The sequence below is a fragment of the Dromiciops gliroides genome, chromosome X (genome assembly GCF_019393635.1).
Source record: "Dromiciops gliroides isolate mDroGli1 chromosome X, mDroGli1.pri, whole genome shotgun sequence".
Classification (NCBI taxonomy): domain Eukaryota; kingdom Metazoa; phylum Chordata; class Mammalia; order Microbiotheria; family Microbiotheriidae; genus Dromiciops; species Dromiciops gliroides.
In genome coordinates this window covers 73,056,526-73,344,883 of record NC_057867.1, presented here as the reverse complement: position 1 = coordinate 73,344,883, position 288,358 = coordinate 73,056,526, and the positions used below count along the sequence as shown (strand labels likewise).

The 288,358-nt window shown below is 40.2% G+C and overlaps 1 protein-coding gene across 2 annotated transcripts; it reads right to left on the bottom strand.

Moving 5' to 3' along the window:
* Nucleotides 1-110,025: 110,025 nt before the first annotated feature.
* On the bottom strand, nt 110,026-273,333 carry KLHL4 (kelch like family member 4). 2 transcript variants are annotated; one of them, XM_043974797.1, is made up of 12 exons: nt 273,099-273,333; nt 272,289-272,719; nt 156,572-156,745; nt 155,884-156,020; nt 154,143-154,339; nt 149,469-149,681; nt 143,103-143,289; nt 127,609-127,833; nt 124,023-124,185; nt 120,217-120,429; nt 113,937-114,108; nt 110,026-111,700 (listed from the first exon to the last, which is right to left on the bottom strand). In XM_043974797.1, the coding sequence occupies exons 2-12, from the start codon at nt 272,717-272,719 to the stop codon at nt 111,641-111,643; spliced, it is 2,172 nt and encodes a 723-aa protein (XP_043830732.1). In that variant the 5' UTR covers nt 273,099-273,333; the 3' UTR covers nt 110,026-111,640. The 2 variants fall into 2 exon arrangements, with proteins under 2 accessions (XP_043830732.1, XP_043830733.1); XM_043974798.1 differs by lacking the exon at nt 273,099-273,333 and having other exon boundaries at nt 272,289-272,918.
* Nucleotides 273,334-288,358: the final 15,025 nt, after the last annotated feature.

Sequence of the window (288,358 nt, the reverse complement as noted above, 5' to 3'; positions counted from 1 at the left end):
TGCATATATACATACACACACACACATATATACATACATACACATATATCTATATATCTATTTATATATTTGGTCACAGCAAGTCTCAAAGGCCATCTACTAAATTGGAAGGGAGATCAAAGTCTACATCAGTGGAGTATGGGCCCAAACTAACAAAATCAGAACTCCTTGAAGCATTAACATAAGTGTTGGCTAGTAATATTTTTCAAAAGAACAAACAGATGTGGTAGGATATCAAAAACTGCATACATACATAAAAAGCAATCATTTTACGGATTCCCTAGTCTTAGGAATACTGTCATCTTTTAAAATTTTAATTGATTTAAAAAATAACAGTGGATTTTAAATTATGCATTGAATATAATTTTAGTGGCCATTGTTTTTCTAAATTGGTGGCTATTCTAAATGCCATTTCATATCATTATGGAAATTTAATAGTGATTCTACTTCTTGAGTGCACAGTGCTGCTGGAATAGTGTCATTTCATCTTTTAAATTAAAGTTGTTTTTAATTTTAAAACATTCTCACTTTCCTTCATTGCAAATTTGAAGCACGCCCACGTCCTGATGACAGCATTGAATAGTGCTTTACCATTTTCAAGTGATCTGAACTCTTTTTTTGCCCCCAATTCTGTACCAACTGCTACTTCATGGTCTCCTTTGGAACAAATGATATTAAACTACTGGTTACTAATTGGAGAGTTTCAAAATAACCAACTGATTGAATACATTTAATCTTCTCCTCTTCTCTCAAACTGATTGGCAGGTATAGACAGTTTCAATTACATATAACAGTTGGAGGAAAGTGAAATCTACAACCAGGCCCAAGCTCCATCAATTAAAGTCTTCAAACTTCCAAACGTGCCATTACCCTTCCCCCATAAATGTTTTATCTCTTTCTCAAGTTTAGGCATAAGGCAACAAGTAACAAAATGGCAGGGACAGGAGAACAGGGAAACTATTGTCACTACCTGGGCTTTTCTGCCACAGGAAAATAGATATGGACACAGTAATACACAATTGAGAAGGACACTGCCACTGAGGCCATTTGACAACATTCATGATTGCCAAGGACTGTATCCTAGATTTCAATCTTGATTTCCAGTTTGTAAATATAACTTTGCTATGCAATGTAAAAACCAACTGCTTAGTGGTTTAGAAATTTAAAAACAGGCTAGTGGGGGTGATGATACAGTATTAGAAGGGAGCAAGGAACCTGGATATCCATTGCTGTTTGTTACCTTGAGGGTTGAATTCCTTCCAGTATAACCCAGTCCATTTTGTAATGAATCTTCAAAGTGCTAATTAAGCATATTTGACCCCAGAGAATTTTGAGCTATCAGCTTGACTTATGGAAACATTTCTTCCTTGAAGACATACAGAATAATTTTTTTGTCTATTGAGCTCCCATGGTTGGGTTGCTTTGATTCATATAGTAAGAAAAAAAAAGTTGATTGAAAATAGCTCAGTCATAAAAATGGACATTTTCATTATGTAAAAATAAGTGGTAGCTGCCATTTAACCAAAGAAGGGTTCAGATTCCATGTCCTTAGATCTCATGATGCTCCAATTTCCAGTGTCAGTTTACATGCCATGGAGAATAATTAGCCAGTAATAAATAATGATTAAATCTTACTATTTCTACAGTGTGAATTATGAGTGATCATTGTATTTCAAAATAAATGTTCTGTAACCATCAAGCCTGATTATTCGTAAGGGAGGAGGCATCAGGAAGCCTAAATAGTCTGTACATTATTAACTCAGAGTCCACAGCTATTAATATAATTATTGTCATGATGGATTTTTAAAACAATATTGACCTTTTAATTTTTTAATCCAGTCATATGGAGAGGGCAACCATGTAGATACTTCCTCAGCATGTCATAGGTTAGCTCCTTCTTAGGCCTTAATTTTTTTTGGTGAGGCAATTGGGGTTAAGTGACTTGCCCAGGGTCATACAGCTAGTAAGTGCCAAGTGTCTGAGGCTGGATTTGAACTCAGGTCCTCCTGACTCCACAGCCAGTACTCCATCCGCTGAGCCACCTAGCTTCCCCTTAGGCCTTAATTTTAGATATTATTGTGACAGCTTAAGTGAACTCTTACCTAGTCACTCTCTCCTAGAATTGTGTCCATATGCACAAAACATTTTGACTAATGGGCCCTGTCAAGACTGAAAGCTAGTCAGGTCATTTTCAAAAGTCAAATCAGTTGTTTGACTGCCTCAATTAGTCAAGCCAGCCAAAACATGCATGGTGGCTTGTGTTTGTAGCCACAACTTAAATATGCGTAAGGTAGAGGTCCTTAACCTGGGGTCTGTAAACTTTTTTTTTTTTAAGTATTTGGTAACAGTATTTTTTTTAATTAATAAAGTATTTTATTTTTTTCCATTACATGTAAAGATAGTTCTCAACTTTTGTTTATACAAGCTTTACAATTTCAGATTTTTCTCCCTCCCTCCCCCCTCCCCTAGACAGCAGGTAATCTGATATAGGTTATATATATATATACACATAATAACATTAAACATATTTCTGCATTAGTCATGTTATAAGAGAAAAAATCAGAGCAATGATGGAAAACCTCAAAATAGAAAAAAACAACAGCACCCAAAACAAAAGAAATAGTATGGTTCAATCAGCATCTATACTCCACAGTTCTTTCTTTTTTTTTCCCCTGGATTTGGAGATCCTCTTCTATCATGAGTTAGTTCCCTAGAACTCTTCTGTACCATTGCATTGGTGAGAAGAATATAGTCCATCACAGTAGATCAACACTCAATGTTGATGATACTGTGTACAATGTTCTTCTGGTTCTGCTCAACTCACTCATCATCAGCTCACGCAAGACCCTCCAGGTTTCTCTGAACTCCTCCTGCTCATCATTTCTTACGGCACAATAGTATTCCATTGGTAACAGTATTTTAATAGAATCAATTTCTTTTGTGATCATTTATATTTTATTTTATGCATTTAAAATCACGATTCTGAGGAATCCATAGGCCTTACCAGACTGCCAAAGGGGTGAAGGGCAGTACACAGCACAGAGAAGATGAGGAAGCTCTGGGGTAAGGAGTCCTTTTGGTTAGGAAGCTCTGCATGATTCATACTTGAAGGCAGCTGTCGCATTCTACACTCCCTCATCCAGTCTCTCCACCATTGTCTTCTCTACATTCCCCACTTTCTTCAGGCAGTCCTCATATAGCATGAGCTTGAGGGCCTTCATTCTCCTGGTTGTTCTCTCCTGTAGCATTCCACCCAGTCAAGGGTCTTAGGATGCTGCAGCACCCAGAATGGTTTACAGTACAATGGGACAGTCCATGTGTACTCTGGCCAGGAATGGAGAGACAACCTATGCAAACAGTGTGACATGGCCAATACCCTTCTGGGAATGCAAAGGAAGACAAGACGAACCTTTTTGGTGGCCATATCACACTGATTACTTGTACTCAAACTGCAATCCACTGAAATGGCTTGATGTTTTTCAGACAAACTACTGTCTCTCGATTTCTTCTCCATATTAGGCTTATAGATCTAAAGCTAGAAGGCACTTCATTTTTTCCCATTTTAATTTTTTTTCATTTTTATGTATAGTATTTTATTATTATATAGTTACATATAGAGATAGTTTTCAATATTTGTTTTTATAAGATTTCTAGTTTCAATTTTTTCTCTCTCCCCTCCTCACCCCCTCCCCAAGTCAGCAAGCAATCTAATATAGGGTATATATGTACAATCACATTAAAAATATTTCTACATTAGTCATGCAGTGAAAGAAGAAGCAGAGCAAAAGGGAAAAACCTCAAAAAAGGAAAACAAAAAAGTAGAAATAGTATGGTTCAATCAGCATCTGGATTCCACAGTTATTTTTTTTCTGGATTTGGAGAGAATTTTCCATCATGAGTCCTTTGGAACTATCTTGGACCATTGTGTTACTGAGAAGAGTCAAGTCTATCATAGTTGATCAACACACAATGTTGTTGAACTGTGTACAATATTCTCCTGGTTCTGCTCATCTCACTCAGCATCAGTTCATATAAATCCTTCCAGGTTTCTCTGAAATCTGCCTGCTCATTGTATCTTTGCATTGATTTTTAAAAAAAATTTGTGTTCTAAATTTTCTTCCTCCCTCCTCAACCCTCCCTAGGGAATGAAGCAATTCAATATAAGTATACATGTGCAGTTAAGCCAAGCATCTTCACATTAGTCAAGCTCTGAAAAAAAATAGACAGAATAACTTTAGAAAGAGGAATTAACAAATAAAATTATACTTCAATCTGCATTTGAATACCATTAGTTCCTCCTCTGTTGATGGTTTGCATTTTTCATACGTCCTTCTGATAGCATCCTGCTCATCATTTCTTTCTTTCTTTTCTTTTTTCTTTTTTTTTTTGGTGAGGCAATTAGGGTAAAGTGCCTTGCCCAGGGTCACACAGCTAGTAAGTGTCAAGTGTCTGAGGCCAGATTTGAACTCAGGTCCTCCTGACTCCAGGGCCGGTGCTCTATCCACTGCGCCACCTAGCTGCCCCTCATCTTTTCTTTCACAGTTACTATTGCTATCCTATTCCCTTCTCTTGATATTTACTCTATTTTCTATACTCTTTCACTCTGTCCCTCCTTGAAAGTGTTTTACTTTTTACTGCCCCCTCCCCCAATCTGCCCTCCCTTCCTTCACCTCTCTCCCCATTTCCCCTTCCCTTCCCACTTTCCCTCAGGGCAAAATATATTACTATACCCACTTCAGTGTTTATGTTATCCCCTCTTTGAGCCAATTCTGATGAAAGTAAGGCTCACTCCCCTGCTCCTTTCCCATTTTCCCCTCCACTCCATAACCTTTTTCTTGTTTCTTTTATGTTAACTACTTTACACCCTTCCACTTCTTCCTTCCCCTTTCTTCCAGTGCATTCCTCATACCCCTAAACTTTATTTTAAAGATGTCATCATGGGTCAGCTAGGTGACACAGTGGACAAAGCACCAGCCCTGGAACCAGGAGTCCCAGAGCCCAAATCAAGCCCCAGACATAAGCCACCCCACCCTGCCTGCCCCACAAAAAACAAGGATAAATGCTTTACAGATATCATCCCTTCGTATTCAATTCACACCTGTGCCCTCTAAGTATATTCCTTTCAGCTGCCCTAATACTGAGAAAGTTCTTATGAGTTGGAAATACTATCTTCTCATGTAAGAATGTAAATAGTTTATTCTTTTAATGTCTGTCATGATTTCTTTTCCCTGTTTACCTTTTTATGCTTCTCTAGGATCTTGTATTTGAAAGTCAAATTTTCTATTCAGTTCAGGTCTTTTCATCACAAATGCCTAGAAGTCCTCTTTTTCATTGAAGTCCCATTCCCCCCCCTCCAAAAGATTATACTCAGTTTTGCTGGGTAGGTGATTTTAGGTTATAGTCCTGCTTCCTTTGCCTTTTGGAATTATCATATTCCATGCCCTCCGGTCCTTTAATGTAGAAGCTGCTAGATCTTGTGTTATCCTGACTGTGGCCCCACAGTATTTGAATTCCTTCTTTCTAGGTGCTTGCAATATTTCCTCCTTGACCTGGGATCTCTGGAATTTGGCTATAATATTCCTGGAGTTTTCCTTTTGGGATCTCTTTCAGGAGGCGATCAGTGGATTATTTCAATTTCTATTTGACCTTTTGCTTCTAGAATATCTGGGGAATTTTCCCTGACAATTTCTTGGAAGATGATATCTAGGCTTTTATTTTGGTCATGAATTTCAGGTAGTCCAATGATTTTCAAATTATCTCTCCTGGATCTATTTTCTATGTCAGCCATTTTTCCAAGGAGATATTTCATATTACCCTCTATTTTTTTATTCATTTGGATTTTCTTTATTGTGTCTTGGTTTCTCATAAAGTCACTAGCTTCCATTTGTTCAATCCTAATTCTTAGGCAATTATTTTCTTGAGAGAGCTTTTGTATCTCCTTTTCCATTTGTTTTTTCAAGCTGTTGACTCTTTTCTCATGACTCTCTTGCATTGCTCTCATTTCCCTTTCCATTCTTTCCTCCACCTCTCTAAATCTTCCTTCTTTATCTCCTACTTTCTATTTTTGAGCACTTCCATGGCCTGATACCAATTCATATTTTTTGGAAGCTTTGGATGCAGGAGCTTTAACTTTGTTATTATCATCTTCTGAGGGTGTATTCTGGTCTACCTTGCCCCCAAAGAAATTTTCGATGGTCTGCTGTTTTCTCTTCTTACTCATCATGACCACCTATTTCTTGTCTTTTAACTCCTTCTTAGAGTATAGTGCTGCTTCCAGGACACACTGTTCTGAGCTACAGCTTGGCCCAGGGGGAGATTGGGCTTCTTCTCAGCCTGCCTGGCCTGTGAGTAACCACGGCCCACTTTCTCTTTGACCCAGAAATAGAAGTCTGATTGAAATTTGATTCTCTATGGTTGGAAGCTTGGTGTGCCTGTGCCACTCTCCTACTGGGTGGCTGTCCCTAGAGTTTGCTTGCTGGTTCAGAATGTGGGTGCCCTGCACCAGTTCCAGCAGAGACTGCAGCTATTTTCCCCAATCGCTGGACCTCCCCACCAGTCATTGAGCCAAGCTTCAGAAGAAGCAGGTGAAGATTCCAAGGCTATGGAGGCGCTGCCTGCTCAAAGCTGGTCCTGCTCTATGGTGCTGCACTCCTCTCTTAGCCCAAATAGCAGGTGTGATCCCAGTCACCTAATTAAGTTGTCTTTGACTGGAAAAGAGTTTTACTCTGTTCTTATGTGGGTTATGCTGCTCCAAGAGTTGGCTTATGGCATTCTTTTTGGAGGTATATGGACGGTTTCTCAGGAGCTGAGAGAGTCATAGCCTTTCTTCTACCATCTATGCTCTGCCCCCTAGAAGGCACTTCAGATGTCATGTCACATAGGCCAGAGATGTCAAACATGTGGACAAGTGGGCATTTCCATCCCCCAACACTTAGTGTAATTGAGCAAAATTGAACAAAATAAAGTACAACAAAACTGAGATAACATTACATTTTAAACCAAGTCATTCCATGGCTTGCAGGGACCCTTATTATGTTAGTGGGCCCTATTTCTATTTGAGTTTAACACCACTGTTCTAAACCAAATGTGGCAAACTCAGGCACCTGCAAGGAGTACCCACCACTCTCCAGTTTAGTTGAACCAGACTAAAATGTAATTGGGAAATGTTTAACAAAATAAATATAAATAGAATAAAACACAGATAACATTGCATTCTAAAACTAAGCCATTGTGGGGCCTACAGATATCCTGATGTACAGTTTAGTGGCCTTGGTTTCTATTGGAGTTTGATACCTCTGATCTAGTCCAAGCCCCTCATTTTACAGATGAGATAACTGAGGTCCGGAGAGGTTAGATTACTTTTCCAAGATCACACAGATAGTAAGTGGTAAGAGCCAGGATTTAACTTAGGTTCCCTAACTCCACATACAACAGGTGGACTCCTAGCCACTACTTGAAGACCTCTAATGAAGGAGGTTTCTCCCCAACCCAAAGCAGGACAGTCTGTGTTAGGGTAGCTCTAATTGTGGGATTTTTTTTTAATTTTGAGGGTTTTTTTAAATTTTTATTTTCAATTCCAAATTCTCTCCGTCCCCCATTCAATGAGAAGGCAAGAAATATGATACCCATTATACATATGAAGTTATGTAAAGCTTATTTTCATATTAGCCATATTACAAAAAAACCCTGCCAGAAAAATAAAATATGCTTCAGTCTGCACTTGGAATCCATCAGTTCTCTCTCTGGAGGTAGATGCTTTTTGTTTGTTTTTGCTTTGGTTTTTTTATTATTATGGATTTTTTGGAATTATGAGTATTGATGGGAGTAGCTATTCAGTTAATGATCATTCTACTGTTACTGTGTACAATGTTCTCCTTGTTTTGCTATCTTCATTTTGCATCAGCTTTTATATGTCTTCCCAGGTTTTTCTGAAACTTTCCTCTTCATCATTTGTTACATGACAATATTATTCCATTACATTTGTAGACTAGAACTTGTTCAGCTATTTCCTAGTTGATGGGCAGGGATAGCTCTAATTGTAGAAAATTGGTTTTGGTTTGTTTTTTCTTTAATTCCAAGCCTTAATTTGCCTTTCTGGAACCAAACAGAACAAATCTAATCTCTCCTCCACATGCTGATTCTTCAGATCCTTGAACCCTGCTTTTATATCCCACTGAGTCATTTCTTCTCCAGGCTAAACATTCCCAGTTCTTTTGGCCAATCACCACATATCATAGACTCAAGTTTCTTCACCATGGACAGTCTTCAGATTTCCATCTTCCTTCTTGAATGTTTCCCAGACATGTACAAAATACTGCAAGGGAGTTTTGGAGTCCTCACCTGTCTATTTCTTAATAAAGCCTAAGATTGCTTTAGATTCCTTGACTGACACATCACACATTAAGTTTGTGGTCAACTGAAACCCTCAGATCTTTTTCAAGGGAGCTGCTTTTTAACTATACTTTTCATATCCTATACTTGTATAGCTGATTTTTAGAAAAAATACTGGATATGATGAAATAAAGCATACATCAATTAGCTGCTAGCATCTCAATAACTAATTTTGTTTGTTTAATATCTCTCATCAAATGGCCTATAGACTAAGTAGACTCTGAGTCCTGAGCAGGATAACCTATTTAGACCTCGTACCTGCCTTCTGAATGGCTCACCCCTTGTCAGTGAGCAGGCTTTTCTTTGATTTTGTTTTGGTTTCTTTGAATCTGCTCCAGAGGAGTTTATTTTCTCTGGACTAATTTTTCTGCCTTTTCTTTTCTTGATTCCTGTGTTTCAAAGGGAATTTAGACTTCCAGAGACAGTGGGGCTGCCGATTTTACCAAGCCCTTCCAGGATTGAGTGGGCTCATTCTATAACTCTTTGTATCTTGGAGTTTATTTGCCATGTAGCTGTTCCTTCAGAGCCAGACTGTGTACACACATTTAAAAAAAAAATCTAGTTGATTTGACTTGTATTTGACAGACTCTTCGATTAGATTATAGAATGGACTCATCCATTACAATAAATGGTCCTTCTGTTTAAATTGGGAAGTATCATTATACTTTGTGTAGCTTGGACCTCTTCTCCCAGATCTCTCTCCCTCTGTGAGTTAACCAAATGTGTTCTTTGGCTCATGAATCGACAACTAGGAATTGCCATGAATCTGGGAGACTCATGATGCTCTTTTAAGTATCACCTTAATGCATGAACATTTCCAAAGGAATCTCTTAAAGATAAGTAAATTGAAATAGAGGGTTTAGATATATATTTTTAAATAGGACAATTAAAATGTGGAAAGTCTAAAATAACTCACTAGTTTGGAGGGAAAAAAGAGCAATTGGGTGAAATTAAAAAACAAAACAAAACATTCTCATGTACATGCTATGAAAAATAATTGTGAAATATGCCTGGGGGGAAAATGCATTAATATTGCTATTACAAGTTACAAAAAAGTAATTGGGAAACTTTTTTAATATTCATAATCTAATGCTGCCATCTAGTGAAAGCCACTTACTTTCAATAATGAAAAGGGAAATGCTAGAGGAAGATGAAGAGAGAGATATGATAGATATATTATAGCATTCCACCTCCAGAGCTGAAAAAATAAAGGCTTAATTTGTGGGTGGAAAGATGACATGTTCTTTTGAAACTCTTTCTGAAGATAAAATAGTTTTGAAATGGTTTAATAACTGAACAAAGATGCTGTTGTTTATTCGGGGTTCTTAACCTAAAATCTGTGAAGTTGTTTTAAAAAACATTTTGATCGCTATTTCCTTCCAATTGCTTTCCTTTTCAGTCCTATGTGTTTTATTTTATACATTTTTGGGGGGAGAAGGTAAGAAATATGATGTCAATTTTACATGTGAAATCATGCATGCAGAACATATTTCCATATTAGACATGTTGCCAAAAAACTCAAGAAAAAGAAAGTTAAATATTTATTTTTTCGGTTTGCACTCAGAGTTCATCAGTTCTCTCTCTGGAGGTAGATAGCATTTTTTTTGTTTGTTTGTTTGTTTGGGGTTTTTTGCGAGGCAATGGGGGTTAAGTGACTTGCCCAGGGTCACACAACTAGTAAGTGTTAAGTGTCTGAGGCCGGATTTGAACTCAGGTACTCCTGAATCCAGGGCCGGCACTTTATCCACTGTGCCACCTAGCTGCCCCAGTAGATAGCATTTTTCATCATGAAACCTTTGGAACTTTCTTGGCTCATTGTAATGATCAGAGTAGCTAAATCTTTCATAGTTGATCATGATTACAATAGTGCTGTTACTGTGAACAATGTTCTCCTGGTTCTGATCACTTCACTCTGCAACTCCTTGTGAACCAGTCCAACCATTCTGGAGAGCAATTTAGAACTATGCCCAAAGGGATATGAAACTGTGCCTACCCTTTGGTCTAGCAATGCCACTACTAAGTCTGTATCCCAGAGAGATCAAAAAAAGAGCAAAGGACCTCTATGTACAAAAATATTCCTAGAAGCTCTTTTTGTGGTGGTGAAGAATTGGAAATTGATCATTAATTGGGGAATGGCTGAAGAAGTTGTATGTTATTGTGATGGAATACTATTATGCTATAAGAATGATGGGGGGGGGGTTCAGAAAAACCTGGGAAGACCTATATGAATTGATGCAGAGTGAAGCAAGAAAGGAGCATGCCTTTGTGGAGGGCAGGTAAGGCATTTCATCTGGGTCTTTGAGCATGGATTTAGCAGGTAGAAATGGAAGAATAATGGGGAAAGGGAGCCTGGGAAAGTAGAAAACGCATTTGATTTAGAGTTAAAGTACATCAGCTTAACTTCTAGCTATGAGAATGACCTTGGGCAAGTCACTTAATTACTCTGTGATTTGGTTTTATCATCAGTAAAATAAAGAGATTGAACTAGAGCAGTATTGCCAACTCAAATTGAAATGGATCTTTGCTGGCTACATATAGAAAACCACAAATTAATGGTATTTCTGTTTTATTGCAGTTTTAGTTATTTTCTTAAACATTCTTCCCCGTGCCATTTTAATTTAATTATGGGGTATCTGGGAGTTTTGCAAGTAGGGAGTTTGATACCTCTAAGGCCCCTTCCTGCTCTCAAACTCTAATTCTAGGAGAAATGGACAAGGGGTAGTGGATAGTCTAATTTGACGGGATCCCACAGTGTTGGATCATAGACAGGCTTAGTTGGAGATGAAGCTGGAAAGGTAGGGTTTTGGAAGCTTGTGGAAGACCTTGAAAGGGAGGTTCAAGGGTTCTAAGGAGATGTCCTAGTCACAATATGAGGATCCATGTTTGGGGGATGTAAAACCAAGATCTTTGGCTGTTGTGCTGTTACTTCTGTTAAATACCCTAAGCTGGGTGGCCCTCTATAAGTTTGTGCTTCCATTTTCTTCCATTGTATAAAACTTGGAGTGATGGATGGAAGAATTGCACACATTTATCTGCTTATCCATTCATCTACCCCCCAAAGGAACAAAAGTCTCCTTTTTCCCCTCTCAACTCTCCAAATCTTGTTCCCTCATATGAGAACATAAGGCAGTTATGAAAACCTTATCTGGAGCCAGTGTGGGATATCTTTGTAATATATTGTGTTTGAACTTTATATTAAAAGTGACTAATGATATCAGAGGATGTATTTCTCTCCACCCACAGGCAATATAATAACCATGTCACTTTTTTTTAAAACTTGACTTTTTCACTGTGACTCGGCCCTGAGCAGGAATCCAAATCAAAGAGAAAGAACAATCTCCTTCCCTTTGAGCAGGTCTGTGGCTTATAATAAGAGCTTAAAGCATCTCTATATGATTTTCTAGTTCTTCCCAGAAAAGAGTCAGTGACACCCTTTGGGGATTCATTCATTCCAATGTCAAACTTTCATTCTCAGGAAATTCCTCCTCACAGTGGCTTTTAAGCCGATGGTCACTTGTTCTGGCCTTAGTATAGTAACTTAGTATAGTAACTTCATTATTTTAAAAGAGCTACTAAATTTTTCCTTGATGTTCTCTTTTCCAAACCAAATAATCCCAAGTCCCTTTGCTTGTGGGTTTTAATTTACCTCCCTCAAATGATCTGTGACTTGCTTCTGAATTCTAAGTTTTCCATATTCTGCATTGATTCCGAAACAGACAAGATGAGACCAGTACTGTCTATAATGGGAGACTTCTTTCACGATCTTTCAGTGTTTCCCTTATGTCTTCTTTTTGACTACAGTATTCCTTTGCTAATTTATAGATCCTGTTAAGCTCTGTCTACATCTGGGGCTTGGGGGGCTGAGTCTGACTGACTGCTTAATTTCATCTAGCCTGTAGCAAGTATTTCTAAAGATACAGATTTTTGGTAGTAACATTTTTTTTTAAATTAATAAAGTATTTTATTTTTTCCCATTACATGTAAAGATAGTTCTCAACTTTTGTTTATACAAGCTTTACAATTTCAGATTTTTCTCCCTCCCTCCCCTCCCTCCCCCCCTCCCCTAGACAGCAGGTAATCTGATATAGGTTTTATATATATATATATACATAATAACATTAATCCTATTTCTGCATTAGTCATGTTATAAGAGAAAAAATCAGAGCAATGATGAAAAACCTCAAAATAGAAAAAACAACAGCACCAAAAACAAAAGAAATAGTATGGTTCATTCAGCATCTACTCCATAGTTCTTTTTTTTTTTCTTTGATTTGGAGATCTTCTTCTATCATGAGTTCCCTGGAACTCTTCTGTATCATTGCATTGGTGAGAAGAATATAGTCCATCACAGTAGATCAACACCCAATGTTGATGATACTGTGTACAATGTTCTTCTGGTTCTGCTCATCTCACTCATCAGCCCACGCAAGACCCTCCAGGTTTCTCTGAACTCCTCCTATTCATCATTTCTTTTTCTTTTTTTTTACATATAAGGTATTTTCTTTTTTCCATTACATGTAAAGATAGTTCTCAACTTTTGTTTATACAAGCTTTACAATTTCAGATTTTTCTCCCTCCCTCCCCTCCCTCCCCCCTCCCCTAGACAGCAGGTAATCTGATATAGGTTATATCTATATATCTATATACATATACATACATATATATACACACACATACACATAATACATATACATACATATATATACACACATATACACATAATAACATTAATCCTATTTCTGCATTAGTCCTGTTATAAGAGAAAAAATCAGAGCAATGATGAAAAACCTCAAAATAGAAAAAAAACCAACAGCACCAAAAACAAAAGAAAAAGTATAGTTCATTCAGCATCTGTACTCCACAGTTCTTATTTTTTTTTTCTTGGATTTGGAGATCCTCTTCTATCATGAGTTCCCTGGAACTCTTCTGTACCATTACATTGGTGAGAAGAATATAGTCTATCACAGTAGATCAACACTCAGTGTTGATGATACTGTGCACAATGTTCTTCTGGCTCTGCTCATCTCACTCATCATCAGCTCATGCAAGACCCTCCAGGTTTCTCTGAACTCCTCCTGCTCATCATTTCTTACAGCACAATAGTATTCCATTGTATTCCTATACCACAACTTGTCCACCCATTCCCCAATTGATGGGCATCCCCTCAACTTCCAATTCCTTGCCACCACGTAAAGAGCAGCTATAAATATTTTTGTACATGTGGGTCCCTTTCCCCTTTCCATGATTTCTTTGGGAAAAAGACCCAAAAGTGGTATTGCTGGATCAAAGGATATGCACAGCTTTATCGCCCTGTGGGCATAATTCCAAATTGCTCTCCAGAATAGGTGGATCAGTTCACAGCTCCACCAACAATGCATTAGTGTACCCATTTTTCCACAGCTTCTCCAACATTTATTATATTCCTTTTTTGTCATTTTAGCCAATCTGATAGGTGTCAGGTGGTACCTCAGAGTTGTTTTAATTTGCATCTCTCTAATCATTAGAGATTTAGAGCATTTTTTCATATGGGAATAGATAGCTTTGGTTTCTTCATCAGAAAACTGCCTGTTCATATCCTTTGAAATTTCTTTTTATAATTTTTTTATTTTTTTTATATTGTCTCCATCTAGCGATTTAACTCTTGGTATTCTGTGTGAGATCTTTCTCCAATAACTAATTATTTGATTTCCTCTTGGAGGAGATGAATCATATGCCATATATCCTTGGCACACGTGAAACTAGAAGATATAGTTATAGTGAAATGCAAGCATAGAGTTCTTTCAGGAAGGTCAAGGAACTTGTGCTTTCATCACTCAAAGGCATGAGATGCATGCTCATGGGATACTCAGTTATCTTGTCTCCCAGTATTCATGGTGGATATATACAAACAGACCAACATATGGTGACAATGTCTGTTGCAAAGGGTGAAAAAGTAGAGGAATTCTATGAAAAAATTGATAAGGTCTTATGAACAAGGTGTGAGATTTAAAATTGGATATTAGATCATAAATCTCCCCTACTTAACCTTTCCCTTAATTTATCTCCCAGACTAGTAAATGGAAGAAGCTTTTGGTTTTCTAGATAGACCTTTTATTGTTATGGTAGTCACAAGGTGATGTTGATTAGAAGGATAGGAAAGTAGAAACACAATACAAATCGTCTTAAGTCTAAGCTTAGTCTATACTCCTTATAAAAACTCACCAAAACTGAAGGCCACCTTTGGAGAGAGAGAGAGAGACCCTCTGTGCAGTGCAGTCAGGAGACCAGCAGAGCAGAAAAAAGCCCCACTTCCATTCTCTCCTTGTCTTTTAAGCTCGCACCCCGGAAGTCGAGTGCGTAGCAGACAGTCTGGCGTGCGCAGCAGGCAGACTGGCGTGCGTAGCTCATGCCGTTGGTCTCCTCCCCAAAAGGGTGGTCCTTAAAAAAAAACTGGCATCTTTCAGTTATCCTAACCAACTGTTAAAAAAACTTTCATATTTTTTACCACAAAGGTCAACATCTGTAATGATTATCGGGAACTTCAGTGTGAAAGTGGGCAACGGGGACAACAACAAAAACTATGTTGGGGGAGATAAGATGCTAGATCCAAAAATGTCAAAAGGCAAAGGTATGTAGGCTATTTAAAAGTCCCACACCTGTACAGCAGGAATCCTTTTTTCCTAGAAAAGAGTTAGGAAGTACAAGGGATATTTTGATAGTTCAAAAATTTGTGATCTTAGCAATTTGGGTACTCTGTCCCAGTGTGCAGACCATGATCCATCCATGCTTTCTCATTCTGGACAACTGTTGTCAGCATTCTCGCCTGAATCTTACACAAGGGGTCCAGGAAATGTCCTGAGGGCCTCCTTGCTGTTTTTGTTGTTGTTGTTGTTGTTGTTGTTGTTGTTGCTGCCAGGTTGTCCATCTGTTACCTCTCACTCTCTCTGGGCCCCACCTCCTTTGGAGAAACGGCATAAAAGCAGCAAACAACATTAACAAATTTATGTCTACCTGTATCCTTAACAGGAAAAGATTGTTACCAAAATAGAAGTCTTGTCCGTACTGACTGCTTAGAACAAAGGGCAAAACCATTACTGAATTACAAGAAAGAATAAAGACAAGAAGACACTGTGAGCAACTGAAGCAGCTGCAATTGTTTAAACAATTTTAAACAAGCTGTCAATTCCAAAAAACATGTAAAATGGGCAAAAGTTAACTCTATTATCATTTTTAAGAGAAAATACATGGTAGCCATGGTAACACCAGTTGAGACTGTATGCTCATTTCAAAGTATTCTTCATTTATTCAATTTTTTATTAATTTTTATTTGAATTTATCAAGGCCCTACCATGTGCTATACACGGTGCCAGCTGCTGGGAATATACGGACAAATACCAGAAACAGTCCTTTTCCTCAGGAAGCTTGTATTCTTTCAAGACAAACAACACATACAAATAATATAAGTAAAAACTAAATCTATATAAAGTGAACAAATTGTTTTGGTGTGGTGTTAGCTACAGCTAGAGGATTCAAGTTACATAGACCTAGAACAAACTACTTTCCCCCAGTAAGGAAGAAGACAATAGGAGATTATGAGCAGTATCACCTCACAAACCAACAAAAACTAGTTGAGCTGGAGGAGAGCTTGATGCGATACCCGGGAAAGCCAAATATTCCCAAGATCACTTGTAGGTGAAAGCAAAAAGACAACAAACATACATGAAATGAAATAGACATGCTGGCTTTTCTAGAGTGATCAATATTCTTTAACCAATAGCCAGTCCATAAACATTTATTAAGTGCCTACTATTTGCCAGGTACTGTGCTAAGGCCTTTCTTTAGCAATGAAAGTAGAATCACTACATTTGGGCTTTATCATCTTAGCACCTAATATAGTGTGAACAACTGGGACTTAAGATGAAATTGAGAAGAAAAGCTGGATTTGGCCAAATATATGCTAATATATGTGCTAAAAGTCACTCAGGTAATAATTTTTAGGATAGCTCAAAGAACAGAAGATTACAGAATAATGGTAAAGATTATGGATGATTCTATTATTGAAAATAGTAATATTTTAATTATTATAATATTAAGTAAGGTGATACAGTGGATAGTGTTGGGGTCAGGAAGATCTGAGTTCACATCCTGCCTCAGACAGTTACTAGCTTTGTGACTTAACCTGTCAGACTCAGTTTCCTCGTCTATAAAATGGGGGTAATAATAACACAAGGTTCGTGTAAAGATAAAATGAGATGATGATAGTAATAATAATAGTAGCTCCTCGCTTTTATTAGTAGTAGTAGTAACAATAATACTAGTTAGCATTTATATAGTGCCTTGAGGTTTGAAAAATCCTTTATAAACATATCTCATTTTATCCTTTCAAGCCTGGGGGTTAGGTATTACTATCTCCCTTCTTTTACAAATGAGGAGGCTTAGGTAGAGGTTCAGTGACTTGCCCAGGGTCACACAGCTAGTAAGAGTCTGAGTCTGCGTTTGAATTCAGGTCTTCTTGACTCCAGAGCCAGCTCTCTAGCCAATGTACTACCTGGTTACTGATTCATATAAAGTACTTTGCAAACTTTAAAACAACATACAAATGCTGGCTATTATCATTGTTACTACAAATAATGACAAATGTGACTGAGAAGGTGAAAGGTACCAACCCATATGCTTACTGTTTATAAAACCATTTTAAGCACGATCTGTTTCATTATCTGTTATAAAAAGGAATATACAACCTTTCCTAGATGATTTTATTTGAAAGAACAGGCTCACCAGTATACAAGTGCAACATATAAGAGCATAGCGAGCATAAGATCCTGCTATGTCAATTATTTGTCAAATTAAAAAAAAAACACTAATTGATGCGGCATAGCAAAATACTAGCAAAAAAAAAAAACACTAATTGATCCGGCATAGCAAAATAGTAGCAAAGTGTTTCCCACTTCAATGTTAAGGTCAAACACAGTGCTTTGCACATACTACATGCTTAATAAATGCAGGGCCAGGTAGGTGGTGCTACAGTGCACAGAACGCTGGGCCTTGAGTCAGGAAGACTCATTTTCTTTCTTTCTTTTTTGTGGGGCAATGGGGGTTAAGTGACTTTCCCAGGGTCACATAGCTGGTAAGTGTCAAGTGTCTGAGGCCAGATTTGAACTCAGGTACTCCTGAATCCAGGGCTGGTGCTTTATCCACTGCGCCACCTAGCCGCCTCCAGGAAGACTCATTTTCTTGAGTTCAAATCCAGCCACAGACACTAGCTGTGTGACCCTGGGCAAACCACTTAACTGTTTGCCTCAGTTTCCTCATCTGTAAAATGAGCTGGGGAAGGATATGGTGAACCACTGCAGTATCTTTGCCAAGACACAACTGAACAACAATGACAACAACATCCCATTGACTCTAAGTCTTTTCTTCTTTTGTCTTACAAATGTCTCCTTTTCTTTTAACTTGTTCTGATACAACCTGAACTTGGGGCTCTTCACCTTCCCAGTTGGTCTAGGCTAGACTCTCAATCATCAATGTCCTTCCTGTGCCCAGAATTGAACACAATCCCTGAGATGTAATCCACCCAGGGCAGAGTACAGCTGGGCTGGCACTTCCCCAGCACTGGATACTGGGCCTCCCTTAATGCAGACTAAGATGGCATTTACCTTCTTAGCTGCCATATTACATTGCGGACTCACAGGGGGCTTGTGGTACACTTAAACCCCTAGATCCTTTTCAAATGAATTGCTCTGTAAAGATCTCTCCCTTATGTTGAACTTGCAAAGCTGATTTTTTTTAAACCCATGGACAAGACTTTACATACATCTCTATTGCATTTCATGTTATTAGTGTACTTGGGGATAGATTATATTGTATCTTTTCTAGGGAGCGGTCATCACGACACTTGCAGACCTTGTACTGCGCTATTGCAGGGTCATCATCTATGCAAATGGAGGGAACATCCACACCTACACAATTTCCATTTCCTGAATTAAGAACAAATTATACTTTCCTGTAAATTAGTTTCAATTGTTACCTCTCTCAGGCAGTTGCACTTTGAATCCTTATTCTCTGTCATAGAAACATCAAAGCTGTGAGTTGGATGAGATTTCAGGGACCACCATGTAGTACAGCACTAACAACAAATGGCCAGCCAGTGAGGGAAGGAGAACCATCTGCCTGATGGCCAAGACAGGCATTTTTACTGTTGAACAACTCTAAATATCAGAACCTTTTCTTGTTTATCAAGTTGAATTCTCTGTCTCCGAAACTTTGGCCCATTCTTCCTAGTTCTGACTTGGATGACAAATAAAGCTAGTCTAATTCAGTGACTATGACAGACACAGTAACTATTGCCTCCAGATATGGTTTAGGGGAAAGAGTCCATTTCTTTGTATGTCATAATAGAAGAGGGATGAGCAGGTGCTGACATAAGAGCCTTGGGGCCAACCCCGACTGAATGGGGAACTAATGGAGAAAGGAGGCCCTGGGAAATTGCTTGCAGGGCTAGTTCACCCCTGAACTTAGCAAGTCCCATCTTTAGTCAGACTTAGCACACAAATGATGAATAATCCACAATTTCTAGATGGTCCATTCCCATCTAGAATTAGTGGCAAAGTAATATGATCCCAGGGACTACTTCAAAGACAACGTGGACTGGAATGGAAAGTGAGAAACAGCATAGTGTCATGGTTAGACCTGGTTTCAAATCCCATCTTAGACATTTACTTGCCATATACTTCTCCCTGGCCTGTTTCCTCATCAGCAAAATGAAAGGATGTCATTCAGTAACATCTAAGGCACGTCTGATGGGAGCTATGATCTTCTGAACAATACATTTCATGAAAAATTAGGAATGGAATGAGCATTTATTTTTATTTTTTCTTAAATCATTAAAGGATGTTATTATTTTCCAGTTACATGTAAAGATAGTTTCCAACATTTGTTTTCATAAGATTTTTAGCTCCAGATTTTTCTCCCTCCCTCCCTTGCCCCCCTCCCCAAGACAGAAAGCAATTTGTTATGTTATATATGTAAAATGACATGAAACATATTTCTGCATCAGTCATGCTGTGAAAGCACAATCAGAACACAAGGGACAAAATTCCAAAAAAAGATACAAACAGTATGGGGGAACGAGCATTTATTAAGCACCAACCATGTTCTAGGTACCATCAAGTGCTTTACAAATATTGTTTCATTTGATCCCCACAACAACCCTGTGAGGAAGGTTACAGTTGAGGAAACAGAGGCAGACAGAGGATAAGTGACTTTCCCAGGGTCACATAATCACTATGTGTCAGAGGTAGGACTTCAGCCTAGGTCTTCTTGACTCCAAGGCTAGTCCTCTATCCATTATGTGATGACGCTTATCACAAAGTAACATAATATTTAGATGATTTCAAATGTGTACTTCCTAGGAACTAGATTGATACCCAGGAGTTCACAAGTGTTTTGAGATTGCTCAGCTGTCCCCTCTCCTTTTGGCTTTCCCAAGTCCTTGGAAAACAAAGCCATTCCCAAGCTGGTGGCAAATGTGCTAAAATTCAGTTCTCCAGAACTGTAGGAGTCTGTGCAACAAAGACGTGAACTCAACCTTGCTGAAGGTTTGCACCTTTGTTCCATATAATTCTGCAAAGTGAATTGTACATGCTTTTCACATTACAGGCAAATCAAATTTAGGAATTTCTGACCTCGAAACCAAGATCAAATTAGAGAGAAAGAAGTGAGCAAGCCGCTGGGCTTCCCAGGTTGGCACTCCTCTTTCCTTTCTCCTAATTCCTTAATGAAGCTTTTCGTATCAGTAAATTTTGCTAACAAATTCTTATGGTGACATTTGGGGCCCAAGGCTAGTGACGAATGCAAGCTGAAATGAAAATTAATCTGTTTTCCTTTTTCCAAGCTCCACTTAGGATCTATGGACTCATTGTATTGCTGATTGGTTTAGATGGGTAAAGACCACTAGCCGAATATTGACGCACCTGCTCCCCCCAGTATTATAGGTGGCCATTATCCTGGGTATACATGTCTCAGAACATCTTGCCACTAAGTAGATGAAAATGTCATTGTAAAGTACAAAAGAGCAGAGCACAGTTTTTCTTCTTTTTCATAATGGGCCAGTATTAGGGCATGGACAAAATGTACAGAATGTGTTGAGCACAACTCAGGCTATTTAAATGTTAAAAATTGAAATGAGCAGTGACATAATGAAATCTTCTGATTTCATCTTTTACTTTTATTTATCTCTCAGCGGCTAGGAAGCAAGTTACCTGGATGTAAGTTTTTTTGAAATTAGCCTCAGAGCAATCACGTCAGAGGGACCTTTCTAAATGGGAAAAAATGAATTAAAAAGATAAAAAAATCATACGTCTTTAGTATTGTTCAAAACTGGGCAAAATTTTTAATATCCATTTTTTCAATCTCTTGGACAAAAGTAGTCATGCTCACTAGTTTCCTGATATAACTGTTCAAAACAAGGAAGTCGCATTCATAAATAAGATACATACATAAGTAGCATTTAGGACTGGAAGAAGCCGCTGAAATTTAACCTCAAAAAAAGAGAACCAAAAAGTGGATCTGAACATCTAGAGAGAGCAGTAGGAACCCACAGCCCCATCTACTGAACATCTGGTGTCTCAGTGGTCATTTTCCTGCCCTGAGAGGACTATAGGTTTGAGGCTGGGCACCTAGACAAAGGCAAATAGATGAGGATGCTTTTGTTTTAAATGAGGAATTAGTATGAAACGTTGTTTCTAGGGAGAGGTGGGACCCTCATATAGCTCAAATCCCTGATTGGTGTTTCAATTAGTTAAATGTGGCATTTAGACTTTTTTGAATTGGTTTGGATTGAGGCAGCTAGGTGGCTCAGTGGATAGAGTGATGGGCCTGGAGTCAGCAAGAACTTGAGTTCAAATCCAGCCTCAGATACTTATTAGCTGTTTGATTCTGTGCAAGTCACTTAACCTCTGTCTACCTCTATTTCCTCACCTGTGAAATGGGGATAATAATTAGGGATAATAACCTACCATGAAGGGTTGTTGTGAGGATCAAATAAGATAAAATTTGTAAAAAGTTCTTAGCACAGTACTTGGCATAGTAGATGCTATATAAATGATAGTTATTGTTGTTATCTTTGTAAATACCTTATTCCTAATTCCTTTAGTGAGTCTGGAAACTAATACTATCTGCAGAGAAAGAACTGAGATAGATAGATAGATAGATATATGTGTGTATGTATGTATGGATGTGTGTATGTATATATATATATATACATACATACACGCACATATACACATATACATGCACATATACATGCACATATACACATATACATGCACATATACACATATTTGTGTCTAATGGTAGCCATCTCTAGGGTGGGGGGGAGGGAAAAATGTTACATGATAACCTGGTTGTATATTTAAAAGAAATAGCCAGTTGTACATAATAGATCTGTTCTTTTTTTCTATTCCACTGTTTTAGAAATGCTTGTTTTATTTCTTAAGTCCAGAATTCAAAAAATAGAGAATGTAAAAAAACTCACAAGGGCTTTACAGAAATTTCCTAAAGATGGCATAGTGAAGAGAGAATTGGACTTTATTTCAAGAATACCTTGGTTCCAATTCCACTTTTGACACTTCCTAGCTGTATGACTCAGGAAATCACTTCATATCTATAAGCCCCAGTTTTTCATCAATGAAATTAGCATAATAATGTCCATGGTTCCCCACAGGTTTAATTTGCATATTGCTGTCCCCTCAAATATCTTTGAGTTCATCCCACTTAGCCTCAGACAAGGATGGTCATACCCTTGATCTCACCATCACCCACTAACATTCCATTCGATTTTCATGAGCATGAGCTCTGAAATTCCTCCAACTATAACTTCCCATCCTTCTATCTCATTCTGTGCTTCACGTCTCATAAACCTATTCTTCATCCTTATCATGACTTCTACCCTTCCTCATAGGCCATAACCCCTGCTCTGGCCTTTCTGTCTTTTTCAATCTTAGGAGTTAAACAGTTAAACTCTACACTGTCCTCTGTGCTCAGTCATTTGCTCACGTCTTGTCAATGCTCACATTTTGTCAAACGCCAACCCCCGATTCCCTCTACCATTCATCTTCTCTTCACTTGGTCACTTGTTGCTAAACCTCACTGGCAGAAGACATAAAACTGTGCTGACTACTCCCACTACAACTTTACAGGATCCATTTTCAATGGGATTGTCACCATTATGGAGCAACCTTTTTACTCTTCTCTGATTGATGGGTTGTTGTTTTTTTTGGGGGGGGGGCAACGAGAGTTAAGTGACTTGCCCAGGGTCACACAGCTAGTAACTGTCAAGTGTCTGAAGTTGGATTTGAACTCAGGTCCTCCTGAATCCAGGGCCGGTGCTTTATCCACTGCGCCACCTAGCTGCCGCCTGATTGACTCTTCATCATAATTTCCATATTTGTTCCAAACCTCTTTCCTTCTCTAGCAATCTATACCCTGTTTCCTCTCCTTCTTAGCTGAGAACCTTGCCTCACACTTTAGTGTGAGGCTATGCATTGCAAGCTCACTTTTCTCTTCTCCCCAATTCCACACTTCAAATTACCTCAACACCATTCTCCATTCCTCCTTTGCTTTACTCTCGGGACGAGGTGGCCAAAACCAAACACATACCTTTTAATTGTGCCCTTGCTTCCATTCCCTCCCATGTCCTCCTGAATCCTGCCTCAGACCAGGTCTTCTCCCTCCTTAAATTTTAGCTTCTTGTTATCCATTCCTAGATCTCTCCCATCCTAAAAATAATTTTTAACAAAGCTTCACTTGATCTTACTATCCTCACAAGCTATTATCCTATATTTTCTCACCTTCACAGTTAACTTCTTAGAAAAAGTGGCCTTTACTTCTTACCTCCACTTCCCAATCAAATCGCAACCCTTTGCAACCTGGCTTTAATTCTCTCTTTCAAAAATATTTACTAGCTTTTATTCTCTCCACTAAAATTGCTTTCTCCATGGTCCCTGATGAGTTCTTCATTGTGAAATCAAATGCTCTCTGCTTAGGCCTCACCCTTCTTGAGACCCCATCCTTTCTGCAGTGTTGAACACTGTTGACCAAGTCCTCTTTCTGGATACTATCTCCCTTGTATTTTGTAACTTATAGTTTGCTCTATCTTGGTTTCCCTTGTACCCATGTGCCTTTTTAGTCTCCTTTGCAAGATTAGCATGCATACCCTGCCCCCGTGGTATATAACCTAAGGTAAAACCTTATATATAGGGTATGACCTGGGGCTCTGTCATGGATCCTTTACTCTTCACTCCATATACAGTTTCTGATTTAGTCAGTTCAAGTGTGTGCAAATATCACCTCTAAGCAGATGACTCCTAAATACACATTTCCAGTTGCCCACTAGACATTTCCACTTGGATGTTCCTTAGGTGAATGAACCTTAACAAGTCCCAAACTGGTCTAATTATCTTTCTCCCTAAGCACGTTTTAGTATATTAAAATCTCATCACAATCTGACTCCACCCTGTTGTTCCAAACCCAGAATTCCCCTGCACATTACAGTCCAGACAAAAGTGGCCTATTTGCTGTCTCACCATACCGGATATTCCATCTCCCATCTCCATCCTTTGCAGAGGCTGTACCCCTCGTCTGAAAATACTTTTCTTCCTTCTACATCTTGGAACCATAAGCTTCCTTCAAAGTCAGCTCAAGTGATACTTCCTTCAGGGTGTTTAGTCATTTTTCAATCGTGCCTTACTCTTCTTGTCCCCATTTGTGGTTTGCCCCCAAAGATACTGGAGTGGTTTGCCATTCCCTTTTTCAGTTTATTTTACAGATGAGGGATCTGAGGCAAACAGGGTTAGGGTTAGATTGAAGAATCAAAGATGAGTCTTTGTGACAGCACTCCCAGCACTCTATCCACTTCATCTCCACCTAGCTGCCCCTTTCCTAATTGCTCCTGGTTGTGTGTTGTAGACAGCTGCCCTCATAGAATGTAAGCTCCTTGAGACCAGGGACTGTCTCACTTGTGTATCTGTATCCCCAACTCCTAGGACGGTACTTAGCATACAACAGGCACTTAATAAATCCACATTAATTGATTGGATATATAAAGGCTTTTGCAAATAGTAAATCACTGACCAGCTAAACACTATTTTGAATGTTGCCTCATAAACTAGATCTAAATGAAACAGCAATGAATACAGTGGGATGTGGCTTTTACTAAAAGATGTCCAACTAACATAGATGGGTAGAGCATAATAGACCTGGAAATATTAAATTAAACAATTGTATCCTGTTAGCAGTTATATGGGTGGCAACTAGATGATGCAGTGGATAGAATATTGGGCCCGGAGTCAAAAGACTTATTTTTCTGAGTTCAAATCTGGCTTCAGGCACTTCCTATCTGTGTGATCCTGGGCAAGTCACTTCACCCTGTTTGCCTCAGTTTCCTCATATATAAAATGAGCTAGAGAAGGGAATGGCAAACCATTCCAGTATCTCTGCCAAGAAAATCCAAATGGGGTCATGAAGAGTTGGACATAACTAAAATGACTGAACAGCAAAACAGTTATATGTCCTATTGATAAGGAATAATTTTAAATACTATAAACAGTAGATATAATAAAACAAGTCCAGCGAAGCAACCATTACAGTAACAATCTATCACTTCCATATAGATCACGGATAGTCTCAGAATACAGATTGAAGCAGATTTTTATTTCCTCTTTTTTTTTAAAAAAAATAAAAGTATTTTATTATTTTCCAGTTACATGTAGAGATAGCTTTCAGCATTTGTTTACATAAGATTTCCAATTTCAAATTTTTCTCCCTCCCTCCCTTCCCTTCCCCCTCCCCCAGACAGCAAGCAATCCGATATAGGTTATATATATATATATATATATATATATATATATATATATATATATATATATATATGTATATATATATATATATACATATATATATATATATATATATGTATATATATATATATATACACATAACAACATTAGACATATTTCTGCATCAGTCATGCTTTAAGAGAAGAATCAGAGCAATGAGGAAAAACCTCAAAATAGAAAAACAACAGCACCAAAACCAAAAGAAATAGTATGCTTCAATCAGCATCCATATTCCATAGTTCTTTTTTTTTCTGGATTTGGAGAGCCTTTTCCATCATGAGTCCCCTGGAACTTTCTTGTACCATTGTATTGGTGAGAAGAATCCAGTCTATCACAGTTGATCAACTCTATTTCCTTTCTTTATTTTCCTAACTTTTAAAAAACATGACTAATGTAGAAACATGTTTTGCATGACTTCATATGTATAATGGATATCGTATATCATAGTTCCTTCTCAGTGGGTGGGAGAGAATTTGGAAATGGAAATAAACATTTTTTTTTAAAAATTAACAAAGAAAAAAAGAATCTTTCATTATAGCCAGTGAAACTCTTGTTGGGTTCTATAGAATTATGAGTCAAATTTAGAATTATAGAGTCAAATTTCCTATGGATCAGAATAACAAAAATAGCTTTTCAATGTCCTTTGCGAGATGCATATGGCATGGAAGAGAGTTCAAATTGCTATAAAAGATTCTATAACATAAGAAAATAAAATAGACAAATTAATTCAAACTATGCTTTTGTCTTTGTTTCTTTTGGTTCATACTAGTCATTTCATCAACGTAGGGATCTCCCAGTGCGTAAATTCTCTCCACTGATCCAGATCACCTACTCATCTGTCTATGATTTATTGTCTCAATAGTATCCTATGAGACACTGAGAGATTATGACTTGCCCAGGATCACAAAACCACTTAGGCTTCAGAGAAATCACTTGAATTCTTGTCTTGCTCACTCTAAAGCTGATCTTGTACCTATACTGCTCTGCACATCGGCTACAGAATTCTAAATGTGAACAGTAATCAACATCGGACAATAAGATCACTGTCTTCAAATTGGAATGGAACCTAGAGACCCCCTAATTGTATAGATGAGGAGAGTGAGGCCCAAAGAGGTTAAGTATATGACTTGCTCATTATAGTAAGTAGTAAAGGACAAAGATGGATTTTGAACCTGGGTCCTTTGACTCTAAATCCAATATTCTTTCCACTGTATCATGCTGTCTCTTCCAAAGATTATAATGATATAAAGCAAATGTTCATTTGTTTCCATTGTGTCTGACTCTTTATGACCCCATTTGGTATTTTCTTGGCAAAGGGCTTTGCCCTTTGCTTTTCCAACTTTTTTTAGGGGGGGTGGGTGGGCAGGGCAATGAAGGTTTAAGTGACTTGCCCAGGGTCACACAGCTAGTAAGTGTCAAGTGTGGCTGAGGCCGGATTTGAACTCAGGTCCTCCAGAATCCAGGGCCAGTGCTTTATCCACTGTGCCACCTAGCTGCCCCAACTCATTTTTAATAAATAAAGAAACTGAGGCAAACAGGCTTAAAGGCCTGGCCTTCTATCCACTGCAGCATCACCTAGTTGACCCTATTAAGTAAATAGTTATTCCTATATACATTTCCAGACAGAGAAATGAGTTTCATCTGCTTAGATTTTTTCACTTTCAAAAAATATAGAAACATAAATTATCCAGTAGGATGACTTTGAACAATCTGTTCATGCTAAGAAATTAATATTATATGCATTTCCTTTCTCATAAAATGAATTGCAGAGTTTTTTGTAGGCAAATTGGTCCTACTTTTGGCAAGAGAAATTGCAAAACTTGGGTTGAATGGAAGAATAGCTCTAAATAGCATTACAGAGGAGTTGAAGGGCAGGCTCAGGTTAAGCAAAGTTGAAAGAATGAATGAATGACTCAAATTTAGATGATCCAAAACATTTTTATTAGCACAACGACGTAGAATATAAGTCATGTCAGACTTGAGCATAAATTCTTTTGACATAAAATTATACTGTTTAATGAAAACAAGCCACAGATGGATGGAAGTCTCTGCTGAATGCTCCACCACCTTCTTGCCATTGCTGGAAAGTTGGTGATAATAAATATAAAGGAAAAAGTGAAGACCTTTCTACTCAATTTTACACATCATTTACTGTACCGGCATTGAGTCCTCCATTAAATGGACATTTTCCAATGTCACTGGGCAGTGTTTAGGAAGCAAAGTTATTTTATAGGTGAACTGAGTTGTTCCAAGTGATTCATGGGCCAATTTGGGACCTAAATTGGTATTTCTAATTTCTTACGCAAATGCTCCAAAAGGAAGATTAAAAAAATAATATTTTTTAAGCATGACAAAAAATATTCCTCCTGATTCTCTCCTACCTTCACACTGATTTTCTAAACTAAAGGAGACATTCTCCTGGTTTATTCAGAAGTGGAAGGATTCTCTACCAAAGTTAACTGCTTTTCCCAGGGTTACAGAGCTTCTCTCTCTCTATTAGCTATGACATTTCCACACAAGTGAATACAAATGCTGTGCCTTCGAATTCTTCTCCTTTGCCCTCCTTCTCCCATCCTCCTCCTCTCCCTTTCCTATCTGCCCTACCCCCACACATAACCAGGCACAAAAACAGAGAGATAATCTTGGGGCAGAGGAATGGGAAAGAATAAATGGAAAACTTCAAGTTGTTTGTTTATTGATGGCATGAACGCATGTTTTTTTGTATTTTCATTTATAAAGTGCTCTTGACTACGATAGTGGCTTGACATATGGGCCAGATTAGATACGGATCCATACAGGAAAACAAATATTCCCTCTCAAATGAGGCATAAACAAGATCCAGGATAATGATCATTTTTTAAAAGCCTTTGCTTTAGACTGACTGAATACTTTTTTATCACCTACCTTGCCAAATAGTCTTTGGAATCAATCTCTCAAAATATTTTTCACGAAATATAAAGGTGTATATATTATATATGATGTAATATAATATATGATAATATGTGTATTATATGTATGCTATGTATGTATATACATACATATATGTGTGCATGTATACACACATATCTTACAATCCATCTCAGACACTTATTAGCTCTGACTCTGGACTTACCTTGAGTCTTAGTTTTCTTCCCTGTAAGATGGGGATGAAAAAAGCACCTACCTTTCAGGGCTGTTGTGAGGTTCAGTGAGATAATGGATTTATAGTGCTTTGTAGACTTTGAAGTGCTGTTATTATTGTTATTGTTGTCCTCATTCTTCTTATATTTGACAATTCATACAGAAACTTTCTTGGGACAATTCCATATCATACTATTGTCCTTCTAGGTTTAATGTTTTTGTGACACTATTGCACAGAGAAATAAAAAGAATTGCTTTGTCGAGTGGCACCACCGTATTCCTAAATTCAATTGCAATGATTTCAATCCCTATTTTTCTTTGGTATACATTTAGGGAGGCAGACTTGTCAACTCTAAATGACATTTTTATGTTATTGCAGAAAGTTGTAGTTGTTTTTCTGTCCCATCTCACCACCTTATCATTGTGGTGTTTAAGTTGACCTGGTTTGACTAAAGTTCTAAGTCACTAAGTCTAGGAGATATAGATTATGGATGGCCGTTAGAGTGCCTTTGAAGATACCTTGCACCCACTCTCTGGCCCTCAAGTCTATAGACCCACAGGTGAGCCTTTGAATTCTGAAAAAATGTAAAAATGGACGTTTATCATATCAGTGATCCGGGAGCATGTTCAAGAATTTTTAAAATTTTTATTATTTTTTTTAAATCTCTCTCCTATAAATACAGTTATTTATTTATTTTTCTCAATTTTAATAGTTATCCCCTGGGTGTCATTCTTTTCTAAAATACTCTTTACATCATAGCTGATCACATTTTTTGGTTAGTTCATTGGAAACTTTCATAGGGGACTTCTCTCAAAGAACTTGCATTTTAAGTCCCTTTATCATTATAATACCTTAGTTTGAGTCCACACTTACCGAGTTATAATGCATAAAATATTGTTATTGTTTTAAAAGACAGTTTCAGTGCAAGTTTCTGGTGAGCTGATTGTGGAAAGGAATGGGACTGAGCAGCCATGGGGCTTATAAATGCAAATGTCAAGGAGAATTCAAATTTATCTTAATTTAATTGAATTCAACCAACATTTAAATGCTTGCTGTATGTCAAGAATGAAGCAAGTGGGGGCAGCTAGATGGCACAGTGGTAAAGCACCGGCCCTGGATTCAGGAGTACCTGAGTTCAAATCCGGCCTCAGATACTTGACACTTACTAGCTGTGTGACCCTGGGCAAGTCACTTAACCCTCATTGCCCTGTAAAAAAAAAAATAAAAAAAGAATGAAGCAAGTGAAAATGGAAGGAAATTCAAATATGGGTTGTAAACATGTTATATATTATAATTATTATTATTATAAGATATCATATACTATAAACATGTTATATATTTATATTATATGATATCATATGCTATGGACATGTTATATATTGTTATATGATATCGTATACTATGGACACATAGGGATAAGGACTGGGTCTATGTTTTTTTTGATCCAGGGAACTATCTAGTGAGGAAACCCCCTCTACCAATGTAGGTTGGAGGCTTCTCTGCAACTGATAGGTGGAGAGAGTTGCCCAGAGCCCTGAAAGAATGGAAGGAGCCTCAGAGACCAACACTTTCATTTTGACAGGTGAAGAAACTGAGGCTCAAAGAGGCTGTGACTTGTGCGGAGTCACACAGCTAGTAAGCATCAGAGACAGAATCTTAATCCAGTTCTTCCTGACTCTAGGTCCAGCAGACAATACGTTCCCCTTATATTCCCTGTACTTTCATAGACTATATTATATATTTACATATTTTATATAGTAAACACCATAGTTTTGCTGTCAAAATAATTAACTTCTTAATATAAAAGTTTTATAACAACAGCATTATTTCTATTATTTTGTAAATTGATTTGGAATACATGAATAATTACAATAATGATGAAAATAATCATTTTTTGCGAATCCATTTGCAGTAATTCTTATCATTATTATTAAAATCATAGTTTTATAAATAGATTTCAAGGACATTAATAATCATGGGAATAATTTCTTTATAAATTGGTCTACAGTATACTGACATTATTTTCATTATTATTAAGAAGCATCATTGTTTCATCAATCGAACTGACATACATTTTAGGTATAGAAATATATCACAAAGTCCAAGATGTAAATACCTACAATTATCAGTCAAATATTTGTGAGGGGGAGAAACGATGTTTTAGGAAGACCTTATTTGAATCTTAGTATAGTCAGCTTTCTCTTGATTTTTTTCACTTGCTCAAAAAGAAGCCCAGCATAGCACTGTTCAAGCTAGATTAGGGAACTGGTTACTTTTACTACACAGTTACAAAAGTGGGTCAGTGCTGGGTAGTTACTTTGGGATTCATCTCTCTTCTGGAAAATGTGTATAAGGCCCACTGCTCCCTTGTGCTAGCTGTTTTGAGGGTTTGATGTGGATAACAAAAGATGGATCAAGAGAATACTCAGAGGCATAGATGGCAATGGTCACTAAAAGGCAAATGCCTTGGGAATGACCAGGGAGTTGCAGGAAAGGGGGCAAATGCTTGAGCTTATTGCTATAAATGCAGGAAGTTGAATATCTCTCTGGATGTTTTGGTAGTTATCATGATGAAAGAAGCCAAGGGACCCTGAGGAGTAAAGGAAGACCAAGGTTTGGGAGCTAGAGAAGTTGAAATACATTTTCTGGCTTCTATGGAACACGCTCTAGAGATAACAGTACAACTTTTTTGTAGACTCAAGTTTCTTCTTAGCCTTTAACAGTAGTAGGCCAAATGCACCACGGGGCAGACCCAGCATGGCAACAATGTGTAGAGGTTTATAGGCTTTACTGGGCTGCTGAAGGGATCTGTGACACCAAGAACTCCACGAACCCCTGATTTAACGAGAAGGACATATGCTTTAGCCTGAAATCAGTGTCCAGCCCCAATATGGCAGGGCTTTTACATGAACTGATGATATCTGCAGGAAGTATGATCTAGAAGAAACAGTATTGGGAATCAAAGACTCTGGGTTTGCATCTTGGTTCTGCCACTCACTAATAATGGGGCCTTGCTTAAGTCCCTTAGCTCTCTAGGTCTGTTTTCTCATCTGCAAAGTGATTAGAAGAATTCTAAGAATGATCCGCCTTTGAATCCTGAGATCCCATATGGAGCCCTGCCACATGACCAATGCTTCTGGACATGGTCTTGCTTTGTGTTGGTTAACTTTGAATCAGCTTAGATTAATTCAAAGTTTGTATAGGTACTGGGGAGAATTAAAAAGAGAAGAGTGCAGATGTGGCCCATTCCTCCACCTGAGGGTGAGATCTGCTTTGAAACAAATTGCTCACCTCCTAATACCTCAGGACCCTCACTGGGGGACCCACACTGTGTTTTTCTGGGATGAACGACTGGCTTTGTAGTTTGAGGGCCTTCATGATCCCTTTCCCCGTCATCTCTTGTTCTGTTCTTTCAAGAGAAGATTGAATAGGTCATCCTCTCCATCATTTGACAATATAGAGGGCTATTTCATAAGGCTTGCTACATTTCTGAAAGATCGATGTCTGATTTCTGCTTATTCGCTATTAGATTCAAGGGAAAATCAACTAAATGGGGTGGCTAACCCATTCTGCTAGGCTATTTACCTTTCTACTAAATGCTTCTATAATCTCTTTGGTAAATGAAATTAATATTGAAGTGCTAAATTAATAGCCCTCCTCTGAAGCTGTTTGTCAAGAAGGGACTAAATTAAAGGATTTTGTGCCCCCCGTGGAATTTTGTATGTGTACCAGTGTGACAAAGTAAGAATGAAGGCTTATCGGGAGAACAAGCACAGAAAATCAAGGTTTGGAGAACTCTTAGTGACCCTCTAGTTTAGCCTTTACCCCCCATTATAACATAAATGATCAGTGCTCATCCAGCCTTTGCTTGAGCCTTCCCCAAGGCATCCCCTTCATTTGGGAGTTTAGATGTTTTTCCTTACATCAAACCTAAATTTGCTTTCTGCCCTTGAGGATTAAGCATGACTCTAATTACCCCCACCCCCAGCCTTCCTGATTCTTCTCTTCTCCAGTCTAAACACCTCCAGTTGTTAGCTGCCCTATATTAGCCTCCCTCTCTAAGAACCTGTCCTTAATATTCATCTGCTCTCTGTTTACTCCTTGGCTGTCTCTCAGGGACCCTCCCCATCCTCTGATTTGTTGGCCAACATGCCCGTTTGCCCATTTCATACCACCCAGCTCCATATTATTGTTCAGCTTCAGTCAGCCATGAAAAAATGAACATCAAGTTCTTATAGGACTGGTCTATTCCTAGCTGCCAGAAAGTTTAGAAAATAGTTTAGTTTAGCTTGTAGTTGAAGTATTCCAACTATTATTGTTTCACAATGTCTATAGAGATTATTTTTGCAAATGGTGACTTTTCATGAATTACTCTTATAAAGAAATATGTCTCTATTAGCATTGCTTTGTTCTTCCTCCTTCACTCGACATTGGATTAAACCATTTTCTTAGATGATGGAGTGACTTATATTACCTACTATTTACTCAAAAGAATTTTTTTCTTTTCCTCTTTGACAATTCCTTAATTGGAAGGTTTTTTTTTTTGTTTTTTTTTTTACTGTTTTCTCTCACAACTAGCTAATATGGGAATTTTTCCATGACTACTCATGTATAACTTACTTTGAATTGCTTGAGTTCTTGTGGGTGGGGGGTGGGAATGGAGGGAAGAAGAGAAGTTGGAACACAAAGTTTTAAAAAATTGATGTCAAAATTTGTTTTTACATATATTTTGGAAAATAAAATTCTATTAAGAGGGAAAAAAAGAAAAAAAAGGTAACTTTAAAAGTTGACTAAAAACTGGATCTTTTGCTAAGCTCAGTTTTTATGTTTGTTTGTTTGGGTTTTTTTGAGGTGTGGGGGGGTTCTTTTGGAAACATCCCCAATGACACGCTTGACTCAAGCAAAACATATACTAAATCTATACTGATGAACAAAACCAAGCCAAACAATTCTAGAAATGTCTTACTGCTTTGAAATAATGCTTTCATCCTCATAATTTATCTCTGACTATGATACTATAATCTTCATCATTATGTGATATAATTTCAAAAGGGAAAAGAAAGTACCAAGAAGGATGTCCTCAAGAGAGGGAAGAGAAATATTTTAGGGACTCTCAATTTACTATTTTTGACAGTAAATTAGTTTTTACTTTCTAACACACTAATTGCGCTTGAAAGTCAAAAGGTTTTTTTTTGTTTTGTTTTGTTATGTTATTTACTGGGCCTCAATCATGTTTTATAGGTCAGTAAATACTGTTAAGTAAAATGAACACAATTTTTTTTTAAAATCACTTGAAGGAAGAGGGAACATCACCAAAGCAAGAGTTTTATACATTGGACTTTGGAATTCTCTCTCTTCTCACCACACACAAATTGACAAAGATGGCAAAAGATGGCAATAATATTGGAGAGGCTGTGGAAAGGGAAGCACGCTAATATACTGTTGATTGATCCATGAATTGGTCCACCCAATCTGAAAAGCTGTGTAGAATTATGCTAAGAAAGTAATAAAACGCCCATATCCTTTGACCCAGGAATCTCATTATTAGGCATATACTTCAAGGTAGTCAGAAATAGAAAGTTCCCATATTCAAGAAAATATTTATAACAGGACTTTTTGTAGTAGCAAAGAACTTAGAACAAAGTAGATGCTCATCATGTGGAGAATAGTTGAACAAATGTGGTACATGAATGTGATAGAATATTATTGCCCCCTAAGAAACAATAAATATAGAGAAGCATGTATAGACTTATAGGAACTGATTCAAAGTAAAGTAGATAAAACCAAGAAAATAGCATACACAATGATTATAACAATGTAAATATAAAGAACATGGCAACTCATACTCTCCCTGAAACTGAATATTATTGCTTAACCCAGAAAAAGAGAGGAAAAACTAAGTTTCCCTCCTCTTTGCCAGAGGTGGGGGACTATGTGTATGAAATACTACACAGACTGTCAGGTGCATTTGTTGTGTTGGTTAATTTTGCTCATCTTTTTTTCTCACTCTTTTTTATAAGGGTTAACTATCTGGGGTGGGATATATTTGGGAATAAAGGTGATACAAAAATAAAAGCTATCTGTAAAATGTTTTAGAAGAAAAAGAAAATAGAGGATTGTACAGGGTGGGTCAAAAGTAGCAAATATTTAATAACTCCTTTATTTTTTGTTTTTAATTTACAATACCATAGAATCATATGTAGTATATATGGGTAATGAATTTCCATTACATGTGAAAAATCATGTCACAAATGGCAAAAAATGAAGAAAAAATCATTTTCAAAAAGTTATCAAAACATCAGACCCTTTGTGACTTTTGGCCCACCCTGTATATGACACCAAGTACTACTGATATGTAGAATTTGGTTTTTATGAGTGAATATTAAATAACAAAGCAAGTCTGGATTTAATATGGGTTTTGTCCATGTATTTTAATAGGCTTTGTTTTCTTTCTTTCTTTCTTTCTTTCATTTTTGTTTTTGTTTTTTTGGGATTTTTTGGTGAGGCAATTGGGGTTAAGTGACTTGCCTAGGGTGACACAGCTGGTAAGTGTTAAGTGTCTGAGGCCAGATTTGAACTCAGGTCCTCCTGACTCCAAGGCCGGTGCTCTATCCACTGTGCCATCTAGCTGCCCCTTCTTCCTTCCTTCCTTCCTTCCTTCCTTCCTTCCTTCCTTCCTTCCTTCCTTCCTTTCTTTCTTTCTTTTTTTCTTTCTTTCTTTTTCTTTCCCTCCCTCTCTATCACTATGCACTAACTCCTCCCACCTTTCATAAAAGCCTTCCTTTATTTAAAACAAATGACTAAAACTGAACAAAGTTAAACCAACACATTGTCCATGACTGAATGTGTACATCTCATTCTGATCTCTAGTTCACCACCTCTCTGCCAAGAGGCAGGATGAATGCATATATCATCATCAGTCTTCTGAAGTCAGGATTGGTCACTGTGTTGATCAGAGCCCCGGTAGCAGAAATAATTTTTAAAGAACTCCATTATTATGCTTTTGATTGATCCAATAAACAGGCAAATATTTTTAAAGCCCTTTTGGGTACTTCAGTATAAGTATGGACTACCACAGAGTTATTCATAGCTTGGGGTTGTTTTCTTGGCTACTTTTTTTGACCCTCTCTTTTCAAGGGCAAGTCTTTTTTTTTGAAGGAATATAATTTTTAAATATGTTATATCTCATTGTGTGTCAACAAAACCGAAAACTCAAATAAAATGGATGGATATCTATTGAAGTACAAAATTCCCAGATTAGAACATGGACTAAAAACAAATCATATTTCAGGAAGGGAAAAGCAAATCATCAACACATTCCCAAAGAAGAATTACCTTTGCCCATCTGGTTGACAAATGAATTCCATCAACTTTTTTTTGTTAATCATAAAAGTATTTTATTATTTTCAAGTTTAGTTGTCAACCTTTGTTTTCATAAGATTTTTAGTTCCAAGTTTTTTCAGTCCCTCCCTTCGCTCCCCCCCTCCAAGACAGAAAGCAGTCTGATATAGGTTATATATGTAAATCACATTAAACACATTTCTGTATTAGTCGTGTTGTGAAAGAAGAATCAGAAAAAAAGGAAAGACCTCAAAAAAGAAAAAAAAAACAAAAATGTAGAAACAATATTGTTCAATCTGCATTCAGAATCCACAGTTCTTTTTTCTGGATGTGGAGAAGATTTACCATCATAAGTGGTTTGGAATTGTCTTGGATCATTGCACTGCTGAGAAGAACCCAGTCTATCACAGCTGATTATCACACAATGTTGCTGTTACTGTGTATAATGTTCTGGTTCTGCTCACTTCGCTCAGCATCAGTCCACTTAAGTCTTCCCAGGTTTTTCTGAAATCTGCCTGTTCATCATTTCTTACAGAACAATAGTCTTCCATTACATTCATATACCACAACTTGTTTAGCCATTCCCCAATTGATGGGCATCCCCGCAATTTCCAATTCTTTGCCACCACAAAGAGAGCTTCTATAAATATTTTTGTACATGTGCATCCTTTTCCCTTTTCTATGATCTCTTAGGGATACAGACCTAGTAGTGGTATTACTGGGTCAAAGGGTAGGCACAGTTTTGTAGCCCTTTGGGCACAGTTCCAAATTGCTCTCCAGAATGATTGCATCAGTTCACAACTCCACCTACAATGCATTAGTGTTCCAATTTTTCCACAGCTTTTCCAACATTTATTATTTTCCTTTTTTGTCATATTACCCAATCTGATAGGTGTGAGGTGGTACCTCAGAGTTGTTTTAATTTTTATTTATCTAATAAATAGTGATTTAGAGCATTTTTTCATATGGCAATAGATAGCTTTGATTTCTTCATCTGAAAACTGCCTGTTTATATTGAAGGGCAAGTCTTAAATGGGAGGGTGTCGTATTATATCCTATCTCTAGCTGAATGGATCTGATATCAAGTGTGACATTTCTTTGAAGGGAGGTCACAGCAAAAATCCTCCTAAAGATTTCTTTAGTAGATCGCAACCTCCTTGAAGGCAGGGACCAGGCCCAATACAGATCGGTATCCTCTTCAGCACCCTGCATAGCATTGTATTAGATAAAGTAGTCATTCAGAAAATACTTGTTAAATTATGAATGAAAAAGGTAAGGGAGAAATCATAGAGTGGTAGGATTTTTGCTTGGCCTATGGTAGGCCTGGGGACAAGAAGAGCACCCTTTAGTAAGAATCAGGAATGTTCTGACAGTAATACTGGCCAAGTTGATTCATCAGGAGATTACTGTAGATATCTAATTAATTTTCAGCATGCATTTCACCAGATGGTATGAAACCAGAATTTAAAGGTATGTTCATTTCTGTGACTTCACAAAAATCTGCTGTGTATACTAGAAAAGCATTAGTTGAGCTAGTCCAATTTTGACGGCATTGTAATTTATGCCAATTGAAAGTCAGAATTAGCATCCGTGAGCTACCACTAAGTGCTAAGGTCAGTTGTGCATTTCATACTTCAGCTGCAGAGGAAGAATTTTATTGCTTTTCATAGCCATGCTGCAGTGGGAAGGTTTGTTATTATGCCACAGACAATTAATTGAGGTACATTACCTGGAAACTTAAAAAGGTCACATGTGGAACATAATCGACACCTCATAACCCCTATTACTGATTACTGAAATGCAAATTGGTACTTTCCCTATTTCCTCTGAGTAGCATAACTCTTCTTTAGACTTGAATTACATTTCCATTTGCTTACACTCTTTAAACTTAAATGCTTAATTTACTCTTTTCAAGTGTCAATCTAACTTTCAAAGCTGCACATCCCCATTTCTCTGAAATTCTATCATGATGAAATTATATTTGTTATATACACAGATATGAGAGAGGTATGATGAATAGAAATACAATGTTCTATTTCAATTAACCCCTTTTCCCATATGTAATAATCCACTTTTTTATATGAACCTATGCCGAGGTGGGGGGCACATGATTTAGACACAAAGATATATCCCATGTGAATAGGATAATATGGTATTCAAGAAGAGAGCTACTTTAAGAAATTATAGATAACTTAAGACAAAAATTGAGACTATTTTTTACTAGATTTTGAGTTTTTCTTCTTGATTATGTTTCTTGAAGTTAGAGCCTGTGCCTTATTTCATCTTTGAATCCCTACTAGCTGGAACAATACCACATATAGTAGTCATGTAATAAAATATTTGCCAAATGTTGAATGAAAGTAAACCATCTCATTCCTTTGCTTATATAATTTGTCTGTCTTTTCCATCTGGATGATAACTTTACGATTTACATTGGTGATTCACAACATAAACTGAACATGATTCTTTCCATTCTACACAGGAAGGTATACTCCAAAAGTGAAAGGGACAATATGCCGGCTGCCTTATTGGTCATAAAGGGCAAGATTGACTGCTTTTTGTGATTGGTCTCCTTCCAGCTTTGAGAGATACACTGAGTGAGATAGATAGATAGAGACAGAGATAGAGACAGAGACAGAGATAGAGACAGAGACAGAGACAGAGATAGAGACAGAGACAGAGATAGAGATAGAGACAGAGATAGAGACAGAGACAGAGATAGAGACAGAGATAGAGACAGAGATAGAGACAGAGACAGAGATAGAGACAGAGACAGAGATAGAGACAGAGAAAAACCATGGGCCCCAGAGAAAAAGGGAATCCACCTTCAGTGAAATTAACTGAAATAGAATTATAAATATTATAATAGCATATTTAGAGAGTAGAAAATTGCTCAGCCACATTCTCTATAGGCTTTGGGAAAATTTGGACTTTCTTAAGCTGCCCTCAAAATCTTTTTCCAAAGAAAGAAAGGGATGAGAATCCGGGGGTAGCCATCAGACTTCAATAAGCAAATGGCTAAAGAGCTGAGGCAACAACCTCTGAAGAACTCAAGGCTTTTGAGCATTTAGGGACAGATTATTTTTATAGTTCTCATAACTCACACTTACAGGTTAGGTCTTTGAGGGTACAACTACCCCAAATTAAAGGTTTTCTGTAGGTCCCATACTTCTAAAACTATGGCTCATGGATCCTCAGTAAATAAGTAAAATTGGTTCGTTGGCGGATTCTCTGTGTGAGACAAAAGTCAAGTTGCATGATGTCCCAATTTGATAATAATAATATTGTATGTTAATAACCAAATCAATTCATCAATCATTTTTAAGTCCCTACCATTATGGGGATGGAAAAGCAAAAATAAGCCAATCCCTGCCCTCAAGAAGCTTATGCTACTAGACTCTTTCACCTGACTGATCTTTATAAATAGCAGTTGGAAATTATAGTTATGTAAATAAACTTATAATGCCCAACCAATTACTAGCTTGCTTCCTAGAATCTTAACACTGGAAAGGACCTCAGAAAACATCTAGTCCAACCTAAGCCTGAATGAGAATCCTCCCTTCAATATTCCTAGTGAGACATCATTGAACCTTTGCTTGCAGACTTTTAGTGATTTAATGCCTAATGCATTGCTACAGGATAATAACACATGGTGCCATGGATCACTTAATATGTCTGAGCATGGAACTATGTCCTAACCTCATGGCAAAATAATTCTAGCCTAAGCTCATATAGACCGTTTCAAATATAGGCTCTTCCATTTCCCCCCACATTTCCTTTGATGCCAAACTTACTATCTCTTATTTAGGGAATGGCTGAAAATGCCCCTAGAAGATGACATGTCAAGGAAAAGAAGTCAAAGTCATGTCGTTTTACCTGGAGATGTGCCATTTTAAAGAGACTCAAGGTTTCAAGTTGAAAGAATATATCACTAGGCAAAATTTCATCTCTAAGCATGAGTACGACATTTGAAATCCAGTGATGAAAGGCTTAAGATGAATGAAAGGTAGTATTGCTGTTTCTGAAAATATTTTATTTGAAGATGCTGGAGATGGGTATAGAAATGTCCTGGTAGCAAACAGTGAGCTCCAGTGCAAAAACGATTGATGGGTGTGTCCATGGTTGGATCTCTTCCAGTTGTGCAGCAAATAAAAGTAATGCTATATACCGGGAGCCCTCAGACACTAGGGCTACTGTTACTACAAGGTGAGATGAGGAGTATTCATGTTTAAAGATTATGAAATATAAATAATATGCAAAAATGTGCTGAATTTTAAGGAAGGCTTTTTAAGGTTTTCCTTAGAGCTTTTTTATTAATTTTGTGAGGGTTTTGTTTCCTTCCCTATTAATCACTGTCATGACTGGTGTGTGTGTGTGTGTGTGTGTGTGTGTGTGTGTGTGTTTGCGGGAGCCACTTGAAATTGGGAAGGAGGGAGTGAGCCAAGAACATACTCTGAAATTATAATATGCAGAATAATTTGCGATGACCTATCAGGAGCAACTCCAGGTCCCTAAGCAGTTCCACAGTGTGTCCAGATTTCTTCAGTCCCAGACGAACATGAAGAGATGGGCAAGGGGGGTATTCTTTCCTTAATTTAGTTCAGCACAAGAAGCATTTATGGAGTACTCATAATGCATTAAGTGCTATGGTTACAAAGACAAAAAAAGAATTGGTATCTCCTCTCAGAGAACTTCCCTTCTACTTGGAGAGCAAAGACCAGATCATCTCTCCTAGAAGGTCTGAGCAAGGAAGGAAGACACAGGCTTAAAACAGAAGAAAAGAGGGGTCCTACCCACCAGATGCAGTAGTATGCAGCTTTACAATGCAAATAGTTAACTTTGTTCTTTCCTCTTTTAGAGACGTGACTCTCAGAGAGGGGCCAGGTTTTTTCCCCAATATTCTATATTCATCATTAGAGATACTGTGCCACTACCAGTCCAAAATGGGACGAGCCTTTCCCTGGCCCCTATATGCTAGCTATATTTAAGTGTAGGGACATCTCAAGTCAAGAGACTCAAGGAATGTTCCTCCATACCTGAAGGGAAGTCAGCTCAGGAGGGATGAGAAACTCTATAAAATGAAATTCTGAAGATATCAAGTAGAGGTGGAAGGTAGAATACACAGTTGTCAGGGATGTTGAAGAAGGGAGACCTCAACAGTGTAGGTCACAAAGGGCTAGGCCTTTATGGCCTCTAAGGTCTCTTTCAGCTCTAAGTCTTGGATCCTATGACCTTTCCCCTACACATTCTCACTCCTCCTGAATCCCTTAGGGATGGGAACACTCTTCAAGCTTATCCCAGCATTATACTAAATTTCCCTACCACATATCCGGGAGCAAGGTTGTTGCACTCAGCCTGTACCACCAGTTTTGATGATGTGCCTTGGCACTTATTAAAGAGGCCTGGGGAATAACTAGCAGTTGCTCAACTCTTCCCCTTTTAGAGGGAAGCAACAAGCAGTCATCTGACCTCTGCGTATCGGGAATGGCCTCTTGATTTTCCTAGTTCTTCTCTCTCTATGGTCAAGCTGACCAAGTTGGATCTCTCTTCCAAATGACTGCCCCTGGAATACTTGAAGACAACCCTAAGTTTGCTCTAGTCCAGGCTAACCATCCTCAGTCACATTAACTGATCCGTTTATGGCATGCCCACAGGCCCTTTGCCATCCCATCTGCTCTCCTCTGTACTCTCTTCAGCTTCCCAAAATGCAGTGCCCACAACTGACCGTGATGCACAGAGGATAACAAAGGGACCATTGCCTTCCATGTTAGATACTGTCCCCTAAATTTACATTTTATGGAATCAGGAAAGGTCTGGCCCCCATACACCAGTCCATCCCTTCTACATCTTACTACTACTATTATTATTATTATTTTTAGCTTTACTTGCAATTTCTTTGGAGTATGGAGCTCCTGATGAGGAGACTGTTTACCAGTGGTAATCACCAGTGTCACTGTAGCTCACATTTTCACAGAGTTGCCTATTAAGTGTCTTGCCCAGAGTCACACAATCTTTAGAGGCAGGATTTGAACTTGGGTACTCCAGACTCTCAGGCTGGCTCCCTATCCACTAGACTATTTGGCAAAGTAATTCAGGCTTTTCACCATTTAAGAGGTGGGGAAAGTGATCCAGTGAAATGAATGGCTTCCAAATAGTCACACAGCTAGTGTCAGAGGTAGGATTTGAACCCAGCCCTGGTAATCTTTTCCACTACAGAATACCACCTCCTCATGGCAAGTCACTTATGGAACTGAGGTTCTTAACCTGAACTCTGTGACCTTGTTTTTTAAATAGTTTGATAATTAGATTTCAACATAATTGGTTTTCTTTGTAATCCTATGTATCTTTTTTATACATCCAAAGTCATTGTTCTGAGAAGGGGGTTAGTAGGCTTCACTTTACTGTCAAAAGGGTCCAGGACACAAAAATGTTAAGACCCCCTGTATTCAAGCCTCATTTTCCTTATCTGTAAAATAGGAATGAAATGCCTGGACTACCTACCTCAGAAGCCTTTGCCAAACTGAAAGCATTTGAGAAATATGAGTGTTCTTAAGCTGGGCCCCACAGGGCCAAGGTGCACCTCAAACAGCCAAAGTGCCATGCGGAGGCAACTGCATCTCCTCCTCTTCCCACCACCATGGGGATGAAGGGACTTACACAGGAAAGGACACATGGCATGACCAGTATAGATGGTTTCTCAGATGGTATGTAGAAAGCTTATCATGTCATAAGATCATAGATCTGAATCTGGAAGGGACCTTGGAAACATCAAAGTTTAGGGTTCCCTCACTTAAGAAAAGAACTGAGAGAAAGGCACTTGCCCAAGGTCACACAAATAGCAAATATCAGAGTCAGGATTTGAACCCAGGCCCTCTGACTCCAGACACAGTGTTCTTCCTTGTGCTTTTTCTTAAAAGAACCCCTTTCCAGAGAGCCTGACACTGGAATTCCAGGGGAGCAAAAATGGACTGCTCACAATGTATATAGGCTAGCTAATGAAGCTGTTCTGCTTCTCTCTCTCTCTCTCTCTCTCTCTCTCTCTCTCTCTCTCTCTCTCTCTCTCTCTCTCTCTCTCTCTCTCTCTCTCCCTCTCTCCCTCCCTCCCTCTCTGTATCCATGCATACCTCCCTATGTTTCTAATTTTCCCCTCAACTCTTGATTGCATATCACTTATCTAATTGTTATCCATGTCAGCACTTTCTTTCTGGGTGCAGTATTTCAGAAATGACATTTTACCATTAAAAGTTCTGATGAGCTGATGTTTGAAGAGCAGCATACATGAGCACCAAATTCAGTTCTTTTTAAAAAGTGGGATCCACTCAGCTCATCAAGGTATCTGGGGAGCCAGTTGAAGGACACTGGCTCTAGGTATTTCTCCATAGCAGGTGGGAGCCGAATGTGAATTGACCAGCCCCCCCTTTAATCTGCCGTGGGCGAGGAAGAGATTGAGACCTCCCCCAAATCGTCATGGCCTGGAACATAGCTCTAAAATGCTATCTCTAGGAAGAGTGCCTTTGATAGCTTTGAACTTCCCTTCACCTTGAAATCATAAGGAGTTTTGAGCTCTTCAGAGAGCTTATGTTCACCTCCAATTTGTGAATGTGAGGGAAGAGTTCTTATTATGCCTAATACACCTCGACTTAGATCTTTTCAGTGATGTTCAGTGCTCATATGCCATGGCATTAGCAGTCAAACGTTAAAGAAAAGTAGTCAGTAAATGGCTGTCTGCTTCCTCCTCTCAGAGCACTCAAAGACTGGTCTTGCCTCTCATGGGTCCCATCCCTTCCCCTCAACACTGCACCCCCCAACACACACGCTTTACAGCAACCCCCTATATGACCTTATATATGTGGTTTACCCCCATTAGAATGTAAGCTCATGGAGGGCAGGGACTGTCTTACTTGTATTTACGTCCCCAGCACTTAGCACAGTGCCTGTTTAAATTCATTTAAATTCATTCTCATTCTCTCTCTCTCCCCTAGTCCTGATTTGCTCTTCTAGGTATAAGGTACAAGGTACAAGGTATTCACTCCAATCTACAGGTTGTTTCTAACTGGGAGGATGCTAGAGTAGTTCTGGAACCAATCCAAAATGAGTCCAGGTAAAGTATGGGGGAATTAGGGAGTATTTATATACTACCTACAGGCCCTGTGCTAAGTGCTTTATAAATATTCTCTCATAATTCCAAGTTCTGGATTGTCCCAGGAAACCCAGGCCACCCCTGATTAGACCGAAGCCCCTAGAACACAACTTACCCAACTTGCTAAGAATCTCTAGTCCAGGGTTATCCTGAATGAAGGCAGAGCTTCTGGGCCCACAGAGAAGAGTAGGTATGTAGCCCTATGATGGAGCTGAAGGCTGTTGTCCCCATCTGTTTCAATCCTTTTGGTACATCACCATTCTATCTCTTTATTTATTGTTTATCTGATTTCACAGAGGAACTCATAGGAAGAATATTAGCTAGATTAAAGCAATGCCACCTGTACCACATTTTAATTAGTTTGGGGTTAGCAAACAGTGTCTAATGGAAAACATAATGAAATTTTCAAAAGCAATATTTTTTTCTCCTTTTCCTCTAATTTGCTAGCATACCAATTTGCTTCTGAACAAAAAACAAAAGGACTTATGAGTTCAATCCCATAATCGAATTGCTTTGATGCTAATATAATTGGGTAACACTGTTTGCTTAGCCAAAGGGGGACAAAGGGGAAACAAAAGAAAATAAAACATGTCGTTCAAAAAGCATCATAAACAAATTTGGCAACTGACTATTAGGAAAACCACATGAAAACACACTGGCATGGAATGTGGTCCTGTTGAACACAACCTTGAGATAAAGTAATAAATAGAGGGGAGGGGCTTTTCACTAAGTTCACCCCCTCTTAGGCTGCATCAATCAAAATATGCTGGGGGTATGGTATAATGAAAATAATGGGAGATTTGAAGTCAGAGGACCTGGGGCCAAATTCTGGCTCTGCTCCATATTACCTTTATGGGTTTTGAACGTGACACTTCTCCTTTCTGGTCCTCACTTCCTCGTTATCAAATGATGGAGAAGGACTAGATGCCCTCTAAGGGCCTTCTTGGCTCCAAGGACCTCTTGGACATCTTAAACCCTATGTATCATAGAACTGAGCTCATCCTCTTTCCCTCCAATCCTGTAATCCCATGGTCCTTGATTGAGTGTTCAAAGAATTCCCTTCAGTCTGGATACAGTGTTTTCCCTCTGGATGCTACCTTTTTTTAGAGGAACAAAGTCTGTCCAGTGAGACAGGGGGGTAACCAAGATGGTGGGAGGTATGAGCCCCACTACCCCAAGACCACAAAGAAAACCTTAAACAAAGACCGATTCAAGCACTTAGATGCTCCACTAAAATGTAACCTGGATGTTGGAAGAAAGGAATTTAATGAAAGAAAATCAGATAATTAACACATGCCATTTAATTATACGTGAACAGATCTCACTTTCAAATATTATACTCTATGCCACTGGGAGTTATGTTCAATAGTTTCAGACCTTTTGCCGATAATAGCGTTATCAGTTGGTAGTCTTTTTCAACTAATTGAATCAATTCTCCCTTACTCCAGTTGAGGAGAGAGAAGTACATTGACTTTGGGAAGCAAAAGGATGGGTTTGTTCCTTAGTTGAAAAAACAACATATGCTTTACACTCCATTCTTCCAGCCACAATCATGCTGCCTGCTGCTCTATGTCTTAGAGCTTAGAGGTCTCAGACATGAAGTTTTTAATAAACCAATTACAACATATGAAAGAAATTTCTCCCAATGGACAAGCTCGCTGATAGAGAAAGAAATATAACATTTCTATTCAAAGTCACTCAAGGGAGTAAAGGGACAGGTTTGTTCAAAATTTTAAATATTTTTCAGAATTCCCTCCCCTTCCCTAGCCCTTCCTTCCCCCCATCCTTCCTTCCTTCCTTCCTTCCTTCCTTCCTTCCTTCCTTCCTTCCTTCCTTCCTTCCTTCCTTCCTTCCCCCCTTCCCCCCTTCCCCCCTTCCCCCCTTCCCCCCTTCCTTATTTGCACTGTCAATCTGAGTGACTCCATTGTACCCAGTCTTGCTTGTCTTTCCTGTAAGTGTCAGGCAGTACGTAGAGAAAGATGGCCTGGACTTTGATCCCGTCCCCTTGTTCTTTGTAGTGCCTGCTAGTCAATGCATGGCAGAATGGGCTTTCGTCCCATGTCCTTATCTCTAATCTCATGTCCCTATGATGAGGTTCTAAGGAAGGAGTTGAAAGATGCTAGCCCGTGTACATTTCTAAAAGGGGACAAAATGATTTTTTGGTCATTACCAGAGGAGCCTATTTTTCCTAACTTAAAACTTTTCAACTTCTTCAATTTGAACATGATGTTCCTGACATTTCATTCAATCTACTCCTTGTTATGTGCCCCCAGGGCACAGGGGAGGCTGCCTCTGGCACAGCTGTCTTATACATTTCGAAGTGAGTCTGTCTTCCAGTGAACTGAAGCCACTTTCGCCACCTTTGGGGGAAGCTATGCCTGCGTGTTTCAAGGTGGAAAATGAGTCAGAGTTTATTTAAGCCATCTAAAAAGGAGGGGGAAAGTACTTTCCTATGTTAAAATCTCTACCACCAAACTTAACTAACAGTCCCTAAGACTTCTAACATGGGTACAACTCAAAACTGCCAACTCAGGGATGAAGTGTTTTGTTCGAGAAAGTGTTTTTATAGCTCAATGGAGGAAGAAAGTTTGAATAAAGTTAGGAAAGGGAAGTTGATGGTATAAAAATGCTGGGATAGTAATTGGAAAATTGAAGCCTCTCCAGCAATCACTGGAAAGCGAGTAAAATTTGGCATGCATGAAATGAGATGTTACTTTACAGGTAATTTCTCACCCCAAGTGAGTTGTTTCAGTCCATTTAATTTTGCTCCATTAGTTACTCCCCTTTCTCCTTTCTACTCACCCAGATCTGTAAGTCAGGGCTGTATATACACTTTTCTCTTTCCTTTTATCTTCTCTTCCTCAAGTGCCTTGAGGCCTGGCCTCAATAATTGATTTCAGAAAGGAAACCTAACCCATGTTGCTTCTGGTTGAGCTGAAGAAAAAGTTTAGACATTTATAGAGTTCAATGAAACTTTAAAAGGAAACAGATTAGGGTTAGGAAAACATGACAGAGACAGAAACAGACAGACAAAGACAGAGAGAGAAACAGAGATAAACGGACAGAGATAGAGAAAGAGAGAGAAAGACACACAGAGAAACAGACAGACTTCCCTAGGACCCCACTGCAGAGGCAGCCCTATATAGTGACCAAGAACATTAGAGTATGGGTTTTTGGGTTTGTGAGGCAGCTTGACTTCTTGTTGCCTGTATGATATTGGGCAAATCACTTAATCTCACTGAAGGAATGGAAGGTAGGGAGAAGGGTACTAGCTTGGAACAAGGAGATCTGGGTTCTATGTTCCCAGTTTTATGCAGCTGAATACCACACCCAGTCATTCTCTGATCTTCAGTACCCTCTCACCAATTGCCTATTGGATATTTCACACCGGATGTTTCAGAGACATCTCAAACTCAAAGAGAACTTACTATCTTGCCACTTCCCCTCCCTCCCAAACTCACTCTGTTGCAAACTTACCCATTTCCGTCAAAGGTAGCATCAACTTTCTGGTCTCCCAGGTCCTTGACCTCAGCATCATCCTTAACTCACTACTCTCCCTCACTTCACATCTCCAATCAGATGCTAAGTCTTGCTGTTCATACCTCTGCAGCATCTCTTGAGTCTGACCCCTTCTTTCTACCCCGACAGCTTCCACTTTAGATCAGATACTCATCAACTCTCATTCAGACTATTGCAGTGGTTTCCTAATTGGTCTCCTTATAGTCATTTTCTCTACATATGAACCCATCCTCCACACTTCTTTCCAAGTGATTTTCCTTAGGCAAAGATCTGGCCATATCCCTTCCCTACTTAATAAACTCTAGTAATTTCCTGTTGACTACAGTCTCAAAAATAAACTCATCCGTTTAGCTTTTAAAGTTCTTTCCAGTCTTGTGCTAACCATCTGATCTTTCCAACCTCACTGTACATTGCTCTTCCTCCTACGCTCTGGGATCCAGCCAAACTAGCTTTCTCCCTGTTCTTCACACACAGTCTTCCCTCTTTCATCGCCAGGCCTTTGCATTGGCTACCTCCCATGCCTAGAACACAGTTTCTCCTAATCTCTACTTCACAGAGTCCTTCCATCAAGACTTAATTTCTTAAAGATGTAGCTCAAGCACCACCTTCTGCATGACATTCATCTAGTATTTTATTTTATTTTTTGAAATTTATTTTTAAAATATATTTTATTTTTTCCCAATTACATGTTAAAACAATTTTTTAAACAAAAAGTTTTGAGTTCAAAATTCTATCCCTCCCTCCTTTCCTCCCCTCCCCACTGAGATGATAGGCAGTCAGATATAGGTTATACATGTGCAATCATGTACATTTCCTTTTAGTCATTTTGTACAAGAAGACAAGTAAAAAAAAATGAAAAATAGCATGCTTCAGTCTGTATTCAAACAATATCAGTTTTTTCCCTGGAGTCAGATAATATACTTCATCATTAGTCCTTTGGGATTGTTTTGAATTATTGTATTACTGAGAATAGCTAAGTCATTCACAATTCTTCATCATACAATATTGCTGTTACTATGTACAATGTTCTCCTGGTCCTGTTCACTTCACTTTGCATTAGTTCATGTAAGTCTTTCTAGGGTTTTGTGAAATCATCCTGCTTGTCATTTTTTATAGCACAAAAATAATCCATCACAATTATATAACACAGTTTCTTTAGCCATTTCCCAATTGATGGGCATCCATTTAATTTTAAATTCTTAGCCACCACAAAAAGAGATGCTCTAAATATTTTTGTACAAATAGGTCCTTTTCCTTTTTTAGGGATATCTTTAGGATATAGACCTAGCAGTGGTATTACCAGGTCAAAGGCTAGGCACAGTTTTATAGCCCTTTAGGCATAGTTCCAAATTGCTTGCATGAAGCTTTTTCTAATGTCGCCAACTGCTAGTGGCCTCCCTCTCAAATTACCCTGTCTTTTACAATTTTGCATCTACTAGTATTTGTTCTCTTTGTATTTATTCTCTATAAACTTTCATATATCCTCATTGTTACTGTCTCCTCCCTTCCATCTAATTTGAACGTAAGATTGAGAATTATTTAATTTGTGGGATTTGTATCTCCAGTGCCCAGCACAGTACCTGGAACATAGGAGGTGCTTAATAAATACTTGTTGATCAATTGATTTTATTGCTAACTAATCATAAAATCTTGATCCAATCAGTTAACCCCAGTTATAATCCCATTATCTCAGATTCAGAAGGGACATTAGAGGTCATCCAGTTCAATTCCTACCTAACCCAAACAGGGTATTCAACTTGAGGACCTCCAGAGAGAGGGCAACCACTATTTGGTCAGTCAGTCAGTAAGCATTTATTAGATGCCTACTATGTGCCAGGCATTGTTTTAAGAACTAGAGATATGAAGAAAGTTAAAAGATGGCCCCTATTTTCTTTCTTTTTTGTGAGGCAATGAGAGTTCAGTGACTTACCCAGGGTCACACAGCTAGTGTCAACTGTTTAAGGCTGGATTTGAACTCAGGTCCTCCTGAATCCTGGGCCAGTGCTTTATCTACTGTGCCACCTACCTGCCCCCTTTTTTGATGGCCCATATTTTCAAGGAGATCATAATCTAATTGGAAAACAACTTGCAAATAACTGGGTACAAACAAAATATACATCTATTTTTTTTTTTTTTAGTGAGGCAATTGGGGTTAAGTGACTTGCCCAGGGTCACACAGCTAGTAAGTGTTAAGTGTCTGAGGCCGGATCTGAACTCAGGTACTCCTGACTCCAGGGCCGGTGCTCTATCCACTGCGCCACCTAGCCGCCCCTACATCTATTAATAGTATAAATTATAGTGTAAATAGTATATATACATATATATGTACTATATATGCATATACATAAGTAGAAACTATAGATAATAAACAGAGGGAAGGCACTAGAATTAAGGGGACCACTAAAGGCTCCCTGAAAGTAGAATTTTAGCTGAAACTAAAAAGGAACCCAGGGAAGAGAGGAGATGTAGATGAAGGAGAGAATTCCAGGCACAGGGGACAGCCAGTGAAAATGCCCAGTCAGGAGAAGGAGAGTCTTGTTCAAAAAACAGCCAGGACTCCAGTGTCACTGGATTGTAGAATCCCACCGGGGTGGGGATAAGGTATAAGAAGATTGTAAATGTAGAAGGTGGACAGGTTATGAAGGGTTTTCTATTTGATTTAGGAGGTGATGGGTAGCCACTGGAATTTAGTAAATGGTGGGTTATGTGACATGGTCAGGCCTATGTTTTAGGAAGATCACTTTCATGGCTGAGTGAATGATGGACTGCAGTGGGGAGAGACGTGTAGCAGGCAGACCAAACCAGCATGAGGTGATGAAGGCCTGGACCAGAGTGGCGGCAATATCAGGGGAGAGAAGAGGCCATATATGAGAGATGTTATGAAGGTAGAATCAGCCAAACTGGGCAACAGATTGGATATGGGGGATGAGAGAGAGTGAAGAGTCAAGGATGACACCCAGGTTGCAAGCCTGGGTGAATGGGAGGATGGCGATACCCTAGACAGTAATAGGGAACTTAGGAAAAAGGGAAGATTTGGAGGGAAAGACAATGAGCTCAATTTTTGACATATCAAATTGAAGATGTCTATGAGTCATAGGGTTTAAGATGTCCAAGAAATAGTTGGAGATGTTAGAGTGGAGGCCAGGAGAGAACTTTGGGCTAGCTAAGTAGATTTGAGAATCCTTTGCACAGAAATGATAATTTGATCCATGGGAGCTGATGAGGTTACCAAATGAAATAGTATATTTATAGAGAAGAGCAGTGAGACCAGGACTAAGTTTTTGGGGATACCCACCATTAGGTGGCATGACCTAGATGAGAATCTAGTCAAAGGAGACTGAGAAGGAGAACCAAGAGAAAGTAGTGTCCACAAAGCCTAGAGAGAAAAAAAGCATCAAGGAGAAAAGGGTGATCTACAGTGTCAAAGGCTGCAGAGAGGTCAAGGAGAATGAGGCTTGAGAAAAGGACATTGGATTTGGCAATTAAGAGATCATTGGGAACTTTAGATACAGGTTAGCCACATCTCCAATTTATAGTCACAAAGGGAGGACTGACACAGGTCTTCTTGATTCAAAGCTTGGCACTATACACCGTTTCATGCTGAATTTCAAATTTTAAAGTAATACATATAAATATCTGCTATTAATATGTGAGGAAAAATGTTTTCTAATGGCTCTACTTCTCTAACCCATTAGGTGGCACCATAGTGCATAGAATGTTGAGCCTGGAGTCAGGAAGACTGGAGTTCACATCCCACCTTAGACACTTATTAGCTGTGTGACTCTGGACAAGTCACCTAACTTCTGTATGCCTCATTTTCTTCATCTTAAAAAGAGAGATAATAATACCTGCAGTACCAACTTCAAAGGGTTGCTGTGAAGATTAAATGAGATAAACCAGGGGGCAGCTAGGTGGCGCAGTGGATGAAGCACCAGCCCTGGATTCAGGAGGACCTGAGTTCAAATCTGGCCTCAGACACTTGACACATACTAGCTGTGTGACCCTGGGCAAGTCACTTAACCCCCATTGCCCCACCAAAAAAAAAAAATGAGATAAGCCATGTAAAAGGCTTTGTAAACTTTAAAGCTACTAAAATAAATTATTATTACTAAATGATTAGTAGCTAATTGATAAATTATATGACAGAATTAATCTCAAATTATTTAAAACAAGATCAAGCCCTAATAAACTGTTCTTACCAGATGACTCTAAGACCCAGTGGGCAAGATCATCTCTTCTTACTGACTGGTCACTAATTTCTTTCTTTTTTTTTTTTTTTTTGGTGAGGCAATTGGGGTTAAGTGACTTGCCCAGGGTCACACAGCTAGTAAGTGTTAAGTGTCTGAGGCCAGATTTGAACTCAGGTACTCCTGACTCCAGGGCCAGTGCTTTATCCACTGCGCCACCTAACTGCCCCTGGTCACTAATTTCTAAAGTGATATTAATGCTATGTGCTTAAAATTTCATCAAAAGTATATGTAGTTATGTCTTATCTATCCAAGGACAGATCATATATCGCAAATCAATCATAAAATCTAGGGGTTAGGGTTAGGGTTAGGGTTAGGAGAGACTATAGATAGAGCTCATTTATTTTGACCTGTTCTTGTAAGCAGGGACATCTTTCTAACATCGTCACCAAGTCACAAAATTGTGGAACCTAGTTTTTGAGGTTGAATTCACATTAGGTGCTTTCCTTAACCTTTTCTTCTCCCTGCATCATAGTACTCTATTTCTTTTTATTTGGTATACAGACCAACATTCTAGTAGGGAAGCCATTTGAAAGTACTAAACCACCAGTACTAAACCAACCATGTTGCAGGGAGGTGTTTCAGAGAGGTTAGTTCCGTTAGCCAAGCCCTGGGTCTTGGCCTGAGAGGCCATTTTTCTAATCTCAGTGCATAGTGGTTTTCAGGAGGGACAGGAGCAGGCCTCAAAGATGGGGCAACCAAACTGCATTCAGATTTTCCTGTCAGGATTTCACAATGTAGCCTCATTATCATTTGAAATGAATCCCTAGAACATCCGACACACTGGTGGTTAAATATAAGCGGAAAAACCACACTACAAAGTCAAATATGTATGATTTTAGAATTATAAAGAATTCTGATCATAAATGAGTGGGGATTATTTGCCCTTTCCCTCTTCATGAATGCAGTTAATCAGGAGTTAATTATAGATATGAAGAGGATGCCTTAAGGGACTGACATTGGCCTTTCTTCATAGGGACAAAGACAACCTTGGAATCCTAAGTAACTCTATAATTGCCTCCTCTGGACATTGAAGGAATTTTGATTTGATGACTTCACATTACTAGATTCCCAAGGAAATTCCTAGGAAAAGGAGGAGAGAAGGCATTTCCTAGTGGAAAGATATCCTCCAAGCAGCACCAGGGTACCCTGTTGCACTCTTCTCTACCCTTTCTGAAATTAATATGTAAGATATTTCTGAATCAACTATAGAAAGCACGGGCTTTCTTAGGACCAGGGTGACTTTTTATCTTTTTTAGTTCTTAGGTGTTCTCCCAACAAATATGTCTCTCATTAACGAGCTTCCCTGCATTTGAATTGATTATATGTCTAAGTGTAATAACTGAGAGGGTCACTGGAGTTTTCAGATATGTGGGTTCTGCCCCAGAATGCTTCCAAAGCCCATGCAAAGAGCCATCTCCTCATTGAGGCTCCTGAACCCCTCAGAGGAATAAAATGGCTTGCCTACCATAAAAAACAAGTTAAAATGCTGTTCTTTCAAGGGAATGTAATATAAGCAAACATAAATCTGCTAAGTTTGGTAAAGAAAACTCAGAATAGAAATTGATAGATTTTTTGAAAGGTCTTTAACAATGAAATATTCCAAAGAACCATGAGTTCATAAAACAATGGATGGGTCCTTCTTCCACCCTGCATATAGTTTTCCCAACTGTGACCAAGTTCTTCATTCAGTGCCTCATTGGAGTTTAATTCACCGTAAATATGCTAGCAATATTTTCAGTTTGATTTCACTTTAGTATTTGTTTATAAATGAAATGATTTGGAAGTTGACTAAGAACATGGAGTTGCTCTCAAAAGTAACAGGGAAGTTTCAAAAAGAAGAGGGTTTGGGGGGAAAGATAATAAACATTTAGTGAAATAGAAAATGGCCAAGCATTCCTTATGAAAAGACCAGAGCTAACTAGATAATTTGACATTTAAGCACAAGACTAAAGAGAAGCATAGAAAGGTAGACATGAAAGAGTAATCAAAAGGCTCTCAATGAAGTTAAACTCTTTACATTCATATATGGGAAGATGATACATGTAATTCTTAAGAACTTTATCATTATTAGGGCAATTAGAAGGAGGATACATAGACAGAGGGCACAGGTATGGTAATGTTGAAATGATCTCCCTTAAAAAAGAAGTGGTGAGAAAGAAGGGTGCACTGGGAGAAGTGGGGGGGAGTGGGCAATGCTTGAACCTCACTCATCAGAATTAGTTCAAAAATGGAAGAATATATATACACACTCAGTTGTGTATACAAATGCAACTTACCTAGTAGGGAAATAGGGGAGAGGGCTAAGAGAAAGGGGATGGGAGATGATAAAAGGGAGGGCAAATTAAGGGAGACAGTGGTTAGAAGCAAAATACACTTTAGAGGAAGGACATGATAAAAAGAGAGAAGAAAAAACAAGAAAATGAGATGGAGGGAAATAATTATCACAACTGTGCATGTGGATAGGATGAGCTTACTTATAAAATGGAAGCAGAGAGCAGAATGGAATAGAAACTAGAATCCAACAATATGTTGTTTATAAGAGATCCACTTGAAACAGAAAGACACATACAGTTAAAATAAAGGGTTGTAGCAGAATCTAATATGCTTCACTGAAAAGGCAGGGGTAGCAATGATGATCTCAGACAAAGCAAAAGCAAAAATAGACCCAATTAAAGGGAATAATCTGGAAAACTACATTTTGATAAAAGGCACCATAGACAATGAAGTAATATCAACAATTTTACAGCAAATTTCTCTGATAAAGGTCTCATTTCTCAAATGTATACTAAGTATAGAACTGAGTCAAATTTATAAAAATGAATCATTCCCCAATCAAGAAATGGTCAAGGGATATAAACAGGTAGTTTTCAGAAGAAGAAATCAAAGCTATCTATAGTCCTTTGAAAAAATGTTCTAAATCAATTTTTATTAAAGAAAAGCAAATTAAAACAATGCTGAGATGCCACCTCACACCTCTCAGAAATGGCAAATGCTGGAGGAGATGAGGGAAAATAGGTACATTCATGAATTGTTGATGGAGTAGTGAACTGGTTCAACTATTCTGGAGAACAATCTGGAACTATGCACAAAGGACTATAAAACTGTGTTTAAAATACCCTTTAACCCAGCAATACCACTACTAGGTCTGTACCCCAAAAAGATCAAAGAGAAAGGAAAAGGACCTATATGTACAAAAACATTTATAGCAACTCTTTTTTGTGGCAACGAATTGGAAATCAAGGGGATGCTCATTCATTGGGGAATAGCTGAACAAATTATGGCATATGATTATGATGGAGTACTATCATGCTGTGGGAAATGACTAAGGGAATGGTTTCAGAAAAACATGGCAAGACCTATACGAACTGATACAAAGTAAAGTGAGAAGAATTGTGAGATCATTGTGCACAGTAACAATAATGTTATAATGATGATCAACTGTGAAAGACTTGGCAACTCTGATCAATACAGTTGATCAAAGACAATTCCAAAAGGCTCATATTGAAAACAATGCTATCTCCCTTCAGAGAGAGAGAACTGATGAACTCTGAGTGCAAATTGAGGCATAATTCTATCATTTTATTTCTCTCTTTTTAAAAAAGATATGGTAGGGCAGCTAGGTGGCACAGTGGATAAAGCACGGGCTTTTTTTTTTTTTTTTTATTCAGGAGGACCTGAGTTCAAATTTGGCCTCAGGCACTTGACACTTACTAGCTGTGTGACCCTGGGCAAGTCACTTAACCCCAATTGCCTCACCAAAAATATGGCTAATATAGAAATATGTTTTGTATGATTTCACATGTATAATTGGCATCATATTGCCTGCCTTCCCAGTATGGGGAGAGGGGTTGGGAGGTAGGGAGAGAAATTGGAACTCAAAATTTATAAAGAAAAGAATGTTAGAAATAATTAAATTTAAAAACAATTATGGATGAGGAGCCCTAGAGGGTATGGTAGAAGGGGTAGGTAAATATAAAGCTGGCCACTGAAGGAGTTGGGTTGAAATAGTCATGAAGAAGAATGTGGACACCTCTATCAGGAGAGAAAGATTTGTCTTTTAGCAGCTGTGAGTTCAGTACCACTGAGATAGGGGATTGGGGGTATACTAACCATTGAATAATATCAGTGCATAGGGAAAGGTCTGATGAGGGAGGCAGATGATCAGATAGTTCAAGGTTGTCCTTTGTAGCCTGACCTCATCAAATGTGGTACTGTGGTGTCCTGTGAGGAGTGAGTCTAGCAAGGGGATTCTGGCAGCCCAGTTCAGAGGCAGCAGGTACTAATAGAGTTGGGTCTGGGTCCTACTGGCAGCCACTGGCACAGGAGGCCCAAACATCTTTCTCTTTGACTCCCACTACATTCTTTTGTCATGAAAGGGATAGGATACTCTTCTAAGTCATCAGTGGAAAGGAGCAGTATGGTTCCCCTTCATTCTATTGTCAAAGGTAGTTAACTGTGGAGTTGGGTGGCATGACAGAGAAATGTGGGCAATGACAGAGAAAGTCCTAATGGTACCATCCATGATGACTCCTCTGGCATTAGCAGTGGGGGTTAGCGGGGATAGGTGAGGAAGACAAGCCCACCTAGCAAATCATGTTTGCTCTCTAATCTATATATCATTTCACCCACACAGATCACTCTGACACAAGTGACTTGGAGCAAAAGGATAGAGTGGAAATGTGATATTGTTCCAGTAACTCAATCCTATTCAATTGTGCTAAGTAACTTCATAAAAATATGATTCTTTTTTTAGTGAGGCAATTGGGGTTAAGTGACTTGCCCAGGGTCACACAGCTAGTAAGTGTTAAGTGTCTGAGGCCGGACTTGAACTCAGGTACTCCTGACTCCAGAGCCGGTGCTCTATCCACTCTGCCACCTAGCTGCCCCCCAAAATATGATTCTTTAACCGAAGGCTCAATGTAGTTCAGTTCTGTGTCACAAAGTATTGACAGGACCAGAAACATTTTGTCTACCTTGGAGTTTATGGCTTGGAGTGTGAATTAGGCTTCAGTTCTTCATCTGTTTGATGACACCTTAGAAAAGGAAAGGAGGGGAGTCATCTGTATTTGAATGTTTTAATTAATATTATTTAGAGAAAATGTTACCTTAAATCAAGCAGAGTTAGCAAATCTTGGAATATAATGAAAGAAGAACAACCACCATTTAGAGCTTCTGACACCAAATTCTGTAGACAGCTCCTGTAATTAGTATTGTGAGTCAGATAAAAATGAGATTATCTATAGAGCTTACCAGGGGGCAGCATGAGTTCAAGATGCTGCAAGGTCCACAGTCTGGGCTCTGATCCCTGTTTATCTTCTGGCTAAGGAGCTCTCTGAGGAAACCGCTGACTTCTCAGAATTTTATCTGCCGCAACCATAACCAGAGATAGAAAGAGGTCAGCCTCCTGGCTACTTCTCAGGATGGCATGAGGGGTCGTTCATTGGCATTGAAATGGTTGGATCATCAAAGTACCAATGTAAGGTGATGAATAGACAACATGGAAAAATAGCAAGGGTCCAGTTGTCACATATATTATCTTAGCTTGTTAAATATAGAAATATTTCATACTCAGGTAAGGAGAAACTGTGCTCTTTGTATCATGGGAAGAGCCTGCCCCCAGGAATTCTTTGCATGTGCCAGACCTTACCTCTTGGGGCTATCTTTCCATATGACAACTTTTTTGTTCTAACAATCATTTGATGACTTCAAAGCCCTTCAATCTCATTCCATCTATGAATGGAGAAAATGCCACACCACTCCCAATGAATGAACAAATATGGATGACTGATTTGGGGAAGGACAGAATAAAACACAAGCAAATAAGTGAAAAAGTTATGATGATTGGAAGACTGCTAGGAGAATGAGTCTATGAGGTCATATGTTCAAGTTGCAATGTCCAATAGGTAACTAGAGCTTGAGTACCAGAGATCTAACACAGCTGCCAAATACTATAGGTATCATTTGGTTAAAGTAGTAGACCAATTTTTTTTTTTTGGTGAGGCAATTGGGGTTAAGTGACTTGCCCAGAGTCACACAGCTAGTAAGTGTCAAGTGTCTGAGGCCGGGTTTGAATTCAGGTCCTCCTGAATCCAGGGCTGGTACTTTATCCACTGTGCCACCTAGCTGCCCCCCAGTAGACCAATTTTTAAGTGAACTGGTTGAACTGGAATTACAATCACTGCTAGATATTTCTGCTAAATTCCTTAAGAATTAATACTAATAGGGGCAGCTGGGTGGCGCAGTAGATAGAGCACCGGCCCTGGAGTCAGGGGTACCTGAGTTCAAATCCGGCCTCGGACACTTGACACTTGCTAGCTGTGTGACCCTGGGCAAGTCACTTAACCCCCATTGCCTCACTTAAAAAAAAAAAGAATTAATACTAATAGAAGAATTGTTTTTAATCCATTTTCTCCATATTCTGTAAAATTAGACAAAATGACAACAAAATGCACACAGTCACAGTCAAGAATTTCAAGGAAATTATGAAAAAAAAAGAGGAAAAAGGTCTTATACCCCTTCCCCACATTTCAAGGTATACTATAAAGCTATAATTATCAAAACTATCTGGTGGTATATTAAAAATAGATCCATGGAGTAGGTTAAATGATAGTGAGTTAAAACCAGATATGTTGTATAGCTTACCTAGTATTCAAAAACTCCAGGGAAAGTGTTAATTATTAAACAATAATCATTGGGAAAACTGAATGACAATTTGGTCAAAAATGGAAAGACACCAAGATCTCACACCATTCACCACAATCAATGTCAAATATAGCAACTATTATTATTATTATTTTGGGGGGGGGCAATGAGGGTTAAGTGACTTGCCCAGGGTCACCCAGCTAGTAAGTGTCAAGTGTCTGAGGCAGGATTTGAACTCAGGTCCTCCTGAATCCAGGGCCAGTGCTTTATCCACTGCACCAACTAGCTACCCCTTAAAATAAATTTTTAAAAGACTATAAATAAAGGATAGGTGATTGTTCTATTCTTTCTAGCTGTGAAGACTTGATAAATTGTGAGCAAGCTTTCAATGAGAGGAAATCACAGGAAATCGAATTGATGAATTTGATTATATTAAAATAAAAAGCTTTTGTATAACAAAGAAGAATATCTAGAATAAGAAGGAAAAACCAAACTGAGGAAAAGTATCTTGACATTAAATACTTCCAATAAAAGTCTGACATCTAAAACATATAAAGAACTGACACAAATTTATCAGAAAAGTAGTCATTTTCCTATTGATAAGAAGACACAAGTCATGAGCAGGCAAATACTTGAGGCATATAGTGCTTTAAGTTTACAAAATACTTCATGAACAATATCTTATTTGAACTTCACAACAACCCTGTAAATTGGGTGGAATGAATATTATTCCCCTTTTACAGAAGAGGAAAATGAAGCTCAGAGATATTAAATGCGTTGTTAATAGTCACACAGCTAGTGTGAGGGGCATGATTTGAACTCATGTTTTTGTGCTTCCAAATGTAGTACTCTACCTCTATGCCAAATTGGTTTACTTTTTATTTTGTTGTTCATTAGTTATTTTGAATAGTTTTTCCCCCAACCGAACGTTGATAGTTTGTGTTTCTTCTTTTGAGAATTGGTTTCACATTCAAAAACAAAATACCCTTCCCTGGCTATCACTCCCCTCTCTATATGTGTGGTTTCTCCCCAATTAAAATGTAAGCTCCTTTGTCGTGTTTTGTATTTGTAACCCCAATAGCTTAGCATAGTGCCCGGCAATTAAGAAATAATTTATTCATTCATTCTTTCATTGACTAGAAAGTTTAGCAGATTGACTGGAATCTATTCCTCAATATCTACCTTAGAAGTAGTTTTGTGGGAGTTTTTTTAAATCTCTGGTGGGAAGGTGTTTGTTTTTTTTAATTGGAATTCCTGAAATAATTCTCATTCATTATGTATTTCAATTAGTTTAATTGTAGCTAATTAATATTTTCTTACTCTTGATTTTCTCATACCTTACTTCCCCACGTTCCATCCTGCTTTTACCATGACTTCAGCAGAATGTGGAATGGGGTACTGGTTTAAGGAAAGGTTGGGCTTTCTTTAATTTCACTGTATCCAGGCCCTTCAGATGTAAGAGGCCTGACAGCAAGGGCTGTTTTCTGTGTTTTCCATTGTATTACCAGCTGTAAGGCAGAGCCTTGCACATAGGTGCTTAACATACGCTTATTTAATCCTAAATTCATAATCAAATGGATCAGCTGTCAGGAAAAGGTCCTGCTTGGAAATAGGCAGGATCCCGCTTCACTTGAGCTCCACCAAGAGAAGTGAATGTTCTTCAGAGATCTTTTCTAAGAACTTCACGTCCTTGGAGAAGTAAGTAACTAAGAGAAGACTCTTACATCACCAGAAGAGGGACAGAGTATTGGGTCACTATGACACCACAGAAGATGATGTTTAATTCAGGGGTCACCAAGTAGCAAATGGACTTTTATTGTTGTCTGTCTACAACTACTAAAAGCCGCATTGCTCATCCTCAATGCTTCACCCTGTACCCCATCCCATCTACTATATTAGCCTGAATATAAGGAGAATTGCAGACATGAAGGATCCATTGGTGTTGCATTCTGTAGAATTTAATTTGAATAAATCCAATTATATCTTGGTAATGAGACTACTAAATTTTAATGTCCTCTTTAATGAACAGTAAAATATACTCCCAAACAAACCTAACAACTCTCTCTGCCCCTAAGGTCTTTGGGGATTAATGCAGTTGATTGACTAATGCAGGAAAGAACCCCAGTGTGTAAAATACACATCTCCTGAAACCTTCTGTCATGAGCCTGATGGAAAAGATTTTGTGGGTAGCATTTGTAATCACCTGGGAGGACCAGAAACAGTGATGGGTTGTCCTCTGAAACCAGAGGACAGTATAATGTATGTCAGGACTTGAACAAGGCAATGGGTGTCAATGGTAAAAATGGCTCAGATTTGACCTGGGAGTATGTGAGTAAGTTAAAGTGAAGAGCTCCTTGTGGCAGTATTTCTTGTCATTTGGAGTTGTCTCTAAGATTCACCTGGTCCTTTCTTTTTCCATACTCCTCCATTATACCGATTGTTTGGGTGGTTTGCTTTACAAAAAAAAAAGAAGAAGAAGAAGAACATTAAGGTATTTTCAGGGCTAGGTCTCTGCTTTTGTCAAGGAGCAAGATTCAGTTCCAACCATATACCCATACCAAAGCATCCTGAAGGGAAATAATCCTGAACTCAAAAATGATGTTTTTGAGGAATTCCTCAAAAGTGTGTCTGGACGAAGAAAAGTAAGGAATATTTAAATATGGATAGTATGTGGGTATTATTAACTGAAGAAATGAGTATCTCCTGAGGTGGTTTAGATTTAGTGATAATTTTTAGTTTCCTCGTGTCCATAATATAGTGATTAAAGTCCTAGCAACTTTTGATTCTGCCTATTTCCTTCTAACCAAGTGTCCTGGGTTTTAACAACTTTGCTAGGGTTAATAAAAAAAAATAAACCTTCTGTTCTATGTAAAGGAAATAATCCAATTTGCCTTACCAAACAGTGGCAGCCACATTTATTTTAATGTAAATGTGATGTTTCATATTAGCATATATATTTATGTATATGTGTGTATGTTCATGCATGTGTATATGTATGTATATATACACGTATGTATGTGTGTATCTCTATCTATCTATACACACACACACACACACACACACAAACACTAAAATGTCACCAGGCAAACTGATGTCTAAATTGCCTTAACATGATGACAATAACTCTCTGAACAAGCCCTTTTCTATGCATTGAGTCAAGTCCAGGGGGAAAGCTTCTTGGTTAGCGGCTAAAATATATTCATTTTCATTGATGAAATGGTAACACATTGAGAATTAAGAAAACATTCCAAGTTATTGTAGTTTTCCACTGAAAATGTCAAATTGGGACAGCTAGGTGGCGCAGTGGATAAAGCACCGACCCTGGATTCAGGAGGACCTGAGTTCAAATGTGATCTCAGACACTTGACACTTACTAGCTGTGTGACCCTGGGGACATCACTTAAGCCTCATTGACATGCAAAAAATCCCAAAACAACAACAAAAAAAAGAAAAAAGAAAATGTCAAATTGCCTGAAGGATACTGATGATTTCGAGTATCTTTGACAAGCATGTTACCAGCAAGATGAAAGGAAGAAGTTGAAGTGAGAATGTGCCTTCTTTAATTTAAAAGGCCCTCTCTCATTTCTTGTTTCAGTTGATTGTATTAACTATCTTTTTGAACTATTGCACTTTCTTCTGGAGACCAAGATATGGCAGGAAATATTGATTGAATCTCCAAGTCCCTGAGTGCCAAACACATGAAATTCACATCACTCTAGTCTTCCAGGAGGAAGTCAAATTGATTTAATGATTTATTGAAGCCAGCATTTACTGAAAAAGAAAGGAAATCATTTACCAAGTCAGTTCTTACCACTTTGGGCTTTGTTGAAGTCAAACAGGCAATCAAGAAAGAAAGGCAGCAAGAGACAGACCAGCCGAAATCTTTTTGTTTTCCATTTGTCCGCTTCAAGCATTAATGGTTAAGGGAGTTAAGGACCAATCTCATTTTTTTTTCCTTTAGAAAAGCAAGAGGGGCAGCTAGGTGGCACAGTAGATAGAGCATTGGCCCTGGAGTCAGGAGGACCTGAGTTCAAATCCGGCCTCAGACATTTGACACTTACTAGCTGTGTGACCCTGGGCAAGTCACTTAACCCCAATTGCCTCACTAAAAAAAAAAAAAAAAAAAAAAAAAAAAAAGAAAAGCAAGAGAATTATGATGTAAAAAACCATCAGGGCTGAGCTTCTGTGTCAGGGATGAGACCATTACTTAGTCTCTAGGTAGTGGAAAGAACATGGAATTTAGAGTTGGAAAGTCTGGATTCAGGTCCCGGCTCTATTTCCATAGATTTTGTATTTACTTGTTGCTTTCCTCTAAGGATGGTAAGCGCCTTGGTGGCAGGGGCCGGTTTGGTTTTATTTTTGTAAGCCTACAGTGCTTGACACACAGCACATGTTTACTAAACATTAATTAAGTGGAATGTGATCTTGTGCAAAATCACTACCACTCTCTCGACCTCCTGTTTCCTTTTCCATAAAATTAGATATTAGATATGATGATCTCTAAGGTAACTTCTGGCTCTAAATCTTTGACCCTAAGACATTTTTTTAGTAATAAACATTTTTATTTATAGTTTTTGGTATCATTTTTTTAATCCCTCCTTCCCCTCCCCCTTCCCTAAGGAAGTAAGCAATCAGATATGGGTTATACATGGACAATGATGTAAAACATTGCCATATTAGTCATTTTGTACAAGAAGACTTGAATAAAAGAAAAAATGAAAGTGAAAAATAGCTTGCTTCAGTCCATGTCCCATCAATATCAGTTCTTTCTCTGGAGGCGAATAGTATGCTTCATCATTAGTCCTTAGGGATTGTCTTGGATCATTATATTGTTTTAAGTCTTTCACAGTTCTTCATCAAACAATATTGCTGTCTCTGTGCACAATGTTCTCTTGGTTCTGCTCACTTCACTATACATCAGTTCATCCAAGTCTTTCCAGGCCTTTCTGAAATCATCCTGTTTGTCCTTTCTTATGGAACAATAATATTCCATCACCACCATATACCATGGCTTGTCTAGCCATTCCCCAATTGATGGGCATTCCTTTGATTTCGAATCCTAAGACATTTTCTGAACCTTAGTTTCTTTGCCTATAAAATGAGAAGGTAAAAATATGTGTTTTCTTTCATCCCTTCCAACTTTAATATTCTGTGAACCTGAAGAACTTTATTCACTTCTCTTTGATGATTGTTTGTTCTAAATTCAGCACACCCTCCAATGAATGCAGCTGCGAAGCAGGCTGAACAGCCTAGCTCCATTGCCAGTTCTTTATTTACTGTCAGGCTGGAAATTCAATTCACCCAGCATTTATTAAGGACCTACAAAAGAGCTCCCGTTCTATTTGAGGACTAAATCAAGTTCCACCAATAAGCACAGGATAAGGATGGCAGAGGAGAAAATGCACTAAGTGGGAGCGATACCCTGGGGGGCTCCCCAGAGGAGGTGGCAACAGAGATGAGCCTGGCAGGAAGTAACTCAGAAAGAGCTGAGTTCAAATCCGGCCTCAGACACTTACTAGCTGTGTGACCCTGGGCAAGTCATTTCACCTCTGTTTACCTCAGTTCCCTCAACTGTCAAGTGGAGATAATAATGGCAACCAGCTCCCAGGGTTGTTGTGTGGATCAAATGAGAATAATATTTGTAAAGTACTTAGCACAGTGCCTGGCACACAGGAGGTGTGATAGAAGTGTTCGTTTTGTTATCCTCATCATCATGATCATTATTTTTAAATAAGGATTTTGAGAGGTAGAGATGATGTCAATGAATTTTAGATGTGGGCAATGGCTCGTGTGAAGACATGGAGGCAGGAGATGATGCACTCAATGTGGAGAACAGCTACCAGTTTAATTTTGATGACAGGTAGACTTGGTGACAGAAAATAGTATGAGATCAGGTGGCAAAGGCAGGTAGGAGCAAAATTACAGAGGGCCTTAAATACCAGGACAAAGAGTTTCTATTTGATATTGCAGGCAGAGGGGAGTCACTGATGGTTTTGAACAGGGAAGTGACAGGGTCAGAGCTGTACCTTGAGATTATAGTTATCCCTTCCACATTTTGGGATTAGGAGCAAGGTACCCTGGTGATCTGGAAAACCCAAGTAAAAGTTTACATATGTATGTGTGTGTGTGTGTGTGTGTGTGTATAGCAAGAGAGAGAAAGGAAGAACAAAAGAAAGAAAGACAATATATAGGGGGCAGCTAGGTGGTGCAGTGGATAAAGCACTGGCCCTGGATTCAGGACGACCTGAGTTCAAATCTGGTCTCAGACACTTGACACTTACTAGCTGTGTGACCCTGGGCAAGTCACTTAACCCTCATTTCCCCTCAAAAGAGAGAGAGAGAGAGAGAGAGAGAGAGAGAGAGAGAGAGAGAGAGAGAGAGAGAGAGAGAGAGAAGGAGAAGGAGGAGAAGGAGAAGGAGAAGGAGAAGGAGAAGGAGAAGGAGAAGGAGGAGAAGGAGGAGGAGGAGGAGGAGGAGGAGGAGGAGGAGGAGGAGGAGAAGGAGAAGGAGAAGGAGGAGAAGGAGAAGGAGAAGGAGAAGGAGGAGAAGGAGAAGGAGAAGGAGAAGGAGAAGGAGAAGGAGAAGGAGGAGAAGGAGAAGGAGAAGGAGGAGAAGGAGAAGGAGAAGGAGAAGGAGGAGAAGGAGAAGGAGAAGGAGAAGGAGAAGGAGAAGGAGAAGGAGAAGGAGAAGGAGAAGGAGAAGGAGAAGGAGAAGGAGAAGGGAGTCTTTTAACTGATACCCACACTTAAAGGGAGTGACCTGAGCAAGTTTGTGGACAGAAGATAGGGAAAGCTCGAAGATGAGAGAGAGGGGGGTTATGATAAATGGGATAAGCAACTAAAAGAGATGGCAAAGGATGGGAGATATTGAAGTGGACCTTGACCCAGAAACAGGAGGAAAGGAAGAAGGATAGGTGAAGTTACAGTGTGATTTCGAGGTATGGAATAGGAGGTATAAGGGAACTTGGGTTGAGTTCACCTTCCTATTTTCCTCAGGAAAATAAAAGATGAGGTCACCTGCTGAATGTAAGAGGTGGACAAGGCTTAGGGTTTGAAGAGAGAAGAGATTTGGAATAGTCTCTGAGGAATAGAGTCAATCCAGGAAGAATAAGAGGTTTACCTCAGTGAGGACCCATTTTTTAATCAGAAAACATGGATTTAGACTTGTCCTTTCTTGATCTCCACCAATTACTACTGTTCTCCTTCCCAAGCTACTTTGTATCTAACCACTTTGTACACATTTCCCGTTATTCTCTTTATATTTATGTTTTATACATACACACACACATATATGTGCTTCTTGGCTCCTTATCAGAGTGTAAGCACCTTGCAAATATTGCTTCTTTCTTTCTATTTGTATCTTCAGCATGTAAAACGCTTTGCTTGTCACCCAGTAGACACTTAATAAGGACTTGCTGATTGATGGATTGACTGAATGATTGATGGGTTGGATCAGAAGCTGCTGAGGTCCCTCCCTTCCAGCTCTCAAATTCTGTGATGCTGGGATTTATTAGACCACTCACCCTTCAAATCTCTGAGGATTGAGTATGGGCAACAACAGGATAAGGAAGCAAAGAAGTCAGGGTGGAAATCATGTGGAACTGAATTGGTTAACTTTGGGTCAAGACTTTTTGGAGGGGAAGTGAGACTAGAGCAGAAGAGATGGACTGGAGAAATTGGGTTGCAGTAATAGTGAAGGAAGAATAAAGCCAGTGGAGAGATGGAAGGACATGGTCACAAAGAAGAATTTCAGAGGCTGAAATCAGACATAGTTATGGGTGATGGTGACAGCTCAGTGATAGCTGTCCCTGAGGGTTGCCAACATAGTAAAGTGATAGGTCAGGGAAATGTGGGAGACTGATGAATTAGGCTGTGTGTTTGTTGTTGTTGTTTTACTTCGATCTTATATTTCTTTTCTTTTCTTTCTTTCTTTATTTTGCAGGGCATTGAGGATTAAGTGACTTGCCCAGGGTCACACAGCTAGTAAGTGTCAAGTGTCTGAGGCTGAATTTGAACTCAGGTCCTCCTGAATCCAGGACTGGTGCTTTATCCACTGCACCACCTAGCTGCCCCTTAGGCTGCATGTTTGAAGGGACATGAATGTATGTTTATATGGGTATTGATCATTATCATTATTTTGAAGAACTAGAGGTGGTTATAGGAAAAACGGATCTAGAAGCTGGGTAACCCCACCAGTTTTCCACCCCACAATAACCTTTCAGTCAGAGACCTCATGGGGATGCTCAGTGGTTCGGTGGTTAGAGCACTGGCCTTGAATTCAATAAGACCTGAGTCTGAATTCTTTTTCTGCCACGTATGAACCATGTCATCCTGGGCAAGTCACTCTACCTTTCTCAGCCTCAGTTTCTTCATCACAAAATGGGAGTAATACTAGCACCTACCTCATAAGGATGTTGGGAGATAACATAAGCAAATTGTTTTCTAAACCTTAGCTTTAGACCTTAAAGTGCTATGGAAATGTTAGTTCTTATTTTTATTATTAGAGCCAAGTGAGCAGGATTATGGAAATTACTTGGAGTTCACTACAAAGAGAATAACATTTTACCATCCCCACCATATCTACCTAGTCAAAAAAGAAAATGAGGAGAAAATGGTTTATTTTGTCATAAGAAGTCAGAATTTATATAAAGTCTGCAAAATGCTTTACATTTCTTACCCCATCTGAACCTCACAACAACCCTGAGAGTTGATATGAAAGACATTATTGTCCCTACTTTACAGATGAGGACATTGGAGTAGGAAAGCTGAATTGACTTCCATAGGTTTACTCAGTCGCTAAGTATCAAAAGTAGGATTTGAACACAGATCTTCTTAACTAGGTGTCATGAAAGGTCTTCCACATATGCATCTTGTCATAAGCTAAGGAAAAAAACATCAAAACATTTGGAACAATCCATTAAATATTTTTGATGGTGTTTTTTATGTTTTTGGGGTTGGGGGGCGCAATGAGGGTTAAGTGACTTGCCCAGGGTCACACAGCTAGTAAGTGTCATGTGTCTGACGCCACATTTTAACTCAGGTCCTCCTGAATCCAGGGCTGGTGCTTTATCCACTGTGCCACCTAGCTGCCCCCGATGGTGGGTGGTTTTTGTTGTTGTTGTTGTTTTTGTGAGGCAATTGGGGTTAAGTGACTTGCCCAGGGTCACACAGCTAGTAAGTGTTAAGTGTCTGAGGCCAGATTTGAACTCAGGTAGTGCTGACTCCAGGGCCAGTGCTCTATCCACTGTGCCATCTAGCTGCCCGATGGTGTTTTTTAAAAAGCTGTTTTCCCCCTTATTATTATTTCCTTTTGGACATTTTCACCAGATGTATCACATTACATTTTATCAATCATGTCTGATGCAGGTGAAACTGTCACTGAAGCTGCAACATGGGGAATTTGTGAGTCTTCTTATATTTGCTTCATTTTAAATTTTGTTAGCAATTATCTTGACCTCTAATTTCCAGGAAATGTACTACTGCAGACAGGTTCACGGAAACCCCAGGGATATGTTTCTGATCTCAGTGTAAGGCTCCACTAATCTCCACCAATTTAGTTGGTAATTTGGAGTTGCCTAGGGGCACTGGGAGATGAAATAACTGGCCTATAGTCACACAGCCAGTGACCCAGGTCTTTGTATTTCAAGCCCTTATTGACCATGCCTCATGTGTGCAGTCTGACACATCCTGGCCGTGTGACTCTGGGTGAGTCACTTAACCTTTTTTTATAGCTCCCATTTTTGCATTGAATCAGCTATTTATACCATCCTGATACCTGAGGTTAGGACAGCTACCAGTACCTCACCTATGAGATCAAAGAATCACTGCATCTGTCCCCACTCTGCCTAGATAGAACATCCTGACCATTCTTGGGTGTTCACCATTTAATGCCATTTGTGTTGAGGATATGAAATCCATTTCCCCATGTGAGTAATTTACAAGGCCCATGGGATGGTTAAGTTGTCACTGATGAAAACTCAGAAGAAAAGGACTTCAAGGACTGTCTCCTGGAAGGATGGGACATTTGTAGCAATATCCTAAAAGAATTTAAACATTTTAAGCCAGTTATAGTTATTGAATTAGCTCCTAAATGTTCTTGTTTATAGTGATTTCAAGGGCCATTGACTGAAATTTTTGATTCTGTGCACTCACAGCAAGGTGGGTAGGTAGGGTACTATAAAAGCCAGACTCTTTGGAAGATGAATTGACCTGATCACTAGGCGAGCTTGATCTACTTGAGGATGAAAAGCTAGCTGGGAGAACAGAGAACTAGCTTGGAATTTATGCAAAGTAATGACAGCTCTTCTCTCTTCAAGCTTTTACTCTCCTTTTAAACGAGCTTTTTTTTGGGGGGGGTAAGGCAATTGGGGTTAAGTGACTTGCCCAGGGTCACACAGCTAGTAAGTGTCAAGAGTCTGAGGCCGGATTTGAACTCAGGTACTCCTGACTCCAGGGCCACTGCGCCACCTAGGTGCCCCTAAAAGAGCTTTTTTTTAAAGCTCTCCTTTTACTCAGTGCACATCCTCAGCTTCTGCCTTGCTAGCCAGATGGAGACCTCTCAGGGTTCCACCCATTTGTTCCCTGTCCCTCCCTCCAGTATTGGAGGGAGGATGAGGTGGCTCTCCTCTTTGCCCAAACTAAGCCCTCTGTTCACACCCTTCCTCTCCTCCCTTCTCTTCCCTGTTGTGCCCTTGCTTCACCCACTACTTCCCTCATTATCTTCTTTTTTCATTTCTAAAATATTTTATTTTATTTTTTGCAGGGCAATGAAGGTTAAGTGACTTTCCCAAGGTAACATAGCTAATAAGTGTCAAGTATCTGAGGCCGAATTTGAACTCAGGTCCTCCTGAATCTAGGGCCAGTGCTTTATCCACTGTGCTACCTAGCTGCGCCCCTTCTCATTTATCTTTAAACTCTTCCTCTCTACCGGCTCCTCACCCTCAGTCTCCATCTATGCTCAAGAAGTCCCTATTCTAAAAAATGGGTTGGATTGATACCACTCTCCCCACATATTATCAGATTTTCTTCCTTTCATGCAGTTTCAAGGAAAAGAGACAAAGGTTTTCACTGGGTTGATCTAACCAAAGGATTTATGTAATAAATACCCAAACCACATGGCCACACTCACTCCTATGAGAAGGGTGGCAGATGACATGCACATCACCCTTCACCACCATGTTTAGGGTCCCTGTCATTTTCCAGCTCAGGTAATCCCTCCTCAAAAGTTGACTCTATCTAAACCTAGGTTAGCTATCAAATAGCTCACAGATGTTAGGGAACAGATAACTGTAAAAGTACAAAATAGCAGCTGGAGCCTCCTACAAATGCATTGGTCTTAAACAGATTAGATACGGTTAGACACAACTGGGTGGCATATGAATAGAGTGCTGAAGCTGCAGTCAGGAAGACCTGAGTTTAAACCCAAGCTCAGACATTTACTAGCTGTGTGACCCTAGACAAGTCACTTGACCTCTCTCTGTCTCAGTTTCCTCACCCGTTGAATTGGGGTTAATAATAGTACCTACCTTCCAGGGTTGTTGCAAGGATCAAATCAAATAATAAAAAGCGCTTTGCAAACCTTAAAACTATTTCTTAACACCGCCCCCCTCCACCTCTCTCTATAGCTCCAATCAAGTATTTTCACCTACCTGCTGGCTATCTCCATCGGAATGTCCTGTACATACTTCAAACTCAGTGTGTCCCAAACTGAACTCTCCAGCTTCCCACCTCTGATCAAGCAGCCTCCTTGCTGGTCTTCTGGTGCCAAGGTCCTTCTCCTGACCCTGGACCTAGGATGCTATTGCTGTTCACTTCCTCTTTGCAATTTCTTTCCTGATTCAATGCAAGCACCACCTCCAGTCCTCCCTCTAAATTCACATTTTCCCCAGGACTGTGATTTCCTACTTACAACTGCCCTTGGACTAAAGAGGAAGACAAAGCATAGGCAACAGTCCACCAAAAAGGCAGAAATGCCTAGAAGAATATAGAGAAAAACACTCCTTGATCTCTAGAGGAAACACAATCACCTAGAAAATATGGCCGTGGTGCCCCCCCCCCGGGGGGCATTTTACAGATTAACCCTCCAAGAAGATAGAATGTTAGAATTCCTGGAAAACCATAGAGAAGAGGACAAGCCCCTGCCCCACCCCCCGCCCCATCTCCCCCACACCACCCCCCACCAAGAAAGGAGCCCAAAGGGCCTTGTAATCTGTCATCCCTTCGACTTCTCAACTGAAATTTGCTCAGTGTGTGGAAAAATGTTACCAGACAATGATTGTTAGGTCTTTTTTGGGGGGTGGGGGGGTTTCCTGCTCTAAGTGGCAGCAGTGATTGGCTAGTCTTGCCATGATTAGAGTTCTCAAGGTTTTCAAAGTAGTTTTTCTTTCTAATGTTGATGCTATTATGTAAATTATTTCCCTAGTCTTCAAACTTCACTTGAGATCAGTTCATAAGCATCTTCCTAAGTTTTCAGAAAGTGTCCATTTTATCATTCCTTATGGTACAATAATATTCCATTACATTCATGTAACCTATTATTTTTTTTGTCATTTCTCAATAGAACACCCCCTTTGTTGCTAGTTCTTTGCTATTACAAAAAGAACTACTATAAATACTTTTGAACACGTGGATCATTTTCCTCTTTCTTTGATATTTTTGGCCTATAGGCCTAGTACTGATATGGCTAGGTGAAAACCTTTTAGTCACTTTTGAGGTATCTTTCAAAATTGCTTTCCAAAATTGCTGGACTAATCCACAATTCTACCAATAGTGCATTAATGGACCTGTTTTCCCACAGTCCTGCAAACATCATTTTTCTTTTGGGGGCATCTTTCCCAGTCTGACAGATGTGAAGTGAACTGGAGGGGATAGATAGGTGGTACAGTGGTTAGAATACTGGACCTGAAGTTGGGAGGACCTGAGTTTAAATCTCACCTCAGACACTTGCTAGATGTCGGACCCTGGACAAGTTGCCTTAAACATCCAGGGCCATCTCCAGTTGTCCTGATCTATGGACCCAGATGGCTCTGGAGGAGAGGGTGAGATTTGTGACCTTGCATAGCCCTCCCTCACTTAAATCCAATTTAGTGCAAGGCATGACACCACTCCAATGTCATGGTCCTCTTTGAGAAGGAAGGACAAACAACAGGTGTGAAGTGGAACTACAGAATTGCTTAAACTTACCTTTCTCTGATTATTAGTGATTTGGAGCATATTTTCACGTCTGTTAACAGCTTTGATTTCTTCCTTTGAAAATTACTTGTTCATATCCTTTAACCATTTATCAATTGGCAAATGACTCCTGTTCTTATGAATTTGAATCAGTTCTGTATATGTCTTGGATATAAGACCTTTATCAGAGAAACTTGCTACACAAATTTTCCCCATTTACCTTTTCCCTTTTAATTTTAGCTACAATGGTTTTGCTCGTACAAAACCTTGTAAATTTTGTATAAACAAAATTGTCCATTTTATCTTCTGTGATTCACTTTATCCCTTGTTTGGTCTTGAAATCTTCATTTATCCAGAGGTCAGTAAAGGATGTGTTTAGTGTGTCTGCTTTTCTGTATTTGTTTTTGTGAAGGTGCCATGCATAGGTAAGAAAAAAATAGGTAAATTTGTTCCTGTTTCCATTCAGAAATTGCCAGACAACTACCATTTCCAATTTTTCTTAATACCAAACTAGTAATTTGCATTGCTTATGACTAGTCCCTCACCTCTTCTAACCCCACCCCTCCCCTCTTTTATTTCCACCTATTTCCCTGTTGAGTTTAATATGTTTCCACACCATGCTTTTTGAGTGTGTGTGGCAGAGGGGTGCTGTTCAAACTTCCTTTATCTGGTTCACATTAAAGTGAGATTAATGACATTCTGCACACTCCTTCCTCTGTGTTTGTATAATCTTCATTTTATTTACCCCTATTATGTGTGATAGTGAGTTTCTCTCCATGGCCCTGTCTTTTGCCATGGGATTGTACTTTGCCTTCTACCTACCTTACCTTGTATCTGTTCCATGGGTCTGTAAGCTTATGACAGTCTTTTTTTTCCTCAGTATTTTATTTTATTTTTTCCAATTACATGTAAAGATAATTTTCACCATTCATTTTTGTAAGATTTTGAGTTCCAAATTTTTCTCCCTCCCTCCCTTCTCTCCCTCTCCAGAAGCCAACAAGCAGTCTGATATAGGTTTTATATATATATATATACATATATATGTATATATACACACACACATATATATATATATATACATATATATATATATAAATAAAAACATCTTGTTAAACATATTTCCATATTAGTCATGTTGTGAGAGAAGAATCAGAAGAAAAGGAAAAAACACCGTGTGATGTTTAAAATCTAAATTGTGGTCGCCTTAAATTAGAAGCTTCAGCACCAGTCTTTGGGCATTAAACATTTATTAAAGCATACAGATATTCACAAGGAGTTCAGAAAGTTAAGAAAAAGCCTATTTAGCCTAGAGTTCCAGCCTGGTTGGGTTCTTCCTCAAGTCCTCTGCCACGAGCCTGCTTCAATCACGAACTCTCTCCAGCAAACTGATTGTGGAAGCTTTTTATAGGTCTGGAACAGAGGCAGTCCTTACACACTGCTTCAAGCTGATTGGTTGGCGACATTCAAATCCATTGGTTCTGAAAGTGTTCTCAAGGTGTGATTACAATCCAGTTAATTTGAAGTAGGCTAATTAGCAGTTAATCACTCTCACTTGATTCAATCAGTCTAGATTAATCTCCAGGTGGGTCTTTGAGTATCTGCTAAATCTCATTATTTCATCACAACAGGAAAGAAGAAACAACAACTAAAAAATCCAACAACATAAATGAAAGTAGTATACTTCAATCTGCATTCAGATTCCATGGTTATTTTTCTGGATGTGGGGAACATTTTCCATCATGAGTCTTTTGGCATTGTCTTATATCATTTTATTGCTGAGAAGTGTTAAGTCTATTACAGTTGATCATCACACAGTGTAATTGATACTGTGTACAATGTTCTCTTGGTTCTGCTCATTTCACTCAGCATCAATTCATCTAAGTCTTTCCAGGTTTTCTGAAATAATTTCTTACAGCACAATAGTATTCTATTACAGTCATATACCACAACTTGTTCAGCCACTCCCCAGTTGATGAGCATCCCATCAATTTCCAATTTTTTTCCCCACAAAAAGAACAGCTGTAAATATTTTTGTACATGTGGGTCCTTTTCCCTTTTTTATCATGTGTTTGGGATATAGACCTAGTAGTGGTATTGCTGGGGCAAAGGGTATGCACAGTCTTATAGCCTTTTGGCCACGGTTCCAAATGAGCAGTCTTTTTAATACAGTTCTGACATGATAGAGGAATTTATAACTGTTTTTCTTTCTTCCTGGTGTACTTTGAGAGCTTTACTGAAGTGTTTATGAGGGAACTGGGCTTCTCTAGGTCCTAACATACCTCCATCCTCACCACCCTCTCCCCAACCCCCATCACTCCTTAAAGGAAAAAAGTCAAGAAGAGTTTGTTTGCTTTCTAGGGCCATTCCTGAACCTATGGCTGAGACTGGTTACTTTCCTGAAAGAACTATTCTAAAGTCTCCTACTTTTGAACCAAAAGCACATTGAAGAGCCCACTATTTTCATGAGGAAGAGAAAGAATTTTAGCCAAAGTCTTTGATATGTGTCTAACAGTATCTGGGAGAGACTGGAGCAAAGCATAGAACCATCCCGAAGAGACAACAAGCCTGACAGAGATCATGGGAAAAGGTCTGGCGGGAAGTGGCATCATCACATCATCAGAAGACATCTTCAGCATCAGAGGTGAGTTACCCATCTGCTCTCTACATAAGTCCCTCTCCTAAGAATGTTCCTCATGCATGCTCACTGTTTCCATCGATGGCATGTGTATTTGTGAGACAGTGTCTCCTAGGTTGATGGGGAAGTTATTTTATGGACTCACTAAAATGTACTCTGGTACTATTAAGGTAGAGAGACCTGGATTTGATTCTAGCCTCTGACACATACCTGCTGCCTGACCTGCATTGGTAGAGGGCATCTTCTTACCAGGGAACTTCCTACACCAATGAAGTCCCAGATCGAGTCCCTCTCTATTTAATCAGCTGCCATGCTTTTAACTAATCATGTCCTCTGGCAGATGACAGATTTGGGGAGCAGCAAGTGAGTTCCTCTGTGCTAGAATATAGAGTGTTTAAAGGGGAATAATATGAAATAAGTCTAGATATGCCTTATTGTCTGGATAGCCAGACTTTATGTGCTAGCTCATAGAATTTGTGTCTTATCTTCAAGGTGACAGGGAGCCAGAGAAGATTCTTGAAGATAGGAGTAACATAGTCATACCTGTGTGGAGTAAGGAGAGACTTGGGTTCAGCTCCCAGCTCTGATACTTGTTAGCTGTGTGATAGTGGGCTAGTCCTTTGACCTTTCTGAAGCTCATTTTCCTCAACTGCAAAATGGGGATAGTAATCCCTGTAATACCTACTTTACTTGAGGACCAACATAGATACTGGATACAGAGCACTTCAAAAACTTCAGAGCACCACAGGATTGTCAGATATATTTGATGCATATTGACCAAATTCAGTTTCTTTTACACAATTCTTCCTACTATTTGATTGCCATATATTGAGTCATCATCATTTTCTTATGCACCAAACAATGGACATTTTGCCTTGATATAATTAATTGTACTTGAAACACATTAAAATATTTGGATTATGTTTCTTTCTACAATCCTCCTATTGGCCTCGTTAGTATCTTCTAGTTCATTACCTCAAAATTACATTTCTACTGCATTTGCTGCACAAGCTGTTCCTTCTCTTCAGTATCCCAGAAAGCTACGCCTAGAATATAACAGGCAATCATTCTGCTTCACAAGCATTTACTTAGGGCCTATAACAGAATTAAGGACTTTACACAGGTGACTGGAACAGGTCATTGAAATATGATAGAATGCTCTAGCCAGGGCTTTTGAAATAAAGCATGAAGATGCCAAGAGTCAGAGCTGTAACTGAGGCAGGGCAACGAGGGCTCTGTCCCAAGGTACTAAAGTTCAGGTGTCACTGACAGTACATGCAATCCTTCAAGTAGAAATAACTGAGTTTAGCATCTAGTTAGCAAGGATCATTAAATAAAATAGAAACCTTCTCTACTCCTCCCTCCCCCATCATGCAGGCTAATCTTATTTGAGTTCCTCTTAGTCACCTCTGCTTCCCTTATTCCTTGGGTGGTCTTTTAGTGCCCTAGGCTCCTTGTCTTTTGCCCCATGGGGCACTCTCTTCTCTCCACCACCTTTGCCAAATTTGTCTTAAAGAGTTGATTTGAGGTATTTCACATTACTTGCCTCAAGGTGCAAAAATTTATAGTTATGGCTCTTCTGATATTAGTTAATTTTTCAAAGCAGATCATGGTATCCAAGCAGGAAATGGGATTGGATGAGATAGGTGGTGGTGATCCAAGTGAGGTGTGACACTAGGGCTATGGATTAAGAAGGAGATGACTTTAGATATGTGTGAAGGAAAAGCAGCAAGATTAGATAACTTACATGATGTATCATAAGGACGATGGTAATAAATAAAACATTAGTTTGTTTCTTGCTTGGCAAGAAGATAGATAGCATTATATTGGTTTCCCCAATAAATTCTTCCCTACTTCATCCCAGGTAAACTTTGGCCTCATCTATGTACAGAATGGCTGACTATGGGAAGTGGAGGGCATTTTTTAATCTTCTAGGGAGAAGAGTGGATGATCAAAAACATGGTTTTAAGGAAGCAGTTAGTTTATGAAGCAAATACCAAGAATAAACAGAGGCGGTATGTTGGTCATCTTTTAAAAAATTTTTTTTAATTAATTAATTTTTTTTGCAGGGCAATGAGGGTTAAGTGACTTGCCCAGGGTCATACAGCTAGTAAATATCAAGTGTTTGCAGCCATATTTGAATTCAGGTCCTTCCTCCTGAATCCAGGGCCAGTCCTTTATCTACTGTACCACCTAGCTGCCCCCAGTAGGTCATCTTTTAAGACTCAAGTAAAGTCCCACTCCATCTTTGAGGCATTCCCTGACCACTCTTGCTTCCACTGATCTCACTCTTTTCTGACTTACTATGTGCTGGCAGTATTAAACTCTAGGGAAACAAAGACAAAAGTGAAAGTCCTTATCTTCAGGGAATTTATATTCTAATAGGGGAATGAGGAGAGAAACAAGGATCATTTCTTCTCTTATGTAAAATTTTTATATTTTATTTTTTCCAATTACATGTAATAACATTTTTTTTCTGGTAAGGCAGTTGGGGTTAAGTGACTTGCCCAGGGTCACACAGCTAGTAAGTGTCAAGTGTCTGAGGCCGGATTTGAACTCAGGTGCTCCTGACTTCAGGGCTGGTGCTCTATCCACTGCGCCACCCAGCTGCCCCATGTAATAACATTTTAATTGTTTTTTTTTAAATTTTGAGTTCTAAGCTTTTTCTCTTCCCCTTGCCCCTCCTTGAGAAGGCAAGCAATTTGATATATACATATCCAGTAATACAAAACATTCCAAATTAACCACATTGCAAAAGGAAACACAGCCAAAAAAAAAAAACAGAAAAAAATTAAAAATATGCTTTGATCTGCACTCAGACTCCATCATTCTTTATCTGAAAGTGTATATCATTTTTCATAATGTGTCCTTTGGAATTGTCTTGGATCATTGTATTGCTGAGAATAGCCAAGTCATTCACAACTCATCATTGTACAGTATTGCTGTTAGTATGTACAATGTTCTCCTGGTTCTGTTTGCTCCGCTTTGTATCAATTCATGTAAGTCTTCCCAGGTTTTTCTGAGAGAATCCTGCTTGTCATTTCTTTTTTTCAATCTTAATGATATTTTTCCACTTATATGTAAAAATGGTTTTCAACATTCATTTTTATAAAATTTTGAGTTCCAAATTTTTCTCCCTCCCTTCCCTCCCTTCCCTTCCCCAAGATAGCAAACAATCCAAAATAGGTTATATATGTACAATCACATTAAACATATTTGCATATTAATCATGTTGTGAAAGAAGAATCAGAACAAAAGGGGAAAACCTCAAAAACGGAAAAAACCCCACAAAAAGTAAAAATAGTATAGTTTAATCTTCATTCATATTCCACAGTTCTTTTTCTGGATATGGAGAGCATTTTCCATCATGAGTCCTTTGGAATTGTCTTGAATCATTATGTTGCTGAGAAGAGCTAAATCTATCACAGCTGATCATCACACAATGTTGCTGTTACTGTGTACAATGTTCTCCTGGTTCTGCTCACTTCACTCAGCATCCTGCTTGTCATTTCTTACCTTACATTCATATACCACGACTTATTCAGCCATTCCCCAATTGATAGACATCCCCTCAATTTCTAAATGATCATTTCAACCTCCCACAGCCCCTAACATAGTGAACTTGCTGTAATAAATCCTTCTTAAATTGGAGGTCAAAAGTAAATGGCTTCTTTCCTTATAGAGTAGTAGTATATTCATGATAAGAGAATGTAAGAACTTTTTTGGACTGATAGTTTTTTTCTTGTCAGCCATTATTTTTATAATTTGGCATTTTACAAATTTCTTTGTGAATATTCTGGACATACAAGTTACTACTGATAAAGTTATAAAATGTATGTATATGTATAATTTGTTAGAGGCAGTAAGGTGTAGTAGTTGAAACATTGGTAGAACCTGAGTTCAAATTTTGTCCCTGATACTTATATCTGTGGATGCCAAGGGAACTCACTTAACTATGTGCTTCAGGCAACTCCCTGGAAAAGTCAGTGTGGTACAGTAGGAAGAACATTAGGTGTGGAGGCAGAGGACCTGAATTCAAAACCTGGCTCTCAGACGTAACTACTTGGGGGCAGCTAGGTGGTGCTGTGGATAAGGTACCAGTCCTGGATTCAGGAGGACCTGAGTTCAAATCCAGTCTCAGACACATGACACTTAGTAGCTGTGTGACCCTGGGCAAGTCAGTTAACTCAATTCCGTGCCAGTAGAAAAAGCATAGAGCCTCAGACATAGCTACTTTTCCAAACTGACCTCTCTAGGTTTCCAAATTGAGATAATCAGATTCTGGAGCTGCTCCCCCCCCCAAAGACTATAGCTAACCAGTCTATATCCTGCTTCTCTATCTCTTTGCTCCCTTTCATCAAAGCAGATTCCCCTTCATACACCAGAGGAAATACAAGGTATTGTTGCTTTGTCTGCCTTCTGGAAGAATGAGAAATGGGTCCCTTACTATTTAAATGAATGTATACCGAGGCCTTCCATTTTTTGTTATTTGATGTTAGAGCATTAAAGCTAAAGCACAATCATCCATTTCTGTTTCAAGGTGAAAATACAAAGCACAAATAACGTCATTCTGCCCCTTTTTGGTATTCCTCCTAAAATGTGCATTCTCTGTTGCTGTTTGCAGCAGGAATATATGCCTTCCAATAATTAACGGGAAATTTTGGCACCTGCTTGACTACCTCTGAATGAAAATAAAACAAAAAGGGAGAGAAGTTTTGTTGGGAAGAGAAGTTAGCTTAGAAATGGGTAGCAGCATTTTCTTTGAGTTCCGGCCTTTAAATGATGGCCTCCTCTTCACGAGTGCAGCCTTTGAAATTGCTAAATCTCTTGTATCTTCTTCCATTTTCCAGTAAATAGCCCCAAATGATCATGCTCCGTAATTGCCTCCTGATGTTCCATTAACTTTGAGAAGAGGCTCATTATCAGGCAGTGTTCTTTCTGTCCAGTCCCGTAGTTGACTCATATTCGTCATTTCTCCTGGCACAATCATATCCCGCCCCATTCATATTCCATAATGTATTCCTTCAGTCCGGGGAAACAAAGAAGGAAGCGCTTCTTTGTTAGACTTCTAGTAATGACCTGTGCATTCTTCACTCCTGCTCTGGGACAAAGAAGCTAATGCACTAATTGAGAGAAAGAAAAAGCCTCCCCTAATGGTCTCCTCTTTGACCTGGGAACAGGCATAAGCCTTTTAAAGCCCCAAGTTAGCCAGGCTTGCAGCTGCATGGGGTGGCCAAATGGAATTGAAATTGGGCATTTCCTGTGGTTTGATGCTGTCAGCCCATTGGCCATTGAGTGGTTTTAACACAAAATGGCTTTCTCACCGCCCTGGGGTGATAGGAACTGTAGCTTTGGATCAGAACCGAGCTTTCTAAAACTGATATTTCTAGCCAGAGAGCCCCATGTCTCCAAGCCAGGCCGACCATTATAATTAGATAGGAGATAATATAGATACATTATGCTCTGCAGCCTTAAAGCCCAACGTAAATGTTAGCTATTACTATTTCTTCTTAGATTGGGTCACCCTGTGAAAAGACAATTCAGATCAAGACCCCCTTCGACTCTATGCAGAGAAACTTTCATTTCAATAAAAATATTCAATCTGTAAGGACAAAAAACTGCCCAAGCATTTTAGGAAATGAAAAAATCAATATCTTAGAGTTTTATTCTTGTGTGATGGAAAATGGCTTCCCTTCAAGCTATGTCGTTAGCAGTAGCCTTAAATAGGCTACACAACAGGCAAAAACTTCTTGGAAAATTGCAGTCTTCCCGACCACCGCTATTCATTTTTTTTCATATGAAGGAAACTTTTTTTTTTAGTTCAGTGTTTGTTGCTTTCTCAAATTCTTCAGAGGTTCTGTTTTATTTAATCACATTGAAGAAAACCTCTGGCTGTTGATAAATTTTTGAGCATTCTGGCTTGAAGGCTCTTGTGACCCTTTGCAGTGCAATATTCAGGCAGACTTGGTGTTTTTCACCTGGAAAAAAATTTCTTTCTTTATTAGCAGTTTCCCTTGTGAAATCAACAGTAATAAGCACGTTGGTGCTATTCTGTCAGAACCAGGTTCACGTTTTCCCTGCCGCCATTGTCAAGAGACCCTTCTGACATCTTAACACCTGGACTATAAATTGTGTGATGTTTCACTCTGGTTTTGTTTGAATTATGGAATTATGCTTGTAAGGAGCTTGAAGATCCTCTTCTGAATGAACAATGTAGAATATAAAGTTCTCCAAACACTTTTCACCTCCAGATAACTGGAAAAATCTTTAGACTAACAAAGGTAATACTTGGAATGATTCTCAAGTTTCTTTTCCTCAGTCTTTATCAGTGACAGGGCAGAAACATACATGTCTGTTGTTGTTGTTCTGTCGTTTTTTAGTTGTGTGCAACTCTCTCTGACTCCTTTGGGGTTTTCTTGGCAGAGATACTGGAATGGTTTGCCATTTCCTTCTCCAGCTCATTTCACAGATGGAAAAACTGAGGCAAACAGGGTTAAGTGGCTTTGTAAGTGTCTGAGACTGGATTTCAACTCGGGAAGATGAGTCTTTCTGACTCCAGGCCCCCTGGCACTCTACCCACTGTGCCACCTAGCTGCTCTGTACATGGCAAATTTGTCCAATTAGTAGAGAGCATGAAGCTGGAAAGAATAACTCATATATTGGACAATAGAACAGGGGAACAAAAATGGTGTAACAGGGGGCAGCTAGGTGGCGTAGTGGATAAAGCAACGGCCCTGGATTCAGGAGGACCTGAGTTCAAATTCGGCCTCAGACACTTGACACTCACTTAGCTGTGTGACCCTGGGCAAGTCACTTAACCCTCATTGCCCTGCCAAAAACAGTCTAACAGGAGAGGACAATGGGCTCAGTCTAAAAAAGATGAAATTTAATAGAGGTAAATTGAAGTCCTACTGTTAGATTAAAAAAAAGTTAGTTGCAAATATAGGATGGGAGTGTATGGCTAGACTTAAGCTGAAAAAGAAGAGAGTTTTAGTTGAATGCCTGGGGTAGAGGAGGTGAAGGCCAAGGCAGAAGGAGAGCAGACCTGACCCGAAGTCCAGGATGAGGGTGTTATCAAAGTGTCTATAGGGTACACATAAATGAGGGTTAAGCTAAATGTGTGAAAGGGTATTTGGAACTGAGAGAATATGTCCAAATGTAGGGAGCCAAATACAGGGGAAACTGGGGAATTGGCATGGTCCAAGCTCAAATAGCTTTCCATAGGCTAAATTCATTTTTATTCTGGATACTGATGGTCCATGTGGTCCCAGCTACCTTCTGATGACTCTAGTTCCCTCTGGCCAAGATCCCATGAGGCTCCAGAAGGAGCCACTGAGATTTTCTGCTCCTTGGAAGTCCAGAATTGAAAATTACTTTTCTTGTTCAACCCATCGGTCTCCTCATCCCCCAACTAGCACCTCTACCTCATCTACCACTACCACATGCTATTTTCAACATTACTGATATCAATCCATTTTCACATTTTCTTTTTGAACTCAGCTCTAACTTTTCCTTGACGGTCATTTAAATTATAGCTTATTTTAAAATGGAGTCTCCTTCCTTAAGCAGCAAATTTATTTCTAAGTCTATTAGGACCACTTAGTATCCTCAAAGTCTATTGAAACAGTCCTGTTTTAAGAAGGATTGCACTTCAATATCACTGAAGCCCCAGTGGAAATAAGTATGGAGTCTATTCTGAAAAAGCCTTCCATATACACGTCACATGATAATTCTTTCCTTATCCTCTTTTGATTTTGACACCTCCTTTTCTGAGAACAAATCTGTCGAAATCCAAAAGAAAATGGATGTGGGGAAAAGACAGACTTCCTGGTTTAAGAAAATTCCTTTCTTTGGATGTCTTTGATGTAGCTTCGTGAGTACATCCTCACAGTCATTTCATTTGCTCTTCCCTTTATTTATTGAGTGACATTATATTAGGTGCACTGCACTAGGCACTGTGGGGTGACACAAAGGAAGTTGAAGATATGATCATCATTCTCCAAGTCCTATCCCAACCTTGGTGCCATTCTCTTTTCTCTTCTTCAGTCTTCCTCTCCCTACACATTCAATCATATCCCAAATCTTTTTGTTTCTATGCACACAGATTCTCTCCCATTGTGCCCCCTTCTCTTTAGTTCTTCAGCCACCAACCTAATTCAGGCTCATCACTTAACCTGGACTAATGCAATAGACTCCTGTTGGATCTTCCTGCCTCAAGCTTCCCTCCACTCCATTCCACCCTCTCTTCAAAAGCACAAGGCTGTCCAAATCAATCAATTTCTCTGGTTCCCTATTAGTACTAGGATGAAATATAGACTCCTCCACTGGGTGGCCATCCCAAGTTCTGCCCAAGCTGGCCCTTTCCTACCTTTCCAGCCTCCTTACACTTCCATCACATCTACACACTTACATGCCAATGGGTGAAGATGATAAATAAAGGGGTGCCGTGGTGAGGAGACTGAGCACATGGAATGGTGACTTGCTTTCCTTGCCAGAGAGGGCAAAAAGCTCACCTGTCCACATGTGTAGTGCTTGTTTCCAGTGGGGTGGACAGAGAGAGAAAGGCCATATGAAGAAAACTACAGGAAGTGATTGTGTGTGTGTGTGTGTATGTGTGTGATATGTATGAATATTTGTATACACCCACAAAAAGAAATCAATTCTATCAAAACAGACAAGAAGAGACTTGTTTTGCTCTTGGTTTTATTCCTGAATCACCTGTCTTTCTATATTCAAACCACTTGCTGCCTTTTCAGGGCAAAAAAAATTAGAATTAGTAAAGAGCAACTAAAACAACTCAATCCAGAACCATTTAAACAAGTAATCAGCAATGAAAAATTAATATCTACTGCCACAACAAACCGACTGAAAGATCCCAGAATGCACCAAGCATTTCATTTAGTTGCCAAGCAGAGGGAGGCAATACTGCTTTAGAGTAGAAACTAATCTGTATAATCTAACAAATGACACTTCCTGGCTGTGGGATTCTGGTTGAGTCACTTCACCTCTGCCTTTCTCAGTTGCCTCATCTATAAAATGGGGATAATAACAGCACCTACCTTACAGGGTTTTTGCGAGAATCAAGTGAGATGACTGGGAAGTCCTTTGCGACCCCAAAGGACATCTATAAATCCTAACTATTATTATTTTTATTATAGCCAGTGACCGGTTTCCAGAGAACAAATGATGAAACATACTTGTCTCCTCTTAGTAGAGATGTAGGGGATCATGGAGGCCAAATTGTCAGATGGGATCACTGTGTTTATTGGTTTTTCAAAGCTTTTACTTTGTTCTTTGTGTGAGGCACTGGATACCTAGCAAGGACTTGCTAAATGCTTATTGATTGATTGACTGATAACATGAGAGGGTTCTAGAGGGACAAGCATATCTTAAAATGTCTGTGGTAGAGAGAACAAAAGGCATCAATATAGCTTTTTAGTAAAGCTATTAATATGATTATTTAGTTAATTTAAACATTTTAAATTTTGATTTAATTGGATTTGGGGCAGGTGGGGAGAAGGATATCCCAAAGTGCCTGTGGTATAGAAAACAAAAGGCATCAATAAAACTTTTTAGTAAAGTTATTGATATTATTATTTAGGTAATTTTAAAATTTACAATTTTTATTTAATTGGGTTTGGGGCTGAAGAGGAGGGCTCCATGAGCAAGCGCCAACCAGGAGCAAAAAGGCTGAATCTTTTTTTTAAAAAGTTCTTTTCTTCCCTGCCCAATAGCAATGACTCTCCCTTTAAAGGACATTTAAATAAAAGAAAGTAAAGTTGACATCCTGTCAAGTTCATTGGGATGAAAATCTATCTGTGCTGGCAAGAGTTTGAATGTTGTATTATCTAGAGAGAAATCGACCACTGTCCCCAATTTCTAGCCCCACCATGGCAAGTCTTATTCAAACTGTGCTTCCCTGCAGCTTCTCTGCCAAGGATTGAGATGTTATTTTCTCAAAATGTTTGCTTTGCACCCCCATCCCTCACCTTCCGCCACCGTATGTATAATAGATAATGCCTCCTGGACAAAAATGCTAGCAAGTTCTAACCTGCATTTTTATCACACTTATTTCAAATTCCATCCAGGTATGTGATGTGAGAACAAGCAAACAATCCCTGTGTGGAGAACATATTTTTTTTTTCTAGAAACTTTGCTACAGATCAACTTCTGTTACTGAGTTTGATTTGAACCCTTTCTGGGAAAATCATTTGCAAAGATAGGCCAAGATCTGGGTCATGGTTTAGCAAGGAATGTGATGGGAAAGTGTACTGGTTACTGACCTTCCCAGGCAAGATGGGCATCCCTGCCATTTACATTTAACCAGATTCTTCAACAATATCTAATTGATGCTAACTTTGAATGATAAGAGTTATGGTTTTGGTTTGTTCTTCCTTTTGGAAGAAGACTATGACATCAGGGTGATGTCATATCTTTCACTGAATTGGATTCAAGTGAAGAAGGGCTATCCAAGGTTACCATCCTCACTCTCTCCTCCAGAGCCAGCTGGGTCCAGTGGCAAGCTACATATCAGGATGACTGGAGAGATATGATAAGGGAGAAGTGCGGGCAATGGAACAGTCAATTACAACAAGAATAGAAAACACTCACTGAGAAATTTAAAAGACATATGAGTGGAGGACACATGATGGGAATTAACCTGATTTGTGACAAAGAACAAAGAGGCAGGAGGATATTAGCCTTCCTGGATTTCTCCTGAATGTTATGCCCAATCTTGCCTCCAGAAGGCTAATGATAAAATCTCATTATTTCTTAATGGCAGACTTCAGGAATCCAGTGCTATATATGTAATCATCAGACCTGTTCAATATGTTTCTTTCGTTTAATTGTTTTTCTGTTATAAGGAAGGATTCTGTTGGGAGGGGATGGAGACAGGGAAGTGGACATAATGTAAAAATGTAAAAAAAAAATCTTAAAATGGTGGCTCTGGGAGCTTGGTGATGTGCTATTTACTCCAGTGACACAGTACATCCATTCTATCCATTCTTTGCTCCTCTTGCCTGTGGTCTCCCAGCAGGTAATCACGAGGGACCTACCCAATGGACTGGAACATTTCTTGGACCCTTTTATGTCACAGTAATGGTTAGCCTGTGCTCTCACCACATAACCCTCCCATGTTCTTTTTCATTCATACATTTTTTTCATGACATCCATCATATTGCTTCTCCTACCTGATTCCCTGTGTAATTTCTAGGCCTTGCAGCCTGTTCACATCTACTATGTTCCTCTCCATTCCCCTTGGGATGGTTCTTCTGAACTGTGTTGTTGTATGATTCACAGTTGCACAACAGTATAGGAATGAGATTGGTATTAAAAAGATGAGCTTTGCTTTCAGGGACAATCTTGGGGCCATCATAAGAACTTTTCATTTTCCCCAATAGAATTCATCCTTTTCTTCTCTATTTTTTTTTTTGCAGGCAACAGGGGTTAAGTGACTTGCCCAGGGTCACACATCTAGTAAGTGTCAAGTGTCTGAGGCCAGATTTGAACTCAGGTACTCCTGAATCCAGGGCCGGTGCTTAACCACTGCGCCATCTAGCTGCCCCTTCTTCTCTATTCTATTATAATTATTGACTAAGATTGTATATTTTGCTGGATAAGCCATAGAAGTTGCCCATTCAACTGCATATCATAATCTGAACAGTAAGTATTCTTCGTCAGTTTGGGGTTTTCTGAATAGACAGGTTAAACTCAGTGGAGATTATAGATCTGCCAACGTTTTGGAGACTAATGTGGGGCAGCTAGGTGGCGAAGTGGATAAAGCACCGGCCCTGGATTCAGGAGGACCTGAGTTCAAATCTGGCCTCAGACACTTGACACTTACTAGCTGTGTGACCTTAGGCAAGTCACTTAACCCCCATTGGCCCACAAAAAAAAGAGTCTGATGTGATCAACACAATGTCAGAAACAAAAAGGAGCATCTGGAGAACCTCACCATCTCCAGGGAATCCCTTCTCAGCTTGGACTCTGCCCTGTTCCTGCTCCATATCAGTGGGATATCTTCGGTGAGCATTTGTCTCCCTGCTTGAATGTTCATTTGATGGTAATGAGCAGGTCATCAAACAAGGTTATCTCTATTTTATCTGTCAAGGAATTTTGTATGTAAGTATGCAGGATCCCTTGTATATGTGTGCAAAACACTGTGCTAAGTGCTGGGCAGACAAAAAGGAAAGTTGCAGTCCCTGCTTTCTCAGAGCTTCCATTCTAATGGAAGGACAGAACATAGGGAAAAGTTTCAGCTGCAGGTCAGGTGGAAAAGTCCCATGGTCCTTTGGGTGCAGCAACAAAATACATGGTAATGCCTTTTCTTTAATGTAATTTCCACAGAAAACAGCATCATTTTCGGATGTTGAACCATTTGACAGCGTCAAGGACTTTGTTGACAAGAACCTTCCCATCCTTCAGTAGCTGTGGATGAAGTACCTGCAAGGCCCGTTGCCAGGCTACAGTTCCACAGGGCTTGTTTCCCACGATGAGGGCTGAGGGCTGAGGGCTGAGGGCTGTTCTCAATGAAGAGAGGAAGAAGGGAGGGAGAAAAGTAGTTGAAATTGGAAGGGAGAGAGGGAAGGAGGAAGGGAAAGAAGGAAACAAGCATTATTTATTTATTTGTAGCAGTTTTTAGAAAGAATAATGACATCTTACATTTACATATCATTTAAGATTCACAGAGTAAGTTACATATGTTATCAAACTTGATCTTCAAAAGAGCTGTGTGATATAGGTGGCATAAATATAATTTTCCTCATCTATAGATGAAGAAACTGAGTCTTAGAAAAAATGAAATGACTTGTTTGAAGTATTATGAAGTTAAACCTGGATTTCCTGAATGAAAGGTTATTCTTTTCAATATATCACATTGCCTATCTTTTCACTCTTTCCTGACATATAAGTATTTTTTAAACAACTTTATTTCTCTTAATGCTTATGTTAACAAAAAGGAAGATTAATCAGATGAGTTTGTAGTCAAAATGAGACAATCAATAAAGTAATTCACCCAAAATATGCATAAAAGAAGAAATTGATAAAAATCAAGAGTAAAATTACCATGATTGAAAATTTTTAAATTATTCAGTAAAATTAAGAGTTTAAACAAAAGACCAATAAAATTGATGTGTCTAAATTAGCCCTAAATTTTAGTTGTGCATCTGGCTTTTTAGTGTGAAATTCAAACACAATTGTAAGGTCAGTACCAGGGCTTACATCTGTTCTTGGCATATAAATATTATTGATAGAGTCTTGGAAGGGACCCCTGAAGCTGTCTTATCCATTTTATTTAATTTTTAAAATTCAATTTCATCTTATGTTCAGTCCCAAATTCTCTCCTTCCTCCTTCCTCCTTCCTCCTTCCCCCTCTCATTGAGAAGGCAAGAAAAACAAAAGCCATTGCAAAAATGTAGTCATGCAAAATGAACTCCCACATTCGCCTAATCCAAAAGAAACAAAAAAGGAAGAAATAGAAGAGAATATGTTTCAGCCCTCTGATTCAATCAGTTCTATATCTGGAGGTGGATAACATATTTCATCAGAATCCTTTGGAATTGTGGTGCATCATTATGTTGAAGAGAGTTCTTAAGTCTTTCAAGGTTGCTTCTCATAATAGTACAAAACAAACATTTATTAAGTGCCTTTTATGTGCCAGGTATCTAAGAATTGTAGAGATATTATCTAATTTGATCCACAAAACAGCCCTGGGAGATGGGTGCAATTATTATTCTCATTTTATACTTGGGGAAACTGAGACAGACTTAGGCATTGCTCTCTCACTGATAACCAAGAAGGCTAGGCTGGAATGATTTGTCCAGGGTCACACAGTGGGTAAGTGTTTGAGGCAGGATTAGAACTCAAATATCCATGACTCCGGGCCTGGAGCTCTATGCATTATACCATCTAGATCCCTCAACATACCTCAGTATAACCTCTCTGAGCACCAAGTAGTTTTTCCAGGCTTATCTGCCAGATGTCATGTGACTTACATAAGGATACACAGGTAGTAAGCGTCTGAGGATAGATTTGAACAACTCAGATCTTCATGTCTCCAGTGCTCTATCCACTGCACCACCTAGCTCCCTCTACCCTTGGCCAAATTCTCTCCTTTCCTCTTGTCCCTCCCCCCACCCCCTGAAAAGGCAAGCAATATAATGTCATTTATACATATGAAATAATCTAAAACATTTCCATATTAGCCATGTTGCAAAAAAAAAAAAGGCAAGAAAAATAAAATGAAAAAAGTATGCTTTAGTCTGCACTCTGAGTTCATCAGTTCTCTCTCTGGTGGGGAATAACAATTTTCATCCTGGGCCCTTTAGAATTGTCTTGGATCATTGTCTTGATCAGAGTAACTAAGTGTTTCACAGTTGCCCATTGTCCCAATATTGCTGTTGTTTTGTACAGTTGAACATAGTAAGAGATATATTTGTGCGACATTATTTGGTCCGCAGAAGCTGTGTTTACTTTTTTATTATACTGAGGCACGCTGACTGTTTTGTTGAAGCTTCATAAAGAGCAAAGTGATGGTATTTGGTACTGATACAGATTCCTGAACCTCTTGCAATAACAAATGTATAGCTCCTCAGGGCTCTCTACTTCATAGGATGGAAACCAGACTCTGAGGACTTCAGAAATTGGACCCACGGAACTGAAGTCCGTGAACTTGCTTTTGAAGAAATAGTTTGATAGCAATTTCAATTCTCATTGGCATCCTTTGTAATCTTCCTTATTTTGTCTTATGCAATTAAGAACATGAGTCTGAGGAGGGGCCCAGAGGTTTCACCAGACTGCTGTTTAAAGGCTCCAGGACACAGCGAAGGTGACCGACTGTAGAGCCTATAACTAGCGATTTTCACTTATGGGGTCAGTTGTTGGCAGAGGGAGAAAGACGTCATGATTTAGGAGGGGGAGGAAGTTTGCTCCTACAATAGCACTGCCACTGGGGACAGATCCATACAGAAGAGCTTCCCTGGCTGTGGCTGCTGGTTTGGAGAAACCAGGCCCTGGGACAGTATTGTTGCTGCCTGGTAAATGTTACACCCTGGGGCAGGGCCAGCTGCCCTGGTACTTATGGCTCTGTATGTGAGATACTTTCGAGTTTGAGGGGGAAGAGCCAGATGCCCTAAGTTCCCTTTGAACTCAGGAGTGTTTGCCTGTGGAGGAGACAAGTCTGTGCTGTGGGGCACTCTGGTGGGACGCTTCAAAAGGGAGGTTGACAGGTGCTTAGGGCAGGGTGGGGAACTGAGCTTGGCTGGACTCTGGGCCCCAAGAGAGGAGAGGGGAAGGGAGGGGAGGAGAGGAGAGGAAGGAAAGAAGGGATGGAGGAAGAAAGGAAGGAAGGAAGGAAAGGAAGGAGTAAGGGAAGAAGGAGAAGGAAAGGAAGGAAGAAAGGAAAGAAGGAAGGAAGGAAAAGAGGGAGGGAAGGAAAGGAGGGAGGGAATGAGGAAGAGAGGAAGGAGAAGGAAGGAAGGAAGAAAGAAAGAAGGAAAGAAAGAGAAAGAAAGAAACAAACAAGGGGGAAGAAATGTATTATCTGCTGAATACTCACTGCCTACAGAATGAATTGATAAGCCTTTGAAGAGAAATGCTGAGATGTTAATCTTCCAAGCAAACTGAGTCCCCTCCCCTCCCTGAGCTAATACAGATGACTTTTCTGTAGACACATTCAGCAGAGAGAAGCAGCATCACCAGGCCCCCCCCACTCCCTTCCTCCCCCACGCACACCTTCCTCTGGATCGCTGCATTGGGCAGGTGGGACAGGAGAGCTAGGTGGGAAATGTGCTGTGAAATTGAGATTGGGTGCAGAAGCTAATTGGGAAGGCCTTGGAGCATCACTTCAATAACTGGGCTGTCACATTCTCCTCAAGGTCTTCTAGCAGACTCCTGAACTTTGCCAGTTTTCTTCGGAGAAGTTACTGGGGAGCTTTGCTCAGGCCCCAGAGTTGTTTTTCATTCAAAATCCAATTTTTAGTGCAGTGAAAGGCCTTTCTTGTTCCCTGCGCTTCACAAGTACCAGAAGGCTAGCCAACGTACATCTTCTATGTTAAATGAGTTTCTTCAGATTGAATCACTTTACAGAGAACCCAGAATTGGGAATCAGAAAAGTTGGGTTTGAATCTCAGCTCCGCTCTTTACTGTCTGTGACTCAGCCTCTTTGGGCGTCAGTTTTCTCATTTAGAACGTGATAAAGTGGACCAGATCATTTCTAAGGCTCTAAACTCTGCAGTTCCATAATCTAGCCCTCTCATTTTACAGATGGGGCTCAGAGAGGCTAAGCAGTTTCTGAAGATCACACAGCTAGTTAATGGCAGAGATAGGACTCAAATTTCAAGTGTCCTGGTCCAGTTATTGCTATTGCTCTTCTTGCAGCTAGGTTGCATGGGGCCTGGTGTTAGGAAGATGGGTTTCATTCCAGCCTCAGACAGTTACTCACTGTATGACCCCGGACAATTCATTTCACCTCAGGCCTCCTCTGCTTCTATAAAATGGAGTTAAGAAAAGGGCCTACCTCATAGACGTGTTATAAGGATCAAAGGAGATAATATTTGTAAAGCCTTTAGTACAGTGCCTGGTTCATCATTTTTTTCCTTGTTTTCCCTCCCTCCCTCCTTCCCCTTGTTTGTGGTTTTATGCCCAACCCACCCTCCCCCCAAATTCTTCAAGTTTTACGGGGTTTCTTCTACATGATAGAGAGCCCTGAACTGAATGGGGCAAAGGGGGGAAGACAAGCAGCATTCCTTGTGACAACTCTCCAGAGCTCTATGAGTAACATACCAGATTAGATCCTGCAGTCCCAGATAAGCAGCTGCTGAGTCCAGGCTGGAAAACACATCCTGGCCATTCAGGTGTACACAGCCATATTCACAGCATCACACATTTCAATGAATTTGTGCCAAAGGACTTAGCTGCATTTCTACCGCATATGTTGTTATCATAATCTATTTTTGTTGTTCTTACCCCACTGGAAGACATGTCTCTCAGTCTGTTTTATGCATCTCTAAGCTTCTGATTTCTCTAGTGCTAACTATCAAAGCATCGGAAAATCACATGGCACCAGCAAGCTAATAAACCAATATGCTTACAACATTTTAGAAGACTTTAATCTCTAACCCAAGAGCATTCAAATCTCAGCTGCCTGGGCCAGAATTGTTTATGTAAAATTTGGAGAAATGTAATTTATTTCCGAAAACTTCCAACTTCACTTGGTATCTGGGGATTGTCAACCCAACATATTAATAGTTTTCTTCATTTAGAAAAAAAAAAAACAAACACCAACCCAAGGATTTGCAAGTCCTGTTATCCAAAATAACTTTCTCCATACTTTCATGACAAATGGTGAGCTAAAGTTCAATGCACAGTGCCTGGGACAAGAGCCTTTTCTGAAATGAAAATGTTAAACCCTATGATTTCATGAAGAAAGGCTCTTGATGTTTTGTTTCACGATTATACGTTCATATGCCTTAAAAAACAATGCTCAGTGGCACACCAATCACTTTTAGACTGAGAGGTCCCTAGAGGGGGTAGAAGAAACCATTTATTTATTCAATTCTGAGACTTTTGGAAGCTGGCAGGGACCTTTACGGTCCTTTGTCTAAGCTGTGTATGACTATTACTAGGAAGAGTGCTTTACCCCAGGGTACGGACTTCTGGGAGTGCAGAGTACCTTTCTGTAGGAATCTTCATCCCACCTGGTCCACGTAGGACTCTCCTTAGGCTTTCACCCCCAGGGTCTTGCTATTGGGCTACTTTTCTCTTGGGCTTACCTTCCCCTCACAGCCTCCAAAGAGGTGAGGCCAAGCCTCTTTGGAAGTCAGGCCTCATTGTCTCCCAGAGCTACTGCCCCTGCACTTGAGCTTCCCCTCTTTCCTCCCTGTGCTCTCAGCTTCAGGCCATCTTCTGCATTCCCGGGGCATACTACACTGGTAAAGAGATCTTTAGGTACGACTCTATTCCTTGGAGAAGACTCAGAGACTTAAAAAAACCAAGATGTAAGTAAAGGGACAGATCATATAACAGCGAAACAACTAAATGCTAAAACATATAGACATACACATACATGCATATGTGTGTAGATAGACATGTGTGTATATGTATGTATATATTCATGTGAAGAAATACCCAATAAAAGAAGGGAAGTATAGTCATAAGAACATAGGATTAGATCTTAAAGGGACCTTAGATATCACCTGGTTCTGTCTCCCCTCATTTTACAGACGAGCAAATTGAGGTCTAAGAAGCATAAGTGACTTGCTCAAGGTCAAACAGGTAGCAAATAGTAGAATGGACAAGGCTGCGGTTGGATATTGGTCAGGTGATCAGAGTCATGTGGATTCGTGACTCACTGCCCAAGAGTTGAAAAGGTGTGTATTAGGCCCTTCCTCTGTGCAGCACAGGTTATAAGATACAGAGAGAAAAGGAACTCACATTCCAGTGGGGGGAACTTTTATACCTTCCAGGAGGGGAACAAGAGATCAGGGCCAGGAAGCCAAACACTCTGATCTTTTCAAAGATGGAGGAACAGGCTAATTAGCATTACATCTACCATTGGCACCCCCCCCACCCTTTATCAGTCTTGGGAAGATGATTTTTAGGTTCAAGCTGCACTCCTGATTGCTAACAACCCCCCCCCATTTATTCAGGCCAATAAGGAAATAGAAATTACAAATGTTATACAAATAGGAATATAGCAGACATCATAGAGACTGAATGAGCTCTCCCACTGGGATCAAGACATCTCAGAGGGGCAGCTAGGTGGCGCAGTGGATAGAGCACTGGCCCTGGATTCAGGAGGACCTGAGTTCGGATCCAGCCTCAGACACTTGACACTTACTAGCTGTGTGACCCTGGGCAAGTCACTTAACCCCAATTGCCTCACAAAAAAAGACATCTCAGAGACAGAGAGAGAAAGACAGAGACAGAGACAAAGACAGACACACACACACACACACACACACACACACACACACACAGAGAATGCGCCCCTGAGCCCCAGATTTCACCCAAGGGAAAATTCCGCAGTCTCTAATGTGCTAAGCTGGGGATAGGGATACTATAAAGGTACCAGCTTCTCTACAGGTCAGTTTCTTCCTGGTCTCTTTTTCTCCCCTTAAAGAGAATCTGAAACTGTTTGTCTTCTTTCTCAAAGATGGAAGTCAGAGGATAAAAATCTCTCCCCTCCTAAGTTCTTTTTTTTTTGTTTTGTTTTTCTTTGTTTTTGTGGGTACTCTTGAGGAACAAAAGGGGGGAATGTGGTAAAAAGTTTTAACAGTCGGTTAGATAATGGAGAGACGCCAGTTTTTTTTTAGGACCACCCTTTTGGGGAGGAGACCAACAGCATGAGCTACGCACACCAGTCCGCCTGCGACGCATGCCAGATTGCCTGCTGAGCACTCGACTGCTGGGGCGCAAGCTTAAAAGGCAAGGAGAGAATGGAAGTGGGGCCTTTTTTCCTGCTCCGCTGGTCTCCTGGCTGCGCTGCACAGAGAAACGTGGACTGGAGTTTGACTCGGCCCAGCTCTCGGTTAACAGCACGTGCTTGACTTGGTCTCTCTCCCCAAAGGTGGCCTTCAGTTTTTTGGTGAGTTTTATACAGAATATAGACTAAGCCTAGACTTAAGACGATTTGTATTGTATTTCTACTTTCCTATCCTTCTAATCAACATCACCTTGTGACTACCATACAATAAAAGGTCTATCTAGAAAACCAGAAGCTTCTTTCATTTACTAGTCTGGGAGATAAATTAAGGGAAAGGTTAAGTAAGGTAGATTTATGATCTAATATCCAATTTTAATCTCACAGTTCCCAAGTGCTCTGAAATTATCCCCATGTTTTTTGACACAAAACAACAAGACTGTTCCCCTTCTTTTCTACCATGAATAGGTGGAAGGGAAGGGAGTAGTTAGGGTGACCAATAGCTGGAGGGCATGAGAGGGCAGGTTAAAGGTCAACAAATGGATCAGGAGCAAAATCTTTAAGGAGATCATAAAGGGGGTGAGCTAACAAGGAAAAGGAGGGGATCTACAATCTGCAGTAGCCAGTGAGTCCCAGAAGACCATGAAGCTGTGGCTTATCTGAAGGATGCTTAGGTGAAAGACCAGGAAGTTTACTACCACATTCAACCTGGCAGGATCAAGGGGGAAACAATTGGCTGACATCAGATGTCCTAAAAACTTAACCCCCAAACAAGCAAACTGTGGTTTTCTTTAGAAACTGTACGGTCTTCTAAAATCTTTGATCATAGGTGCATAAAGCAGTGATAAAAGTTGATCTCATTAGTCATCTCGATTTAAAAGTACAATATACTTTTTTGGGGGGTGAAGCAATTGGAGTTAAGTTACTTGCCCAGGGTCACACAGCTAGTAAGTGTTAAGTGTCTGAGTCCGGATTTGAACTCAGGTCCTCCAGACTCCAGGGCTGGTACTCTATCCACTGTGCCACCTAGCTTCCCCACAATATACTTTTGATATATGCCTGTGGGGATGTGCGTATATGTATGTGTATATAGATGGATTGATGGATGGATGGATCAACGGATGGATGGATTATGAGAGGAAGAACAGGTAGGATGCTATGGACTAAAATTCAAGGAGAAAAGTTGGGCTAGGAAGCATGGGAATCTCTCACAAATGAAATTCTAAAGAGACAGAGAAACAATCCTAAGGATGAGGAAAGGGCAAATTATTTAAAGACAACAATGTGAATACAGAAGGAATACTAGGCTAATTTATATTAGCAAAAGAGATATACAGAAAGTGGAAGCAAAGTTAGGTACTAAGACAAATACAAACATGTGATTCAGTCTTGGAGCATGAGGAGCAGGACTACAAAAACTTGGCATAAACTGATGCTGGCTAAAAAACCAAAGAGGATTTGGTTTTAGTTATGTTGGGGAATAGAGGAGCTCAGAGAAGGGACTTAGCCATGGCTGGGTGCAGGTAGAACAATGATAATGGGCAGTAGAACTACATAAGTATTATTTTGATTTTGTTTCCTAAAAGTGTATTAGAAGGCCAGGAATACAGGACCATCATCCATTGCTACTGGGAAAGGGGAAGGCTGGTGGATCCCTGGAGCTCGGGAGTTCTGAGCTGCAGTGAGGTTAAAGTCCAGCAGAGCAATCTTTTTTTTTTGCGGGGCAATGGGGGTTAAGTAACTTGCCCAAGGTCACACAGCTAGTAAGTGTCAAGTGTCTGAGGCCAGATTTGAACTCAGGAACTCCTGAATCCAGGGCCGGTGCTTTATCCACTGCGCCACCCAGCCGCCCCCAGCAGAGCAATCTTAAACTATTGAGACAAGAGTACCTAGGACAAGGGAAGTGGCAGTAGTGTTTGAATCTTCCCTGCCTGCTCAGACTGTATTTGGGGTATTCTCTTCATTTCTGGGTGCTGCCTTTCAGAAATAATATCCATTTGTTCAGAAGAAGAAATTCCAAAGGAGGGCAACCAAAATGGCAAAGGGCTTCGAGTTCATGCCATCATTAGGAAGAGATGTTTTACTTGTTGGGAGGGAGAGTGTAGCATTTCATGTGGAAGAGGGACTTGTCCAGCTTGGCAAAGGAGGACAAAATGGAAGCAGTGGGTAGAAGTGGAATTTGGACAAATTTAGACTTGTAAGGAAAAACTTCCTACGAATTTTACCCATCCAGAACCAGGATGGATGGTCTCAAGAAGTAGAGGGTTCTTTTTCACTCAAGGGCTCCAGTGCAGAGTTGGTGACCACTTCTCAGGTGTGTTGTAGAGGGCATTTTCTTTAGGTACAGATTAGACCAGCATTTAGCAACAACACCTGCTATATAGTAGGTGCCTAATGAATAGTCGACCAATTGACTATGTGGTCTTTGAGATTCCTTCTGACTGAATATCTGTGATTCTTAGGGAGTATATCACCAAATGAGATTGCCATTTAATGAAAGAGTAGCAGTTAAGGGATTGATGATAACCTGAAGGAAGGTCTCTAGTGAAATGCCACAGGTATCTGCCTTTGGTCCTACTTTGTTCAACGTTTTTATCAGTAACTTGATGGAAGGATTATAAAATTTGGAGACCATAAATAGTTGCAAATATTCAGAATGACAGAATTAGGATCCCCAAAAGGTTTTAGTAGAGTGGAATAGGGGGAAATGAAGCAAAGAAAACATTAAATGAGGATAAATGTAAATTCCTGTGCTTGGGTTAAAAAAATCAACTGCCTAAGTACTTGAAGTATTGTTGGATAAGAGTCAGATAACAAAGAGATATGTAGGTTGGGTAGTACTAAGACCATGAGCTCAAGATGTCAGTGGTGTGTCATAGAGCACCTAACAAAGGTCCCACACATTTAGGCTCCACAAATACAGACATTTTCAATCACATCAAGAGTATCGTATGCAGGATCAGTTGAGGGAACTGGGGAATGTTTAATCAGGAAAAAATAAGGATTGGGGGAAACAGGATAGCTTTCTTCAGTTATTTGCAGGGTCATCATAGGTAAGAGGGATTCAGACTTGTATTTCTTACCTCCAGATGACAGAAGGAGGAACAAATACTGGAAGTTCCAGAGATGTAGATTGGGGTTCTGCACTTCCCAATAATTAGAATTGTCCAAAAGTAGAATGTAGGGACTGAGTTTTCCGTTTCTGAGAATCCTTAAAGGGAGGATGGATGACCCTTGTCAGGGGTATTGGAGGGGTGTGGGTTGGACTAAAATGAGGTTTCTTCCAACTCTGACCCGTGCTTTGACCCCCTTGTTTCCTAGATGAAGAAACTTGAGGCACAGGATGGTTACGTGACTGCTTTAGGTCACACAACTAGTTGTTGTCAAAAGTAGGATGAGAATTTAGGGTTTTTGATTCCCAGTCAAATGCTCTTTCATGAAACTTCTCCTGTGATCTATGTTCAGGGCATCAGGACCTGCTGGAAGAAGATGCAGGTGCAGGAAGCAACTGGAATTGGGGCAACTCTTGGGTTATGTGCCATTCTTTGTATTTTGACTCTTTAAACTTTGGCAGCATCCCATGGCTTTGGACTCCCTCATGGCTAGCCAAGTTTGCCATCTCTACTTTTCAATATTAGTGTTCGGTAGTCAACCTGCTAGGAGATACCTTTGGGTATATAAGCCCTTTGGGTCATATAATATGCTCTCATTTTGCTACATAATATTCTGTCATTGCCCTGTCCTGGGTGAAGACAGCCCTTCCCTATTACAAATTTCCTTAATTGCTGGAACAGGCCAGTTTTACTCCAGGTAGCACCTAACAACAATTCCTGATTAGCTGACACTTTGAAACCAACCTAAAAATAAGAAACACCGAGACAACTGGAATTAGGGTGAACTAAGGCAGAGGGCATTCTGGGAACAAGATACTAACTCAGAAATAGACAAGAAGATGAGAGGCTGGAGGACAATAGGTCATCTCCTCTGACACCTGATAGAACACTCATCGACTCTGCCAAGTCTCTGGAAGAGATGGGTGGTTTTGATCAGCTTCGTAAGCATTCAGTGGGTTTCTTATGGCTGCTTCTGATTATTGGTCCCTTCCAGCTCTAAAGTCTAAGATCCGCTAAGCCTGTACCTTTGTGTACCATGTATGGATTATACTTCTTTATTCTTGTAGCCTTTGGGGAAAAAAAAACAAACTTAGATGCTGGAGTGTATGGCAAAGTGGCCGAGGAAAAGCAGCAAATAAAAGCCTGAAGCTGTATACTTCTCAGAATGGGCTCTGAGGGTGAGGAACCAGAACATGGTAGAAAAAAAGAGTTTCAGCCTCAACAAGGCCTGGAGCCAGGGATCAATATAGTAAGAAATTGTTGGACTTGATCTGATTCCTTGAGAAATTGAACATATCTCTCCCAAATTGTCTTGGCCTCACAGGTCATGGGATCACAGATCTTAAGCCGAAGGGGGCAATGGATGACATGTAGTTCAACGTCTCTGTCTCGGAACTGAGACCCCTAGAAGTCACGACTTGCCCAGTGTCACCTAGGCACTGAACTCCAATAAATCCATCCGTGCGCCAGGCACAGGAGACACAAGACAAAAACCAAGTTAACAGATTCCTGGGATAGACAGTGTGGAGCCAGACACATACAAAAGAAATACAAAGTCATCCCAGGGAGCAAAAGCAACTAGGAGAATCAGCAAAGTCCACCCGACAGAGGTGCCACTAATGGAAGCTTGAATAAAATAGTGATGCCAAAAGGTGGAAGAGATGGGATTTTGTGGATGGGAGCAGCAAGTAGGTCATTGCCACTGAGAGGTAGAGTGTGCAATGGGAAGTAACAGGAGAACAGAGAGGATTCCAAGTCAGAGTAGGAAGGGCTTTAAATGCCCAACAGGAGAGTTTGTATTTTGTCCCAGAGTTAAGAGGGAGTTACTAAAGCTTCTTGAGAAGGGGAGTAACCTGGTCACATGTATGCTTACTAGCTGTGTGACCCTGGGCTAGTCACTTAACCCTTATTGCCCCGGACAAAAAGCAAAGTACAAATAGGGGGCAGCTAGGTGGCATGGAGGATAAAGCACTGGCCCTGGATTCAGGAGAGTCTGAGTTCAAATCCAGCCTCAGACACTTGACACTAGCTGTGTGACCCTGGACAAGTCACTTAGCCCTCATTGCCAAACAAAAAACAAAAAACCAAAAGGAAACAGTAAAAGGTTATGTTATACCTATTTTATATACCTATATATCCAGGGTTGCATAAAAATTTCTCAGGTGAAAAGGAGTCACAAGTGGAAAAAGTTTAAGAAGCCCTACTATAGAGAATTTCATGGTATAAGCAACTCAACTCAATTTAACAAGCACTTAAATACAGCTATAGGCAAGGCACTGTGCTAGGTGCTAGCATCACAAAGAAAAGCTGAACACCAATCCCTGAAAACAGGGACCCCTTTTCACCTGAGATGAGGCGGATTTGAACTCAGGTCCTCCTGAATCCAGGGCCAGTGCTTTATCCTCTGTGCCACCTAGCTGCCCCCTAACCCTTTTCTGTTGCCAAATTTTTCACAACCCCCACATTCAGTTACATGACCCCTTATGAGGTCTCGACCCAAAGTTCAAGAAGCTTTGACCTAAAGCACATCCCAGAATGCCCAGACTAGAAGCATCCTATGAGATCATCTAGTCTGATCCCATCATTTTATGGATGAGAAGAACCAGGCCCAGAGGGGCCCAAGGTCATCAGATGATGTAGCTCAAAGACAAGGGGGACCCGGTTTCAAGTCGAAGCTCTGGAAGTGGCCAGCTCAAGAAGCTTGGGCAGGCTAGGTCTTCTAGATCACTAAGTGTCCTCCCTAGAATGAAAGCAATGGACCAGATGACTTCCAGGCTCCCTTGTAGCCCTCAGCTTCTACACAGCCTTGGATTCATTTCACCTAATGCTGTGCTAGCCATGCAGGGAACTTCCGGGGAAGCTGAGACCCAGAGAGGCCAAATGAGCTGCCTGCAATTCGAACTCAACCCCTTGGTTCTGGATACAGTGGCAGAGGACTTTCTCCACAGTGGCTCTGGGAGGCAGGCAAGCAAGAATGACTGCTCATTTTACAGAAGAGAGATTCCAGGCTCAGGATGGTTTCCCACCATTCTGTGCATACCAGAACAAGGACATCAAGGCCAGGTCTCCAAGTGCAGGGGGCTTTCCCTGGGGCAGCTGGAAGAGGTAAGAGAGCCAGGCTCTGGGAATTCAAAGAGCACAAAATGAAGATTTAGGACCAGCTCTGCTCCCAACCTGCTATGTGACTTTGGCAAGGTCCCTCCTCTTTTCTGAGCCTCAGTTTCTTCCTCTGTGAAGTGCTGGGATTAGCAACACTTCCTCCTTCATAAATCTGACCCCTTCCCCTCTTGGGAGCACCTGAGCAGGGAAGCCCACCCTCCTCCAAGTCACGTCGACTTTTCCCGAGTCAAATGGGGCTTTGTGCTCTTCAATAATAATAGTAGCTAACATTTATATAGAAGTGATTATGTGCCAGGCAATGTGCTAAGTGCTTCACAGATATTATCTCCTTTGATTCTCACAACAATCCAGGGAGGTAGGTGCTGTTAAGATCCCTATTTTGCGGAAGAGGAAACAGGCCAGCAGAGGTCCAGTGACTTGGCCAGGATCACACACCTAGTAAGTATATGAGGCCAAATTTGAACTGCAGTCTTCCTGAAACCAAGCCCCATTCTATACACTGTGCCACCAGTTGCCTCCAATAACCAGTGTCCTGCTTTGGCTCTCAGCCTCCAGGTCAAACATCTCAGCACCGAGGCTTTACTGCCTTGCTCCATTCTTGGGTTCTGTTACCTGTGTGATCCTGCTCAGACATCTCAGCTCTCAGCCTTGTCATTCTTTCTATTCAGGCCTTGTCACCTGAGTGACTCTGGCCAAGATGTCTGACTTCTCTGCTTCTTGCTGCCCTGCTCTCCAGGCCTTTGTTACTCAGTGTCTGTGTTACCCTGCATAAGTCCCCTGACCGCTCTGGGCCTTGAAGAAAACCTTGGGGTTAGACCTTGGATCCTGGGACACAAGGCCCTGTGTATGGACAAGCCCTGGGCATATTGCCATGCCACTGCTGGTTGCAAGAGCAGAACAAGACTGGGCCAGGGAGGATCTTATCTGATGTATGGCCCAGTCCCCAGGGGGAGGATGCATATATCTAGTAGATTTCTATTTTCAATATTCCTCTAAGTGTTAAGTTCATTTTCTTCCTGATAGAGCACAAGTGCCTCTCTGTGCCCCCCTAATTTCACCACCCTGGGGTAAAGCCTTAGTTACAGCTCAGATTCGCGCTGTGGTCTCCTCAGCCTGAAGCAAGGGAAGAGTCATGGTGAGGCTTCCTCCAGCCCTGGTCTGAGCATTGCCTTCATCCCCTTCTACCATCTGGCCACACTGCCTCTCCTGACTCCAAAACCTATTTCTTGATAAAGTTCAAACTGAAAACTTTGGAATATAATTCCAGACTCGTTTGGAATATCCAAGAAATATTTGGATTCCATTGTTGTTAAAGGAGGAAATTGGGACTGTTCAATTTCTGACCATTTCAAAGTGAATCCAGCTGCTGTTTAGCCTGGCTTAAGTGGCATTTGACAAGGGAAGCAGCAATAGAAAAGGTACCAGGAAGCTCAGGGTGAGAGATTGCTAGAGATTAAACTCCTTCACCCCTCATTGCTTTCTCTAAAACTCTAGAATCCTCCAAACAGTCTAATAGGAGCTTGGAGCAGAGAGGAGAGGGCATGGGACTCCCAGTTACCCAATTTTTCCCCCTAGACCTTTCCAGTTTCTAGCTTAACAAACCAATTCTCTTCTTGTATTAGAAGAATTAAGTTTGGAAATGACTGAAGAGGAAAAATGTTTTGGGAAATTTGTCTAGACAAGGAAAACAATTATCAGCTGTGTCTACATGGGCACATGTGATGTCATGGAAGCAGAAACTGGCTGGTCCTTCAGCTGGATAGCTCCCAATAAATCAGCCATGGCACCTTTCAGCTATTCATATGCAGGACTGCTTTTATTTCTTAGCTCTTATTTAGATGCTTTGCTTTGCTTTGGATGAGCTTTCATACCAATGGGGTTCTAAAAAGACTTAAGAATTTGAAGATTTCTTTTTATTTGATCCCTGCATGTTATTTCATCAGTGTAGTAAACTTCTGTTGTGGAAAGTCCCTCCATGAATGCTGATCACCACCCACTCTGACACCTCGTTTCATTTCTCACTCCTTGTTGTAAGGGATAAGGAAAGGGACTGGACCTGTGGTGTTATTGGTGTCAAGAGCTCCCAATGAGGAAACACCCTCTGCCAATGTAGCTCAGCATGTTTTCTGCAACTTTAAGGTCTTAGAAGTTGCCTAGACCACTGAGAGGTACAGTGCATTGGTGAGGGTGACGCAGCCTGGATGTGTCAAAAGTGGGCCTGTCCACATACTGCACTCTTCTGCTTTGTTCCAAAGAGGACAGATGTGCTCATCTTTAATATTGGCTTAATTCCTGGCTACCACTGGAAATGAACTGAGTGCAGCAATGCCTCATGCTTAATTTCAGTAGATTATCTAGGGCAGATTCCATGATACCAAATTCTGTCCTGTGTCCTAGGGAAGGTCTAATTAATATCTAAGAAACTCCCTGTTAGTCTGGGCAAGGATCTCTTCCAGTCACAGGGGACCATGATTTGATCCCCACTGGAGAGGTGCGACTACTTTGGTGAGATGGTACAAAGTAGGAGGCAGAAAGCCTTCATTCTAGTCCTGGTATCTCTGCCCCTGCCCTCGCCCTCAACCTCAACCTCCCCTAATCCATAAAAATGAAGTTCTTTTAGTGTCATCATCTGGTCATTTCATATACTGAAGAAAAGAGAAGAGGAAAGAGGAGAGCAGAAGAGAGGAGAACTGCAAGATAAAAGGGATTATGAAAAATATCTTTCTCCTAACCCCCAAGAAGGGGAAAATGGAGAAAAAACCTCCACAAAGCACGCTGGGAAAATATTCATGATACCAAGGGTGACAGGTCATAGAGTGCAGGACTGAATCAGAAGAGAACTGGGTTCTAGTCCTGATTCAGTGGCTTTCTAGCTGTATTACCTTGGACAAGTCAACATATGACTTTGAGCCTCAGTTTCCTGATCTAAGAAATTGATGCTATCTCTCAGGTCTCTCCCATCTCTAACATTGTACAGTTTGGAAATCGCTGCCTGCTTCTCCAGGAGCCAGATAGGGGAGTGTTGGGGCTGGGAGGGTTCTGAGTCCCTCCTTCTATAGCTTCTTTTGAATTCATATCTCAAGAGCAGTGCAGACTGAGAAATCAGGTCCTCTGTCTCTGGTGCCTTTATAAACGAGTCAAATCACATTTTTGCTTTTCAGCCACCTCTTCTGCTGGATGCTATGTGTTTTTTCCCCGAACCAAGTTAAAATATAATTGGGAAATATGTTCACAAAAAATAAAAATATGTCTAAAGAAAATAAAAATGACATTTAAAATTTAATTCAATATGTGGCCTACAGGGATCTCTATACCCAGATCAGTAGCCTTCATTTCTATTTGAGTTTGACACCACTGGTATAGGACACATCTCACAGCTCCTGGTACTGCCAGGCCTGGAAGACCCCTCTCTCTTTGTTGAATGCTTACACAACTCCCCTTGGGTGCAGCAGTGTCTCTACTGGGAGGGCTGCTCACCTGGATTCCCAAGGTCTGCTCCTCTTCTCATGGCCCAGTAGGCCAACTCTTCTCATTACTCATTTGGATGCTGCATGTTCTTGATTTGGCATGTGAACTTCAAGGGGGGGAATTGGAAGTCAAACAAAACCTTTAGTTAGTTAAGAGCCCCAAACAGAGGTTAGGTGACTTGCCCAGGGTCACACAGGAAGTATCTGTAGCTGAATTTGAACTGAGGTCTTCCTGACTCCAGGCCCACTCTATCCAATATGCCACCTATCTGCCTTCAGAAAAACAAACACCTGGGTTCAAATCCTGTCTTTGAAATAAATTCTTAGCATTTAGCTACCAGCTCACAGGCAGGTCATAATCAGGCTGATAAACTGGCAAATCACTGAATTTTGTATTCAGAGACTCAGTTTACCCACTGACTCTGCTTATTCTCTAATTTCAGCCTCATAGTAACCTTTCATGGTAGGCAAAGCTAGGCAGTCAGTAAACCTTGATTAAACAGCCACCGTATGCCAACATTGTGCTAAGCTCTGCGGATCCAAAGCAAGGGAAGAGATGATCTGTGGTCTCAAGGAGCTTGTCACCTAACATGGGAGACAACATCGAAGCAGCTGCTAGCACGATGCCCATTTTACAGATGAGTCAGACAAGCTGGGTTGAGTTTCACCTCTGATACTTAAGTATCTGTGTGACTTCAGGCAAGTCCCTCCTTCTCTCCAAGCCTCAGTTTCCTCATCTGTAAAAGGCTTAGATGATTTCCAAGGTCCCTTCTGGCTCTAAATCTCTGATCTTCATTTGTGAAATGGTGTATAAAAGATTGCCTAGAAAAAGGGATCATGAGCAGACGATGAGAAGAAGAACGTGGGGAAACAGCATTTGTCAAGAAAGGCAAAACCATCACTTTTTAATGGTACTGGCTGAAAAGACACGATCAGACAGCGCCACCTGGAGACCAGATTGTGTAGTGCAAATGATGAGAATGGACAGCTAGTTTACCTTGGAGAGGGGCTGGGGCTGCCTTTCCTCAGGTGTTATAGGTTCCTTAGATTAACGACCACAGGGAGGGCGAGGGTGGGGAGGGTCGAGGTCTTGCTCACTGCAGCCCAGCTGTCAAGAGGTCAGATTAGCATAAGAAAGCAGATGCGTAAAGGTCTTTTCCAAGGCATCCCCTGGATAGTAGCATGCATCTACAAGGTAATTAAGAGGCTGTGCAGAAGGCTGGTGACAGAGCCGGACCTGAAGAACATTCTGCTTGTGGGAGATTCAGGAAGCCTTGTCTCCAGGTAGACAGAATCTGGATTTGTGCCTGGCTAGGATCATCCCTTTTTTAGAGCTGAAAGAGACCTTAGGAGTCTGTTTTCTGACACCTCCCCTCATCCCCTCTTTTTTTTTTTAAAGCTGACCACACTGAGGCCCAGAAAGGGATGGAAACTTGGAGCTAGAATTCAAAGCCAGATCTAGTATTAAAGCAATTTGTGCACAAAGGACTTGGAGAAGGGACTAAGCATTTATATAGTACCTGTTATGTGCCTACTTACTTATTTATTTGTTCATTCATTCATTTATTTTTGAGGGGCAATGAGAGTTAAGTGACTTGCCCAGGGTCACACAGCTAGTAAGTGTCAAGTGTCTGAGACTGTATTTGAACTCAGGTCCTCCTGAATCCAGGGCCGGTGCTTTATCCACTGCACTTCCTAGCTGCCCCTATGTGCCTACTTACTAAGCACTTAATTGCTAACATTTATGTGCCTACTATGTGACAGGCACTGTGCTAAGCACCTGAAAAACAGCTTATTTGAGCCACATGACAATCCTGGGAGGTGGGTGCTATTATAATTCCCATATAATACAGTTGAGGAAACTGAGGCAAATAGAATTAAGTAACTTGCCCAGGGTCATCCAGTTAATAAGTGTCTGAAACCAAATTTGAACTGGAGTCTGGCTGACTCCAGGCCTCCCAATATATCCACACTACTGCTTAGTTGTTGAAATCAACAGTGTGATGTGACAACAGCCCTGAAGTTGGTCATCAAGGTTTTATTAAGTTCTTCCTGTGTGAAAGCACCTTGCTAAGTGCTTTGCTGGTGATACAAGAAAGACAAAAACAAGCAAACCAAAAACACAGTTCCTGCTCTGGAGGAGCTCAGATTCCAATGAGGGAGACAGCATGTAAATAACAAGGTGCAGACACAACGCATATAAAGGGAAGTGACTAGGGGCAGCTAGGTGTCGAAGTGGATAAAGCACCGGCCCTAGAGTCAGGAGAACCTGAGTTCAAATCTGATCTCAGACACTTGACACTTACTAACTGTGTAACCCTAGGCAAGTTGCTAAACCCCAATTGCCTCACCAAAAATAAATAAATAAATAAACAAACAAACAAATGAATGAATGAATGAATAAATAAAAGGGAAGGGACTGGTGTGGGTGGGGACAGGAAGGGAGAGGGAGCCCAGCATTTCTGACATAGGGAACAACAGGTGCAAACGAATGGAGATTGGGAGATGGGTGACATAATAATAGTCAATAAACAATTTACTGAGCACTCACTGTGCTAAATGCTGGGAATATAAATAAGAAAAAGAAAGAGGATTCTTACCCTCAAGGTGCTTACAGTCTGATGGGAGAAGACAATATACAAAAGGAAGCTGGAAACGGGAGGGAGAAGTACCCCCACATGGGGCATGGTGGAGAAATTGGAGAAGTTCCAAGTAGTTCAGCCAGGTGAGAAGTGAGATGTTGGAGGAAGTGGGAATTGGTCAGTATAGCTGCATTATAGCAAGAATAGAGGGGAGTGAGGTGGAGGAAGGCTGAGAAGGGAAGTCAGTGCCAGGTTGTGCAGACCTGTAAATGCCAAACAGAATACATTATATTTGATCTTGGAGGTATTAGAAAGCCATTAGAGAAAGGGAGACTAGTTAGAAGATATTTTAGTCATTTAGACAAGAAATGAAGATTGGAACTAGGGATATGGCTGAGTGGAAAGGAGGAGACATATATATATATGTATGTATATGTATATATATGAGACATATATATACGAGATATATATGTGTCTCGTATACATATACATATATGTGTGTATATACGTGTGTGTATATATATATGTATATATGTGTGTGTGTGTATATATATATATATATATATATATATATATATATATATATATATATATATATATATATATATATATATATATAAAAGACGTTTCAAAGGTAGACGTGAAAAGTTAGGCAATGTGAGGAGTTGGGGATGACACGGAGGCTGAAGGCTTGGGTGACTGGGAGGATGGCAGTAACCTTGATAGTAACAGGAAAGTTTGGAAGGCAGTAAGGTTTGAGGGAAAACATGATGAGTTCTATTCTGGATGTCAAGTTTGAAATGCCTGTAGGGAACTCATTTTGAGATGTCCAAGAGGCAGTTGGTGATGGAAGGTCAGGAGAGAGATTAGGGCTAGATAAATAGATTTGGTACTCATCTACAGAGATATGATAATTGAATCCATAGAGATCTAGGAAGTCTGATAAATTAAATGTATGGAATTTAGAACAGAAGAGAGTGCATTCAACATTGGTAGTAATGCAAGTGGAGTATTATATTTCAGTTGTGGGTACCACATTTCAAGGGGATCAGCAACAAGTGAATGGGTGTCCATAGAGAATAACCAAGATGGTGAGAGGACTGGAAACCAAATCAGTTGAAGGAACTAAGAATATTTAGCCTGAAGGAGAGGAGATAGTAGTAATGTAATGAACTCTGTGTTCAAATATCTGAAGGGTTGCCAAGTAGAATTGGCACTAAGGCGAAGACTGTGTTGGCCAATGAATCAAAGTTACAGCATTAAAAGTTAGAACCTCCTAACTATTGGGGGATGAACATATACCTTCAGGAGGTAAAACCCAGGAAAAAAGTTAGCATAGATGCCCAAATAATCATCTGACCCTTTTGTGGGAGTAAAAACTGGAAATGGAAGTGGCTGCTCATTGAGGAATGACTGAAAAGGTCATGGTATTTGAATGGTCTTGCAATGGCTAAATCTAATGACCTTTTCTCAGTCCTTATCCATCTTGACCTCTCTGTAGCCATTGACCTTTGTTGATGACGCTATGTTCCTTTTTCTTTTTTAGGTTTCCATGACCCTGCTCTCTCCCATAGTCCTCCTGTCTGACCATTCCTTTCAGTCTTTGCTGGATCTTCAACCAGGTCGCTCCCATTAACAGAGCTTGTCCCCTTGGGTTCTGTCCTGGGCTTTCTTCTCTTTCTCTTCTCTTTCTTTCTCTTTTTCCTTTCTTGCTTGGTGATCTTACAGTTCACATGAATTCCATTATAATCTCTATCTAAATGATTCTGTGATCTATATATTTAGCCTTAATTTCTCTCCTGAGCTCCAGTCCTGAAATACCAACTGCCTCATAGACATCTCAGCATGTCCAAAACAGAACTCATTACCTTTCCCTCAAACGAGAGGTGTGTTAGTAAATATTTAACGAACAGGTCTGGGGCAGGGAGAAAGTGTACCTATGACATATTTTTAAGGTTTAATGTCTATAATATTAACATTTTCTCCATCACTTTCTTCAGCCAGTACAATCAACAAAACAGTATATCAAGACTGGTCTGTGGTGTCTGCTAATTTCTGAGGTATAAATGCTTATACTGAACATTTAATCATTGAGAGCTATTTTGATCCGTATATGGCACACCTGTGCCTTAAAGAACTGATGTATTAAAGTCAAGGACACATCTATCCTCCCTGTCATCCAGACTTACAACCTTAATGTCATCTTTGATTCCTCATTTGTAGTCACCCACCACATCCATTCTCTTGCCAACTCTTGTCATCTTTACCTTCACAATATCCCTCATATATGTCCCCTTCTCTTTGACAGAGCCAGCACCTGGTGCAGGCCTTATTCACTTTATGCCTGACTATAGGAATGACCTTCTGGTTAGTTTCCCTGCATCAGTCTCTCCCCATGCCAATTCAGTTTCCACTCAGTTGCCAACGTGATTTTTCCCAAGGCATAAATCTTATCTTATCAGCCACCTACTCAAACACCAATGGTGCCCTTTTACCTCCAAACCCAGATTTACCATCCTTTATGTGACCCTCTTCAAGTTTCCTTGTACATATTCTTATACTCTCCTCTCCTCCATGCACTCTACATCTCCCACCTCTCTACCTTTGCACTGGCTGTCCCTCATGCCTGGAATGCTGTCCCTCTTCACTTCTGCCTCCTGACTTTCCTGACCTCTTAGAAGACTCAGCTCAAATCCCACCTTCCTTCCCCTTTGCCACTAGTGTCTTCTCTCTGAGATGATTTTCCATTAGGTTTAATTATGCATCTTGGTGTCCAAATATGTGTGTAATTACATCCTGGGATATCTAGGCTGGAGGATTAGTGAAAGACCAACGCCCTTATATTTGTGTTTAATTCCTATATGTGTGCATGGTTTTGTTTTTCCCCCATTAGAATACAATTTCCTTGAAGTTTTGTACTTTATAAATTCTCATTGAATTGAGCTGGATTGAAATCCTGCAGGGATCTCATTTCATAGCATGGCCTATCACTAGAAGTTCTATCTGACACCATGTGTAAGCAGTGGCATGCCAAGTGTGGACAGTTAAAAACAAGTGCAAAGGGGGACCTAGAACAAGGCAGTTGTGCTGGCAATGAGTTCAATATGCGTCCTTACTTAGGGAAAGCCAATGAGCCAATGTGAATGTAGTTGTTCTATCCCTTAAACCCCATGCATGTTTCCCCCAGAAGGGGAAAATCTGGGAGTTGTGGTGGACTGTAAGCTGTGTGTTGTCAACAGTATGCTATGGTGCTGATAAATTTTTTTGAATGAATGAATGAATGAATGGCTGTTTCCCTGGACGGACTGATTATTGCAGTAAAAAAAATCAATCTGGTAATTGTTCAAACACAGGTGTTTACCTGTATTGTCAATATGGTTATAAACTTTCTTAGAACTATTGAGATATATTTGTTTTGGTGTCAAAGATTTGTACTTTTTGTTGATTAGCAAGAGATTACTGATCTGGTTACCTCTAACTGATATTTTAATTTCTCCTTCTGGGCCAAGACAGTATTAGCAGTATCCTTTCCCCTCCAGTTCTTCTCCCTTAGATACAAGAGGAACAACTTTCTTCATCTAATTCTAGTTGTTTTAGCCCCACCTAGGCCTGTCTGCTTAAATGCCACATCACCCAAGCCAGCAAAGCAGAATCTTGAGGCAAACTGCATTGCTCTTCTAATACCCTGCCTTTGGATGCTATGAGACCTGAAAGGTGCATGTGCCCTGCAAGGTAGGGTACAGTACTCATGGATAATAGATGAGCAAGAAGGAGGACAAGGCTGATCTTCCAAAAGGGCTTCTGCCTGTGACCTTACAAGTGATGACCAAAAGTATCTTCCTATTTATGGCTTGCTCACACTTCTAATCCTAAGCTACAGTAAGCTTGGAGCAGAAGTCAGAAGACTTGGGTTTGAACCTTGTCTCTGCTACTTATTAGCTAGCTATATGGCCTGTCTCAATTTCCTCCTCTGTAAAAGGAGGGCAGTGGAATACATGATTTCTCAAATCCTTTCCCCCTCTGAGTCCTATTATAGTGATAAGTGTCCATATTAAATTCTTTTTTTTTTTTGGTGGGGCAATGAGGGTTAAGTGACTTGCCCAGGGTCACACAGCTAGTAAGTGTGTCAAGTGTCTGAGGTCGCATTTGAACTCAGGTCCTCCTGAATCCAGGGCCAGTGCTTTATCCACTGCGCCACCTAGTTGACCCAAGAATCACTCATTCCTTCAGAGAAAGCCACGTTTATTTGAAGTCCACATGCCAAATGCCAAGTATCATGTTGTGCCAATTGCACCACAACATTAAAAACCAGTAAGATTGATTTGCTTTCTATACCATTCTGTGGAGATTCTTAAATTTGTCTTCACAACCAACAGTAAAAAGCCCATTGAAAGCAACATGTACTCACAATCTGAAAATGAAATCTAATTTCACAACTTGAAAAATAGTGAAAAAGAGACTTTCTCAATGGTTTATCCTGAATAATTTTATCGCTAAATGAAAGTTAGATTTTTAAAGCGAAAATAGTCACTACCCAACTACACTTTTATGTTTGATTAGACGTACATTCTAAACATTCCTTATTGGAACCTTACAAGACTGAAATAAGCAAAAACAACAACGGCAATGGAAAACAACTTCCTGACATATGAAAGAAAAGTGTAGGAACAATCATGCACGTTGAACACTGTGGTGTTTCCAAGAGATCACCAACCTTCTATGAAGCTTGGCTCCATCTCGAATTTTGATCTTTTTATTTTTATCTTTTAGCAAACACAATCAGCTAATGGTTGATAATCACTGAGTTCCCAGGCATGTCTGAGGACCCTATTACCCACTCTCTGGTGGTGGCAGGTGGTGCTTTGAAGTTGAAGCCACAGTTTGTATCAATGTGACAAATACAGGGTTTTTTAATGTATGAGTTGGTTTTATGAAAGGCCCCTAATCACTTCTTGTTGCCAGATCTCACCCGTAACAAAATATAAGGAAAGTCCAATTTGTGAGTAAGTCCTGGCAGATGGTGAGTGAAGAAGTCTGTTTTCATGGAGAAGGTAACAAACTGTGATCAGCACAACAGCAATATGGGTCAACTGACTAATTTTTAGCATTTCTTTGAGGCAGCATTGGAGTAAGAGAAGAATGCCTTGCTTGAAATTTAGACAGATTTGAAAGTTCTTACTTTAGAGCTTCAGATGTTCACTCTGATGTTCAATCATAATATTTTAGGTAATCAGAGAAACTTTTTTTTGGCAAGGGACAATCCCACAGCATTTGCCAATTCTGAAAGTTTTTTGAAATGGAAAGCTTCTAATAATACTGTGGAGGTTTGGAAAATATATTAAATAAAGCCTCCTTTGGGTGTGACTGAAGGACATAGAAATGGGCAGGGTCTTAGAGACCATCAAGTCATACGATCACAGATTCAGACCTGGAAAGGACTTTAGAGATCATGGAGTCCAATCTCCTTCATTTTACAACTAAGGAAACTGAGGCCCAGACAGATTAAGTGACTTGCCCAAGGTCACTTGGTAGCAAGTGGCAGACTCAGGATTTGAACCCAGGTCCTGTGACCCCAATACCAAGTTTCATTAAACAATGAGCATTTTCATTCAGAAGACTGAAACATGATTTACCGGATGGGACTTTATATGAATCAACTGTGACAACACTTTTAGGTGGCTGTCATGTGTAATTCCTGCTTGGAAAATAAAGAAACTCTAAATTTAGTTTGGAATCCTCTACCGAGTCTGATATGATTTGGATATTTATTAGCTAGCTCCACACAAGTGCAGCTGCTACTTCCAATGGGTTTGGTTTCTCCTTCTCCTCCTACACTGGTTCATGAGCTGGATCTCATTAGGGCAATTTCACGACCACCACGCAAGCGCCAGCTCTTCCAATGTTAACAGGAACTTCCTGAAGAGAAAGAGATACATGTTGATGTCATTGAATGAGACCTCGAAGAATGGCTGTTAGTTTCTGTGGGGACTTATATTCAGGAATGCGAAACCTCTCTAGGGAATATAAATGTTAGAAGGGACATCCAAAGGTACCTCCTTGCATGGATCCATTTAACGATATGTCTTGGGATGTCTATGACACAGGAGGAAGCTAAGGCCCAGAGAAGGGAAATAATTTTTTCCTAGTTGATGGGAGAGCCAAAACCAAGAAAGGGTCTCTTGACCCTGGAGTGTGGTGGTATTTCTGCTGTACCTCATCCTTGGGGCTCAGATAAATCTCTCCTTCGTCTTCCCTTTCTGTCATGTGTGCATGAGCCTGCCCCTCAGCATGAAATTCCTGCACACCCCAGTTACATATGGTGATTGAGGGGGAGCGACTGAAATAACAAACTAAACTTCTCTTTTCCATCATCCAAAATTCCCCTTGTGGATAATACTTCACACTAAGGCTTTTTCTCTAGAGGTTCCTGGTACAATAAATTTACCTGGGGTGGGAATCTGTACATGTTAGTACTGGTTGCTACATTCGTATGAGGAACAACTTCTGTGTTCAGCATGGCTGGACTGGAGAGTATGTGAAGAGGTAATGTTCAAGCTACCTGGAAAGGTAGACTGGATTCTGATTTTGCTAAATGTCAGACAAAGGAGTTCTTCGTGTTTTATCTTGGAGGTATTCTTTTAGAGAGCTCTTTGGGCAGGGGAATGGCATGGGGAGACTGATGCTGTAGGAAAAACTTCTTTCACAATCCCGTGGAAAACAGACTGGAGATGGGGAGAGACTTCAGGCAGGGATACCCAGTAGGAGGCCACTGTAATAGTCAAGGAAGGAGGGCTGACAGCCTGAACTAGAGTGGTGGCCCACGTGTGAGGGGAAAGGATACCAGCCATGATGTAGGGCTGGAACTGACAAAACTTGGCAACTGACTGTATATGGGGGAGAAGGGGAGGGGAGAGTCAAAGATGACACAGGCTGCGAACCCAGTGACTGGGAAAATGGTGGGGCCTTTGACAAAAATGAGGCAGTCACAACGGGGAGGGTTTGAAGGGATCTATGTTGAATTTGGCATCAGAGGACCTGTGTTCAAATCCCAGCTCTATCAAGTGATAGAGCTATCAAGGTCACTACTTTGTGACCTTGGGGGGAGTCTCTTAACCCCTTCAGACATCAATTTCTTCATATGAAGGATAAGAGGGTTGGACTAGGGAACCTCTCAGGTGTCTTCTGTTTCACAGGAAGGTTCTCAGGATCTCAGCTTTTAATAATGATGGATTGGTTTCTGTCTCTAAATCTATGATGTGAGGTATTTTCCACAGCAAATATATACCCAGGGTTTCAGGTTTTGTGTGTGTGTGTGTGTGTGTGTGTGTGTGTGTGTGTGTGTGTGTGTGAGAGAGAGAGAGAGAGAGAGAGATTTAGGGTTAAGTGACTTGCTCAGGGTCACACAGCTAGTAAGTGTCAAGCATCTGAGGCCAGATTTGAACTCAAGTCCTCCTGAATCCAGGGCTGGTGCTCTATCCCCTGTGCCAGGTTTTCTGTTTTTCTTTTTTAAAGATTGAGGTCTTTATTTGTTCAGGTTTATTGATTAGGTTTATTGTTTATTTTACTTGATCCAAGTGGGCAGAACTATGGACAGTGGTAGAAATGAGGGGGAATGAGTTTTATTTCAGTCTAAATAGTTAGAGTCATCCCCAACTAGCATGGGATGTGCTGCCGTGGGAAAACATATTTCTTATCATGTAGAAGTCTTTGAGTAGAAACCCTCAGAGGTGGGGTTGTCAGGGATTTTCTAGAGAGTATTCACGCTTCAGATGGGGGCTGGGCCGGCTGGCCTGAGAGGGCTCTCTCCCCAGTAAGATTCTGATTCTAATGTATTTCACAGATCCGAGAATCCTGGCCCCCTCTTTGCACTCTGCTCAGGAGGTCACAGAATTCCCAAGAGCCGGACTACCTTAATTTTTTTTATTTTTTATTTTTTGGGGTTTTTTTGGGGGGGGGGGTGAGGCAATTGGGGTTAAGCGACTTGCCCAGGGTCACACAGCTAGTAAGTGTTAAGTGTTTGAGGTCGGATTTGAACTCAGGTCCTCCCGAATCCAGGGCCGGTGCTCTATCCACTGTGCCACCTAGCTGCCTCCCCTTTATTTTTTTAATACAGGGAAAAGTGCTCTGGGTATGAGTGTTTCTTTGTTCTTACCTCTGTCCATTCATTATTTTGTGCATCATAGGACTCGACCGTGTTCAAATAGGAATGCCCGTCATATCCTCCCACTGCATACAAGCGGTCTCCAAGAGGACAGACCCCGACGGCATCACGAGGGATACTTAAAGGTGCTACTGTTGTCCATGTGTCTGTTTTGGGGTCATACCTAAGAAATTTGAGAAGAAAAATTGTGGGGAGGCAATCCAGAGGGAAGACAGTTCAAAACTGCTATCCACACACATATAAAATATACATACATATATACACACACCTATATACGTCTGTACAAATAAAGATATACACATATATTCTTCAAACACACAGGTATATCTGAAAACAAAGACTGACAGTATTTTTCAGAATGCTCAATAGCCCGCCACAATCAAGTTGGGACTATTTAACAGACTGCATGTCTTCATTTAGCCACTAGAGGACTCTCTAAGCACATTCTAAATCTATCTATCCAAAAATGTCTTTGTTGGGATTCAGAGAGGAAGTCTTACGTTTTCTGTTTGTGTCCCAGGAAGAAAAACTACCCCCGTTGACCATAATTATGCTTTTTGGGCAACTCTATGTTCTTTTTTTCCACAAGCTGAGCTCCTTACCCACAATACCCTCGCTCCCCCCTTTAGAGTCCTGTGCCTGTCCTGCCTGTGTAAGGGCTAAAATTGAAAATAATGCAGAACGTAATTGCATATTCTTTGGCTTTGGCCATGAAAGCACCTTGCATTTAATACTGTTTGCAGGAAGCACTGGTCATGCTGTTACTTTGTCATTCTCCAGTCATTCTCCACTATATCTGTCTCTTTTTTCAGGGACCCTAGATTTTTTTTCCATTTCATTTTTAAGTTAACTCCTTTTCTCTGAACCTTCTCTGTCAGTGGGATGGAAGAAAATCCAGTTATCCCCACTCATTGGGAAGCCTGAGGAATTCTTGTTCCAAGGTTTAAATCATTTTCCTACCTAGAACAGGATAATAAAATAAATAAAAGGGAGAACCAACCAAACAATACACTCACCTTAACCCTGGTTACCAGCCCCTCTGATTTTATTTTTGTCTACTAAAAAATCAAATGGTAAGTTCATTTTATTAAAGAAAAATAATTTTACGATATTCTACTTATCTCTTCTATCACATTCTGCTTTGTTCCATTTCTTTCTAGTTGAACATAATTGAAACATGTAATTTCTCCTTTATCTGACCTCAGAACAATTTGTATTCCTTTAATGTGCTTAACAAGTTCCAGTTGGTATCATGTTTGTTATCACACATATATTATTTTCTCCCAAATGCATTCATTATAAATTCCTTGACGGCAGGGATTATACATTCTTTATCTTTGTATCTCCCCACAAATCTAGTCCAGTGTATTGCACAGGGCAGCTATCAAGTAAATGTTCAGTGAATGAATGACTGAATGAACTTGTTGTCTGTGCACTTGGGAGGGATTTTTTAAATTGTATGGATTCAACTTAACATTAGAAGAACCAACATATTAAATCACTTAACTTGTAGCACCATGTACTATGTTATGTATTAAGTGGTGACATTCTTAAACACTCTTCTGAATCCACACTAAATCCTCAGTTCAACAAAACTGCTATGACCACTTGCTCTCTATGAGTATAGTCACATGTATGAATAATAACTCATTGTAGATAGATGGGGTGGTTTGGTTTTGTTTTTTACAAAATTGCTCTAAAAGATTTAGAATTTTGTGTTTGTGTGGTAACTAACTAAATCTGGCTAATATGAACAGTAGCCAGAGGACTGAGTAACGAATGCCCTGTCTTTCAATGGTTAAGTGCAGGACAAATTTCAGCAACACTGCTATGAGTAAAGACCTTCAGGAAAAATGATCTGGCCCATATGTTTAATGACCAACCTAAAGAAATCCCTCTGCATTTGGTTTCTTTTTCCCCTTAGATATTAGCTATACATCGCACAGCTGAAAAGGCACTCACAGTGAGCAGGGTGTGGAGAAAACCAAGTTTCCATTCTTGTTTTGCCAATTACAAGGTATGTCCACATGACTTTCTGCACCACTGTAAAAGGGCTCACCGTCATCCTCACTCCTATCTCAACCCAAATTGCCTTTTGGTGGCATTTGTGAACAACTGGGCCTGAGCCTCCTCTTTATTTTACAGGCCAGTAAAAGTCTTGGTAAGAGCTACCTATTTTGTCACATTTTTTGCAAGGATGTTTGAACATGTTTGGACTATAGGTTTAACAGTTTCCCCCCTTTTTTGTTGTTATTCAAGAGTAATCACATAAAAGGGAAGAATGGTGAGTTGGGAAATGGAATGCTGTCAGTCTGCATGAACAAATGAGATAATAGATGGAAAGCAGTCTGAAAAGTGCTATATAAAGGCTTGCTAGTATTAATAGTATTATTGATATTATTACTGTTATTATTGTTAAGCCAAGTGCATTTGAGAAAAAAAAAAAGAGTTCTTGTTCCTCCTTCTGTAGATATTTGCAAGGGAATTTAGCTTCCTTCGGACCTTTATAGAACAAACTGAACTGCAAAAATACTCCACAGCTACCAAATCCATGTCCCTTTTTCTCAACTCCTTTTTAAAATTTTTTTTTGTGGGGCAGTGGGGTTAGGTGACTTGCCCAGGGTCACACAGCTAGTACATGTCAAGTGGGCTGGAGTTGAACTCAGGTACTCTTGAATCCAGGGCCAGTGCTTTATCCTCTGTGCCACCTAGCTGCCTCTTAAAAATCCTACCTTTCTTTTTTTCCTTTTCTTTCTTTTTCTTTTTTTTTTCGGGGGCAGGGCAATGAGGGTTAAGTGACTTGCCCAGGGTCACACAGCTAGTAAGTGTCAAGTGTCTGAGACCGGATTCAGTCTCAGGTCCTCCTGAATCCAGGGCCAGTGCTTTATCCACTGAGCCACCTAGCTGCCCCCTTTCTTTTCTTTCTTTTTAAAATTTTTTTTCCCCTTCAACTCCTTAAAGTCAAGTCCAGGGGAAAGCCTGGTAGATTGGGAGGCTGAGGTCCTGGCTTCCAGTCCTGACTTGATTGCTTTCTACCCATGTGACCTGGAACAAGTCACTTGTCCTCTATTGGCTTTGATTCCCTCATTGGGAAAGTGAGAGGGTTGGAAGAGGTGGCTTTCAAGGTCCCATCCAGCGCTCTCTATCATCTGGAGATGATCTAGTATTATGTGAGGCTTGCCTTGTAACAGGATGAATTGGCCAGGGTAGGGTTGGGGGTGGGCATCTGATCAGGGGGCGGGGTACACTGCCTGAAACCCATGTCCCAGGTGCATGAGGAAACTGAGGCTGAAAGATTTGGGGGCAGGGAGCCAAGCCCTGCGGCCCTACTGTCTCTCAGCAGATAAGTGGAGAGTGAAATTCCCTGGTATACACCCAAAGAACAATACTCAATTACTTGGATGGTTTACAGTGAACTTTAGTCATCTATTTGGTGCTTTGAAGAAGTCGAGTTTACATCTCCCTCATCAAGATGCAAAGCCCTGCTTTGCCCTGCTTTCTTCTGGCTGTGTTGGGACAAAAGTCCTCTAAAAGCTCCTGAATATTAAACAGGGCACCGTCCTGTGGCTAAAGCATCTTCTGCATACTTTCTAACTGCAACTCAGTGTCTTCACTGAGGAACAAATGTTTTCCACAACTAAGAAATTAATAAAACCTCAACATGGTGCGACTTGTATAATAACTATATAGCTCTTAACTATGTGCTTTACACTTATCATCTCATTTGACCCTCACAACCACTCTGGGAGGTAGCTGATATTATTCTCCCCATTTTACAAAAAAGGAAAAAGAAGCAAACAGAGCTTAAGTGACTTGCCCAGGGTCTCGCAGCTAGTCAGTGTCTGAGGCTGGATTTGAACTCAGGTCTTCTTGATTCCAGGCCTGACACTCTGTCCACTGCCGTGCTACCTTGCTGCCCCATATATGGATTTGAATATACAATGGGATGCCCCAGATCTCCCCCAAACATATCCCAATGTTCCGTTGGATCTATGATCTCATTGATGTGGGCACTCACTGCAACAAGGTAGGTATTACCTTATCCCTGCCTGACTATCTTGTGTAACTTTCACCCATGCCTTTTGTACAGTAGGTTTCCCCAACATCCTGGGGGCTTTCCTCAAGTTCTCTTAACATCACAAAGAACCAGGGAGTGCATATACCTCTCTGGCTCTCATCATGTGACCAACCCATCTTCTTTATACTCATACATTTCTTTTATGACATCCTTTAGTCTACTTTCTCCTTCATTTATAACTTTCCCACACTTCCTAAAACATAGGCTCTTTGATTTGGGACTGGAAGTGACCTTAGAGCTCATCTTGAATAGATATCCACCTCATCCCAGGAAGGCCACAAGCTATCCAGGTAAGATGGAGCAGAATTGGAATTTTAATCCAGTTCCTTCTGACTCCTTTCCATTATACCACACAGCCTCTAGTCCATATGCCTCCCATTGTTCGTCATTATGCATTAGCTGACTAGGCCGAGATTCTACCGATATTATACTTTATCTGATTGTCTTTTGGTATAGAACTGAATACATTGGGCTTTTTATGGTCTCAAACCAAATACTGAGAAAACTCTCCTAAAATTCAGATCAAATGTATTTGTCTTGAAAGTAAATCGATTTGGGCCATATTAGGGAAGTTAGGTGCCTGACTGTTCTCTCAAGGTCATACAGGCCACTCTGGACATGTTTCATCTTTAAAGTCATTCTTAATTCTACAAAAAAGGGAAACTGTTGCAACTGATTATGTTTCAGTGCTTCCAGACATGTCGGATTTTCTCACTATTGGCTACTACTTCACACTTCAGCATGTACTTATAATGAGGCCTGTACATGGCATGCACAGAGATTCCCTGATTTCTTCCAGCTGACTCTATGTGACTCAGCAATTGGGCCCTTAGGGGGATAGACTTTTTGGACCGTTCATGGCTAAAAGGCTTTTTTTGCTTTGGTACGATGCCTTTTTTTCTGGAAATAGAATGAGAATGGTTATTATGTAGCCAATAATCTGTGATTAACTCCCACACTCTTATAAGTACCATATGGAGGAAAGCCCAGGCAAAAAGCCGGGCCCCTCTCCCTTATCATGTGACTTTGAATAAGTCTTACTTTACCTCCATGGGCTTCATTTCTTTTAAATGAAAAGGTTGAACTAGATGCTCCATAGGAATATTTTCCAACCCATACTACGCTCTGAATTCTCTACCATGATTCTGCCCTACATGGGAGGTACTGTCTTGGTGGCTCAGGGCCGTAGACCAGGAATTGGAGGTTAAGAAGGGCAGGATATAGAGAGTTTCTAATGGTTTTGGTTTTGAGAAGGGCCTATGGTAGGAAAATATGCTGGGGACTTGTCTTGGGCCATGGCCCAGCAATTAGGAAATGGTGAGCTGTGAGGCCCCAATCATCTCTCACACTTCATAACTCTAAGGCACTGTTCTCTTGGTTATGGAAATTATGTACATGAGAATTTGAAGGTATTTAGAATTTTTTTGTTTGCTTCTGCTAACCTCTGATGGTCAGGAACAGCAGTGTTAATCATCTCCATTCAACACTCAGACCTGCAGGACATTTGCGGGAATCTTGCTGGCCTCTGAAGGGGGACTTTATTTTTGAAGCAGCCAAATGTCATTCTGAGCTAAGTTTGCTAAATAACGTCAGTGAGTTAATCTCTGGAATGATGACTGTGGTGGGAGGTCCGGGGGCGATGGGGAAGGGGAAGATCACGATGTGACTGTAGTGAGGAGACACGTAATATATATGTGTGACTCTCGGCGGGGGCAGGTGGAGCTTCCATACCTCTGAAGGCAATTCCAGATGCAGTGCTCCAAAGTTCACAGCAATGGCAGCCTCTTTGGCATAAGGGTAACTACCCAGCCCCTGGCAGGTGACTACTCTGAAGGACAAGGCTCAGTTTATGAAAAGAACATTCTGTACAGTCACACCTTATTAACTCACAGAGGACAGGGATCTTGTCTCTTACTGTTTCCCTAACAGTTCCTAGTATAGTACTTAGCAGGAGCTAAATAAAAACTTGTATAATTAATTTATAGAGAGAAAAGGGATATAAGGAAGGACAAGAAAAGAGAGGGAGGGAAGGAGGTAGGGACAGAAAGGAAGAGAGGGAGGGAAGGAAGAGAGGAAGGAATGGCAAGAAAGAAAAAGGAAGGGGGAGGGAAAGTGGGAAGAAGAAAGGACTAATGGAAGGGAAAGGAAGGAAAGGAGTAAGGAAGAGGGTAAGAAGAAAGTGAGAAGAAGCACCTTTCCACACAATCAGAAAGCCTGGAACAATGGTTGGATGCAGGGGCATCATGGCCTCCAACAGCATATAACAATCCATTGTATGTTGCAACGCCAACACCGCCACGCCTTTTTGACATTGATGCACACATACTCCATTTGTTGGTGTGAGGGTCAAAACACTCCATAGACTTTAAACAAGAGCTTCCATCTCGTCCCCCAACAGCATATAATCTAGAAAAGAAAAGAGAGAGAGAGAGAGAGACTGTGCAAGGCTTTCCATTTCCTAAGTTGAATGAACAAGGAAAGAGCCATGGAAAATTACTGAAATATTATAAATACAGACTCTAATTAATAGCAGCACTGAGCTTTGGTGTAGACAGAGAAGGAGACTGATCATATGCCATGAACTGAGTCATTACAGTCAAGTCCTTTCCCATCACCCAGCCAGTACCTGAAATCCCGCCATTAGAGTTATGTCTGTTTTGGTTCTTGAAGGATTTAAATGTTCAAGAACCATTATTTAAATGCCAATACTTTACCTTCTTGCAGATCATTATGTATAAGAGATTCTGTGGGGGGGAAAGCCTAAGGTGGAACTAGGAGATGCATGCTAAAAGGAGAGGTTAAGGTCACTAAGGTTAAGGCCTCTTGCTAGCCTGGCCTATCAGCATAGCTATTACTAATTTGGATGACTTCCTTCTCTTGCACATTAAGTGGCTGGGAAATATCAAGGCATGTGTCTTTTTCTGGACATCATGTTGATCTAATATAGAGACAATGTAGTAGAGGGACTGGAGCTCTGATCTTGGAGTTCAGATCCAGACTCACACACTGGGCAAGTCATGTATTCATTCATTCATTCATTCATTCACCATTTTATTAAGCATCTGCTATGTTCCAAGCAGTGTGCTAGGTTCCATGGCTAAAGAGACAAAAGTCAAACAGCAAAGGAGCTTATATTCTATTGGGGGGAAAGCTCAGGTACACAGACACATAAATACAAAATATACACGTGGAAGGCCAAACTGGAACCACACACAAGCAGGACAGCTTTCAAAGCTACCAGCTGACCTTACTCCAGATTTCAAAAGAAAAGCAATCAGTAGATTCTAGAGAGCTGCAGTTTTATGCACAGGTCTCTTTTGACCTATACATATAAGATAAAATGCCTATTTTATATAGTATTTCTTAAGTTTGGAATAAAAATAAGATTTACAAATATAAAATATATACAAAGAGACTGGGGAGGAGCAGGGCCCAATAAGTGAAGTCATGGGGAGAGGCCTCATGTGGAGGGTGACATGAGGGCTAAGCCTTGAAGGCAGCCAGGGACTCTAAAAAGGGGAGCGAGGGCATTGTGGGTAAGGAGCTCAGCCTGTGGAAAGGCATGGGAGTGGGAGATAGACTGTCACGTACAGGAAATGGCAAGCAGGCCAATCTGGATCAAATGTAGAGAACATGAAGGGCCATATGTGATATGAAATATAATGCAATGGAATTCTATCTGTCTATATATGGCTGGAAAGTTAGGTGAGCATCAGATTGGGGGAGTGTGAGTGTATCTTCCTGTGAGGCAATAGGGAACCACTGGAATTTCTTTGAGTAGGGGAGTGACATAGTCAAACCTGTGCTTATTAGTAATATCACTTCGGCAGCTCTGAGGAGGATAAATTGAGAAGGGGAAGAGATTTGAGATATGGTGACTCAGTAGGAAGCTATTACAATAGCACAGACAAGATGCTATAAGGACCTAAGAGGGGCAGGGCTTTGTGAATGAGAAGGGGAAGGGGAATATAGCCTAAGCACCTTGGAAATCTTAAAGCATTATCACAGGCCCAGTGCTCTCCCTGTTCTCCCAACCCTGTCCTTTCCTTTGCCCTGAAGAGAAAGTGGAAAAGCTTACAAATTGGGTTTTACCCTGGAAAATGGGATTTTACTTGGAACTTTAAAATGCCACACTTGATGGACAGACCTGTGAATTTCATTTGAACTTAATCCCACATCAACAAATAGAAGGAATGCTTACTAAATCACAAAAAAAGGCTTTAACGGCCTCCACACTGAGTTGAGAGCCACTGAAACACAGCAGCCAATGAGTGGGACTTGATGATCTCAGCATCTTCCTTCCTGGGCAGTTGATGACGTTACCAACCTCATTAGGTGACCATTTGAAGGAGAGCTTTTGACCTGAGCCACTGTAGGGCTGAGACTCTCCTCTGAACACAAACCCCTCCTGTTTGTGCTGTGGAAGGCACCAAAGATAGAGTTGGGATCAATGTCATGGTGATCCTGTGCTTCTACCAGGCCTATCAGCTCCATGCCAAAGCCAGATGGGCAGCCATGAATGTAGCATGATTTGAGAAGGGCTGAAATGGAGCCAACAGCCTATCCTAGGTCCTTAAAGGGAAATGGTGGCTCTAAAAGGGACCTGTTAAAACATGCATGTTACATTAAGTCATGAATACCTAGGAAACTTCTAGCATAGGTTCATCACCCATCGAGGATTATTACCAAGGAGGAATATGTTTTGACTGGAGAGAGAAGTGGGAGGTCCAGGGAAAGTTAACTGAAGTGGAATATTAAGGGACACTGTGAGTGAGGACTTCCAGGAAGAGAGAGGGATTACTGAAAGGGAAGGTGGTCATAGCAGAGCTATCACTAGGAACCTTTTTGACCAGGGCAAGTGTCATGAACTGGCCTGAGGTAAGGGTGGGGGGGCAATGGGGAAGGACCTCACTGGTAGCTTCCTATGTTAATTAACTAGTTGCAAAGCTCTAGGGCCAAAAGGGGACAAGTATTAGCAGCACCTTCTAAATTCTGTGCTTCTGTGCCCTGGAGCAAAGCCCTATTTATGACTTTTTAAAAGCTGGTCTGGAGGCCCAACGGAAAAGCACAGACTGAAAAAAAGGGCAGATAATACAGGAAGTGATGACGGGAGCTTTTGTATGGCAAAATAGGAACTGTTCAATCAAATATGTTTCAAATAACTTTTTTCATAATGGCAATAGGTTCCTAGTATAATGTCACTTGAAGATAAGTAGGATGCTTCTCTCCTTATGAGTGCCTTGTTGGTGGGTCATATTAAGGGTGTGTCACTGTTCACATCCTAGCTCAGATATTTGCTGGCTTTATGAGCTTGGTCACTTAACCTTTCTGAGCCTCATTTTACTCATCTGTGAAATGGGAACAATAATAATACCATATACCACAGAGGACTTCTGTGAGGACCAAATTATCATTATGGCTCAAGATAGGGTATTCAAAGAAAACAGGGTATTAAAATCATGGCTGGCAGTGTTGCATAATGGACAAAACTTGCCTCAGACTCAGAAAGCCCTGGGTTCAAGCCCTGCCTCTGTAGTCCTGAGCAAGTTACTTAACTTCTCACTTCCCACAGGCATCTCCCTAAAGACTAAGTTGCAGATTATTTGGTGATGTGCATTGGCAGACAGTTTCATCACAGGGAGTCAGTCTCCTTTCCTAGTGAAATCTATAATAGCTCTACTGAATAAAAATCTATAATAGAAAAATCTATAATAGATAACAAAATATATAAAAACACACGTACTGTAGCGATGAGGTCAACTTGGCAAGTGCCACTGGAAAATGTGCAATGATGATGCTACAGATTTAAAATGGAATGGTGATCTGTATTGATGTGATTTTCATCATTTTCCATCAATTTTATTAGCACCTTAATAAAAATGGGGACCTTGCAAACCTCAGCTCCTTTTAAATTTGGGACAAAAAAGAAAGAAAACAAAGATCTCGTTTGAAAGGACGGGTAGCCCACATGCATGTGAGCTGGGAAAGGGCTTCCTTACTTGCTGTTCAATGCTGCGACACCCACGGTGCTCCGAGGAGTTGACATGCTAGCAACATAATTCCACTGCCGTGCCTGAGGGTCCCATCTTTCTACAGTGTTAAGATAACTCCATCCATCATGTCCGCCGACAGCATACATTGGTCCTTCAAGCATGGCTACCCCTAAAGGAGGAGAATGGTGTCCCAATGATGAGTGTGGCCCTTTCCTAATAACCACCAGCTTCCAATTGAGTTTTCATTTCTCAAGGAATCTTCTGCTACTGATCTCAAGATAAAGCTATTCCTGTAACCCCAGTGAACCCTTAGGTCTAATGAAGGTCTCAAGGAAGAGTAGCATTGTTGAAACTGTGTGAAGTTAAGGAAGGAAGGTTACTGGGAATGTCAATCTGTAGGGGACACTTTTTTCTGGGACAACGAATTACATGGGAAAAGTGGTGTAAAGTGTGTCATCAAATGAATGTAGAATTGAAATGATGGGCTCATCCCATGTTGAGAGTGAGGGATAAATAGTAGATTTGAGTAGATCCTTGAAGGGCCAAGAGAATTCAAGAAAACTGCCTCCTGGTCCCACCTGTTGGGTGGATACCTGCAGCAAATTTACAGGAGGTTGTGGACAAGAATTTCCCCAGCTGGGTAGGAATGTCTTGGCTGTGCTCACTGCAAGGAAGGAATGACCACACTAGGGTGATCACAGCTTCCTTAGGGCATTTTCTGGAAACAATGGCTGTGCGAAATCATCTACGCTGTGAAGAGTCATCTGAGGTTGGAGCCTAGCTATAGTGGTTCTCTTTCCCTTTACAGACTGAGTGTTAACAAAAGGAGAAGGTATCAGGTTCATTGAGACATCTCAGAGGATGGGTACTTTTTCAGACTTGGGAAGGAGATTTCCCACTTAGCTCCTTCTGATGGCCCCTCCCTGCACTGCCTGTCTTCACCACTCCAGGAATTAATCTTGTTGGCTTATTTTCTTCCTTCCTCTTTTCTCTCTTAGTTTTACTGGCAAATCACTATTACCTCATCTGTACCCTCAGTGACATTAATTGGGATATTTCTTTCATTCACTCATTTCCCTCTAGCACATGCCATATCTACAAAGACAATGAAACTGAGGTTCAAATGATTGGTGTATTCTATTGATTTAGGTAGCCAATTAGGATAATTCAGATCAAATGGAACTGTCTGGTGTATAGGGGAAAGAATAGTGGACATTGAGTCAAGAGGTTTGGGTTCTAGTACTAATCTTGCTATTCAGTCTGAGACTGTGGATATATCACTTAAGATGTCCTCATTCCTCTGTAAAATGTGGGATGGGGTAGGTTAGATGGCTGTGTCAACAACTGAGAGGAAAACTAACACAGGCCAGGAGGGGGAATCTGGCACACCCGAGATCCTTTCTCCCCTTCTCCTCATAAAGGACAACTTGGGATCAGAAAAGCCGTTTGGCTTTTGTAGCTCAAACATTCTCTGATTCTTCCTCAATGGGAGGCTTCTCCCCTTGAATGACTATCTTAGCTCTTTATTGTAGTTTCTATGTATGGACAAAACTCTGTGATTCGGTGATTTTCTGTCCTGATAAAGTAACTTTTCACTGGGTTTTCCCTCACGTAATTATTTAGGTTAGAAGTGCTTAGACTCGGTAATGACTGACTTCTGTGTTTAATGAATAATTAGATGCTTGATAAGCAAAAATATTTAGTCAGGCAAAGCTGAAATATTTGCACTGAATGAAGATAAAGTTTCATATTTTCTGAGAGAGGAAATGAGTGATGTGTTTGGCTTTTATACATTACAAAAAGAGAGGGAACCTCTTTCTAAGGGAAGACTTGGTAAGGCTAATGTTGTGACTACCAGCATAATACCCTTCTTCTTAATGAGGAACATTGGCGTTAAAGCCTGAATATAATAAGATTAGCCTATTACTTATATTGGAGGAGACATGGCATATATGAATACAGTAAATGAGGAGAAAAGTATTATATAAGGGAGAAAATAAGGAATTGTCACGTGTAGTATAGTGGAAAGGTCACTCACTGGACTTGGAGTTGAATGACCTAAGTTTGCAACCTAACTAACTCTATTCCATGACTTTAGGCTAGTCACTCACCCTCCCTAGGTCTCAGTTTCTCTACCTGGAAAACATGTGGGTTAGACTAGATGGTTGCTAAGAGGATTCTATATCTTATGTGAGCTGTTGACATCTTTCATTTCTTAATCCTAAACCCTATTTTCCAATGTATATTTAATTTGGCTATCTTCTCCCACAACCAGCTTTGTGCTGAAGTTACCTCCCTTTAAAGGAGATTTCTCGGGGCAGCTAGGTGGCGCAGTGGATAGAGCACCGGCCCTGAAGTCAGGAGGACCTGAGTTCAAATTTGGCCTCAGATACTTGACACTAGCTGTGTGACCCTGGGCAAGTCACTTAACCCCAATTGCCTCACAAAAAACCCAAAAAACAAACAAACAAACAAACAAAAAAACCAAAGGAGATTTCTCTACCGAGGTTCCAGTATGTAATTTAGCCATTTCTCAAGATGTACTAAATGAGTTGCTTTGCAATGATTAGGAAAAGAAAGGTTCTTACTGAGCATATCCTCCAGCTTTACAAAAGTCTCAGGCTCATAGATTTAGAAGAAAAAATGACCTTAAGTCACTGTATGGTTTTACATTTAATGCTTTTCAGGGGTCTTGATGGCTATAGCAAGTGCCTGGACTGAGAATGAAGAAACATAGTCTGGAAAACATCCAGTTAAATGCTTCCAGGCCTGAGGATGTGTGTCCACATCCCAGAAATTCTGAAGAGGCCAAGACAGTTCTTACAATGACTTCAGCCTTTTACTGGAGTGGACTGAAAGCACTCATTCATGGCATGGAGGTGACCTTGGGTCTTGGAGAAGCAGTGTGACACAGTGAGCCAGGATCAGATCCAAGAAGACTTGGGATCAAGTGCCATCTCTGACACATATTGGCCAGGGGACTGTGGCTAAATGAAATCAAGAAGTACTTGCTAGGTGTCAGGCACACTGCTAAGTCACTTTATTTCTAGAGTTCTAGGCAACTTGCTGTGTAGCTCTCCAGGTTACACATTAGGTGCAGTTTTCTCATTAAGAGTTCCCTGTGTCAGTGAATTCCAATATCTAGCAAAAAATAGCCAGTGTTTCCTTGGAGGGAGTAATTAGCTGACCCCTGCACTGAAGTCCTATTCCAGTAGCTCATCTGTGCAGAAGGGTGGCCTTGAATTCCTAGAGACCAGTGGAGCACAAGCACTGTCAGGTCCTAGGCAAGCTGAAAAGGCCTAGTGATAGACCCTGTGTCTACTCTATGAGGCCCAGTCTTGTTAAATTCAGAGATGTTTGGCACCAGGTCAGCTGCTAAGTAGTGACTAGTTTTAAAAGGTCAGGCAACTCACAGGGTTATAGAGGGGTTGTGATCTGCAGTAGAGAAGGGAATGCCCACTCTTAGGAAATTACATATTCTTGAACTGTCCAAATTCTTGTGATGACTAACAGCATCATGGCCAGGCTCTACTGTATGCTTATTCTCATTTTCTGGATAAGAGAGAGACTACATTCATTGTATTTAACTTACCCAAACCGTGTCTATGAGTTGACATAGGAGGCATGATGGACCAGATTTTGGATACTGGATTAAAACATTCCACAGTGTTTGAAGTTTTTAGACCATCTCTTCCACCAACAATATAGAGCTTGTTGTCAATGACCGCAACTCCAAACTGCAGCCGCCGACCATTCATGGTCCCAACCTGTATCCAACTGTTTGTACGAAGGTCGTATTTCTCAATTGTGGTGGTGCCTGTTAAAAGAAGAGGCTCATTACTATCACCTGTGTTTTAAGAATGGAATTTGTACATTTTCCCCTATGATAATTATGGGGCATACAAATTCTCGTACAGTAACAGAAATCTACGAAACCAAAGTGAATCAGATCCTCCAACCTATGGGAGGGTTCTGGGGAAGCTCCAGACCAGGCAGAACTGGAATGACAAGTCTAGCAGAATGTACCCAGTACTCTGTTGGTAGCTCAACCACAGGGGTTCCTGGCATCCTTGCAGACGTGTCTAGCTGGTTGAGCCCCACAGACACTAATAGAATGCCACTGACCAGCTGGCAAAATCACAGGGGCTGAAACTCTAGGAACAGTTCGGAGGAAGTTTGCCCTCATTTCTGATTACTGGTCAGTGCTTCCTCCCCCTGTTATAGCCTGCCTCCAAAGCATGCTCTTGGCAGCTAAGTAACTCTTTGGAGTGGTACACTAAATATTCAATGTTTCACATCTGTCAGTATGTCCCTTCTCAAGAACGTTGTACACAGTAACAACATTGTGTGATGATCAACTATCAGTGACTCAACTCTTCTCAGCAATACAGTGATCCAAGACAATTACAAAGGACTCGTGATGGGAAATGCTCTCCACGTCCAGAGAAAGAACTGATGGACTCTGAATGCTGATTGAAGCTGACGGTTTTCACTTTCTTTATTTGTGTGTGTGTTTCCTTTTGGTCTGTTTCTTCTTTCATAACTATGACTAATATGGAAATATGCTTTACAGGATTATATATATATAACATATATCAAATTACTTACCATCTTAGGAAGAGGGGAGGGGAGGAAAGTAGAAAAATGTGGAACTCAGAATTTTGTTAAGGGCAGCTAGGTGGCACAGTGGATAAAGCACTGGCCCTGGATTCAGGAGGACCTGAGTTCAAATCTGGCCTCAGACACTTACTAGCTGTGTGACCTTGGGCAAGTCACTTAACCCTTATTGCCCCACCCCCAAAAATTTGTTAAAATGAATGTTAAAAATTGTCTTTAGGGGGCAGCTAGGTGGTGCAGTGGATAGAGCACCGGCCCTGGATTCAGGAGGACCTGAGTTCAAATCTGGCCCCAGACACTTACTAGCTGTGTTACCTTGGGCAAGTCACTTAACCCATATTGCCCCACCCAAAAAAATTTGTTAAAATGAATGTTAAAAACTGTCTTTAGTCTAGGGGAGGGGGGAGGGAGAGGAGGGAGGGAGAAAAATCTGAAATTGTAAAGCTTGTATAAACAAAGGTTGAGAACTATCTTTACATGTAACGGAAAAAAATAAAATACTTTATCAATTAAAAAAAGACATAAGACATATAGAAATATAAATGAAATAAATTGTAAAAAAAACTGTCTTTAGGGAGCAGCTTGGTGGTGCAGTGGATAGAGCACCGGCCCTGGATTCAGGAGAACCTGAGTTCAAATTCGGCTTCAGACACAACACTTACTAGCTGTGTGACCCTGGGTAAGTCACTTAACTCTCATTGCCCCGCAAAAACAAAACAAAATAACAAAAACCTCTATCTTTATATATAATTGAAAAGAATAAAATACTAGTAAAAATAGGTCATGCTAGGCCCCAAAAAAGTCCTTCCTCAAAGTTTCCATTGGGAAATAGAACCAATAATGATGATGTTAGGGTGCCAGACTAATAACTATGTTCTAGGCAAACTAAGGAATATTATGTTATGTTATATGCATGTTATGGTGAAGCAGAAGGCATAAGTTCAAGCCCTGATCTATTGCTTATCAACTGCATAACTTTACCTGTCAGATCTCTTCATTTTGTAATATGAGCATAATAATCCCCATATTTTTGGCCTTCCAAGCTTGTTCTGAGGTAAGCACTTGGAATATAGTTAAGTACCATGGAAATATGAACTAAAAGTCTCACAGTGGCTGCGTGTTCTCCTCTGAACGCTTTTCTGTCTAGTCCCGTTCTTCTTGATATGGGAATCTAAGTGTCTTATCAGGGCAGGAGCAGGAGTCTGGGAATGGCTACCAATTTTTGCCATGGTTGTGCAGTCTATCAGTGTTCTCTGAAGGAGTGGGTTTGCTTTCAGACATCCCAATGGACAATAATGGGAGGGTAGGCCACACAGTCAATTGGGGGAATCCTAATGGTAGAACTACCAAACACGAGCTACCTTTGATGAGCATAGGGCTGTAGGCTAGTACCTGAGATAACTACTCAAGTCAACAGACATTAATTAGGCACCTACTATGGGCTATAAAGACAAAAAAGACATTGTCCCTCAAGGAGCTTACATTCTACTGGGAGGGAAACAGAATTAAATATGAAATATATACAAAGTCATTTTGGGGAGAGGTTATACAAACGAGTCGGGGGCTCAGGAAAGGCCTCATATAGGAGGTGGCTCTTTAGCTGAGCCTTAAAGGGGCTAAGCATTCTAGGAAGTGGAGGTAGAGGGAAGAGCATTCCAGGGATGGGAGACAGCCTGTGCAAAGACACAAGCAAGAGGTACAATGCTACATTCAGGGGTCAGTGAGTTGGCCAGTTAGGCTTAGAGCCCATAAGGGGGAGAACTGTAGAATTAGTCTGAGAAGATGGACAGGAGCCAAACTGTAAAGGACTTTAAAACCCAAACAGAGAAGTTAGCATTTTATTCTGGAAGTAGTAGGAGGGCCACAGAGTAGTTCTTGCTGCCCATGCTGAGGATCAGGAGAGGGTTTGTTAGCGCCTACTGGTCCTCTGTGAAATGCTTATTCAATCCAAATTTTAAGCCCTAATTAGGGGGTTTTGCCCATACTGAGCACACTAAGCTAAATCAGTGTCTTACCACACAGTAGGCTTCTAATAAGGTTTGTTGAATTGAATTACAAATATACTGTATAACCTGAACCTATGGCTAAATATATACCCTTCCATTAACATTTTAATGACCTCTGTCCATTTAGTGCAATGATTTCTGGGCTACTTTGTGTTTGAAAGACAAATAATTAGTGAGCCAGGACTAAAATCTGAGATCAAAGGGCCCTCCAGTGTTGGTCCTCCCCCTGGCCCACGACTGTATTGCAAAGGTTATAATTAGGAGGGCAGAGTTCTGAGGCATTTAGTCCTCTTTATACTAATAGAGGGCTCCTTTCTTCTCATTTACTGGGCTACAGCCATTGACCACCATAGAAAATTGTACTGCTCCCTGCCAGGCATTCAGTTGCCCTGATCTTTTGTCAGTAAAAGCTAATTTAGGCTCTTGTGCCCTAAGATGTGGAACGGGCTGCCTTGGGAGGGAGTGGACCCTGGGAGGTCTTTGGGAAACCTCAGAGGCAATACAGAGACTTTTTTTTCCCATTTCATTTTATTTTTAATTAGCAAATATTTCTTTTCTCTCTTTCATTTTCCCCAATTTTTGAGGTACATTTTTTCCACTAACAGAAATCTACTTTCTCTTCCTCTCACTTCTCCCCATTAAAAATATAGAACCCTTGTAACAAATATGCATAATCAAGAAAAACAACTTCCTGAATCGGTCATGTCTTCTTATGCACCCTACTTCCGTAACCTCTGTCGAGAAGTGAGTGCCATGTTTTATCATTGGTCTTCTGGAATGAGGCTTTGTCATTGTGTTGATCTGAGTCTGGATGTCTTGTAAAGGTATTTCTCTTTACACTGTTATCCAGCTCATGCTTGAACAAGAATATCTACTACAGAATATCAAACACAGGAATTTCCAGCCATTGCTTGAATACCTTCTGTTAAGGAGAAAGCACTCTCTCCCAGGTGGCGCTGGGTAGGTTTACTTGACACAAAGTGGAAACTGTCCTCTCAATGACTCTCACCTACTGCTCTTAGTTCTCTTCTGGAGAGCCAAGGAAAGATTCCACCAGCCCTTCCAGTGCCCATATGATAATCTTCCAAACACTTGAAGATAGCTAATGGTATGCCGGGAAATGCTTAGAAAAAATGTATGCACAATGTACTTCTTAGTTTAATCTTCATTATTCACATGATTAACAATTGGCAAGGAGCCTGCTCCAGCACATTCCTTAAGATAGTTATCATTTCCCCTCCCCGAGTCTAGATTGTCCAGGAATTCAAGTCAAGCTCATTGGTCTATGGTTTGCAGGCTTTGGTTTCCTCTCTCTCTCCCTCTCTCTCTCTCCCTCTCTCTCTCTCCCTCTCTCTCTCTCCCTCTCTCCCTCTCCCTCCCCTTGTCCAATCCTGTGCTCTGTAATCTTTCAAAGAACGGTGCCAGTCACTCCACAATCAGATCCCCTCAGTTCTTTCAGCAGCTTCTCAGTAAGAAGCAAAGATGCTTCGTGTTGAGATTACCTTTCCTTGCCAGCCTCAAGGAGAGTAGACCATGCTACTGAAACTAGACTTCTAGCCTCATGCCATGGTTTAATATTCTTTCCATTACCTGCCCTTGATTCCCTCTTTTGCAGAGGTGGGGAACATTGCATACACTGGCAGACTTGCTTGATATGTTGGTTACTTAATAATAGCAAGCATTTAGATGGCACTTGAAGGTTTGCAAAGCACTTTGCACATGTTTTCTCATTCTATCCCCATAAATACCCTGTCATGTCTGGATACTATTGTTATCCCCATTTCATTGATGAGAAACTGAGGCCTAGAGAGGTTAAGTGACTTGTTCAGGGTCACACAGCTAGGAAGTATCTGAGGCTGGATTTGAACTCTGATTCTCTTTATTCTAAAGTCTGGTGTTTTATTTTTGCCAGCTAATTGCATGGCACTATGTCTTTTCTTTCTTTTGTATTCTTTGTTACAAGGGATAGCCCTCTGAATTGGGGAAGGGAGGAGATAGTGGGAAATGCAGGTGACATAAAAACAAAAGCTATCAATAAAATTCTTAACAATTTAAATATCTATATTGGTTGATAAATTTTTTTACACCCTCATAAGTCTAATTAGGCAGTTTCCCCTCTTCTGCATCAACAGAATTGGTTCTTTTTGTATCTGTAGAATTTCCTTCTTAAGAACTTCCCATCCCACTTCTCCTATAGAGTTTTGTTCAAGGCAGCCTATCAGTTTTTTCTTTGAGCTCTCTGAAATTTGCTTCCCTAAAACTTGTTTGTCTTTCATTCTCAAAAAAGACCATGACATCAGGGTGATGTCATGACTTGCAATGAATTGGATTTAAGTAAGGGAGGGCTGTGCAAGGTTACCAGCATCATTCTCTCCTTCAGAGCCATCTGAGTCCAGTGGCAGGATATATATCAGGATGACTGGAGATGGCCCCATATGTTTAAGGCAACTGGGGTTATGACTTGCCCAGGGTCACACAGATAGTAGGTATCTGAGGTGAAATTTGAACAAATGTTCTCCCAACTTCAAGGCCAATGTGCCACCTAGCTGCCCCCCTAAAACTTAGGGTGCAGATGAGAGTATATGGAGGTTTCCATTACTTCCCTATTACAATTTTAAAATATTTATTTTAAACTTTTTTTAGTACCAAATTCTCTCCCTCCCTCTAGCCTTTCCCCCACCCATTAAGAAGGCAAGCAATGATACCCATCACACATGTGAAGTCATGCAAGACATTTTTCTGTATTAGCTGTGCGAAAAACAAACAATAAAGAAAAGCAAAAAAATGTTTCAGTCTGCACGGCGAGTTCATCAGCTTGCTCTCTCTCTCTCTCTCTAGGGGTGTATGACATTCTTTGTCATAGGCCCTTTGAAATTGTTGCCTCTCACAAATTCTAAAATGGAGCAGTCACATCCTCCTGAGATCCCCAACATTTGCACCCCAGCGACCAAGTCATCTGGAACTAAGACTCATACTAAAAGTTCTGGGCTTTGGCTTTTCTCTCTTTTAAATGATTAATTTGTCATTAAGTCAAGTCAAGAAGAGATTAGCTTTTCTGCTTTTAGCCAAGAGTTACAGAAGATGTCTGACTAATTAAAGCCCCCATTACCACTGTATTGACGAGTTGATCAATGAGCTCTTAACTCTTTTGTAAGCATTTCCTACCTTTCAGGGACTGTGCTAGAGATTTAAAGAGGGCAGTAGTGCCTTCCTCAAGGAGCTATCCAGGGAGACAGCTGCTGAAGGAGAAAGACACAGATGCTATAGATGTACCAGCGTTAACTACGACCAAGGGTTGGGGATGGGGGAAGCAGGAAAGGCCTTTTACAGAAGGTACCATTGGAGCTGATTCTTGAAGGAAGCCAGGGGTTCTAAGAGACAGAGGTGAGGCATTACAAAAATATTTATAGCATTTCTCTTTGTGGCGGCAACATTGGAAATCGAGGGGATGCCCTTCAGTTGGGAAATGGCTGAACAAGTTGTGGTGTATGAATGTAATGGAATACTATTGGGCTTTAAGAAATTATGAGCAGGCAGATTTCAGAAAAACCTGGACTTACATGAATTCATGCTGAGTGAAATGAGAAGAACCAGCAGAACATTGTACATAGTAACAGCAACATTGTGTGATGATCAACTGTGATAGACTTAGCTCTTCTCAGCAATACAATAATCCAAGACAATTCCAAAGGATCCATGATGGAAAATGCGCTCCATAGCCAGAAAAAAGAAATGTGTCGGCCATGTCCAAAAATGTGTCTCATTCTGTATATTTAGTTCATCACCTCTCTGTCAAAAAATAATCACCCCTTGTCTTTAAGCAGCAGCTAGGTGGCTCAGTGGATAAAGCACCGGCCCTGGATTCAGGAGGACCTGAGTTCAAATCCGGCCTCAGATACTTGACATTTACTAGCTGTGTGACCCTGGGCAAGTCACTTAACCCTCATTGCCCCACAAATAAATAAATAAACAAACAAACAAATAAATGAATAAATAGAACTGTGGAATTTGGATGCAGATTGAACCATACCGTTTCTACTTTTTTGTTTTGTTTTTCTTTTTTTTTGAGGTTTTCCCCTTGTGTTCTGATTCTTCTTTCACAAAATGACTAATACAGAAATGCTTAATGTGACTGTGTGTATATATATATATATATATATATATATATATATATATATATATATATATAAAACCTATATCAGACGGCTCTCTGTCTTGGGGGGAAGGGAAGGGAGAAAAATTTGGAACTAGAAAGCTTATAAAAACAAATGTTGAGGGGCAGCTAGGTGGTGCAGTGGATAGAGCACCGGCCCTGGATTCAGGAGGATCTGAGTTCAAATCCGGCCTCAGACACTTAACACTTACTAGCTGTGTGACCTTGGGCAAGTCACTTAACCCCAATTGCCTCACTTAAAAAACAAAACAAAACAAAACAAAAACAAATGTTGAAAACTATCTCTATATGTCATTGGAAAATAATAAAATACTTTTGTTTTTAAAAAAAGAGACAAAGGTGAGGAAGGAGAGTCTTCCAGACATGGGGGGGCTGCCAATGTAAGGGCACAAAGAAAGCCATGTATGAGAAATGGCAAACAAGCCAGGATGGTCGCACGCCAGGGTTCAGGAAGGAGAGGAACATCTTCACAGGACCTGAATGATAGGAAGGCGCCACATTGTGAACACTCAGAAGTGACCAATAGAAGAGTTTATATTTGATTCTAGGGGTAATAATAGGGAAGCACCGTAGTTAAGTGAGTAATTTGTGAAGATTTTAACTCTTCTGCAGCTGTGAGCAGGGAGAATCCTGAAGCAAGGGACCTAATTAGGAGGCTGGTGCAGGAGTCCAGGAGGGTGGTTCTGTGGGGGCCTGCAATAAGCTGGTGATTGGCTGTAGGACTGGAGAGAAGGGGACACATTGGAGAGATGTCATGGAAAGAGAAACAATGTGATTTGGCAACTGACTGAATGTGTGGGGTGGGTGAGGGTGAGAATTTGAGGATAACCCCAAGGTTGCAAACTTGGCTGACTGGCAGGATGAGGGGACCCTTCAGAGTAATAGGGAATTTCAGATGAGGGATGTGTTGAGACGTGTTGAGCTCAAGATGCCCACAAGACACCCAGTGTGAGATGTCTAATAGGCCATTTGGGCCATAGGCCTGGAACTCAGAAGAGAGACTAAGTCTGGGTATGTAGATCTGAGAATCATCTACATAGAAGTGCTCACTGAACCCAGGGGAACTCCATGACCCCTTCTCCACATCTACTCATCCTCCCTGCTTTGTCCAGGTGCTCCCTCATAAGCTCAGCTCATACTAGCACTCCTGCATTAATCTTAACCCAAATTGGCTTTTCCATGATCTGGAGCATTCTTCTCCCTCCCTCTTGGGGTTCAGAGATTTCCTCAACTGAGTATTTCTTCTTAAGATCCTTGTGCTACCTCCCCATCCCCTTTATCTATTGTTTCACGCAATCCATTTTAGTCAGTTGAATTTGGTAATGTTATCATCTGTTTTTCTCATTTTGAATTTCGATGACTTCCATCACTATCTGCTCGTCTCTCCTTTTCCCAGTCTACTTCTTCTTCCTAATTATTTTGATGAGTGAAACTTCCTAGAATGCCAATTTAATTCATCATGAAGGGGGGGTAGAGAATCATAATTATTGACAATTTGAGGACATTACTGTTCTATTGAAAATAGCATAAAACGTTACCTAGGAAAAGTCTAGTTGCTAGCTCTGTGACAGCTTTAACAACCCCCCCACCCCCACCAACCCCAGCAATCATAGTCAATGTAGATGAAAAAATGTGTCTTACACTTCTCACTTGCCACATTTCTGACTAGTAGACAGCACCACAACTAGGATGGGTAAGTGGCACTTTGCCCCAGGGTGCCCAATTTAGAGGGTGCTGGTAGCACTTGCAGCCCTTCAGCAACACAGAAACAACATCGCTTAGCATCTAATTAGCAAGAATAATTAGTTAAAACAGGAAGCCTTATGCCAGCATCCTGGAGCTTTTGTTTTTCCTGCATGGAGAGGGCGATGTCCATCCTCTACCCCCCCCCCCATGAGGTCCCACCTGCAGACACTTTCTCTGGGAATGCTTTGCTTGCCTCAGAAATAAACATTCTTAATTATGACTGTCTGTAGTGGAGGGAATGTAACCTTCATTCTGAATGTCGGTCCTCACTTCTACCCATTAACAGGCCTGTCAGCACTTCTGCTTGTGGCTCATGCCTATCCGTGTTACAGCTGCCTCCTTCCCTGGCCTCTCATGATGGAGGCCAGTCAGGAAAGCACACCTCTCATTCAAAATGCTTGGGATCTCTCTTGTTTTGGGGGATGTGTTTCAGAAATCCCATAGGGAGAATAGCCACAAACCCTTGTAAAAACTGCTTCCCCATTCAACTTTAAGCCTCTCCTCAGCCCTGATTTTCTGGCTGATTTGTTTAAAAAAAAAACCCAAACCTGTTTTCCCCAGGATACTTGCAGCTTAGAATCCATCTGTTTTAGCAGTTTCCTTGATCTGTTTTTTAAAAGAAATCCAAACACTTTCATATTAGCCTATATCCTGCCCCTTCCCTGGCTCCCTCCTTATCTTTTCTTCATTCTGAAAATGTGCACCAGCTACCTACTATGGGCCAAGCACTCAATGCCTGCCCTATTTTCACAATTTTTCATGTGGACATTGTAACAATACAAAGCCTCTGAAATGCTTTTAAAAAGATAAGTGAAAAGAGACACTAACAGGAAATCCAGATGTTCATTAAATGTTCTTGTAAAAACAGATTTAGCATAAATCAGGAATAGGATTCTTTCGGGAGCAAATGGTTTATAAAAATAAATGTTCAGTTGTCAGTAGTTAACAAGGCAACACTCTGAAAACTGGTCCCATTCTGCTCTAATCAGGCCATGCTTTCTCCTCCTTCATGGCTTTGCATTAATTTACTTGTAGTAATAGTAGTTATAAGAGAGCTGGAATTACATTTAGAGGAGGATCTCATTCATATATATGTCCATTTTCTAGATGAAGAAACTGGCAAGGTCAAACAGTCAACTAGTGGAAGGGCTAGAACTAGAACCCAGATCCGTTGACTCTCAATCCAGAGCTCTATCCACTGTACTTTGTTCACTTTTGAAAGGATAATTGTCTGTGGATATTAAAAGGCTTCTATCACAGTGGGTGGCCCTCGTGTGGTAAATTTATGGAAAATATGGAAGAGAGTTTCACAGATATGGGTAAGTGTGATCTGCACTGTCTTTATCAAGTAACAATGATAATAGCTCTGAAGTCTCAAGTAAAAATGATCATCCTTCTTAGGCATCTAGCCTTCTAAAGCTTGCAGACTGCTTTACATGCAATCCCTCATTTGAGGCACCCACTCGTTCAGTGAAGTCGGTGCTCTTATTATCTCCAATTTTATAAACGGAAACCTGAGGCTCAGACAAGCTAGGTGATGTACCCATGGTCACACAGCCTATACGTGTCAGAAGCAGGAAGTGAAGCCAGTCTTCCTGAAGCCTCATCTATCTCCCTCAACTACCCCCATGCTGCTGCTTCTTCCTCCTTTGAAACTCAGGATATCTGCCCTTGGATTTTATGTTGAGTGTTTGTTGTTCAGTTATTTTTCAGTTGTGTCTGACCCTTCGTGGCCCCATTTGGGGTTTTCTTGGCAGAGATACTGAAGTGGTTTGCCATTTCCTTCTCCAGTTCATTTTATAGATGTACAAACTGAGGCAAACATGGTGAAGTGACTTGCCCAGGGTCACACAGCTAGTAAGTGTCTGAGGCCAGATTTGAACTCAGGAAGGTGAATCTTCAAGACTCCAGGTCTTGCACTTTATCCACTGCAAAACCTAGCTGGCCCTTTATACTCACTCAATGCTCAACCTGATAAAGAAGGAACTGGCAGACCACTTCAGTACCTTTGCCAAGAAAACTTCAAATGGGGTCATAGAGTCAGACATGACTGGAAATGACTCCACAATAACAACAACAACAACTCAACATAAACACTGCACAAAGAACTGGCTGAAACACTATTCACATTTCCCCTCTATGGTAAAATATTATGTGATTGCAAGTTACTAACTGATCCTTTGTTAGAGCCTCCCCTTCACCTCTTCTCTTCTGAAGACCAAGAGTTTCATGAAGTAATACTACAGGGTTAGGGAATAATTACATTTCCAAGCTCTTGTTCAAAGCACTGTGATTAATTAGCATGTTTCTTATGAACCAGTCCAATTTCTAGTGACATAGATAACAGAGGTAAGAGCAGCTTTCTGATAGCAGAAATCCTTTCTGGATGATTAACCATACATAGGAAGAGCCGCTTGATGCAGAAAGCATTGAAGTAGGTTCATTTTGATGGGTACCACAATGAATGTGTGATTACCTCCCCAACCAGCTTATAAAAAAGGAGATAATCCAGCCAGGTTTTCCTCACTAGTATAATAATATTAGTTCACAGTCAGTCAACATTTATGAAATACCTACTATGTGCTGGGCACTGTGCTAAATAGTGGAGATACAAGAAAGGTGACAGATAGCCCCTGCTCTCAAGGAGCTCACAGTCTAATGGGGGAGACATTATGCAACTACGTACAAGCCAGGTATAAAAAGGACATTTGAGGAGCCCTTTAACTTTTGTGAAGGCCTTTTACTTTCATGATATCCTTTGAGTCTCACATCGACCTTGTGAACATCAGTGTTATTATCCCCACTTTATAATGAGGAAACTGAGGCATTGAAACGTGCATTGACTTGCCCAGGATGCCTGAGGAGGGATTTGAACTCAGCTCTGAGCCTAGGGCTCTGTCCACTATACTATACCATTTCTCTAGTTGAGGAACATCTGAATCTCTGAGAAACTTTTCCTCATCTGCAAAGTGGGAAGGCTTTCAAAGAGCCTTTTTCTTGCTAAGGTTCTGTGATCTTATTGGAAGCAGAATCAGAAGTCCTTGGCGGGGTCCACTGCAGGCCCACAAGAGACCCAGGGTATGCCAGGACACACCTACATGTGGCCACTTCCTTCAGTCCTCCAATGAAGAGCCCCCCTCCGCCGAGGCAGAGCACTTCGGTCACTTTCAGGCAGCTCTCGTTGACAAATAGTTTTTTCCTGCACCTCTGGAACTTCCACCCATTGTTCCCAGTTATGCCCTCCCATCTGACCTGCCTCCCACATGACAGTTGCTCAAATACTTAATGAAGGCTTCCTGTTCTCTCTCCCCCTCACCCCCAACCCTCTTCATTCCAACATCTGAGGCCAAATGGAGCCAGACCAATTGCTCTTTTCCGTGAGGGCCCTTAAAATATCTGAAAACAGCAATCACAAGCCGTCCTTTCGCTGCTCAACCTCTTCCCCAGGCTAAACATCCCCAGGCTCTTCATCCAGTCCTCACATGACAGATTCAAAACCCTTTCTCATTTTTACTATCCTCCTCTGGATGACTACCATTTCCTTATTCCTCTCAGTATAACTCAGCCTTATTCATAGAAACATTCTGGGCTGTTATATCATGTTACTGACTCCTATTGAGCTTGTAGACCACTAGAACCCCCAGATCTTTTTCAGATAAATTGCTGCCTCCCTCATGGATATCACCTACTTCACAAGGTTGTTGTAAAGACTAAATGAGATCACTTTGCAAATACGAAAGCACTATATAAATAAATGCTAACTATTGTTATGAAACAGGGCTTGGTATTGTAATGATTGGAATGACGCCACCTACTGGAGACTTGCTGTGAGAAAGCTCCGCCATGAGGAAAATGCCTCAGAGGGCAAGGCCATGTGGCTTTTCCTTGGCGTCAGGAAATGACGTTTGCTCATGGGTGCTGCCTATCAAGGCTACCGGCCAATCAACTTGAGGAGCCTCCTATTTTCTGGGAGGAGACAGGAAGGAGGAAAGGGAGCCTGCACGGAGAGCTCTCGCTCTTTTGGGTTCCTGACTGGATGGTGGTGGCGGCAGAAGACTTGACAGGAAATTTGAGGAAAGATAGGAATGCCAGGCTGTTGGAATTCTGTTCTCAATCTTTTTCTTTCTATTTTTCAATAAACCCTTAAAAACCTAAACTCGTTTTATCAGTGATTTTAGTCAGTTTCCCCCAAAACTGGGGGAACAGATAATCCACATTTAGAATCTTAAATTATAGTTTTGAACCTGTGATTTCCTTATTTTAGAGAACTCTCAGGTAAGGAAACTCCCTCTACCCATGCAGACTGGTACCTTCTAAGCTGTCACTACTATAAGCTAAAAGAGTTGCCTAGAGCCCTGAGAATGATCTAGAAGATTGCTTGCAGTCACAGAGGCGGCATGTGTCAAAGGTGAGACATGAGCCTCCAGGCCAGCCCCGTGTCTGCTATGGCCCCTTGTGACTATTATTGTTATTATTTTGTACTTCGAAAGTTGATTTTTTGAAATATGTCTAAGACCTTAAGGTATTCCTTTTGAACTTGGGCTTCTTAGTGTTAATGTGTTAAGATCTGTTGGGTTCCTGCCTCTGCAATCCAGTGTGGTCCTTCTGCTTTTCAGTCCAGTGTCTCCTGATCAGCATACTGTGTAATTTAAAATTCTAAATGTGGGTTCTAATCTGTTCCCCCAGTTTTGGGGGAAACTGACTAAAATCACTGATAAAACGAGTTTAGATTTTTAAGGGTTTATTGAAATATAGAAAGAGAAAGATTGAGAACAGAATTCTTACAACCTTGCAATCCTATCTTTCCTCAGCTCCTCTCTGTCTTTTCTTGCCATCACCACCAAGTCAGGAACCCACAAGACACAGAGCTCCCCCCGCAGGCACTCCTTCCTCCTTCCTGTCCCCTTCCAGAAAATAGGAGGCTCCTCAAGTTGATTGGCCAGTAGCCTTGATAGACAGTACCCATGAGCAAATGTCACTTCCTGACGCCAAAGAGAAGCCGCATGGCCTTGCCCTCTGAGGCATTCTCCTCATGGTGGAGCTTTCCTATAGTAAGTCTCCAGTAGGTGCCGTCATTCCAATCATTACAATACTTTTTCTGCATGCTTAAGAGAGAGCAAGGTGAGAGCGAAAGGGAACTGGAAAAGCCTTTTGCAGGAGGAAGAGAAGGAGGAGAAGCACTGAATTCAGAGGATTTCAAAACTTTTTTGACTCCTTTTCTTCTTCCAGGGCTGAATTTTATAACCATCTCAAATGAAAGTTTGGGGTAGGGGGTACCACAGGGCATAGAGTGCTGGGCCTGGAGTCAGGAAGACCAGAGTTCAAATTCAGCCTCAGACACTATGTGACCCTGGGCAAGTCACTTAAACTTGGCTTCACTTGTAAGCTATCGAAAGCCTTTTGAGGACTTCCATCTAGGACTTGAGGGCAAATCTGGAGTGACTCCTTTTGGTTACATCTGTCTGGATTTGCAGTCTAAGGGCCTGGATTCAAATCCTAGCTCTGTTAATATGTGTATATATTGATCAAGCTACCTAACCTCCCTGGGTTTCAGTGTCCCCTCTGTAAAATGAGGGGTTTGGAGTCAATCAAGGATTCTTCCCCTTTGTATTCTGGGCCTTTTTAGCAGTCTGGTGAAACCCTTCTCAGAGTCAGCTATTTTAAGGCATAAAATGAAATACTTTGCATTATAAAGGAAATCAATGACAATGAAATACAGTTCTCCATATATATATATATATATTTGGGGAGGGGGCGGGACAATGAGAGTTAAGCGACTTGCCCAGGGTCACACAGCTAGTAAGTGTCAAGTATCTGAGGCTGGATTTGAACTCAGGTCCTCCTGAATCCAGGGCCGGTGCTTTATCCACTGCTCCACCTAGCTGCCCCCACCAGATATTTTTTAAAGCAAAGTTCATGGCCCTAGGAAAAGAACCCCAAGGACTAGATGATCTCGAACAATCTCCACAAGTTCTAGAACAAAAGTGGAACATGAACACCAAAGGCAAGTCTTTGCATTTCAGGCATATTTGTGTTAGAGTGGTTTTTTATTTGGGAGAAAAAGTTACCTAAAAACCCCAATTAATATAAAGGAGAACAAAACAACTGTGATCAATGTCATCATGAGAATGGAAGCTCCCTCAGGGCAGGGGCTGTTTCTCTTGACACAGGTCAGGTCTTTTAATCACTGTTTGGTGAATTAACCATAACAGTGTCTTTTGAGGCCTGACAATGAAGATGCCTCCCACCCCTCCCAATGAAGTATGGGTAGGAAAAGACACACACATTGTCAGGTAAGGTCTGTGGGCTGTTTTTTTTGTTTTGTTTTGTTTTGTTTTGTTTTGACTTAATGGGACTTCATGATTACAAGGGAAGGTTCAGGGAGAACAAACAGGGAAATCATGGTGATGTAAAAAAGAGCAAAATTAAATAAGAGAGACAAAAGTGCTCTTTTATCCCCTTCTCTTCCTCCAACAGGGATTCTGTTCCTCAGACTTAAATCATGGTTTTGAGAGATTCATTTTCTACATTTGCCTCAGTTACCTTTGGTGGCATCCATGCCTCCCACTGCATACAGGGCCCCCACTGTAGATTTTCGTGGTTTGGTCCGAGGACTTTGCATCATGGACCTTCTCTCTGGTAAGAGATGATACTTCATAGCTTCCATCAGGAGCTTCTGACACTCCAGGTCATGCACGAACATGGTACTATTCTCAAGATCGGCCAGTAACTGAAAAACATTAATGTACGATATAAGACCTTCTCAGACGCCTCCTTGGCCACAAGTCTAGCACATTAATTAAAATAGAGGATGAGAAGAGCACTAGATTTAGAAGCATGAGGAGGAGGAGCATGAACTCGACTATCCCTGAACTTACTTCTCTGGAGGGGAGGGGGATACTTGATTTTATTTTACTGCACAAATATAAGTCTTTTCCCTGCAGTGATTTAGAAATACAAATGGTACCCACTTTAAATATTGTGCACTTAACCTCTGTAACTGTGAAGAAATCTCTTCCCTGCTATGGACTATCACTCTGTAAAATAAAGAGACTGGACTTCACTAAACAGTTTCTTACATTTCTTCTAGCCAAAACAATTCTACAATTTTCCAGCTCTAGGAAAGAAAATTATTTATTTCTTGAAATTATATAGAAAAATAGAGATAATGAGAATAGTTGATATTTATCGGGTTTACACACATTAGCTCAATGAATCCTAACAATACCAACCATGTGATTGTAAAACAGAGATGCACTCGAGTATTTGCTATAACACTGAAGAATTCAGAAGTCGCGAAGTTCCTACTATGTGCCAAGTACTGGAATAAAGAAAGTAGAAAAAAAAACATCCCACAGTCTTTCCTTGCAAGGATCTTAAAGTGTAATAGGGGAGACAACATGCAAATGACTATGTACAAACAAAATATAGACAGAATAAATTGAGGGTAACCTCAGATAGAAGGCACGAGCATTAAGGGGGACTGGGAAGATGTATTGTAGAAGGTGGGACTGAAGGAGTCCAGAGAATGTAGGAGGCAGCGATGAGGAGGGAGAGCATTCCAGCCATGTGAGATAGCCACTGACAATGGTTGGAGTTGGGACTTAACAGTAAGGAGGAAGCCAGTGTCACTGTATTGCAGAGAGAGAGAGAGAGAGAGAGAGAGAGAGAGAGAGAGAGAGAGTGTGTGTGTGTGTGTGTGTAGGGGGAGGCAGAATAAGGTGAAAGAAAGCTGGAAAGGTAGGAAGGGGTGAGGTTATGAAGGGCTTTAAAAGCCAGAGGATTTTAGATTTGATTGGAGGGGAAAAGGAGCCCCTGGAATTGCCTGAATAAGGGGTGGGGGTGGGGCTAACAGGTTTGCTTTTTAGGAAGATCAACTTGACAGTGAGTGAAGGTATTCTGAAATCCTCTCTAAAAGAGAGGGTTGGATTGGTTGATTTAGGCAAGTGAGAGCCAAAGAACCTCCTAACAGAATCACTATCAGAAGGCCCAGAGATTTGTTTCTATGACAATCAACTCTCAGTCTTGATGTAGCACCTAAACTAGTATGGGCGGGATTATCATTATAGGTAGCAGTGGATAGCATGCTGGATTTGGAGTTGGGAAGGACTGGGTTCAAAAACAACTTCAGGCACTTAATTATCTGTGTGAATTTATCTATTTATCTATCTACTTATTTATTTATTTACTTGCTTATTGATTCATTTATCTATTTGTTTATTTATTTAATTATTTTTAATCTGTGTGAAGTTAGAAAAGTTGCTTAGCTTCTCTGGGTCTCAATTTCCTCAACTGTAAAATGGAGATAACAGTAGTACCTACTTCACAGGTTGTTATGAGGATCAAAGGAGCTAACATACGGAAAGTGCTCTGCACCCCTTAGAGCCCTGTATGAATCACTACTCTGCAGGGCTCTAGCTTCTCCTAGGCTTCACTGCTAAGGCTTCTCTTTTGGCTGCTTTGCTTCTGCTCATTGCTTCACCTAGATGGTAGGCAGCAGAAGGAAACCAGAATGGAATTCGAGGCAGTCTGTTTTGCTGCCCCTTGAAACTCCATTGAGGCAGGAAACTGAAATTTGCTGCTTTAAATGTCATTTGAGGATTATCTGTGGATTTCCTTCCTCCATGGCCCTGCTCTTTGTCCGTACTGCTTCTAAGTAACAGCTGGATGTAGTCTTTGAGGCAAATAATTCATAGGATTGTAGAATCTCTGAGTTAAAAGGAACTTCAAACTCTAGTTAGTATCTGAATAAGATTTCCTTCTATAAGAAACCTGCCCTGTGGTGACCTCATCCACATTCTACTCAATGGCTTCTATAGAGTATAGGGGGGAGGGAAATGGCCAAATCTCTCCCTGCTCTAGCAACTTAGTTGACTTCTCATAGCCTTAATTATAGGAATTTTCCCTCCTATCAAGTCTAGATCTTTGCAATATGCATCCATTGCCCCTAGTTCTGCCCTTTCCAACTAGACAGAACAATTAGAATCTCCCTTCTGGGTGACAACCCCTCAAATCCTTGGAAGATGACTGTTGGGGCCCCTTAAGTCCCCTCTTTTCCAGGATAAACATCTCTAATTCCTTCCGCATATCCCCACATGGCATCCCAAGGCCAACATTCCATGACCCTCTGCTAGACTCTTTCCAGATTATTAATGTCCTTCTTAAAATGCCATGCTCAAAAGTGAACACAGAACTCTCAATATGAGCCAAAGAGGATAGAGTACTGAGCAACAGGAATGCTCTGCTACCACCCTAAGTCTGGGCACTGCTATACTTTGACACATCTGTGATATCACTGATGTGGGTCGTCTTTCCCACAGTTCAGAGCACTGTTCATTCACCCACTCTTCATTGTGTGGCCCTTGATCAAGCCTTCACAGAAATCTCCCATAGGTTGTTGAACCCCCATGTCAGGAGTTTGTCTCTAGATTTTTTGACATGGGGTGGGCAGTAATGAGACATGTAGGATTTTCATCAGTTAAACCTCACTCTTTTTCAGCTTGTATAGCTCTCTGATGTCATCCTTTAAGCCACTTCTCCTGTATGATTACTCAATGATAATGTGTTGCAGCCTACTCACGCCCACCATGAATCGCTCCATTGCCCTTTGGATGACTCATAACTTTAATTTTTCTGAGACTGTGCTATTCTATGACTCACTGCCATACAACTTCACTAAAAGAATAATAATATCAAAAAGTTGGGCCTTTCAGCTGGAAGATTAAGGACATTAAAAACATTGCTCAGTTCCAATCAACTACTCTCCTCCTCCTATTCAATTCTTGGGCCACTTCGCTGTTCATCCACAGTGTCTGTCACAGATATAGTTATTGGGGCAGCTAGATGGCACAGTGGATAGAGCACCGGCCCTGGATTCAGGAGGACCTGAGTTCAAATCTGGCCTCAGACACTTAACACTTACTAGCTGTGTGACCCTGGGCAAGTCACTTAACCCCAATTGCCTCACTAAAAACCAACCCCCCCCCAGATATAGTTATAACAATAAACCACCTCTATAGGGTATCTATCCACATATATATCACAATAATCTAGAAAATAAGCTTTCTTCATCCACTTAGGTTTTTTTTAATATGGATGGTTAGGCTGAACTCTTGAGTGATTCTGAATCTTAGTTTAGGAGGTTCTTCAATATTCTGGTTCTAGATATAATAAGCACAATGTCATCTGCAAATGGGAGCATGTAGAAGACCTCATCATCTCCAGAGAGTCCTCTTCCATTTTGCTCTGAACTGGATATCGTCCATGAGAGTGGAAAATGCCTTTGGCAAACGTATATTTCTGTATTTTATGTCTCATTTTATATCTGTAATCAGAGGGTTGGGAAAGAGGTTATCTCTATTCTTTAATCTTTCAAAAAATCTGGGATGATTTGGCCATGTGCATTGGCGACACCATACTGGAGGAGGGCCTCTAAGTCAGCATTTTATTTGACTGAAATCATAGTCAACAAACAATATACACAGTGGGATCCTGTATTTTCTACAACTTTCAGTCAGTTGTAATTGCCTGAATTTATTCTCTATAAATTATATTATCTCCAATTATATTCCCTATAAACTTTCAGTCAATGTGATTGTAAAGAAGTGTTCTGCTGTGAATATAATTTGTCAAAGCTTTCCTCTTCCTTTCTTATACCTTCACCAATAATGGCCTTTCTCTCTGTGTAGCAGACTATTAGCACAGCAGATGATTCTTAGAAAGATTGTATAGAGATGGGAAAGTAGGCCTACCGGGCAGGTCTTACTGATTTTATCTCTGTTCCCTTGTTTTGTTTGTGTGTGGTTTCCTCTCAAGTTTTAGTTGTCTTGTCAGTCAACAAGTTTTTATGAAGCACCTACCATGTACCAGGCCCTGTCCAAAGCATAGAAGAAAAGGTCATAGAAAAAAAGGCAAAAGATAGTCCTGGCTCTCTTGTAGTCTAATGGGGGAGACAACACACAAACGTATATGTATATATAGAAGATAAACTGGAGATGATCAAAAGAGAAAAAGCACTAGTATTATGGGGATCGGTAAAAGCTTCCTTTAAAAGGCAGGATCTTAGCTGAGACCTGGAGGAAGCCAAGAGGCAAAAATGAGGAGGGAGAACATTTCAGGCATATGGGACAGCCAGTGAAAATGCCCAGAGCTGACGGATGGAGTATCTAGACTGAGGAACAGCAAGGAAGTCAGTGTCACTGAATCAGAGAGTATATGGAGGGAGGGAACATGTAACATAGAAGAAGACTAGAAAAGAATGGGCCAAGTTATGGAAGGCTTTAAAAGCCAAGCAGGGTTTCTTTTATTTGATCCTGGAAGCCAAAGGGAGCCACTGCAGTTGTCTGAATTAGAGGTGGGGGGTGGGGTGGGATGGTACATGGTCAAACTTGCACTTTAAGAAGATCAGTTTGGCAACTGAACGGAAGCTAAACTGGAGTAGGGAGAGATTTGAGGCAGAAAGACAAAGTAGCAGACTATTCCAATAGTCTGGATAATTTATTCCTTAAATCCCTCAATATTTTGTCAGTTCTAGCACAGACCTCTTTTGTGTACATTCAGTCTACTATAGCTGTGTCTCTCATCTTTATTTAGTAACATTTCTACTTCTGGAGGCTTACATTATATAACTGGTGGTAGATTCCAAATGTGGCAGTTCCATTGTCATTAATGGACAAAAGAGTTCATTATAGAAATCTTTATAGATTAATTATATTTTCATCTGTTTGTTGAACTTCCATTTTTATCTTTAAATGCTCTCATGATTATCTGGCTTAAATGGACCTCTTGTCAAAGTTTCCACACATTTCTTTTTTTTCTCCATTGCAAGTAGCCAATTTATGAGGTAGTACTGCTTACCCATCTACTCTACCTATTACTCTAGAGGTGTCAAATTTGACACCTGTTGAACTCTAATGCATCCCAAACTAGGTTAAAATGTAATTGGGAAGTGTTTAACAAAATAAATAAAAATAAAATGCAACACAGATAATGCTAATTTGTGGTTTTCTCAGTTAATAGCTTGCAGAGATCCATTTCTATTTGAGTTTGACACAACTGTATTCTTGCATTATCCCTTTCATAACATTTTTTTTTAAAATTTGCAGGGCAATAAGGGTTAAATGACTTGCCCAGGGTCACACAGCTAGCAAGTGTCAAGTATCTGAGGCTGGATTTGAACTCAGGTCTTCCTGAATCCAGGGTTGGTGCTTTATCCACTGCAACACCTAGCTGACCCCCCCCCATAACATTTTACAAATACATTCATTTTGTATTTTAAATCAGGTTGCCCTTGGCTGCCATTATCTTTCTGCTTGGCAAAAAGATACAGTGTTTGCCAGCTGAGGAAGTTTCTAAGTTAGTTGTGGCAACTGATTTATGCCAGGTACAACTGCTTAAGTAAAAGTAAAAATGAGTCTGTATTAATCTGTTCTTTTATCCATTTACCATTTGCTTTCCCATCGACTGTTTAAAAAAAAATTAGGAGAGGTTGAAGGTACTTCAATTATGTACTGTATCTTTTCACTTCTATTCTTTCATCTAACTTGGTATTAATTTGAATTTTTGTTCATTCAAGCTGGTGATCTATACGTAGACAGTTGATTCATAAAAGTTTCCTACATCAGTAGGCATTTGTTTTCTTCCAGTTAAAATAAATCATTATGTCTTCCTCACTATAAGTCTTTATGCACACTAAGATTTGCATCAGTTTTTCTGGCTGCCACAGCATAGCTGATTCATATAGACCTTGCATTCTACTAAAACTCCAATTTTTTTCAGATGATCTATATTATATTTGTCAAGTTGATTATTTGAACCTACACTTAGCCCTCTTAAATTCCATCTTATTAAAATTTAGATGGATTACTGTTTGGGAATTATGAATTGAGTTATATGCATGGATTTCCTTACCTGTGGTGGAAGTAATGGCAATCTAATTAATGACAGGAGCATTCCCAGGTGTTGCTGTCTGTTCTGAAAATCATGCTTCACCCATATCATTAAAGCATGGAATATAGCTTCTTCATCTGGTACATTAATGTCATCACTAGACAGGAGCTTTGCAATTTCATTAGCTGGAAGCAAGAGAAATTCCTGGTTTTTTGTCACCTCTACGAAGTGTTCCTAAAAAAAGAAGTTCTTTTTAGTAAGACTAAATCCATTTGAACTCCACATCAAAATAGTATGTCTCAAAACAGTTCATAGGATTAAGCCCCTGTGGTTGATATAATCAATCCAATTTTAGAAGCAGGGAAATGAAGGCAAAGGATGAAAACTTACACTGATCATCTGATCCATGGAGAACAGGCTTATATAGGAATCTATGAGTGGAATCCTATGTCCCATAAGTTTATCTGGAAGATGAGGACAAATCCTATATTCTCCACCCCTCTTCCCATCCCTTATACGTATACCTAAGAAGTGCTTGAGCTAGCAACAGTGTGAACGGTTAAGGGTTGGAATCTAAAGCAAATGCCTTTGACCCTTTCCGTAACATCATAGCAGAACTTCATGAAGTCACAGTCAGTTAATAAACATGTATTAAATACTTGCTATGTACCATTCCCTGTGCTAAGTGATGAGGATCCAAAAAGAGGCAAAGGACAGTGCCTGCTTTTGAGCTCACAATCCAATTGGGAAGCCAAAAAGCAAACAGAAATAAAAAGACAAAAATAAATAAAAATATAAATACCAAAAGCTGTATACAGGATGAAAGGGGAATAATTAACCGAGGGAGGGCCCTGGAATGAAGAGGGGCTGGGTAAGGCTTCCTGTGGAAGCTGGGATTTTAGGCAGAGATGAGGAAGGAGAGAGCACTCTAGGCATAAGGGACAGCCAGAGAAAATGCCCAGAGCTGAAAGGGGAAGTGTCTTGTGATACCGGCCTCACTGGATTGAAGAGTATGGGCTGGTCCTTGCATGACACATTTTGTCTCTGTCCTTAGATCCAGTCCAGTAGGACTGATTACAGTGTGCGACCTCTGGGCATTGATTTCAAAAGGTCAGGTTCATGACAAACATTTGCATGCAGGTCCTATAGCTTATGTTCTATCCTATAGTACCAGCTTGTATAGAAAGAATATGTAATGTAGAATTGGGGGATGGGGGAGGAGTTCCACATAGGATCCTCTATTACTCAGTCATTAAATATTTATTCAAGACTCGGGTCCTACAGATTCAAGAAATGTGAACCCTAGGAATGTGGAGGTATGACTAAGCACAATGGAATGAGAGGTTTGGGTGTCACCACTACTAGGTCTATGCTCTCTGCATCTCACACTACGGTCTTTTGATTAGTAAAAAAGTGCTCTTTTGGGGGCAGCTAGGTGGCGCAGTGGATAAAGCACCGGCCCTGGATTCAGGAGTACCTGAGTGTCAGACACTTGACACTTACTAGCTGTGTGACCCTGGGCAAGTCACTTAACCCTCATTGCCCCACCAAAAAAAAAAAAATAAACAAAAAACAAAAAGGTGCTCTCTGTACAGTTTTCATAAAGGAGACCATGCACAAAAGGGCTAAGTTTCTTTCTTTATTGTATTACTCATTTCCTTATTATTTTACTCATTGAGTAAATGAGGTAATAAGAAGAGATGCTAAAGTACTTTAAAACATTAAAATCTCTATATAAGTGGAAGAGATTATTAATATTTAATTTAATTTTAAAGTTGTGTTGATAACTTTTGCTTATACATAACAGTTTTTTTAGTTATACTCTCTACTTCCTTCCTACCCACTGAGTCTACCACAGCAACCCCTTGTAACAGAGAAAAACACTTCAGCAAAAGCAACCAACACAATGACCACATCTGTCATTATATGTAGCATCCTATACCCATAGTCCTCCACTTCTCCAAGAAAAGGATGGAGGTCCATTTGTGGAAGGTACTATTATGATGAAAGTGGTTTGTAATATTGTCTGCCAAGAGCTTGAGCAGTGGAGGAGGGCACTAGGTTCAACTAAGTCATATCAACTGGATAAATGATGTTTGGATGCTTGTATATTAGCCTAAATAAAAATAATTTACTTAAGTCAGACTGCACATGCACAGTACCTCAATATAAGAAATTGCAGAGAATCTTTCAATTAAGTTTAAAGGCTATGATATAAACTGCCTCCATCCTGGAGTACAATTTTACTTGTCATTTTGGGAGAAACCCCATTGCTTGCTCCATCTTAAATATAGTCCTTGCCACTGTTGTGGTTCCTACTCAATTTTGTCTCTCTAGCACATCGATTTCATGAGACTCATTCAGTCATTAGAGTACCCTTTGTGAAATTCTCTGTCAGTAACATTAGAATTGTAATTAAATACATAAAGAAGTTTTGAATTCTTTCTCGACACCAAACAATACATCACAAACACTTCATTACGGCATGTCTCTTGGTTATTTCGACAGTGAGCACAATATGGACAAAAATAACTGGGGTGGGGCGGGATTAAAGAGGACACCAGCATTGCATTTTAATGCACATCCTGCTTCAACACTGTTTCAGTCACATAATAGGAAAAGGAAGACAAATCCATTTGGAGCTACAGAAATAAACTCAAGCTGTTTATCAGAAAATGTTTTGTCTGCTAGAGTCAGATACCAGGCAGGAAACCGTTAATACTCAAGCTTTAAGAACTGAAGTAATCTCTCAGGAAGTTCTCATGTTTGGCTTTTGTGGCGGGGTTTGTCGTCGAACTATCTAACTGCTCTTTCTTTAGATTATAAGGAATCAGCATTTAGGGCAGAGTGATAAAAATAGCCTCTTTAAATGACACATTTTCAAATTTGAGCCCATCACAAGGCAATTCTACTCACAGCGTCATTGTCTCCTGAAGTGCCTTGGACAGTTCATATCTGCGACAGTCTCCATGAAAAAGACAGTCTCTAACCCACTGCAGAGAATTTTTGTCTTTGTTAAGTATAGTCCACAGCCCTAGAGAAACACTCCCATTTGGTTAAATGAATGAAAACAGAGATGGTGGCTGAAATGGTTTTAAAGCCTTAACACCTCTCTCAACATCAACAGCAATGCAATTCCTTTGGTTAACATATCTAAGTAGAAATCTTTTGGGTTTCCTTTCATATGTGTTCCTTCACCTTTAGCTCCAGTAGTATCTTTCACTTTGTTTTACTCTGAAGAAAAAGAAAGAACAAACACTACTGGAATTTTTCCTATCCTGAAATATTTATCTCTTGATTTGGTTTCAGAGCAGGACCTCCTTTGTCTATGTCATTCAACAGAGAGTTATTTCTTTTCACTGGTTTAGGGAAAGATTTGTATTTGTGGTAATGTTGTATTGGATTTTCCTTGTTTAGGTTCTCTCTCTGCTCCCACCACATACTACATATTTTGTTTTACTTTCTACAATTTGACTGAAGGGAGAAATTTTATAGGCAATGAAAATCCTTTGGGTACCATTTCATATAAATATGTAATTGACCGTTCCTACTCTTCATGGGATTAATAGGACTTTAGAATTACTGAAGGACTGATTTATCAGCTCTTTGTAGCTACCCAGATAATTCGTTTTATTTTATATTATTATAAAACATACAGAAAAATACTTTCAGAAATCCAAATTGGGTATTTCTGAACTCATCTCTGTTGGTATCAATCTAGTCATACTATTATAGTTTCTTACTTTAAAAAAAGAAGACAAAAAAGGGAAAATAACCGTCACTTTCAGAAACTATCCCCAAATGTAAAATTTGAAATGTTATAAAACTGTTAAAATCAGGGCCTACAAAAATAACTTCTTGGTATATACGCAGTTCACATCCTAGTTCTGCCACTATATGACTTCAAGTGAGTCATTTATTTTTCTATGCCTCAGTTTCACCCTCTGCAAAATGAAGGGCACTAGATAAGATGATCTACAATTTCCCTTTCAGCTCTAGGTCTTTTATGCTAGGGAAAAATATGCTTTTGCCAAGAGAATCACTTAATGGTGCATACCCTTGGACTCAGTGTTACTATCACTAGGCCCCACAAATTAGACTTTTTAAAAGTATTTACAATACTACTGTATGGTAAAAAAGTGACATGAGGGATGGTTTTAGAGAAACCTGGGAAACGTGAACTGAAGCAGAACCGGGAGAACAACTCTTATAACACTAACAATGTTGGAAAGACAAACAATTTTAAAAGACTTAGGAGTTCTAATCAAATTCAGTGATCACCCACAATTCCAGAGGACCCATTTCCTGAGGGAGAAGTGATGGATTTGGAATGAAGTATTAAAACGTACATTTTTGGATTTGGCCAATATGGCAGTTTACTTTGCTTGAATATACATCCATACATTCTGGTGATAATGTTTGTTACAAGAACTTTTGTTTTTTTCCCAATCGGTGTGGGGAGGAAGGGATAAAAAACCAGGTTTTTGTTTGCTGAAAAAAATAAACTGAAAAAATAAAAAGAAACATGCCTTTGCACGGTTTAGGTTGAGATTATGCTGGGACTTTGGTTTTTGCAAAGTGTAGGTCCAAAATTGGGGTGTAGGTAGTTGGCATGATGAAAAACCCCACAAAGGAGCATGTGGTACACCCTGCTAAAATCATGGCAAAAGAAATGAAGAAGACTATTATGCTTACCATGGTGTAGTCATGTGCCACCTTTAGGAGATACATGCATCCCTGTGCATCGCCAAATGAGCGGATCCCTAAGCAGTTGGAGGGATGGAGCTGCTTGATGAGGAAATTGCAGCACACTTCAATGACTTGAGAAAGTTGGAGAAGACAGGCTGCTGACAGTAGATTTTCTATGGTGTCTTCCTTTAATTCTAAGACACCTAAGATATAAAAATATATATAATATATAAAAATATGTGTATATGTACATGTATATGTATACACACACACATACATAAGAATTGGTTCTAAAGGATATTTAGCCTAGAGTAGAAGTTCTCCAAGGACAAGCTAGCTGTTTTCAAGTTTTTGAAGGGCTGTCAAGAGGAAGCAGGATTATTAGACTTGGCCCAAGAAGGGAGACCCAGGAGAAATGGGTAAAAGTTTCAAAATGGCAGATTTAGGTTCAAGGTATGACAAAACTTCCTAACAGTGGGGTGGCAGAGTGGAAATAACATTGGTTTTGGAGTCAGAGGGCTTGGATTCAAAACGCACCTTTGTCATTTACTACCTGTCTGACCCTGAACAAGTAACTATACCTCTCTGGGCCTCGGTTTCTACATCAATGAAATGACAGGGTTGGAGTAGATGGCCTCAAAGGTCCTTCCAGCTCTAAATCAATGATTCTAGAACTATCCCAAAGTAGAATGGGGGATTCCCCTGTCACTGGCAGACTTCAAGTAGAGGTGTGTTGCAATGGATGGCAGCTAGAGTCCCTGTCAACTCTGAAACTTCGTGATCCTGACTTTTTGCATGGTGGGAGAAGTTAGATGTATAAATCACTGTTGCCAAAGTATTATACACTGGACTAAATGAGTTCGTTGGAAGTGAATACAGATTTAATATTCCAAAGGAGAAAAAGGAATAAATATTTAGCATAGGACTCAACCCAGTTTTTTTAGGCAAGACTGCATCTAAATAATTATAGAGAGGTAGGTCCCTAGAGTTTTATACAAGACATAAAATGTCTCCCTGTTTTATACTACACCGTGTATTATCTGTTCCTTGTCTATATATTAAATATCTGTAATCCAAGAATCTGTAATTAGGAACTACTTCCAACATTCTTCATAGTACTTGGATATGTTATTGTTGTTGTTCAGTTGTATCCGACTCTTCATGACCCTGTGGACCATAGCACATCAATGTTGTCCATGGGGTTTTCTTGGCAAAGATACTGGAGTGATTTGCCATTTCCTTCTCCAGTGGGTTAAGGCAAACAGAGTTTAAGTGACTTGCTCAGGGTCATACAGCTAGTAAGTATCTAAGGCTGGATTTAAACTCAGGTCTTCCTGACTCTATCCACTACGCCATCTTGCTGCCTTCATTTGGATATGTACTCTTATAATAATGAGAATCCACCTGATATAGCAGAAAGGATCCTAGAGTTAGGGTCATGAAACCTGAATTCAAATTTTGCTCTGCCTGTTCCTCCCTGGACAAGCCATTTCATCTCTCTGGGCCTTAGTATCTTCCTCTGTTGGCCAAGATGGCCTCTAGAGCTCCTCCTAGCTCTAAATGTGCTGTGGTCCTATAAGGTGGGGAAGCAGAAGCCACATGCAAACAGATATTTCATTACCAGTCCTCTAAGTGATTGAGACTCCATGAACTGGTGCCAAAAGATGATCTGATCTGTTGTGTGGGGGAAAGAACAAAGCTTTGATCCCTGCTTTTAACTCTGGGGACTTGGTGAAGTGGTGGTTACCTGTGTAAGCATAGTGCACCAAAGCTTTCAGCGCATCTGGGTCTATTCCCTCCATCTTGATCTCCTCTTGTTTGGCTTCCAGCACGTCATTAGTAAACATTGCAGCAAAATAGTCTGATGCAGCACTCAGAACCAGCCTTGAAACAGAAATATTTCAGAAGTAGTTTGATTAATCTATCATATTATTGGAAAGCATAAAATTCTAATCTAGAACATAGGTGAAGCTACCTTCCACACAATACTCTGTGGGCTGTGAAAGTGTTCAATGAATGTCAAAAGGGAAATTAAGAATGTAGGCTCTAACTGCTTTGAGACCTCTCTGAATCATGGTTGTTTTTTTTTTGTTCAAGCAATCAACGTGCATGTATTTTGTAACCATTATATGTCAGGCACTTTTCTTAAGCACTGGGGATACAAGCACAAAGAATGAAACTGTCTACTTGAAGGCCCTTTATTGGGGGAAAAATGGGCCTTCTGATTCAGGATCTTTTCAAAGCTATAAAAATCCCATATCCCCTTTTTCCAGGACTCCAGTTTGTTTGATATTCTAATTACTACCATAGCAAACCAGAAGTAACATTAAAGTATGCACTCTTTCCTCATTCTTGAGAATTCTTGCAATCTCCCTTCCCCTGCCTCCAATTCCCTCCCCACACTGAAACTGTTCAGCTCAAGTAGAGCAACAAACCTGTGGGCTGGGATTGTGTGATGTCCAGCAATGAGGAGCACATCACAGAGCTGTTTCTGCTGGAGGTAGTTCTCCATTTTGCGGATGGTCTGCTCTGCATGATTGGTGGATTGGAAGTACTCCTCAGATCTACCAGCATTCATTCCCAAGGCTGCACAGTTATTCACAGGCAAACTGAAAAGAAGATGATCAAGAAAAGGAATGGTATTTGCTGCATCTTTGTGTAAACAAATATTTCTTTTTCCCCTGGCAAGATTCCAAACAGCCAAGAAATACCAAAAATAATATTACAATTTCTTCCCAAAGCTTAATGTTTTTGCCCTGATCAATACCACAACTTCATATGAAGTAGAGTAGTTACAGTTACATTATGATTGGAAGGGAACCAAGAACAGATGATTCAAGTACATGGGTAATAGAAAGTTAAAAAAAAAACCTTCAAAAAGTGACTTTTTAAATCTTGTGGTGATTGTGAATGCTTTCTCCCAGATCTCTAAATATTTGGTGGAGCTGTGAATTATTCAAGTCATTCTGGAAACCAGTTTGGAATGATGCCCCCAAAGTCACTAAATTGTGCATACCCTTTGACCCAGTGAGAGCACTACCAGTCCTATATACCCCAATGAAATCAAAGACAGAGGGGCAGCTAGGTGGCACAGTGGATAGAGCACCAGCCCTGAAGTCAGGAGTACCTGAGTTCAAATCCGGCCTCAGACACTTAACACTTACTAGCTGTGTGACCCTGGGCAAGTCACTTAACCCCAATTGCCTCACTAAAAAAAAAGAAATCAAATACAGAGTAAAAGGTCCTATATGTACAAAAATATTTATAGAAACTCTTTTCACAGTAGCTTCAAACTGGAAACTAAGGTGCCTACCTCTTGGAAAATGGTTAAACAAACTATGGCATATGAACAGAACAGAATATATTCTGTCACATGAAATAATAAAATGGATCACTTCAGAAGAAACCAATACAAAATGATGTAAACAGAACTAAGAGATCGATTCATATGCTAACAATAACTTTGAAAGACTTTCAAACTCTTTTCACTGCAATGATGAACTACAAGTCAAGAGGATAAAGCATGCCACCTACCTCCTACTAGAGAGAGATGATGAGCTTAAACTGCTTCAGAAGGAGACATATGTTTTTGGACAAGGCCAGTATAGAAATGTTTTGCTGAATTATGTATTTGTTACAAGGGTTTTATTTTTTAAAAACTGTTCAACTGTGAGAGGGAGAGAGAATAAATGCTTGCAAAAATAAAGAAAATAAAGATTTATTTTAAAAGTTAGCCTCCCTCTGTGTAACAGGAGAAGTACTAACTTGGCTTAATTCAGTCAAATGAGAGAACAAAGGCATGAACCAAACCTTGTATTCATTTCCTCTGCTTTCGGACTTTGTTTTATCATATGGGAATTAAATGAAACCTTATCAGTGGCCTTTCTTACCTGCCTTCTACCACTCTTTACGATAGACCTTTTTAAACCTAGTTTACTTTAATGCTCCCTGGGCATAATAAATAGGCTAGAAAGCAATGAGCTTTTTTCGTATCCTCACTCTGTACATGGATTGGCCTGTTCTTTGCTCCTTCTTTCTTTACTCCAGTAGCCAATCTCCACAATTGAACTCAAGTGCTCTTCAGATTGCTAGTGTGTAAGATGGTGGCCTTTAGGGAGAAGGTATTCTGTAAATTCTTAATACAGTGAAGACTGCTGGAATTCTAGTCAAAGGGCTTGGCTGCAAATTGTAGCTCTGCCAGTTACTAGCTGTGTGACCTGTCAAGTCACTTAATCTCTGTCTACCTCAGTCTCCTCACCTGTAAAATGGGGATAATAATAGCACTTGCCTTCCAGAGTTGTTGTGAGCCTCAAATCAGATAATACTTGTAAAGCACTTTGTTAACCTTAAAGTGTTCTAGAAATGCTGGCTATTTTTAAATGCTCAAGATGACAATGGTAATACAAAGTGGTGGTTTTGTTGGTTTGTCTGTATTTGCTTCATCGGAGGGGTTAATGATAATAGATGGCAGTGAAAAGGTAAAATTGAACAACTTGTTTTTATTTTTTCTCTGCCAAGGTAAATGAACTTTAAACTGGTAAGAACAAAAATGGCCATAAGGGAATCGAGAGGCAAGAGAGGTAAAATGACAGTAAGAGAGAACCCAGCTGTCCTTCATATAGTCGCTTCACTCTACCCTGATGAACTAGCCCATTGTATGCATTTTATTTGGGAGATTTACAAAAAAGCCATAGACAATAATCATACAGGATAAGAAGGTACAATGGGCCATGATCTGCACTGGGGAGGGAGTACCTACACCAGTGAGAATCACGTGTCCTTTGAAATATGGAAATGTAGCAGGTTGATTTATGGAAGGCAAAAATTTGACTGCCATAAAGAAAGCATGAGCACTCGAAATGATATGGAGGTTATATAGGTGAGAAAGAACTCAAAGTGCAACTAATATATTCATCTAAATATATGAAAATGGGTAAACAAAGAACTCATTGGTGTAGGACCTCTTAAACTATGACTGCCTCAATTCATTTCATAGCTCGAGCTTTGTGCTTTCTAAGACATTTCTTAGGATGTGTTTATATAAAAATATTTATTTCTTAGTATTCTCTAACTGCAAGTACCATCCTTGCTCTAAGGGATGCAGATGAATTGTTATTGCTTGCCACAGAATGATACACACGTACACACATTTATATATAGATATATTAATAATTAAGATTTTCCTCTTCTTGTTAAGATGTCTGCATATTAGAAGTTTATTCCCTCTCCCTTAGAAAAGTTGAGTTAGCATTCTTATGTAGAATCCCAAGGGAAAAAGTTATAAACACATCCATTTGAGATTCTTCATTTCTCACTCGAGAAAACAATTCACAGCCATCTTCCATGCATTTTTCCTGAACTCTGTGAGAAGACCCATGTCCATATTAATTGGCAAATATACTGTATGCCTATGTAGTTATACTTGTTTCTTTTGCTTTAATCCCTCAAACCATCTTACAAGGCCTCCCTTTGTTTTATACCTTAATAGAGAAGTGTCCAACTAGACCCAACTGGCCCATAAAGCCCTTGGGCTCATAGATAAAAGCTTCCATATCCCTCTTATTGGATAATTTTGAATAAAAGGGAAATATTTCAGTGCCACTTTCTTGTCCTAATCAAATAATTACTATGCTCAAAGATCCCAAAGCATAGATATGTAAATAGAGGTAACAGGTAACACCTTGCCCCCCCATCAAGGTAACACCTTGTCCTGGAACAACCCCAAAAGAAAAATCACCCGTAGCCCATGCCAGAGATGTGATTGTACCTATATTGAATGAGAAAGCTTGGAAAGCTAGCTTTGTAGTAGTCCCAACACCACTTCAGTCTACAAGCATGTTTGGAGGCCTGTAGCATTCTACTCCTGTCTCAAACTGGCAGAAAAGGCATATCTTTTTATAAATCTCCCTGGAGAGTTTACATGGATGCTTCCCTTTTCCCACTCTCTAGTGTAGATGCTGATTTGCCACATAATCAGTCATTTCAGGAGGCTTTTGTTGCTAAATGTAGACACACTCACAAAGAGAACTCCAGTTGACCTAATTTCCTCACACAATCGATCTAGACTAGAACGGCATCTTAGTGCTTGTCTAGTCCAACCAAGTACATAATCCCAACTATGACATTTAAGAGGAGTGTTCTTCCAGCCAATACTTGAACAACCCCAATAATGGGGAACTCACTTAGTTTACAAGGCAGCCCATTCTATTTTAAGACAGCTTTAATTGTAGAAAAGTTGTTCCTCATATTGTAACAAATTTTTTCTCCCCTGTGACATCCATTTAGATGATCTGAGGACTGGCTATCATTCCCCTTCCTGCTCCCCAACCTATGGAGTCACCAAGTCTTTTCTTCTGTAAGGTAAGTCATACACAGATCCCTCAACTGTCCTTAAACAAGTTTTAAGTTTCCTTATCATAGAACCCCTCCAGTTGTTTGTCAGTGACACTCCTAAGACCACAAACCAGTGTTTTATCATGTATAGGGAGGACAACTGATAATTACAGGGTATAGCAGAACTGTTATTATCTTTGTGTTGGGTTCTAGACTTCTCTTAATGTAACTGATTGAACAAACATTTGAAAGCCTAAGTTCACATTAGCTATTTTTGCTGCAATGGCACCCTGCTGATCTAGATAGAGTGTGTAGCTCTTTTTTCAGATGGTCTGCCAGATCTACCCCATCCTACAATGGTGCAGTTGATTTTTTGAACCTAAGTGCAGGACTTTATATTTATCCCCATAAATTCCATCTTGTGAGATGAACCTATTGTTCAAGCCTGTGAAGATCTCTTGCAAGTCTAATTTTGTTATCTAATGTACTAATTATCCTTCCTGAATTAGATTGCTACTCTATCTGCTCTGACATATTCTCTTGGCCATGGAAAGTCAGTCTATTGATATCTAATACCTGCTTTTAGTAAATGTCTGCAGGTTTTGACACTCCTAGACTGGCTGTTAAATGTTTTTGACTTAAGATTCTTCATTGTCAGATGTGATATGGTGACCACCCTACATCCTTACTCAGATGTCCTATGATATTTGGCAAGGAATCAGATGTAGCTTTGTAACATCACAGCTGTCTTGAACTGGTCTTTAAACTTTTTCCTATTGTCTGACTTTTGTCTTTAATTAAAGATATTTATTGATTTCTCATTTATACCTTGCCTTCCTTTCCAAATACATTCCCTTCTCTCTATCCTGCTAGCCACACTTATAACAAAATAAATAATTTTTAAGAGGGAAAAAAGCAATTCATTAAAACTAGCCAATATATTAATCAGATGTGACAATACGGAATGTTTCACACCCATTATCTCTTGCATCTTCAAAGAATGGAGAAAAGTACATTTTCTTATCTTTTTTGGAGGGACAAGATTGGTCATTATAATTATATACTGTATAGTTTCTTTTTGTTGTTTATTGCTGCAATTATTATGTATTTTGTTTTCCTGATTCTCCTTCACTCCACATAAGCTCATATGAATCTTCCCATGCATATCAGAATTTTTCATATTCATTGTTTCTCATGGTGCAGTAGTAATCTATTATGTACCATAATTTAATTAGTCATTTCCCAGTCATGGGCACATACTTTGTTCGCAGGCCTTTGCTATCATAAAAGTTCTGATATGAATATTTTGGTGTCTATGGGAATTTTCTTTCTATCTTTGACTTCCTTGTGGTATTTCTAGCAGTTGGATCTCTGAGTCAAAGGATATAGATATTTTAGTCACTTTCTTAGCATAATTCCAACTGCTTTCCAGAATAGTTGGACCATTTCATATCTTCTCAACTAGATTTTAAGCTCCTTAAGTACAGGGATGATGTCCTATAGTTCTTTATGCCCTCAGTAAAATATTTGCTCATTTGAAATTCAAGTAAATGTCAATCATTTAATTGCTCTATGCCTATGGTTTTCAAAGGGTGATCCAAGGATCCCCAAGACCCTTTCACGGGGTCTGTGAGGGAAAAGGTTCTATGAGGTCAAAATTATTCTCATGATAATATTAAGATGTTTTCATTTTTAAAAAGGTAAATATTGGTAATTATAACTCACATAAACAAAAGCTCTTGTGGGAATCCTTAATAATTTTTTTTTTGCGGGGCAATGGGGGTTAAGTGACTTGCCCAGGGTCACACAGCTGGTAAGTGTCAAGTGTCTGAGGCCAGATTTGAACTCAGGTACTCCTGAATCCAGGGCCGGTGCTCTATCCACTGCACCACCTAGCCGCCCCGGAATCCTTAATAATTTTTAAGGATATAAAGAGGTCCTGACACCACAAAGTTTAAGAACTGCTGCTCTACCTCTATCAACTTTGTTGTAGCAAAGCTTAAGGATATATTTGGAGGACAGAAGAACCATTTTCTAGTTTTAACTCCCATTACAAATGTAACCTGTTCCCAAAGTCCTGCCCTCTCATATGTCATCATGGTATGGGCATGATCCTGAATTCCCCCAGGTAAAGTGGAGTTGCCAGTAGGTCCTACTAACATAGAGGCTCCAAGTATAAGGCCCAGGGACCAGTGAAGCTAAGTACAGAAAGATTCATCACTGGGACAACTCCTAGCAGACAGAGTTGTCAGTGACAGCAATGCTCAAAGACTAAGTCAGAGAGAGGGAGTGATATGTATCTGTAGGAGTGCCCTTGTGCATAGGAGATGCTTAATTGAATGCTGGTTCACACCTCACTGGAACATTGAAGTATTCCACATGAAAAGGCCCATCTTAATCCAGAGTAATCTTTGAATGCAAAAGTTTAGCACCTCTTCTCTACTGACATTTCTTGTTCCAGTGGGCTATGTATATAACTTTGGTATGCTTGTGTGGTTACTTAACAATAAATACAATCATACCATGAGATGTTAGATTAATCAAAATATATTTAGCTCTTAGCCAGAGGCTGAACTCAGGATGGCATTTGAAATTGAGAGTGAGAAGAAAATTAAAATCTCCAAATCAATTGCCCAAGTCGATCCATCTTTGCCTATATACATGTTTGGAGTGGACTCTTAACTAAAATAAAAAAAGCAAAAGTAACCAAATAGAATTTTCTTAAATACTCATAGGTCACCACATAGCATACAAACCACATATCATTCAAGGAATCACCCAGCATTCAGAATGAACTAATAAGAAACTGAATGAGGTACATCATGGAGCTCTTCGAGCACAGATTGTTGGTTTCAACCTTATCACTTAAGCAAGTGCTGACATATGTTAGTGCTTACAGGAAGGTGGAAACTATTTTTGTTTTTTTTATACAACCAAGTAAAGCATGGTCAAAAAATAATGTACAAAATTCTCATTTGCTCAGACACTTGACACTTACTAGCTGTGTGACCCTGGGCAAGTCACTTAACCCTCATTGGCCCACAAACAAAACAAAACAAAACAAAACAAAAACAAACAAAAAATTCTCATTTGCCTGCCCCAGTAATACTGTAAAATGTTCATTTAACCCAAAGAATGTAAATAAAAAAGAGGTTAGGCAAGCTAAGTAATCTCAAATAAATGTGAGCATTTCATTTCTCCAGAGACTCACTCAATGAAATGAGTGTTGAGTTTAGTCGGAGATTCGGGATTCAAATTCTACCTCGGCTACTTTACTTCTACTTGTGGATCTTGAAAAAGTTAATTAAGCACTCTGGGCCTCAGTTTCCTTATCTTTAAAATGAAGGGAATTAGATTAAATGACTTCTCTTTAGTATTCCTACCCACTTTAAATCTGTTCGTGGTAAAGATCATCACTGTGAGGCATTACAGTAGTTAGATACACTCCTTTGCAGTCCTAGAAATGCTTTTGCCCCATCCATATTCACATAATATTAGGGAAGGTATGTTTTTATCACATACTTCCTTTTCTCATCTTTGGGAAAATTCAACTGAATTGAACAAGCATTTATTAGGAAGGAGCTTTTTATGTGTTAGTGTCTTAAGAGGGATTACCTACTACTGGAGATAATAAAATATTACAGAAAGACGTATAATACTAGAAAATCAAAGTGAGAGAGGGCAGTTATGTCTAGATCAGGAAGGGCTTCACAAAAAAGAGGATCTCTGAGGTGGGCCTTGCAGAGTTTCTTAGAAGTGGAGATGGGGGGGGGGTGCGGCGGCGCAGAGTGTACCTCTGACGTAGCAGGCAGCCTTTATAAAGACTTGGAGAAGAGAGACATAATATGGAATTTGGGGAACAGCTAGTAAACCACTTGGGGATGAGGAGTTTGTGAAGTCATATAAAATAATAAATAAGGTTGTGACAATTCATTAGGGAAGGCCTTCAATGCCAGAGTAACCCGATCGGATTTGTGGAAGATTATTTCAGCAGATAGATAGCAGATTGTAGAGGTGAGAGCCAACAACTTTTTGAAGAGAATCTAGGAAACAAGGAAACTGCAGTACCCCACGCACACCAGTAACTCACGTTACCACAAGTTGGAGGTGGAGGAAAGGAAGAGAGAGGTTGTTCTGACACTCATGACAAAACTGCCCAAAGTATCCACTGTCCGCGCCCTCCCCCCCTTACTTAAGAAAATGAGCAATCATTCATTTACCAGAGTCATTCACCAAGAGTTGAAGTTGAAGATCTTAGCAGATAACAGCCTTTCCTCAAGAGAGTCCTTCCAGAAATGGGTGGGAGGGGTGGAGTAGGAAGAGATAGGGGTGGGCGTGAGACCAGGGAAAACCCTCAACTGGTAGCCAATCATATGGTTCCTTCTTAGCCTATGGATTGGGGTAGGGGGGTTTTTGGACTCTTCTGTGCCTGCGCCATCTAACAAGCAAGCAAATGGCCGCTCCCTTACTCCCTCTTGGTGGTGGTGTTCTCCGGCTACACAGGGTCCTCTAGACAATCCAGTTCTATCTGATTCTATCCGAACCCATCCGAAAATTATTGGTATCGGGATTCAGGGCAGGGAGTCCCCTTAGGCTTTCTCAAGATGATTTCTGTGTTTCGAGGGCACCTAGGTGGCACAGTGGATAAAGCACCGGCCCTGGATTCAAGAGGACCTGAGTTCCAATCCGGCCTCAGACACTTGACACTTACTCTAGCTGTGTGACCCTGGGCAAGTCATTTAACCCCCATTGCCCCGCAAAACAAAACAAAATAAAAAAGATGATTTCAGTGTTTCCCTGCTGAGGGAGCTTCATCTGGAAGTGTCTGCCCTGGCCCACAGGCGAGGTGGCTCGGCCATGGCTATTCGGCTAAAGACCCGGCTGCTGCCTCCTTCCGCATTATTCAGTGAGTGAACAACCTGAGATGCGGAGGAACACCCAAGTATCCTGAGAGTTTGCAGACAGAAGGAGCCTCATTTACCCTTCTCCTCTCCCAGAGGTCACTTGGCCGCTACCCAACCCAGGTGCTGAAAAGACCAGATAGAGCCCAGCTCATTTAACTAAAGATTGAGGGACATTTCTACTTAGAGCTGCTGCAATAGAGGTAGATAAAAGCCGCCCAAGAATCCACAGCCACTAGATTGCCCGCTGCAGTGATGATACGGACTATTAAACTTTGGACCCTTCGCTGAAGATTCCGTGTTCCCCCAACTCCATCTCCCTTCACAGAACGTCACAGAAACGAAGCCAGTCTCTGTTTTAACGTACTGTAGTGCTAGCTTATCACTAACGCTTCAGAGACATTTCCACTTAACCCACTTTGCAACGGGAACAGATCCAATGCCTGCAAAGATCCCAACACATCTGTGTATACCGTATCAGATAAAAAGTCGTCATTTTAACTGCTCCCAACTCCAGTAAAAGCCACTAAGAATTCCTCAAAGATCCAGAACCATCAGTCTGCATTGCAGCCTGCTGCCGTGGTGAAGGACAAATCTTGGATTGTAACTAAAGTCCGAGAAGCTAAATTTTAGAAATACAGCGAAGGGGAGGGGGGATATGGTTTCTGCCATCAAGGAGCTCTCATTTTGATTGGGGAGGGGTAAAATATGCAAATAACTATATTTGAAAGATACATACAATGTAAAGGGAAGATAGACTCTGAAAGCACTAAGAGTACTAAGGGCATTTGGAGGTGGGAGGTCACTGCGTTGGGCCTTCTGCAAAAGATGGGATTTTATTTGAGTCTTAAAGCCTGGGAAGGTAGGAGGCAAAAGTGAGGAGGGGGTCTATTCTGGGTATATGGAACAATGAGTGAAGGGGCTTGGAAAAGGGAGATCACATGGGAGGAGCACCAAATAGACAAGAGTACCTGGGTCTTATAGTAGGAGTAAGGGAATAAAGTATAAAAAGAATGGAAAAATAGGAAGGGGATAAATTGTGAAGGGTTTTAAATGCTAAAGCAGGAGATTTTTTTTTGGTTCATGCCATCAAGGAACTCTCATTCAATGGGGGGGGGGAGGGTGAAACATGCAAGTAACTACCAAAAAAACTGAAGGTAATATTAGGGAAGACACTAGCAGTAGAAGGGGGAGATTAAGATAAAATAAGTGTCTTGTAGAAGGCAGGATTGAAACTTAGTCTTTAAGGTAACCAGGGGCTCTAATAGGTAGAAGTGAGGAAGAAATTCATTCCAGGCATAGACCAGTGCAAAAATTTAGAATTAGTAGTGTCACCTAGGAGGAACAGTAAATGGGCTGGTATAGCTGGACCTTAAGAGAGTGTGGAAGGGAGTAAAGTGTAAACAGAATGGAACAGTAGGAAGGGGACAGGTGGAGAAGGACATTATATTTCATCCTGGGGTTTAATAGGTACCTGACTAAGAAGAGGTAAAGAGGATGGGGAGGTAGCAAACAACATGGTCAGAACTAAAGTTGAGGAAAATCACTTAGGCAGCTAAGGACTAAGAAAGGGGATTTCTATTGGCAGTTGACAGGGACTAGATCACATATAGGGCATGTGGGGTGAATGGGGATGAGGAATACTACTGATGCTGTGGTTGGGACCTTGAGCGATTTGGAAGATGTGCTATTAATGAAAATAAACAAAAGTAAGGATAAAGAGGAAGTTTTGGGGGGTAAGATAGAGTCCTATGTAGGGCATGTTGATTTCAAGATGCCTATGGGATATACAGGTTGAGATGTCCAGAAAGCAGTTGTTGATGCAAAACTAGAATTGAAGAGAGAGATTAGAACTGAATAAATTGATCTGAGAATCATCTGAGTAAGAAGAATCATTAAATCCGTGGAGGCTGATATCAGTGAAGACCAAGAGCCAGACTTTACAGGCTAGAGAAGCAAGTCAGAGAAGTGGAGGCACTTACATATTAGAGATACAGGATTATTGCCATGGATCAGGTGAGGGTTGTTGAAGGTACATGTTCATTTTTACAGTCTTTACCTCCCAATGATTGATCTCTAGACTCCCATTTGAGCAATAACAAACAAAAAAGAAAAATATTCAAGTGAAAGCATTTTTTAAGATGGGGAAGAAATAGCCATGTTTGTAAGCAGCAGGGAAGCAGCTAGTACATTGGGAGAAACTAGAAAAGGGGGTCTACTGGGAACAGAATCTGATGAAACAGGAAGGGATGGAATTGGATTCGTTGTGAAGGGTTTATATTCATGTGAGAAAAGTGAAGAAGGAGATATTAGGAGGAGATATCTGAATGATATGAAATGAGAAGGGAAGAAAAGTTGGTTCTCAGCAAACAGCCTCATTTTGTGAAGGCAGGAGAATGGAAATGAGGGATGATAAAGTTTGGAACAGCTACTGTAATAAGTAATGTAGACAATTGATAATGGAGGTAGAAGGAAATTGCCTCTTTGTAGAGAGGACCCAACTTAGGTTACAAAATAATATTATAGCAGACAAAGTCATCTCCAGAGATAACATCTCTGCAATATGGAAAAACATCCTTCATTTTTTCCATTAAAGAAAAAAAAAAAGCTTCATTTCCTACTGAGCTAAAGAAACATGTGGACTAGCTATTTGCAAACTGAGATCATAGATAATTACCTGCTCTAAAAGGGGAGTAAAATCCTTTCTAGAGAATTGCCCACCCCTTTAGAATAGTATTAGTGTACCAGGAAATTGAGCCCCGTTAGCCATCCAGGCTGATGTGAATTAGATATTGCCAGTCTTTCCAGTGCATGTTTGGGCCTCTATAGTTGGTAGCTTCTTCAAAATTCTCAAAAATCCTTCAATGGTAAAGATCTTGTCAGTAAAAATCCCTTGTCATGTTCTCTCCATCTTGATGCACTGGTCATGGAATGTTTTGTGCCTGAGGACTTGGGGATTATTAGCTGTCAAGAGTGAGGGAGATGGGGCGGCTAGATAGCATAGTGGATAAAGCACCGGCCCTGGATTCAGGAGTACCTGAGTTCAAATCTGGCCTCAGACACTTGACACTTACTAGCTGTGTGACCCTGGGCAAGTCACTTAACCCCCATTGCCCCGCAAAAAACCAAACAAAAAAAAAGAGTGAGGGAGACAATATCCATGGAGTCACTACTTTGCCAAAATCTGCTTTCCTCAATATTCAGTACATTGAGATAGATAAATTACAGTGCTATGGAGGAAAAGGACTCTTGATCTTCCTCCCTGGGGATAGTCACAGCATGCTGGAGAAACTAATGGCTTCTATTGAAGGAGGCAGCTAAGATCAGGCCATTTTGTAGCATTTGTAAGGAATAACCTTCATCTCCACTTTTAATGTACAAGTAACAGGTATTCTTCACCTTTATTGTCGTGGGGATGACCAGTCCAGAGACTAGTTACTTTGAAGGTGAGATCATGGTGATTCCCTACAGTGGTAAGGGATGAATTCCAAATCCTAGGTACCAGCTCAACACTTCTGCACAGTCTACCCAAGTCAGCCTAACAAGTTGAAAAATCTTAGCAATCGGATCTCATTTGGGTAGCATTCCCCTGCAACTGGGAGGAACAATCCCCATGTTTGTACCAAAGACCTAAAATATGTTCATTTTTTTGCTCCCATAAAAAAAGATTCTAAGGACAAGTTGCTTTCAGATTGACGTGTTTTTGGTTGCTTGCTCTAAAACGGAGGGAGCCTTTATCTGCAGACCCCCCCCCCCATTCTGAACAATATCCAACTATGAACAAGTGGCAGCATTTTAGCAATAGGGGCTGATTATTTGGGTCCTACACAGCTCATTTCTCAAAGCTCCCCAAACATCCCTTCATCTTTCTGCTATACTTAAGAACAGTCCAGGAATTAGCTATGTTGAAGTTGAGATCATGGTGATTCCCTGTGATGATAAGGGATTAGCACCAAGACCTGGGGAGCAGTTCAATACTTCAGCACAATCTCCATCTATCTCAGCCTAACTAATCAAGCTAGCTTAGCCATCTATGATGTTGTTTGGACAGCATTTCCTTGCAGTGTGATAGAACACATGACAAATCTTTTCCCCAATACACAAATCTTCTCCACTTTTTTCCGATGGGCTAAAGAACCCTCCATGGACTACCTGATTTCAAACTGAGATCATGGCTATTGCTGGCTCTGAAAAGGGAGGAAACTCCTATCCAGAGAGCTGTCTCTGCTTCAGAACAGCATCCCTCAAATAGGAAACTTAGGCTCCTGGTTTGGGTAGGATATTCCTATCTCCTAAAGTAGGTATGTGTGCCATCACAAGGGACTTTTAATGAAACACCCTAAACCCCAAAACTCCTTTCTGCTGGGTTAAAGAACAATCCAAGAAGATAAGGGAGGGCCTTTTAGAAGGGGAGAAAATGAGGCAGGGTAAATCAAGGAATAGGAGGGAAGAGGGAGAGGTTATTTGAAGGGGTACAGACTAGTGAGGCAGTGGGCAGACTTAAATTAGATATCTGAAAAAATATAGGACAGAAAGTGGGAGAGAAGAATATACTGAGGAAAAATAGGATGAAGGGAAACATATAGTTAGTAATTATAACTTTAGATATGAATGGGATGAACTCGTCCATAAAACAGGTGGATAGCAGAATGGATTAAAAACCAGAATCAATACATTGTTTACAAGAAACATTTAAAAATGATAGAGAGTGAAAATAAAGAGCGAGAGTAGAATTGATTATGCTTCAGCTGGTGCAAAAAGGGGAGGAGGCAGCAGTCATCACACAAAGTTAAAGCTAAAATGGATTTAATTAAAAGAGATAAATAGGAAAATTATGGTAAAAGATACCATAGAGAATGAAGTAATAATACTAAAGTTATATGCACCAAATGCTTTAGCATCCAGATTTTTAAAGGAAAAGCTAAATGAATTATAGGTAGAAATAGCAAATCTATAATAGTGGGGGACTTCAGTCTTCCTGTTGCTGAACTGAATAAATCTAAGAAAAAAAATTAAAAGGAAGTCAAGGAGATAACTAAAAGATAAGCTAGGTATCTAGAGAGAACTGAATAGTAATAGAAAGGAATGCTTTTTCTCAGTGGTATATGGTACCTTTACAAAAATTGACCACATATTGGGCATAAAACTTTATAGTTAAATGCAGAGAAGCAAAAATATTTAGTGCATCCTTTTTAGATCATAATGCAGTAAAAATTCTATTTAATAATGGGCCATGGAAACATTAAAAATTATACTAAATACCCTAACGGGGGGTTAAGTGTCTTGCCTAGAGTCACAACAGCTAGTGTCAAGTGTCTGAGACCAGATTTGAACTCAGGTCCTCCTGAATCCAGGGCCACTGCTTTATCTACTGTGCTACCTAGCTGCCCCTAAATACCCTAATCTTAAAAGAATGAGTGGGTTAAGGAACAAGTCATAGAATCAAATAATTTAATTATTAAAGAGAATGATAGTAATGAGACACATACCAAAACACATGGAATTCAGCAAAAGCAGTAATCAATTATACCTCTAACTGCTTACATCAATAAAATAAAGAACTGGGGCAGCTAGATGGCACAGTGGATAGAGCACTGGCCCTGGAGTCAGGAGTACCTGAGTTCAAATCCAGCCTCATACACTTAACACTAGCTGTGTGACCCTGGGCAAGTCACTTAACCCCAATTGCCTCACTAAAAAAAATTAAAAATTAAAATAAAATAAAGAACTGACCAATAAATAGGATATGTAATTTTTTAAAAGTAGGGAAAAAACATGAAAATCCCCAATAAATGCCAAATTGGAAATCCTAAAAATTAAAGGTGACAATAAAATTGAATATAAGAAAACTACTGAATTCATAAATAAAACTAGGAGTTGGTTTTATGAAAAAAAACAAAATAGATAAATCATTGGTTAATATGATTTTAAAAGAGAGAACACCAAATTACTAGTATCAAAAATGAAAAGGATGAATAAGCTAATAATGAAGATGAAATCAAAGCAATTATTAGGAGTTATTTTGCCTAAATTTATGCCAATAAATTTTACAATTTAAGTGAAATGGAAGAATATTTACAAAAATACAAACTGCCTAGATCAACAGAAGAGGAAATAGAATATCCAAATAAACCTATTTTGAAGAGGCCATAAATTAACTTTCTAAGAAAAAAGCATCAGGACTAGGTGGATTTACAAGTGAATTCTACCAAATATTTAAAGATCAACTAATTCTAATACTAAATTATTTGGAACAATAGGCAAAGAAATAGGCCTACCAAACTCCTTTTATGCAACAAATATGACGCTGAAAACTAAACCAGGAAGAGCAAAAACAGGTAAAATTGTAGCTAGGAGACTACAACAATACATCAGAAAGATTATATATCATGACTAAGTGGGATTTATAACAGGAAAGCAGGGATGGTTTGATATAAGGAAAACTATTAACATAATTGTTTATATCAATTACAAAAATCATATGATTATATCAATAGAATCAGGAAAAGCTTTTGACAAAATACAACATGTATTCCATTCAAAACACATGAAAGCATAGGTATAAATGGATTTTTTTTAAATGATAAGAAGCATCTGCCTAAAACCATTTGTACGCATTGTTTGTAATGGGGATAAGCTAGGAGCCTTTCCAATAAGATCAGGAGTGAAACAAGGATGTCACATTATCACCGATATTTTTCAATATTGTATTAGAAATGCTGCCAGTAGCAATAAAAGAAGGAAAAGAAATTGAAGGAATCAGAATGGGCAATGAGGAAATAAAACTATTTCTTTTTGTAGATAACATGATGATAGACTTGGAAGATCCTAGAGATTCAACTAAAAGGCTAGTTGAAACAATAACTTTTGCAAAATATCAGGATATAAAATAAACCCACATAAATCATCAGCATTTCTATAATCACCAATAAAACCTGCAAGAATAGATAGTAAAATATACTCCATCTAAAATAACTGTAGACAGAAACTTCAGATAGCTATGAGTATACCAGCTAAGACAAACCCAGGAATTATATGAACATAATTACAAAACACTTTCAGAAATAAAGTCAGATTTAAATAATTGAAGAAATATTAATTGCTAATATGTAGGCAGAACTAATATAATAAAATGACCATTCTACCTAAATGAGTCTATTTATTCAGTGCTACACCATTGAAATTACCAAAAATTATCTTTAGTTTGAAAAAATATATCATTTGGAAGAACAAAAGGTCAAGAATATCAAAGAAATTAATGAAAAATGTAAAGGAAGAAGGTTTAGCAATACCAGATCTTATAAATCATAAGACAGTAAATATCAGAACTGTGTGGTGCTGGCTAAGAAATCAAAAAGTGTATTTGTAAAACAGAGTAGACAGTAGTACACAGTACAGACATTCAGTACACAGTAGTAAATTATTATGGTGAGCTTGTGTTTGACAAATGTAAAGATTTAAGTTTTGGGGATAAGAATTCATTATTTGGTAAAAAATTGTTGGGAAAACTGAGAAGCAGTCTGGCAGAAATTAGGGATAGACCAATTATCTTATACCATTTCTCATAATAAGGTCAAAATGGATACATGGCCTGGATAGAGAGGGAGAGATATAAGTAAATTAGAAGAACATGGAACATAGTACTTATCAGATTTATGGATAGGAGAAGAATTTACGAATAAAAAAAGACAGAGGGCATTGTGAGATGTAAAGTAGATAGTTTTGATTACAATAAGTTAAAAAGATTTTGTACAAATAAAATTAGCGTAGCCAAGATTAGAAGCAGAAAATGGGAGGGGGGTACAGACAATTTCTTAGATAAAGGTCTCATCTCAAATATATAGAGAACTTTGTCAAATTTATAAGAATATGAATCATTTCCCAATCGTTAAATTGTCAAAGGATATGAACAGGCATTTTTGATGAATAAATAAATGAATAAATAGAAAGATAGATAAATAGTCATATGAAAAAATTCTCTAAATCATCATTGATTAGAGAAATGTGAATTAAAACAATTTTGAGATGTTATCTTACATCAGAATGGCTAAAATGATAAAATGGGAAATGACAAATGTTGGAGGGGGATGTAGAAAAATTGAGACACAATCTGGAGTTATGCCCAAAGAGTTATAAAACTGTGTATACCCTTTGAACCAGCAATACCACTATTAGGTTTGTTTCCCAATGTAATCAACGAAAAAGGAAAAGAACACCTAATTTCTAAAATATTTATAGCAGCTCTTTGTGGTAGCAAGGAACTGGAAAGTGAGGGGATGCCCATCAATTGGGAAATGGCTGAATAAGTTGTGGCATATGATTGCGATGGAATACTACTGTGCTGTAAGAAATGATGAGCAGGTTGATACTAGAAAAACATGGAAAGACTTGCATGAAATAATGGAGCGAAATAAGTAGAATGAAGAAAACATTATATACAGTAACAGCGATATTATTTGAAGAGTAACTGTGAACAATTAAGTTATTCTGATTATCATAAATACTCAAATACAAAAGACCTATGAAGAAAGAGGCAATCAACCTCCAGAGAAAGAAATGATAAAATAGAAGTATGTATAGTGTGGTTTTACGTGCACGTGTGAAAGAGAGAGGTGGGAGAGAGAAAATGGTGGCCTTTTCTAGTGTGGGGTAGGGAGGAGGCAATGGAGGGAGAATAAATCACAACTTAAAAAGTACAGAAGAATGTAAAAAGAGACCAGGGACTAGCTGCATTCAAAATGAGATTGGGGTTATTACCTACTCTCCTAAGGGGCAGAAACTCATCTCTCCAGAGTTGCTCTCACCCATCAGGACAACATTCATCCAGCAATAATATGAGGCGTTTTAGCAATGGTGTCTAACATGTGGTTGGGTCTCACCATTTCCCATTATCCCTTATAGGGCCACAGTCAGTAAAGACCCTGAGACATCTTTTCTTTTCATCTTTTTGCTTAGCTAAATAAGGATCTAGGAACTAACTGCTTTCAGACTGAGGTCATGGCTTTTGCCAATTTTGATAAGAGAGGAAACTCTTATGGAGAGAGCTGCCTGCCTCTTCAGAATAACATCATTCCTTCAGTAGACTTGAGCTACTTCCATGCTGCTCTGGCCATGGTTCTTCTCAAAGGACCTTTGAAAGCATCTTTGTTCATACTGAATTTCCAGTTGGGAATGTGATCAGAAAAAGCCTTTATTTTTCTCTCCCTTGGTGGTCTTCCCCTGGGTAAGAGGCCAGTAGCTGACCTAGCATCTGTTGTTCTCAACATTGACTTGATGTGCTCTGTTAGCAGTTGCTGCGTCATAGAACCAGGTATGCATAGCAATATTTCAGGTAACCTCTGCTTGGTGGGGTGAAGTTCTCCTCCTGCTGCTCCAGGAACATGGGGATCTGCCTCACTGTGCCCAGTACTATCTATTCCTATAACATCTTACTGTAGTCCAGAGGAGATAGATATTCGCACTATTGCTTGCTCTTATAAGGAAAGGAAGTTGTGTTTAGAAAGCTGACCAGCCATTAGAACCATATTCATCCATCAATAAACTGAGGCATTTTATCAATTGGGACTGATGTGGGGTGGGTATTCCCCATCTTCCCAGTGCTTATTTGATCCTTACACAGGCCCAGTTCTCAAATGACTAAAAAATAGCTTTCCATTTTTCTGCCAGAACAATCAAGGGCCCAGCTACTTTGAAGCTGAGATCATGTTGATTTCCTGTAATGATGAAGGATGAGCACCAAGACTTAGGGAGCAGCTCAACACTTCAGCACAATCTCCATCTACCTCAACCTTACAAATCAATCTGGCTTAGCCATGTAGGATGTTCTTTGGATAGTATTTCCTTGCAATGTGATAGAACACATGACACAACCTTTCCCTAACTATATAAACCTTCTCTTTGTCTTTCTGGTGGGCTAAAGAACACTCTGTGGACTACCTGCTTTCAAACAGATCATGGCTATTGTCAGCTCTGACAAGGGAGGGAACTCCTCTCTAGAGTGCTGTCTCTGCTTCAGAACAACATCCCTCAAACAGTAAAGTGAGGCACCTTAGTGATTGTTCCTCGTCTGGGTAGGAGATCCCTGTCTTCATAAAGGAATATTTGTGTTCTCATGTGGGATACTTTGTTAAAGACCCTAAAACATCTTTTCTTTTTTTTTCTGCTGGGTTAAAGAATAATCCAGAGGGGCAGCTGGGTGGCGCAGTGGATAGAGCACCAGCCCTGGAGTCAGGAGGACCTGAGTTCAAATCCGGACTCAGACACTTAACACTTACTAGCTGTGTGACCCTGGGCAAGTCACTTAACCCCAATTGCCTCACTAAAATAAATAAATAAATAAATAAAAAGAATTAAAAAAAAAAAGAAGAATCCAGAGACTAGCTGCTTTCAAACTGAGATCATGGCTGTTACCTACTCTCTTATGGGGAGAAACTCATGTCTCAAGAGCTGCTCCCTCTCCAGCAATATATGGGGACCAATTTTTAATTGGGGAGTGCTAGCTAAGCGGCTCACCTCAATATTGGGGCAAGGAAGGAGACTACCAGCCTCCCTCAAAACAGAGCAAGATTTATTTTTTAATTATTATTATTATTTTTTTTTTAGTGAGGCAATTGGGGTTAAGTGACTTGCCCAGGGTCACACAGCTAGTAAGTGTTAAGTGTCTGAGGCCGGATTTGAACTCAGGTCCTCCTGACTCCAGGGCCGGTGCTCTATCCACTGTGCCACCTAGCTGCCCCACAAGATTTATTTTAACAAGAACGAACTTAAAAAAAAAACAAAATAACACAGACAGGATCAGTAGGATCAAGGGAAAGGAAGTAAAATGGGGAAAGGGAAATTATAATACCTGAAAAAATACCACCGCCCAGGAATCAGCTGAAAATACGCCGCAGAACACCTGTCGCTTTCCAGCTTCCACCTAGAATGCCCAATTCTCCTCCCCCAAACCTAAAAACACCCCACATAGCCCCAGCCAATGGGATGGCTGCTCTGACAGTCACATGACTGCCCTCACTAGGCTTCCAATCATTGTAATTTTGTCAGGCCCATGTAGGCATCGGCGAGTGGTGATGATGTGAGGTTCCAGAGCCCTGGCCCACCCCACATCAGTCCCTTTGTCCTAGGGAGCAGCTCAACCCTTCTGTACAATCTACATTCACTACAACCAAAGAAAGGAAGATAATTAGCAATCAGGCATCTTGTTAGCATAGCATTTCCTGGGAATGCACAAGTAACCCTCATCTTTTTAACTAAAGACTTAATACTTAATACTTACTTAATACATCTAGGGACTCAGTGCTTTCAGAATGAGATCTTGGGTATTGCCTGCTCTCCTAAGGAAGGAAGTTCATATCTTAGAGTCAGTCATGCATTTAGAACAATATTCACCCACCAGGAAACTGAGCCCCTTTAACCACCGGGCTGATTTCAGTTTAGGAATCCTGGTCTTCCCAATACTTGTCTTGGGCTCTTCAGAGAAGACAAATCCTCTATACTTAGTAGCCACCTCAAACTTGTGAAAAAAATCTCATAATGGCAAGAAAAAAAGTTCCTGTTTGACACTAAAGATCCAGTGCTGTGTCCTCTCCATCTTGGAGTGGTGGTCATGGACTGTCCAGTCACTATGTGCTTTGTAGCTCAGGTCATGGGGTCATATCAGCCATCGAGAGGGACAGAGTCAGGGTCCGTGGTATCACCAGAATGTACTTTCCTCAATATTCAGTTCATTGAGATAGTTAAGTTACAGTGCTATAAAGAAAGGGGACTCTTCTTCTCCCTCCCTAGGAATAGTTGAGGTATGCTGGAGAGACATTAGTCCTCTCCCGGGGGAACCAGCTCAGATCATTCCATTTTGTGGCACTGACGAGGAACCACCCTCATCTGTACTTTTAAGGTACAGTGACAAATGGTCTTCCTCCTTCCTGCAGTGGTGATGAACAATCCAGGAACCAGCTACCTTGAAGCTGAGATCATGGTGCTTCCCTAAAGTGCTGAGGGAATCACCCTCAGTCCTAGGTAGCACCAGCTCAGCCCTTCTGTATAATCTACCCTCACCACAACCAAAGAAAGCAAGATTGTTCAACAATCAGGGATGTTGCTACCATAGCATTTCGTGGGAATGTAGAAAATTAAACCTTGTCTTTTAATAAGACCTAACACATTTGCTCTTCACCTTTCTGATGGGTTTAAGATAAATCTAAAGATTAGTTGCTTTCAGATTGAGATCTCTATTGTCTGTTCTTCTAAGGGAAAGAGCTCATATCCAGAAATCTGTCCATGAATTTAGAGCAATATCCATTCACCAGTAAACTGAGTCTCTTTAGGCACCTGGCTTAATAGGGGTTGGGATTTCCCTATCTTCCCAATACCTATATTGGGCTCTGCAAAGAAGACGCATTGTTTATACTTAGTAGCCACCTTAAAGTTGTGAAACATCCTATAATGGCAAGAGAAAATTCCCTCTTTGTGGCTAAAGATCCAGTTCTGTGTCCTCTCCATCTTGGAGTGGTTGCCATGGACTGTCCAGTCACTATGTGCTTTGTATCTCAGGTCATGGGGTCATATCAGCCATCCAGAGGGAAGGGCCTGTGTCCATGGTATCACTAAGCCACTCACCAGAATGTACTTTCCTCAATATTCAGTACATTGAGATAGTTAAGTTACAGTGCTGTAGAGAAAGGGGACTCTTTATCTTCCTCCCTGGGAATTCTTGAAGTATGTTGGAGAGACACTAGTCCTCTCCCGGGGGAACCAGCTCAGATCATTCCATTTTGTGGCACTGACAAGGAACCACCCTCATCTGTACTTTTAAGGTACAGTGTCAGATAGTCTTCTTCCTTCCTGCAATGGGGATGAACAATCCAGGAACCAGCTACCTTGAAGCTGAGATCATGGTAATTCCCTAAACTGGTGAGGGATTGGCCCTGTGTCCTAGGGAGCAAGCTCAACCCTTCTGTACAATCTACCTTCACCACAACCAAAGAAAGGAAGATAATTAGCAATCAAGCATCTTGTTAGCATAGCATTTCCTGGGAATGCACAATTAACCCTCATCTTTTCAACTAAAGACTTAATAGTTCTTCTCTTCACCTTTAGTTGGGCTTAAAACACATCTAGGGATTCGGTGCTTTCAGAATGAAATCTTGGTTATTTTCTGCTCTCCTAAGGGAGGGAGCTCACGTCTTAGAATCAGCCATGCATTTAGAACAATATCCACCAACCAGGAAACAGCCCCTTTAGCCACCAGGCTGATGTCAGTTTAGGAATCCCACTGTTAAGTCTTCTCCATTTGCTAGAGGCGGTCATGGATTGTCCAATCACTATGTGCTTTATAGCTCAGGTCATGGGGTCATATCAGCCATGTAGAGTGAGGCAGCCAATATCCACTCAGTCACTGACTCCCTCCTAAAACATGCTTTCTGCAGTATTCATCATATGGAAACTGATAAGTTATAGTAGTGTAGAGAAAGGAGACTCTTGTTCTTCCTCCCTAGGAGTAGTCATAGCCTGTGGGAGAGACATTAATGTGCAATGTAAGGGAGTCTGCTACGGTCAGGCCATTTTGTGGCACTGATTAGGAATAACCACCATCTCCATTATTACTTTTCTGTTGTGAAGGTGACCATTCTAGGGACCAACTCCTTTGAAGATGAGATCATGGTGATTTCCTGCAACACTGAAGGATTAGCCCTGTGTCCTAGGGAACAGCTCAGTCCTTCTGCACAATCTCTGTCAGGAGTGATAAACATTGGAATTCAAAATTATAAATAAAAATGTTTATTATTTTTTTAAAAAACTGCCCATCCCTTGAGAATTATTTGCATCCATCAATGATCTGAGACAAATTGTATCTTGGGGCCTACTTGCGGTGGAGTCTACTCATCTTCTCAATGCATACTTGGGAGATTCAATGAAGATAAATATTCTCTTGTTCGTAGCTACCTACAAATTCTCCATCATTTTACAGTGGCAAAGAACAGTCTTACTAAGGAGTGAGTGTGGCCCCCACATCTTGGTGCACAGATCATGAGTTATCCTCTTATTCATTGCTTTAATGCTCAGGGTGTGAGGTTTGTCACCTGTCAAGAGTGAGGAAGCCCATATCAGTGGAGTCCCTGACTCCCTCAATAAGATCTGAATCCTTCAATATTCCCTACATTGAGACTGACAAGTTACTCTGCTATAGAGGAAGGCACCTCTTCCTCTTCCTCCTTCCAAGTAGTTGTAGATAGTATTCTGGAGAGACATTAGTGCCCTTATGAGGGGAGCTATCTTAGATCTCTATATTTTGTGGCAGTGATGAGGAATAACTCTCATTTCCATTTCAAGGTCCACTTACAGGTACCCTTCACCTTTCTTGCTATGAGAATGATCAATCAAAGTATACTCACTACTTTGAAGCTGAGATCCTGGTGATTCTAAGCAAAAGTGAGGGATTAGCCCCATGTCCTGAGCAGCACTCTAAGACTTCTGGACAGTGTCCAGTCACCACAATCTAGCAAGTCAAGGTTGCTTTGCAGTCTTGTTTGGGTAGCATTTCTGTGCATTGTGGAGGAACAGCCCTGATCTTTTCACTAAAGGCCTAAATCATTTTCATCTCTTTGTTACCATAAGGAAAAAATCTAGGGGCAAGCTGCTTTCAGATTGGGATAGTATCTATTGCCTGCTCTGGAAAAGAGGGCACTCACATGTAGATACCTGCCTTTCTCCCCCTTCAGAGAGAATATCCAACCACAAATAAACACAATCGGGGCTGATGTGAGGTTGCCATTCCCCATCATTCCAATGCCTCTTTAGGTCTTACACAGGGTTACTTCTCTACAGACCTTCAAACATCTCTTCATCTTTCTGCCATGCTTAAAAACTTCCCTAGCCATAACTACTTTGAAGTAGATATCATAGTGATTTCCTATAATGATTAGGGATTAACCACAAGACCAAGGGAGCAGTTCACTTCAGTTCAATCTCCATCTACCACATCCTAACAAGACAAGCTGGCTTAGCAATATATGATGTCATCTGGATGGCATTTCTTAGCAATATTATAGAACACATCTCATGTTTTCCCCTTCATACCTAAAACTTCTCCTCTTCATCTTTCAGCTGGGCTAAAGAACCATCTGTGGTCTAGCTTCCTTCAAAATGAGGTCTTGGATGTTGTGTCCTCTGAGAATAGAGGGAACCCCTATCAAGAGACCTGGCCCCAGTTTATAACTATCCCTCAAACAATTAACTGAGACACCTTAGCAACTGGTCCTGTATTTCAGGAGATCTCCTCCCTTTCCCAAATTCATATTTGTTCCCTCCTGAGGGACACCACTTTATAAAGACCAAAAATATATTTTCCTCTTTCTTCTGGGTTAAAGAATAATCAAGGGACTTGTTGCTTTCAGAGTGATACCATGGCTACTGAAGAGCAGGTGAACAGCAGTTTAGCAATGGTGGCTGGTGTGCTGTCAGTTTTCCCCATTATTTGGCCCTCCAGAGAGCCATATCAATAGAGGACCCAAAATATCTCTTCTTCCTGCTGAGCTCAAGAACAGTCTATGCGGGGCAGCTAGGTGGCGCAGTGGATAGAGCACCGGCCCTGGAGTCAGGAGTACCTGAGTTCAGGTCTAGCCTCGGACACTTAACACTTGCTAGGTGTGTGACCCTGGGCAAGTCACTTGACCCCAATTGCCTCACGAAAAAAAAAAAAAAAAAGAACAGTCTATGCTATACTTGCTTTGAAACTTGATATTGTGGTGGCTATAGTCTGCTCTGATAAGGAAGGGGACTTCTATGGAGAGAGCTGCCCCAGTCCCTACTTCAGAAGAAAATCAGTACATCAAGATGAGGTACTTTATGAACTTGGGCCAGTGTGGAGTGTGGAGTGTGGATTACTTGTCTTGCCAATGCATTTTTGGCCCTTCACATGGCCACTCCACTAAAGATCCCCAAACCACTCTTCATCTTTCTTCTGTCCTTAGGTACAATCAATCACTTCTTTGAAAGTGAAAAGTTGAATTGCTTGCACTGGTGAGTGAGGCAACTAAATTCTAAAGACCTGTCCCCCCTTCAGAATAATTTTGACCCATCAGTTAACTGAGGCAAATGGTGAATTTGTGCTGATCTGGGGGGCGATGGAGGCTCTGCATGTTCCCAAGGCATGTTTGGGTTTTGCAGAAAAGACAAATCTGTTAGTCACTATCTAAAAATTCTCCATAATCCTATAGTGGTGAAGAACAGTGTCTTTCTTCTTAGCAGAGATCCAGTGTCACCTCTCCATCTTTGTGCATGGGTCATGGACTGTCCTGTCACTGGGTGCTTTATTGCTCAGGTCTTGGGGAATGTCAGTTGTCATGAGTGAAGGTGCCATTATCCATAGATTCACTGAGTCCCTCAGCAAAATCTAAATCCACTAATATTTATTACTTTGAGACACATAAGTACTATGCTATAGAGGAAGGGGACTCTTTATCTAATTTCCTAGGAAGAATTGCAGTGTGCTGGAGAGACCCCAGTACTCTACAGGGGGGAGCCAGCTAAGATTGTTCCATTTTGTGGCAATGAGGAATGACCCTCATATGTACTCTTCAAATACAGTAACAGGTAGTCTTCATCCTTCTTTCACTGGGGATGAGCAGTCCAGGCACCAGCTACTTTGAAGCTGAGATCATAGTGCTTCCATGTACTGGTGAGGGCTTAACCCCAAGTTCTAGGGATCAGTTTAACATTTCTGCACTATCTACACTCACCACAAACTAATAAAGTCAAGATAGCTTAGCAATCAGGGATATTTTTTGCATAGAATTGTCTTCTAAGGGGAAGAAACTATGCTTATCTTTTTTATGATTATCTTTTTTTTTTTTTTAGTGAGGCAATTGGGGTTAAGTGACTTGCCCAGGGTCACACAGCTAGTTAAGTGTTAAGTGTCTGATGCCGGATTTGAACTCAGGTACTCCTGATTCCAGGGCCGGTGCTCTATCCACTGCGCCATCTAGCTGCCCCTTATGATTATCTTTTAACCAAAGACCTAAAATATTATCTTCGCTTTATCTTTCTGGAGGGATTAAGGCAAATCTAGAGACTAACTGCTTTAAAAGATAGATCTTGTCAATTACCTCCTCTCAAAAAGTAGGGAGTTTATATCTCTAGAGCTGCCCCCTCCCCTACTTCAAAACAATATTCATCCATCAGTGATCTGTGGCAGTTTAGCAATGGTACCTGTTATATTTTAGCTCTCCACAAGGCCACAATCAGTAAAGCCCCCCCCCCAACATATCTCTATAATTCTGCTAAAGACCTATATAGGGACTACCTACTTTCAAACTGAGTTCATGGGTCTTGTGTTCTGGTAAGGAAGGAAACTCCTACCTGGAGGGCTGTCCATCCCTTCAGAACAACATCTATCCATCAATGAACTGAGTCACTTCTATGCAACCCTGTGCCTGGTATTTCTCAAAGGACCTTTGAAAGGACCTTTGAAAGCACCTTTGCTCATACTGAATTTACAGTTGAGAATGTGATCAATGTTTTGTTTTTTCCTTATATTGGTCTTCTTCCAGTGGGTGAGAGGTCAAAGGATGTCTTGGCTTTAGATGGGGATTCATTCTCATGCTTGAACATTTGCTGTTCTCAACATTGAGTTGACTGGCTATGTTAGCAGTTGCTGCCTCATAGAATCAGGTCTACGTGGCAATGTTTGAGTTGTTCTCTGTTTGATGTGGTGAACTTCTCCTTCTGCTGCTCCAGGATCATGGGGATCTGCCTCACTGTGCCCACCCAGTACTATCTATTCCCACAGTATCTTACTGCAGTTTTGAGCAAATGTGTGTGCTCCTTCCCAGGAGGTTCAGATGCATTGTTTCTCCCCAGTAAAATATTCCTGAAGTCGCCAGGCACCAGTTGCTTTGAAGCAGAGCTCTTGTTTGTCGATGGGGTTGTCTTCAAAGTCCCCATAAATGTCTTCAGAAGTGGGCAAAGAGATCATCTCCTTTCCTCCATTGTTCACTGACAACCGTGAGGCTCTGCTAGTCCTGATTTGCTAGCTGTGATTGGGATTAATTGGGAGAGGTGTTCTGTTTGTTAACCTGGCCCCTTCCTCCCAGTGTTCATTGACAACTGTATCTCCTACAAGACTCTACTCTTGCTGAGTTTCTAGCTGAGATTGTGATTAATTGGGAGAGGAGTCTATTGTGACCCTGCTCTTTCTAACTTGGCAACTGGCTCAGCCCCAGTATCTGCATTGTTCTGTTTAACAGCAGTCACACCTTCAGTGCCCTGGTTCTGCCCCCATTCCTATTGCTGATGTATCTGTTGACCAAGAATGGAGACGGCTCTTCGTTTTGTTCCTGTGGCTCATAGCCCTCTTCCTCACCCTGACTTGAGGTCCTCACTTAATGCACCACTGAAACTGGATGTTCTCCTTGTAGCTGCTTTTTCTGCTTACTTCTAGAAGCCTCAGGGCCTTGGCCTGCCCAGGAATTGGGTGGGAGGGTGGTGCTTCCCTGCTGTATGCAGGCTGCCTTGTCTTTCTCTGGCTCCCACCTCTAAAAATCTCCATTTAATAAGTGGCTCTGCCCCTGTTCAAGGAAACTCACGTGCACACTTCATGCCTGCTCCCCTATTCCCTCTGAGGCAGAGAAAAATAAGGAATTGACTAAACACATTTAGAAAATCAAAAGAATTGGCACTAAGACCCTAGTCTTTGGGGGATTTTTCTTTTCTCTATCAAGCAAGGGATGAGTCCAAATAATTCATTGGCCATCCCCTCAGACGATATCAGCTGCATCTTAAATTAATCTCTGAGTTTTTTTTTTAAAGTTGAATTATGCAGCTACCTTTGTAATATTCCTGAGGGAGGATTAAAATCAAACATACACACAACTGAATGGGGAGTGATTCAGACGAACCTACCACAATCTTCTTCAATCTCTTCTACAAAAACTCTTGCTTCCTGCTTCTTGACTTACCCCAAACTGCTCCCTACAGATTTACTAATGATCTCATTGGCAGATCGAAAAGCCTTTCCTTAGTCTTCATTTGCCTCTACCTCTCTGCTGCATTGCGTACTACTGACCAGCCTCTCTTCCTCTGCCCTGCTTCTCTTCTTTCCTCCCTGCCTGACCAATCCTCAGCATCTGTTCGTATTATGTTTTCCAGCTGTGGCTGTCCTCTAAGGCTCTGTACTTACTAACTTGGTTAGTTCATCACTCACATGGGTTTAATTATCTCTATGCAGATTACTCTGAGATTTCCATATGGGACAGGATGGAAAAGCACTTACTAAGTAGTGGCTCCGTGGTCAAAGCTCCCATTCCACTTGGGCTCTGGAGTATGGTCCTTAGGCTTCAGTGGCAGACTTGATGGCAAGACCTGGCAGAGGGGGGTGGAGGTATTTAGGCTGCTTTGTTGGAAAGAGGAGATCCTAGTGGGATGTGGATGGAGAGGATCAGGCTGGGGGTGGTTCCAGGGTCAGGGTCTGTCTGTAGGCAGGCTTGGGAGGTTAGGGTGGGTGAAGGCTTGCCATCTAGGGATCCTGCAGTGGTGGGGTGAACTCCAGTGATCTGCTGAAACCCACATGGCCCATCCTGAGCCCCGAATTGACATGGACCATCAACCACAGATTTGAGAAGCTCTTCTTAGGCAGTAGCATTAACTCCACACTGATCCCTCCAGCCACAGTTGTCTGCAGTATCTCACATAATCTGCTTATTTGAAATCATAGTCACTTTAATTTCCCCCTACTGTGATGGCAAAACTTTGTATCTGAGGTCATGGAGATGCTAATTCAGTCAGTGGCTATGATTATCTCCTCAAAAGTGTTCCTCGCTTCTTCAGCAGAAGGGCTAGGTGATAAGTCCCTTTTCTCTCTCCAGTGGGCATTTCTGGCAACCAGGGTCATTGTCATCTGTGCTGATGTTGAGTTTCTAGTTGAGATGAGATTGTGATGGCTCTGGATAGAAGAGCCTTCTTTGTCTGCCTTTCTGTTTACTTCTTTTGGATAAGAGGCCAGCTCTAATTCAAGTTACCTTTCCCTGCTTCATCTTTGATGCCTTCGTTTGTTTGCTAGTGACAGACAGGGCTCTACTTAGGATGTGTCTTCCTCCTCTAGCTGCTATTACTCCTGTTCCAGGAGTTTGGGCCTGGGAACTCTCTGGGATCACCCCAGCTCCAGGTGGTTTAGACCCTGCCCTGACAGAGACCCCCTTTCCCTCCTCTAGCTATTGCTGCTCCAGGAAATAGGGGCAGGACTGTGAGCCTGCCAGAGCACCATTTTGAAGGATGTGCCCTGTAGGCCAATCGCAGTGGGTGGCTGATCATACTTAAAGGTTTTGCTATTGAGTTCAAGGTACAGAGGCCTGAACCTGGAGCTAATCTGTTTAAAGTTAGTATTATGAAGTACTATAAGGAGGAACCAAGTATCCTTTGCTACTGCTACCAAGTGCCACATTTTAGTAAGATCAGTGGCAAGCTTCCCATACAGAGAAGGAGGACTAGAAGAGGGAAAGGGTTAGAAACCATATCATCCTGTAAGAAGAGTTCACATTTCATTGGTTAGCACTTTAAGGTTGGCAAAGTGTTTTCCAAATGTTATTTTCTCTGATCAGTAACCCAGCCCAGCAAGGGAAATTATTTTCCTCATTTTATAGATAGAGAAACTAAGGTAGAGATAGGTTTAATTATTTGCCCAGTATCACAACTGTCTATTGAACAAATTCACCTGATCAAAAGAAGACTTAGGGAAAGCATGATAGCTTCCTTCAAGTTCTCTAAGGGCCCTCTGGTGTAAGAGAGCTCAGTATTCTTCTTGGCTTCAGAAGGCAGACCTGGGGGCGATGGGTGGAAGTCACCAAGGGCAAAAGCCAGTCTTGATATGAGGATCAGTCCCCGTGGGAAGCAGTGGCTTCTCCCTGTTGGGGCCTGCATGCTATAATTAGGGATATTGAAGAGAGAATTCTCATCCCACTAAGGGTTAGTCTAGATGGTGGCTCAGGTCTCCTTCCAGTTCTTATTGTGGGACTCAAATCCCAGGCCCTTTTCCCTTTTCCTGTTAATATATGTGACAAATACACGTGCATACCCTCCAGCATGCACTCACTCACACATTTCTCTTGAAAGCATAGACATAAATAGTGGAGAAAGTTACTTGTTTGAAAATACTGTTAAATTTTTCTCTTGAAATGTTGATTAATATGCTTTGTTATACAGGAGATGCTGCCTGTTTTAAAATGACTAATATAAGCTGATATTGCTGTAGTGCAGAACTTGGCATCAGATTTCGATTCAGTTTGTTGTAGCTGATGAAGCACAGATGACGCTCAATGCCCTGTGCCAGGCTCTGGGGGGAATTAAAGCAGTAAGCCTTGGTGCTGGCTCTCAAGGGGCTGCTATATGAGTGAAAGAAAAGAGGATGGTAAAATATATCATTCTCATTAGAAAAGGAAGAGAAACCAAAGGCTTGGAGAGAACCTAGAAAACAGACTCCTAGCTATTAAAAAATATTTCCTTCAAGAAGGGATTGGGAAAGTGCCAGATACAGTGATCACCGAGGAACATGGCGGGGCGGGGCGGGGGGGGGGGGGAATGAAATTGACTAACTTTGGAAAGGAAATGACTGACCTGGGAATCCCTGCAGAATCAGTTCTCACAGTATAGTTAGCTTATCAATAACAAAGGACAAAAACAACTTAGAAAAAAAGAATCACTGAATACAGTTAAAGCAGTTACATCCTTAACTGTTTAACAAGTTGTTGACACTGAAAGCTGGACAATAGACAAGAGTAAAGACTGATTCTGGTTATCACCATTTCTTAGAGAAGTGTAACTGATAGAAAATAACTGCCCCAGTGAAGTGACCCAGGAGCCACCAGAAGATCACTACCATCTTGGAAGGCATCATCCCCAGAGTCTCAAGGTAAGGGATTTCTTATAGATAGTAAAGTTTTCCAGAAGTTATTCATTATGGATGATACTGTGTGATGGCATTAAGGTAAAAAATGCTATAGGGTTTTCTCATTGAAGCCTGCAGCCCACTTAAAAGAGACTGATCCAACAGCCTACACAGAAAAAGCCAGGTGTATGAAGAATGTATATTGCTTAAGTTATGACCTTAAGTCAGAACTCAAGCCCACTGAGTTAGTCTGTCAGTGGTAGAGATCAGGGACAGCACTATAGATAGACACTAAGTTGGCCCCAGAATTGAATAGGAGGTGGTGGTTGCACCAGGTTGCATTTGGGGTAGTGTTCAGTACTTTCAGTAACCCTAGTTAGCTGCCTAACTCAAAAGCTCAGATAGGTTTTGTTGTTGTTGTTGTTTTTTGTTTGTTTGTTTGTTTTTTGGTGAGGCAGTGAGGGTTAAGTGTCTTGCCCAGGGTCACATAGCTAGTAAGTGTCAAGTATCTAAAGCTGGATTTGAACTCAGATCCTCCTGAATCCAGGGCTGATGCTTTATCCACTGTGCCACCTAGCTGCCCCCCCATATACATTTTTTAAATGTTATATAAATGCTAATCATAGAACACCATAGTCTAAGAAGAGTCAAAATCATGGGTGACCCAACAGCCAATGGATGCACTCATGGTGGGTGAAAGTAGTCTCTCTATTCCTAGTTGAGTCACCCACAATTTTGATTCTTCTAACATTATGGCATTCCAAAGTTTGTGCCACCATTGGGGAAATGCTGGTTTGAACAAGAGGACACTTTGAGGGCAGTGAATTCCCTAGGCTTACTGTACAATTTCCCAAATGCAGTCCAGCATGTCACTATGATTGGGTGGGTTGCTATATAAAACGAGTTAATCCACCATCTGTAAAGGTGTTATGCTGAAGTAGAACAGTTACAGCTGGGAAGAAAACATGTCAAGGGGCCAAAATGACGTCAGCGGAGGTTATGGTACTATAAGGCCTCGAACACCCAGCCAGATGTGAAGTCTGCTGTTTTTGCTTTACTTAGTTTTAATTTTTAAAAGAGACAAGTGTTTGGGAGAGTCCACAAAAAGGCAGCCTGAGAAATTCTGAGGATTGAATCATAATTACACCCACTTACGGTGGGGTCCCAAATGCAGAACAAAAGTGCTCATATATAAGTTTATATTTATATGACCTATTTGGAGGTTGAGTATAGTCTTAGTCATGATTCACCATTCATGACAGTATTTTTAATATAAGTTTTTTTAGTAAAAAATGTCTTTTGTCCTTGTAGATTTTCTCTCATTATTTTTGTTTCATGGTATGAGACAGTTGAAGGTTCTTTTTAATTTTTTCCCTGACATCCCAAAGACCTTTAAATGTTAACTTCAAATAGACATTCACTAAGTGTATGGATTTCAGAATTCTTCAGAAATGTCAAATTTCCCTGGCAATATTTCTGTAATACTGAATATACATATATTCGCTACATTCACAAGCTCACTTGTCAAGCTCAGCAGATAGTCAAGAAAATTTAGAACGTTTCTCCACCAAATCCAGTTTTATACACATCCAGTTTATGTCATCGTAGGTCATTAATTTCCTATTCTTTGAAATCCCCTTTAAGATGTTAAGTCTGTATAAAAATGTCATGAGAAAATTCATCATCAGAAGTCTATCTAAAAAAAGAAAAATGTTCTTGTATTTTTCATACTTTTCATGTTGTTCCCACTTTCCTTTCTTGGAAAGAACTTTAGCAGTAATTAATAGTAAATAGACTTCTTCACAACCATATGAACAACAGATGTTTTTCATTTACAGTACAATACTCAGGAAATCTTAACTCTGACAACTCTGTAGATGGTGACACATAACATGTGTGTCATACAGAAAAGGATGCTCAATGACTGAATGAAGTAAGCATTTATTAAGTGCCTACTATGTGCCAAGCTCTAGGAGTATAGGATTACAAATACAAAAGCAAGACAGTTCCTGCTTTGAAGAAGTTTACATACTAATGGGGGAGACAGAGTATCTGGTAATGTGTAGTTTTCTCCCTATATTATAATGATTTCCTTGTTGCCATTTTGAGGTTATAGAATCGCTTACATAGAGAGGAGCTCACTGAGTACCTATAATAATCAGTGGATTGGAAACTTGTTCTGTCAGTCCAGTAATCAGGTCTCCCACTTCGTTTCCTAGAAATTACTCAAAAGACATTGGACTCAGTCACCAAGACAATTAGCCTTGAGCATCTGTGATCAGTTAATTCATGTGGTCAGTACATAGTGCTCATGAGACAAAAATAATAGGTTTGAGCCCTTCATAGTCCACACCTAAGCTTCTTCCTGACAAGAGCCCCTCTTTTTCTCCACCTTTATTCTCCTAGTAGTGTTGTGTGCTGACAAATCATGGAGCAATCCAGTGTCTGAAGAACTGGTGCTGTGGGTGACCTTTAGGAGGGCAAGGAAGAGACACGTGATGGGTGTAACTAGACTGCTGTAGAGTTCTCATGATGACCTAAAGACTAGAACTGCTCCAAGGCATCTCCCCCAGGAGCTGGACAGGTTATCCAGTGAGAGTGATGGTGGGAGACAGCCTGAGTCGCGCATTGAAACCCATGGAATTGTCACAGACCTAGCAGAAAGCACATTGCTTAGATCTCTAGCAAGGATTTAGAGGAGGTCCGGGGCAAGAATTGTAAAGGCTGGATTGGGAATCTGTGCTCGTCCCCTGGAGGACTGAAAGCTAGACTAATTCATTTGAGCAATAAAGCCCATCTCTTACCCTTCCAAGTTGTCGTGTTGGCCACAAAGGGGGTTGGGTAGGAGAATGAAAAGAGCAAAAGAAAAAGTCAGCCTATTTCTTTCATTCACCAGCCACTGATCCACTGGACAAAGGGATCAACAGTGTCTTCCTCAGGGATGAATTTGTATACCTTGAACTTGAGGCAGGCCCTTCCAAAGAACTTTGCTTAGCTAACAATGGGTTAGTAAAATTTTATTTATTCCTCTTGTACATTTATACTCTCCCAGTTTGTATTGTATTTATCACTATGTATGAATAGCTAACATTTATATAGATTTACTGTACTTTGTATTGTTGGTATTTCTTTTTTGTACTCTGTATTATGTGTATTCTATTATCACCACATACTAGATTATAATAATAGTTAATATTTATATAATGTTTGTGGAGGTGTCAGACTTAGGTGGCTGGGAGGGAGGGGGCAGACTGTAAAATTCCTGAGGGTGGAAGAACCAGATTAAAATGTCATTAAGAAATTTTTAACAAAATAAATAGAAATGCAAGAGAACATAGAAAATACTAATCTGGAACACCTAGGTGGCACAGTGGGTAGAGCACCGGCCCTGGAGTCAAGAGGACCCAAATTCAAATGTGGCCTCGGATACTTGACACTTACTAACAGTGTGACCCTGGGCAAGTCACTTAACCCCGATTGCCTCACCAAAAAAAATAAAAAGCAAGAACGAAAATGTTAATTTGTGGTTTTCTAAATCAGTATGTAGCTAGCAGGGATCTATCCATTTCTATTTGAGTTGGATACCACTGCTTTAAAGTTTGCAAAGCTATACATACATATATATATATATATATATATATATATATATATATATATGTGTGTGTGTGTGTGTGTACATATATGCATATATTCATTAATTCATTCGTTTGTATGTAAATATTTGTGTGTGTATTGGGGGGAAGTATATATTTGATCTTCACAACAACAGCCCTGTGAGGCAGATGATATTATTATCTTCATTTTACATATGAATTATCTATGGCTCAGGGATGTTCAGTGTCTTACTCAGGGTCACACAGCGTGCAAGTGCCTGAGGCAGGATTCCAAGCCAAGTCCTTCCAGTCTTGACTCCCAGTGCAGTGTTCTTTGCTGAATTCCTGTGCTTCCAGTAAGCTATTAGAAAGTAGGGAACATAGCTTGTCTATTTTTGTGTCTCTCCTGCTACCTGGTACAGCACACAAAAGAAATTCCTGACAAATGGATGAATAAATAGCCCAAGTTAACATTGGTAGGTATTCTTCATCTGAGCCATTTGAAATAGGAGCAGGTAGAGAACTCCTAAATGGTATAGTTGGATGGAATCCTAAAGCTCAAAGTAACCTTAGTTGTCCAAGTGCAATTGTCAAATTTTAAGGCTCATGGAGTGAAATGACCTCTTCACAGGCAGCCAGACTAGTTTATGTCATAGCCAGGAGGAGAATCCAGCTTTCTGGGCTCCAGGTCCAGTGTTAATGTTTGATTTATTCCAGGAATTGTTTTTGTCTTCAAATTGATCACCCTTGTGAAAATGGAAACATTATGTAGACAGGCCCAGATGTTAACATTCAGGATATAGTTTTTGGAAAATTAGTTAAGAATTTTACTTTTACTGATAATTGCCAACTTTCCTCTCTTATTACGTAGCACCTCTATTCTAGGCACTGGGGATCTGAAAACAAAAACAAAACAAAAATATAACTAAATCCTGACATAGCTTCTGCCCTTGCAGAACTTTTACTTTCTCTACTTCCTCCTTCTGTCTTTATTCCTGGCCCTGGTTCTTTAATAAGTACTTAAAGTTTGTGGGTGGAGGGAGGAAGATCTTGGGATAGGAGACTCATAACTGACTCGGGGCCTCAGGTTCCTGCCTCCCTGAATTGTGACTAGCAGTACATCTATTACCTGTCATCATTCACAGTATCTGATTGTCAGTGCTGATGATGTCAGTGCAGATTAATGGGAGCAGTCTTTCCATGGAGAATGACTGCCCTCAACTCAGCTAAGGGATGGATTGGAGAGGGCAGAGGCTAGAAGTTATGTGACTGTGGAGAACGTTATTGCAACAGTCCAGAAGTCAAGAGATGAGGAGAGAGAGACAGAGAGAATGAGAAGGAAAAAGTGACCAAATTCAGTGATTGCCGGATGTGCCTGCACCCCTAGAATAACTTATCAAATATAGATGTCCATAAGGAAAGCTGATTTTAGGGGAAAGATGATGAATAAGGTTTTAAACCCATTAAAATTGAGGTGATGGGCAAGACAAGAGGAAATATCTGTGCATTCAACATTTGGAAATGCCAGAGCTCAGGGCTAGAAGTATATAGTTTAGAGATAGAGATGACAAATGAAGTCATAAGAATGGATGTGTCATCCAAGGCTGAGACTCTAAGGAGGGAAGAAAGAAGAGATGAAAACTCATTTGAGATGCCAATAGTTAGGGGGCAAGAGGGAGAGGAACCAATAAAAAGGGAAAGGGAAAGGAATAAGCCCTGTGCTAAGCACTTTATGAATTTTATTTTCATTTTATCCTCACAACAACTCTGCAGGGTAGGTACAATTATTACCATTTTATAGTTGAGGAAACTGAGGAAAACAGAGGGGAAGTGACTTGTCCAGGGTCACACAGGTAGTGAGGTTACATTTGAACTCAGGTTTTCCTAACTCCAGGCCTACCACCCTATTACACTAAACCACTTAGCTGGAGTAATCAGAGAGGTAGGAGAAAAATCAGGATGGTGGAGTTTTCTAGAGTCAAAGGGAAGGACAGAATTTCAAGAAAGCAGATGATTATTGATGTCTGAAGCTGCTCAGGGTTTTAGGAAAATGAGAATTGAGTGATGGGCTCTTTTGGCTACAGAGGAATAAGCACTGACTCTAAAGTCAGAAGACCTGATGACAAACACCAGTGTGACCTTGGGCATGGCACTCTTCTCCCACTCTAGCCTCAGTTTCATTCACTGTAAAACAAAAGGGTTGGTCTAGATGGCTTCAGAAGGTCCTATCTAGTTCTAGAGTGATGATCCTATATTCCTACAAGTTAGGAAACAAGAGAATTACTGGGTGACCTTCTATATTGTAGTTTCCATACCATGTCCCCTGGTAACAGAAGCTCATTTCCAAGGGATTACAGAAAGAGTGAATGGTGACAAAGTGGGAGCAATGAGTGAATGGAGAGAAATAGGATAGCAGCACGGCGGGGGGGGGCAGATTGGGAGTTAGGGCAATCAGAGAAGGGGCTTGGGTTTCCTTGGTTTTTTCTTTTGTTTTTCAACATAAGAGACACTTGTGAATGCTTAATGGTGAGAGGGCCAAGGAACCAGATAAGGAGGAAAGATTGACGATGGTCAAGAGATAGTAAAGTGGGCAACATAACCCCAGGAAGTCAAGGGTCCAGATACTACCCATATGGGGTCGCAAAAAATTTTGCAACAGTAAAATGTTATATGTCTGTCTGTATGTCTATCTATCTGTCTGTCTGTCTATCTATCTATCTATCTAACTATTTTATATACCTATATACCCAAGGCCATGTAAAAATTTTTCAGGCAAAATGGGGTTGCGAGTGAAACAAGTTTTAAGAAGCCCTTATCCAGATCATAGCTCAGAGGATTCACCATGGAATGGAGCAAGAATATGTTCGTGTGTATGTGTGTGTGTGTGTGTGTGTGTGTGTGTACACACATGTATCTGTGTGAATTCTAGAGAAGAACAATGAGAGAGCTCCTGCATACCATCAATTTCCCCTGTAAAGTAAGGCCTTCAGTGGATAATGAGGTAGGTCAGGGGAGATTTGGGGCTTGGACGAAAATAAGAGCAACCTTAGGTAGTCACGTTGCCTTCCATTCCTGTCTGGTACTGTCAGCAATTTCCCACTTAGTACTTTTGTAGTTCACCAAAAAGACATTCTTAGTCGTTTTTTCTTCTCAAATACAAATGTTTTTGTCAACATTTGTTAATAAGTCTGTATTTTCCAGGCTTATTTTACTATTAATTCCATTATCTAAAATATATTGTCACAAACCTCCTGGTCTTTACAAGTGTCACGTACACCAATGTTTGATGCAAGATAATGAGCATAATTTCAGAGAGATGTGTCCATTGGCAACCGTATTTTAATGAGATGAAAAATGCTAGTACTCACTCCCATTGAGCCCAGATGAGCTTAATGTGATTTTCTCTGGAGGGGGCTTATCTGCAGTGTATTTAATATATATATAAAAAGGGTACATATCCCAAGAATACAAAAGGCCAGAATGAACATAAGTGTCCCAGTTTAAGCTCTCTGATATTCTGCTATTTGGTGAATAAAGATTTTAGTTTATCCAAAGACTGAAGTGTTTTGAGTTCTATACACATACTCAGCTTAGGAAAAAATAGTCAGAAGACAACAGGTGCAGGGTTCTGTTCCCCTCATCTTTTCTGCAAGCATAGGAGCCTGTAAGAGCACTTCTAAATGCATTTGGGAACCTGCCCAAGTATTTTAATAATGGTTTTGGTTTGAATGCACTAATGAGATGTTTTCTGGAAAAGAAGACTAACAAATGGTAATGTGATCAACATAGGCTTCCACCGTGGCTGGGACAGAGCAGCAGAGAGGACAATCTCTTGGAGCAGGCTGGCATTGGGGCGCAATGAAAACAAGGGCAGGATTTGACATCAGAACACACCTTGATGTGATTGAGACAAGTCTTTTAATCTGTCTCTTGAGAGGCCTTATCTATAAAAATAGGGGGTTGCACTGGATGATCTATAAGCTCCCTTCCAGCTCTTATTTTTTTGGGGGGGGGCAGGGTCACACAGACAGTAAGTGTCAAGTGTCTAAAGTTGGATTTGAACTCAGGTCCTCCTGAATCCAGGGCCAGTGCTTTATCCACTGCGCCACCTAGCTGCCCCCAGCTCTAATTTTCTAATGGCTTAATGGCTATCTAGTTTTAGCAGATGTTATTTGCATAGGATTATAGAAAAAGGGAAGGAAAGACCTGGATTCAAATACAGCCTTGGACATTTCGTTGCCATGTGGTCATGACCAAGCACTTAATGTCTTTGGGCCTCAATTTCCTGATCTATAAAATGGGGACCATGAAAGCTCTAGTGTCTACCTCCCAGAATGGTTGGAGGGCTTCAGGGAGACTGGACGTAAACTGAAAGCTATCTGAGACACATATCAAAGATGGCATTAGGTCTTTCTCTTCCCACTGACATGTCAGTGCTTCCAGGGGATATTAGTCAGAGATGTTTGTGATTACTGCCATAGGCAATGTAAATTTAGAAGCTGTTTGAGCTTAGATTGACTGAAGCAAAGCAAGACAGATGTCTCCAGAAGGTACCACCTCTATAATGCTCCTATCCACCTGCTTCCTTTTTCCCTGTTCAGTCTTTCTTACAAGGGAATCTCTCTGGGAAGGGGGATGTGATATATTCAGAAAGGAAGGTGATTTGAAAAACAAAAGATATCAACACAAAAGATACAGTAAACCCAGCTTTCATCAGCCATTTTGTCATCATTGGACACCATTTTGGTAACTTTGTTTGGTGTGCAGAGGCTTGCCCCAAGTGGTCCAGTGGTACTACTGCTCTCTGTCTTGTTCCATCCCAACGTTTGGAGGTCCTGGCTTTTTCATTGTCTTTTTCCGAGGGTCCAGTGATTTATTCACATTTTGCCACTGTCTGTTTGAACAGCTACTGATTTCCTTGTTTGGCCTTTCACGTTCCTCTTTAGGAACTTAACAGATTTAATTTCTCTCTTTATCACTTTATTGACTTCTTTATCAATCTCCCACTTAATATATTATTAATTAATGGGCTTCTTGCAGTTTTGTTGGGATCCAATCATGTAAGTCTATATACATGTGCATTGTCATTTTTTCTGAACTGTTTGGGCACATGCTGCTGTCTGACATCTTTTGCAGTGTTGTCATCGACTAGTCACCTTTTCACATGTGTATATTTCGTCTCCTAAATTAGACTGGTAAACTCCTGGAAGATAAGGGCAACACCTTAGTGAGAACACTCTGCATACAGCATGCCTTAGTTTCTGGGTATTTACCAGGTGGCTCATAGGATCATGTCTTCATTCCCTGCTGTTTGGGTTTTTTCCCTGCAAGGTTTTCTTTTTAAGGATTTCTCTCCTTCCTCTTCTTTTTGTTCTTGCTTTGCTTTCTGTGGCACATTTCTTGCTTTTGTTGACAGGCTGAAGAGAAGCTGGCCTACACACTTCTCCCTTCGCCATCTTTCCAGAATGCCAGAAGAGCTTTCTAAGATTATTGGGCTTTGCATCTTCAGTAGGATTGAAAACTTGTATTCCTCCAGTCTCACCTATCAGGATCTTATTCTGTATGGATGGTTTTTATTTGTTGGTTTAAACTAACAAGATACTACTAATGGGGAAATGACTCATTCTAGAATATTAATGGAGGAAGGTACTGGATCTCATCTAATCTGCATAGCAGGTAAAAATGCAGAAAAAAATCTTTCCAGCCATTGCTGTCTACTCCAGACAGGATTCATGTAGGGTAGAAGGATGCCTATAATGAAAGCATTTCGTCTGTGTTCCCCATAGTCTATTTCATCTGTGAGGTCTACCAAGCTTTGGTGTTATGTTTAACATAAACAGAAAAGCTGTTAGTGCTGTAAATAGAATCAATTGGATTTTTTCAAATTTGAGAAGCTGCATTTTTTCCATATGTTTCTCAAAGTACTGGGGGCAGCCTTTTTCTCCCTGCTAACATCAGCACTGGTTTTTGTTTGTTTTGTTTGTTTTGAGTTTTATTTCTGAAGACGGGTACATACTTTTCTAGCTATCTTAAATAATTATACCTAGCACTTATATAGCACTTAAGGTTTATAACGCACATAACAATTCTGAGGGGATTTTTATCTCTACTTTACAGATGAGGAAACTGAGGCAAATAAAGGTTAAATAACTTGCCGGGGTCACACAGCTAATAAGTGTCTGAGGCTAGATTTGAACTCAGGTCTTCCTGACTCTAGGTTCAGTACTCTATCCATTGTGCTACCTTGCAGCATTAATTTTATTAATCAGTATACAGTCAGCAGAAAGGAATACTTTGCCTTGGCATAAAACGATACCTGGGAACCAAAAGTCTTTGGGAAAGGTGAGTCAGGAACAAGCCTGCAGTTCGGCCTAGCCCCCATTTGCTTTAGCCTTTCCCTCTATGCAAAGATTGAGTTAGGAGCTGAGAAACCCCATTTATAATGTCTATAGATGTTGATAACCATTTATAGATACAGATATAGAATAGAATAAGCGAGATAAATAACAGACAGAATGAGATATTTGTGAAGTGCTTTGCAAACCTTAAAGTTCTATATAAATGCTAGCTATTGTTGTTACCATTAATAATCATATAATAAGAGCAATGGTTACTATTGAAGTTTAATGATAAATGTCATGGGCAAAATGGAGTTCTGAAAGGTCTCATTTATTTGCTCCATTTTGGATCTTTTTCTCTGTCTAACTCAGGCATGTGTGCGCACACAAGTGCATGTGTGTACACCTCTTTTCACTCTATAATACAGATGAGTGCAGATTCAGTTTCAAATGCACACCTAGTCCAACAGAGGAGAGAGATGGGCAGCCTTCCCTACCTCAGGTTTACTGTGGTTAACATGGGACATCGAGGGGGCATGGCAGTGGATAGAGCACTGAGCTTGAAGTCAGTAAGACTCATCTTCACAAGTTCAAATCTGGCCTCAGACACTTACTAACTATGTGATCCTGGGCAAATCACTTGCCCCTCTTTGCCTCAGTTTCCTCATCTGTAAAATGAGTCGGAGAAGGAAATGGCAAACCACTCTGGTTTCTTTGCCAAGAAAACCCCAAAATGGGGTCACAAAGAGTTGGATGTGATTTAAATGACTCAACAACAACCAAATAGTTGACATGCTTTTCTTTTCTCGCTGTATAGAATTGCCATTTTGGGAGAAATCATTTGGCTTGTGGTGGATCTGAATCCATTTAGTTCTTGGATCCTCGTGGAGCAGCATCTCCTGCCATATACTTCGCTGTGCCTCCCACAGGCCCAAAGAGGGGAAGGTTCATCAGAACTGCAATTTTGCCAGAATATGATTGACATCAGCATGTGCTTAGGTAGTTATGGACACTTCTGTTTTATCTGAGTTAAATAATCCTATAGTGCACTTGGCTGGATGACCTCTCCCTCACTCCCTTCCTTCCTGGGGCTCGTTTTTGTTTGTTTGTTTCTTTCACACTAGGCAGCAGCTAGAGAGATACTATGGTTAAGCTACCAATGAGTTGGTGACATAGGAATTCAGATGATGCCCCCTCACTGAATAGCCCTAGGACTGGGTTCCCCAGCCCGATCAAGCAATATCCTTGCTACCAGTCCTCATTCCTGACTTGAATGACTGTGGGATCAGGGCCAACTAGAGGCAAAATTGTGAAATAAGTGGAACAAGAGGTCAAACTGACTATGCTCTTAATTATTGGAAAATCACCACTGGCTTCCTATTTGTCTAGTTTTATTGGGTCATGATCTTCTGAAGATAGCACTTTCTTTTTAAACTTTTCAAAACTTTTTTTTGGGGGGGAGGCAGTTGGGGTGAAGTGACTTGCCCAGAGTCACACAGTAAGTGTCTGAGGCAAGATTTGAATTCTGGTCCTCCTGATTCCAGGGCCTGTGCTGTATCCACTGAGTCATCTAGCTGCCCGTAGCACTTTCAACATGTCCTTTTCCTGCTAGAAAAGTTAATCTCCTCCCTCCCCCTACAAACATTTATTAAGTATGTACTATGTGCAGAATATTAAGTGTATAAGGACAAAAGATTAATTCTTGTCCTCAAGGACCTAACATTCTACCGAGGTTAAAGAAATGAGTATATACATAACAAGTATGTATATAATATAACAAAATAAGTATATTCATAATCATTTGAACGTAAAGAGACCACTTCCACCTTCCAGAGGAAGTAGCTTGAGAGCTAGGCCTTAAAGGGGTTTTAAAATGTAATGATTGGAATGATGCCACCTGCTGGAGACTTACTGTAGGAAAACGCCAACATGAGGAGAGGGCCTCTGAGGGCAGGACCATGCGTCTTTTCTTTGGCGTCAGGAAGTGACGTTTGCTTGTGGGAGGAAGAGGGGGAGAGGTGGACTCTCTCGTGCTCTTTCCTGAGGACTCTGGTAGAGAAGGGAGCTAGAAATGCTCTCTCCCTTTAATAGATAGATGAATCTAGGCTTTTCTCACTCTCTTTACCAAATTCTTATTCTCCTTAATAAATGTTTAAAAGCCTAACTCTTGCTAAAGCTTATAATTTAATGGCGACCACTCATTAGATATTGTAGACAGCATAGCTAGAATTTTAGCCCTTACAAAGAGGTGGAGGTAAGGAGGGAATGCATTATATAAGCAAGGGAGCCAGCTTAAATCTCATCAGCTCTCATGGATTCAATTATTCTTTCTCCGTACTTGATTCTCAGATCTCCTCATTTCATCCTAACCTCTCTCCTGACCTTAAAATCTCAAACTCAGAATGTCCAGAATGGAATTAATTTTTCTCTTGCCCCATCCCCAAGCCCTTCCCTTTGCATATAGCTTCACTGTTACCATGGAGAGCACCACAGTCATCAGAGTTATAGGCCACAACTTCCATATCCTAGTCACTTTCTATTATTGTATATCTTTTATCTGTTGTTTACTTTATCACATGTGTCTATTTTGCCTCCTTAGTTAGATTGGAAACTCCTTGAGGGCAAGGACCACGCCATAGTGCTGTGCCTACAGCCTGTCTTGAGTTCTTGGTGAATATTGACTGAATTACACATTTGAATAATACACACATGCATACACATATGCATGTGTATGTGTTCTGGTACTAGTGATATCTGTAAGGTTGTAGAAGACATTGGTCTAATCACTAAGATCAAAGATTGAACTTTCTTCAATAATGCCCCAGACTCCCTAATAAACCCACTGGACAAAATGATTGGCACTTCTGTCTCTGGCCGATTCTTTTAGCTCCATGAGAATACTGTTTGCTCCTGGTCATACATCTTCAGCTCTTAGATCACAGGCTTGCTTCTTTTGAGCTAGAGGTGACCTCAGAGGTCACTGTCCAGAAAAAAAGCCTAAAGCCCCAAGCAGGAGCTTGTCCAAGGTTATATGTAACATGGCAGATTGTGAGCCCTGCAGTGTCTGTGCTACTCACTCATTCCTCAAATTGGCTCCATGGGCCACATTTAGAGTGCTTGCTGTGCATCTGCAGGGAGGGGGTGGTTAATCATCTTCTTCCTCATCTTCCAGGGAGGCACAGTCTCACTAGGAATCCATTTGTCTGGTATAGCCAAATTGGATTATTTTTTTTCCAAAATAAAACACTTCAAAATTATTATGCTTTGCTGTCAGCCAAGGATGATCACTAAGACCCCAGGAGTCAGACCTTTTGAAAGCTTCTTAAAGCCGTTACTACAGTGAGAAAATAAAAGGATTACAAGTTGCTGCCCTGATCATTCCATTCTTAGCTCCCACCATGGAAAAGTAGATAGGGAGGGGGTTTAGGTAGTCCAGCTTGGCAGGCCCTTGCACAGGGTATGGCTATTTCCTTGGCCAACCAACTTTGAAAAGGTTATTGGTTATTTTATTTGCCAGGCCCTGTCCCTTGCAGGAAGAGCTTGTTCTTGAAGCCATGCCATTTCTTAAACTCTACAAAAGATCAGTCTTTTGATGCTAAAATAAGAAATTAAGTCCCTTGGGCTAAATTTTGGAGGGCATAGATAAACCCTAGAATTTACCCAGGTGCCTTTTCTCTTCCAAATAATGACAGAGCCTTTTGCCTTTGTTTTATTTTTTTAGGACTTCTTTAACATCTCTGGATTCCAGTGTGCCTGGGAAAACAGGAATTGTAAGAAGAAAGAGAAGCAGCAGAATGTGTTTCCTTTGAGTCTAATGCCGTTTGACATTTTTATTGCTATTTGGAAACATGATTTGCTGGAACAGTTAGGCCATGCCCAATTTTCTGAGCTCTCCCTTCACTCAGAGAAGGACTAATGACAAGCCAGCACAAATAAAGGGGCCTTGTGAAAGGTTGATGCTGTCAGAAAGCTGAAGGGGCATTCCTATTATACCAGCCCTGCTGAGAGAAGCTGGCTGCTTTGGGGGCAAAACTGTCTGCTAGGGTGCAACTTCCTTGGTCCCGCCACTACTAAGAGTTTACAGAATTCCAAGATACATTGGTTAAAAGAAGGATCATTGTTGTTTGGTGATTTCTTTCTTTTTTTTTGTGGGGCAATGGGGGTTAAGCGACTTGCCCAGGGTCACACAGCTAGTAAGTGTCAAGTGCCCGAGGCCGGATTTGAACTCAGGTACTCCTGAATCCAGGGACGGTGCTTTATCCACTGTGCTATCTAGACGCCCCCTTGTTTGGTGATTTCTTAAGATTCCTATTTGAAGAGTCAACTAGAACTATGGAATGGACCCAGTAGTATGGTATATAAGAATCGGAACAACTTCATAGGCTCCTAGAGCCCAAAAAGAAAGAAGCCAGTGAGTCCAGCCCTCTGATTTTAATGAGAGGCCATTAAGTGACATGCCCAGTGTCATAGAGATAGTAACCAGCAGAGGCAGGATTCAAACCCAGGTTCTTGGAGTCCAGATCCAGCTCTTTTTTCCTCGTACATGACTCATTCAGTTATCATTGAGCTTTCTGGTTCTCAAAGATGGAATAAGGTAATGTTTTTTTTTATTGTTGTTTTTGAGTGACTCTTTGTGGCTCCATTGGGGTTTTCTTGGCAAAAATACTGAAGTGGCTTGTCATTTCCTTCTCCAGCTCATTTGAAAGATGAGGAAAAGGTGATTTTTAATCTGGTCCAAATACAGGGTGTCCCCAAACTCCATGAAGTTTAAAGCTTTAATAGCCTAAAATGGCACTAAGAATTTTGGAAATCTGAGGTAAATTTCAAAGTTTGATAATTTTGAAATATCAATGGCTGGATTGTTGGATGTGCTCTTCAGCTCAGTATAGGAAGATGTAAATATTGACATAACCTAGGTGAATATATAAATCCATTCATTTTCAAATTAAGAGCAGATATTTAAACCACTTGAATATTGAAGGATGTATCTTTTGGTTGGTTAATAAAGTATATTTTGTCACTAATTCTGATCTATGCAAATTAATCTTCAACTAGACAAATAACTGGATTGCTTTTATGTAAATGTACTAAGATATTTTTATACAGAAGCTACATACTTTTTTCCTTCCCTTTCCTACTTCCAAGTGCTCACCGAGAAAAAACAAAACAAAGCAAAACAAAAAAACAAATGTTCAGTGGCTTTCCACCTGAAAATGAGACAAGCAAAAGTTCTGCCTCAGGCCTCTGTCCTATTCAGATGTACACATTATTAAATACACGGTGACTTTCTCTTTCTGCCTGTCTATCTTTCTTGCTTGTGTGATGAAAACAATGTCTGGTACTTTGGTAACATGCTTGGGCTACTCCACCCAGAATGTATTGGGTTTTGTACATGGCAGTGCTTTGTTAGCTTAGTTCATGTTGGGGGGGGTGTGGCATAATTTTTTTTTTATTAAACTTCAATAACTCAGGTTTTCCACTGATTCTGACTGGTTTCTCACCCCCACCTTTCAATTAGTCCAAACTTCTTGTAGTCTGAATATACACTGGAAAGGTTTCTATACTGCTTGGGCACTACAAACTTTTTGTCCTGTTGTGATTTTTTTTAAACTGATCATCTCATGGTCTTGAAATCCAAAGGAATTAAAATACGGTTCTTATTTCATCCATCATCACTTTTTTTTCAATTTATTTTTTTAAAGGCTTGATCTCCCCATCTCACCTGGGCTAGAAGTGCACTGGCTACTTACAGACCCAATCCCACTATTTTGTTTATAACCTGGGCTGCTTCAACCCTCCTTAGGCAACCTGATAGCCTTGCCCCTCTGTCCACCCCAAATCTCAGAGACTCGCCTTATTGGTGCCAGGCTTAATTAATGCAGAAGTCAGATTAATTTAGCCCACCACAGCTTGAAACACCTGAGCTCCAGAGATCCACCAGCCTCAGCCTCCCTGGTAGCAGGGAGCATGCCACATATAGCCACACATCATCAAATTAACATGAGCCAAAACCTACATCTGGACCAAAGATGCATGCAATTTACACAGAGTAGGTAACATCTCCATTCCTTCCCATGATCACACTGAATGGATAAATATTCCCCCTTAGTTTTTCCTCCCCCCCCCACCTCCTCTGCATTTTCATTGAAAATTAAATCCTAGGTAAAGGAAATATGTTTTCCAGATCTAAGTTGTATGAAAGGCTTAATAAGACCCTTATTTGTCAAGACAGCCTGGAAAGGTCAATTTCGCGTCAGAATTTGCTCTGTCCACATTTATACACTCGGAAGCTAGGATGTGCAGGAGCTTGCTGAAACAGAGCCAATTATTAAATTTTCATTGTGAACATATATATCTTGGAACAAGGTAAACACTATATGATTTTTAAGCTTAATTATTGTTTTATTGATTGTCTAGACTTCAGAAAGTGATAGAGAAAATCTTAGTAATTCAGGCTAAACTTAGCCGGCTGTTAAAACCCTCTTTAGACATAATGGGAAGACCCTTAAAAATGTCATAATTAAGTTCAAAGTGGCATCTGATTTTTTAATAGTTTAGTACATAGCTCTTAACATAGGGTTTATGAACTTGTTTTAAAAAATATCTTGATAACTATATTTCAAAATAATTTGTTTCCTTTATACTTGTACGGATTTTGTGCATTTAAAAATATGGTTTTGAGAAGGGGTTCCTAGACTGCTAGCCAGAGGGAGTCTATAAAACACAGGTTAAGAATTCCTGGTTTTGTGCTTGAGTTCCAAGCTAATGTGTGAGATGATAGGCATATGCTATTGTACTTCATAGATGAAGGATCGAAAAGTTTCACTGTTTTTCTAAGATGGGAGATCTAGGCTTGTGACCTTCTTTAAATCCTGCTAAGAAAAAGAAAGCATGAAACAGACTACGGCTTGTATGCTTTTCACTATATTCTGCTGTAAATGGTTTTTCCTGTCATTCACTAATTAAACAAAGCAAAACAAAAAACCAACCCCTCAAGAGGTGTTTTGTTCCTTTTTCATTTTCTCCTCACAGATTTGGAATGAAAGAGGCCCACCAACATTAGGGAGGCAGTTGAAATGACCATTCTCTGATATATTTTTGTTGTCATCCATTCTGAAAAAAACAAAAAAAAAACCCCAAAAAAACCCAAAAACCAAACCTCTCCTTCAAAACAGACTTCTCAGCATTTTTGTGTGAATTTGTGGAAATGCCTTTATTGCTGCTGCTAGTTAGCATAGGGTGGGGCTCAACAGAGGAGACTCTCCATTTCTCATAGTCAAGGAATGCCAGACATCTCTTTCCTGGAGTGAATCCAAGAATATCAATATCAAAGAATATCTCATTCAATTTGACTGCTTCTTCCTTAGCTAATTCTGGAGCTCAAAAGCAGAGAGCTTCTTTGGACTAATTATGCCTGGCTGGGATCAAACAAATGATTCCTTTACCTGTCCTGGAATGTGGAGGGTCCCACAGGTAGGACACTGATTCTTCCTCACCCACCTACAATTCAATGCTCTGTTTCTGTGATAAAATACCAGCCAAGCCATCTGCTTAGGTTTGGTACCACCCACCAATGGGCAGGAGATGAAGCTGGCTCCCACCTGCAGAAGGAAGCCAATCTCTCTCTCTCCCCTCCCTTGCCCTGACTGAGTACAGTCTGGTCCTGTTTGAGTCCATTGCTGTGGCAAAACTGATCGCCTGAGGGACACTAGCCTGTATAAAAACGGTGACTTCCTTAGGAAAAAGCTTCCTGCAAACTGAAAGGGTCACCCGAGAATGTGAAAGGATCAAGGGACAGTCTACCTTGCTCTGAGAGCTGCTGAGCTGAGCAATAAAAAGCCAGCAGACTTTTAGAGAGCCACCAAATTGTTTTGTAAAATGAAAGAATAGTCATGGAAGTGCTTTGAGAAGATAGAATCTTATATTTGTACATTTTGCTTGCATTTTGTTACAGTAATTGGCCGTTATTTCTTGGCAACCAGGAGCTATGCAGTTTGTGAATATATTTATCCAATTTCCAGTAGAGTGGGAATAGAAATGAATATGAATTGGCAATAGCGATCCCAAATGAACATAACGAAGTGTGACTAATGCCATGCATTTTCCACTGAGAAATTATTAATTATATTCAAGATGTACTACTGCCCTGTGGCCTTTGGATGTCTAGATAAAGTCAAAATATAGTTACTAAATCACCCAGCTAAAATTGCCCGTCAAGTACAGATGATAAAAGCTTGGCCATTCCAATGCCATTGCAGGTCCAAGGTATGTCCCCTTTATTCTCGGCAAACAGCAACAAGAGCTTTTGCAGGATGGGAAATAATCCCAGATGCTGGGCTTCATGTAGTCATGATAAGGACAGTAATAATAATATTAGCTAACACTTATGTAGTGTTTACTATGTCCCAGGCATTGCGCTGAGAACCTTATGATTATTGTCTGATTTAATCCTCACAACAACCCTGGGAGATGGGTGCAGTTATTATCCCCATTTGATGTAGGAGAAAGATGTGGCAAGCAAAGGTGAAGTGACTTGGTCTGGGGTCATACTGCCAGGATGTCTGAGATTAGATTTGAACTCAGGGCTTCATGACTGTGTCATCTTGCTACCTGTAGACCATGTGAGATGAGGTATGCAAAAGCTCTTTGAAAACTGTCAGATGCTACACAGGCATAAAATGATGAGAGAATGTAGAAGAGTTAAGACATTCAACCACAATGGATTTTGCCTTTGCTTCTTCCATTCCCATGATGGGATCCCTGAAGCTACAGAAGGACTGCAATGCTAAGGTCATGTTAAGGAAATGTAAAGGAAAAATACATCGTTTAAGTTCCCAAGTGGTCTGATATCTTCCCAACATTCAGCAGAATAAAAGAAACATTTTTTGTTGTCACAGCCTATGGGCCTTTATTTATTACAAATGTTGCATGAAGTAGGATAAAGATTTGGGCTTCTTAGATTGAAATCAAGTAGATATGTGAGTTCTTCCCTCCCCCTTTGTTTGGGAGGGGGGGCCAGACCTGTGTTTTCATTGGTGTAGAAACTCCCCCTCCCATTGGACATGGCCAACTAGCCTGCAACTTAACAGTCAGGTGCCTCAGGAATTGAGAGATTAAAGAACATAATGCACACAAGCTGTGTGACCTTGGGCAAGTCACTTAGCCCTCACTGCCCCGAAAAAAAAAGAAGAAATGCTCAGAGTCACCTAGATGGAACTTGAACCCAGATCTTCTTGACTCCAAGGCTAGCCCTCTTTTCACTGTGCCTTGCTGCCTTTCACATGATCTATATACTGTGAAATTTCATTTTAATTAAAAACAGAACTTGGGCTGATTAAGCCCTGGTAAGTATTGTATAATCTACTTCTAGAGGGAACATTCCATAGTTGTCTATTATTGGGTTCAGTGAGAACCTTGCTATTGCTTTCTGCCCCACCCCCATTACTTTGCATTTAATTTGGTATCTATTTACTTAATATGGGTATATGTGTACATTCATCTCCCCCACTAGAATGTGACATCCACCTTGAGAGCAGGCACGGTTTCATTTTTATCTTTGTAGATCCTGCACCTAGCAAAGTGCCTGGCTTATAGCAGGTGTTTAATAAATGTTTGTTGATTGATTGATAATGAAGTTTATATATTGAAAGTAACAATTGTAATATTTTTGAGAAATCTTAGTTTAATCTCTTTGGGGGGCTTCCTTTTTCTTAATATAGCCAAAATTTAGCTTTCTAGCTCTGCTTCCAGTCCCGCAAGAAGCAGGATGGCTTAGTGGATAGAGGACTAGATTTGAAGCCAAGGCAAACCTAGGTCAAGTTCTGCTCCTGACCCACCCTGGCCACGTGACACTGGCCCAGTCAATTAACTTCTCTGTGAGCTTAGGCAACTCTCTTAAGATCATATTTCAGAATGGGTACCAACATGAACTGATAGGAGTTTCCTCACATGTGTATTCAAATTTGCACTATTCAAAGTTAGAATTATGTAAAATATGGTCATTGGTTCCAATTCAATGGAAATATATAGTGCAAATTCAAATAATGTGAGCACCTTATGGGATTCATTATTCAAATTAATTGAAATCTGGCTATATTAAAGAAATCACAGGTCTAGCCCCTATCTCTTTCCCTATTCCTTCACTTCACATTCACATAACAGATTAACCTTTTTTGTTTTTTGCGGGGCAATAAGGGTTAAGTGACTTGCTCAGGGTCACACAACTAGTAAGTGTCAAGTGTCTGAGGTCAGATTTGAACTCAGGTCCTCCTGAATCCAGGGCAGTGCTTTATCTACTGTGCCGCCTAGCTGCCCCCAGCTTTTAAAAGATTTTAATCCCTCCATTTGAAAGAAAAGGGGAACTTTTTTATCCCATAAACTGTGTTTAGAATATTTCCCCTACTTGTATCATTATTGCCAATGGTTTGAAGAAATGTGACTAATGATTACTTTGGCAATCTGTTCCAGTATCTTAAATTTAAGATAAAGATAACTAGAAGATAACTAAAATTAAAAAGCTAAAAACCCAAGGAAAAAGAGAATTCTTCATCTATAACTCAGAGGTGGTCATGAGGTAATTTGGTGGAGCACATGGTCTAACTCAGCTGACCTGAAATGATCCAATCTGGGTTAAAAAATAATTCTATTTAATTAAGTTACCCTGGTTCTTTCTTTTTCCATTCTTAATCTTTCAGACTACCCATTCTTGGTAGGTTATTCAGCCTTGGTTCTTCCCTTGAATCTCAGGGAACCATAAGAAGTTTGTGTAGGTGAATTAGGTCCATTTATCTTCTTCCCTAGACAAAGACACCTCTCATCAGCCTCTCCCCTCACAGACCTATGTCCATATTTGCATTTCTACCCATTATGTTGGTTATGTCCCATCCATCCTTATCTTAGGGACAGCCAGAAATCTTCCAGGGCACTGACTGAGGTGTCCCAGAGTATAGCACTCCTATTCCAGGACTAGCCAGAGAGTTAGGGACTTAACTTAAATATAGCATGTTAAAGTTTTCAAAAGAGTGCTGTATATTTGGAATCAGAAAACCCAGGTATAAATGCTGTACCTGCTTGTTGTTGTTGGGGCTTTAAGCAAGTCACTTAATCTGTCTCAGCCTCAATTTCCTCATCTGTCAAATGATAAGGTTTTTTCCAGTTCTGACATTTTATGATATAACATATCAGAGATGTCTTGGAGCCATAAGACATCTATTTCAACTCTCATTTTACAGATGGGGAAATTGAGGTCCAGAAAATTTAAGTTAATTGCCTAAGATTACATATGTGACAGTGTCAGTACAAAGTTGGGACTTTGACTCTGCATTATGCTACATTTTTCTGTTACTGATCAAAATCTTAAAGACCTCAAGGTCGTCACCAACTTCAAAGTCATTTACAAAGTTGCTAAAAATTTTGAACATTTCTCAGTTTCATAAGGCTTGATAATATAATGGTAAAGTAATTTTAACATTATGAAGCAATATTTGACCATGGTCTAAAGGAGAATTAACTGATTCATTGACCTGGTTTAGACCAGGGGGAATATTGCACAGTTTAAGAACATGAGAGCAGTAAAAAAAACAAGTTCATAACTTTAACATTTCACTGCCTTTAAAAAAAATAAAGTCTATCACTTAGTTTCTTTATAGTGGAGATTTATTCATTCTCAGCCTCACCTTTTACTATTTGATTCCAGTCCAATCTAAATATTCTTTGTGAAAGGCAAACGTTTATTATTTATATTCTCAGAAAAGTCTAATTTTATAACAGTATTTCCTTACGGTTTTTCCCCAACACTATAGGCAGTTGTAAAATTGCTTTTACTCTATATACCTATCAGTGTGGCAAGTGCTGATTATTCTTTGAGTGAATTTCTTTTTTTAAAGATTGGCTACTGCAACATTTCCTAGGCTGAGGATATAAATAGCCCCCAAAGATGACCTTGTACAACCAGTTGTACTATTTAGTCCTGTGTGTTCCTTTGTGGAAGTCTTGGAGAAAGACTAGAACATGTCCACAGCAAGGAAGAACAATTAGCAAATTCATATGTTGTGTGCTTCTGTTAATATTTCTAAGACTAATCACTTTATGTAAGAACTTTCTCTTTATTGCAGTCCCTAGAAATGAAAGTATGTTTGAATTTCAACAGGTCTTTCATTTCCTATTGGAGATCCATGTTCCACACAATTATATGGGCTTTCAGCTCTAAACATGGTAAGAAAGGGAAGCTGAAGGGTAAGTTGGAGGAAATTTGAAATCATTGAATTTTGGGTGAAATAAGGGGTAAATACGATTCAGTGGTGTGGTTCTTAAGAAGTGATAGCAAAACTCTGATATGTGTGTGTGTGTGTGTGTGTGTGTGTGTGTGTATCAGATATTTTCCAGAAAGTACAGTGATGTTGGTGCTCACCAGATACTCTAACAGATCATTGTTTGCTTGTCATTCATTCCACAAACATTCATTGAGCATCTCCTATATATGTATCACTGGAAGGTACAAAGAAGTATAGGGCAAGGTTCCTGCTTCAAAGATCTTATAATCTAGTTGCAGAAATAAGATCAAAAGGCAAAGTGAATATAGGCTAGTAAAATGCATGGAAAAGAAATGTTGTGAACTCCAGGGAGGTAGAGATAACTAGGACTTTGGTTGTGAAGACAGATTTTACAAGTAAGGTACAATTTGAGCTGATCCTGGAAGAATGGGCAGGATTTGGATGGGCAGGGAAGATGGAAGAGGGCATTTCATGTTGGGGAGAAAAAGAAATAAACCAACCCAGGTTTCATCCTTCTAACAGGATTTTTTTAACTAAGAAAAAGAAAAAAAGAAGCTGAATACTATAAAATTTGACAGTATAAGCGATAGAAAATGACTGCCTCAAGGCAACATTGAAATAAAGAAATTTCACTGAAGCTAAAGGTTGCCTCTACGATATTCTTCCATCTGTCCCCTTTTCTCTGGGCAAACAGCCCACGGGCTAGTTCAAGCCCTCATCACCTCTCACCTGCACTCTCGAAGTCCAGCTCCAACCTATGGCTTACACAACCCCCAAAGTGATTTTCCAAGAGTGTAAGTCTACCCATGACCTCTCTACTCACTAAATTCCAATGGCTCCCCTATTCTCTGTTGAGTTTTAAAGCTCTTCACAACTTAGGCCCAATAGACTTTGCAGACTTCTTTTACCTCACCGTTGCTTCTCAGAATCCATTTTCTCCATCAAAACTCTGCTCAAGAACATGAACCTTTTCCTAATCTCCCCAGTTGTACCCTTTCCCTCAAATTTCCCTAAGGTTTATTTTGCATAGACATTGTTATATACATGTCCTTCAAGCAAAAGCTCCCCGAGGGCAGGGATCCTTTAATTTTTTTCCCTTTGTATACCCAGTGTAAAATCCAAGTACTGACCCTTAGCAGTAGCATTTATTTAATGCTTATTACTTGACTGATTTTTTCCACGGTTTACTTAGGAAAAGGGCTTCTTGCAAACACTGAGATTTCTTCAGAAAGCCAAAGAATGGGTGGGGTCAAAGGACCTAGCTCTCAATGTAGAATCCTATATAGTTTAGCAAGTAAAAATTCCGGCCTAAGAAATCTGGTCATAACTGGTTTGAGCTCTAAACATGGATTAGTACCCCTTTAGTCTTACATGCACTTACACATGAGATAACCAGAGTCTAAGCAGTGAGTTATTTGAAGTCACTTGCACAGCCAGGGGGTAGAACTAAGTAATCACCAACAGACCCAAACCTTTCCTATGAGAATCGTTGGTCAGCCTCCCTATTTTATATCCTAGTTAATAAAAGGAACCTTGTGATGGTTTCAGTCTGTGCTGTTACTGTGGAGACACAGACCGAGCCAGGGAGACTGAGTCCTGCTATATTTGTGTTGCCCAATGTCAGATCGCTTTTATACAGGGTACCTGCCACACTTTGGGCTGAGCCCAGTAAACTGATTTTTTTACCTGACCAGAGGCTAGATTTCGGGTACCTATACTGATAGGAAAGGCTTCTCACACACACATTCAGGTCTCTCAGGCCTGAGATTTAGCCCTGTGATTATATCGAACAACAGAAGGCTCATTGATTTCATACCAAGGTGGTCTAAGCAGGTCGGTCAGTCAGTCTTAGAGTCTGGGAGGGGGGGGGGAGGGGGGTTTGTATGAGTTCTGAACTTCTTTGGCAGACTAAGGAAATCTATGGGCCTCTTCACCGACATAGGACTTTAATCACTGAAAGATATAGATCTGTAAAAATAAAGATGTCATTTTTCCTCTCATCTGATCCCTAGATCCCTTGAAGGTTGAATGTCACCAAGGCACATAAAATGAAATGACTTGTCCAGGGTCATATGGCTAAGTGTCAAGAGACACAAAGATAGTGTTACTTTAAAAAATTTTCCTGCTAAATCAATCAGTCAATGAGTACTAAGTATCTACTATGTGTCAGGCACTTTTACAAATATTGTCACAACAATTCTGGCAGGTGCTATTACAGTAGAGAAGAAACTGAGGCCCACAGGTTGAGTGAATCATAAAAGGTCATATAGCAAGTGTCTGAGGCCCCATTTCAACTCAGGTCTTCCTGACTTTACTTCCAGTGCTCTAACCATTGTGCCATCAGCTGCCTTTTAAGAATGTATGCAGGTTGTTGGTGGAGCTGTGAACTGATCCAACCATTCTGGAGAGCAATTTGGAATTATGCCCAAAGGGCGATAAAGCTGTGCATACCCTTTGACCCAGCAATCCCACTTTTAGGTCTTTTGCCCAAAGAGATCATGGAAGGGGGAAAGGGACCCACATGTACAAAAATATTTATAGCTGCTCTTTACGTGTTAGCAAGGAATTGGAAGTTGAGGGGGTGCCCATCAATTGGGGAATGGCTGGACAAGTTGTGGTATATGAATACAATGGAATACTATTGTGCTGTAAGAAATGATGAGCAGGAAGAGTTCAGAGAAACCTGGAGGGTCTTACGTGAGCTGATGATGAGTGAGATGAGCAGAACCAGAAGAACACTGTACACAGTATCATCAACATTGAGTGTTGACCTACTGTGATGGACTATATTCTTCTCACCAATGCAATGGTACAGAAGAGTTCCAGGGAACTCATGACAGAAGAGGATCTCCAAATCCAAAAAAAAAAAGAACTGTGGAGTATAGATGCTGATTGAACCATACTATTTCTTTTGTTTTGGGTGCTATTGTTTTTTTTTTCTATTTTGAGGTTTTACATCACTGCTCTGATTTTTTCTCTTGTAACAGGATTAATGCAGACATAGGATTAATGTTATTATGTGTATATATATGTGTGTATATATCTATCTATCTATCTATATGGATATGGATATGATATATAGATATATACATATAACCTATATCAGATTACCTGCTGTCTAGGGGAGGAGGGAGGGAGGGGAGGGAGGGAGAAAAATCTGAAATTGTAAAGCTTGTATAAACAAAAGTTGAGAACTATCTCTACATGTAACAGAAAAAATAAAATACCTTATATGTAAAAAAAAAAAAATAATGTATGCAGGGGCAGCTAGGTGGCACAGTGGATAGAGCACTGGCCCTGGAGTCAGGAGGACCTGAGTTCAAATCTGCCCTCAGACACTTAACACTTACTAGCTGTGTGACCCTGGGCAAGTCACTTAACCCCAATTGCCTCACTAAAAAAAAAAAAAAAGAATGTATGCAGGGGGCATCTAGGTGGTGCAGTGGATAGAGCACCGGCCCTGGATTCAGGAGGACCTGAGTTCAAATCCAGCCTCAGACACTTGACACTTACTAGCTGTGTGACCCTGGGCAAGTCACTTAACCCCAATTGCCTCACTAAAAAAAAAAAAAAAAAGAATGTATGCAGGGGGCATCTAGGTGGTGCAGTGGATAGAGCACCGGCCCTGGATTCAGGAGGACCTGAGTTCAAATCCTGCCTCAGACACTTTACACACTTACTAGCTGTGTGACCCCAGGCAAGTCACTTAACCTCAATTGCCTTACAAAAAAACCAAACCAAAACAAAAAAAGAATGTATGCCGGGCAGCTAGGTGGCACAGTGGATAGAGCACCGGCCCTGGAGTCAGGAGGACCTGAGTTCAAATCTGCCCTCAGACACTTAACACTTACTAGCTGTGTGACCCTAGGCAAGTCACTTAACCCCTATTGCCTCACCCCCCCAAAAAAAAGAATGTATGCAAATAGATATATAGCATAAATATCAAGTCAATACATTAATATATACATATATCTATCTTGCTATCTCTCTAGACGAATAACAGAATCAAATGCCAAGTAGTTTAGGAAGGGAAATCAGCAAAGGCTTCAAGCAGAAAATTGTTCTTGAGCTGTGTCTCTAAGGAAGAAAGGCACGCTGTGAAGCAGAGGTAATAAAGGAGTTGGTCTGAGGCATGGACAAAGGTGCAAAGGTGGGATCTGGATTGTGCATGTTAGGAACAGAGAAAAGAGCAATTTGGCTAATGGAAGACCATGCGAGGGGGAGTGATGTCCAGTGAAAAGGGAGATTGAGGGCCAGATTGTCTAGGGCTTTAAAAGCTAAACAAAAGAGTTTACGATTAATCCTGGAGGCAATAAGAAGCCACTTGAGTTTTCTGAATAGGAAAATCACTTGGTCAGATCTGTACTTAAGGAAAATTACTTTGATAACCATGTGTTACGTGGAATAGTGAAAGACTTAAGACAGGGATGCCACTTAGGGTGCTGTAGCAATAATCAAGGTGAGAGATAATGTGTGTCTGAGCTAGGGTGGCAACTGTGAGTAGAGACAAAGGGTTGGATGAGAGCGATGTTACAGAGGTAGGGAATGGCGAAGTATGGCAACTGCTTGGATCTGTGGGGTGAGGGAGGATGAGAAGTCAAAGATCATGTGGAAATTGGGAACCTGAGACACTGAAAGGATGGTGGGGCTTCCAAAAAAATAGGGAAGTTTGGGAGAGGGGAGGGCTTGGGGAAAAGAAGTTCAGCTTTAAATATGACTTGAGCTTAATTTGTGCCCAGGACATCCAGTTTAACATGTCCACTAGGCAGGTAATGATCCAGGACTACTTGGGAGAAGAGACTGGGGCTGGATATATAGAGATAATTTGCTTAGAGATGATAGTTAAAACCATGGGAGCTGTTGAGGTTACAGAGAGAGTGAGAGAGAGAGAGAGAGAGAGAGAGAGAGAGAGAGAGAGAGAGAGAGAGAGAGAGAGAGAAGAGGGCCTAGGATGGGAATTTGGGGAAAAACTATATCTGGATAATGAACCAGCAAAGGAGACTAAGAAAGAGCAGTCAGACAGGGTGCAAACTAGGAGAGAGTATTGTCATGAAAGGGTAGGTAGGGGGTGCAGTGGATGGAGCCCTGTGCCTGGAGTCAGGGAAACTCATCTTCCTGAGTTCAAATCCAGCCTCAGACCCTTACTAGCTGTGTGACCCTGGGCAAGTCACTTCACCCTGTTTGACTCAGTTTCCTCATCTGTAAAATGAGCTGGAGAAGGAAATAGCAAATTACTATAGTATCTTTGCCAAGGAAACTCTAAACAGGGGTCACAAAGAGTTGCACACGACTGAAAAATGAACAACAAAATGGATTCAGTTATCATCCCTATGTGGATGATTCACAAATACACTTAAGGAGACTTAACCTCTCTGTTGACCATCAGTTTCACATTTTTGACTGCTTTAATGGACATCTCAAATTGGATGTCCCATACATATCTTACACTTAACATGTACAAAGTGAGCTTGTCATCCCTCCCACCCCCAATTTCCCCAGTTACTGTTGAGGGTGCCACCATCCTCCCAGTCACCCAGTCCTTCAACTTAGGTGTCATCTCTGATTCTTCATTCTCATCCCCCACATCCAATCTGTTGCTAAGACCTGTCAATTTTACCTACTTCACATGTCTTGTATAGACTTCCTTCTTTCCTTGACACTGCCACCACCTTGGTGCAGGCCTCATCACCTCACTCCTGCACTAATGCTGTTAGATGGGCCCCTTGCCGCAAGTCTCTCTTCATTCTAGTTGTCAGAATGATCTTCCTAAAGCACAAGTCTGACCATGTCACCCCCCTCCTCATCTCTGCCTTCTGGCTTTTCTGGTTTCCTTCAAGTCTGAGCTAAAATCTCACCTTCTACAGGAAATCTGTCCTGATCCCCCTTCTGCTTTTCCTCTATTGATTATTTCCAGTTCATCGTGTCAATAGCTTGTTCCTCCATAGTTGTTTGCATGTTGTCTCCCCCCTTAGACCCCAAGCCTTTCTTTTTGTGTTGGGAGGGCTTCAGTGGCTATTACATTGTTTATTTTTTGTCCTTCATTTTCGAAGAGGACCAGGACATCAGGGTGATGTCATGACTTGCAGTGAAGTGGGTTTAAGTGAGGGAGGGCTGTGCAAGGTCACCAGCCTCACACTCTCCTCCAGAGCCATCTGGGTCCAGTGGCAAGATATACATCAGGAAGATTGGAGATGGCCCCGGCCTGTCACATAGTAGGTGCTTAATAACTGCTTACTGACTGACTGAGAAAGGGAATCAATTGGGGAGAAATAAAAGTGTACATGTAGCTCAGCTTGGTGAGGGCCCAGCTGAGGTTGGCTAAGGTGGATTTGTAACGCACCTGGTCAGTAGAGATAGGAGAACTCTTCCAACTGTGGTCAGCAGCTGGCAAGGAGCAGATGAGGTGGTTGGTGGCAGTAATACAGACCTGAGGTTTATCCCAGGAAACAAAACTCATTAAAGCCTAAACTCGGGCACGGTTCTGGTTACTCAGTGATAATAGTCACACGCAAGTAAACGAAATGGCAAACTTCCATTGGAAAAACAAGTGTCAAGGGCTGGGGGGAGGGGGGGGCGGTATGTGATGGTATGTAGCACTGCCCCCATTCCCGCCCATCCCCACCCTCAACAGTCCGCAGCTGATATCACTGCTCTAACTGACCCTGCGCAAGCACGCAGGCACGCAGAACTTCCGGCCCCATGCTGAGCACAGGGAACGGTCAGCTGATCTCAAGCTGTGTGAGAATGAAATACATTTTACCAAAACCAACATTAAGGTTTATTTCTCTTAACTTTTTTCAACAAAGGAAACAACACACTTCCGGAGGGGAGGGCAGCTGAGAAAACTAAAGGACAGGAGGGAGAGCTCTCATTAAAAGCACAGCTGAGCAATAACAAAGAGGCCTGAGGAAAGGGCGGCTTCCAGGCCCCGCCCCTCCGGAAGTACTGACCCCGTGGAGACTGCGCATGCTCAAACAGCTGCCTGCCATTGTAGCTCGTGGCCGTTGTGGTGGTTCCTGGTCGCCATTGCCGCCCGTTGCCCGTTATTATCTTCTCTCACCTGGCCGAAGTTATTCGACTAGGTGTTTACTCTCTCTCTCTTTTCCTAAAGTTTAAGTAGTATTTTCCCTCCCCCAAGGTTCCCTCTGTGCGTTGGTCCTCCTTGTTGTTCGAGGCTGCTGCTCTCGGAGGCCTCCCAGCCCCCGGGAGTGCTGGGGCCTTCCCTTCAGCTCCTATATTGCTCTGGTGAGCCTGTTCTGCTCTTCCCTGGGCCTGTCAATACACGCGTGTTTGTAAAAGCAGTTCGAGCCGAAGGGGCAGCTGCCTAGGCCTCCGTCAAAATATCGGCAGGGCTTGGTTCTCATAGCCTCCTTGTACTTCTGAATGAGCTGCTGCTTTTCCTCGCGCTCCTCCACCCAGAACTCACTCGGGATGACAAAGGTCGAGGTGACCCGGCACTCTGGACAGGCCTTGATGATGTTACTCTCGAATTGTTTGGCACTTCTCCACTTGCGGATGCATTTAAGGCAGAAGGTGTGGTTGCAGTTGGAGAGGATTCCAAAGCGGACCTCGTTGGGGTTGCCCTTCTCATAGATCACCTCCATGCAGATACCACACACCAGATGTTGGCTACGCTGGATTGTGAGAGCCAGCTCCATGTCCCCGTGGGCCTCAGTGCAGGATTTGATATGGCTTAGTTTTGGGGTAGCATCCTCAGTGTTTGGGACCTTCCGTCCACATAAGTCACATGAATCTTCGTGGAGATACATGGGGCCCTCCTTACTCGGACATTTTCCTACTGCAGGATTCTTTGGTCCCTCCTCCATTGACTGGCTCCCCGCTATTTCGTCTCTCATGTGGCCCTGCTGGGATGTACCAGCGCAGGTATGGGGCACACATCCATTGTAAGGCTTTCCGGGAACAAACTCCATAGCATAGACCCAATCATCTGCACCTATGCCTATAGTGGCAAAACTGGTGTTTGATGGTTTTACTGTACCAGGGATGACTTTAACAAGAGGATCCGCCAGTGGTGGGAGGCTCAGGGAAGCTGGAGGATGGAGGTTTGGAGCAGCCGGATTTACTTTATGAGACTCCTTATGCTTATTTTTGGAGTAGTCTTCCTGAACATAGTCACTAAGATAATCGCGGCACGCCATGGCCTTTGGATTCTCTGACAGCCCATGGGAGAAGTGGCAGTTGTCCCCTTCTTTGCAAAACCCATTCATGAAGTACCTGCAGGCGACTTTTTTGGTCCAGGTACCTTCTCTGCCACTGGGGTGACCTTCCTCTTCCCCTTCCCAACGTGGAGATGGGGTAGTGACCCTGAGGATGGACATTTGGGAAGCCAATGCTACCTCCACCTCTGCCACTGACAGGGTTAATGTTGTGGAGTCCCAAGGTAACACTTACTTAAGTTTAAACAGTTGGTACTGGAATCTAGGAAAGAATGCCAGGACAGAGACACATTTCTGAGTTGAGTTGAAAGGATAGCTATCCGGTCTTGATAAACATTGTCAGCTGGCCAGCTTATGTGTGATTTTCTCAACTCTAGCTGGCCCATAGTGACTGGAAGGTTTGGTTTCCATAGAAACAATGACAAGTAGGAGTTATCCTTTATGATGAAGTTGTTGATTATCACACTTACACCTCTTGGTCCTGATGTCAGGAAAGATTACTCTCCCCTTAGCAGAAAATTGAGACCTTTGGGGTAAGGGGTAGAAAGAAAAATAAGCTTTAGGGCTCTTTAAAAATCAATTTAAGGGGAGAAAAAAAGCCATAGAATGCAAAATAGAATTATTTTTGGTTCACTTTCACTATAACTTAGTGAATTCCTTGGCTTCAAAACAAAACATATGCTGCCCATTAGTAATTCACAGGGAAGATCCTGACACTTAAAGAAAACGACCCTTTACAAAAACTATTTTCTTAAATCCAATTCAAATATTTCTCTCTATCTTCTTCTTTCAAGGTGCCTGAAACAGTAGTTTATTTGGTGTGAATATAACTTGTCAGGAAATTACTGAATGGAATTTTGACAAGGCATATGTGTGCATGCTGGGGGGGGGGTGTAGTGTGGGGTAAGGGGGGTTAGGACCAGTATTTAAGAATGTTCTGCTAGCAAAGCTCCCGGTACATGGTAAAATTATTTTTGACTGCTTAAAAGAGTTCCTTATTTGATACAGTTATGTACACAAAATCCACATTTAATATTTAATTCATCAACAGCCTAATTTTGTATTTGATTATTTAATTAGAATTTAGAATATTTATTAATTTGAAATAGAGCAGGATTTTTCCCCCTGAGGAAGTATTTACCTTAAAACAAAGTTGTGGGGTTTTTATGAGAAAAGAATAGCTATTATGTGTGATACCATATGTAAAGCTCATTTATCCACTGAGTAAGTACAAAGAATAGAAAACATTTTAAATGTCAACCTAATTAGGTCACTTTATATTTTGGAACAGTGTTCTCAAATTCTATTTTAAGGGTTTTAGTATTAGAGGTCCTATGTTACTATGCTACATTTGGAGAATTTGCTAATGTGCACACAGATCACGAATTTGAAAATCCCTGCTGGGTTTTTGGTTTTGGTTTTGGGTTTTGGCTATTACGTTTCTTCTTCTCAATCTGGCATAGTTGTCTATGCCTCTTATTTTTTCTCTTGTCTTTAAATTAGATATAGGTAGGATCAGAAGGCTTTATTTTGTCCTAGTCATACTAACCTTGCTTTGCTGAGGTGAATATTAAGAAGAAATACTATATAATAAATGGTTATATTTGGAGATTCCACTGGTAGGTAGTCCTTTTTTTTGGCAGGGGCAATGAGGGTTAAGTGACTTGTCCAGGATCACACAGCTAGTGTCAAGTGTTTGAGTCCAGACTTGAACTCAGGTCCTCCTGAATCCAGGGCTGGTGCTTTATCCACTGCTCCACCTAGCTGCTGTGTGGACAGTCCTTTTAACACAGATCAGTCAACAAGCATATATAAAGTGCTTACTTGGTATTTGGAATATAAACACAAGAATACAATATTTTCTTCGCCCAAAGAAGTTACATCCCTTTGGAAGAGGCCACATGTGTACACACACACACACACACACACACACACACACACAGATGCACACAAGTTATTTGAGAGGTGAAAGCTCTCATTGACATTTGAGCTAAGCTTTGATAGAAACTAGGGATTTGAAGAGGTCACAGTTGAGAAAAGAGTACATTCTAGTAATAAGGGACAGCCTGCACAAAGACGTAGGGACAGGAGATAAGATGTTATGTGTGCAGAACATCAAGAAAGATGTGTCATGCATTGGGCAAAGGGCAATAATGTATCATAAGCCTGGAAAGACAGTTTGTATAATATAGCAGTTGTCTGATGGTTTTGGGGGATTGCAGATCCCAGTCTATGCTGTCTCCTGCTGTACTACTTCTAGCCATATCCTCCTGTAAATTATTCACTTTGAGGTTTGGGTATCCTGTGTACCTCTCAATCATGTGACTGTAAGGCTTCCACAACCCTTCTTATACTTTCATCAAGGTAGCCCTCCATAAGCATGTAGATAATTTTCATAAAGCTTTTGTACAGATGAGATAGTAGGTTGCTAGTTATTGATATCCTCACACTTGTCCTTTTTATGAGTGACATCCATGGGTTCCCCCCTCCCCCATCATCCCCCAATTGTTTACTATCTTCTCTTTCAGATTTCTTTCTTTTTCCTTTTTTTTTTTTGCAGGGCAATGAGGATTAAGTGATTTGCCTGGGGTCACACAGCTAGTAAGTGTCAAGTGTCTGAGGCTAGATATGAAATCAGATCCTCCTGAATCCAGGGCCGGTGCTTCATTCACTGTGCCACCAAGCTGCCCCTTCTTTCATATTTCTTGAGAATTGATTGGCATCATCACCTAGTGGCCAGTATAGCACAACTTAAAGTTTGGACTGTATCTTGAGGGGGTGGGGGTTGGGCTTAAGCCACATGTTTGAGCCTGCCTGAGAAAGGATTCTTGGCACTCATGCCTTGTCAGGAAATGATCAGTGAATCTTTGAAATGTTTATTCCTTCTCCCACCTTCTATCTGCATAGCCAGTGTGGTTCAGTGGACAGTGTTGGACTTGCAATCAGGAAGAACAAGTTTGACATTTGCTGCATGACTACTGGCCAGTCATTTAACCTCTCAGAGTTAAATGGAAATCATAATACCATTACTACCTACCTCCCCAGATAGTTATGTGGCTCAAATGAGATAATATTTTTTAAACATTTTGAGAACTTCAAAGCTATATGCACATATGTATGTATATATGTTGTAAAGTACTAGAATTTAAGGAGTTACATATAATTTCTAAGCCTTTGACTCTTGGGGAAGGAACTAATTTTTCCATTGAGGCAGGAAATGCTTTCATTTGCTTTCATAAGATTCTTATGGGTTTGAAGGAAAGAAAGAAACCAGTAAGTGAATTGGGAATCTATTCATCTTTCCAATTTGGGAATTGATATGAGATTGTTGCCTTTCCCTGCCTAATCCCTTACCCCCTGCCTTGCCTAAGTAGGATGCTGTATCATCAGATGGATTAAAAGATGTATAGGTTAAAATTAGTTTCTAATTCTTTCCCTTGTAGAAATGTAAGAGTATCTCCAAATCTTGCTTTCAAATAAGGGATAACTTGGCAAAAGCTTTCTAAGCTTTTTGGGCACAAAAATGATTTCTTTGCATTTTTATCTTAATTGACCTGATTTTATTCAATTCAACAAGCATTTACTAAGAGCTGATTTATTAATTACTATGTGCAAAGCACATTGATAAGCACTGAGGATGGGATACAATGAATAGCACAATAAACCTGACCTCAAAGAGTCTGCATTTTATTGAATACATTAAGCATTACATTTAACATAATTTGGTTTATTGCAAATTATAAAGCAATGGAAATCAGACTTTGATAGGATTCCAATTGGGGATGTTAACTGTTTGAGGCATTAAAATTTGTTATAAGTAACTTAATTAGATAGTCATTGAATAAAAGAGGATCCTACCCATTAAAGTTTCTACATCTATTTTGGAACTTGCTGTTGTCTTCTGTGGTAGGTCTTTGGATGTATGCACAGTTAGATTTGGAGGACATAGGCATAGAATACACGTTCCACATGAATAATTTGGACACATACCCAAGATGCTTTTCTGAGCTATTGTTCCTTTCTTTCTCCCCCAGAACTGGCTATGACAGAAATGGAGTAGAGCATGGGACCTTTCTATTTTGCTGCTGCCTTTTGTTTTATGATAGTTTTACATTTACTTTTTATATTCTAGTTTCTAGCCCAAAGCATTGGGACATGAGTGATCGGGCAGGATCCTGAAAAAGGTATTTTTATTACTTTTTCATATCTCTGGAAGTGCTTTCACTTCAAGTTGGAGCCTCCACTTTTGTCTCCAGTATCATCTCTGCATGTTTATTTCTTCTCCTGAACTTTGCCCTGTTTTCATTAGTATTATGTGTATTTTTCTTTTCTGCCTGACTGTAATATGTGTGCTTTACAGTCAGATGTTGTTAGAGTTAAGTTCCTCATATAAAGTAATCATCTGATTGAGCTAGTTTTCCTTTTTTCATGTACAATGTTTTGCATATTTCTTTTTGAGCTAAAATTTTCTTAATGTGATCAATGTATATTGTAATTCTGTATGCTTAGTAAATTTACACTCTTGTTTTCAAAGAAAGACTCAGTAGGTACAGTCTGCCAAGACACACATTTGCAAAGGATAAAACATCCCATGTTCATCAGACTCTTGGAATATGTGTGAAAGTAGTACATGTCCAGGCATTTCCATCAGCAGATATCATGGAAATGAGAGAATGGTGAAATTGACAGTATGAGTGGAGGGATTGTCCTTGGCAATGGTAGAAAACGTGTAGAGAAAAGCCTTTAGAAAACATAGGAATGCTTAGAACAGCTGCTGTGGGCACTTGAATGGGAAGTTCATTAGAGATGAATGTAGGAATTGTGTGATACTGAGGACCTACTTGAATTTTAGAAAATGTGAAATAATGCTTTCAGTCTAGTTCAGTAAACAGGTAGTGGGTACAAATTGCTATCCTGGGCCCTTGGGATACAGAAATGAAAAGAGCCCTAGTTTTATGACTGAGACACTGGATTCTTAACCTGGAGACCTAGCCTTGGCTGCTTACCATATGCTAGGCTGAGAGTTTGCTTCTTGAATGCTAGGTTTTCATCTCTAGTGCCTACCTTAAAGGACTGTAGTGGAGCCTGAGTGTGATGATTTCTGTAAAGTGCTTTGTAAATCTTGAAAAGACTATATCAACGTTGGTTATTATATTTTTATTTGTGCTGTTTTTTCTCTTTGATTGAATAACTAGTACTGTAATCATTATTATAGGCAGTGTATGTAGGCCTAAAGGAACCTCCAGCTTCATAGGCTAAGGTAACAAGTGGTCCTAAGTTGAAAGGTGAAGAGGGTCACAAAGGTGAGGGATACCATTGGCCAAAGATGGGATCCTTGGGTACTAGGGTCTCCAATTTTCTCTGACACCCTGCTGGGGAGTCATCACTGCACCTCACGGCAAACTGACTGCAGTATCTCCCTTCTGTCCTCTCAAATTGGAAGGATGTTTTTATAGGCACCTGTACTTATACTAGTTTTAGTTTTGCCTGGAACAGACTTCATAACTGAGGGCCTTAAACAGAATTTTCTTTTTACTCAACAGATCCCACACTGGATTGCTTTTGATAAGCAACCTCTACCACTGAATCCTTCCCCCCCCCCCTCAGTTAAGGTACTCTAAGATTGGACCCATAGCCTGGGCATTACTTGTGCATATCACAGCTATTTTGAATGAGAGGTTCCAAGCTTCATAGAAGGATGGAATGAGATATGGAAGCAGTACTTGAACTGTCTACATTTCTCATGGCAGGACCATTCTACCATGCCTTAGTTGCCTCCTCACTTGGCTCCTATAAGTCATTTCTCTGATCGGTGATATTTTCCCAGAACTTCCATCTTGGGGAAGGGCCAAAATAAGCTACCCCTCATTCTTTGTACTGAGTCATCATGTTTTAGCTTCCTCCTCCTTATACTCCTGAAGGTTCTTCTCCCATTGGTGAATTCTCCTTGGAACCTCCATTTTGGGGAAGAACCCATACAAACCATCTTCAATCGCCTGGACTATTAATGCCTCAGCTGTATCTTCACTCATGTCTTACAGGTCTCTTCTTCCATATGAGTTTTTCCTGAAACTTCCCATTTTCGAAGTTCCATTTCCAGCCACTGTCCCTCAGGCACCTCCCCCTACCCCACCCCTTGCCTTTCAGCTCCCCTTTTATGTATTGTCTTTCCCCATTAGAACACAAGATCTTTGAATTTGTATTTTTACTCTGATTTGTATCTCCAAAGCTTAGCATAGTGCCTGGCACATAATGCTTGTTGACTTACTGACTGACTTAACTAATAGGCTGGGGAGTTCACCCCAGTGAAGTAGGCTATCAGTTAAATCTCTAGCCTCTTTGTGACTTCATCTTGTTAACTGATTACATGATGAGAGTAAGTGAATGAGGAGACAATAAAGAAAGAGACAGAGGGGACACTGCTTCAGCTAGCATCCTTGCTCACTTCCTCAAGCCAGATAGTACTCTTTTTGAGATCCCTGCTTATTCTTTTTGTTTTTGGGTTTTTTGTGAGGCAATTGGGGTTAAGTGACTTGCCCAGGGTCACACAGCTAGTAAGTGTCAAGTGTCTGAGGCCAGATTTGAACTCAGGTACTCCTGACTCCAGGGCTGGTGCTCTATCCACTGCGCCACCTAGCTGCCCCGATCCCTGCTTATTCTGAAGAATATTGGTGCAGTAGGATTTATTCTCTTAGATATGAGAGCCTAAGATCTGGGCCCATTATGAAGATGCCGCTTGGCAAGCCACTAACTACAGTTGAGTAATGTCTACAGAGCATGAATAGAACAGGGCAAGCAGCCAAGGGCATCTTGGGAGAAGTCAGTGTTTCTAGTTGAGGGCCAGATTAGAACGATTTTATACATTCAAGGGAAACTCTAATGGAGTGGTAGGAGGAAGAGGTACAGAAATGCAACCCTAGATGGAGATGGGGCCAACTAAGACTTCTGAATTGACCTAGAAGACAAATAGGGCATTTGTGAAGCTCCTCAGAATACCTTCTTTGCCCTCACCCCATTTCTGAGGGGTTTTGTATGTTTTGCTCTGGAGACAGCCAGTATACATACATCCCAATCAGACTATGCACATTCATGTATTAAGCATGCAAAAATCAAATGTTTTTCAAATATAGTATAGATAGAAGGGTAACACCCATGATTAAAATATGTGGTCCTGTGGGAGCCTTTTAAGGAAGCTCAGGCCATGGTATGGAAGGAAATCAAATGACAGAAAGTTCAAACAAGCTGCTCATTTGTGGCCCTCATTGCTCTCATAGCCTTGGTCTAACCAAAGTGTTTCCAAGGATTAGTAGAAGTGGCTGTACAAGGAAAGGGGGCAGCCTCTCAGATAATGTAAACAGAGCTAATAAGCCACTGGGACAGATTGAGTGTATTCTTCCAAGTGGAGATAAGGCTAGCCTGATTTTTCATAGACAACATATCTCTCTTAAAAGTCCAGAAGAAATCAAGACCTGCTGGTATTAATCGTCTGGCATTCCTGGTGGTACCCACATATGGACAAATAGATTGGACCAAGGAGCCGGCATAGTTCCTTCTGCACTACGACTAAATAAGACCCATCGTGCCAGAATGATCAGGTCTTCTTCTTGGTGTTTATCCATATTCCTGAAAGACCTGATTATTTATGATTTCCAGTTCAAAATCCATAACCTTTTTACCCTAAATCAGATTGCAAGTGATTGGCAAGACAGTGGGTAGTGAGAAAGAAGAGATGTTGGTCATGGTTCAGTGGGGAAGGGCATGAGAGAGAAGGGACAGTGGCTAAATTGGCTACAACAGTTGAAGAAGGCTTTTTGAGAATGAGAGAGACCTAAACACATTTGTAGAGAAATGGAAAGGAGCAGGTGGTGAAGAAGGCCTAGAGGCAAGAAAGAATGGGATCACAGGTGCAAGTAGAGATTTGCCTTAGTGAGTGGTAGGGATATCTATTTCTGTGATCAGAAGAAAGGATAGGAGAATGTGTAATGATGTTTAAAAGTTGTGAGGAATGGAAGGAGAAGGGTGGAGAAGCCCCCTGCCAGATGGCTTCAATCTTATGAGTGAAGTTGGAGTCTAAATCATGTGCTTTAAGTGCAGGGGGTGAGGTTGGGGGGGGAGGGGGGGGATGCTTACAGTGGAAAGGAGAGAAGAAAAGATTTGGAACAGACATTGTGGGAAATTAGAGAGATCTGATAAGGATAAAATAAAAAGGATTCACAAGGCCCAGCTGAGGTTACATAACATTAAATTGTGGATGAAGTCAGCTTGATTTTGTTCTTTTTCTCAAGCAGTGTTTCACCAGGAGCAGGAGTAGAAAAAGTTCAGAAAGTAATTCACAGTTCATAGTGCTTCTGGCATTTAGCTACCTGGGCAGGGTTTGAGCTGAGCAATGTGACATATTTTAAAGTCTACAGTACTTCTTACCAAGAAACAAACAGAAAATTGTAAAACCACTGAATCAGTAACACTGCATTTTGAAATACATGTCAAATATTATTAGTATTCTAAGAGTTAAAAAGCAGAGGGTGGGGGCAGCTAGGTGGCACAGTGGATAAAGCACTGGCACTGGATTCAGGAGGACCTGAGTTCAAATCCATCCTCAGACACTTAACACTTAGTAGCTGTGTAACCCTGGGCAAGTCACTTAACCCTCATTGCCATGCCAAGAAAAAAAACAGAGGAAATAAATATAGGCATTACCCATATTCCGTCTCTGGTGCCTCCTTTTTGGAACCAACAAAATGTTAATTTTTATATATAATTTCCTTTATCAATTCCCAATTTTTAAAAAAAATCTTTGTTTTTTTACATATAGCTATCCCTTGACAAAAAGTAACATACCCACTTATTCAGGAGTTAAAACTTTGACAACATTAACCACTTAGAACATTATAAATATGGAAGTCTGTGGGAAAAGACTTGTCTGAAATATTAATCACAAAGTTTATACACTTTTCTACTTGAGAGAGGCCCTTGGGGCCTCGTGTAAACTTGAAATTGTGACCTTTTTTACGTATAATTCTAACCAGCTTGGTTTTGGCTTCACCTGAAAACAGGAACAGAGTGGGGAGGCAGGCACACCAACCGTAGTGATTCATGACAGATAATACCTTGGCAAAAAGGCAATACAGTTATAATTGACATTTGGGAACTTTTTCCTCTTCTTCATTTCAGACATTCTCCACCCTGTGATTCCTGTTGCTGCTATTACTTTTCCTTCCAAACCAAAGCACCTGAAGTCATGATTTGAGGGAGCTAAGGCAATCGCCTTTTCATTTCCTGGCCATCTTGTGTCCTCATCTTCACTCTATCCTTTTATACTCTGCCACCATTTCTCCCTTCTCTTTCTCTGAGATAAGTAATCAAATCATGAAAGCCATTGCCTCTAGAAGGTTTACATTAATGAACTGCTGTATTGTTTCATTCATCATCTTTGTGACTTCCCAGACCATAATTCCCTTTCCTGGCTACTGTTTTGTGTAGTCTCCCCTATTAGAATGTAAGCTCCTAGAAGACAGGGATTATCTCATTTTTATATTTGTATCCCTTTCATTTAGCACAGTGTTTGACATGTAATAAACGCTTTTCATTCATTTATTGATTCATTATCTTATTTGATCTTCAACACTGTGAGGAAAGTACTATAAATATTATCTCCATTTTCTAGATAAATAAATTGATCCCTAGAAAGGTTAAGTGATTTGCTAATCAATTATAAATCACATTATAAATATCAGAGGAAGGATTCTAATTTGGGTCTCTCTTGATTTCATGTCCACTGTATAATCTATTATATCATGACCAGCTATAAAAGCATAGTGGTATGAGGCTAGTTATTATGGGGTATAGCCCCCAATAACCCTTATGGGCATCACTATATTATAGTACTGTCATGTTTAAGTATATCTTCCAGATGGTAGGTACTGCCTCCTGTCATGCAGACCATAGTTCACCTGTGCTTTCTCATCTCTTGCCCATTTCCTCCTATAAATCTCCCACCCCTTTCACAGGAGGCCTTTCTATAGCTTTTTAAAAAAACATCATGGGTATAGTAATGGGCTATGTAATTGGTTGTTCTTCTTTTGAACCAGAGAGCAAAGTACAGATCAACAGAGCCCATCCTATATCATAAAAAAGAAACCACCCATTTTAGCTACCCAGAAATGTCATTGCCAAACTCCATAACTTCTAGGTATATGTTAGATAAAAACATTACAAACAGCTGGGAATAGATAAATGATGGCTGTAACAAGGGATTCCAGTTTGAATTACCATTAAGATAAAGCCAAAATTGGAACACGATGCACCAGAAAAAAAAAAAGAAAATGGCTTTTACCCAAGAATATCTATTTTTAAAAAAAAAACAGAATTGATGACTAACAAGCATTTCTTTTGAGAAAACCAAGTTTTTGTAAATATAGTTGATAAAAGAAATTTCTAGGTAAACAAGTTTAGCTTGAAGTTATTAGGTAATGATGCAGTGCTTGAGATGTGAAGGTGGTGGGGAAGACCCTTGTCATTCTCTTGAGAGTCTCAATTCGTCTAAGGGCCATTGAGACATGGGTTTCAAAAAAGGAAACACTATAGAGGTAGAGAAGGGAGCTTAGTATTTCTTGTAGTCAAGGTGCCAAAAATTAATGTCCCTCAAACATAGAAGTGGGGGAAAGAGGAAGGTATTGTTGAACTCACCCTTCTCTGGGCCTGGTAAAGGAAGGTTAAGGAGAAAGGAAGCTGTGTTGAAATTGTCTATGTTATGGTACCCATGACTACCCTGCCAGTTAGTATAGTAAGTATGTAAGTAGCCAGTATAAAGTAACAATAAATAGGAAATAGGAACTAACAATATATGGGAAAACATAGAAGCCACTTGCCCAAACTGCCTCCTAAATTAAGGCCTCATTAAGAGATTATGTGTTTTAAATTAAAAAATTTCTGTACAAACAGAAGCAATGCATCCAAAATTAGAAGGGAGGCAGAAAGCTGGGAAACAATTTTTGAGGCCAGTACTTCTGATAAAGGCCTCATCTCTAAAATATATAGGGAACTAAATAAAATTTATAAGAACCCAAGTCGTTCCCCAATTGAGAAATGGTCAAAGGATATGAACAGGCAGTTTTCTGATGAAGAAACCAAAGCTATCTATTCCCATATGAAAAAATGCTCTAAATCTCTAATGATTAGAGAGATGCAAATTAAAACAACTCTGAGGTACCACCTGACACCTATCAGATTGGCTAAAATGACAAAAAAGGAAAATAATAAATGTTGGAGAAGCTGTGGGAAAATTGGAACACTAATCCATTGTTGGTGGAGCTGTGTACTGATCCAACCATTCTGGAGAGCAATTTGGAATTATGCCCAAAGGGCGATAAAGCTGTGCATGCCCTTTGACCCAGCAATCCCACTTTTAGGTCTTTTTCCCAAAGAGATCATGGAAGGGGGAAAGGGACCCACATGTACAAAAATATTTATAGCTGCTCTTTACATGGTGGCAAAGAATTGGAAGTTGAGGGGATGCCCATCAATTGGGGAATGGCTGGACAAGTTGTGGTATATGAATACAAATGGAATACTATTGTGCTATAAGAAACGATGAGCAGGAGGAGTTCAGAGAAACCTGGAGGGTCTTGCGTGGGCTGATGATGAGTGAGATGAGCAGAACCAGAAGAACATTGTACACAGTAAAATCAACATTGAGTGTTGATATACTGTGATGGACTATATTCTTCTCACCAATGCAATGGTACAGAAGAGTTCCAGGGAACTTGTGATGGAAGAGGATCTCCAAATCCAGGAAAAAAAAACTGTGGAGTATAGATGCTAAATGAACCATACTATTTCTTTTGTTTTTGATGCTGTTGTTTTTTTTCTATTTTGAGGTTTTCCATCATTGCTCTGATTTTTTTCTCTTATAACATGACTAATGCAGAAATAGGATTAATGTTATTATGTGTGTGTATATATATATATAATCTATATCAGATTACCTGCTGTCTAGGGGAGGGGGGAGGGAGGGGAGGGAGGGATGGAGAAAAATCTGAAATTGTAAAGCTTGTATAAACAAAGGTTGAGAACTATCTTTACATGTAACAGAAAAAAATAAAATACTCTATTAATTAAAAAAAACAAACAAACAAATAACAAAGAGATTATGTGTTAAGAGAAGCCAGCTAGGTGCTAATAAATGAACCTCAGTCTGCAAGCTACAGATGAGCACCAGAAATATGCAGCAAAATCAGAGAAACATTATGCTCAGAAGGCATTCCCAAGGTGGCATTGATAACTTTTGAGATGCCATTGATATAAGAATGAGTGAACCCTAAAGATGTTAAGATGAGACTTGGGTTATCCCCGTACTAGAGCCCTGTAAGAATGGGACCCCCAAACCCTGCCCAGCAAGTACTTTTCCAGATGCTACATACAGGTCTATGCTTCTCAAGTACTTCCAACTCTGATCCATAGTTACATAAATTGCTCTATATGCCCTTCTTCCCATTATTCCACCACCTTTTCCCCATGCTATTTTCCTCCCTCTCCCACCCAATTCCCTCTGCCTCTGTATGCTCTGTGGCTTTTAAAAGTATGCTTTTGGGGCAGCTAGGTGGCGCAGTGGATAGAGCACCAGCCCTGGATTCAGGAGGACCTTAGTTCAAATCTGGTCTCAGATACTTAACACTTACTAGCTGTGTGACCCTGGGCAAGTCACTTAACCCCAATTGCCTCACCAAAAAACCAAAATAAAAAAAATAATTTAAAAAAATAGACTATAAGGATGACCGAACTGGAGGGTGGACAAGGGGAGGGCACTGCTTCAAGTAATAACTACAGTGGCTTACATGCCTATTTCAAATGGGGAAAGCTGGGAGAGAAGGGGAAAGGATGATACTGCTTTCAGATCGGCTCAAATGGTACACATGCTGAATACCTATGGGCTAGATAAGGAAGACCTAGAAATAAATACAAACATTAGCCTTGTGATCAAAAAGTCCAAGAACACAAACTAGTGGGGAAAGAAATTTTTTTATTGGACAAGAACTGATGGGAAGACTGGAAAGCAGTCTGTCAAACAATAGATTTAGATCAGCCTCCTATGCTTTATACTCCAATAAATACCAAATGGTTAAACAGACTAAATTTTAAAAGTTATACTATAAACAAATAGAGGAAAATAGATGGTTATATTTTTCATAAATTTGAACAGGGAAACATTTGTGACCCAGACAGGATAAAAGAGCTCATAAAGGCAAACTAGACATTCTTGATTTTCTAAAATTAAAAAGCTTTTGCATAAGAAAAATCAACTTAGAATCAGAAAAAAATTAAGATTGACTAAAAAAATCCTTTAATTAAATACCTCTGATAAAGTTCTAGCATCCAAAATCTATGGGGAATTGATACAACTACATAAGTATGGGCCATTGTCCAGTGAACAACTGGGCAAAAAAATATGAACAAATAGTTTGTCTTTCTGCTTTTGAAAACTATCTGTAACCACCTGAAGAAATCTTTAATCAATAATCAGAGAAATGCAAATGAAAACAACCTTGAGGTGTCACCTCATACATATCAAGCTAGTGAATATGCTAAAAGATGGGGGGAAATACCCTCATTGTTGCAGGGGCGGTGGGAAGACCAGCATGTTATTTTTCTGCTGGCACAGCTGTGAATTGGTTTGATTATTCTGGAAAACAATTTTGAATCATGCAATAAAAGTTACTAAATTGTTTGTACTGTTTGACCCTGAATTTCTTCTACTGGGACTGTATACCAAGGAGCTTACTGACATCAAGCAAATCCCCATGTGTGAAAAAAAGATTCATAGCAGTATTATTTGTAATGATTAAAAAGCTAGAAACAAAATATGGGCCCAGTGAAGGAAAATATCTGAAAAATATGGTGTGTGAATAATCTAATTTTGCTACCCATTAAGGAATGACAAACATGATGAATTTAAAGGAAAAATTAAGTGATCTATATCTTAGCTTTTTAAACTGTGGGCTGTGACCCATATGGGGTTGTGTAACTGAATGTAGGGGTCATGAAAATTTGGCAACAGTAAAAGGTTATGCATACCTATTTTATATACCTACATACCTGGGGTTGTGTAAAAATTTCTTGGGTGAAAAAGGGTCACAAGTGGAAAAAAGTTTAAGCGCTGATATATATTAAGTGATACAGAGCAAAAAGAACAGTATATAACAATTACAACAATATAAACATAGACAGTTGTGAAAAGTGAACAAAATCCTGGTCAAATAGAAAGGTCACTGTTGGCATCATCCTGTCAAAGTTTAAAGGAATTTCCTTCCTTTATGTTAATGGTTGATAAATTGTTTCACTTTGTTAAGTTCATTTGGGTAGTGGGAAGTTCTGTTTTGTCAAAAAAAAATTAGCAATAAATTAGGGGAAAAGGCAAGTAAGTATGTAGTATTAGATATTAGAAAGAAAGCTTTATATAAAATAGCTAAAACTCTTAAAGTTATAAACTTTCGTTATATTATAAATTTATTCATATGGAATACCTCATTTTCTGATAATGCAAAATAACAATACTTGTGGGTATGTGTAGCTTGTTTTCTTTTAGAAATAATGTGACCAGGGCAGCTAGGTGGCACAGTGGATAAAGCACTGGCCCTGGATTCAGGAGGACCTGAGTTCAAATGTGGATTCAGACACTTGACACTAGCTGTGTGACCCTGAGCAAGTCACTTAACCCTCATTGCCCAGCAGAAAAAAAAAAAGAAATAATGTGACCAGTGGTAGCATCCAGAATTGTGTAGCATTGTGTGTGCATGGGGCTAAAAAGATCAGTGTTTGACTGGAAGGCATTTTCATTTTGTGCACTCATGTTCATTTCAATGTATAAATCCTCTATGAATAGTTAGTTACTTATTTCAGTGGAGCTAGGCAAAGAATTCTGTCTAATGGTTCAAGTGCTTTAAGGCAAAAAGTGATTTTCCATGGGTACACTTGACCCAATTTGGAAGAAGACCCATGACCACAATTAACTGTACTCTAAATGAAAAAAGTGGTGATAAGACTATGGGGACTTAGAAATATGCATTATTATTTCAGAAAGCAAAGTTTAAGAATATGCTTTCAAGTAGATTTATCTGAGTGGGTTATGAGAGGTTTTGCATTTAGGGCTCCTTGTGTCCATTTATACAAATCACACCCTTCAAAGCACACAAGATCTTTCAGTACAGTCTGGATTTGATTCCCAGAAGGCTTAAGTTACTCCACTATTGTAATTGGTGGCTAAACTTAACCATCATGGGTGAATGTATTCACAAAACACCAATCCATAAAGCATCTATTCCCTCTGACAAATAATTTTATTAAGTGGTGTGAGAGGCATTCTTTCAAGTATGTCTCATGAGAAAGTAGTTGCTTACCAAGTGTCCTAAGCCCTTCTCTTTTAAATTGAATATTATATCTCTTAAGTATTTAATCATTTAATGGGCCAAATTCTCCTCTTTCACACTTAGAAGGTAGTGGTGACCTTCCCCTTACCAATGGTCTTCTAGGCTAGGTTGGAAAAGCATTGAGACCACAGTGCCCTATTAGAGCTTGGTGCCATGGGATGCCAAGAGAGGGCTATGTATGGTCCACTTGTCACATATGACTTGCTATTGTAGCAGTGTGTGTGTGTGTGTGTTTCTCTTCTGTACATGCTAAGGTCCATTAGGAGAAGGACCATATCTTACTTAGCTTTACTGTTGTGTATGTAGCAATCACTTAATGCATATCTGTTACATATAGATGAAATCTTTTCAGTTGAATTTTTCTCTAGCTTCTCAGGGGAAGCATGCTTTCTTGAATTTTGCATCACTGTCAAAGTATTAGCAATTTACATTTATTCAGCTACTTTGACTGTGGGGAGGACACCTTTCTACATAAATGCAGCCTAAACAGAACATCAAATCAAAAACCCTTTGAAAAATGACTAAGACTCAGCCAGTGAGGAAGCTCAGGGCTTAGTCTCACCACTGTTTACTGTAGGAATGATGAGATTTTGAGAGCCTACAGTTATTCATGACCATCTAGAGCATTAATACAGCCCACATAGGAAGTAAAAGCCCTCATTATCCCAATTTTCATAGGTTGTTAGTGGAAATTCACCATAATCAAAACAAGGCAGGACTGGACAAAATGGATGATTGAATTCCTCACATTCCATCTGCTAGTTTAGACTTTTCTCCTCAAAAAGTTACTTCTGCATGCTATACCTCAACACAATGAGCAAATGCAATCTCGGGGTGGAATTGGTGTTTTGGGGCAGGTTGTTGGGTTGGAGTTGTGACTGCCAACTCTAGACATAGAAAATTGGTCTAGATTAGTGCTCAGGATCTTGATATTGGTTTAGTAAGCACAGATTAAATTCATTAGGGACAGTTTCTGGGGAAATATATTAACCTGTATATTAGGAGGCATTTTATCAATTGCCTGGAGTATCCAAAGGAGTCTGTAGTCCATCAAGTGAGCAAAAACCTATTGGAAAAACATGAAGGGAGTAAACATTCTTCTTTGGAGGGGTCTGTGGCTTTGTTGCATATCAAGTTGATGTTTCCAGCTTGTTTGGGGCAGTCGTTTGAGATAAACTGTATTGTTTGCATAGATTAATTAATTTGTCCCCAAAGCATGTTCTGAATGCTTTTTTGTTCTCATCAGGTTTTTTAAAACCAATGATGCCTGGTAATTTGAACAAATTAGATACAGACAATCTGACTGGGGATTTAGATGTAACACAGACTAATAAAACTAAGTTATTCATCTAAGCAGAATGAACCATAAAGTACAAAGCCCATATTTTGTCTGTTGCTATCCATAACAATTACCTAGTCTTCTGCACAATTGGAGGCAGAAGCATAGGGCTGAATAACAGACACGACAAAGAATGAGTAACAATTGCTGTGGCAGAGATGGACTCTTGTTATCAAGGCCTTCAGCTCTCAAAAGCTTTGTGTTTCTGCTTGGGAATTGGGGAGCTGGTATCTGTTTAATATTCAGAGGTGGATTCAAGAAACAAGTTTTGACCATCTTTTTCCCCAGCCAATTAGTCACAGCTGGCTCTTTGAAAATTGAAGCCAGGTACATTTTCATATTAACACATTATGTTAAATATTTTACATATTGTTTATTTTTTCCATCATGAATTCCACTTCAACTCAATCCCCATCTGCTCCAATGTCATCACATTGCCCTTTGGGAAACTGCACAGGATGGTTCAAAAGGATTAACTGGAAAATACTCAGTGAGGATGGGTATCAGATTCAACCAGGAGTAAGTAGCCCTCAATAAAGGCTGGTCTCTTGGGTGCCAGAATTTTACACTGGGGCCAGACATAGGCATAGTTATTGAAAAGGCTGCCTAGGAGGAAAGATATCTTCTCCCACTAGAAGAGAAAATGTGATCTAGTGGATAGTATACTGTCTACTCTACTACAGGTGGATTCCAATCCCCATTGCTGATCTTAGCTGTAGGACCTTGAGCAAATCATTTACTTTTCTAAGCCTTGCTTTTGGCATCTTTAAAATGAGGATAATAATCCTTATAGTACCTAACTCACAGGATTGTTGTAAAGCCCAAATACTATGATGTGTGTAAAGCACTATATAAATGTCAGGCTATGTTACTGTTACTATGAGAGATGACAGATCATGTTTTCCTTATCTAGGGATTCCAGTGTAGTTCTGAACCAGTTCTAATTTGGAGCTATTCAGACCATGGGGGCGTTACAAACTATTCCAGAGCCATTTTAGGCAAATTATAGCACCTTCCCTCCTCCTCCCCTATCTTTGCCTTGAGAAATACTGCAAACTTTCTTCAAGTAGTGGTAGAAAGTTCCCATTTTTAAAAGAATCAGAGCTGAGTCCTCTATTACTGAGCAGCCAACTAACTACTTGGTTGAAACACAGAGACCAACTTTGTTCCACTTCCCGTGTGTATTTGTGTGCATCTAAATTAAATGAATAACCTCTAATCCTGTGGTTTCTCTTAGTGCCTTTGAACTATAATCAGTGTTCAATCTCAAGGAAAGCTTTGGAAGAGAATACCACAGATTTTGAACTGAATATGTTCTCAGGACTCATTTAGTCCATCTCCCCCCGCCCTTATTTTATAGAGGTGGAAATTGAGGCTCAGGCTGATCCAGTTGTCTAAGGCCATGCAGCTAGTAAATGGAAGAGCTGGCACTGGAACTCAGGTCCTCCAACACCAAATCCTGTGTTCTCCCACTGCACCATGGTCGCCTCTATAATATTAAAAGGATAGGGGCAGCTAGGTGGCGCAGTAGATAGAGCACCGGCCCTGGAGTCAGGAGGACCTGAGTTCAAATCCGGACTCAGACACTTGACACTTACTAGCTGTGTGACCCTGGACAAGTCACTTAACCCCCATTGCCCCGCAAAAAATGAAGTCAATGCAGAGCAAGATGTTTTGCTATTTGATGGCTGCATATTTATATACGTTTTCTCTGCCAATTTGGAGGTACGGACCTCCCTAGCTGGACTCACTTGCTGTTTGTGAATACATACTAATATACTATTTTATCAAAACATGCTTTTGTAGTGAAATTGTCCAAAGAAACATAACTTGCTAAATATTTCCAGAGATGTTGCTATGTTTGGGAGATACTCTATATATACATATACATATACATACATATACATACATACATACATACCTATATATGGAGATATATACACACAAATACATACATAAATATGAGTACTAAACTTAAATAAATTTCTCATTTTTTTAGGGCTACACTCTAAGATTATATCTAGGCTTGGTCTCCAAATGAGCAGCTGTTCTAAACACATACAGTAAAAGAAATGGTTTCCTTAGCAACTGCAACCATAAGAAAAATCTTAGAATAACTCTGCTTCCACACTTAGAATTTCTTTGGTTTTAAAGATTCACACATTCCATTCCTTTAGACCTAGGCACCCAGTTTTTTGGCCTCTGATTCACCCTATCTGGGGAACTAATGCAAGACAAATGGTACCAGTTTTTTCTCTCTTGATCCAAAGGCCTTAGTTCACTATCATTCTTTTCCTATATCTTCTATCAATATAAATAAATAGGAAGAGAGAAAAGTTATTTTATTGTAATTGAAAATTGGGGGCACCTCTCGAATATAGGCCATCTCCAGCTTTTGAATGGCTGGTTATATTTCTAAAGTTTGTTCAACACCCTTGTTTTGAATTTGCAATGCAGTGACCCATAGAAATGGTGCTTACTTTTCTCAGACTAGCCCATAGGAGCTTATTTATATTGATAGGTTCATAGGATTTAACACTAGAATTATCTTGTTCAATGCTCCCATTTGACAGATGAGAAAACTGAGACCCAGAAAAATGTGACTTGTACAAGGCAGCAAGTATCAGAACTGGGATTTGAATGTTGGTCATCTCATTACAAATATGCCCTTGCTGTGATGTACCAATAATACAATGCTCTATCCAGGAAGCCAAGACTTCCCTGTTGCAGTTTGTTGAGGAGTGAAGAGTGACTCTTTGTGAAATGAAAGGGAAGGAAGGGGGAGAGAGAAAGATAAAGAGAGAGGGGGAGAGGAGAGAAAGGGGGCAGGAAGGGAGAGAGAGAGAGAGAGAGAGAAGGAAGACGTGTTCTTTTTGGGGGAACTGCCTGTATAGAGGGGGCTCTAGATAAATTGGTATACCAATAATAGTCATAATAATGGTTCACAATTTATATAGCACTATATAGTTGAAAGAAAACTTTCCTCACAAAAATCTAATAAAGTAGGTAATCCAAGTAATATCATCCCCATTTTAGAAGTTAAGCAACTTAGGATGTGTTAAGTTCAGTGATTTGCCCTTAGTCAAATATGATCTCCGGCTCCAAGGCAGGTCTTCTGTCTCTCGATTTCAGACACTTTCCATTCTAGAATGCTAGCACTAGCTATAAATTGGGAATGAGAAATTTGATTTAAAATTGTAAAGTGAGGTGGTTAAAATACTAATCTCTAAATAGTACAGACACCACTTAGGATATGGCAGTGATCTGTGATTTTGTATAAATTGCCCAAGGACATGAAGAGACTTGCCAATGTAGTAAATACTGGATAGAGGATTTGATTTACTGCTATCATACCTGACACTAGGCACCATGCCACCTTGAATAAGATACATTGTAGTCAATAAGCTAAAGTTAAATGTGATGTCTTCCCCATGGGGGACTCATTGGATATTAGCATCAACTATCAAATTAAGTCAAACCGAAAACTGTATAGCCTTATTTGTATGTAAGGACATTTGGAAAATTCTCTGATTAGGTACTGCAAGTCAAGCCAAGAGACTATACATGCATACATGCATGCATGCATATGTGTGTGTGTGTACATATATATATATATATATATATGTACACACACACATGCACTCACTCTTCTACTTACTGCTTGAAATACAAGAAGTGCATGGAATCAAGAAGATCTAGGTTGAAATACTGCATAAAGTCACAGCAGGGTCACCAGGGCAAGTCATTTAATGTCTCTGAGCCTCAGTTAACTCTCTAAAACTCTAAGTAGAGAGACGGAAATAATACATAACTAAATTATATATATATATATATATATGTACTGAGCATATAAGTATATATATATATGTATATATATATATATATATATATATATATATATATAGAGAGAGAGAGAGAGAGAGAGAGAGAGAGATTGATTTAAGCTTTAAAAGCTTAATGCTGCCCAAAGACTTCTTTTAGGACACCCCAGGGAGGATTCAGCAAAATTGGAGGTCATGCATAGCTAGAAGACAAATATTGAAATGTAAAGGGGAAGATCTTCAGATGCAAAAGAGACATTCCCCTCCTGGAAAGGGCTTAAAGCTTCCTTCTTTTAAAGACCAGCAAGACAGTAATTTACTTCTAGGACACAGACTGATTTCTTACTTTTATTTCTAAATACTCATCTCAGTATCATTCCAAAAGCAGTATGGATTGTATAAATGACTGAATTAGGTCTGATCATCCTAAGCCAAGAGCACCCTAAAGACAATTGACTTATAGAGTGCTTTACTGAGTGAAGAGGGCTTGACCCAAGAAGTACTGTGGAACTGGAAAAGCTAGACCTCTCACCTTGAAGCAGGCCCAGTGGAGCCCCTGTCTAGTTGAGAAACTGTGTCCTTCAAGGAACCAGCCCAACTGAGCAGCAGAAAAAACTCATTCATCACCCATGCCACACCCTACAGTGAACTTTGTGAGGACCCTATGTAGGAAAAAAAGACCATTGAGGCCCTGTGGTTCTGGAATTGTGACCTGTGTGTCCCTACCATTGTACCTTGCTGGTTTTGTGTAAACAAAACACCCTGTCTCCCATATCTGCCCCTTTGTACCATCTGTGCTCAAGCCTGGAAGGCACTCCCTCCTCACCCTCATATTCTGCCCTGTCCTCAGGTATGTACCATGATTTCTACCCCTTCTTCAGAGATTGATAAGAAAATCAGAATTACCGTTGTTACTGTGCAGGGCTTTCCCCTGCAGACTCATGGGCAGCCCAGCTTGGCTCTTTCCCCAACACCATTCGTGGCTTCCTTAACCCTCTGCCTGTGGGGTTTATCTTTTTGGTGCCCTGGGCTTTCATTTGTGCCCTGTTTGCTGGCTGCAAATGACATTGTGTATGTTTTGCATTTAATTACCTGCCTCAATGTTGTTTTCTCCTAATATGTTGTAAGCACTGGGGCAGGCAGGTAGTTTCTTTTTTGTCTTTGGATTTCCATTACCCAATAATTATAACAACAGCTCACATTTCTCTAGTGCTTTGAAGTTGGCAAAACCATGTTACAAATATGATCTTACCTTTACAACACTCCTGAGAGTTAGGTGCTATTATTAGCCCTACTTTACCCTTTAGAAAATTGAGGCAAACAGAGGGTCAGTGACTTGCCCAGGGTGACCCTGCTCGTAATCATCTGAGGTCATATTCGAACTCAGGATTTCTTGCCTCAAAGCCCAGGGCTCTGTGCACTGTGTTATCTTCCTGCCTAATATAGTACCTTGCACAGAGTAAGTATTTAATGAATGCTTATTGTTGCTAATTGAATTTAAAGGACACAAACTTCTATTTATGTGCTTAAAGCTTTAGGGAAGCATTTCATCACTAAAACAAACTGTCATTAATTAATTATAGCTCGAAGACAAAATTCAGCTTTGTAGGCCTTGACCTTACCTTGGGTGTCCCATGTTATGTGTGTAGCTTTTTTTTTTAGAGGACAAAAATCACAGGAGGGAGGGAGGGAGGGAGGGAGGGAGGGAGAGCAAGAGAGCGAGAGAGCGAGAGAGAGTGAGAGCGAGAGAGAGCGAGAGAGAGCGAGAGAGAGAGCGAGAGAGAGAGCGAGAGAGAGAGAGAGAGAGAGAGAGAGAGAGAGAGAGAGAGAGAGAGAGAGAGAATGAGAGAATGGGAACTAGAAATGTTTCCTGTGTTTTTTTCTCAACCTCTTTGGGAGTCAAGGGGAATAGCATAGCTCCTCCAGTGAATAAAGTCAATGGTGGTTTGACAGGTTTCCACAAAGAAAATCTTAAGTCCCAAAATTTCTTTGAGTTCACTAAGTAGGGTATATTTTGGCTTCAGGATGTGTGCTCAGAGCTCTGCTCAATAATCTATATCTTGTTTGTTGTGTGTTTTAGAGCCTGCAGTGTAATTCACTAATGGCTTTGCATTGATCACAGAGAATAAGGGAAGCCTTGTAAATACTTTGCAAGCAAATGGATTAAGCATAAAGAGAACGTAATGGTCCATTAGTTTTCAAGTGCCTCCCAGCTGGGGTTTCAAAATTAAGCAATTATCAATGAAAAAAACCATGAACAACTCTGCTATTTCTATTGATTTATCAACCTCAGGTAAATACTCAGAATTTAGTTACAAAAAGTAAAAAACAGGTAAGAGTTTTTTCTTACCATGGCTCTATACACTGATGAAGCTGGTTTTGAAAATGACAGTCAGATCATTTAAAAATTAATGAATATTTAATGTTACTGATTTGGAAGACAGAACTCTAGGTGGGTCTCCTAAGGCCCCAGTGGTTCTCACTTGATCTCCAGGATACACCAAGTTGTTGTTGAGACTTACATTCAGGCACAGCTTGTTACAGTGCTCAGTTGCAAACAACTGCAACAGGAAATGCCTGAAAATATTGAGTCACTAGGACTCCAAAGCTCCCAGGGGATCAGTGCCCCAAAAGAGAAGGGCTACTAAAACTGACCTATTCAATCCTTCTGCTGAGTTTCCTATGGCACAGTGATCAAGTAAAGGTTTGGGGGATATTCTTTTGCTTACTGGCTCAGATACCTGCCCTGGCTCCCAAGAATCTTGGGAAATTCTCTGTATTGTAACAGCGCATTCTTGAAAGCCCCAGCATATTTACAGAAACAACATAGAATGGAAAACAAGGAAAATCCTTTAAATGGTTTATCCCTGGATACTCTAATGTGGGCCTTCACAATGTCAACATCATGACTGACTCATTGGACCTTTCTTGCCATGTTGTTTCCCTTGGGCTTCCCCACATGTGACTCCCACACTGGAGTCTGGTTGGACTTAGAAGACTTGCCTTTGATTCTAAAATCTTGCCACTCTGTGACCTTGGGAAAATCTTTCAACCTGAGGGGTTGGACTAGATGATAATAATGATGAGGAGGATTACATATAGTACTTTAAGGTGTGCAAAGCACTTAATATTTATCTCATTTGATTCTTAAAACAACCCTGAAAGTTAGGTGTTGTTATCCACATTTTACAGCTGAGGCTGCCAGGTTAAGTAACCGAGAGTTACACAGCTAGTAAGAGCCTGAGACAGGATTTGAACTCAAGTCTTCCTGATTCCAAGTCCAGTTCTCTGTCTGCTGCATTGCCTAGTTGTCCCTAAGGTCCTTTTTACCTCTAAATCTATGGTCCTGTAATATGGAATACTTTAATTGCCAAAACAGAAGGGTGGAGGACATTTGAATGGGCCAATTGTCTTTGGTAATAATCTCAAGGAGGCCCTGATAATTCTCTACTGTGGAGCCACTTGGTTATTTTGAGGGAAGTCTTCTCTGCGTCTCAGTCATCTGGTACATGTGGCCAAAGTCTTGCTCACTTAAGAAGGGACTATGGGTAGAACTGTCTTAAGTTGTCTGCTCCTCTGGAAACTTTACTTGGAAACAACTTTAGCTCCTCCTTTATTCAAGATCACCTCGACATGGATAAATGTGTAGTTCTATGCTGTTAAAATGGCCTCCCATTGTTTTTTAACATTTTAGCAACCACTTAGAGGGTCAGCTTGGTACAGTGGGTTCAAATCTTGCCTTTGACAAGTTATAGACAAGTTGCTGCTATGCACATTCTGAGTTCACCACAGAGATGAATTCATAGGTCTGAACCAAAAGAAAAAGCAAGCATTCACAGCCCCTTATTTTCTCTAATAATAGATTTGAAAGCTTTGTCTGTACCTACCGTTGGAAAATTTCCATCAGACCCTTATTATATTTAATTTGATCAATTAGAAGTAATTTACTATCTGCAGAGACAGCCTGCTGTAGTGGATAGAGTGCTGAGATTCAAGTCAGGATGACTTGTGCTGAAATCTGGCCTCTTACAGTCACTAGCTTTGTGACCTCCATGGCCACAAGCGACTTCTTAGGACTTGGCTACTAAGTCAGAGACTGGTTGTAATGGTGCTATATATAGGATTCCTGGTACCAGGAGTTTTCCAAACTAATAAAATCCCAGATCCTTTTGTTTCCACCCTCATTATTTCAGTAAATAAAGCTATTTACACTGATATTTGTATAAGAAAGGTTGCTTGAGGAAGTCCCTGGTCAATTTGGTAAATTTTCCAACTAACTTGATGAAATTATAGGATGTGAGCCTTGGATTAGGAGGAATCAAAGGGTCACCTTCCCATGATTGGTTCAATGACTAGTTGTTTAATTGGCTTTCAGTTGTATCCAACGCTTTGTGACTAATTTGGGGGTTTTCTTGACAAAGATAATGGAGTGGTTTGCCATTTCCTTCTCCAGCTCATTTTACATATGAAGAAAGCAAGTCAAACAGGCTTAAGTGACTTGCCCAGAGTCACACAGCTAGTAATTGTTGTCTGAATACGGATTTGAACTCAGGTCTTCTTGACTCCAGGCCTGGTCCTCGTTCCACTGTGCCACCTAGCTAGCCTACTTGCCTGTGAAAGTAGGGATGCTGATTTCCTGGGGAGCATGATTCAAGAATCTTGCTTCCTGGTTAAAAAAAAAGGAAATTTGGGGGGGCAGCTAGGTGGCACAGTGGATAAAGCACTGGCCCTGGATCCAGAAGGACCTGAGTTCAAATTTGGCCTCAGACACTTGACACTTACTAGCTCTGTGACCCTGGGCAAGTCACTTAACCCTCATTGCCCTGCCAAAAATAACAACCAACCAAACAAAAAAGGAAATTTCTTGGGCAACCCCAGTCTTGGGGTTACCTTGTGAGATTCCCTAAATTTGAGAGTTCCTATATCTGAGAGCTCAGACCTGAATCTTTTAAATAAAGCACAGGTATGCATGCAAAGTGTGCCAGTGGTGCCCAGGCAGGTACCCCCTAATATATAAAAAATGGAGCATGTTGCATCTCATTTTTTAGCTTGTATTTTTTCCAGTAAAGTTTAGTTGTATAAAAATAATTAGTTACTTTTTATTTTCTTTAGTATGAATAAACAATGTTTATTATCATTGAGTATTCAGTAAATGTTTGCCTTTTTAAAAAATAACATTCCTTTGGCATACTCCCTAATAAAATTTCTTGTGCATGCCTGTGAGACAGAGAAAGGGATCTCCTGACACAGTGTACCACTTGGAAAAAGAAGATCACTTATATGTCCCCTTTGAGGGGAGGAGCAAGAACGCTGATCTGTGACTTGGGGAAGGCAAGAGGGCTAGTCTTTGTCGCCCTCCCTCCTCCCCCACCATCACTGAGAGTTATTCAGACAGTTCAGGTTTAATGGGAAGGGAATTGCTTTATCAGTAGCCCCCAAAGTATGTTTTAATTTCAGCCTAAACACCAGGGAGAAAAAGAATAAAAAACTAAAACCCACTTGGATCAAATTAGATAATATATAAAGCACTGAGCACAGTACCTGGCACATAGTAGGTGTTTAATAAATTAATAAATCATTACTGCCTGCCTGCTTGTCTTCTTTCTTCCCTCTCTCTCTCCCTCCCCTTTTCCCTTCATTCCTGAGTGGGGCCCTCAGGGTTGAACCTAGTCCCTGTGAGTCTGTAGTCAGTGGGGCCTCTGGGTAAGCTGTAATGTTAAAAATAGCTGACATTTATATAACATTTTAAGGTTTGCAAAGTATTGTACAGTCTTCTCATTTGACTTTCACAACCAGGTTGGTGAGGTAGGTGCAATAGATAATATTATCCCCATTTTACTGTGAGAAAACTGAGGCTTAAAGAGTTTAAATGAGTTGCTCATAATCCCATAACCTTGTGATCCCAAATATCCAGATGAAAACACATGTATTAAAAGACCTGCCACTTATTGCCTGTAAGTAAGTCACAACACATAACTATTATGAACCTCAGTTTCCTCACCAGACAAATGAGGTTGAACTCAGTGACCTCTAAGGCCCCTTCCACTTGTCACTCAGAATCAGGTTGGAATCTCTACTTTGTTATTTACTACCTAGTGTGACTTGGGACAAAGAACATCCATTCTGAGTCTGTTTCCTTCTTTATATATGAGATAGTTGGACTAGATGACCTCCAGGACTCGAAATCTATGGTCCTATCATCATGTATATAAAACACATTATAATAGTATCATGCTTTATGAGTAGGAGTATCTTTACTTACCCCACTTTGGGTATTGGCAACAAAATGTCCCTAGAGTGGACTGATTTTTTAAATTATTAAAGTATATTATTATTTTGAAGTTACATGTAGAGATAGTTTTCAATATTTCTTTTTTTAAAATTTTTTAAATGTATGAGGTATTTTATTTTTTCCATTACATGTAAAGATAGTTCTCAACTTTTGTTTATACATGCTTTACAATTTCAGATTTTTCTCCCTCCCACCCCTCCCTCCCCCCTCCCCTAGACAGCAGGTAATCTGATATAGGTTATATCTATATATCTCTATACATATACATATAGATATATATATATATATAAACACACACATATATATACACATAATAACATTAATCCTATTTCTGCATTAATCCTGTTACAAGAGAAAGAATCAGAGCAGTGATGCAAAACCTCAAAATAGAAAGAAAAGAAAAAAAAAACAACAGCACCCAAAACAAAAGAAATAATATGGTTCAATCAGCATCTATACTCCACAGTTCTTTCTTTCTTTTTTTTCCTTGGATTTGGAGATCCTCTTCTATCACGAGTTCCCTGGAACTCTTCTGTACCATTGCATTGGTGAGAAGAATATAGTCCATCACAGTAGGTCAACACTCAATGTTGATGATACTGTGTACAGTGTTCTTCTGGTTCTGCTCATCTCACTCATCATCAGGTCACGCAAGACCCTCCAGGTTTCTCTGAACTCTTCCTGCTCATCATTTCTTACAGCACAATAGTATTCCATTGTATTCATATACCACAACTTGTCCAGCCATTCCCCAATGGATGGGCACCCCCTCAACTTCCAATTCCTTGCTACCATGTAAAGAGCAGCTATAAATATTTTTGTACATGTGGGTCCCTTTCCCCCTTCCATGATTTCTTTGGGCAAAAGACCTAAAAGTGGGATTGCTGGGTCAAAGGGTATGCACAGCTTTATCGCCCTTTGGGCATAATTCCAAATTGCTCTCCAGAATGGTTGGATCAGCTCACAGCTCCACCAACAATGCATTAGTGTTCCAATTTTCCCACAGCCTCTCCAACATTTATTATCTTCCTTTTTTGTCATTTTAGCCAATCTGATAGGTGTCAGGTGGTACCTCAGAGTTGTTTTAATTTGCATCTCTCTAATCATTAGAGATTTAGAGCATTTTTTCATATGGGAATAGATAGCTTTGGTTTCTTCATCAGAAAACTGCCTGTTCATATCCTTTGACCATTTCTCAATTGGGGAATGACTTGGATTCTTATAAATTTGATTTAATTCCCTATATATTTTAGAGATGAGGCCTTTATCAGAAGCACTGGCCTCAAAAATTGTTTCCCAGCTTTCTGCCTCCCTTCCAATTTTGGATGCATTGCTTCTGTTTGTACAAAAATTTTTTAATTTAATATAATCAAAATCATCCATTTTGCATTTTATAATATACTCTATCTCTTGTTTGGTCAAAAACTGTTTTCCTTTCCAAAGATCTGATAGGTACACTATTCCTTTCTCTCCTAATTTACCTATGGTATCACCTCTTATGTCTAAATCATTCAATATTTCTTTTTATAAAATTTCTAGTTTCAAATTTTTTCTCCCTCCCTCCTCCTCCCCAAGACAGCAGGTAATCTGATATGTACCATCACATTAAACATTTCTGCATCAGAGTGGACTGCTTTTTAAAAACTTTTTCATGAGCACGTCTTGGTACTTGTTACAGTTTGGCACAGTCATTTTCAAACTTTGGGAGAGCCATGCTTCCTCTCCCATGGAAATGCTCCTCATTCTCACCCACCTCTGCATTTCCTTGCTATGTTGAGAATAGTAAATCGGAGTAATTGCAGCCTCAGGGTGGTGCTTATTGTTTGGATGGAGCGGAAATAGCACCAGCTGGTTTGCAAAAAATCCTGTTGCTCCCACTATTTTCTTCCACTTCTTTGGACCTAACACTTTTGAGTAGCACCTGAGAATCCTGACTCTTGTAGCCCATTTTCAACAGGTCACTCAAATCCATGATTTGGTTATGGTCATGGGAGGCTTGGAAAGGAGTTCAACGCCTAACCACAGGATATTAAAGCAGAAAAATGGATGGTAAATTATTCTAATTTCAGTCATTTTGTCTGAAAATTGCAGAATCATTTTAATGAATGTCTTCAGCTACATGGGTGGGGATTGTTATACAAACCCAGCTGTTTGTTATCACTGAGAACAGAACAAGAGGATATGGGTTTAAATTATTTTAGGCAAAATTTAGGTTAGATTTCCAGTAACATGCAGTGGTTCTTCAATAACTTTCTTACTAATGTCAGTCATGAGTCTCCTCTCTTGTACAAAATCAGTACATTTGTTTTGTGACTACAGTCAGTTCTTGGTGACCCATACTTAGGAAAATGACAAGCAGGCATGAATCACTCAAAGCAGCAATTTATTTGTATGTCAAGATGTGCACTCTATAGGTGAATACTCCTTCCTCTTTTCTCCTTATCTGCATTATTGGTGGGAATGGGGGGAAAGATCCTATAAGACCCCTTCTAACTCTTAAGTCTAAGTAGCCATGGAGAATACTTAAAATAGACAGTCCTCATGGGTAGCTTGTAGTTATAATGTTTTGCCTTATGGTTACTTGATTATGAACACATGAGGTGATCTCACTCCATGTCTCTACTCATTATTTTGAAGTCTTCTGAGAAAGCAGATCATCAGAAGGCAGATAATCAAATCTTGGATGACTTTGACCCTTATGCTGTCTGTCTAGCTCCAGGAACCACAGAATGAACATAGAGCCTTCACACCAAAAGAGGCCTTGTCATTAGATGGAGAAATTAACAAAGAGGAGAATTAATAGTTTTAGAACAAAGCAATTCTTAGGGACACCAGCCTCCATTATCCTCAAATATGCAATGGTTATACAAATAACTACAGCATGTATATTTGTTCTGATCTTCTACAGAATATTCAAGTGCATCTCAGATATTTAAAATAGTGATTAGAGTCCCTTGATCAATTGCAAGAAGTATGCCAAGTGCCATCAGTCTTGTTTTGCTGTGTTATTAAGACTGGCTAAGTATGTCTAAAAGGCAATTATTTAGCATATATAATGTCTTCATCAGAGTTACAGGTTATAGGTAAAGAATCTTTAATTCTTCATCTTTTTTCCAGTTTGCATAACCAATTAGGTATAAATCATTTTCTCCCTTCCCCACCAGGCTTTGGGTAGGTAGAGCCATAACTATCAATTTTTCCATCTGAGGCTAGCAGCATGAAATGCATCCTGGAGAGGCCATGGGATAGGGGCAGATGGGTGGGGGAGGTAAGGAAGCAAGTGTCATCTGGTAGATTCCTATTTTAATAAATTATTCTTTCTAGCTAGGTTCTAAGTACTGTTGTTTCTAAGTTGTCAAAGGATTGCCAAGTGCTGTGAGCATCCTCTAAATTCAGCACCCTTGAGTAAAGCTCTAGGTACCCCACCCTAGTTATTGCTGTTTAGAAATGCCTTTCAAATTTCTGTACCATGTTAATACAGTTCCAGCCATATTCTCAAGGCAAAGAAAACACATATTGTGAGGAAAGAAAGTGAAAATAAGAGTGAAAGGCAAAGACAAACTAATTGAATTTGGAAAGGGGGCCAGAAATGCAGTACGTGCCAGGTGATGTGTGCCAATCAGCATATTGAGCTCCTCTGTAGCTGTTTTCTCAATGAGCATTGCCTAACCTTTGAAGTGGAAACCTAAGGCGCTGAGGATTGGCTCGAACAATGGTTTACTAATGATGGCCACATGGTTCCTAAGTTTGTATGCTTGATAACAGAACCAAAACCGTTCTAATGCTGTTGAAAATGCACTTATTTCTTGGCCTGACAAAATAAGTTCAAATTAATCATTCACATTATCATTTCCCTTTGTGATTTCTTTGTTACCCTGATGGGTCCAGGAGTTCTATTGCATGCTCCTGGCTAGCATGTCAGTTCTGCACGTGATGGCTTTCCTCTTAAACATGTATAGTGTGTGTAGTGATTTCTCTATGTGTGGAAATGAATAATGTCACGAGCCTGAGATTAATGGGGTACTATATGCCAGAGAGCCTTTTCTGTTGCAATGGGCCCTCTCTCCCTCCTCCCAGTATATGGCACTTAAGGTATTATATCCTTGAATCAAAAATCAGTTGTAATCAGCATAAGTATACTGAAACTGTCTTATCCTTTATTAATATGATTAATTTCTCATCTCATGTAGGCCCCCCAAATGAAAAAAATAGTAAATTGATGACCTAGAAATCCATCTTCTTCACTATGGTCAGATTTGGAGAGGATGTGGTCAGATAGAAAGGATAGAACTTCTTCCTGTCATTGACTTTACCACTCAATTAACTCTCAAGATCCCTGGACCCTCTCCCCAACCCTCAACTTGCATAGAGACCTAACAGACATAGCAGATTTCATATTCCGCATTTGTTATTTTTTTCAGTTACACCGAGAATCATGAATAGTAACGGACTTTCGCTTCATCCCACTAACTGTGTGTTTGTATTTTTGAAACATGTGTCCTGGAGATAGTGGGCCAAGGGTTGTTTGGTGGCTGTGCCTTGAAAGCTAAAACATCAGTACATCTTAGAGAGACTGTGACCTACTCAGTAGGGTGGGCTACAGGAGACAAATAGGCAATTTTTCTCAACCTGAAAGTTGCATGCATCATTCTGTATCAGGGAAAACCTACCTGCGAAGATTGTAATAGAGATTTCACAGTGGAAGTTGGTGCTTATTTCTTTGACTTTGGCAAGACTGTAGCAATGTATGGGCAAATGACATACTAGGAGATCCTAGGCAAAAATTGTGTGTGGAGTTTGTTATTCCCCTGCTCAACAACCATCACTGGCTCTCTGCTGCTAATAGGATCAACCAAATGAATCAACAAGCACCCACTTTGTTAGCCATATGTTGGGCTAGGCACTGAGAAAACAAAGAATGAAACAATCCCCATTTTTAAGACATTCACATCTAAGCAGGTACAGAATAAAAAGAAATCTAGAAATGCAAAGACAAGGTTGCTAGGGAGAGAAGGGGGGCACTAGCAGCTAGCTGGGGCATCAGGAAAGGCTTCATGCACAAAATAATGCATCTTGAAGCCACTTCAAGGTCTCCCTCTTGCCTCTAGAAGAAAACAGACATTCCTCTGTTTAGCCAACAGCAACAACCCTTTTCAACCTGGCCCCAGACTGTTTTTCCAGCCTCATTGTACAAACAGCTCCCACTTTGTAAATTCACATTACACAAATTCAACTTTACCTAAAGAATTCTGAAAGAAATCCTCATTCCAAAAAACCACCTATGTTAACTTCACTGTACAGTGTTGTGCTCTCTCTCCCCCCACTCTTGCCCCTTGGCTCAGAGCTCCAGGACCTTCCACTCCCCCACCAAAAAACAAACAAATTGTAAAAAACAACCCAACAAAAAACCCTCCAAGTGACAGCAAAACAGGTGCAGAAGAACAGAGGGAACACCACCCCTTGGCAGAATAGGGTCTTGGCGTGGCTTGAGACCTCCTTTGCTGAGAGAAGAGACTTTTGCCCCACTCTGCCCACCCATCCTCCCATCAGGCCCCTCTTTGTCCCTGGCCCACTGTGTTCCTTCTCTGGTCCTGGACACCCACATGCCCTTGAACTGTGGACTGGCTCCTTCCTTCGGCATTTGGCCCCCTTCCTGCCTTCCTCCCTCCTGGCAAATTCACATTATGTAGAGGTGTGTGGAATGGTCCACTTATATAAAGTAAGAACTGTCTATATACTCCCTGCTCTGTACTCTGCTATCCAACCAAACTGGCCATCTCTCTATTCCTCACAAACAGCCCTCCATCTCCATTCTATGCCCTGGCACTATTTTCCATGCCTGGAATGCACTTCTCTCCTTAGCTCCATCTCTTTCAAATCAGGGTAAAAGGGTGACCTAGTTTTTGCCCCAGACAAATTCCTGTGCCACAAATAAGTGATTTTAAATGGTGTTAGGAGGCTGTAAGTAGAAATTGGAGGGAAGCTCCTCAGAGGCAGTGGCCCCCAGACAATGTTTTCCTCCATTTCCCTTCACATGCTCACAGAAAGTCCCCTGTTTAGGGGGCAGTTGTGTGTGGTGAGTAGAGAAAAAATTCTTTCCCAGTGAGAGGAGATGATTTGTTTTGCCCACACAAGGATAGGGGCCCATCCTCTTTAGCCAACACCACCTACCTGCCCCAGCCAGGCTTCCTCTTACAGTGAGAAGTCCACAAATCTTTGTCAAGTGAATTAAAGGATCAACGGTCAACAGTAAAAAGCTAAAAATAATGCTGCTTGTGACTTTTCTTAGGGTTAAAAGAACAAAACATCATGTCTACTAATAGTAGCATTATGCAGTGACAGTGGGCCCTAAATCCTGGCTCGGCCATTTACTCTGGGTGTCTTGGGGCAGGTCAGTTAGCCTCTATGAACTGTAAGTCTCTTACCTGTAAGAGGAGGAAGCTGGACTAGATGACCCCCTAAGGCACTTTCCAGCCCTAAGCATATTATCCTATTTCCTGCTCCCTAGAGTTAGTCATCATATCGTATATAGTACAGCTATCAGAATAGAAGGGCTTTGTAGGAAATAAGTACACATTGTGGATTTTGCCATAAATCTGGGAGTACTTGGTGTTTTCATGTAAAAATATGTCTTTGTGTTTCTAAAGGCTAGTTATTCTCAGCAGTGCCTGAATAGACCTGAAATGGCAGAGAACCATCAGTGCCCATAGTATCCCCAGTAGTGAAGAACAAAATGATTTTCTGTGATGGCTAACTTCAAGCTTATCCCTTTTGGCACGAGGCCTTTCTCAGTCTCCCCAAATGCCAGAGCCTTCTCTTCTAGATTACCACCCGTCTACTCTACATGTATGTTGCGCATCACTCCCCTAATGAAATGTATACTCCTTGCTGGCAGGGATTGTTTGGGGGCCTTTTGTTGTATCCCTAGTGCTTAGTACAGTATGTGACACGTTGTTGTTGTTCAGTTGTGTATGACTCTGTGACCCATTTGGAGTTTTCTTGGCAGATACTAGAGTGGTCTGCCACTTCCTTCTTCAGCTAATTCTATAGATGAGGAAATTGAGGCAGACAGTGTTAAGTGACTTACCAAGGTCACATAGCTAGTAAGTGGCTGAGGCCAGATTTGAACCCAGGAAGATGAGTCTTCTTGACTCCAGGCCTGGCATTCTCTCCACTGCAGTGCCACTAGTTGTCCCACCTCGTACATAGAAATTGTTTAATCAGTTGTTATTGATTAATATACATTGAAGGTCAGTACAAGTCAAAGTCATGTAAAAATCACAAGTGGGACCTGAAATTTCAATTGTCTTCTGGGTGTGACCAAGATTTGGCACTTACTCATTTTCTGAAACCTACTCTTGAAGAAATCATTAAAAAAGAATTGCCCCATATTCTTCTCATCACAAACATTTGGGCTTTAACCTTATATATCTTGTTTCTTTCTTCTTAGTTTCCATTTATCTATTTTAAACATGGGCATGCACACACACACACACACACACATCTCACATACCAGCATTGATTTCAGAAATGTGTTCTTCCACATAGCACTACATTTGTGTCAGTTACATTGTTGAAATTCCAGTGTGTCCCACTCAAACTACCTCCTTGAACTCATTTAAAAAGTAATATAGATAAAGAATGAATGGGCCAAACAAGAAATCATAGAAACAATCAATAATTTTATCCAAGAGAATGACAATCATGAGACAACATACCAAAATCTATGGGATGCAGCCAAAGCAGTGCTTAGGGGAAAATGTATAGCTCTAAATGCTTACATGAATAAAAAAGAGAAAGAGGAGATTAATGAATTGGGCATGCAACTTAAAAAGCTAGAAAAAGAACAAATTAGAAATCCCCAATTAGACACTAAATTAGAGATCCTGAAAATTAAAGGAGAAATTAATAAGATTGAAAGCAAAAAAACTATAGAATTAATCAATAAAACTAAGAGCTGGTTTTATGAAAAAAACCCAATAAAATAGATAAAATCTTGGTTAATTTGATTAAAAAAAAGAAAGAAGAAAACCAAATTACCAGTATCAAAAATGAAAAGGGTGATGTTACCACCAATGAAGTGGAAATTAAGTCAATAATTAGGAATTATTTTGCCCAACTGTATGCCAATAAATTTGACAATCTAAATGAAATGGATGAATATTTACAAAAATACAAACTGCCCAGGTTAACGGAAGAAGAAATAAAATCCTTAAATAAACCCATATTAGAAGAAGAAATTGAACAAGCCATTAATGAACTCCCTAAGAAAAAATCCCCAGGACCAGATGGGTTTACGGGTGAATTTTACCAAACATTTAAAGAACAATTAATTCCAATATTATACAAATTATTTGGAAAAATAGGTGAAGAAGGAGTTCTACCAAATTCGTTTTATGACACAAATATGGTGGTGATACCAAAACCAGGCAAAGCAAAAACAGAGAAAGAAAATTATAGACCAATTTCCCTAATGAATATTGATGCTAAAATCTTAAATAAGATATTAGCAAGGAGATTTCAGCAAGTGATCACCGGGATAATACACTATGACCAGGTGGGATTTATACCAGGAATGCAGGGCTGGTTCAACATTAGAAAAACTATTAACATAATCAACCATATCAATAAGAAAACCAACCAAAATCATATGATTATCTCAATAGATGCAGAGAAAGCTTTTGACAAAGTACAACACCCATTCCTAATAAAAAACTAGAGAGTTTAGGAATAGGGGGAGCTTTCCTTAGAATAATAAACAGTATCTACCTAAAGCCATCAGCAAGTATTATACGCAATGGAGATAAATTAGAGGCCTTCCCAATAAGATCAGGGGTGAAACAGGTATGTCCATTATCACCCCTATTATTTAATATTGTCCTAGAAATGTTAGCTTTAGCAATCAGAGAAGAGAAAGGAATTAAAGGAATTAGAATAGGCAAGGAGGAAACAAAACTATCACTCTTTGCAGATGATATGATGGTATACTTAAAGAATCCTAGAGAATCAACTCAAAAATTACTTGAAACAATTAACAACTTTGGCAAAGTAGCAGGATATAAAATAAATCCACATAAATCATCAGCATTTCTATACATGACCAACAAAGTCCAGCAGCAAGAGATAGAGAAATTCCATTTAAAGTAACGGTAGATAATATAAAATACTTGGGAGTCTACTTGCCATGACAAACCCAGGAACTCTATGAACACAACTACCAAACACTCTTCACACAAATCAAATCAGATCTAAATAATTGGAAAGATATCAATTGCTCATGGATAGGCAGAGCTAATAGAGTAAAAATGACAATACTGCCTAAATTAATTTACTTATTCAGTGCCATACTAATCAGACTACCTAAAAATTATTTTATACAGCTAGAAAAAATAATAACAAAATTCATCTGGAAAAACAAAAAATCAAGAATATCCAGGGAAATAATGAAAAAAAATTCACAGGAAAGTGGGTTAGCGGTACCAAACCTGGAGCTTTACTATAAAGCGGCAGTCATCAAAACTATCTGGTACTGGCTAAAAAATAGAGTGGTAGATCAATGGAATAGGCTAGGCTCAGGAAATGCAGTAGTAAATGACACTAGTAATGTAGTGTTTGATAAACCCAAAGACTCCAGCTTCTGGGATAGGAACTCAGTATTTGACAAAAACTGCTGGGAAAACTGGAAGGTAGTATGGCAGAAATTAGGCATAGACCAACATCTTACACCTTATACTAAAATAAGGTCAAAATGGATACACGATTTAGACATAAGAGGTGATACCATAGGTAAATTAGGAGAGAAAGGAATAGTCTACCTATCAGATCTTTGGAAAGGAAAACAGTTTTTGACCAAACAAGAGATAGAGTATATTATAAAATTCAAAATGGATGATTTTGATTATATTAAATTAAAAAATTTCTGTACAAACAGAAGCAATGCATCCAAAATTGGAAGGGAGGCAGAAAGCTGGGAAACAATTTTTGAGGCCAGTACTTCTGATAAAGGCCTCATCTCTAAAATATATAGGGAACTAAATCAAATTTATAAGAATCCAAGTCATTCCCCAATTGAGAAATGGTCAAAGGATATGAACAGGCAGTTTTCTGATGAAGAAACCAAAGCTATCTATTCCCATATGAAAAAATGCTCTAAATCTCACTCTGAGGTACCACCTGACACCTATCAGATTGGCTAAAATGACAAAAAAGGAAGATAATAAATGTTGGAGAAGCTGTGGGAAAATTGGAACACTAATCCATTGTTGGTGGAGCTGTGAACTGATCCAACCATTCTGGAGAGCAATTTGGAATTATGCCCAAAGGGCGATAAAGCTGTGCATACCCCTTGACCCAGAAATTCCACTTTTAGGTCTTTTTCCCAAAGAAATCATGGAAAGGGGAAAGGGACCCACATGTACAAAAATATTTATAGCTGCTCTTTACGTGTTAGCAAGGAATTGGAAGTTGAGGGGGTGCCCATCAATTGGGGAATGGCTGGACAAGTTGTGGTATAGGAATACAATGGAATACTATTGTGCTGTAAGAAATGATGAGCAGGAGGAGTTCAGAGAAACCTGGAGGGTCTTGGGTGAGCTGATGATGAGTGAGATGAGCAGAACCAGAAGAACATTGTACACAGTATCATCAACATTGAGTGTTGACCTACTGTGATGGACTATATTCTTCTCACCAATGCAATGGTACAGAAGAGTTCCAGGGAACTCATGATAGAAGAGGATCTCCAAATCCAAGAAAAAAAAAAAAGAACTGTGGAGTATAGATGCTGATTGAACCACACTATTTCTTTTGTTTTGGGTGCTGTTGGGTTTTTTTTCTATTTTGAGGTTTTGCATTACTGCTCTGATTTTTTCTGTTATAACAGGATTAATGCAGAAATAGGATTAATGTTATTATGTGTATATATATGTGTGTATAGATATATATGTTTATGTATATGTATAGATATATAGATATAACCTATATCAGATTACCTGCTGTCTAGGGGAGGGGGGAGGGAGGGGAGGGAGGGAGAAAAATCTGAAATTGTAAAGCTTGTATAAACAAAAGTTGAGAACTATCTTTACATGTAATGGAAAAAAAATAAAATACCTTATATGTAAAAAAAAAGTAATATAGAAATAATTTTAGTCTACTTTAATGTTGAAAATATATGCCTCTTATGGGTAGAGTTGTGAGGGCCATGGTTGAAAATCAAGGGAAAACAGAGTATCATAATTCCCAACAGGTGGAAATAGAGGATTTAAAGGACAGACATTCATTCATTAAATAGAATTAGAGGAGATATTTAGTGTGTTCAACTTCAATTAAATAGAATAGTAAGATATCAACCACCTGAGAGACTAATGTTATTTGATGGGATGCCTTTTAAATTGGGCAAGGGGAGGTTTTAGCCTGATGAGTTTCACAAGCAGTGATGTGAATGGTTGAGTCCTTTTTCCTTCTTATCGATCAGTAGCACTTTGAAGTAGCATTAGTTCACACTGTAGAAAACAAGGGAAACTTTTCCCTAAAAGGTTATTATTGTCATCCTTTCTTTTTGCTTTTTGAGAGTGGAGAAACCAAGGAAAATATATTAAATTAAATTAAGCCTAGAGGAGCTTCCACTGGGCCAAAGGAGAGATCAGATATTATGCTGGGGAAATTTGAGGAGGAAGAGAGTCCAAATTACTGGGGAGATCAGGGAAGGTTTCCTAGAGAAATTGTCAGGAGAGCAGCCTTAAAGCAAGATAAGGCATAGATGAGGAAGAAGTACATTCCAAGGCAGGAAGGACAGTTTGTACAAATGTACGGAAACACAGGATGGAATGGGGAAATGAGGAAACAGCCCAAGGTCCAGTTTGGCTTAAAGACAGAATGTATCAAGGGGATTGATATGATAGAAAGGTAAGCAGGGTAGGTCAGGGTGCATTTGTGAAATGCCTTTAAATGCTAGGCCTTTGGGGAGTTCTCTGTTTTCCTAGAGGCAATTGGGAGTTTCTATTGATGCTCTAGTCTAGTAGTAGTAACTGTAGTCATATCAATAGTAACTGTAGTCCCATCAGTAGTAACTTTAGTCACATCAGTAGTAATTGTAGTCACATCAGTAGTAGTCACAAAGCAGATCATTACATTTCAACAGTATGACTATATCATTTGATTTCTCCTTCATGAGCAAATACTCCTTCAGTCAACAACATAGACAGGCCTGTCTTTGAATATGAAAGATGTGTATGTTTCATTAGGGCAAGTATGAGGCAAAATGGTAACATCTGAAAAGTTTGTCATTGGTACCTTTCACCTTTCTTCAATGCTTAGACACCCAAGGTTGACCTGCTGTTTAATGCCCCATAGTACTCCAGGTTTTAAAATTGCTTCTCCCAACTCTCTCTAGTTTCTCTCCCCTATTTCTTTTCTTCCCCATTAAAATGTTTTCCCTCAGTGAAATATTTCAGCTAGGGGTTAAGAGGAGAACAGTCTGATAGCCCTCATTCATAATTCCCTAATGATTTGGATATTAAAAGAGGACAGCTAATCCACATGAATCACTAATTAGTGAAATTTTAGGAGTATGACACTCTAAAGGGAAAATATTTTAGCTAACATGTTTTCCTGAACTCTTCCTAAATAACATTAAGTAGACATCTATATACAAAATTAGAATATGAACCCATGCTTCTGGAAAAAACTGCATTATGAATCCAGCATTTCTCCTCATCCCAGAAAGCTATCCATTATAATAACTTTTTTAAAGAAAAAAAAGGAGGAAGAGAAAAAAATCAGTAAAACCAATCAACATCAGAAATGTAAAAAATGTATCACTTCCATTGACCTCCCACCTCTACAAAAAAGTAGCATTATGATATCTTCTCATTCCTCTTCTTTGGAGCCAGGCTTACTTTTGTAAGTTTACAGCATTTGGGTTGTTTTGTGGTTCTATTTACATTGTAGTCATTGTGTTTATTGTTTTCTTGGCTCTGCTTACTTCACTCTGTATCAGTTCACATTGATCTTTCCATGCTTCCCTGTACTCATCATAATCACGGCTTCTTACAAGAGAATAATAGTCTATTATATTCATGTATTTGTTTAGCCATTCCTCAGCAGATGGGCACAATTGATGCATTTTCAATTTTTTTGTGTTTCTCATTTTACTGCCAAACTAGTTGTGTAAGGCCTTCTGTCTTAGACGTTAATAAGAGTTTGTTTGTCAAAAGTGCTACATATCATACCAACGTTTTAATTTCTGGAAACTTAACTTGGATTGTAACTACTCTAATTAGGTCAGACGGTGTTACAGATAATCTTGAGATTAGATCTTAACCTTCAACATATATGCATATATTTTTGGTGTTTGGATTCATAAGCAGAAGATAGGGCAGACAGGGCCCACATTCTAATCTTGCCTCAAAGATGTCAATTTGCCAGCTACATATTAAGGATTTATTATGTATAAGGCACCTTAGATGTAAATATAGCTGTGATATAGACATTGCTCTCAAAGAACTTATATTCTATTAGGGGAAGAAGAATGTCCACAAAGAAACTATGAAATAGAAGAGAGTGAAATAAGTACAAAGGAGAGGTATCTTTAAAATACTATAAAGAATTTGGAGGAGAGATCACTTGGGGACAGAGAGGGTTAGGAAGGAGAGTAGATGGTACCCCAGGTGAAGCTGAAAGAAGGCAAAGATGGAGACTTGGTGTTGAGGGTCAGAGTGGGGTACATCCATTATATGCAGAGGGTTAGTATTAGAATCGATTAGGGAGAGATTAGAGAGAATAAGATGAAAAAGTGGCAGAGAGCTGTCCAATGATTGGAGGACAGAGTATATGAAAAGGATCAATATGAGTCTGGAAATCTGGAAAAGTGCTGTTATATTATGGAGTGAGATTTTGAAGAGCCTTTAATGTCAGGAGCAGGAATCTGTACTTCATTTGGAAGGTAGGGGATGGGGAGCTTCTGGAAGTTTTTTTTTGTTTTTGGTTTTTTGGGGGGGTTTTGGTGAGGCAATTGGGGTTAAGTGACTTGCCTAGGGTCACACAGCTAGTAAGTATTAAGCGTCTGAGGTCGAATTTGAACTCAGGTCCTCCTGACTCTAGGGCCGATGCTCTATCCACTGTGACACCTAGCTGCCCCTCTGGAAGTTTTTGAGTAGAGAAATGATATAATTTAAACAGTGTAGTAGGGATTATAACTTGGGCAGTGATAGATTGGAGGCCAGAATATCAGTTGGGAGGATCTTACAGTAATCTAAGTGAGAAAAGATGAGTTCCTGGACTGAGGTGGTTATAGAGCTGAGGATTAAAGAGCAGCAAAAGATGTGAGAATAGGAAAGGATTTGGCACCTGAACGGACAGCAGTGTGAAGAAAGGAAGAGGCAAGAGCAAATGATACCAAGCCTGAGAGTCTGGGGGCAGGGGCAGTTAGGGGAGTCATCAGAATAAATGAAACAGTTGGAGGGGGTCATTTTGGGGAGGAAGGTGGAAAAATTCAGTTTTCTACAATATTCAGATGAAGATGTCCAGCAGAAAACTAGAAACAAGATGGGACTTCTGAGAAGCTGCTAAAGACAGAGATTTGGGGAGTCACCTACATAGAGGTGATTGAAGTAAATGGAATCCAGAAAACCAGAGTATAGAGAGAGAATAGATTAGGGCCAAGGACAGAACCTTAAGAATGGGGGTTAGATGAGTTGTTTGTCCTTTGTTCTTGAAGAGAACCATGACATGGGAGTGGGGTGTGATGTCATGACTTTCAGTGAATTGGATTTAAGTGAGGCAGGGCTGTGAAAAGTCACTAGCCTTATTCTCTTTTCTGTGAGAAGATTAGAGAGCATGGGTCCCAGCATCCGGAAGTTACCTCACAATTCATGGACTGCCTTCAAGTCATGTAAACTAATGGACTCGAATGCTATTGGCCAATCATCTTGGAGCTGTGTGTGGGGACTGCCCCTCTTCCTGTTCCACACGGAGCTTCCACTGGAGGAGACTCAGGATAGGGCTCTTTTGTTTGGGAGCAAGCTCATGGTGGCAGAAGAAGTAGGCCAGGGTAGGCAGGTTCTCTCTCTCTCTCTCTCTCTCTCTCTCTCTCTCTCTCTCTCTCTCTCTCTCTCTCTCTCTCTCTCTCTCTCTCTCCTGTGTAGATCTGGTTAGGGCTTTTCCATTCTTTCAGAGAGACATGTGCTTTCCCTCTCTCTTTATCAACTTCTAATATACTTTAATAAATTCTTAAAAGCCTAAACTGTTGCTGAATTTATAAGTAACCTAAGCTAGTTCTCCCCCCACACTGGGGGGCGGGGCAGGTAAGGACACACACATTAGATTTTACTCATCACACTTCTGGAGCCATCTAGGTTCAGTGGCAAGATATATACATCAGGACAACTGGAGATGGACCCAATGCAATGGGAAACCTTGGCCTTTTGAAGCTAAAGTCTTTTTCAGATCTCAGTTTGCTTGACTCAGTGCCCATTCAGTGATTAAGGAGTAGGTCTGAAAGGAGTCAAAAATGAATGAATGAATGAATGAATGAATGAATGAATGAATGAATGAATGAATGAGTAAGTAAATAAATAAATGTAGGAGGGGAAGACACTCAGGGTTTCTGGACAAAACAGATTGTTCTTTATAGCCACTACAATGAGTAGATGAGTAGGAGAATGAAGAGCCAGCCAAGGTTACAAAAGGAATAGACATAGATAGGAGAAGAACCATGTGAGTGAGCACCATATCACGGGAAACAAGGGAGGAAAGGTTATTCAACACCAGGAGGTCCACAGAGTAAAATGCCACAGAAAACTCTAGCATGAGGTCAGAAAGAGGACTATTGGATCTCACAATGTCAAGGTCATTAATGACTTTAGAATGAGCTCTCCAGTAGTCTGGTCCCATCTACTGAAGCCAAATTGGAAGAGATTGAAAAATGAGTGAGTGAGGAAGAAGTGGAGCTAGCGAGTGGAGTCTGCTTTGTGTAGGGCTCCTAAGGAATTGTCAGGGTCAAATCAAAGCTCTTTTAGAAGAAATGAGACCTCACCATTTTTGAAGGTTGAGGAGAAAGAGCTAGGAGAGGAAATGACTAAAGAGAAAAGAGAAAAGGGAGATGATTGATGGATATACAAGAGGCTCATTTCTTTCTCTGAGACAGAAGGGAAGGAAGAAAAGATGGGTGAGGATATGAAAAATACCTCACTTTCCCAAGCTATAGCTATGCCAGAGTTACAGGTGAGGAAATTTAGATAGAAGCTATTTTACATAGCACTCAGTAGTAATAGATGTTTCCCCCTAATCTAAATGTTTTAATAAGATCTTATTGTTTAAACATCCAAGTACTGCTTTGTTCTAGGTAATTGAAGTGTAAGGAACTTTTTGAGTACTTATTTTGTTTCCGTTTGCTTTTTAAACAGGAAGCTATGGAGGGACCTCTGTAAACAAACTCAAACTTCACAAGCTGTGTTAGAATGCCAGTTGCATCCATTTTGAAGACTTCTAAATTTAAAATGCTGTTCTTGCATCCTCAGTTATGATGAATTATTAATATTTTTCAAATCATTCTGAAATGGAAAGCACTATTAATAATCTCATCTCAAACCCCACAAAGTTGATCAAGCCAAAATTTGATTTTTCAGTTGGCTTCACTTAAGGAGATCAGGATGGTAACTGAGTCTAAAATTAAAGAATCTGACAGAATAGTTTTGTCTTAAGCCATGACTTTTGTAAAGATGCAGACATTATCCCTTGCCACCAATCTCCAAATAGCTAAAGTGTCTTCGAGTTTCTGAATGCCCTATTTAGGCCCTATCTCTGTGGGGATATTAGGCTAAACGAGAACCAAAAATTCTATCAGGAAACAGGGACTCAACAATGATATTTGCATTTCTGCTCTAGATCAATAGTTTAGAAAATTTGTTTGCTTCTGATTCATGTTAGTTCATGGGATGGTTAAAAATCTCTAGTTTGTCCTTCAATTAAAAATTGTATCTGCATTAAGATTTCACCACACTACTATACTTCATTTGGATTTGGGGCATCATGGAATGGTGCAAAATCCTGCCTTCAAATCCTGCCCCTGATACTTGGTCGCTGACAAGTGCCCGAAATTCTCTGAGTTTCATTTTTATCATCTGAAAAACGAGGTATATGTCATCCTTACCTTCCAGGGTTATTGTGTAGCTCACGTGAGATAATGTACATACAATGGTTCTTATTTTGTCAAGACTATATAGATGTTAGTAAGTAGTATGATCATAATCATTTGAAGCCATAAGTTGGAGGTTCCATTTCCAATTGCCTAGCAAAAGCTCTTCTTGGCATCAGAATATCCCTGCGCAGTGGGAGAAGAAGCACTTGCTCTACAGTCTGGGGAGCTGGGTTTAAATATCTCATATGAGATATATATAATCTTAGGCAAGTCTCTTCACTCCTCTGAAAACTCAGTTTCCTTTTTTGTAAATTGAGGAGTTGGACTAGATGGCTTCTGAGGTGCGTTCTAGCTCTAAATCGTTGATTCGTTCCGTGACTACATGGGTCAGTCTGATTGAGTTGAATCTGAATTGGAAGTTTTCACAGCAAACATAGACTTAAAATGAGGGCTTCAGCATACCTTCCCAGTCCAAGTGAGACTGCAGAGACCCCAGAGAAAAAAGAGGTCTTAGTTCAAGATTGAAACATAAAGTCCATTTTTCCCCTATTTGGATGAACCCCAATTTTGAAGTGATTATCATGAATCAGATCAACCCCAACAATATTCATTTAAAAGGTGAACTATAGATAACTGAGCTATATAAGAGAGAAGTATTTTAAATGAAGAATTGCATATGGTTTACAAAAGCTTTATTATTCATATAATTTTGCCTTTGGAGAATTCTTTTTAAAATAGAATATGGAAACTATTAGAAACTAATTCTCCTACCTAATGACATCTGCTCAATATGTGAAAGTAGCATAGAGTCATGCATTCCTAATGCCTTCCTTCATTTCCATGATGGTATCTGGGTCAACACTGATAACCTGAAATGTGAAAAGCCTTGAATGTGACTATGAACAATTGTGATTAATGCAGACATAAATTGTAGACAATAATCAGGGCAGTTATACAGATAATTGAGATCTCACCCATCAATTTCATTTCAAATATCCAGGTAATTGAGGAAAAATATTTTCAGTATTCCTTGCACTGAGTTATCTCTATAATTGTTTCAGTGCTCTCTGCTTCACTTGGAGTACACACAGTAAATGTCTGGGGTTTGTCAGCTCAAGGCACACCTAAATAAAATATCTTAACTTTAGGCATAACTGTTTTTTTCCATTCTACATACATACGTACATACACGTTCATCCTACAAAATAGGAATCTCCTACAAATTAGAAGACATATGCCTTCAAGTTAGTCAACTCCATTCAAAACAAAAGGGCAAAACCAGCTACTCTTTGCTGTTTTATCTTTTCTTACTCATCTCTTCTCTGTTCTGCACTCCACTGGGGCCATTAACTACCACCTACCCCTCTTTGCCTTATTTCCTGATATCTAGCTCTATCTTTCTCATTGGAACCAACCACAACCTTTATTGCTGAGCACCTGAATTTTTTTTTACCCCAATGGCTTAATTTCTATGCTTTAAAAACATGATTTGATTTACGAGAGGTTTTTTTTCCCCCAAAACATCATTTATACATTGTAAGATATGTCAGTCAGTCAGTAAACATTTCATAAGCACCTACTGTGTACCAGGCACTGTGCCTAAACACTGAGGATACAAAGAAATGCCCTTGAGAAGTTTTCAGTTTAGAATTCTGGTCATGGTAACTGCTTACATTTATATATCACTTTATTAATATAAAACTCTTTACAAGATTTTATCATTTGATCAGACTTGCCACTGAAAGTCATGATCCTGAGGATAAAATTTTCTAATAGAAAGAGGACTGGATTTGAGTCAAAAGACCTGGTTTCTAATCTTGGCTCTGCCAATTATGAAGGTGTGTGGGTTCTGGGACTCAGTTTCTTCATCTGTAAAATCAAAGCATTGGACAAGGTGATGTACCAAGTCCCTTTCATCTCCAAAATCTTGTGGTTCTGTGAGTCCACCCACATCCCCCACTGTTAAAATGATCCTAGAATATTTGCAGTCAGTGGATAGTAATTCATTTCCTCCTTGCTAGCCTTATTGTTATTCAAAATATTATGGGACACAGAACCACTTCAGCTATATTGCAACTAAAATTTGTGTTTACAGGTAAACCTAAGTTTCACTGGACATTTACATGAAAATTAAATTTACATTCTCTCATGTCTCAAACACATTTATGCTATCAGGAAAGGATGGTCTACACCTTAAAAAGAGTGTTATGTAGGAGCAGCTAGGTGGCACAGTGGATAGAGCACGGGCCCTGGATTGAGGAGGACCTGAGTTCAAATCCGGCCTCAGACACTTGACCCTTGCTAGCTGTGTGACCCTGAGCAAGTCACTTAACCCCAATTGCCTCACCAAAAAAAAAAAAAAAATGGAAAAAAGAGTGCTTTGGAGTTATGAATCAATCACTAGAGGCAGCGTGGCATAGTTCACTGAACTTTGGACTCATATCCCTTGGAAAAATGGTTAGAGTGATGCTCACTGAGGGTTAATGGGCCTTTGAAAGCCTTCTGACTGAATAGGAAATCTTACAGCTGATACCGTCTCATTGGTCCCACCAATTTTAGGCAGAATTGTTTAATAATGAATTTTACCTGATTCATCATATTGTTTGATACTGTAACTAAAGTAAAATCATAGTGATTAAGTCTCTTATATTCATTCCCATACTATAACACTAAGCCCTTTTTCATTGTATTAGATTCTTTTAATTATTTCATAACTAACAAACACAGTATTCTCAACTGGAGCTGATCCCTGGCATTATTTCCATACATGTGCTTACCACTATGGCTCAGGTTATTCAAAGGCTTGGCAATCAAGTTGCCTCAGTAGAATTAGAAGGGTAGAGCAAATGTCCAGTTAGGTCTCTTGCTTTCAACCAAGAAGCTATTCAGTATTTCACAAAGGATTGCCACACTTCTTTCCTCATTTTTTAAAGAGGAGCATCAAGGAATCAAGGAAAGAACATTGGTCTTAGGAGTTAGGAATCTAGTCCTAATCCTGCCAGTCACTGGCCATGTGACAGTTGTCACGTGCCTTCACTTGTCTGAGCCTCACAATGTACCTGTAAAATAGAGACAAGATCATATTTTACATTTTTCCTTTTTCTTGACTCTGAGCTCGACAAACATCATGATGAGCTCAAATTTTTCCATATATGAAGAACGAAAGAAGATTGCATGAGAACCACGAATATGTTCTGTCCATCTTGGTTTTTGTCTAAAATAAACAACACAATAGAACCAACACTGACCTGCTTATTGGTCTCCTTTTGGACTTCCTTCTGTTTTCTTGCGTGGATCTCATTGATGCTCATTTCTTTTTGGGGGAAGGGCATCATTATAACTTTAGGATTATCTCCATCGAATTTTGAATGACCAACATAATGACAATGATAACAAGGTATTTTATATCCTTTAAGATTTACAAAGGCCTTTACCGACTGTATTTAATCTATAGGCCTGTTCAAGTAATTCATCTCCTCTGTTAGGATTTCCAATGGAATGATCTGACAAGAGAGAGGTACATTGGGGAAGAAGGTTCTTCCCTTTCTCCCTCAAATGACACACATGGGCAGCTCCCTACTCTATCTAATGCTTAAGGTCCATCCTGTTAATGGGAAAGATTTGGTCAGAAAGCAGCAAAGGCTAAAAATAGCCAATACAGTAGAAAATGTGCTAGTTTGGTTTGTAAAATGAATAGCTGGTGGTTTTAGTCACTTAGAATATAGAATGTTAGAAAACAGTTAAAAGAAAGTTTAACCTGGGAATTCAACCAGGCTACATAGTTAAAGTTAAGAGCAATTGATGGTTGTCTCAATTGGCCTCCCTTAGGAAATCAGGTTTGGAGGATGTTTTATACAGTTTGTTATTTCTTTGATGCCATGAAGCTATGCATACAATAACAGGGGTTGGGGTGTAGCCCCCCTCTACTTGTTACCTCTCAGTTTGATGGAATATGGAGTCATCCCAAAGTGGGCTCTGTCTCTAACTACATACACAGAAGATATAGAAGATGAGGACAGAATGAAGAAAAATATTTTGGACAAAAAGTAGTTGGGAAACATTTGCCTGCAAATGAGTTATTTTCCCAGCCTTAATATATATGGGGTACCATAAACCCTCCATTACTTCCCCAAGCTGAGGCATGCTTCACTGTGGATTCCTCTACTAGGTAGATATGTATGTGGAAGTACACCTTCAACATACTTGGCCTCATCAGCTACCACCTGAGGCAGCTGCCAGGCTAGTTTGATCCCTGATCCTCACTTGGCTTTGTTTGCACACAGAAAAGAGTCTCCTTTGCAAAAACGTCAGACTCTTCACATTGACTCTAAACAAGTGGAACACATTGAAGCTCTGGACTTCTTCCAACAGTGCCTGGAGTTGGAGGGCTCAGTGGGAGAAGGGCCATTTCCATTGGCAGGTTTGATACCCAAAGCTCCTATGCTATTTGTCCTCTCAGAGTGTAGGAATAGTTTGAGGTATGTTTTTCTAATATTACAGCTCATGAGCCCCCACTGGTGTGCTCTCCCCCTATGATTAGCAGTGGACATCAAACAGACAGTCTTAATTAGTTTTTAGAAAGGGATATTTACTAAGGTGGTATAGTAAGAACAGTTGATGTAAAACATTCCCTTTTCCAAAGTCTGTGACACCTTCTCCTACTAGTATATTTAGAATCCCAGAGAAAGGGGGACACAAGGTTAGAGAGAACATGTGATAAAGGGATAACTCAGTGCTCCTGGAAATTATTTTGCTAGAGCCCTCAAAATGTTCCTCTTAGGTATAAGAAGATATGAAGTATAACTTTGCTTCTGGGAACTTTGTGTAACCTTGAATTTGCCTTTACTCATCGCATCCAGCCTGTTCTTGGCTTCTAGTAAAGCTATTGCCACAATCTGCTTCTTTCCCAGGGATGATGCTAGGCAACAATAGGAAAATGGGAAGTCTAAAATCTTTCAACCCCTTCAAAGCTCACAAGTTCTTCCTCTGATCAGGATGAGGGTGAGGAGGCTGAGGGGATTTCCTCAGTCTATGGAAGAAATTGCTTCTTTTTTTATTTTGCAGGGCCATGAGGGTTGTGACTTGCCCAGGGTCACCCAGCTAGTGTCAAGTGTCTGAGGTTGGATTTGAACTCAGGTCCTCCTGAATCCAGGGCCGGTGCTTTATCCACTGCACCACCTAGCTGCCCCAAAGAAATTGCTTCTTAAGGTTTTGCTGGAACTCCCTTTTTTCTCTGATTTCAAACTAGCTTAATGGTGTCATACTGGTTCCAGAGGGCATGACCAAGTCCCTCAACCAATCTGAATAGACTAATTGTCACATCTGTATTCATGCCAAGTGATCAATTGAGATGTGTCCACACCTGATAATTATATATATATATATATATATATATACATATATATATATATATATAAAATTACTTACTTAGGCTTTATTTGTCCTTTGTTTTCAATAGGACCATGACATCAGGTGATGTCCTGACTTGCAGTGAATTGGATTTAAGTGAGGCATGGTGGGATTCTTAGGCAGGAAGGAAACAGAAAAGGAGAATTCAGAGAATATGTGGTAGCTTTTGGTCAACCACTCACCCTGGTTATTTGGGAAGCATTGTGTTCTCTGATGGTTTTACAAATAATGTGATGGTTGGGATTTTTTTTCCTAGAGTAGAAATAGCTCTAACAAATTCTCTTAGGTTGATTAGTTTATTTTATGCATAATCAACCCTGAGTGAAATGAATATCTTATTGTGGATATGTTAGTTATCTTTTCAAATTTAAATAGTCCTTTCAATTTACCCCATTCTAACAGTGGGGTGGTCTTCAATTTTATAAAGACCTAGAAATGGAAATATAAAATAGTATGGCCTTGGAGAGAAGGTCAGGGTGTAAGGGATATTCTGGATTTCCAAATGTGAGAGTGATAAATTCTATTCTCTCCCCTGTTGAGGCAATTCTTCCCTCTTTTCCCATATTCTCTCCTCAATGCAGGTGTCTGCCAAACTCCATAAGAGAACGATGACCCTGCCTCTGAGAGTTCACTACAGAGTTTTTAAAGGCCTGTGACTGCCATGATTTTTGCCAACAGGTATTGCAGTTATCATCATAGAAGTAGCAGGCACAAAGCAATGATGGAATGCTTTCCTCGAGGTGCCTTAGGTCCTTTCTTGGCCCTCTAGCTAAAATAACACATGGGCCAAGCTACGGGGCCTGTGTGTGGGACAGCAGGAGTTATTCTCTATGTTTTTCTTAAAACTCCCTCACCTCCACCCTCCCAAGAAATGTTTGCTGATGACGACACTTTTGTGGCTTATTTCCTTTGTGGGAATAAGAAAACAATCTCGTTATGGGCAATAAGATTACAAATATTTTTCGCTGTGTGTAATAAAGCACATCCCTCACCCCTATGTATAAATACTTCCCCAGAAGATTCCACACTGTAGAAAGTCTTGTGCTGGGATTGAGAGAAGCAAGTGACACATGATTTTGAAGTTGGCAGTCTTATAGTTCACCTCCCTGGCCCAGGATCCAATGTACTATAATTGTAACCCCAGGGAGATTCCTCCTGAGTAGTTGACCCCCTTTAGCTCTATCACTAGTCACAATCCTCTTCTACAAACAGTTAACTCCGAATGCTCCCCTATAGCTCATTAATTAATCAGTCAACAGATTAATTAGTCAAGAGGCCAGGGTATATTTCTGAATTAGCTGGTTCACCTTGGTGATTAACCAATGACTTATAGGGGAAGATTCCGGACTAATTGCACATAGAAGAGAATATTTGGCAGAGTTGAGATCTACCTCCTTGGTTAATTCCTGGAAGGTAGTGAACAGCAGCACTAACCCCCCATTTGCTTTGGACTCCTTTTCATTGTTGTGGGGGTGGTGCTCAGAACACCAGAGCAGCAGTATTTTTCCTGGCCCAGCCTTTAAGAGTGCAAGGGTTCTTGGGTAAAGTGGGGACCATGGTTCATGTTTAACGTGGTAACACTGGTTCAGATAATGATGGATACAGATGACCCATCAAGCCTACACTTTTTGTGTAGCTAGCTTAACAGCTCTCTAACCCAAGTGGCTTGGGTCCACAGGACCAGACCACATCAATACTGTTCCCTACTGATAAGTAGCTCCATGGCCCTGATTCAATTGCTTACCAGGGAGGGCTTTTTGCAGTGTAGATAATCCACACATACAACAAAGAGGTGATTTGGGATTCTTGTAGGCCACCATATTTTTCATAACATTCTGGCATCTACTTGTGACCCTATCAACCTGGTCATGCATGTGCACTCACACACATAATAACATAGATCTATATGGTGTGTTAAGGTTTACAAATATACCAGGAATGATAAATCCATAGCTGTCTATTGATTGTTATGTGAGAAACAGGATGTTATTGAAATATTTGTCCTGACCCACAGAACATCATAGGTCAGTTTTGGAAAGGGGAGGCCACTGAGCAGGGGAGTAATTTGGCATTGGTGATTCAGTAGGTCAGAGAGAAGCAAAAGAACTAGAACTTGGAGACCAAGACAACTGGAATAGGGGTGAGTCCCTGATGTCAAGCATATGTGGACATATACCATAGATGTGAAAAATCAGCACATGACTTCCAAAACACAAAAGATCCAGACGTGTTAAGTACACAGGAACAGAAAGAAGTTTTATTTTAGATTTTTTGGTACCGCCACGATTATTTAAGTGCCTGGTCATACCTATAGATTTCACTTTAATGTGATTTTGCCTCAATTTTTCTTTAGGTCTGTTTCTGTGATGTTCTTCTAATACAGCGTGCTGATAATCATTTGTACCCAGTTCTCTACCTCTATCTCTTCCATATAGTATTGGGGGAAAGTCTTTGTGGTACATGAGACTCCCTTATCTAAGGGAATGTGAGGAAGTGTGGTATGAGTAGTGCTGAGCATGGTATTGGGAAGATCTGGGTTCAAATCTTGCCTCAGATACTTATCAATTGTATGACCTTGTATCAGTCGCTAACCCTCTCTCTCCCTTTGCTTCCTCATCTGTAAAATGAGAGAAGTGGATTAAAGGACTTCTAATGTCCCTTTCATCTGTGACTCACTCATCCTACAAGGTCCTCAATTTACCTCTCCCTGTCATCTCAGAAGCCCTTGCCATCAAGGCCTGGATTGCTACAGTTTCCTGTATTTATTTCCTTTTTCAAAGACAGCATTGTTGACTTCCTTCCCAAAGTTAACAACATATGACTCTACATAAGGAATTCTTAACCTTTTTTGTGGTGTGGGTCTTGTTAACATACTGATGAAGCCTATGGACCCCTTCTAGAAGCAACCTAGGCAGTGCAATGGATGCAACCCTGGATTTGGAGTCAAGAAAACCTGAGATCAAATCTGGTCTTGGAAATTAGCTGTGCCACCCTGGGAAAGTCACTTAACCTCTGCCTGGCTTTATTTCCTCAGCTGCAAAATGGGGATGATAAGAATAGCACCTATCTCACAGGCTTGTTGTGTGAATCAAATGTGACTGTATTTGTAAAGCACTTAGTTCAGTGCTGGGCACACAGTTGTCACTTAATAAATGCATCTTCATAAAATAAAATGCACATGATTACAAAGGAAACCATTATATTGAAATACAGTTATTCAAAAAAAACCCGTGGATTTTTTCAAAGCTCATGGATGTCAGGTTAAGAAGTCCAGCATGTATACTCTTTCCTTTTCAGAACATGAACCACACAGCAAAGAATCAGAAAACATACATTTAAAACTCCTCTGCACACAGGGAGGTTGGCACAATACCCAGCAGTCTCTTCCAGCACCAAACCAAGTGCTTCCAAATCAATTCAAGAATCTTCAGAGAATTTTGTCAGGAGGTGACAGTAGGTAAAGCTTAATTTTCCATACATTTGAGACAGATGTGTGCACTTATTTGAAAAGAAACATCTCCTTACCAACTTCAGGATTCAGTAGGAGATTTTTTAAATGGTTGTTGGGGGTGTCATTTGGAAATCGCATTATGTGCAACCACTGTCCTATTTCTTTGCTATCTTCCTTAGCTACACAAAAGCAAACAAGCAGATCTAGCAGTTATTGTCCATGTCCTGTAGGATAGGGACTGGATCTGTGATTTCAATGAGTTAAGAAACTCGAAGATTAAAACAAATTCCCTCTGTCAATATAGGTCAGCACCTTCTCTGAAACTTCAAGGCTTAGATTAGTTGCCAAGAGTACTGAGAGGTAAAATTACTTGCCCAGGGTCACATAGCTAGTATGTGGCCCACCTGGGACTTGAACCTGGGTCTTTGTAGCTATAGAAGGCCAGCACTGTCTGCCTGATTGTGATTACCTCTAGACACCTTTTACTGGTATCAAACATTTTTGAACATCTATATGTAAATACTTCATTCACAGATTAGAATCATCTCCCAGAAGTCTTTATTTAGTATGTTGCTCAAGGAAGATTTTTCGTTACCATTTCCCCATTAAGCTCAGAGCTGATTTTTCATGGAGCCCAGCCTTTATGTAGCTTTCTCTATGGAGAATCTGTGGTGCATGGAGATACCACAGACACTGTCAGAGGGTCTAAATTTGTTGGGGGGTAGGTTAAGGAGCTCAAGACAGCCCTTTCTCTCTTAGCTTATACAGTGATGCATATAGCTCCCCCCTCCCCATACTCAATTTCATAAACAGAACATTACTTACAATATCGTGCTAGAGCTGTTACATAATTAGGAGATGTCATGAAAAATCATTTCTTTGTCTAGAGCACTTTTAGATTTCTTTTATCAAAAATCTTTAGACTGACCTTAAGATGTATCAGAAGAAAAAAAGATACAAACACATCTCACATTTTAAAAAGAAAAAAGAAAGAGGGTTGACTCATGTTTCATAGTTGGAGCTGCCAGGCTATAATTTTCTTCCACATTAACAAAATCGGAGTGCGTGAAAGGGGGAAGCTGAAGTCGAGACAAGCAGCCGTTTTTTTAAAGGTAAGCAGTCCCACTGGCCTCCCCATGCCCCTCATTTTGCTGTGAAGTTCAGAAACAGCTGCCCTGCCCTGCTTCGTGCTCTCAGAAGGCACCGCTGTAAGGAACAGCTCATCGCCTGCTTTTCTCAAGATCGCAAAGTAGCTCTGCATCTAATACACCTGGAAACGAAACAGTCTTTGAGAAGCTATGCAAAACTTCCCTTTTCAGGTGGGAGGCGCACAGACTTAATCAGAGGCAGGAGAAAAATGAGCCAATAAAGAGCTTTAGAGTAGGAAATCTTTTGTCAAAGTTGCTCTAACTTACAAAGTCAGAACATCTGTCCCAGGCATCCCAACAGACACTGGAACGTTAAAGCGGAAGGTTTGTTTGCAGAGAACGAACGAATGAACAAACGAACGAACGAACGGCGGATTCTTAAAAGTGAAATCTCTGCAACATTCTATATGTATGGGGGAGACGGGGGCAACTCCCGAAAGATCCAAAGCATTTTGTATTCATCACAAGCCAAGCAGATCTTTCCCAAGTTCTGGCTACTTTTTTTTTTCGGGGGGGGGGGGATGGGAGGCCCTGATTGGCTCTGCGCAGGTTCAGAGACTCCCCCACCAAATGCTAGTGTTGGGGAGTTAGGCCACCTAGCTTTTGTCTTGGGGAGGGGGGGGGGGTGACGCCGCTAACTCCTACCTTTCCGAAGAGTCATCTGTGGTTTCTTCGGTGATCATCTGCAAATCCGGGATGTTTGCCTCTGACCCTTCTTTGACCAGATTCTCCTCCGGGCTTGCTTTCGGAATGTCCTCATTGGCTCGGAAATGTTCGATTAGGTTCTGCTGATGCCACGTTTGAATGGCTCTCTGATGGGCAGGGGTTGGTCCTGGCACGGGGGCCAGGATGTTCTGGTGGCCAGGACTGTTGGCGCTGCTTTTCTTCAGCCCGGTGCCCCTGTCCCGCGAGTGGCTCTTCAGCCGGCTCTGGCCCGAGGTCCCTCTGTGCTCATATCCTTCCTGCTGCAGGCAGCCTCCGGGCCCGGGGGCGCCTGGCGAAGGGTGACTGAACCACCTCCAACGGAGCCGCAGGATCTGCTTCACGTCAAACTCTTTCTTGCCCGACACTGACATCTTTGCAGGGGGTGGAGAGGGAGGGAGGGAGGGAGGGAGGGAGGGAGGTAGACAGACCAAAGCAGACGCTCCCTCCCGGAGAGGAAATGGAGCCTTTGTTATCTCTCTTTTCTCTGCCTCTTCTGAACAACCTACGAAAGCCCAAGTGCCTGGAGCAAGCGCCTTCCTTTCCCTCCTTTCCTCCCTCCCTCCCTCTCTCCTCTCCCTCCCTCTCCCTCCCTCCCACCTCCCTCTACCCCCCCAGCCCGCCTCTGGTGCTCAGCAGCATCCACTTGGAGCTGAGTCCAGGCTGCTGCTGCTGCTGCTGCTGCTGCTGCTGCTGCTGCTGCTGCTAAGTGTGTAGGTGGGAACCCATACTGACAGGATGATGAGGTCAGACCTTAAACAAGTAAATCGGCTTAGCACAGGAAAGCAGCCACCACGACACACTCCCGCTGTTAGTTTTGCACACTCGCAGCTCTCCAGGCCGTCCCACCTTGCAAACACACACCAGAGCGTTGTCTCACATGATCCTAGGAGCGCAGAAGCCGGGCAACTTGAGATACGCGGGAGCCCGTGAGAACGGGCTGGCCAAGCTAGCTGGCTAAACCCAGAGTCCCCCACCGGAACCTGCGACCCATTAACGGGCAAGATTTATGAATGAAAAGAGAATATTATATAATCTTCTTCGCCAGAGGACAAGCCAGTAGGAGATGTGCCTTGGTGTATTTATATTTCAACTCCCTCTTCCACCCCAAGAGAATTGTCAAGGTTTTTCACATACTTCCCTTTGCTGACGTGAATTAATCTTTTAAGGGCATCTTGGATAAAAGAAGAGTTTGAGAAAAGGAAGAAAGTATTGGAACTCCAGGGTGTGATAAAGGGGTTGCCTAATGGGCCATGGTGCTTGATGTTTCCTATGAAAGTGTATCCATAAGGCAAGAGGGTGATTGTAGAGAAACTGATAACTTCTGAAGTCCTTCCTCAGTGACCTGAGAAGGAAGAAAGCTCCACTGTGACCTGGCTTTGCCTCTATAGGAAAACCTTAATATTGCTCTCACTATCACAGGCAAGGTGAAAGGATGTTTTTTCCTTTTTCTTTTCTTTCATCCTTACAAGAGGATGCAACATGACACATGATCAAAGGCTCATCTGTTTTAAAGCTAGAAGGGACATTAGAGGTTACCCAATGCAGTCCCTCACTTTATAGAAAAGGAAACAGAAGTTCAGAGAGACTAAGTGATTTCCCCAAAGTCACGCAGGTAGTAAGTGGCACAAACCAGATTCTTTTTCTTTTCTTTCTTTCTTTCTTTCTTTCTTTCTTTCTTTCTTTCTTTCTTTCTTTCTTTCTTTCTTTCTTTCTTTCTTTCTTTCTTTCTTTCTTTCTTTCTTTCTTTCTTTCTTTCTTTCTTTCTTTCTTTCTTTCTTTCTTTCTTTCTTTCTACAAACTATATTCAAACTCAGGGCTTCTGACTCCAAATTCCCATGTTTTGAGTTTACTCTAAATTGCTTTTTATTGGGGGGGGGGAGGGCGGCGGGGCTGAGCTTCCGATTTCACAGGGATAGAGAATTCCTGGTATAGAACTTCCTCCACCAATACATATGGACAGTTTTTCAGCAACTTATAGTCTTAGTTGCCTTCAGGCTCTGACAGGTTATTTTCAGATGACGCACAGCCCAGAGGGAGAGCTAACACCTTGAATAACAGAGTCTGGGACCAGAAAGATCATTCCAGGCTATCCTCTTGGGCTGAATCTAAGAAGATTAAATTAAATGGTGATAAATATAAAGTTTTGTGCCCAAGTTCAAAAAGTTGACTTCATAAGGATAAGATGGTGCAAGTATGGTTGGACAACAGTCAGTCTGAAAAAGGAGCTGGGTGTGTTAGGGGGCTGCAATCTCAATGTTACTGAACAGCCAGAATAAGATTCTGGCCTGGGTTAAGAAAAGGCACAGCTTCTGGGATTGAGTTGGTGAGAGTCTTGCTGGACTCTGCCCTGGTCAGACCAGGTCTGGCCATCACATTTTAGGAGGGTTGTTGATAAGCTAGTGTGTCAAGAGGAGCAAAAACACAATGAGAAGGACATCGGGTTCGTGTCATATAAAAATGAATTGAAGGAAGTGGGCCTATGTAGCCTGGTGAAGAGAAGACTCAGGGGACAATGATAGCCGTCTTCACTAATTTCAATGCCTGTCACACGGAAGGGCAGAACTAAGAGCAAAAGGTTTAAGTTGAGGCTTGAAGTCGGAGGAAACCTTCCTGACAATTAGAGCCATCAGCAGACCTCCCTGGAGGGCTAAGGCTGGGGAAGCACTTGTCACCTCTATTATAGTAGGGCTTCTTCTTCAGGCACGGTTTAGACTGGATGGCTGTTGATGGCTCTTCCAATTCTGGAATTTGGTGGCTTGCCCATGGCCACATAACTAGTAGGTGTGACAGGCAGGACTTGAGCTTAGATTTGCCTGATCCAAAGGCCATCCCTTGACACCACACTGACCCTCACTCAACTTCACATTATTCTGTAATAACTGAGTACAACGTTCTTTGAGATTTGAATTCAGTTCATTGCTGTGTTGAAGGCTAACGTTTCTGTTACAAATTTACATTAGTAGTAGATTTGCCAAGGTCATTTTGAAGTTCATTCTGACAACTTTAGCTTGTTCCTTGTTGAGGCAGTGTGAGGGGCACGGCCTGAACCATCTGTTCTGACCCACCCCATGCATATCAGTGAGCAGTTGTAACAGTCCAGGGTTATAGCCCCCAAACCTGGACCTGCTAGTCCCCTAGAACTCCTCAGGGGTAGAAGCTCTGTTTTCCACTTTGTTTGAAACCCCACCAAGCTGGCATTCAGGCAGTAGTACTGGTCAGTGGTATAAGTCATTCAGGCTCTATGAACCTGGAGGAGATCCTCAATGGCCCAATTACAACAATGCCTTTGCTTATGTGTCTGGGGGGAAGAGTTTGGGGGTTAACTTAAATCTGAGGGAGAAGGGAACCTGAGAAATGTAAAATGGACATCAAAGCTCTTTGGGTTCATTACAATGGGGATTTTCTTTGGAAATGAATACATTCCACGTTTTTGGAACTTGGAAATGCAATAAAACTCCTCTCAGCAAACATTTAGCACACGCCTATTATGTGCAAGGGACTGGGGGATATGCAGACAAAAATAAAATGTAAATTGTAAAATGACTAAATGAGAAATCATATCAAGAAATTCATTTCAACAATTGTGTTACTCGAACATCTGCTGTGTGCATTGGAATCAGGGATACCAGCATGAGCAAGATATCCATTCTTGGCTCTCAAGGAACTTAAAATTTGTAGGGGGTGCTAATGATGAAAATGATGACTGACAGTGGTGGTGCTCATGGGTGTGGTTTTGGTCCACATCTATGATTTCACTTACATACTTTTTTTAATAGACCAGTGATTTCATTGGCAGAAGGAGCTCCTGGTAAGCAATCTCCGTTTGTCAGTGTAGAATGGCACTTGCTCTACTACTTACTGTCTAAAAGCAATCAAATGATCCTGTTCTCACCAAAGTTCCTAACAATCTCTTCATTGCCAGATCCCATGGCCTTTTATCAGTCTGAGTCCTTCTTGAGCCCTCTGTAGCCTTTGCCACTATCGACTGCCCTTTCTTCCCCCCCCCCCTCCTCTCAGCTTTTGTGACACGATTCTCTCCTATCTTTCCTCCCACCTGCCTGAAAGCCTGTTTGGGGACTCCTTGGCTAGGTCATCCTTCATCATTTGTACGTGTGTTCCAAGACTCTTTCCTGTACCTTTTTCTCTTTCTCTACTCATTCTTTCTTGGAGCCTCATCAGCTCACTCACATGCCCAGATGGGGCTGTGATCTCACTGATTCAGAAGTTCCTTCTGACAGTGCAGATTACAGCCTGTCCTCTTTGACTCTTGTCCTTGTCTTTCCATAAATTTGACACAGAACTTATTCCCACCCACCTTGCATCTCTATTGCCCTCTGTGTGACATATATTTATAATTCTCAAGAAAGAATTGTATTCCACATCCCACTGTTGTATATCAACACTGATAAAATTTTGGTATTAAAAAATGGACCTAGATGGTTGATGGTACTCTCCAGGACACCTTACCTCCTGCCTCCTTTCCAGGCTCCTGGAAACCTGGGACCACATCATTCCAGTCAGTATTTAAAGCTGCTGACCTTACCATTCAACTGAAATTGCTCTCTTTAAAGTTGTTACTGATCTCTTAATTGTCAAAATTATCAACAGTTTTTCCTTTCCACATCTGTTGGTATTTTCTCGGTGCTCATCCTTCTTGATCTCTCTGTAGCTTCTGGACACTACTGACCATCTTCTCTTAGATAGTCTCTTATCTTTGGGTTTTTGTAATACTGCTCTTTCTCCATTCTCCTACCTGGCTACAACTTCTTAGTTTCCTTTGTTAGATCTTCATCAATGTAATGTTCACTAACTGTGGGTATAGCACAAGGCTCTGTGTTGGACCCTCTTCTCTTTTCTTTTATCTATTTTCTATACATTAGATTCTGAAGGTCCCTGACAAGATAAGGTACTGAACACTGAGGTCCTTTCTCAAGCTGAACTGCCAAGCATTCAAACTCTAATGCAGAGAGCATAACTCCGAAGGACTGGCCACGATGTTTGCATGCCAAACATACATTTGCCTAAAAGACTATTTTATGGAGAACTCACACAAGGTAAGCACTCACATGGAGGTCAGAAGAAGCAATACAAGAACACTCTTAAGGGCCCTCTAAAGAACTTTGGAATCGTTTGTGAGACATGGGAAACGCTGGCAAGGATTCCTCAGCATGTCATGCCTGCATCAAAGGTGCTGTGCTCTATGAACAAAGAAGAATTACAGTAGCTGAAAAGAAAATGTGAGCTGCACAAATTTAGAGCCATCTCCACTCCAAATGTTCCCACGAACTATTTGTGTCTGATCTGTGGTAGAGCTTTCCAAGCTCATATTGGTGTGATCAACCCCAGTCAGATACACTCTACCTTGATCCTGACAGTGATATCATCTTGGTCCTCTTTGAGCAGGAAGGACAACAACCCCTCTACTTTGGCACTTAGTGATCTCATCAGCTCCCATGGATTCACTTATCATCCCACAATGTATATATCCAGCCCCAGTCATGCTTCTGAGCTATAGTTCCGTGTCATTAAGTGCCTATTGTACATTTCAAACTGGATGTCACTTAAGCATTTTGAAGTCAACAGGTCTAAAGCAGAATTCATTCTGCCAGAGCTAGCCCTCTTCCAAACTCCACCATCCTTCCAGTCACCCATGTTCACAACCTCAAGGTCATTCTCGCCTCACCCCACAGAGACAAACCTTTCCCGGTCCCGTCAGCTGCTAATACGTTCCTCTCGAATCAATCCACCAATCAATTAGGGAGCATTTGTTAAGTGCTTATTATGTGCCAGGCACATAGCACTGGAAAAACAAAGACAATCAAAAGCAGGATCCGCCCTTAGGAAACTTAGAGTCCAGTAAGGGAGACAACATGGAAACAAATAGGATCCTACAAGACACCTGCTGAGTAGATAGAAGGGAACCTTAGAGAGGAAAAATGGAGTTGTTGAGAAAGCCATGAAAGGCCTACAGAAGTTGGCATTTGAACTGAGTCTTGAAGGAAGCCAGAGATTCTAAAAGGTGGAAGGAAAGTATTCAGGCATGGAGATAGCAGATGGAGTGTCACATGTGAAGGACAGTGAGCAGGCCAATAGAGCTAGATTGTAGAGTGAGGGGAAGGGAGGAAAGTGTAAGACCGGAGAGGTAGGTCAGAAGGGATCACATTGGGAAGAGCTTTAAATACCAAAGCAAGGGGGCTTTATATTTCATCTTGGAGGCAATAGGGAGCCCCTGGAGTTTATTGAATAAGGGGTGTCTTTTGTATATACCTACTGTATATGCATATATTCTGTCACTACCTATAGAATGTTAATTCCTTGTGGGAAGGAACTGTTTTGCTTCTCTCTTTATTTCAAATACTTGGCACAGTACCTGACACATAATAGGTATTTAATAAATGTTCACTGATTGATGGATTAATAAAGCCATACGGCCTCTCTCTATAGTGCCTTACGATTCATAATTATAATACATTCAGCATAATACAATACACATTTATTAAGCAACCCCTATGTGTGATGGAGGGTGACAAGAATACAAAGGTAAAGAAGACACAGGGACTTCTTTCAGATAATTTGTAGGATTAGAGAATCTCAGATTTGAAAGGGACCTCAGAGGCCCTCCTGTCCAAGCAAGACATGAACTGGAATCCCTTCTTTTACACAGCCGACAAATGATCATCTAACCTTTGCTTGAAGTCATCCATTCCCAGGGCAACCCACTACCTCTCAAGGCAGCCATGATACCTTCAGAGAGGTCTGATTGTTCAGGAGTTTACCCTTGTGGCTTGTCTAAAATTCCTTATTTAAAGCTTCTCCTCACTGCTTCTGGATTTGTGCTCTGGAGCCAAACAGAACAAGTTTAAGCCTACCTTCATATAAAACTCCTCAAATACTTAAATGTATTTGAAGACTACTTAAATAAATTTTATTCTTCTGTAGGATTCAAGTGCTCACCATTCCCTCCTCCCTGATAACTGTTTAGATTTCACTACTTTGTATTATCCTGATAAGTTCCTTGGAGGGAAGGACTGATTTTTAGTTCAGTTTTGTTTTTTATATCCTGAACATGCGTGTTGTATGTAGCAGGTGCTTAAAATGTTGATTATATTTTATTGGATTGGGTTGAAGATAGCTATCATGTCCACATAAGTCTTTCTTCCTCCAGGCTAACCCTCCCCAGTTCTTTATGTCAGGCCTCCTATAGCCAATCACCATTCTCATGGTCCTCTTCTGGCTTCTCGTTGGTATATCCAGATCCTTCCTGAAATGTGGCACTCAGGATTGAAAACAACATTAAGTGTAACAGAATTGTGACCTCCCTACTATGCCTGTCATCAAATCTTTTGGGGTTGCCATATTATTCTGTTGACTAATAGGTTTACAATTCGCTGAATCCCATAGGTCCTTTTTAGATGAATTGCTGGCTAGCCATATCTCCCTTAGCTTGTATTTGTGATGTTAATTGTTTGAATCCAATTCAAGACTGCCGTTTGTCATGGGATGTTGGGACCAGACATGTAATTTCACTTGTATAGAGTACTCTGCCTGATGAAACTCCCTCTCCCAATGACAATCAGCATCTTCTCTTCAACTCATATTCTTAGAAAGTTACCTGGGGCAGTGAGAGGTGAGGAGACTTGTACAGTGAGGTCATGTAACTGATGTGTCAGGGATAGGTCTTCTTCCCAATGAGGTCAGATCTCCATCCATTGTCATTCTGCCTCTCAAGACTTTGCATTTATCCCTAATGACTTTCATGTGATTAGCTTCATCCTAATGTTCTAGTGTATCAGGATCTTTTTGGATTCTGTTAGCCCACATATCAACAATTCTTCCTAACTTTGTTTCATTAACAGATTTGGTTTTTAAAAAGTCATCTATACCTTTATCCGAGTTATAGGTAAGTATGACATATGACTCATAGCCAAATATAGATCCCTGGGTTACTTCACTAGAAACTTCTTTTGAGATTGACATCTAAACAATAATGACTCCTTGTTGGACACAATCCAAACAGTACCCTGATCCATCTACCTGTACTTTGATGTATCATAAACTCCTGCAACTTGTCCATAAGAGCAGCAATAAATCAATCAATAAACATTTATTAAGTGTTTGCCATGTGCCAGTCACTGTGCTGAGAGCTAGACACTTAACATGGAAAACCATGGATATACTTTGACTTCAGTTCCCAGCAAAATCTAGAACGTGTTATTAAGTGACTGCCAAGTGACCATTTAGAAAAGGAAGCAGTGAACGAGAAAGCTAGCATGGCTTCATCAAAAATGGCTCATGACAAAGAACCAGAAACAAAGGGGATGCTTATAGTTTGAGGAATAGGAATAGAATTGTATGACTTTTTTTCCTGTAGTATTCCTCTGATCAGCTATTTTCGTAATCTTGCTAGAAAAAGAAAGTGAGGTTAGTCTGGCATGACCTATAATTTTGTGTGTGTGTGTGGCAGTTGGGGTTAAGTGACTTGCCCAGGGTCACACAGCCAGTAAGTGTTAAGTAGCTGAGGCCAGATTTGAACTCAGGTCCTCCTGAATCCAGGGCCGGTGCTCTATCCACTGCGCCACCTAGTTGCCCCATGACCTATAATTTTAAGAAAAAAATTCTTGATATCTTTTGTTTTTACCTTACCATCACTTCCCAAGATGTCCTTCCCCCTTCCCCCTTCCCCTTCTCAGAGGGCCATCCTGTATAACAAATCAAAAAAAAGGAAGCAGCTCCACAAAACTAATACATTAACCAAGTCCAACCATATGTACAATGTTCTACGTTCATAATACCCTCTATTTGAAAAGAAGGTAATATGTATTCTCATAGTTCATGTTTTTCTTCTTCAGGGACAAGCTTGGTTATTAGAATTACACACCATTCAATTTAGATTCTTTTTGTTCTTTACATTTACATTATTGTCATTGTGTATCATTTTCTGGTTCTGCTTAATTCAGTGCATCAGTTCATCTAAGTCTTTTTTCATGCTTCTCAGCATTCTTTATAGTCATCATTCCTTTCAATACAGATGTACAGTTTCAATGTAATTCCATTGCATTCGTTTACTGCTATTTCTATTCCTCAATTGATGGGCATCCCCTTTGCTTCTAATATTTTGGCATGAACCATACTTTCTGAAACCATGCTTTTGGTCACTGCTTCCTTTTCTAACTTGTCACTTATCAGCCATTTAAGAACACATTCTAGATTTCACTTGGGACTGAAATAAAATTCACCAGCCAATAATTTGCCAATTTTGCTCTCTTCTCTTTAAAAAAATTAAGACATTTACCCCCTCTTAGTCCCATAGATTCTTTTCTCCTGCTCTTTCAAAGGTCACTAGTGTTGACTCAGCAAACACAGCTGCTAGTTATTTCAGTACCTCAGGCTTACCAGTGCATCTATACATGGTGGCTCGAATTGATCCATGGCATCTGTACATCTCTTACGATGTCCCTCTTTGTCTTTGGCATTAACTCCTTGTTAGCGACTTTTATTTTGTCTTTGGCAGGCCAAAGATCATTTTTCCTTGGCAGAGAACATGGAAGCAAAAGAAGATTCGAGCAGCTTTACCTTCTCCACATCATCCTGCTATCAGGATTCCATAAATCCAGAGGGATGGTTCTACCCTTTTTTTTTTGGATGCTCCTCTCTTCTCAATATAGTTCAAAGGGGGGGGACCCCACCTTTTTGTTGTCTTTTGCTTTTCCTCACCAGCTTCAGCTCATTCTGAGCTTTAACACTCCTGACACCATTCTTATAATGTGCCACATTACAATAAAATGGGGGGTAGGGAGACATGTACACAAATAACTGTGATACAAGGGCGAGTGAGGTAAGTGCAAAGGAAGAGATCCAGGCAAAGTGCTATAAAATTCAAAGAGGGAGAGATCACTCTGTATACAAGGTGTCCTGGAAGGCTTCATGGAGGAGCTGCACCTAATTTGGACCTGGAAGGAAGAGACAGATGTGGGGGACGTCTATTATAGACATAGGGAATGACATAAACAAATACAGAGAAGGAAGAAAGTAGGGTAAAGAATGGGAGGGTAAAGAGTAGTCCAGTTTGGTTGGAGGATAGAATATAGGAGGGGAATTACTGTGAAATCAGACTTGAAAGGTGAACAGAAGAGCTCACATGTATACAGTGCCTTAAGGTTAATGGAGTTTTACTTACAATAGCCCTCAGAGAGGGTGTAGAAAGCATAGTGGACCTAGAGTCAGGTGAGTCTTGGTTTCAAATCCCATCTCAGATACTTCCTTCATAAATGCCTCTAGACAAGGTGCTCACCTTCTTGGAGTCTCAGTTTCCTTATCTGTAAGATGGACATAATGATAGCCATATTACCTACTTCCTAAGGTTGTTCAAAGTATCAACAGTGGTGTAAGCATGAAAGTGATATGTGAATGTTAGCTATTATAATTATGTCCATTTTACATCCTTTTCAGAAATTGAAACTCAGAGAGTTTGTCAATTGCCCCTGATCATATAGCTGATAAATATCGGAACTGAGATTGGAACTCAAGTCGTCTTCTCTTGGGCTCTTCACAGTAAACTCTGGCTTAAGGCAAATTATGCTCAATGCCAGGTACACCGTGGAGTCTCGTGACAAATGACATGATAGCATCTGTTTGGAGGAGGGTGAAGAAAAACTTCATGGATAAAGTGGTATTTGACTTGGGCCTTAAACAGTGGGTAGTATTCTAACAGGTGGAGATGAGTGAGGAAAGAACAATATTCTTTGAAGCTGAAATAGAAATTATGAAAATCTTTCTGAGGCAGTTGTAAAATAATTTATAATGAAATACACTTATTGGTGAGCGTCTCACATTATCCACTATATTAGGTTAGGTTGGCTCCAGTTGAACTTCACTTTACTCCTTGACCATCTCCTCAACTCATCACAATGCCATTCCTTTGCTCATTTCCGGTCCTGGAACAACAACCAAATAAGTCCTGCCATTGATATTGGAAAGAGTATGCCAGGATACTCACCTGTGGTTCCATTCACTCTCTGGAACTTTCCAGACTTTACTAAGGTAAAGAGGAGTTGAAAGCAGCATGAGAGGAAGGAGTACCCATGTCAGCATAACAACTGATTTTGATGTATTGAATTATTTTAATAAAATGAGCTTATTTTCTCACACAAATCTACAACTTAAAAAGAAAAAGAGAGGTAAAAATAGCTTTGGGACAAAGGGATCCTTTTGGGAAATGAACTGAACTAAAAGAAAGCAAATGTCAGTCTACTCTGAGCTAACCCTTCCAACACTGGTCTGGATTTCATTCCTTTTCATTCCTTTTGGCATTTTGTTCTCATCCCCCTCTTTTTCTTAGCTACAATTTTCTTTTCTATTCATTTAATATTTTATTTCTTCTCCAATTACATGCATTTTTGTTTTGTGGGGTTTTTTTTTTGCGGGGCAATGGGGGTTAAGTGACTTGCCCAGGGTCACACAGCTAGTAAGTGTCAAGTGTCTGATACTGGATTTGAACTCAGGTCCTCCTGAATCCAGGGCCAGTGCTTTATCCACTGAGCCACCTAGCTGCCCCCTCAATTACATGCATTTTTAAAAACATTTTTTTAAAATTTCTGAGTTCCAAATCCTCTCCCTCCCTCTCCATCCCCCCCATTGAGAAAGCAAGCAATTTGGTGTAGGTTATATATGTACAATCATGCAAAACATATTTCCATATTAGTCATGTTGTGAATGAAAAGCTGACCAAAAAAGACAAGAAAAATAAAGTTTTAAAAAGGCATGCTTCAATCTGCATTCATATTCCATCAGTTCTTTCTCTGGTGATGAATAGCATTTTTTTCATGATTGGTCCTTTGGAATTGCCTTGGAGCATTGTATTTCTGAGAATACTAACTCCTTGACAATTGATCATTGTACAATATTGCTGTTATTGTGTGCAGTGTTCTCCTGGTTGTGCTCATTTCACTTTTCATAAGTTAATGTAAATCTTTCCAGGTTTTTCTGAGAGCATCTTGCTTGTCATTGTAGCACAATAATATTCCATAGCAGTCATATATTGCAATTTGTTGAACCATTACCCAAATGATGGGCCTTCCCTCAATTTCCAATTCTTTGCCACCACAAAAAGAGCTACTATAAATATTTTTGTACATATAGATCCTTTTCCTTTTTGTTGTTCTTTTAAATCTCTATGAGATACAGACTCAGTAGTGTTAATGATAGGTTAAAAGATATACTTGGGTTTTGTTTGTTTTTTGTAGGGCAATGAGGGTGAAGTGACTTGTCCAAGGTCACATAGCTAGTAAGTTTCAAGTGTCTGAGGCAGGATTTGAACTCAGGTCCTCCTGAATCCAAGGCTGGTGCTTTATCCACTGCACCACCTAGCTGCCCCCTATATGCATGGTTTTATAGCTCTTTGGGCATACATAGTTCCTAACCAGAATGGCTGAAGCAATTCACAGTTTCAGCAGTATATTAATATCCCAATTTCCCCACGTCCCCAACAAAATATGTCATTTTCCTTTTCTGTCATATTAGCCAACGTAATAACTTTGGGGTGGTACCTCAGAGATGTTTTAATTTGTATTTCTCTAATCAAGATTGATTCAGAGCATTTTTCATGTGATTATAGATAGCTTTGATTTCTTCATCTGAAAACTGTTCACATCTTTTGACCATGTATCAATTGGGGAATGGCTCTTATTTTTATAAATTTGACTCAGTTCTCTCTATGAAGCTGTTATCAGAGAAACTTGTTTTTTAATACTTCTCTTGGGTCTTGTATTTGAAAGTCAAATTTTATATTTAGCTTCAGTATTTTCATCAGGAATGCTTCAAAGTATTCTATTTTATTGAATATTCTATTTTATTGAATGTTCAGTTTTGCTGGATATCTCCTTTGCCCTACAGAATTTCATATTCCTAGCCCACTGATCTTTTAATGTATAAACTACTAAATCTTGTGTTATCTTGACTGTGGCTCCACAGTATTTTAATTGTTTCTTTTTGTCTGATTGCAATACTTTCTTCTTGACTTGAGAGTTCTGGAATTTTTCTATAATGTTTCTGGGAGTTTTCATTTGGGGATCTCTTTCAGGAGGTGATCAGTGGATTCTTTTCATTTTTATTTTACCTTCTGATTCTAGAATATCAGGGCAGTTTTCCTTGATAATTTATTGATAAATGATGTCTAAGCTCTTTTTTATTGTGGCTTTCAAGTAGTCTAATAATTCTTAAATTATCTCTCCTCGATCTGTATTCCAGGTCAGTTGTTATTCCAATGCGATATTTCACATTTTCTTCTATTTTTTTCTTTTGATTTCATTTTATTCTTTCTTGATGTCTCATAGAATCATTAGCCTCCACTTAACCAATTTAATTTTTTTGTTTGTTTTTTGCTTTTTGCAGGGCAATGAGGGTTAAGTGACTTGCCCAGGGTCACACAGCTAGTAGGTGTCAAGTGTCTGAGGCCGGATTTGAACTCAGGTACTCCTGAATCCAGGGCTGGTGCTTTATCACTGCGCTATCTAGCTGCCCCCCAATTTAATTTTTTTAAGGAATCATTTTCTGTAGTGAACTTTCATAACTCCTTTTCCATTTAGCCAATTATACTTTTTTAAGAAGTTCTTCTCTTTAGTAGATTTTTGTGCCTCTTTTACTATTTGTCCTATTCCATTTTTAAGGAGTTCTTTTCTTCAGTATTTTTGTGCCTCCTTTACCAAGCTGTTGACTCTTTTTTCATTCTTTTCTTGCATCACTCTCATTTCTTTTCCCATTTTTTCCTCTACTTTTCTTACTTGATTTAAAAAAATCTTTTTGAGCTCTTCTAGGAATTCTTTTGGGGCCTGAGACCAGTTCACATTTGTTTTTTTGGTGAGGCAGTTGGGGTTAAGTTGTATGCCCAGGGTCATACAACTAGTAAGTGTCAAGGGTCTGAGGCCAAATTTGAACTCAGGTCCTCCTGAATCCAGGGCCTGTGCTCTAGCCACTGTGCCACCTAGCGGTTTGGATGTAGTGGTTTTTGATTTGTTGTCTTCTTCTGAGTTTGTGTTTTGATCTTCCCTGTCTCCATAATAACTTTCTATTGTGAGGATCTTTTTGTTATTTGCTCATTTTTAGCCTATTTTTTGGCTTACAGCTTTATGTTAAAATTGGGCTCAGTTCCTTGGGGGTAAAGGGGGGGACTGTCCAAAGCTTTAGGTTTTTTGTGTTGCTGTTTTCAGAGCTTTTTCTGGAAGTCTATAAATTTTCAATTCTTCCAAGGTGGTATGATAAAGGGAGAGGTGTGTTTACTGCTCTCCTCACCTGTGTTCTGGTCTGTGAATGACCACACACATTCTTTTCAGTCCTAGAACTGTAATCAGGGTCACCATTCCCCTTGCAGCTGCAAGCTCTGGTGTGCTAGTGCTCCTCTTCATTCTGGGACTATGACCTATGACTGTAACCCAGATATGCATATGGGCAATACAACAGAGTCTTGCACCTTATACCAGCAAAAGGACACTTGTATGGGCCAGCTAGGTGGCACAGTGGATAAAGCGCCAGCCCTGGATTTAGGAGGACCTGAGTTCAAATCTGGCCTCAGACACTTGACACTTACTAGCTGTGTGACCCTGGGCAAGTCACTGCCCTCTAAAAAACCAAAAAACTAACCAAACAAAACCCCTAAAAATAACACTTGTAATCCCTTTCTTGCCAGTTGTCCAACCTCCTTGGTGTCTGTGGACTGAGAGCTCTGGAACCTGCTGCTGCTAAATCAGTTGCCCCCAAAGTCTCCCTCTATCTTTAACTATTTTCTTGAAAAGCCTTTTGCTTCATCCAACCCCTTTCAATTCTGGCTCTACTTATTTCATTCTGATCACAGCCAAATTTATTTTTAATATGTTATCCTCATCCACTACCTCCATTTTGTTACCATTAGTTCCTTCCTTAAATGCCTTGAAATCTGAATTCCAGCTTCTTTACTTCAGTAGAAACTGTTATCTTGATGATCATTGATGCTGACCCACTCCTACCTCCATCCACTAGTCTTCTCCCAGTTTCCATCTTTGATCTTTCTGCTATATTTGACATTGTTAGCCATTCATTCCTTCCTTTTTGAGCCTGCTTAGATTTCATTACTCTTCCCTGTCTCAGTTCTTTCACTTGAGTGTTCCAGTTCAGCATCCTCTATTCACTTCTCTTCTTCCTGTCATCTTGTTTCCCTAAACCTTCTCTATTCTTCTTCTCCCTCTACACTGACTCTCCTGGAAAGTTCACTGTTCTCAAAGGTCAACTGTAGCATTTATGCTAGTTATGCCTACTTGAGCTATCACCACCACCACCACTCACCTGAGTACCAGTCCCACATCTCCAACTGCTTATAGGACAGGAAATTATCCTGCTCATAACTCTTCTGATTTGATTCTCTATAACATTTCTTTACTTTAGTGCCTCTGTTATTTTATGCAAAATGAAAATAACAGGAAAAAAGAAGTCTTTTATAGTCTAATTGCAATTGACTATCATTGAGTTATTTTATCAGTTAAATAGGCCTATTAGGTATTCTCTGGACTGGGTATCCCATTGCCTATATCCATTCATTTTTACAGATAGCTTTCCATATCTGGATTATATGCCTTCCTCATCTCTGTGTCTTATTAACCCTAACTTCCTTCAAGGCATAGCTTAGGTAGTGCTTCCTTCCTGAGGCCCTTCCTCTTCCTCTACTCCATCCCCATCTATCTGTCAAGCATCTCTCCCTTTTGAAATCACTATGTATTTACTTGTTGTTCAGTAATTTTTCAATAATGTCTGACTCTTCATGACTCTATTTGGGGTTTTCTTGGCAAAGATACTATAGTAATTTGCCATTTCCTTCTCTAGATCATTTTACAGATGAGAAAATGGAGACAAACAGGGTTAAGTGACCTTCCTAGGGTCACACAGCTAGTTAGTATATGAGGTCAGATTTGAACTCAGGAGGATGGAGTCTTCCACACTCTAGGCTTGGTGCTCTATTTTTTGGTGTACATATTAAACCCTAATTA

Coding starts and splice junctions, on each gene's coding strand:
- KLHL4 (XM_043974797.1), bottom strand. CDS start 272,719: ATGTCAGTGTCGGGCAAGAAAGAGTTTGACGTGAAGCAGATCCTGCGG. Junction 156,021..156,571: donor CACACAATCCCAGCCCACAG/GTTTGTTGCTCT, acceptor TTCTGTTTCAAG/GCTGGTTCTGAGTGCTGCAT. Junction 127,834..143,102: donor AGGCATGGATGCCACCAAAG/GTAACTGAGGCA, acceptor TTCTTTTAACAG/GCACCACCACAATTGAGAAA.